At 53.5% G+C, this 227,943-nt stretch overlaps 17 protein-coding genes, 1 long non-coding RNA gene, 3 other non-coding genes and 1 pseudogene across 51 annotated transcripts in view; 14 read left to right on the forward strand and 8 right to left on the reverse strand.

The window, feature by feature from the left end:
• FCGRT (Fc fragment of IgG receptor and transporter) overlaps positions 1–2,126 on the forward strand; it is a 7,932-nt gene extending 5,806 nt beyond the window's left edge. For all 6 annotated transcript variants that reach the window (XM_043435319.1, XM_043435321.1, XM_043435323.1 and 3 more), the window contains one exon: positions 1,638–2,126. In XM_043435319.1, coding sequence (XP_043291254.1) covers positions 1,638–1,710 — 73 coding nt within the window. In that variant the 3' untranslated portion in view covers positions 1,711–2,126. The remainder of the gene's footprint in view (positions 1–1,637) is intronic.
• A 383-nt stretch (positions 2,127–2,509) lies between these two features.
• On the forward strand, positions 2,510–11,012 carry RCN3 (reticulocalbin 3). Of its 2 annotated transcripts, none has more exons than XM_043435325.1 (7): positions 2,510–2,651; positions 3,063–3,310; positions 5,104–5,306; positions 6,311–6,483; positions 7,845–7,905; positions 10,023–10,222; positions 10,469–11,012. In XM_043435325.1, exons 2-7 carry the CDS (start codon positions 3,069–3,071, stop codon positions 10,574–10,576), a joined length of 987 nt encoding a protein of 328 aa, XP_043291260.1. In that variant the 5' UTR covers positions 2,510–2,651; positions 3,063–3,068; the 3' UTR covers positions 10,577–11,012. The 2 variants fall into 2 exon arrangements, with proteins under 2 accessions (XP_043291260.1, XP_043291261.1); XM_043435326.1 differs by having other exon boundaries at positions 2,615–2,651; positions 3,046–3,310.
• TRNAE-CUC lies at positions 7,638–7,710 on the reverse strand. Its single transcript has one exon. It is a non-coding gene; the product is annotated as a tRNA-Glu (tRNA).
• Positions 11,013–17,073: 6,061 nt separating the features above from the next.
• On the reverse strand, positions 17,074–17,180 carry LOC122421778. Its single transcript, XR_006263595.1, has one exon. It is a non-coding gene; the product is annotated as a U6 spliceosomal RNA (small nuclear RNA).
• Positions 17,181–20,110: 2,930 nt separating this feature from the next.
• Positions 20,111–31,433, reverse strand: LOC122420306 (nitric oxide synthase interacting protein). The gene is made up of 9 exons (XM_043435327.1): positions 31,302–31,433; positions 24,043–24,215; positions 23,354–23,459; positions 22,424–22,505; positions 21,833–21,995; positions 21,625–21,743; positions 21,273–21,460; positions 21,050–21,158; positions 20,111–20,904 (listed from the first exon to the last, which is right to left on the reverse strand). The coding sequence occupies exons 2-9, from the start codon at positions 24,110–24,112 to the stop codon at positions 20,833–20,835; spliced, it is 909 nt and encodes a 302-aa protein (XP_043291262.1). The 5' UTR covers positions 24,113–24,215; positions 31,302–31,433; the 3' UTR covers positions 20,111–20,832.
• Positions 31,434–32,125: 692 nt separating this feature from the next.
• Positions 32,126–37,922, forward strand: PRRG2 (proline rich and Gla domain 2). 2 transcript variants are annotated; one of them, XM_043436709.1, is made up of 7 exons: positions 32,126–32,281; positions 33,084–33,254; positions 33,903–34,078; positions 34,262–34,301; positions 35,783–35,918; positions 36,754–36,891; positions 37,338–37,922. In XM_043436709.1, exons 2-7 carry the CDS (start codon positions 33,170–33,172, stop codon positions 37,354–37,356), a joined length of 594 nt encoding a protein of 197 aa, XP_043292644.1. In that variant the 5' UTR covers positions 32,126–32,281; positions 33,084–33,169; the 3' UTR covers positions 37,357–37,922. The 2 variants fall into 2 exon arrangements, with proteins under 2 accessions (XP_043292644.1, XP_043292643.1); XM_043436708.1 differs by having other exon boundaries at positions 33,158–33,254.
• Positions 37,923–38,176: 254 nt separating this feature from the next.
• Positions 38,177–67,650, forward strand: PRR12 (proline rich 12). 2 transcript variants are annotated; one of them, XM_043436694.1, is made up of 14 exons: positions 38,177–38,738; positions 40,258–40,370; positions 41,345–41,506; positions 41,592–44,911; positions 45,400–46,066; positions 47,973–48,406; positions 58,192–58,308; positions 58,550–58,683; positions 58,965–59,449; positions 64,364–64,489; positions 64,581–64,678; positions 66,039–66,185; positions 66,374–66,469; positions 66,669–67,650. In XM_043436694.1, exons 1-14 carry the CDS (start codon positions 38,653–38,655, stop codon positions 66,813–66,815), a joined length of 6,132 nt encoding a protein of 2,043 aa, XP_043292629.1. In that variant the 5' UTR covers positions 38,177–38,652; the 3' UTR covers positions 66,816–67,650. The 2 variants fall into 2 exon arrangements, with proteins under 2 accessions (XP_043292629.1, XP_043292630.1); XM_043436695.1 differs by having other exon boundaries at positions 38,504–38,738; positions 45,421–46,066.
• LOC122421014 (40S ribosomal protein S29-like) lies at positions 60,630–61,914 on the forward strand. The gene has a single exon (XM_043436710.1). It carries the CDS (start codon positions 61,643–61,645, stop codon positions 61,802–61,804), a length of 162 nt encoding a protein of 53 aa, XP_043292645.1. The 5' UTR covers positions 60,630–61,642; the 3' UTR covers positions 61,805–61,914.
• Positions 67,651–71,677: 4,027 nt separating the features above from the next.
• RRAS (RAS related) lies at positions 71,678–75,534 on the reverse strand. Its single transcript, XM_043436706.1, has 6 exons — positions 75,244–75,534; positions 73,339–73,426; positions 73,126–73,228; positions 72,941–73,049; positions 72,066–72,184; positions 71,678–71,985 (listed from the first exon to the last, which is right to left on the reverse strand). Exons 1-6 carry the CDS (start codon positions 75,394–75,396, stop codon positions 71,901–71,903), a joined length of 657 nt encoding a protein of 218 aa, XP_043292641.1. The 5' UTR covers positions 75,397–75,534; the 3' UTR covers positions 71,678–71,900.
• Positions 75,535–77,128: 1,594 nt separating this feature from the next.
• On the forward strand, positions 77,129–90,607 carry SCAF1 (SR-related CTD associated factor 1). Of its 2 annotated transcripts, none has more exons than XM_043436698.1 (11): positions 77,129–77,275; positions 79,964–80,077; positions 80,323–80,380; positions 81,071–81,165; positions 81,481–81,581; positions 81,667–81,782; positions 84,664–87,456; positions 88,006–88,088; positions 88,291–88,509; positions 89,797–89,925; positions 90,176–90,607. In XM_043436698.1, exons 2-11 carry the CDS (start codon positions 79,970–79,972, stop codon positions 90,365–90,367), a joined length of 3,894 nt encoding a protein of 1,297 aa, XP_043292633.1. In that variant the 5' UTR covers positions 77,129–77,275; positions 79,964–79,969; the 3' UTR covers positions 90,368–90,607. The 2 variants fall into 2 exon arrangements, with proteins under 2 accessions (XP_043292633.1, XP_043292631.1); XM_043436696.1 differs by having other exon boundaries at positions 77,275–77,292.
• A 1,253-nt stretch (positions 90,608–91,860) lies between these two features.
• Positions 91,861–97,395, reverse strand: IRF3 (interferon regulatory factor 3). Of its 2 annotated transcripts, none has more exons than XM_043436700.1 (8): positions 97,214–97,395; positions 96,235–96,515; positions 95,391–95,562; positions 95,234–95,304; positions 94,214–94,400; positions 93,737–94,117; positions 92,750–92,865; positions 91,861–92,093 (listed from the first exon to the last, which is right to left on the reverse strand). In XM_043436700.1, exons 2-8 carry the CDS (start codon positions 96,397–96,399, stop codon positions 91,908–91,910), a joined length of 1,278 nt encoding a protein of 425 aa, XP_043292635.1. In that variant the 5' UTR covers positions 96,400–96,515; positions 97,214–97,395; the 3' UTR covers positions 91,861–91,907. The 2 variants fall into 2 exon arrangements, with proteins under 2 accessions (XP_043292635.1, XP_043292634.1); XM_043436699.1 differs by having other exon boundaries at positions 96,235–96,407; positions 97,214–97,309.
• Positions 97,396–97,519: 124 nt separating this feature from the next.
• BCL2L12 (BCL2 like 12) lies at positions 97,520–108,049 on the forward strand. 5 transcript variants are annotated; one of them, XM_043436704.1, is made up of 7 exons: positions 97,520–97,649; positions 98,329–98,443; positions 98,658–98,800; positions 100,775–100,861; positions 100,948–101,039; positions 101,942–102,220; positions 107,741–108,049. In XM_043436704.1, exons 2-7 carry the CDS (start codon positions 98,337–98,339, stop codon positions 107,789–107,791), a joined length of 759 nt encoding a protein of 252 aa, XP_043292639.1. In that variant the 5' UTR covers positions 97,520–97,649; positions 98,329–98,336; the 3' UTR covers positions 107,792–108,049. The 5 variants fall into 5 exon arrangements, with proteins under 5 accessions (XP_043292639.1, XP_043292636.1, XP_043292638.1 ...); XM_043436701.1 differs by lacking the exon at positions 107,741–108,049 and adding an exon at positions 103,976–104,285; XM_043436703.1 differs by lacking the exon at positions 107,741–108,049 and adding an exon at positions 104,063–104,285.
• Positions 108,050–108,524: 475 nt separating this feature from the next.
• Positions 108,525–118,594, forward strand: PRMT1 (protein arginine methyltransferase 1). Of its 3 annotated transcripts, XM_043436593.1 has the most exons (11): positions 108,590–108,680; positions 110,912–110,965; positions 111,506–111,607; positions 112,371–112,526; positions 112,670–112,733; positions 114,519–114,661; positions 115,403–115,490; positions 115,581–115,696; positions 116,291–116,441; positions 116,742–116,863; positions 118,295–118,594. In XM_043436593.1, exons 1-11 carry the CDS (start codon positions 108,645–108,647, stop codon positions 118,376–118,378), a joined length of 1,116 nt encoding a protein of 371 aa, XP_043292528.1. In that variant the 5' UTR covers positions 108,590–108,644; the 3' UTR covers positions 118,379–118,594. The 3 variants fall into 3 exon arrangements, with proteins under 3 accessions (XP_043292529.1, XP_043292528.1, XP_043292531.1); XM_043436594.1 differs by lacking the exon at positions 110,912–110,965 and having other exon boundaries at positions 108,525–108,680; XM_043436596.1 differs by lacking the exons at positions 108,590–108,680; positions 110,912–110,965 and adding an exon at positions 111,173–111,293.
• A 145-nt stretch (positions 118,595–118,739) lies between these two features.
• On the forward strand, positions 118,740–120,724 carry ADM5 (adrenomedullin 5 (putative)). The gene is made up of 2 exons (XM_043436597.1): positions 118,740–120,063; positions 120,267–120,724. The coding sequence occupies exons 1-2, from the start codon at positions 119,993–119,995 to the stop codon at positions 120,517–120,519; spliced, it is 324 nt and encodes a 107-aa protein (XP_043292532.1). The 5' UTR covers positions 118,740–119,992; the 3' UTR covers positions 120,520–120,724.
• Positions 120,725–121,239: 515 nt separating this feature from the next.
• On the forward strand, positions 121,240–141,384 carry CPT1C (carnitine palmitoyltransferase 1C). 8 transcript variants are annotated; one of them, XM_043436965.1, is made up of 20 exons: positions 121,240–121,489; positions 122,026–122,101; positions 122,181–122,335; positions 127,498–127,637; positions 129,482–129,653; positions 129,805–129,906; positions 130,002–130,139; positions 134,199–134,276; positions 134,503–134,610; positions 134,690–134,774; positions 135,025–135,220; positions 135,328–135,510; positions 136,259–136,364; positions 137,720–137,836; positions 138,754–138,918; positions 139,170–139,304; positions 139,916–140,068; positions 140,504–140,617; positions 140,728–140,820; positions 141,051–141,384. In XM_043436965.1, the coding sequence occupies exons 3-20, from the start codon at positions 122,195–122,197 to the stop codon at positions 141,162–141,164; spliced, it is 2,340 nt and encodes a 779-aa protein (XP_043292900.1). In that variant the 5' UTR covers positions 121,240–121,489; positions 122,026–122,101; positions 122,181–122,194; the 3' UTR covers positions 141,165–141,384. The 8 variants fall into 8 exon arrangements, with proteins under 8 accessions (XP_043292900.1, XP_043292902.1, XP_043292903.1 ...); XM_043436967.1 differs by having other exon boundaries at positions 122,026–122,088; XM_043436969.1 differs by lacking the exons at positions 121,240–121,489; positions 122,026–122,101 and adding exons at positions 124,533–124,645; positions 126,574–126,721 and having other exon boundaries at positions 122,197–122,335.
• On the forward strand, positions 128,711–128,817 carry LOC122421767. The gene has a single exon (XR_006263584.1). It is a non-coding gene; the product is annotated as a U6 spliceosomal RNA (small nuclear RNA).
• A 911-nt stretch (positions 141,385–142,295) lies between the features above and the next one.
• LOC122421262 lies at positions 142,296–145,002 on the reverse strand (annotated as a pseudogene).
• A 1,162-nt stretch (positions 145,003–146,164) lies between these two features.
• TSKS (testis specific serine kinase substrate) lies at positions 146,165–161,473 on the reverse strand. 5 transcript variants are annotated; one of them, XM_043436591.1, is made up of 11 exons: positions 161,246–161,473; positions 160,740–160,965; positions 152,225–152,320; positions 151,940–152,023; positions 151,538–151,621; positions 150,708–150,994; positions 150,061–150,255; positions 148,433–148,606; positions 147,646–147,781; positions 146,476–146,643; positions 146,165–146,344 (listed from the first exon to the last, which is right to left on the reverse strand). In XM_043436591.1, the coding sequence occupies exons 1-11, from the start codon at positions 161,413–161,415 to the stop codon at positions 146,267–146,269; spliced, it is 1,698 nt and encodes a 565-aa protein (XP_043292526.1). In that variant the 5' UTR covers positions 161,416–161,473; the 3' UTR covers positions 146,165–146,266. The 5 variants fall into 5 exon arrangements, with proteins under 5 accessions (XP_043292526.1, XP_043292523.1, XP_043292525.1 ...); XM_043436588.1 differs by having other exon boundaries at positions 146,444–146,643; XM_043436590.1 differs by having other exon boundaries at positions 146,476–146,600; positions 161,246–161,442.
• A 5,218-nt stretch (positions 161,474–166,691) lies between these two features.
• On the forward strand, positions 166,692–195,006 carry AP2A1 (adaptor related protein complex 2 subunit alpha 1). 2 transcript variants are annotated; one of them, XM_043436134.1, is made up of 24 exons: positions 166,692–166,910; positions 179,911–179,979; positions 180,102–180,244; positions 180,405–180,598; positions 184,089–184,218; positions 184,509–184,610; positions 186,042–186,150; positions 188,490–188,640; positions 188,972–189,140; positions 189,291–189,428; positions 189,589–189,771; positions 190,181–190,278; positions 190,414–190,645; positions 190,741–190,908; positions 190,995–191,158; positions 191,477–191,542; positions 191,882–191,938; positions 192,042–192,124; positions 192,229–192,318; positions 193,468–193,591; positions 193,676–193,792; positions 193,885–193,954; positions 194,166–194,300; positions 194,567–195,006. In XM_043436134.1, exons 1-24 carry the CDS (start codon positions 166,844–166,846, stop codon positions 194,642–194,644), a joined length of 2,937 nt encoding a protein of 978 aa, XP_043292069.1. In that variant the 5' UTR covers positions 166,692–166,843; the 3' UTR covers positions 194,645–195,006. The 2 variants fall into 2 exon arrangements, with proteins under 2 accessions (XP_043292069.1, XP_043292070.1); XM_043436135.1 differs by lacking the exon at positions 191,477–191,542 and having other exon boundaries at positions 166,693–166,910.
• Positions 194,786–200,297, reverse strand: FUZ (fuzzy planar cell polarity protein). 2 transcript variants are annotated; one of them, XM_043436136.1, is made up of 11 exons: positions 199,993–200,296; positions 199,615–199,736; positions 199,280–199,364; positions 198,733–198,801; positions 198,404–198,508; positions 197,397–197,594; positions 197,155–197,250; positions 196,677–196,783; positions 196,537–196,601; positions 196,379–196,453; positions 194,786–195,276 (listed from the first exon to the last, which is right to left on the reverse strand). In XM_043436136.1, the coding sequence occupies exons 1-11, from the start codon at positions 200,101–200,103 to the stop codon at positions 195,050–195,052; spliced, it is 1,260 nt and encodes a 419-aa protein (XP_043292071.1). In that variant the 5' UTR covers positions 200,104–200,296; the 3' UTR covers positions 194,786–195,049. The 2 variants fall into 2 exon arrangements, with proteins under 2 accessions (XP_043292071.1, XP_043292072.1); XM_043436137.1 differs by lacking the exon at positions 198,733–198,801 and having other exon boundaries at positions 199,993–200,297.
• On the forward strand, positions 195,273–195,923 carry LOC122420732. Its single transcript, XR_006263365.1, has 2 exons — positions 195,273–195,585; positions 195,723–195,923. It is a non-coding gene; the product is annotated as an uncharacterized LOC122420732 (long non-coding RNA).
• A 6,695-nt stretch (positions 200,298–206,992) lies between the features above and the next one.
• Positions 206,993–224,398, forward strand: MED25 (mediator complex subunit 25). 2 transcript variants are annotated; one of them, XM_043436196.1, is made up of 18 exons: positions 206,993–207,212; positions 207,308–207,353; positions 207,991–208,115; positions 213,564–213,662; positions 214,065–214,185; positions 214,403–214,565; positions 214,694–214,824; positions 215,039–215,126; positions 215,209–215,402; positions 215,827–215,955; positions 216,368–216,453; positions 216,527–216,584; positions 216,683–216,790; positions 218,975–219,163; positions 219,510–219,581; positions 219,694–219,912; positions 220,163–220,343; positions 222,578–224,398. In XM_043436196.1, exons 1-18 carry the CDS (start codon positions 207,079–207,081, stop codon positions 222,820–222,822), a joined length of 2,388 nt encoding a protein of 795 aa, XP_043292131.1. In that variant the 5' UTR covers positions 206,993–207,078; the 3' UTR covers positions 222,823–224,398. The 2 variants fall into 2 exon arrangements, with proteins under 2 accessions (XP_043292131.1, XP_043292132.1); XM_043436197.1 differs by lacking the exon at positions 222,578–224,398 and adding an exon at positions 220,789–220,919.
• The last annotated feature ends 3,545 nt before the right edge of the window (positions 224,399–227,943 follow it).

Raw genomic sequence — 227,943 nt, forward strand, 5'->3', positions numbered from 1 at the left:
ACCACACACCACACACACATAACACACACACACCCCCCACACACACACCACACACATACCACACACACACACACCACACACCACACACACACACCACACACACCCGCACACATACCACACACCACACACACATAACACACACACACACCCCACACACACACACCACACACATACCACACACACACACACCACACACACACCGCACACACATACCACACACACACACACCACACACACACGCACACACACACACACATACCGCACACACACCGCACACACATACCACACACACACACACCACACACACACCACACACACACACACACACACACACACACCGCACATATACACACCCACACACACATACCACACACACACACCCACATCCACACACACCCCACACACATACCACACACACACCCCACACACATACCACACACACACCCCACACACCCACACACACACCACACACATACCACACATACACACACACCACACACACATAACACACACACACCCCACACACACACACCACACACATACCACACACACACAGCACACACACAGCACACACACACACCCCACACACACATACCACACACCACACACACATACCACACACACACACCACCCACACACATACCCACACACACACATACCGCACACACACACCACACACACACCACACATACACACCACACACACACCGCACACACATACCACACACCACACACACATACCACACACACACACGCATACTGCACACACACCGCACACACATACCACACACACCACACACACACCACACACACACACACACCACACACACACCGCACATATACCACACACCACACACACATACCACACACACACACCCACATCCACACACACCCCACACACATACCACACACACACCCCACACACATACCACACACACACCCCACACACCCCACACACACACCACACACATACCACACATACACACACACCACACACACATAACACACACACACCCCCCACACACACACCACACACATACCACACACACACAGCACACACACAGCACACACACACACCCCACACACACATACCACACACCACACACACATACCACACACACACACCACCCACACACATACCCACACACACACATACCGCACACACACACCACACACACACCACACATACACACCACACACACACCGCACACACATACCACACACCACACACACATACCACACACACACACGCATACTGCACACACACACCACACACACACCACACACATACCACACACACACACACACACCACACACACCGCACACATACCACACACCACACCCACATACCACACACACACACCCACATCCACACACACCACACACACATACCACACACACATACCACACACACACCCCACACACATACCACACACACACCCCACACACCCCACACAACACACACACACACACACCCACACACACACCACACAGCACACACCACACAGCACACACACACACATACCACACACACCACACATACACACACACACCACACACACACACGTGGGGAGGGGCAGTCAGAGGCCTGGAGGATTTCAAAGATTCTAATGATCTCCCTTGTCCCTCTTTTCTCAGCTCCTTGGATCTCTTTCCGTGGGGAGGATGTAGGGGCCCTCCTGCCCACTCCCAGCCTGTCCAAGGATGGTGAATCTTAGGATAAAAATGCATTCCCAGCAACTGCCGATCATCCCCCATCCTGGCTGTTGCCAGCTAATGTCCTCAGGTCCTTCTCATGCTGTGAGACCTCCGGGAATCCTGGTATTTTTGAGCCTCCGGAAGGAGCCCGATGTCCTCCCTCTGGACTTCTCCTCTCGTGATCTGCCTCAGTTACCCCTCCCGATATATATGGTTCTTTTCCAGCTCCACATATAACATGGGTTTGGGCCCGAATCGTTGTGTTCTCATCGTTTCAACTTTTTTAGGGAATTGTGAGGGGGAATAAATGGTGTAAGCCTTGGGCTTCAAGTCTCTCCTGAGGCTAACTTGTTGCCATAGTGGAATTTGCCAATTTTATATACCAAGTCATGTATTTTTAATGAATAAATTTCACAAATATTTACTGGATGTTTGTGCCAGGCATTTTGAGGAATCCTTGGCTGGAGTCTGATCTAACTTCTTGGTGTAGCGGAAGAGTTGTTCCCTCCTTGAGGGAAAGGAAAGCCTCCTCTGGCTCTTAGGTTCCCTTTCCTAAAACCTGCGGACAAAGGGAAAGAGATAAAAATACATCTCCCGTGAGGCTTTGAAGCTAGAGCAACTGGAGGTGGTCGGGCAGGGCACCCCGACGCCTGCCGGGAGTTGTAGTTCCCCCGGCCGTGTCACTCCGGAGTTGCCCACTTCGCCTTCACTGGGAAGGGGCGGGGCCGAGCCTCGCGGGGACGCGCTTTCCTTTGTGGACGTGGCGAGGGGCGCTCTTGGCCCGCCCTGCTCCCTTTGGCCCCGCCCCACGAGGCCCTCAAGAACGCTCGTTGGCTGGGGGGCGGGGCCTCTGCGCCTCAGGAGGCGGGGCCTGACTGGGGAGCCGCCAAATTAGGCATCTTTTTGGAGAACGCAGGGTGGAACGTAGAGAGCGAAGTGAAGCTATCCGACCCGGTAAAGGGAGGCGGGGGCGGGTGGCCTGTCCAGGGAGGACGGTTTGGGTCCGCTTGGGTGGAGGATTGGGGACCAGGCTGAAAGCGATGCCCGCGAACCTGCAAGATTTCTTTCTGGCCACGACCCTGCCCTGAACTACGCGTGGGAAGTGCGCCACGTCTCCCGCTTGAATCCTACCGTCCTAGGGCTCTAGGACTCCTCTGGGACTTCCTCGGAGGATTCGGTCCCCACAGCTGGTTAACCTCTGAGAATCCCGCCTTCCTTTCCCCTTCCTATCCCTTCTTGTGGCCCAAACTTTGCAGCCAGCTACCAGCTCTGTGTCCTGTCCTGGGTTCCTCCCATCCCCATCCTCCCATCACCTCTCTGTCCTTTTCTCTGTGACTCTGACTCCTAGCCTCCACCACTCCTCAGGGACTGATGATGTGGCCACCCTCACTTCTGCTGCTGCTGTTGCTACTCAGGCGTGGAACCCAGGCGAAGCCATCTCCTGACGCTGGCCCTCATGGCCAGGGGAGGGTGCACCACGCGGCCCCCCTGAGCGAAGCCCCTCATGATGACGCTCACGGGAACTTCCAATATGATCATGAGGCTTTTCTGGGACGAGAAGTGGCCAAGGAATTCGACCAACTCACCCCAGAGGAAAGCCAAGCTCGTCTGGGGTAGGAGAGAGATGGAGGGGGGAGGAGGATTGTAATTTTAAAGAGGGAGGTTAGGAGAGCCCTCAGTGAGAAGGTGATATTTGAGTCACGTGGGTATATGGGGGAATAGCATTCCAGGCAGAGGGAACTGTAAGTGCAAAGGTCCTGAGGCAGGAGTGGGAATGATGTGCCTGGTGTATCTGAAAACCAGAGGTCTATGTGACTGGAGCCCAGGGAGCAGAGGGAGACAGTAGGAGGTAGTGGCAGAGAGAAGAGAGGGATCAGGTTGTGCAGGGTCTTTGGGGCCCCAGTGAGATGAGAGCTATGGAATGGTTCTGAAGGAGGAGGTGAGCCAACTTAGGTTTTAACAGGATCCCTCTGGTTGCCATACAGGGAACAGACTATAGGGAGCAAGAAGCAGAGAGCCCGTTGAGGAAGGGATTGCAGTCTTCCAGGCGGGAGATAAGAGACCAGGGTATCCCAACTCAGGGTGGAGATAGCCGTGGTGGTCAGCTATGCTGACTGGAATATTGTGCATGGATGGAGTTAGATGAAGTAAGCTAATGCATTTGTGGTCACACTTACTACAATACCCAGCACCGTTCAAAGGGCTTACCAGGCTTAACTCATTTAATCCCAACATCCACAGTGTGAGGTATGGTCTATTATTTATTCCCATTTTACAGAGGGGGAAACTAAGGCACAGAGAGGTTATATGACTTGCCCACAGTCACACAGCCAGCAAGAAGAGGTGGCAGGATTTGAACCTTAATGTCTGGCTCTAGAGTCCAAGCTCTTAACCACAGCTCGAGCCTCAGGGTAGCCGGAGCAGAGCAGACAACATAACGCTGGAGGGACGGGTCAGCGACCTGGCCAGGGCCATCTCAAATTGGATTCTGGGGACTGGGTCGAGGGGCTTTGGGATGGAGACAGGAAGAAGGGCTCCGTTAGCGGTCGGGGTGGCGAGGACACAGACCAATGACTGGGCGTTACCAGGGATGGGATCTGGGAACCGACAGGCGTGGCCTGAGAGAAGGGCATGAGGTGGGGTGACCTAAAGGGGCCCTGACATGCGACAGGGAGGTGTGCAGGATCAGGCTGGAGCTCGGAGAGGAGTGGGTGAAGGCCGAGCCCGCTGTGTTGGTGGTGATAGTCATAGGGCAAAGCCTGATAACGGCTAGGAAAAACCAGGCGCAGGGGGAGAGTCGCAGCATACCTCGGGACTGCAGGGATATCAGCCTGAGATAGACACGCGCGGCCAGGGAGGGGGCGGGGCAGAGGGCGGGGCTACAAGGGCTATCGGGCCAGGAGATTGGTGGAACCAGCGAAGGGGGCGGGGCGTGAGACGGCGGCCGGTCGGGACCGCATGTTGCCGTGGCAGTCGGAGTTCAGAGTGAGCCTTGGGACGGGGAATCTGCGGTGATGGGCGCCGTGTGACTCTCTGCCCTCCGTCCCCTCCCGGCTCTTTCAAGTGAGAGATGGAACACGCGCAGGGTTGAGAGGTGGGGCCAAAGTGGAGGGTGGGACCCTGGATTGTCATAGGTCCTTCCCCCAAGCCGGCGAGTTGTAGAGCGCAGCGCCAGCCACAGGCCTGCTGCATCTCGGTAAAGAGGTTATCGCCTCTGGGAGCGAGCCTGGATTGAGAGGGCGGAGCCCTAAGGTGGGAGTGGTCCTGGATTGACAGGCTCCTCCCCCCGATTTGCCGGCGGGGACAGCATTTTCAGTCCTATATGGGGTTGTGTCTCGAGCGTCTAGAAGGCGGGACCCGGTGTGGGCGGGGCCCGAGACTGACGTGCGCCCGCTCCTGCTCGCAGGCGCATCGTGGACCGCATGGACCGCGCCGGGGACGGGGATGGCTGGGTGTCTCTGGCCGAGCTCCGCTCGTGGATCGCACACACGCAGCAGCGGCACATACGGGACTCAGTGAGCGCGGCCTGGAACACGTACGACACAGACCGCGATGGGCGTGTGGGTTGGGAGGAGCTGCGCAACGCCACCTACGGCCACTATGAGCCGGGTACGCGGCGAGAACTGACCCCTGGTCCCCTCACACACCGTGACCCGAACCTTTGTGACACCTTCATCCTGAGAACCCCAAGCCACGTTAACCAGATCCCTAACCTTTGGCTTCTGACCCTTGACCAGGGCTTACCCCCAATCCCTGATCTCTGGTTTCTCATTCTGACATCCACTGGGGACCTCAGTTTCTTGACCAGGGACATCTAACCGCCCGAGCCCTATCAGCCTGACCTTTGACCTCTGACTTCTCATCTTGAGAACCCCAAAGCCATTTCTTCTGCCTCTGACTCTGGATTCCCACCTCTCCATCACCAGGCCCCAGCGTTCTGCCCCACCACGGCTCTTATCCTCTGGCACCTAAACCCTCACCCCAGCCTCCCCCTCCAGACTGTTCTTCACATAACCTCAGGGGGATCATTCCACACTCAGAGCTGACCCTGACCTTCCTCTGCTCACAGACTCCCATGGCTCCCCAGGGTCCTCAGGCTCAACCAACCTCAGCCCCACCTCAGCCAGCCTTCCACTTTTGCTTTTCTACATTTTCTGTCCAAGCTAAATGGATCTTCTGCAGGCCCCCTGAACTCACCATGCTCTGCAAACCTCTGCACTCTGCACATACTGTTGTTTCCTTTGCTGAAAATGCTCTTCCCTTCCTCTATTCCCAGCATGCTGAGTCAGTAAACTGCACCAGAGTGTGACTTCAGGGCCCAGAGGGCCAATGTCAACTCAAAGTCCATCCTTCCTGACTGCATAACCTTGGGCAAGTGATTTCCTCTCTCTGAGAGTCAGTTTTCTTCATAAAGTGAGGACAAACAAAATAACTCACTTCTTGTGAGAATGAATTGCAGTTTTATGGATAAAGAGCTTAGCACATCATCAGCTCTCACTGCAAGGTAGCTACTGTTTTTTATTAGTAATCGGTGGAGGTCTTCCTGCCATGACTCCCCTGAGTTGGATCCCTCTATCTTAAAGCCCAGCCCACCAAGACCCCTCCTTCCCCAGGTGAAGAATTTCACGACGTTGAGGATGCGGAGACCTACAAGAAGATGCTGGCTCGGGACGAGCGGCGTTTCCGGGTGGCTGACCAGGATGGGGACTCAATGGCCACTCGGGAGGAGCTGACGGCCTTCTTGCACCCTGAGGAGTTCCCTCACATGCGGGACATTGTGATTGCTGTGAGTGGGGCCTGAGGAATCCGGCTCCCTACCTCCCTTCCTGGGACCTAGGCTTCTGACGCCAAGACTAGCCTCCCAGCACTTACCTTGGGGGCCCCAGTGCCCACCCTCCACCCCCTAGTGTCTAATCTCTCCTAATCTGGCCTCTCCCGTTCTTTTCTTTTCTTAATATTTATTTATTTATTTGGCTGCACTGGGCCTTTGTTGTGGCACATGGGATCTTTAGTTGTGTCCTGAAAATTCTTGGTTTTGGCACGTGGGATCCCATTCCCCGACCAGGGATTGAATGCATGTCCCCTGCATTGGGAACATGGAGTCTTGGCCACTGGGCCACCAGGGAAGTCCCTGGCCTCCCCCTTTCTGTGCTCACATTTGGGATCCGAGCACCCAGCCTACCTTTAGAAAATCACCCACCCCCTTAAGTGCCTTAGAGGAGCCCTCATCCAGGCTGAATCCCAGGAAAATTCCAGCCCTAGACATGGAGTATCCACTCTGAGGCCATTTCTGCTTGCCCCCCATCTTCTATTACTTTATGATTTTTTTTGTTTGTTTTTTGTTTTTGCTAATTCTGTCTGTATTATAGAGTGATGGGATTTTTTCCCCCTCTTCTCCCTTTTCTTTTTTCCACTAGACTTTAATTTCTAGAGCCATTTTAGGTTCATAGCAAAGTTGAATGAAAAGTCCAGACATTTCCCCTGTCCCCCTGCCCATGCTAGGGATAGTTAACTTCTTTCACCTCTTCCACCTGGTGGGGGTTTCAGTATCTTTATTACATGAGACATCTCAAAGGATCTTACTCAGAGTATTTTTTAGTATTTATATTTATGTGTTAGGCTGTGCTGGGTCTTAGTTGTGGCTTGCAAACTCTTTTTTAAAATTAATTTATTATTTTTATATTTGACTGTGCTGGGTCTTCATTGCTATGTAGACTTTTCTCTAGTTGCAGTGAGCAGGGCCTACTGTCTAGTTGTGGTGAGCAGGCTTCTCACTGCAGTGTCTTCTCTTGTTGTGGAGCATGGGTGTGTGGGCTTCAGTAGTTGTGGCTCTTGGGCTCAATAGTTTCAGCTCCCAAGCTCTAGAGAGACAGATTCTTTACCACTGAGCCACCAGGGAAACCCTCATGCAAACTCTTGGTTGTAGCATGTGGGATCTAGTTCCCCAACCAGGGATTGAACCCGGGTCCCCTGCATTGAGAGTGCAGAGTCTTGGCCCCTCGACCACCAAGGAAGTCTCTATGGCTCAGAATATTATCTGCAGTTCTTGAAGAGGAACTTAATGACCAAACTACTATTATTTTGTCCTGTTTGACTGCTTCCCTTTGTTTCTGCATTTTCTCAGCCCCGGTGCCTCTTTCTCCCCAGGAAACCCTGGAGGATCTGGACAGGAACAAAGATGGCTACGTGCAAGTGGATGAGTACATCGGTGAGTGGGACCCGATTCTCCCCCCGAGGACGCCTGTCCTCTCCCCAGCCACGGGTAGCAGCCGATACATATCAGCCATTAGAGCAAAGACCCTCCGAAGTGGGGACTGCCTGAATCCATTCGCCCAAACACTCACTGAGCATCAGTTGTGGGTCAGGCCTGGGGGACATTTACTGATGATGTATACTTGCTGGGTTGGGCACATTAAAAAAAATTATGTATTCATCTATTTATTTTTGGCTGTGGCGGCTCTTCGTGGCTGTGTAGACTTCTCTCTAGTTGCGGAGAGCATGGGGGCTCCTCTCTAGTTGTGGTGCACGAGCTTCCTATCGTGGTGGCTTCTCTTGTTATCAAGCACAGGCTGTAGGGCGTGGGGGCTTCACTGGCTGAGTCACAAGGGCTCCAGAGCTCAGCCTCAGAAGTTGCGGTGCACAGGCTTACTTTCCTCTGGGCATATGGGATCTTCCCGAATCGGGGCTCAGACCTGTGACTCCTGCATTGGCGAGCAGATTCTTTACCACTGAGCCACCAGGAAAGCCCTCCAACAAATCTTGATCAAACACCCACTGTGTGCTAGGCCCAGGAAACATTTATTGACTTCCTTCTGTGTGCCAGACCAGAAAAGCATGTCTCAAGAACCTACTGTGTGCCTCAGTTTCCTCATCTTGGAGATAATAGAGCACCTACCATGTAGGAGCTATATATATAGTCAATCCAAAGGCCCATCAATAGATGAACGGGCAAACAGGAGGGGATCCAGCCAGACCGTGGAATATTGTTCAGCTATAAAAAAGAATGAAGCACCATCCATATAACAATGTGGATCAACCTCGAGAACATCAGGCCAAGTAAAAGCAGCAGACATAAAAGGCCACATCGTACATGATCCCATTTATTTGAAATGTCTAGAGTAGGAACATCCATAGTGATAGAAATCAGATAATCAGTTTCCAGGGGGCTGGAGGGAGGGAGGAATAGGGAGTAACTGCCGAATGGCTCCAGGTGTCTTTTGGGGAAATGAAAATGTTCTGGAACTAGAGGGAGGGGCTCCTGCACATTGAGAATGTGCTAAGTGTCACTAATGGTGAATCTTAGGTTGTGTGCTTTTTACCACAATTCAAACAACAAAAAAAAGAACCCCATGTAACTTCCAGTTACTATGGTCATCATTTCCCATAAGAAATGATGACTGGAACTTCTCTGGGGGTACAGTGGTTAGGACTGGGCGCTTTCACTGCCATGGCCACAGGTTCAGTTCATGGTTGGGGAACTAAGATCCCGCAAGCCGTGAGATGTGGCAGGAAAAAAGAGAAGCCTGAAGGTTAACTGGGTAATTGTGTGCCCAGCACCTGCTCCATTATTTTTTTCCCCGCCTGCTCCATCTTTGATGACATCTCTAAGACAGCTGCCTGGTTCAGCCCCCAAGGAGAAGAAGGCATTCTGTCCTAGTTATGGTGGCTTTGTGTCTGGTATAAAAAAAGACTTGTCTGTTTGTAATGTCTTCCGGATCTATCTGTGGGCCCTTGCGGGTGAAGGGTTTTGTGAACATTTACAAATGATTGCCACAAATGAGGGGCTCCTAGAATCTTGAGGGATGTTCTGAGTGTGGTGAGCTGTTCAAAGTGTAGCTTCAAAAGATCGCCTATAAAAATTTTCACTCATTCCTCCTTCCTATGAGTACCTACTATGTGCCAGGCACTGCACACTCTTGTGTCACGGGTGTATCAACCAAATGGATGGATGATTCAATCAATCAAATAACCAATCCATCAGTGAAGTCAGTTTCACATGTAGCATAGGGATCACCTGGAGAAGGAAATGGCAACCCACTCCAGTATTCTTGCTTAGAGAAGCCCGTGGACAGAGGAGCCTGGTGGGCTACAGTCCATGGGGTCGCAAAGAGTCGGATATGACTGAAGCGACTTAGCACACATAGCATGCATGCATAAGGGATCACCTGTAAATCTGGTTTGTTCCTAATCGGATTTAAACAGAAGAGGAAATGGAGGCAAAGGACAGTGAAAGTTCAGGGATCCGGAAATGTCAGAACCAGGCTGGGAGGTTCTCGGGAGCCGCCCCTGATGTCACCCCCTCTCGCCCCGACTCCCCCATCCCAGCTGACCTGTACACGGCGGAGCCCGGGGAGGAGGAGCCGGCCTGGGTGCAGACCGAGCGGGAGCAGTTCCGGGACTTCCGGGATCTGAACAAGGACGGGAAGCTGGACGGGAGTGAGGTGGGCCACTGGGTGCTGCCCCCCGCCCAGGACCAGCCCCTGGTGGAGGCCAACCACTTACTGCACGAGAGCGACACGGACAAGGTGCGCGGCGGGGGGCCGGCGGGCGGGCACTGGGGGATGCGCAGAAACTACCGAGACGCGGGCCTGGGGCTTTGGGGTTCTTGTTTGCAGAAAGGAAGGCGGACAGAGACTTTGAGATGGGGAGGGAGAAGAGGGGGGACAGGGACTCAGAGAGAGGGCGATGGAGACCTGGAGGCCATCCTTAGTTTCAGGGAGGAGCCTCCCAGGTGGGTCCATTGCCGGTCCCCTGACCTCTGACCCCCTCAGGATGGTCGTCTGAGCAAGGCTGAGATCCTGGGCAACTGGAACATGTTCGTGGGCAGCCAGGCCACCAACTACGGCGAGGACCTAACACGGCACCACGACGAGCTCTGAGCCCCGAGAGCGCACTGCCGCCTTGTCACCTGGGGCGCCCTGGCGGCCAGGGCCCCACCTGTCCAGCCCTGCAGGAGGTGGACACCGACCTCGGCGTCCCCCTGCCCCTGGCGCTCCACGGACTCACCACTGGGTCAACTTCTCTCCCTGAGACACCGCAGCCCCTCCCAGCTCCCCAAAGGGGCTCACAGGCCCAAATGATGAGATGAGGGACCACCCCTTTCTCACTGGCAGAGTCTCCCAGCCCAGACCAAGGTCCCCCTGACATAAAGCTGAGCCTCCAAAGGCCTCCACCAACCCCCCAGCTCTAAGTCTGAGCCTCACCCCACACAGCGGAGAAACACACCCCCAAGTGCCCTGAACTTGCCCCCAGCACCTGCCCAAAGGATGTCTCTTCTCTGCCAGGGAGGCAATAAAAGCCAGTGCTGGGGCCTCACCTGTGTGTATCTCTGAAGGGGGGACAGGGGCCTCAGGGGCTGTGACTGGGAGACGAACGTGTTGGGAGTTGGGGGACCGCTGTGGGCTGAAGGAGGGGGCTAGGCATTTGAAGAGGGGGCTCTAGGGGTTGGGCAGGGTTTGAGGTTGTCCCTTAAATTATACATAATGACCCATCTCGGGGAACCCTGTCTCCCAGATTGTTTGGTCGCTCAGTCGTGTCTGACTCTTTTCCATGCCAGGCTTCCCTGTCCTTCACTGTCTCCCAGAGATTGCTCAAACTCATGTCTATTGAGTTGGTGATGCCATCTGAAAATCTCATCCTCTGTCATCTCCTTCTCCTGCCCTCAGTCTTTCCCAGCATCAAGGTCTTTTCTAGTGAGTCAGCTCCTTGGATCAGTGGCCAAAGTATTGGAGCTTCAGCATCAGTCCTTCCAGTGAATATTCAAGATCCATGTCCTTTAGGACTTAGTTTGATCTCCTTGCAGTGCAAGGGACTCTCCAGAGTCTTCTCCAACACCACAGTTCAAGAGCATCAATTCTTCAGTGCTCAACCTTCTTTATGGTCCAAATCTCACATCCATACATGACTACTGGAAAAGCCATATTTTTGACTAGACGGACTTTTGTCAGCAAAGGGATGTCTCTGCTTTTTAGTATGCTGTCTAGGGTTGTCATAGCCTCCCAGATACTGAGCACTAAGCCAAAATACCTGTTTAACTCACGGGAAACCTCCTGACTAGGCTCACCTGTGAATGATTGTGGGAAAGAAGAAATGAACACATCCCCTCCAGGCTCTGACCCAGAACCAGGACTTTCTCTCTCCATTTTTAGTATAACTTGGAGAAAATGGTTCTTTGAGACACTAGTCCACCACCTTCTTGGTCTGCTGACTTTGCCCAGACAACTCCTCTCTGGATTTATTGGCCTGTTGTGAGGGGAGCAGTACCAATTTTGGCAAAGCCAACTAGGAGCCTCCTTGCTCCTGGCCAACCTGCCCCTGTCAGGGAATTTTGGGGGTAAAGCCCTAGCAGCTGTGGGACCACTTGTCCTGAGGATCTTCTCTTCAGAATTCCCCAAAGCAGCACCAGCTGCCCCATAGCTTGGCAGTTGGAGCAAGAAATCAACACGTGGGAGCCGCTGGGTTCCATACAGTAGGGTAAGTCATTTCTGGAGGAAACCTTTTTCCCCCAGAATAAGCCAATTTGTTTTGTGTTGAAGTGGGGTACCCTGTTGGAGAGAGGCAATGATTGCTGAACTTTTCCCTGAATTGTGGACCGGTTTGTTTGTTTCCTGGGATGCTGGCGTTGGTGTGTGCCGTGTGTGTTTTATTTTTCTTGTGTTTCTGTCTTTGCAAATTGAGGAATGTTTCGACTATACCTAAAGAGAACCCTCTAGGGCACATTTTGGGTAGATGATCTGATTACAGCTACAAACCCATGACTGAGAGGCAGATAATACTTAATGGGTAACCTTGTGTGACCACAGTACCTGTTAGGATCTCCACAAGACGGTTGGGGAGGGGTCATCTTGGGACCCTGTGCCCCGTGGACTGTCACCTTTGCTGTGTTAATTCCATTGTCTGCGGTCTCCTGGGTCATTGGTCTGGATACAGCAGCTCCCCAAGGAGTCACATTGCACGGGGGTTGAGTTGATGGTTCTTGTGATACGTAAAACCTCGAGGCCAAACTTGAGGATTTATTTAGAGTTGTGCTTGTGGTCTGGGGTTTTTTATTTCATTTTGTTTTGGTACCATTTCTTTATTTACACACTGATGTCAAATGGAGGAAAGGCAGATAGACACAGATACACATATACAGACAAACATACAGACACACATGCTGATAGACACACACGCACACCTGTCTATCCCTGTCCCACACTGGGACATGCCCAGGGAGAAGAGAAAGGTTTCACTTGGTTCCTAAAATCACTGAAGGCCTTATCCCAGAATTCAGCCCACTTGGTGGATGCCAAGGCCAAAAGTCATCTTTTAATGGTTAGAGATGCTCAGTTGCTATGTATGGTTTTATGGGGGTCTTTGAATGGCTCTGTAGCTACTCTGTGGTGAAGCAAGGAAGAAGGATGGAATTATCTAGGTGCAAGCATTTGTGTATTACATCAGGGTGAGAAAAAGACAGTTGTCACTTGATGGTAATAGAAACCCAAGAGAATATCATACAGGAAGAAAAGGAAGGCAGCGAGTTGACACAAAGTCAGCCTGCCCACTGAGGACCACCACAGAGGCTTTCCTCAAATGCCTTAAGCTGTGGGAAATTTCAGATACCAGCTAGTGCCTGTGGACTTTTTTTTTCAGGATGAGAGGAGGCATATCCCACCCAGACAGAAAAAGCCTCTGAAGTGGTGAAAACCCTCCTTAAAGAAATCATTCCCCAATTAAGATTACCTTACAGCCTTCAATTTTCTTGGGCTCCAAAATCATTGCGGATGTTGACTGCAGCCATGAAATTAAAAGACGCTTGCACTTTGGAAAAAAAAAAACCATGACAAACCTAGACAGCGTATTAAAAATCAAAGATATCACTTTGCCGATAAAGGTTCATAGAGTCAAAGCTATGGTTTTTCCAGTAGTCATGTACCAATGTGAGAGAATATAAAGAAGGCTGAGTGCTGAAGAACTGATGCTTTTGAACTGTGGTGCTGGAGAAGCCTCTTGAGAGTCCCTTGGATTGCTGGACCGCAAGGAGATTAAACCAGCCCATCCTAAAGGAAATCAGTCCTGAATATTCATTGGAAGAATTGATGCTGAAGCTGAAACTCCAGTACTTTGGTCACCTGATGCAAACAGCCGACTCATTGGAAAAGAAAGATCCTGATGCTGAGAAAGACTGAAGGCAAAAGGAGAAGAAGGTGGCAGAGGATGAAATGGTTAGATAGCATCACTGACTCAATGGATGTGAGTTTGAGCAAACTCTGCGAGATGGTGAAGGACGGGGAAGCCTGGCGTGCTGCATTCCATGGGGTTGCAAAGAGTTGGACACAACTTAGTGACTGAACAACAACTTCCTTCAAAGGGACAGTGTGCTTGCTTTTGTCTCCAGTGTAACCAAACAGATATCTAAAGGATTGCAAATTAATTGGAAAGTATATTCGTCCTGGAGATTACAATTAACAGGAAAAACTGAGAAAATGAATCCTATGTTAAAGAGGAGCATTAGTAAAATATATCATGAGACTAATTTAACTTTGGGTAAGGCCTGGATAGTAATTGTTTTGTCTTACCCAGAGTTTTAATTGTTATTTGTGGGAGGGTTGGAATTTTTTAATCCCTGTGGCCCAAAGCTTTTAATTATAACATACTGCCACCTAGTGGCAGAAGTTGGAGACTAGGTTTAGGAAGTTCAGTTCAGTTCAGTTCAGTTCAGTTGCTCAGTCGTGTCGGACCCTTTGCCACCCCATGGACTGCAGCACGCCAGGCCTCCCTGTCCATCATCAACGCCCGGAGCTTGCTCAACCTCATGTCTATGGAATCGGTGATGCCATCCAACCATCTCATCCTCTGTTGTCCCCTTCTCCTCCCACCTTCAATCTTTCCCAGCATCTGGGCCTTTTCTAATGAGTCAGCTCTTCGCATCAGGAGGCCAAAGTATTGAAGCTTCAGTATCAGTCCTTCCGATGAATATTCAGGACTGATTTCCTTTAGGATAGACTGGCTGGATCTCCTTGCACTCCAAGGGACTCTCAAGAGTCTTCTCCAACACCACAGTTCAAAAGCATCAATTCTTTGGCCCTCAGCTTTCTTTATGGTCCAACTCTCACATCCATACATGACTACTGGAAAAACCATAGGTTTGACTAGATGGACCTTTGTTGGCAAAGTAATGTCTCTGCTTTTTATTTTTTTTTTTTTCTTTGTTTTTTTTTTTTTTTTGTCTCTGCTTTTTAATATGCTATCTAGGTTGGTCATAGCTTTTCTTCCAAGGAGCAAGTGTCTTTTAATTTCATGGCTGCAGTCACCATCTGCAGTGATTTTGAAGCCCAAGGAAATAAAGTCTGCCACTGTTTCCATTGTTTCCCCATCTATTTGCCATGAAGGGATGGGTCAGATGCCATGACCTTAGTTTTTTGAATGTTGAGTTTTAAGTCAGCTTTTTCACTCTCCTCTTTCACTTTCAACAAGAGGCTCTTTAGTTCCTCTTCACTTTCGACCATAAGGGTGGTGTCATCTGCATATCTCAGGTTATTGATACTTCTACCATATAGGAAGGAGTAGGGCAGATTTGTAGCTTTTTGAGAGCTGCATGGCCACCTGATGCAAAGAGAAAAGCCAACTCATTGGAAAAGACCCTGATGCTGGGAAAGATTGAGGGCACGAGGAGAAGCGGGTGACAGAGGATGAGATAGTTGGATAGCATCACCAATTTAATGGACATGTGTTTGAGCCTGATCCGGGAGATAGTGAAGGGCAGGGAATCCTGGTGTGCCGCAGTTCATGGGGTCACAAAGAGTCGGACACAGCTGAGCGACTGAACAACACTGTTTGAAAACATTTTTTTTTAATCAAAACAATAGACATAGCAACAAATTTGTAGGGAATAAATTATGATTAAAAGCTGCCCAGGGACTTCCCTGGTGGTCCAGCTGTTGAGATGCCACACTTCCAAGGCAGGTGGCTTTAATTAGTTACTACCCATTTCCCCCCTCCCTTCAGCCCCTCAGTTCAGTCGCTCATTCGTGTCCGACTCTTTGTGACCGCATGGACTCCAGGCCTCCCTGGAGTAGCTTTTCTTCCAAGGAACAAACGTCTTTTACTTTCATGGCTGCAGTCACCATCTGCAGTGATTTTGGAGCCCAAAAATAAAATCTATCACTCTTTCCACTGTTTCCCCATTTATCTGCCATAAAGTGATGGGACCAGATGCCATGATCTTAGTTTTCTGAATGTTGGGTTTTTTTTAAGCCAGCTTTTTCACTCTCCTCTTTCACTTTCATCAAGAGGCTCTTTAGTTCTTTGCTTTCTGCCATAAGGATGGTGTCATCTGCATATCTGAAGTTACTGGTATTTCTCTCAGCAATCTTGATTCCAGCTTGTGGTTGATCCAGACCAGTGTTTCTCATGATGTACTCTGCATATAAGTTAAATAAGCAGGGTGACAATATACAGCCTTGACGTACTCCCTTCCCTATTTGGAACCAGTCTGTTGTTCCATGTCCAGTTCTAACTGTTGCTTCCTAACCTGCATACATGTTTTTCAAGAGGCAGGTCAGGTGGTCTGGTATTCCCACCTCTTGAAGAATTTTCCACAGTTTGTTGTGATCCACACAGTCAAAGGCTTTAGTGTAGTCAATAAAGCAGAAGTAGATTTTTTTTTTTTTTTTTTAGAAGTAGATGTTTTTGTGGAACTCTTTTGCTTTTTCGATGATCCAGTGGATGTTGGCAATTTGATCTCTGGTTCCTCTGCCTTGTCCAAATCCAGTTTGAACATCTGGAAATTCACAGTTCACATACTGTTGAAGCCTGGCTTGGAGAATTTTGAACACTACTTTACTAGCGTGTGAGGTGAGTGCAATTGTGTGGTAGTTTCAGTATTCTTTGGCATTGCCTTTCTTTGGGATTGGAATGAAAACTGACCTTTTTTAGTCCTGTGGCCACTGCTGAGTTTTCCAAATTTGCTGGCATATTGAGTGCAGCACTTTCATAGCATCATCTTTTTTTTTTTTTCATAGCATCATCTTTTAAGATTTGAAATAGCTCAACTGGAATTCCATCACCTCCACTAGCTTTGTTCCTAGTGATGCTTCCTAAGGCCCGCTTGACTTTGCATTCCAGGATGTCTGCCTCTAGGTGAGTGATCACACCATCGTGGTTATCTGTGTCATGAAGATCTTTTTTGTACAGTTCTGTGTATTCTTGCCACCTCTTCTTAATATCTTCTGCTTCTGTTAGGTCCCTACCATTTCTGTCCTTTATTGAGCCCATCTTGGCATGAATGTTCCCTTGGTATTTCTAATTTTCTTGAAGAGATCTCTAGTCCTTCCCATTCTATTGTTTTCCTCTATTTCTTTGCACTGATCACTGAGGAAGGCTTTCTTTTTTTTTTTTAAATAAGGAACGCTTCACGAATTTGTGTGTCATCCTTGGGTAGGGGCCATGCTAATCTTCTCTGTATCGTTCCAATTTTAGTATATGTGCTGCCGAAGCGAGCACTGAGGAAGGCTTTCTTATCTCTCCTTGCTATTCTTTGGAACCCTGCATTCAAATGGGTATATCTTTCCTTTTCTCCTTTGCTTTTCGCTTCTCTTCTTTCCACAGCTATTTGTAAGGCCTACTCAGATAACCTTTTTGCCTTTTTGCATTTCTTTTTCTTGGGGATGGTCTTGATCCCTGTCTCCTGTACAGTGTCACAAACCTCCATCCATAGTTCTTGAAGCACTCTGTCTATCAGATCTAATCCCTTGAATCTATTTGTCACTTCCACTGTATAATTGTAAGGGATTTGATTTAGGTCATACCTGAATGGTCTAGTGGTTTTCCCTACTTTCTTCAATTTAAGCCTGAATTTGGCAATAAAGAGTTCATGATCTGAGCCACAGTCAGCTCCCGGTCTTGTTTTCACTGACTGTATACAGCTTCTCCATCTTTGGCTGTAAAGAATATAATCAATCTGATTTCGGTGTTGACCATCTGGTGATGTCCATGTGTAGAGACTTCTCTTGTGTTGTTGGAAGAGGGTGTTTGCTATGACCACTGCGTTCTCCTGGCAAAACTCTATTAGCCTTTGCCCTACTTCATTCTGTACTCCAAGGCCAAATTTGCCTGTTACTCCAGGTATTTCTTTTGACCTCCTACTTTTGCATTCTAGTCCCCTATGATGAAAAGGGCATCTTTTTTGGGTGTTAGTTCTAGAAGGTCTTAAAGGTCTTCATAGAACCATTCAACTTCCCTCCTCCCTTCAGCCCCTGTGAAAGTGAAAGTTGCTGTCATGTCCGACTTTTTGTGACCCCATGGACTATACAGTCCATGGAATTCTCCAGGCCAGAATACTGGAGTGGGTAGCCTTTCCCTTCTCCAGGGGATCTTCCCAACCCAGGGGTTGAACCCAGGTCTCCCGCATTGCAGGCGGATTCTTTACCAGCTGAGCCACAAGAGAAACCCAAGAATACTGGAGTGGGTAGCTTATCCTTTCTCCAGCAGATCATCTCGACCCAAGAATCGAACTGGGGTCTCCTGCATCACAGGCGGATTCTTTACCAACTGAACTATGAGGGAAGCCCCCTTCAGCCCTTGGTAACCACTAATTTACTGTCTCTATGGATTTGCATATTCTGGACATTTTATGTAACAGAGGTCACACGGTATGTGTGACCTTTCATCTGACTCTTTACTTCATATAATGTTTTCAAAGCTTATCCACGTTGTAGTATGGGTCAGAACCTCATTCCTTCTTATGTCTGAGTAATATTTCATTGCATGGATTCAGCCCATTTTGTTTACCCACTCGTCAGCTGATGGACATTCGGGTTGTTTCTACTTTGGGGCTATTAGAGGATTAGTGCCGCTGGAATCATTCATGTCGAAGTTTCTGCATGAGCATGTTTTCAATTTTCTTGGGTCTATGCCTAAAAGTGGAATTGCTATGCTCATTTTTAAAGGGATATGAAAATCTACTCCCACAATATCCCCTTTCTTTTGCATTTTAAAATTTTGATTCAGATAAAGTCCACTCGTTTTGATGTATAGGTCTATGAGTTTTGATAAATCAGTCATCCGACCACCACAATTAAGATACCAAATAGATCCATCACGCCTCCCAAAATTCGTATTATGCCTGCCTTGCAGTCAATCCCTCCTGTTCCCCTAGACACCAACAATTTGCTCCCTGTCTAGTTTTCCCTTTCTAGAAAAGTCTCCCCATTAAAAAATCTCAACCAGTAATTAGAGTTGTCCTAAAATGCTGTCTGTGGGCTGGCTGATGCTGGAGGTCAAGACAAGCAACACCCCCCATGCTCATTTCTTGCTCTAAACTGTAGACCAGTATCTAGAGAACCTCTGCTGAGAAAAGACAAAATTTGTCTCCACTTCCCGTCCCTCCCTTCAGCTTCTGCTGTGGTCTGACTCTTGCTTCCTCTCCTTGTTACATTTGAAATCTTAAAGGAAACCTATCTCTTAGAGTGAGGACCTTGACTTGCATCCCAACCCTCCCAGCAAAGGGTGTCTCAAAGGGCCTGTGAATTAAGGAGTGGGGTTTAGGCTCCTTATGGAAATCTGGGATTTCCAAGCTGCACCTTTAAGTGTTTACTTGGGGTGGCGAGTGGCCTATACCACACATGAACAGGATTGGAGTCCTTGGGTGGGTGTGGTCCCAAGAGAAAAGAAGACTCCGGGTGGTTAAAGGCTCTTAGGAAGGACAGGGATTGGGAGTGTTTAGGGAGGGCTGATCTCTTGTCATTCTGGGTATAAGGGGATGCGTGTGAGAGCTTGCTTCAGTGGAGAGGTGTGTGGGTAGCAGTGTGTAAAGTCTAAGGAACGAAGGGTAAAATGATAGAGGTTAAGGACAGGACTGAAAAAGGGGATCCAGAGGTGGCTGATCTCTGGGGGAAGCTGGATACAGCTATGGCCTTGAGCAGTGCGACTTTGGGCAAGCCTTCTCAGCCTCAGTGAGCTATTCTGCAAAATGGGTACAAGCATTCTTCTGCCAAGATTGTGGCCAGGACTCGCACACACTGCAGAGTGACAGACCCCAAGGGGAAGGGCACCTTGAGTGTCAGCAGCACCTGAGCTAGTTTCTGGAGACTGGGATCCCAAGAGCAGCACATGAAGGTTCTAGAAATGTCTGAGGGAGGAAATGCTGGGTTTGGGGGGCTCCCTAGGGTGCAAGGATGACCACCCTCCTGCTGTTAACACTTTTCCCTCCAGCCAGATGCATCCACTGGTCCTACACCAGACATGAGCTTGCCCAGCACTCAAGGACACTTATGAATCTCGTCTGGGCTTTAGATGACAAGATCATTTTCCAAAATGAAAGGGCAGAGACTGTTCAATGAACGGAGCAATCTCACTTTGGTTGAAAAAACTCCTGTGGGAAAGGCCTGGTAGAGGAAGACCTGCAAGGACAGAACCCAGGGATCGCTCTGAGAGGCAGGACTTCCAGTCTTTATTTTTACAGTCTTTGCCATATTTTGCAACTTTTAGCTCTGGTTCTCCACACTGCACAGGGTCTGTTTTTCTGACTCAACGTTATTAAAAACATAGCTTGAAAGGGCCCCCCTGCCCTCCCTGTCAAGTCCGAGCTCCAGGCAGGTCCACCAGGCCTGGTTGCTCTGACCTCCGCCCACTCTTCACACCCACCGTGTACACCGCTGCCTCCCGGCTTTTGCACTTGCGGTTTCCTCTTCCTCTCCACCCTCCAGCCTTCAGGTGGCGGGGGAGGGGGTGTTCCTCACCGCCTTCTCTAGACTGGGTGCCTAACTTTCTCTCACTCACACAGCACTTCATTTCCTTTGGGTGTCTTATACACTTTGCAATGGGAGACACGTGCCGCTGAAGCTCCCAGGCTTCAAATTTGGTTTAACTCAAAAGGAACGCGGGGATTTCCATTCAGCCCGCTAACGTGGCGCCCTCCGGTGGTCGCCGCTCACATTCCGACTTGCGGCCACTCAACCCGTTGACAGCTGTGCGTTTGCCTTCCATTCAGACTTCACTCTTAACGAGAGACCACACCAAACATTCCGAGCCCAGGCTTTCAAAGCGCAGTCATTCCGGAGCGCACGCCATTCCCGGGCTCCTGGGCTCCGGTGCGGTGAATGAATGCGCCACACGGCCAGTCGCGTCCAAGCCCCATTTATTTGGTTTCCCGCGCTCAGGCCTGCATCACCGGCCGGGACTTCTCCGCCTGCAGCTTCACTCCGGAGCCCGCGAAGCCGGTACCGCCCTGTAGGAGGAGAGGGTGCTGTGGGGGTTCCCTAGCCGCGGAGGTGAGGCTGGGCCCTGGCCCCTGGCTTGATGGGGGCGGGGGCTCTGGAAGGAGGGCGGGGTTACCCGAAGGCCAGGGGGCGGGGAGGAGGGGCGCCACTCACCCGCTGCAGCACGATGATGTCGCGGTCCGTGAGCTTATCCCCGGTCACCGGGTCCACCATGTCCTTGCGAATCAGCTTCTCCACGCACTCCAGGGTGACCACGGCCCCACTGCGGTGAGGGTGAGGGTGGGAGGTGAGGAGTCGGGGCACCGCCCCAGAGAGGGGGCCACACCCGCGCCCGCCGTGTCCGGCAGGTCCCCGGGCTGTCCTCTTGGCTACTCACGAGGGGCGCAGCACGGCGCAGGGCGTGGCGTTGCTCAGGCTGTCGCGGGTCACAGCGCACACGTAGCGCTCACTGCGCGTGATGAGCCCCACGCGGTCCACGGAGCTGTCCAGCGGCGTGAAGCGCACCGGCGTCAAGTCGGACATGCGCAGCGGCTTCCCGGACATGGGGCAGGTCACGATGCGCGACTGGGGTGGGGGAGGGAGGCAGGGTCAGCAGGCGGGGCTCGAGCCGGGTGCTGGGAGAATAGGGAGGAGGCCTTCAGGACCCAGGTTTGGGAGGGGGGCAGGGTGTGAACCTGGCCCTCTCTGGCAAAGAGGGCGCAAGGGCGCCTGCTGGGGCAGGGGCTCACCGGCTTCTCCAGCTTCGTGGCCTTCGCCTCGGGGGTCAGCGACGGGATCCAGAAGCTGGGCAGCGCTTTGTCCTTGTCCTTGCCTGCCGGGCCCGCACTGGACCCGGGTTGGGCATCATCTGCGGGGGGCAGGGGCTGGGATGCCGCACCCACGGAGGCACCTGTGGGACCCCCCGCCCATCTGCAGGCTCATCTCTCTCTCTCTCACCTGGGCCGTTCCCTGCCGAGGCGACCTTGGGCGTGAAGGGGTTGAGGGGCCGGCTCACGATGGCCGCCTCCTTCTCCAGGAAGCCCCGCACGTGGTCCTGTGCCGCGGCCCGCTGCAGCGCCTTCTGCTCCTCTTGCCGGGCGCCCCTCTGCTTCTCGTAGGCCTGCAGGTGGCCAGGGACCAGTGAGCCAGGCACCCTCCTGTGGGCTGTGGGTTTGGGGCACCCTAGGTAGGGGTCAGGGTGGATCTCTGAATTTAAAGGAGGGCAAACCAGGACCCACGCAGGGGACACTCCGGGCAGAGGCTCTTAGTGTTTGGTGCAGGCTGGTGGCCGCACAGTCATCTGCGGTGTGTCTCTGCTGCCTTCGCTGGTTCCTCCCACCAACCGTAGGACACCCGAACCATTTCCCTTTTAGCTGGTTTGGGACTCGGTGGCTTCTCCATCCCTTGGCAGCAGAGTGGTCAACAGCTTGGCTGGAGACAGACCACCAGAGCTCAAACCCTGCCTCTGTCACTGATGAGCTCTGTGGCCTCTAGAAAGCGCTGTGACATCTCCTGGCCACAGTTTCTTCACCCATAAAACGGGCTCACCTTCATCTGCCGGGCAATTTCCTTCTTCTGGTGCAAAATGTACTCTAGGATTGCTTCCCGCTCATAAAGGTAGCCATCTGGGCTGCAAAGAGAGAAGAGGATGAGAAAGCATGGCCAGCAGTTAACAGCCACCCTCCAAACATCAGCTCCTTGTCCTGGAGACCCCCTAAGCATCTTACAGGCAGCAGCTCACTCAGGGCTCTGCTTAGCTCTCTGAGGTGACCGCGCCATTTTAACTCTCCTGGCTTTGTAATGTGCTCCAACGCATAGGGGAAAATCTTGTGCCATAAAGGGTTAGCTCAGGAGGCCAAGGTTATCCACACCCTGCATATTCCAACCAAAGGACTGGCCTGTGCCTGGCTCCTGGGAGGGTACTTCTAAGCCCTTGGAATGTCCTGCCTGGTAAGGGTTTGCCTGGGGGGCATGGCTTATGTGGCATCAGCTGGATCTCTGCAGTCAAGTGAGGGAAGTGAAGTCGCTCAGTCATCTCTGACTCTTTGTGACCCCATGGACTATAGCCTACCAGTCTCCTCTGTCTATGGGGTTCTCTAGGCAAGAATACTGGAGTGGGTTGCCATTTCCTTCTCCAGGGGATCTTCCCAACCCAGGGATCGAACCCAGGTCTCCCACATTGCAGGCAGATGCTTTACCATCTGAGCCACCAGGGAAGCCTCTGCAGTGAAGAGGCAGACAGTGGGAAGCACTTCACGAACTGTTATTACGGGCTGGCAGTGTTCCAGGAGCCTCTATTATGAACATATTCTCTTCCACACCCCATGAAGTATACTAGGATCATGCCCAGGTCTCAGAGGGGAACACCGAGGCTCCGGGAGGGCAGGTGGCTTGTCTAGGGCGCCCTGGCTGTATAGCCCCTCCAGCGGTTCCCTTGCCCTTTGCCCCCCGGCCAGCCCACCCACGTGCCCAGCTTACGTGACGACGGGGTCGTGGCAGGGCTGCAGCGAGAGGCAGCAGCAATCGAAGTCCTTGACGGCATCCCGGCTCAGTCGAATGTTCTGGGTGCCGTAGCCTGAGGCCGCTGGGGACAGGAACACACAGAGGGATGGGGAGCCAGGGGACGTGCCCCTGTGCAAACCCGGAGAGAAAGGCACAGCGAGGACCCAGCGGAGGTGGGGGCGCGTGTCCAGTCAGGAGCGTGTGCCCGGGGTCTGCGCGTTGGGGGCGGGGCACACCCACAGGAGGTGTTCATCCCCAGAGGGTAAGTGACAAGACAGGCTCTGAGGCAGCCCGAGGGCCAGCTCGGCGAAGAGGCTCGTGGCTGACTCCCCTCGGGCCTTCTGGCTCTGGGACCAAGCTCAAGCGCCCGCACCTCTCTGGGCCTCAGTTTTCCCGTCTGGAATACGGGCTGACAACACTGATTCCTTCCTCTGTGGGTGTTTAGGAGGCTTAGATGAATTCAAACAGGAAGGCACTTCATGTACAAGGCAGGGAAAAGGTGGCTGGCTCGTGTGGGCCATCATGTTATGATGCTATGACCATCAGTCACGTGGGCTGTGTTAGCACGGTCAGCAGAAAGACACACACAGCAAGCTCAACCAGAGGGGCAAAGCGAGTGCCCTGGGCATTTTGGGGTTCATCTGCCCCCCTGGCAAACCCAGTACCTGTGTCCTTCTTTTTCTCATGGTAGGTGTAGACGGCCCCCGCTGTGCAGTTCTTGCCATGCCGTGTCATCCCGGCGGGGAGGAAGGGGCAGCTGCAAGGCAGCAGTGACCGGAGGGAGCCCACGCAGAGGGGACTGGACCTTTATGGACCCCGATCTGACCTGATGGGGAAGCTGGCAGTGGAGCAGGGGAAGACAGTTTTGCACTCATTAGATGGTTAAGAAAAACCTCTACCCTCAAAAGAAAAAAACCAAAAAGCACTCCATCTTGAAAAAGACCTGAGGTTTGCTTCTGGAAGTGGTGTTGGAAGGGGCACAAGTTGCGAGTTATCCTGAGATGGTGGAAGGAGGGTTACGTGCAATCTGATGGGAAATTCTAGCATCCGAGGCGATGGGTGGGGCGAGAACACGCATGGGAGACCGAAGCGCCCGGCAGATGCTCTGGGATTTCGAGCATGTGTGGATACTACACGCCCATTTCAACTGAGCACGTCTGGATTCGCTTAGGTGCAGTATGCCTGTTGCTCAAATTGTTCCCTCACGTATCACTCGCGTTGGAATAAATTCCGAGTTTTCAAAAACAAGTGTTAGAGGGAGAACTGAGTGCACATGGAATTCTGGTGAATCAGCAAGAAAAACCCAGCTACCCCGACCGGACAATGAGCAGAGCGTGAGAACAGGCGGTTTACAGAAGCAGCTCAAAGACAGGCAGCTGGATGCCTCAAGCTCTCCTCACAGGAAAACCACGAGACATCACTTGACTCCTCTCTCCAAGGTGGCGGGCGGCACTGTGAGCGCTTGCTAAGACCAGGGTGAGGGTTGGTGATAGGAACCCTGCAGGTTATGCTGGGGAAACACTGGCTGGGGGGACTTCTACAAAGTGAGTGCAGGCAATTCTGCACTTGTGTGTGTGTACCCCAGAGACGACGCCCACTAGGGAGCACATGTGAGGATGTTCGCAGTGATGCTGTTTATCCTGGAGGGGAGCTGAAGGCAACTGACTATACCGCCCTGGCGGAATGGACAGTGACTGCCCACCAAGGAAACCATCCAGCAGTGAGATGCAACTGACTGGGTGTGTACAGAGCATCGTGGGTGGGCCTGAAAACCACAATGCTGGGTGAAAAACAAAACAATCGACATGTGCACAAAACATTGTAAACACCTGCAAACAAAAGGATCATGCATATAATAATGGCTGCCTGTGTAAGGGAGGGGACTGACGATGGATGCATGCATGCTCAGTCACTTCAGTCGTGTCCCACTCTTTGAGACCCCATGGACTGCAGCCCACCAGGCTCCTCTGTCAATGGGGTTCTCCAAGCCAGAATACAGGAGTGGGTTGCCATGCCCTCCTCCAGGGGATCTTCCCAACCCAGGGATTGAACCCACATCCCCTACATCTCCCACACTGGTAGGCAGGGTCTTTACAGGCTAGTGGAAGGCTAGGGGATTACAAGAGTAATCCCCTTTTAACGAGAGTAAATCAATTGAACAAGCTGAGGGTTGATGGGATCAATGGAGTGAGACTTTCTGCCTGGCCCTGGCTCTCTCCTCGCTGTGACTCTGGACGGGTAGTTCCCTTTCAGAGCCCTTTGGTAGGAGGTGCGGAGAACCATGGGCTGTACCTGACGTTAACTGGATGGCTGTGTGGACTAAATGAGGTCATACACAGAGTCTGGCATATGGAATGTTCAGAAAATACTCTCTCCTGTTCTCTGGCTGCAAGGAGGATCCAGAAGGCAGGGGTGGGGGCACCACCAGGGACTCCCAAAATATAAAAAAGCAACTTCATCTTTATTTCCCTGGTTTGTGATGCTTTCAGAAACTTGCCTTTCTCTTTCAAAACATAAACCTCTCCTGGAACCTATGGACCTTGCACGCCCCCTACTGGCATCTTCCTCCCAGTAGGTACATTGACAGCATAGATGCACAGACCCGTAAGGATGCAGTTGATGTGTTTCGGCAGATGCACACACCCTCCTAACTACTGCCCCAGTCGCGATGTGGAACATTCCTGTCACCCCAGCCGCAGCCACTGTGCTGCGTGTAGAGGCGGACCTTGGTGAAACACCCCAACTCGACCCACGGCCCCTCCTCCAGCTTCCCCTCACCCCCCAGCTTTGGAGCAGGTGTCCGGCACCTGCCACCTCCCCAGCTCACCGGCCACTGCCCTTCTCTGCCCTGGCCCCATGGCTTCCGCCCCCATCCCCCCACCCATGATCACTCGTGAAGGTCGAGTTCACCTCCAAAGGGACAAATTCCCCACTCTATTCTTAGTTGTCAACTGCCTTGACCCTCCATGGTATTTGGCACTAGGCTGCTTGTCTTGTGGCCAAGCTCTTTGGCTTTGTGGACTGGGATGTTTTCTCTCTGAGAGGAGAGGAACTGCTAGAGAGGGAGCATTACTTCTCTGGGTTGTCATGGGAATAAGCACAAGGGACACTGCTTGACCCCTGACCCCTGGGCCAACTCCCCGTGGCCTCATCTCATCAATCATCCAACTTCAGCCACCCTCTGGGGTCTGTTCCATCAGCATCTCCGCTTTGGAGAGAGGCAAACGGAGGCACAGAAGTGAAGCCATTTGCCTAGGCCAGTGGTTCTCAAAGTAAGGTCTGCCGAGACCCCAGGGGTCCCTAAGATACTCTCAGGGGGTCCACAGAGCAATTTCCATAACACTAATATGTGTTCGCCTCTGTTCTTCTCATTCTCTAGTGAGCATCTGGTGGAGTTTTCCAGAGGCTGTGTGACTTGTGCTTGTGCAACCTTGGCTTTAAAACACGTCCGGTATACAGAGTGAAAGAAGCCAGGTACAAAAGGCCCTATTGTTGATTCCATTTATATGAAACGTCCAGAATGGGCAGATCCATAGAAACAGAAAGACTGGTGGCTGCCACCCACTGGGAGAAGGGAGGACGGGAGTGGGGAGTGGCTGCTAAGGGGGATGGGGTTTCTTTCTGCAGTGATGAAAATGTCCTGAAATCAGAAAGTGGAGATGGTTACAAAAATACTGATTATATGAAAAACCACAGTTATATACTTTAAATAGATGAGTGTTTTGTTATAAGAATATTTCAATAAAGACCCTTTCATGTCTGTTTTCATCTTATATTGTAAATCTCTTTTTCCTTTGGCCACACCTGTGGCTTGCAGGATCTTAGTTTCTGGACCAGGGATTGAACCCGGGCTTTCAGCAGTGAAAGTGCGCAGTCCTAACCACTGGACCACCAGGGAACTGCCCTGATATGGCAAACTGTGATAGATCGAACTTCCACAAACAAAAGCTTTTTGGAGTCCTCGGGGATTTTTAAGATCCTGAGACCAGGAAGTTTGAGAACCACTGACTGGGGTGGGCAGGTTTATGGTCTCCTCAGTTAGGACAGGCTCAGAAAATAGAACTACTACCATCTGCTGTCACTAGCACTTCAGAGAGGGCACGTCCAAAGTAAGAGCAGCTATTATTTACCAACCTTCCCCTCTTAGAGAGAAGAAACCAGGCCCATGGGGCCCCCCTGGCAACGGAGCTGGACTTGAACCCACTCACCCAGGCTCTAGAGCCGCCCCCCCTTGGTCACGTGACAGCTGGCAGTCCTCCTGGGGAGGTCACAATCCGAGAATAAAGGCTAATCCACTCCCATGCTCCTACGAAATCTTCAAAATCCACAGTCTAGCCCACTCTTTTAATATGTCTCGATTCAGACAACAATTTTCGCTGGAGGAACTTGCCCTGCATTTAGGTTTCATAAAATTTACAGGAGCAAATGTACACTCACATGTCCTGGTTGTGCCAGACATACTTAAAAGTTTTCCAGGGACTGAATCCAGTTTGGTGCCTGAATTTAAATTAATTAAGTGATTTAAAAAAAAAAAAATACAGTCCCTCAGGGCCCTGACACAAGTATCAAAGAGTGCCACGGCCTCTAGGAACTTGTGGCTACTATGTTTAAAAAACATGACCACAATACCATGGATGCATTAATAATTCCTTATCATCATCTTCTATCCAGCTGTTATTCAAATCTCCCTTATTATCTCCCCAGGTCTTTTTCTCCAGTCAATTTGTTTGAATCCTCAATCTCCTGAGGTCAGAGATCCCTCTGAGAACTAAAGAATGAGAAAACTAAGGAAGAACTAAAGGATGCTACAAGTCCCCTCCCGAGAGGAGCATGAGGTCACATGGATGCTGCTGGCTGTCCCAGGGGGCTGGAGGCCTGTGTTAAGGGAACCCAAAGGGCCAATTACACTCAAGGAACTCACAGACAAATATAGGAAGTATCGGAAGCAGGAAGGAGGGAGGCTCCCTAAAAGCAAAAGGGAACATCTGAGATTTTTCTATTAATAGTGATTGGTATTCATCTAAGAGGTTCGGTAAACCCAGCCCTGTTATAAGCATTTTATACATGTTAACTGCACTGAATCCCAGGGCTTCCCTGATAGCTCAGTTGGTTAAGAACCTGCCTGCAACGCAGGAGACCCTGATTCGATTCCTGGGTTGGGAAGATTCCCTGGAGAAGGGATAGGCTACCCACTTCAGTATTCTTGGGCTCCCCTGGTGGTTCAGACGGTAAAGAATCCGCCTGCAATGTGGGAGACCTGGGTTTGATCCCTGGGTTGGGAAGATCCCTTGGAGAAGGGAATGGCTACCCACTCCAGTATTCTGGCCTAGAGAATACAGTCCATGGGGTTGCAAAGAGTCAACTGAGCGACTTTCACTTTCCACCGAACCCCACAGCACAAATGGCTGCTATAAACAAGGAAACAGAGGCAGGGAGAGGTGCCCAGTGCAGCCGGGGGTTGACCCAGGCATCTGCATCTGTGGCCGAGACCATCGCGGGTGCCGCCTGGCTGCAGGTGGCCCCAGGCCCTGTGCTGACTCTCAGTGTGGAATGGGGCAGCTCCTACAGGCCTGGCTCTGCTCCTGGAAATCCCTGTGGGCCTGGGCCTCCCTCTACCCGGCCCTGGAAATCCCATCCGCTTCCTCCTCCCAGGCCCCATCAGGAATTGCCTCCTCTGGGAAGCCTGAGGGAGGCATTCCTGATGCTCTGACAATGCCCTGATTTACCTCCACTACAGCCATCTCAGAATTTCCCCCTCCAGACTAGGAGCTCCCTAGAGGTGGGGCCTGGGCTGGACTCCAGGCTGGGTCCCAGCACTGCCTGGCACCTGGGGGTGGGGGCTGGGCACAGAGATGGCATGACAGTGTCAGTTAACGACTTCCAACCATAGGGCCGGGGGTAGGTGTGTAATCAATGAAACGAACCGTCCATCCAGTCAATGCATCACAAAAGCACTATAAGAACAGAAATGACTGGACTTCCCTGGTGGTCCAGTGATGGGAAAACTTTGTGTTCGCAATGCCGAGGACCCAGGTTTGATCCCACATGCCACCATGAAGATCGAAGATCCCATATGCCACAACTAAAACCCACCACAGCCAAATAAACAAATAAATACTTAAAAAAAAAGAACAGGATGGTGTGGAGGGGGACACTGTTAGAAATTAAGAGGAATTTAAAAGACAAAACAATGATTTGAATTGATTCTGATTCAAACAATTGATATTTTTATCAGGGTTGCTTTTGTAAGTGTGATGATAGTATTGTGGCCATGGAAGAAAATGTTCCCGCTTTTTTGTGTGCCTATACGCTTTTTATTTATTTATTTCTTTTTTAGTTCTACCACTTTATTGCTACCAACCCATCTCCCTCCACCCTCATGCACACATGCTCAGTCATGTAACCCCATGGACTTCAGCCCGCCAGACTCCTCTGTCCATGGATTTTTCCAGGCAAGAATACTGGAGTGGGTTGCCATTTCCTTCTCCATATACGCTTTTTAAAATTTAAAAAAAAAAAAAATTGTTGAAAAATTTTTTAAAAGTTGAAGTATAGTTAGTTTAGTGTTGTGAAAATGTCTCTGCTTTTTACACATGTATCCTAAAATATTTAGGGGTGAAATGTCACAATAGACAGACTTTGCCTTATATATTTAGTTTAAAAAAATGCCCAGCCAGTATGGCAAAAATATTAATAAACAGAAACTCTGGCCATATGAATTTTTAATATTATGATCTCACTTCTATGTAAGTTGTGTTAGGTAGGAATTTAGACATGAGCAACCAGGGGAAGACTGGCTGAAAGGGATGCAAGCGGTCTCTAAACTCTGAGACACACCCAGGAGAGGTCACAGATATGCTACAAATATAACCACAGAGACTTTTGAACTCCTGCACGTGTATCCTATTCACACAGTGGATACAAAATGACCACAGGGGCTTCTCCAAGTAACCTTATCCGCGGTTAGGCAGTTAGGAGCCTATTAAGACATAAACAACACAGCCTGCGGCTATACAACTTATAATTATCATTTGGCCTGAGCGTATGCCCATTTCTATTCCCTTTCATTGACTGGTGGTGGGTACAAGCCCTACTTTGAACGGGGCAAAGGCAAAAGGAGGAGACTGGGAGTGTAAAGAGGGAAGCCAAGAGGGCTTGACAGGAAGGATGAGGAGGACTCCTATGGGAGTGTTGGATTAATAAAAGATTATCCGCTTGAGCTGAATGGAGCTGTAACTTGTCTGTTGTTCTACACCTTTTCGTCCATAGCTCCAAATTTTTGTTGCCACGAGACAAGAACGGGAGGAAGAGAAAGAAACTAACCTGACAGGTGGGACATTTTCATAATAAAATATTAAAGTAAAACTGCTTTAAGGATCCATCAAGACCTGAGTTCACAACGAATCAGCAGCACCATCGAAGTGAGAACCTAGGACTGCCTAACCCCAAAGCTCCACAGAGGAAAACGTTAACCTACAGCAACTCCAAGACGGAAGGGCCTGTCAGATGTGCAAGGAGGCAGCGGCGGCGACTGCACAACCCTTCCCCGCCCTCCCCATCACGGTCTGGGAAACTGAGGCCAAGAAAGGGCCCACCCTTTCTTGAGGGGTTGCTCCTCATTCAATATCACTCCTTGGACCTCCCCCAGGAGTCCCAGTCTCTTCCGTGCCCTGGGATCCGTAGCCCATTCGTCTGCACTGGAATTAATACTCTGGGGAGAACTGCCGGATGAAGGTTTGGCTACCTAAAGGGATTTCCGGCACCTCCAATTCGGCTTCAAACTTGAGGCACCTAGAGGGCTCTATTAATGACTGCCAGGAAGTCAGATTTCAAAATCTTGTCCCAGTCTCCCTCAGGACCACAAGACTCTTGCCCACGGGAAGGCAATCGCACTAACACTATTCTTCTACCGCCTAGAACTCACCTCACAGACGACCCCTCCTTCCTCGGTGGCTACTTCAACAGTACTCCTACACCGGAAAGGAGCTCTGTTTTCCCTCTCCGCTCCGCCGCTTCCGCCCGGCGAAGAGACCGGAAGTAGTTCTACCCCTAGTGGCGGAGATAGCTCTTCTGGCTTGGTAAATTCTCCCTTCTTTTTTTTCCTCCCTCCGGAAACGTGAGTGGCAACTCGAGGGTTCCGGTCGGTGAAACGGGCGTGAATAGGGGGCGTGCTTAGTAAATACTAGGCGTTTCCCTGGATGGGCCTAGGCTTTGCATCTCTTCAAGCCTGTGTTTAAGGACTAACCACTTTGCCCAGAAATTGAAAAGCCCGCTTACCAAAGTGTGTATCATCCACTTTTCTGCCGCAAAAGAAGAGACAATAGAGAAGGGACGGCTCCTCTGTCCCCACTTTGTAAATGGAGCAGTTGAGAAATCGGAAGTCAGAGTCTTTCAAATTGTCTCAGGAAGCAGGAATTTACTGCGGCATACCTACCTATCTCTAGGGACTAAGGCATATGTTCCCCTCCAGTTTCTAGATAGCTAGATATCTAGATGTTCATTTCCGTAGCTCAGCCTGGCGAGCTTTCTGGGGAGAGGGGGGAATTGGATAGGAGGGGAGGAGGCGCCTATCCAACACCCTGAGTGTCCCCATGGTGTCAGGAGACCCAGGCTCCCTTTGGGGCTCTGGACGTTATACCCTTAATTATAAGGTCCCTTTATTTATCTATGTATTTTTTTCATAAGGTCCCTTTAAATACTCTGTCCCTTACCTGAGTCCCGCCCCAGGCAGGTAATAAAAAACCCCGCCCCTCTTGCCTGGAACCAGGATTGTGTCGGCTTTAATGAACAAAGTACCCTCCCGTTCCTCTCCCCTCCCCTCTCCCCTGCCCCTCTTCACGGCTGGCCGCAGTTAGCCGAGGAGGCCCCGATTAAGGAGAGGACAGTACTCACAAGTTTAGGCAGGTAAGTGAATGTCCCTGGAGGCAGAGCTTGGCTTGGGGACCTTGGTGACCTGGCTTTGGGCTCTTCTGGTACCCAGAAGTTGGAGCCCCCAAACCCAGGAGTCCAGGATGACTGCCCCCTCCCTCAACTGCTGGACCCCAGGATATGTGCGTCTAGTTTTACTTCTTGTATACTCTTTGATCTCTGTGGGTGGAAGGGTTTCCCTGGTGGCTCAGGCGGTAAAGTATCTGCCTACAGCACAGGAAACCTGGATTCAATCTCTGGGTCAGGAAGATGGCTTGAAGACGGGAATGGCAACCCACTCCAGTATTCTTGCTTGGGAAATCCCATGGACAGAGGAGCCTGATGGGCTACAGTCCATGGGATCGCAAAAAACTCAGACACAACTGAGCAACAAATGCTGTAGGTGGATGTGGCTATGGGCACAGAGAGATAGGTATATACGTGGAGATTATCAGGAAGAAAGTGATCCAATCCATGGACATGTTTACGAGCGCCTGCTATGTGCCCAAACCCGTGCTGGGTGCTGCACACACAGCTGGGAAAAAGATAAGTTCCTGGTTCTGGTCTCTGGAGGGACACTGCGTTTGCTGAAATCCTACCTCTGAATCTTGCAAACTGTGTGAACTCGGGCAAGTTCTTTTACTTCTCTGTGCCTCAGTCTCCTCCTGTATCAAACGGAGATAATAATAGCACTGTGGTGAAAATGAAACTGAGTTGATAGAGGTAACTGACCTTGAACAGTCTCTGGTCCAGATTACAGGCCACGTAAGTGTCTGCTCTTATAATTCATGGACCACAGAGTCTGATCAGGGAGACCTGGCCTCATTCTTCAGTGGCTGAGGCACTTCTCATCTAACCACACCTGGTTCCTAGTGTCCACAAAATATGAGGGGCCGCCCCTCTGTGCTGCTGCTATACCTGGGATTGGCCACCTGCCTGGACACACCACCCAGTGGGAAGCAAGGCCTAGGTGAGTGTTGAGGGGAAGAGCCAGAGTCCAGGCAGCAACACCCACCTTCCTCTGGCCCAGGAGAAACCCTGCCTCCAGTCGCCTCCTCCCCAGGACCCCATAAGGACTCTCCATCTCCTTAAGTTCAGGCTCCTTCATGTCCCCAAGGACTTCCCTGTAGCTCAAACGGGAAAGAATCTGCATGCAATTCAGGAGACCAGGGTTCGATCTCTGGGTCAGGAAGATCCTCTGGAGAAGGGAATGGCAATCCACTCCAGTATTCTTGCCTGGAGAATCCCATGGACAGAGGTGCCCGGCGGGCTACAGTCCATTGGCTTGCAAAGAGTCAGACACGACTGAGTGACTAACACACACACACATACACACACACACATGTGTCCCCAGTCCTAGGAGCCCTCCGTTTTCTGTCCCTTATGTCTTTTGGACTGCCCTGGAGGCTCAGACGGTAAAGAATCTGCCTCCAATGCAGGAGACCAGGGTTTGATCCCTGGGTCCGGAAGAACCCCTGGAGAAGGGAATGGCTACCCACTCCAGCATCTTTGCCTGGAGAATCTCATGGACAGAGGAACCTGGGCAGGCTACAGTTCGTGGGGTGGCAGACTCGGGCACAACTGAGCGACTAATGCCCTGTGTGTCTTTTGGGCCCAGAGGTCTTCCTGGACTCCCCAGAGGCACAGAGCTTCCTGGGCAGCCGTAAGCGGGTTCCAAGAGCCAATTATTGGGACCTGGAGTTGTTCACTCCAGGGAACCTGGAGCGGGAGTGTCGAGAGGAGATATGTTCCTGGGAAGAGGCGCGAGAGTACTTTGAGGACAATATTCTGACGGTGAGGAGTCCCCGGAGGTAGATTCAAGGGGTCCCCAGAGGAGTACCCTCTAGGACCTGGGGGTGGGGTCCTGCCCCTCAACTCCGTCTGCCTTCCTGCCTCAGAGACCAGGGTGGGCTGGTCTGGGGGTGTGGAATCTTCCAGTTGATGCTTTTCAGCCTTCACTCCTCCTGCCCATTCAAGGATCACTTTTGGGAGAGCTACGTCTACAATGGCAAAGGAGGTGAGTTGGGAGAGCTCTCTCATCCTGTACAACTAGGGCAAGGCTTTACCTGGGAGGCTGAACCACCATCCCCCACCCCAAACTGGCTCCCTCCGGACTCCATGCCCCATGAGTTACTGGAGGAAGTTGTCAAAGAAAGCCCTTCCTCTGAGACTGGAGCCCTCGCCTCAGGATCCCACCACGCCTCACTGAAGGGAGGTCCCCTGTCCCCGGGAAGGGGGACAGTTGGAAGGAGAGGTTACAGCCCTGAGGCCTCAGACTCGGAAGCCCTGGCCCACCTGAGCCCATCTTGGAGTCCAGAGCCTCAGCAGCTTGGTTGCTAAGGGGGTTGCTCCCTAGCAACGGGGCCGGGGTAGGCCAGTTGGTGGAAGCCTGTGTGTCTTCACCTGCTGGATCAGCCCAGTCCCAACCCCAGCCCCTCCTCTGAGTTCTGAGGCCCAGTGGTGGCTGCAGCCTTGTTGCTAAGGGGGGGGGGTGCTCCTTAGCAACCAAGCCTGGCCAGGCCGGACCAAAGAAGCCAGCAGCACTCACTACCTGGTTGGTCCCCCCTCCCCCACAACTCCATCCTGGCTTCGCCCTGGTTGCTAAGGAGGCCTTCTCCCTAGCAACCACACCTAGCCAGGCTCAGGACCCAAGGCCTCCTGCCCACAGGAGGACCCCCCTCCAGGTACCAGGCATCTCACCCCCCTAGTGGCTTGGTTGCTAGGAGTGTATCCTTAGCAACAGGCTCTAAGTCTGGGCTAGAATCCTCACATTGGTTGCTAGGGGAGGTAACTGGTTTGCTACAGGCCTATGAAGGCCTGGTGGCTTCTTGAATCTACCTGAAACGTGTCAGAATCAGGAAGCCCCACCTTCTGAGTGCAGCTTTTTGTGAAGAGGGCCAAAAGCCTGGGATTTACTGTTTGAGGAAAGTCCCCTGCTACCCAGTCCTAAAGGAAGCTTCCCAGCAGCAAGACCTAGCAAGGCCTCAGAAAGCCAGGGTCCTCCCTGTGCCCCACCCCCCTTTTCCTCAGATATGAAACCTTGATTGCTAAAGGCACTTCACCTTAGCCAAGGGTTCACATGAATCCTAAACCCCATCACTCTGTGACTGATGGGGGATGTCCCCCTTGATAGATGAATTTTTCTGACCTGTCTGGTGAGGCCTCACCCCTCTGTGGGCTGGCTGGTAAAAGGCACTGCATTCCAGAGGGGACAGGATTGCCAGATAAAATACAGGATCGCTCCCCGCCCTACACCCCCAGTTAAATTTGAATCTCAAATACACAGGGATAATTTTTTTTTGTAGCATATCTCATATATTCCATGAGACATACAAAAAAGTTACTCATTGTTTATCTAAAACTCACATTTAACTGGGTCTCATTATTGTTTGCTAAAATCTGGCAGTACTGAGCGTGGGGACTCAGAAAATTATCTGCTTGAGCTCCCTACCCTAACTAAGCATGTCAACTGCAAACATCCCCCCCCACCCCCCACAGGACGTGGACGAGTGGATGTCGCAAGCCTGGCTGTGGGGCTGACAGTAGCCATTGTACTCATTGTCCTGGCCAGCCTGGGAGCCTTCTGGTATCTACATGGCCGTCGGGGCCGCAGGCAGCATTCCCGTCCTCAAGAGTAAGGGGGCTTTGGGGGCTGTAGGGCTTTAGAGCAGGGTGAGCAGGGGAGGGAGGGGTCATCCTAAGGAGATGGACCAGATCGGGGGCAGGTGGGCACTGCTGAAAGATCTGAGGAGACTGTCCTGTGAAGAGTCTGTGAGATTCTGTGTCCTGTTGCGGCATCGGATTATATCCACAGTGCTTGGCACCAAATAGGGACTCCATCAATATTTGCTGCCTGGCTGTCTTTGCAGTACCCAGTTTACAAGTGATCTTCATCCTGTGGATGCTGTATCTGATGAGGCTGCAGCCTGTGGTCTGTGGGTGTCTGTGGGATGTCAGTTTCCGGGGTGACAAGACGAGGCTGTCTTTGTGTGTGTCCGTGTGAGTTGTCTAGGTGTGTGTTTCTCAGTGGCAAAGTGTAAGAGAGTGCCTGAGCATCCGCCTCGAAGTGGAGTGGATTTGGAGGTTTCCAGGAAGAGTTTATTGGAAGAGTGGATCTGGGAAATTTGTGCCTGAGTGTTTCTCTGTTGTGTCTGTCTGTTTCTTGTGTGTGTCTGCCTGCTTCTCTGCAGGGCTGTCTGTTTCTCCATGACTCTGCCTGTATCCGGGCACTTGTGTCTGTGAATGAGCCTGTCTCCGCAACTGTTGATTTCTGTGACTGTCTGTCATTGCGTGGTGCTTTTCTGTCTGTAGAGTTCGGTTGAAGGTGACCCTCTTTTTCCCTGGTCCATCTCCCTTTCACCTCTGTCCCCCTACCATCCTCAGAGTCTCTGTCTTCCTAAGTCTGACCTTTTCCCAGGGCGCTCTCTCCTGTAGGTTTCCCCTGCTAACAGTGCACCTTCTGTCCCCAGTGTCGAGCTCATTAGGCCCCTTAGTGATCTGAGCCCGCAGACGCCCCAGCCTCCACCCCCACCCCCAGGCCTCCCCACCTACGAGCAGGCGCTGGCGGCCTCGGGGGTACACGACGCACCTCCGCCCCCCTACACCAGGTATGGGGCTGGGCTTCGGCCTGGGGGCGGGGCGCTGAGGGGAGGGCACGGCCGGGGGAGGGGCGTAGGCTTAGGGGCGGGACTTAGAATTTTGAGCTTATTAGCCAGGTCGAGGCTTGGAGAACGGGGGCGTGGCCCAGCCGTGTGTGTGTGTGTGTGTGTGTGTGTGTGTGTGTGTGTGTGTGTGTGTGTGTCTGTGTGTGTGTGTCTGTGTGTGTGTGTGTGTGTGTCTGTGTCTGTCTCTGTGTGTGTGTCTGAAATATTATAGGAGGTTGGGCCGTGTGTGTGTTTGTGTGTGTGTGTGTCTGGAATATTATAGGAGGGTGGGTCTTGAATCCAGAGGGTCCGGGATTGGCTGAGACGCCCAGGGTGGGCCGGAGTGGTCTTGGTTGATGGGGCAAAAACAGCCGGGCCTTTGACTCCGCACTGTTCTCCTCCCCTTGCAGTCTCAGGAGACCCAGCTGAAGAGCGGCTTCGGAGCGGAGCCGGGGTTCTCTGAACCGTGCCCCAGATTCGCACCGGATTCCGGAAACCCCCAGGCCTCTTAAACTCCGGAGCTGAGCTTGGAGGGGTGATGGGAGTAGGGGTCGTCCGGCCCGAGGCCTACTCTACCACACGTGTTTCCGCTGCGTACGGATACAAGCAAGTTCTCAGGCAACGTGTTCCCGCATCCCGGCCCATCGCAGGCCCCCACGGTCTCCTGACCTGGGGTATCCGCCAGCCCCGTACCCGGGGTAGGAGTGCGTGGAAACTTGGACCCAGGAGCGCAGTCCGGGTGCGCAGACTCGCGTGTGAGCGGGTGTGACACGGCCATCGCCCTCAGTGTCACGGACCACGGACACGCAGAGACTCGCCTGTGCACACGCGTGTTTTCCTGCGCTCCCCGTGCGCGCACAGGAGCACTCTGCAATCCAGGAAAAGATGGGGGGGGTGGGCGTATTTGCAAGCGGGCTCGGTTGGGGGCAGGATCGCGCTGCACCTGGGGGACTGAAGTTGAGCTCTTTCCCCAAATAAAAACACCTTGGAAAAGAGATGCAAAAGAGTGAAATAATGCAAAAATTAAAAAAGAAAAATCATATAAACTGAACTGCGTTCCCGGGCGCGTCTGCGCACGGCGGAGCTGGCTTTCTGTACAAACGCTGCACCCTACACCCCCAGGCCCTGCTAGCGCCCTGTGTCTGCCTCTCTCTCTCTCTTTTTTTTTTTTTTTTTTTTGCATTTGCACGGGATTGTGGGAGGAAGCGGAGCGCAGCCAGACACCCCGCCGCCCGCCCCCCCTTCCCCTCCCCCCTCCCCCAGCCGCCTTGTGCAAAGATGGCTGCACCGTGAGCGCAGAGGAGGAGGAGGCGGCGGCGGCGGCGGCGAGAGAGCGAGCACCCAGAGCCCGCACCCACCCCGGGGCCGCCCGGGACGCCCCCTCCTGAGCGCGCGCCCCCCCTTCTCTCTTGCAAGGGCCGGGGCAAAGGCGGAGACAGCGGGGTCCCTCCTCCCCCCTCTTTCCCTCCAGGGGGAACCCCCCTTCCCCCCTCCTTGGCTCGGCGGCTGCACCCCCTCCCTTGCCCGCCCCTCCGCCCCTGTCCCCTCCCTCCCCCGCCCGGGGCCTTCCCGGGCCTTCGGCGGCTGCAAAGAAAAAGAGAGAGAGAGAGAGAGAGAAGGGAAAAAAAAGCAACAGCGGAGGGAGAGGCGGCGGAGGAGAGCGCGCGCGCGCCCCCTCCCTCCCTCCCTCCCTCCCCCTCCCCCAATTTCCACCGCGGCCAATTCATGGACAGGAACTACCCCAGCGCCGGCTTCGGGGACCCGCTCGGCGCCGGGGCGGGATGGAGTTACGAGAGGTCAGCGAAAGCTAGGTAAGGAGCCGGGGGTGGCCTAGAGGAAGGGGCCAAGGGGTGGGGGCCCAGCCCGGCCGGGCCCGCCCGGCTACGCGTGCATCGCAAACTCCCCTCCGGCTTGCAAGGGAGCGGCCTTCCTCGGTTTGCAACAACGCCGCCGCCCCAGTTTGCAAATTGCAAACTCCGCCAAAGCCAGCTCCGGCATGCAAAGAGAAAGATGCAGCGGGGAAATGGGGGTGCAAAACAATTTCAGACCGAGAGGCCTTGGGAAGGTGGGAGGGACTGGCGAAGCAAGGCCTGGATTTCCCCCCATCCTTGGATTCCCGGCTTGCTGACCCCTCCCCCTCGTGCCCCAGGCTCTGCTCTTGCAAAGGTGAGAGGGAAAAGAAAATTAGAACGCAGACCTGGGGGGCGCGCCCCCCCCCAGGTCCTATTGTTCCGGGACTGCGCGAGGCCGCGCTACGCGGGGGCCCCCCCCCAGAAATTCCGCGCGCTGAGTGGGCACGGGGCCCCGCCCCCTTCCGAAGCTGGGGTTCTGTGTGTGTAAGGGGGGGGGGTGTCCTGGCATCAGAGACACACCCCCTTGAGCTCCCCCACCCGCAAAGACAGAGAATCCTAGTTGATGGCGAGGAGTGGAGTGTTTGACCTCTTGAGTCCGGGCCATGGATGGGGGCCGCTGCATAGGAAGACGAGGCTGTTTCTCCAGTGTGTGGTTGTGTGTGTGAGCGTGGGCCCAGGCGTACATAGCTGGCAGCCAGTTCACCTGCGAGTCTGCCCCTTTTCTGCTGTTTGTGTCACACCCTCACTCTTCACCTGCCCCCTGCCCCCCTCCCCCACACACCTGGGTTTCCCAGGCTGGCAAGGGCAGGACCCCAAGTGAGTTAGGATTTTCCATGTGGGACTCCTCGCTCCGTGTCTTTCCCCACGAGTGAGTTGAATACTGGTTTACACACATACCTGGCCTTGCATGGGTCCATGCATCTGAACCTCAACCCGGGGGATGGACGACGTTCATGTTCACACTTGTACCTGGTACTTTCCCCGAGTCCTATCCTCACCCCCCCCTCCCCCATCCCTGCTGTTGGGGAACAATCTGCGGCTGCCCCTGGCTCGGTATGCACCATCCCGTGAGGTTCAGGGCCTCTGTATTCCCACGTGTCTGAAGAAGAGGGGGAGTCCCTCGGGGGTTGGCCCCAGGGCTTTGTGTCCCCTACAGGGTGGGGGCCCTGGGAGCAAACTCCCTATTTTCAACTTAAGACACTTTTCTCTGACTCTTCAGCCTGTCTGTCTCCTTCCTGTGCATGTCTGTGAGGCTCTCTGGGCTCTGTTTACTGGGGCTCGAGTGGGGACCATGGCTCTTTTAAGTTGGGGACCCCGATTCCCTTGTCTTTTCCTTTATGGCTCAAGGTTCCTTAGGATAACCCCCAGTCAGCTGGAAGATTCTCCCGAACTCCCTGGGGGATTTGCTGAGTTCCTCACTCAGAGGGCAGCTTCGGAGGAAACCCTAACATCTCCCTTTCCACCCCCCACCCCACAGCTTGGTCTATGGCAGCTCCAGGACCTCACACCCCGAGACGGACATCTTACACCGCCAGGCCTACGCGGCCCCCCACCCACTGCAAAGCTATGCCACCAACCACCACCCGGCAGGTACGGCCCCTGTCCCGCCCCGCCTGGCCCTCCCTTCGAAGCGGCTGATTGGCTGCTGAAAGTTCCACCCTTCCTAATTGGCTGTGCCCTCCGTCCTGGCTCGCCCCTTGCCACTTCTTCCCTGATTGGTTGTTCTGAGGCTGGTCAATTTCTCGCCGGATTCGTCCGCCCCTCTTTCTGGTCCCGCCTCTTTCGCTCCAATTGGTCCGGTCCTCTCAGCCCCCAAATCCCACCTTCTCTTCCAGGCTTTTCCGCCTCTCCAGCCCACCCCGGTCCCTTCCCTCTGGATTTGTCCATCCTCTTGGTTCTCTGAATTCTTTCTTCCTGATTCTCTTTCTTCCTGATTGGCTCCGATTCTTGGACCTCCCCCTCCTCCCTTAGATTTGCCCACTACCTGATTCTTCTGTGACCGGGCCTCTAGTACCTCGGATTGGTTCTCCTTTGATCCTGCCGCTTCCCTTCCTAGATGGATCAGCAACCAGACTGTTGTCCAGTTTGACCCTAAGACCCTCTTGGTTGGCTCCTTCCCTTTATCCCTCACCCCCACCCTTTTTTTTTAAAAAAATCTGGACCCTCTCACTTGGACTTAACCTCTTTCGACTTGTTCTCTGGTTCTTCCCAGTGGCACCAGTATCACCCCATCTCTTCCCCTTCCTTGTTAGAATTACCTAACTCCTTTGGCCTCCCTTGGACGGCAAGAACTCTCTGTTCTTTTTCTCCCACTTTTTTTCACCTCTGGATTTTTCTACTCCTTTGTCTAGTTTTCCTCTCCTGGGCTCCCTGCCCTTAAGATTGCATCCTACTCCATCCTGCTTACTGTCTCCTTGTTTCTGTCTACTTTCTCCTCTTTGAATCTGCACCTTCCATCCAGTCCCCTTTGCTGACCCAACTTGCCTTTGGCTTGCTCTTTCTCCCTTTCAACCTTGCCCTATCCCCCACCTAGCTGACTCAACCCCCGCCCCGACCCTTGCCAGGCCTCTCTGGACTCTTCGACACTGGCCTCCATCACGCAGGCTCAGCAGGGCCCGACGCCTCCGTCATGAACCTCATCTCGGCCCTGGAGTCCCGGGGCCCGCAGCCTGGCCCTTCTGCCTCCTCTCTTCTTTCCCAGTTCCGCAGTCCTTCCTGGCAAACAGGTAAGCCCGCTGCCAGCCCAGGAGGGCCAGGGTGGGGCTGGAGTGTGGTCGACTCTGACCTGTGGTCTCCCTCATTCATCCCTAGCCATGCACACGCCAGGCCCCACGGAGCTCTTCATCTCAGGCGCCCTGCCCGGTTCCAGCACATTTCCATCCTCCTCCGCCCTTTCGGCTTATCAGCACCCGGCTTCCTTTGGCAGCCGCCCCTTCCCAGTTCCCTCTTCCCTCACCCTCCAGGATCCCCCGTTTAGTCCCCCAGCTAATGGGCTCCTGTCCCCCCATGACGTGCTGCACCTGAAGCCCTCGCAGGCACCCACGGTGCCCTCCTCGCTAGGTTTTGAGCGCCTGGCGGGGGGTGGTGTCCTGGGGCCCGCTGGTCTCGGCCCAGCCCAAACCCCACCTTACCGCCCTGGTCCCCCAGACCCACCCCCACCTCCCCGCCACCTCCCGACTCAGTTCAACCTGCTGGCTTCCTCTTCCGCTGCTGCCGCCGCCGCAGCCGAACAATCCTCTCCACAGCTCTACAACTTCTCGGGTGCTGCCCCCGGCCCGCCGCCCCCTGAGCGGGCCCTGCCCCGCCAGGACACCGTCATCAAGCACTACCAGCGGCCCGCCAGTGCCCAGCCGCCCCCACCCCCACCCCCAGCCCATGCCCTCCAGCACTACCTGAGCTGCGGAGGCAGCTACGCTTCCATGGGCCATCGGGCCAACTTGGCCTGCAGCCCGCTGGGTGGTGGGGAACCCTCCCCTGGCGCTGGTGAGCCTAGCAAAGCTGGGCCCAGTGGAGCCACGGCCGGGGCATCAGGCAGGGCTGCAGGCCCTGAGGCAGCTGGAGGAGGTGGTGCAGGAGGTGGCGGTGGAGGTTACCGCCCCATCATTCAGTCGCCTGGTTACAAGACGGGCAAAGGTGGTTACGGGGCAGCTGCGGGCGGTGCCAGTAGGCCCCCACCAGCCCGTTCGACCGCCACACCCAAATGCCAGAGCCTAGGTGGGCCAGCAGCGGCCTATGCCACTGGGAAGGCCTCCGGGGCTGGAGGAGCAGGAGGCCAGGCCTATTCCCCCGGTCAGCCCCAAGGGCTTCTAGGACCCCAGGCTTATGGGCAGGGGTTCGGAGGGGGTCAAGCACAGGACTTGAGCAAAGGCCCTAGTTACTCAGGGGGGCCCCAGCAGCCCCCGAGTGGTCCCCCGCCTCCTGGCCTAGCCACGTGTCAGAGCTATTCCCCAGACCAACTGCAGGGGCAGCTGTATGGGGTGCAGGGTGAGCCGTACCCGGGGCCAGCTGCCCACTCCCAGGGTCTGCCCACGGCCAGCCCCTCGCTCAGCTACAGTACTGGCCATTCCCCAGCACTCTCGGGCCATGGAGGCGGTTGGGGGCCCAGCTCCCTGGGGGGCGGCGGAGAGGCCAGCCCTTCTCACATCATCCGCCCACTGCAGTCGCCACCTGCCCCCGGCCGCCCGCCCGGAGTTGGCTCTCCGGGAGCCCCTGGCAAATACCTGAGCTCTGTCCTGGCCTCAGCCCCGTTCCTGGCACCCCCAGGGGCCAGCAGCTATGCAGCTGGAGCAGGTGGCTACAAGGGCAAGGGGGACGGCTCCGAGCTGCTGGCGGGCCCCGGCGGGCCTCCCGCTGAGCGTACGGAGGATGAAGAATTCCTCATTCAGCACCTCCTCCAGGCGCCCAGCCCCCCGCGGACCTCAGGGGCAGATGGCCTGGTGGGCGAAGATGGGGCGGCAGATGCCTCCAAGGGACTTGGGGGGAGTGGCGGGGCTGGGGGTCCCCCAGGCACACCCTACGAGCTGGCCAAGGAAGACCCCCAGAGGTACCATCTGCAGAGCGTCATCCGGACCAGCGCCAGCCTTGACGAGGGTGCCACCGCGGCCCTGGAGCTGGGCCTGGGGCGGCTGAAGGAGAAGAAGAAAGGGCCGGAACGGGGTGGCGAGACCCCCGAGGGGCTGGCCACCTCAGTTGTCCACTACGGGGCAGGTGCCAAGGAGCTGGGGGCCTTCCTCCAAAAGAGCCCTCCGCCCCCCCAACCCACGGCCCAGTCGGCCCAGCCTGCCCCCCACGGCCTCCTCCTAGAGGCGGGGGGCCCCGACCTCCCACTGGTGCTGCCGCCCCCTCCTCCCCAGCTGCTCCCCTCGGTCCTCAGCCACGCTCCCAGCCCCTCCTCCAGTGCTCCCAAAGTCGGCGTCCACCTCCTTGAGCCGGCCGCCCGAGATGGGGCACCCCAGCCGCCCCCGCCACCGCCCCCACCCCCACCGCCCATGCCCCTCCAGCTTGAGGCCCACCTCCGCAGCCACGGCCTGGAGCCCGGTGCCCCCAGCCCCCGCCTGCGGCCGGAGGAGAGCCTGGAGCCGCCTGGTGCCATGCAAGAATTGCTGGGGGCCCTGGAGCCGTTGCCCGCTGGGCCCGGTGACACTGGCGTGGGCCCGCCCAACACCGAGGGCAAGGATCCCTCCGGTGCCTACCGCAGCCCCAGCCCGCAAGGCACCAAGGCCCCCCGCTTCGTGCCGCTCACCTCCATCTGCTTCCCTGACTCCTTGCTCCAAGACGAGGAGCGCAGTTTCTTCCCCACCATGGAGGAGATGTTCGGCGGAGGGCCGGCGGACGACTATGGCAAGGCTGGGCCGCCCGAGGACGAGGGTGATCCCAAGGCGGGGACCGGGCCACCCCCCGGCCCTCCTGCCTATGATCCCTACGGGCCCTACTGCCCTGGTCGGGCCACTGGAGCCGGCCCTGAGACTCCGGGCCTGGGCCTGGACCCCAACAAGCCCCCCGAGCTGCCCTCCACGGTCAATGCTGAGCCCCTGGGCCTGATCCAGAGTGGGCCGCACCAGGCGGCCCCCCCACCCCCGCCTCCCCCGCCGCCGCCTCCGCCCCCTGCCTCGGAGCCCAAGGGAGGCCTGACCTCGCCCATCTTCTGCTCTACCAAGCCAAAGAAGCTGCTCAAGACGTCCTCCTTCCACCTGCTGCGGCGCCGTGACCCACCCTTCCAGACACCCAAGAAACTGTATGCCCAGGAGTACGAGTTTGAGGCCGATGAGGACAAAGCTGACGTGCCCGCTGACATCCGCCTCAACCCCCGGCGCCTGCCTGACCTGGTGTCCAGCTGCCGCTCCCGCCCGGCTCTCTCCCCGCTGGGTGACATAGACTTCTGTCCACCCAACCCAGGCCCTGACGGCCCCCGGCGCAGAGGTCGCAAACCCACCAAGGCCAAGCGTGATGGGCCGCCCCGGCCCCGCGGGAGACCCCGGATTCGCCCACTGGAGGTCCCCACCACCGCTGGGCCAGCCTCAGCCTCCACTCCTGCTGACGGGGCCAAGAAACCTCGGGGCCGGGGCCGGGGCCGGGGCAGGAAGGCCGAGGAGGCAGGGGGCACTCGGCTGGAGCCCCTGAAACCACTGAAGGTGAGGGGGGCTGGGACCCTGATGCCTGGGGGTTGGGGCCACATTGGAGGTTCTTGGGCATGATGGAGAATATGGTATGAACTAATTCCCAGGAGAAAAGGAATCAGAGGGCTCAAACTCCAGAGTTCCATGCTTGGAGAGATCTGAGAGTTGAAATTTGTGTATCCAGAGGGAGGCTGGGAGTTAGTGCTTGTGTTCCTAGCTTCTAGGTCCCACAGGACTATCGATTGTGAGGATCCTGGGTTCTTAGGTCTTGTGGGAGGGGGTCAGTGAGTAATGAGGGAGGAATATCAGTCCTGTCATTCTGGAATCTGAGCAAAAGGGTCTGTGGGCTTGAGTTCCAGGTCTGCAGGCTGAGATTGCTGAGTTTGAACTTCATAGTCTTAGACAGGAAGAGGACTGGGGCCCCAGAGTCCTGAGTTTGAGGCAAGAGGGGACTCAGGGGCCGGGACACATGGGCCCTGACTGCCCACTGCCCCCACATCTAGATCAAGCTGTCTGTGCCCAAGGCCGGCGATGGTCTGGGAGCCTCCTCGGGTGATGCCATGTCGGGAGCTGACCACAACAGCCTGGACTCCAGCCTCACTCGGGAGAAGATTGAGGCCAAGATCAAGGAGGTGGAGGAGAAGCAGCCTGAGATGAAGTCCGGCTTCATGGCTTCGTTCCTGGACTTTCTCAAGTCAGGCAAGCGCCATCCACCACTCTACCAGGCCGGCCTGACACCCCCGCTCAGCCCCCCCAAGAGTGTGCCGCCCACCGTGCCGACCCGGGGCCTGCCTCCCCAGCCCCCCACCGCCCCCACTGTGCCACACCCCCCACCCGCCAGCGCCTTTGGGCTGGGGGGCGCGCTGGAGGCCGCTGAGAGCGAGGGGCTGGGGCTCGGCTGCCCTTCGCCCTGCAAGCGACTGGACGAGGAGCTGAAGCGGAACCTGGAGACCCTGCCCTCCTTCTCCTCCGACGAGGAAGACTCTGTTGCCAAGAACCGGGACCTCCAGGAGAGCATCTCCTCGGCCATCTCTGCTCTCGACGACCCGCCGCTGGCCGGGCCTAAGGACGCCTCCACTCCGGATGGGCCCCCCTTGGCTGCAGAGGCTGCAGTCCCCGGGCCACCACCGCTCCCGGGGCTCCCCAGTGCCAGCAGCAGTGGCACACCTGGTGAGAGCTGGGAAGGAGGTCTGGGGGCGACCAGGTCTGATGGTATAGATTACACACTGTTCAGCCTAGCTTATAAGTGATGGGGCAGGTGGGTGCCAGGGTCGGAGAGAGCTTTTAAAATTGATGAGAGGGGACGTGGGACGTGAGAAGAGCTCTAGGGGTTAGAGATGTGTGATAGAGGACAGAAGAGGGCCTGGGGGAGCAGACAGAGACTTGGGCAGGGTTGGTTAAAGAAACATGCATTAATAATGACTAGTCAGATCGTGGGGTGTGAGGCATCAGGAAAGGCTAGGGGTACAGTCAGATCTGAATGGCATTCAGTTCTGAGAGGGCATGTTGGACAAAATTTCAAGGGCTTTGATAGGGGCACTGGGGATGAAAGAGATGAGGTTTGGGGGAGGGCGTTTGGAGCAGTGAATGAGGAGGCTTGGATGCTCAGAGGAGTCTTATGGAATGGTGACGTCTTCTGGAAGGTTGTAGAAAGGTGGGAAGTGGGGAGTAAGACAGTGAGAGACTAAAGGAAAGCATCAAGGAAGAGATGGGAAACACTGGCGGGTTCTATGCAGAGTGTCTGGATCGGCTCTAATGGGAGAGAACATCAGAGGAAGAGAGGGCCTTGGAAGGAAGGCTCATGGCTAAGGACCCAGGGATGGATCAGAAGCAGTTTGAGAAGTCAGGAGATCTCAAGGCATTGGGCTGGGCAGGTGGGGATGTTTCAAATATCATGGGTGTTTATCAGGAAGGAGAGGGCATTGGCAATTCTGAGACTGAAGAGTAGGCTGAAGAAAGGAGAGGGGAGAGCTTGGATAGAGAAGGATGAGACCTCTGAGCAGAAAAGGAACAGGTATACAGAGGGGATGACCCAGCAATCGGGAGGGACATTAACAAATGGGAAGTAAGCAGCAGACTGGGGCCCCAAGGCAGCAAAGGTAATTCTGGACTAAAGTGGACTTTGTGGGAGCCCATTTCAGGGGCTCAGAATCCCCACTGGAGTCTCAGGGAGGGATGCTGGTGTGGCAGAAGGACTGTTGGGGAGCTGGGTGGCAATAAGGAAGGAGCAGAGGGGCTGTTGGCACAGGGAGGGACATTCAGGGACAAGAGACGAGGTGCTGGAATGGCGAATGGTATTTGGAGACTGGGGGCAGGACAGGGCCAGAAGCTTTGTAGGGACCAGGTTGGGGAGCTGTGAGGGGGGTCTGATGGGACCAGAGAGGCCTCCTGGCCATTGCGGAGAGGGGGACACTTGAGTACTGCAGTTGGGCTGCAGAACTGCCCTATGACACTGGGGTCTGTGGAGACCAGGGAAAGATGAGGACCAGAGCGGCATGTCTGCCTGAGTGCCTAGTCGATCAGTCATGTCTGACTCTTTGTGATCCCATGGACTGCAGCCCGCCAGGCTCCTCTGTCCATGGGGATTCACCAAGCAAGAATACTGGAGTGAGTTTCCATGCCCTCCTCCAGGGGATCTTCCCAACCCAGGGTCAAACCCACGTCTCCCACGTTGCAGGTGGATTCTTTACCATCTGAGCCACCAGGGAAGCCCATTAGGACACTGGAAAGAGAAGTTAAAGGAACGCGGGCTTCTTGTAGGTGTCAGGGGACTGGGTGGGTGTTGAAGGTCAGGGAGAGGACAGTGAGCGGTCCAGACAGGACCCTCTTTGAAGGAGGAGAAAGGGTAACAGAAGAGGAATGGAAAGTAGAGATGGAGGGGGGTTGGGGGCAGAGATGGTAGTTAGGTGAAGAGCTCAGTTTGATCAGGAGGGATGTTGGAGTACAGGGCAGGAGGAGGACTGTGCTGGGACCCCCCAGAATAGTCTGAGAGACTTTTCACCATCAGCAGGTAACAAGTTTGGTGGGGGGGCGGGTTTGAACGGGTCTCCAATCCTGATGCCCCTCTCGCCCCCAGAGCCCCCGCTGCTGGAGGAGAAGCCCCCGCCCTCGCCGCCTCCCGCCCCGACACCGCAGCCGCCGCCCGCACCGCCAGCCCTGCCCTCGCCACCCCCACTGGTGGCCCCCGTGCCCAGCTCGCCGCCGCCGCCGCCACCACCCGCTCCTGCACCGCCGGCCTTGCCGTCGCCGCCCGCCCCCGCGCCCCCGCCGCCGCCGCCGCCGCCCCCACCGGCCGCCGCGCCCCCGCCGCCGCCCCCTGAGGAGCCGGCTGCCCCGTCGCCGGAGGACCCGGAGCCGCCCGACGCCCGGCCCCTGCACCTGGCCAAGAAGCAGGAGACGGCAGCCGTGTGCGGGGAGACGGACGAGGAGGCGGGCGAGAGTGGCGGGGAGGGCATCTTCCGGGAGCGCGATGAGTTCGTCATCCGCGCCGAGGACATCCCTTCCCTCAAGGTGAGCCCCCCGGGCGTCACAGGGGACCAGCGAGCCTGCTGCCTCGGCCGCTGGAGCGTTCACGGCGCGCTTGTTGGATGACAGGCCGGGTGCTGGGGACTGCACGTACCGCGGTGGCGGGGCCTGCCCCCTGCACCTCCTGAGACTCGCGGCAGGGCAGGCGGATGGGACTTGCTCGTCAGAGTGGAAGATCCCGGCCTCTGAGCTGTTATTTGGGTGTATATGCGTATGTCACCAGTAAATAGGGTGAAATGATTGTTGGCAGTTATTCCAGATGCTCTTGCTGTGTTAGGGTCATACTAAGGGACAAAGCTGAAGAGGGAGCTTCTAACACAAGCCGATGGGTGCTATAAAGGCTACTTGTCACTTCTAGTTGGAAAGGTGAGGTATTGATGTGACCCGTGCCTGGAGAATCCCAGGGACGGGGGAGCCTGGTGGGCTGCCGTCTGTGGGGTCGCACAGAGTCGGACATGACTGAAGCGACTTAGCAGCAGCAGCAGCAGTACCTATGAAAACGCACACCTATAAAGTCGCAGCTGATGGTTTAGGAATGCCTGTGTGTCAGGCCACATCTTAAACCCTGTTTTATTTTTCTGGCCGCACCGTAGGGCATATGGGATCTTAGTTCCGTGACCAGGGATAGAACCTGCGCCCTTTGCAGTGGAAGCACAGTCTTAATCACTGGAACACCAGGGAAGTCTTGTTAAATACTTTATATAGCCAGCCCATTTACTACTTCCAATTACTTTATACAGGGATGGGCACACTGTCTCTCTCTCTCACACACACACACATACACACACACACACACCCCACCCCCACCCCACCTGGTTTTGGAAATTGTTTTATTGGCACATGGCCCCGCCCACTTATTTACATATTATATACATAGGCCGCTTTTCCCATCCAATAGCAGAGTGGGGTTTTTGCAGCAGAGCTGAGCTGACCCACAAATCCCAAAATACTTCTTGTCTACTTTGTTACAGAAAAAGTGTACTGATCTCTCCTGTGGTCATTTGTTCATTGAACAAGGTAATTGGAACAGAGGGTTAATGTCAGTGCTTGACAAGGGTAGGTGAATTCAGATGCCAGGTGGTGCTTTGCACAGGGCATGGGGTAGAAGGAGTTCTCAGTAGGTCAGCAAGCCATGATCGCCCTGGTGAAGATACCAAAGGCTCAGTAAAGCCATTCTTCATGTGAGTTACTGTCACTGACTGGATATTCACTAGGGGGCCAGAACCATGTATCTTAACTTTAATTTCACCTTGAGTGTTGCTTCTTGTCAGTTACAGATGGAGACATTGTGGAGTGCATTCATTATAAAGATAGGCACTATTATTATACTTTGTTACTGAGAGTGTGTTTTGGGAGATGAGGGTAATGTGCGTTTTCCTGTGTTGTTTTCAATTTATTTTCTTATGGAAAGAGTAGAGCAAATAGAGTAAGGGGGCTGTGTGTATCCAGCACTCAGCTTTTACCTTATCACCTTTTTGTTGGTCCTGCTTCCTCTCCACCCTGGCATTCTTTTTCTGCTCTTTTCTGTTTTTTTTGGCCGCACATCGCAGCATGTGGGATCTTAGTTCCCCAACCAAGCATCAAACCCATGTTCCCTGTATTGGGCATGCAAAATCTTAACCACTGGACCACGAGGAAAGTCCCATCATTCTACCTCCTCCGCCCCAGCCCACCAATCCCAGGCCGTATCTTCTCACCCGTAGTTTTATGGTCTTCGTATTATGGTATTTGATAACATACAAAAGAACATTCACAAGAGATATGTAAGTTGTCAAGCAGAATGAATGCTAGAGTGAACTCTCACATCCCCACCCCTCCACCAGCGACTGGACCATTCCAGATGCCTTGAGTCTCAGTATCCTTCCCTGGCCAGTCCTCCCACCTTCCTCACGGTGTACATCGTTTCATTTAATTTCAAGATTTCTGAGACTCTTTGGCCTTCAGCCTGGGATAAGCGATGGAGATGTCAAATGAACAGCAGTGATGGGAACTGCTACCAGTTCTCAGGGGATAGGATTTTTTTTTTTAGTTTATTTTTGGCTGCAGTGGCCTTTCTTTGCTGCACATGGGCTTTCTCTAGTTGTGGCTATCTTGTTGAGGAGCATGAGCTCTGGAGCTCAGGCTCAGTAGTTGTGGAACATGGGCTTAGTTGCCCCATGACTCGTAGGATCTTCCTGGACCAGGGATCAAACCCAGGTCCCATGCATTGGCAGGTGAATTCTTAACCACTGGACAACCAGGGAAGTCCAAGGTTTAGGATTTGGGATATATCACATTCAGAATTTAGTTTGATTTTTTTTCCCCCTTTAATCATGATAACCAATACATATCATGAAGTTTATCATTTTAACTGTTTTTTTTTTTTTTTCTGTGGGGGGGCATGCCACACTGTATGTGGGATCTTAGTTCCCTGACCAGGGATCGAACCCACGCCGCCCTCCCCCCCAACTCCTGCAGTGGAAGCACTGAGTCTTAACCACTGAACTACCAGGAAAGTCCTCATTTTAACCATTTTTAAGTGTACCATTCAGTGGCATGTAGTATTTTCACATTGTCCTGCAAAACATTGCCCCCACTTGTAAATGTTATCTTTCTTTATAAAGATTACTATCCTTCTTTTACAAGGAAGGAAACTGAGGCTCAGAGCATTAAAGTGGCTTTTCTAGGCTTTTGCAGCTTGGGACCTGGACTCGGTTACTGGCCCTGGGAGCCCACGCTCTCAGCACCAGGGTCAGCTGTTCTCTGGGTATTAGAATTCTAGCAAACACTGGTAGTGCCTCTGGGCACCCAGTACTGGACCAGATGAGCCAGACTCTGGGACCCTGACCATCCCCAGTTTACAGATGAGGAAGTTCACATTTAGGGTGAGGGAATCATTTGGCTGGCGAGTGCCAAGCAAGGATTGGAGCCAGGGCTATCTGATACCACCTCCCAGCTGGCATGGGGCAGGGGAGGGGGCCAGCCAAGGACTCAGATGCTTAAAATACAACACGGGTATGTGTACTGATGGGGAACTCAGAGCCCCAGGATTGAGCCACTCATGCAGATGAGGACTTGTTCGTGTCTCTGGAGTCTGGGCGGGCTGGCAGCATGGTTGTTAAGAGCCCAGCTTTGGCGCAAAATTGATTGGCTTGAATCTGTGCCACTTCCAAGCTGGACTAGGGTTTGACCATCTTGAGCCTCAGTTTCCTCATCTGTAAAATGGGAGCTGATTGTGTTAGAACTCCTTCATACAATGTGAAGACTCAGGTTTTACAGCCCGTCCGGTGTTCTGACTGTGGGTGGCGTGTCGAAAGCACCCTGTAAACTTTGCTTCTGAGACTTCCCTAGCGGACCAGTGGTTAAGACGCCACACTCTCAATGCAGGGGCCACAGGTCCGATCCCTCGTCGGGTAACAGATCCCACATGCCTCATGGCCACACAGCCAAATAAAAACAAAACAGAACTTTGCTTCTATTACTCATCTCTGCTCTTGGGCAAATCTCTAATGTAGAGCTTGGCAAACTTTTTTTGTCAAGGGCTAGGGCTAGAGACTTGGGTTCGGTCCCAGGTTTGGAAAGATCCTGTGAAGCAGGGCATGGCCACCCACTCCAGTATTCTTGCCTGGAGAACCCCATGGACAGAGGAGCTTGGCAGGCTACAGTCCATGGGGTCACAAAGAATCGGACACGACTGAGCAGCTAGGCACAGTGCACAGATAGTAAATACTTTAAGCTTTGCAAGCAGCTTGTGGTGTCTGCCAGGTATTCTTTTGGTTTTGTTTGGTTTTTTATTTTCTTTTTCACAATCCTTTAAAGTAAGAACCATTCTTAACTCATAGATTTATAGAAATGGGCCACTGGCCGTAGTTTATGGTAAAACAAGGGCAGCCCAGTAGAAATAATCATACGAGCCATGTTCTTCATTTCAGATTTTCTTACATTTACATTTATTTTAAAAAAGTTAAAAGATGTGTGAGGTTAGCCATAGGGTTTTCTTTAACTCAGTACATCTAAAATATTTAGTTTCTGGACAGTTTAAGAAGAGTTAGTGAGTTATTTTATGGTCTTTCTTGTTTAACAAGTCTTTGCAATCGATACTATATTTTACACTTACAGAACATTGATTCAGATGAACTGCGTTTCAAGTGCTCAAGAACTATGTGTGGGGAGGGCTTACTGAACTGGACAATGTAGGGTTAACCGCCCTCTCTGCTTCAGCTTCCCCGCCTGTAAAATGGGCATGAAAATATTAACTCCCAGTCCTTAGGAATGGTAAAGATTTATCAGGAGCTAATCTCTAAGCATGTAAGTTTATTGGATGGAGAAAAGTATGTGGAGGGCAGTCCAGGCAGAGGGAATAGTCTGTGCAAAGGCCCTGTGGTGAGGCATGTCTATGTGATGTGTTGGGATGGAAGCGAGGGCTTCAGTGGCTGGACAGCAGGAGCCGAGGCCGGGAAGGTGGGCAGAGTCCAGGTCATGCTGCTAGTGAGATCAGGGGGTGCCTGCTTGAAAATCTGCTCTGGGTTGCCTGGGTGCTTCTCTGCCCCCGGCCAGCAGGGAGGTGGCTGGGAAACTGCAGTCCTGTTGACAGTCTGTCCACTGCCTCAGTTCTGTGACACAGATTCCCCTGTGTCTGACCCTGTAGTTTTCTCCTTAATGGCCAAGCTGGGTGCTTCTAGCTTACTCATATCCTGCTGCTTACTCCCCTTGTCTCAGCTTGTCACCATTCAGATTCCCAGAAGACAATCTGATTGGTCCAGCACAGCATTTGAAGTAAAGATGAGCTTCATGGTGTGCCTGCTGATTGGCTGCCCTTGTCAGGTCTCCTCCAATCAGCTGTGGCTTCCATTGAATGGGGGCCCTGGGTGGGACAACTTTCCCACTTAGGGGAAGTGGGTGTGGTCTGTGATTTGATTGACATGGGGTAAGAAAGGAACGACGTGGCTTTGGGACTAACGGACCCTGTTTGGGGAGAAGGCAAGGAGAATGTCGCCAGGGCCTGGATGATTGGGGGATGGTGGGATCCTGGGAGGAAGAGTGGTTTGGGGAAAGAAGCCAAGCCCAATCAGGATGTGGTGAGTTGAGGGCCCCACGTCCAGTTAAGAGAAATAGCTGGCTCCTTAGAGAAAGGAGATTGGCAGTGGCAAGAGACAGAGGAAGAGGTGCTCTGATGGAATTTTTTCAAAAGCGTCTGAGAACTGGAACAAGGAACATTATATCCACAGTGAGGGGAAAAGGCACCCCTAGTCAGGGGCCCTGCATATTCAGAAACCTGGAAGTCAGAGAGTCTAGGCTTTGTGTGCTGAGCTTTGAGAGCCACCCCAGGATGGCCTGGGGTGGGAGAGAGGAAAGGAAACTGAAGCAGTCTCTGTGCCAGGCTGTGGAATCTGCTTTGGGGGCCCTGGAAGGTTTTGGAGCAGGCAGGATGTAAATGAACTTTTCAATCCTTGAAAAGGATTGGAAATAGCCTTTTTGATCTTTGGGCCTCTGACCTGAGGAGCCAGGAGGGAGGATTGAAAACTGTGGTATCTTCGGGGAAAGCACTTGGGATGAGAGGTTCACAGCCCTGTCTCATTCTGCCTCATTCTTTTTTTTTTCTGCCTCATTCTTATCCAGTGAGATTGCAGCCAAGAACTTCTCTGGCCCTCATTTTCATTAGGTTATTTTAACTCCTCTCTGATCCCCTGGCTGATCTGAAGGATACAAAAATTCGTGGATATAAAAACATTTGACCAAAAACCAAGAGTAGATAACCAGTACGTGGCATTCAGGCTTCTGAGCTGCAGCTGCTGTCAGCGGCAGACATCACTAACTGATCCCAGCACTTGCTGCTCCTGACCCTAGTGCTCAGGGCAGCCATGATCAATCCATTGGAGTTATCGTCTGAATCCTGTCTATCACTTGACTGTGGATTCTTTGAATGCCAGGGCTTGCCTGTCATTTATCTCTGGGTTATCACAAAGCCCAGTGCATATTTCCCACTGTGTTCTTATTCTTTACTTATTGATGCCTGTCAGCTGCTCTTTTCTAGAGCCAGAGCTGTCCTTCACGTCACCTGGTAGTCCTTGATCATCACCCAGCCCCCTAAGGGAAGACACAGGCTCATTTAGGTGTCACTTCTTCAAGGAAGTATTCTTGGATTGAGCCTGAGTCCAGAGTCCTTCTAGGCTTCTGGGACACCTGCCATCAACACATTTATTACTTGTGCTGTTATTTTTTTTATGCCCAAGCCTGGTTCCCAGGTACCCCTCTTACTCCCTGCGATCAGATTCTGGGTCTAACATCCTTTGGTTCTCAGTGCCTTACAGGGATACATAAGCCTTGGGTTTGGGGATGGGGGTCTGAGTGTGCTGAGGGGAGTGGAGATTGGGGAGGCTTTGTGTCACTGTCCTACCCTGCAGTGGACAGGCTGATGAAATAAATGGTCTCAGGTAACCTGTCACGTGTCTATTCTAGGCACAACCTTGCCCTGTTTTGTTCTTTGCTTGTGTTACTACATCTGTAATGACCCCGAAAAAGGCTTTGTCAGCCTTGTTCTCTGCCGTACCATGGTCCCCATCACCATATCTAGAAGACAGTGGGTGGGTGAGTGCTCAGATTCTGTCATTTCTTTGAGTCAGGCGGATGGCTTGTCCCAGAATAGATTCAGGGGACTAGATCTGGTAGACAGAGAGCCTGAAGAACTATGGATGGAGGTTCCTAAACACTGTATAAGAGACAGTGACCAAAACCATCCCAAAGAAAAAGAAATGGAAGAAGGCAAAGTGGTTCTCTGAGGAGACCTTACAAATAACTGAGAAAAGAACAGAAGCAAAAGGCAGAGGAGAAAGAAAAAGATACATCGACTGAATGCAGAGTTGCAGAAAATAGCAAGGAGAAATAAGAAAGCCTTCTTAAGTGAACAATGCAAAGAAACAGGAAAACAGTAGAATGGGAAAGACTAGAGATCTCTTCAAGAAAATTGGAGATACCAAGGGAGCATTTCATGCAAGATGGTCACAATAAAGGACAGAAACAGCAAGGACCTAACAGAAGCAGAAGAGATTAAGAAGAATACATGAAGAACTATACAAAAAAAGGTCTTAATGACCCGGATAACCACAGTGGTGTGGTCACTCACCTACAGCCAGACATCCTGGAGTGTGAAGTCAAGTGGGCCTTAGGAAGCATCACTATGAACAAAGCTAGTAGAGGTGATAGAATTCTAGTTGAGCTATTTAGAAATCTTAAAAGATGTTGCTGTGAAAGTGCTGCACTCAATATGTCAGCAAATTTGGAAAACACAGCAGTGGCCACAGGATTGGAAAAGGTCAGTTTTCATTCCAAAGAAAGTTTAAACTACCATACAATCATGCTTATTTCATATGGTAGCAACGTATTGCTCAAAAACCTTCAAGTTAGGCTTCAAACAGTAAATGAACCGAGAAATTTCAGATGTACAAGCTGGATATAGAAAAGGCAAAGAAACCAGAGATCAAATTGCCAACATCCATTGGATCATAGAAAAAGTAAGGGAATTCCAGAAAAATATCTACTTCTGCTTCATTGACTATGCTAAAGCCTTTGACTGTGTGGATCATAACAGACTGTGGAAAATTCTTAAAGAGATGGGAGTATCAGACCACCTTAACTGCCTCCTGAGAAACCTGTATGCAGGTCAAGTTAGAACCGGACATGGAACAATAGACTCTTTCAGAATTGAGACAGGAGTTCGTCAAGGCTATGTATTGTCACCCTGCTTATTTAATTTATATGCAGAGTACATCATGTGAAATGCCAGGCTGAGTGTATCACAAGTGGGACTCAAGATTGCCAGGAGAAATACCAACAACCTCAGATATGCAGATGATACCTAATGGCAGAAAGCAAGGAGGAACTAAAGAGCCTCTTGATGAGAGTGAAAGAGGAGAGTGAAAAGTCTGGCTTAAAAGTCAACATTCAAAAAACTAAGATCATGGCATCCGGTTCCATCACTTCATGGCAAATAAATGGGGGAAAAGTGGAAACAGTGACAGATTTTATTTTCTTGGGCTCCAAAATCACTTTGTACAGTGACTGCAGCCAGGAAATTAAAAGGCGCTTGCTCCTTGGAAGGAAAGCTATGACAAACCTAGACAGCGTATTAAAAAGCAGAGACGTCATTTTGCCGACAAAGGTCCATCTAGTCAAAGCTATGGTTTTTCCAGTAGTCATGTACAGATGTGAGAGTTGGACCATAAGGAAGACTGAGTGCCAAAGAATTGTTGTTTTCAAATTGTGGTGCTGGAGAAGACTCTTGAGAGTCCCTTGGACTGCAGGACTGCAAGGAGATCAAACCAGTCCATCCTAAAGGAAATCAACCCTAAATACTCATTGGAAGGACTGATGCTGAAGCTGAAACTTCAGTACTTTGACCACCTGACGTGAAAAGCCAACTCATTGGAAAAGACTCTGATGCTGGGAAAGACTGAGGGCAAGAGAAGAGGGCAACAGAGGATGAGATGGTTGGATGGCATCAACAACACAATGGACATGAGTTTGAGCAAGCTCCGGGAGATGGTGAAGGACAGGGAAGCCTGGCATGCTGCAGTCCATGGGGTCCCAAAAAGCCGGATGTGACTGAACGACAACAATCACACCGTAAAGCTGTGATAACTAAAAGCTGGTAGCACAGAATGAACGGCCTATTTGTAACAACATGAACGGAGCTAGAGATTACCGTACTGAGTGAAGTAAGTCAGAAAGACAAACACCATGTGAAAACACTTGTATGTGGAATCTACAATACAACACAAACGAACTTATCTACAAAGCAGAAATAGACTCATAGAGAACAGACTTGGGGTTGCCAAGGGGGCGGTGGGTGCGGAGGGAAGGATTGGGAGTCTGGGATGACCAGATGTAAACTGTTGTATATAGGATAGATAAACTACAAGGTCCTACTGCATAGCACAGGGAACTATATTCAGTATCCTGTGATAAACCGTAATGGGAAAGTATATAAAAAAGAATATGTATAACTGAGTCACTTTGCTATACAGCAGAAATTAGTGCAACATTGTAAATCAGCTCTACTTCAATACAATGAAACAAACAAACAAAAACAATAGAATGAACCACCTGGTTTGAAATATACATTGTCCTCAGTGGTTCAGTTCAGGATTTTCCAGTTTTATGGTGATGCAAATGCAGTACGCATTTAATTTTGAATTCTTTTCTTTTCCTGGGCTAATGATATATGCTTTGATACCCTTGTGATGGTGTGCAGTAGCAGGGAGCAACAGAAACCTCCAGTTCACGGCCAGCCACGCAGTTAAACTGATACACTTTCAAGCCTCCTGTATCCAGACACCTGTTCTGTTTTTCACTCTCAGTCCAGTGTTCAATAAATTACCTGAGGTACTTTACACTTTATTATAAAACAGGTTTTGTGTTAGATGACTTAAGTGTTCTGAGAACGTTTAAGGCCGGCTGGGCTAACCTATGATGTATTTAGGTGTATTCTGTGCATTTTATGACTTAACGATATCTTCAACTTACCGTGGGTTTACTGGGAGGGAACTCCATGGCAAGTCAGAGAAGCTCTGTGTTGGGTGAGCTGTAGGAAGGCAGGGCAAGATTCAAGCTGCAACCCCAGAGCTGAGAGCATCAGGAAGCCAAAGATACCCATTAGCTGGGTCTTCACTGGTCCTTGTTGACGACGATGTCTTTTCTCTAAGGGGGTGTGGAGGGAGGACAGGGGTCAGGAATTGGGTCTGGAAGGGCCGGGATGGGGGTTGACCCTGCGGTCTTGCTGTGCCCCTCCTCAGCTGGCCTTGCAGACCGGCCGCGAGCCCCCACCCATCTGGCGAGTCCAGAAGGCGCTGCTGCAGAAATTCACTCCGGAGATCAAGGATGGACAGCGGCAGTTTTGTGCCACCAGTAATGTGAGCCTGCAGAGGAGAATGGGGACTGGTGGGGGCCGGGGGGCGGGGGAAGGAGCTGGGGTCCCCTCACACATGACTCTGATTTGCCATGATTTGCCATGGGTCTAAGAGGCATCCAGAAGGGGTCTCCACCTCCGGCAGGCTCCCGCGGTAGCCCAGGACAGGCCTGGGAGTCCTGGGTGTTGGGCTGCCCACCTGCGGTGAAGGAGGGAGTTCCTCACGTGCTGCTTTCCTTTCGTAGTATTTGGGGTATTTCGGGGACGCCAAAAACCGGTACCAGCGCCTCTACGTCAAGTTCCTGGAAAACGTCAACAAGAAGGATTACGTGAGGGTCTGTGCTCGGAAACCTTGGCACCGGCCCCCAGTGCCTGTCAGGTACCGTGGAGGTCATGGGCGGGGCCAGTAGGCCTAGGGGTGAAACATGGGAGGAAATTGACATAACATAGAATCAACCATTTTAAAGTACAAAATGCTTCGAAGCAAGAGTCGGGAAGAGGGTGCAGAGACCCAGAGAGTGGGGGCCTCAGAGAGAGGGGGCACAGAAACCAAGTCCGTAAGAGTCTGTGCTTACAGCTGTGGGCTAGGTGTTGGGGGCCAGGGGGGCAATTTGGGTTTCGGGGGCTGCTGAGCACAGTCCCATCTATGTCTCCTTCCAGGCGCTCTGGGCAGGCCAAGGGCCCCGTGTCTGCTGGGGGTAGCGCCGCACCGCCCCCCAAGGCCCCGGTACCACCTCCTAAGCCCGAGAACCCTGACAAGACTACGTCCGAGAAGCCCCCCGAGCAGACGACTGAGACGGCCGTGCCTGAGCCCCCTGCCCCCGAGAAGCCGTCGCCACCACGGCCCGTGGAGAAGGAGAAGGAGAAAGAGAAGGAGAAAGAGAGGGCAACGCGCGCGGAACGGCCGCTGCGGGGCGAGCGGGGCATGGGTGGCCGGCAGATTCGGCCGGATCGGAACCTCACCACGGGCCAGCCTGCCACCTCCCGGCTGCCCAAGTCCCGACCCACCAAGGTGAAGGCCGAGCCGCCCCCCAAGAAGAGGAAGAAGTGGCTGAAGGAGGCGGCGGGCAGCGCCTCGGCAGGCGGGGGCCCACCGGGCAGCTCCTCGGATTCGGAGTCATCCCCCGGGGCCCCCAGCGAGGACGGTAAGGCGACCCCGTGGCTTTCAGAAAGAGGCATGGGTGTGCACTGTACAGAGGGCTCCAGGCAGCGTCAGCAGACAGTCATAGTAGTAATAAATTAAAAATCATAGCCATAGCTGAAGGTTATCTGGCACTTAACCCCGTGACAGGCCGTCCCCTAAGTTGTTTATACATGTTAACTTGCTTGATTTTTTACCGAGGCCCTATGAAGTAGATACTCACATTGTCCTCAAATACAGGTGGGTAAACTGAGACGTCAGGAGAGTTCAGCACAGCTGGGTGTGGAATCCCACCTGAGTTGGCAGGCGTCCAGCAGCGCCTCGGGCTGTGCTTCCACGCTGTTTTGTCTCAGAACAGGCACGTTCTGGGGCTTCCCAGGTGGCTCAGTGGGTAAAGAATCTGCCTGCAGTGCAGGAGACCTAAGAGACAGGGGTTCGATCCCTGGGTCAGTAAGATCCCATGGAAGAGGGCATGGCAACCCAGTCCACTATTCTTGCCTGTAGAATCCCATGGACAGAGGAGCCTGCACAGATTTCTATAGTCCATAGAGTTGCAAGTTGCAAAGAGTTGACTGAAGTGTCTCAGCGTGCACACGCATAAGCAGGTTCTGAGAGGACTGGGGACCAGCATCTACCCTGGAAGCCCAGAGACTGGTGTTCCCTGTGACCCACTGGGTGACTCTAGGAAATGGGCAGCACCTCAGTGACCTCACCTGTAAAATGGGTTAATAATAAAGTCAAGTGGGTATTCACAGTAAAGCATGTAGGAGGGGTACTCAACTATAGTGGGCACCAGATAGGAGCTCCGTTGCTTAGAATGATGTCTGGTTTATGATGACAGTAACACCTAAAATATATGTACACATATGTATAAAAATATAATAGCTGACTTAGTGCTTTCAAGTGCCAGGCATCATTTTAAGCATTTTGCACATTGGCTCATTTTACCTTTAGATAAACCCTTTGGGGTTAGGTACTTTAGAATTCTCATTTCTTTTTTTTTTTTCATTTCATTTTAAAATATTAATTATTTCATTTATTTGGCTGTGCCAAATAAAGTTGTGGTATGTGGGATCTTAGTTCCCCAGCCAGGGCTCGAACCCCGGCCCCCTACAATGGGAGTCTTAGCCACTGGACCACCAGGGAAGTCCCTATCCTCATTTTATTTTCAACGATTTTTTAATTAATTTATTTATTTATTATCCTCATTTTAAAGATGAGAACACTGTGGCCCTGGGAGGTGCCATGACTTGCCCAAGGTGTAGTGCAGGGGTAGCTGTTTTAACGGAGGCTAAACATACCACTAGTCAGTCAAAAGAGAGAGGTGGAATTAATTCTCTTTGCACTGAAGTCCTGATGAGGTAGATTTGTGGAGAATAAGAGGCTCCTCCTCTTGAGGTTGTCCAAGTCCCGGTTTCTTTTCCTCTTGTTGCTCTGCTGCCCCCAAGCTTGCTGGTCAGAGGCATAGCCCAGCAGTCCTACTGCAGTCCTGCCAGTAGGAAACGACCTACGGTAGGGGTGTGACTGACCTTCCAGCTCAGTGCCAGATCTGGGAATGGCCCACATCCTGTCTCCTCTTTATCCCACTGGCCAGAACTAGTCACATGGCCACACCTAGCTGCAAAGCAGCCTGGGAAATCCAGTCTTCTCTGGGTGGTGGGCTCAATCTGACCAGGTGGAGGCACCCTTGGCCATTTACAGCTGGGTCAGGGGAAGATGCTGGCAAGGGAGGAGCTTAACCAAAGACCCAGATTTGCAGGTCTTTTGTTTCTTAAACAGTTTTATACATCTAATTCACGTACCGTGTGGCTCACCTATTTAAAAGCCGCAATTCTTTGACTTTTAGTGTAGTCAGAGCTGTGTATCCATCTGGCAATCAACTTTAGAATATTTTCACTGCCCCTAAAAGACACCCTGCTTCCTTTGTCCATCACTTCCCTTACTCCCCTTCTTCATCCCTAAACAACCAGTAATTTACTAATTTCTATAGATTTGCCTATTCTGGATATTTCATGTAAGGGATATCACACAATGTGTAGTCCTAAAGGACTGACATCTTTGCTTAGCTTGTTTTTGATGTTCATCCATGTTGTAGTGTGTATCAGTACTTCATTCTTTTTTTTTTTTGTAAACCAACTGTAGTTCAATTAAAAATACTAGTTTCAGCCTTTTACCTCGTTGCAACCGAGAAAGCAACATGGGTCACCAGCAGCTCTACCGGAGCCATCCGAGAAAATTCGGCCAGGGTTCTTGCTCTTGCTGGGTCTGCTCAAACCGGCACCGTCTGATCCGGAAATACGGCCTCAATATGTGCTGCCAGTGTTTCTGCCAGTATGCGAAGGACATCGGCTTCATTTAAGTTGGACTAACTGAACTTCCTTAGATGGCTCATCCAGCACATCACCCCTAGATGAAAATAATACTAGCTCTTTGTTTATAAAATAAAAGTTTTCAAAACTTCAAAAAAAACAAATAAATAAATAAAAATAAAAATACTAGTTTCAGGTGTACAACATAGTGATTCAATATTTTTGTAGATTACACTCCATTTAAAGTTATTATAAAATATTGGCTATGTTCCCTGTGCTGTATAGTATGTCTCTGTAGCTTATTTATTATTTTACATAGTTTATAGTATTTCATTCTATTTTATGGCTGAATACTATTCCATAGTTTGGATATGCCACATTTTATTTATCCATGGATTAGTTGATGGGCATTTGGGGCTGTTTCCACTTTTTGTCTACTACTGCTGTGAACCTATGTGGACAGCCCAGAATTTTCTGAGCCTGTGAAATGGGAGAAACTAAATTCTACACCCTTCGGGAAGCAGTTCCCCAGCCAAGAGTCAGTATCTTTCTCTCAGTCTGGTTCTTTGTCCATTCACCCCGTTTGACCAGGAGCCCCTCCAGGGCAGGGTGAGCCTGACTTCTGTCTGGATGCCCTGTGAAGGTTCTGCCCAGACAAGGAGACCTCAGACCAACCCTCTCGCTGGTCTAAGACTGGTGACCCTCCTTGTGCTAGAAGTTGATGTGTCTCCTTGGATTCACAAGGAAAGTTCTAGAAAGAGGCTGTGCCCTCTCTCCCTTCCTTTAGTCCACTCTCAGTATGGCTTCCTCAGCCCCTTTCTGCAGATGTTAATTGAATCCCTACTGTGTGCCATGAACTGGGGGTTCCAACAGCGAACAGAATAGACAAAAACATGTATCCTCATGGGAATTTACAGTCTCCTTGGGGGAGTCAATCAGATAAAGATGTTATGTAATAGAATACAAAACTATGAAAAATCATCAGTGTAAGGCCGAGTGGGATTAAGGGCAGTAGAGAAAAATAGATCTGGTAAACAGGATCCGAGTGGGATCCTGGGTGATTATTTTCAGGAGGGGGGGAGTGGGGGGAGGTTTCTGGAAGTGATGTTGGAGCCAAGATCTGAATGCAGCAGGGCTGGGGTGGCGTGACATTAGGGGAGAGAATATTCTGGACTGGGCATGTCTGTGGATCAGGAAAGAGGCCAGGGGCTGGAGGAAGTGAGGGCAGAGAAGGAACAAGACCAGATCCTGGAGAGACAAGGAGCTTGGGACTTTGCGGCCCTACTGGCAGGATTTTATCACGAGCGAGACAGGAGCCATAGAAAGGTTCAGGCCGAGGCTCGATGGGGTCTGACTTCTGCCAAGCGGTCACTCTGGGCTCTTGAAACCACTGTCAGCAAGGACCGTCCATGATGATAAGTCAGGCGGCCATTTCTCGGGCCTCTTCCTAAGGGATCTTTTGGGGTCTTCTCATGCGTGGGCCTCCTGCTTCTGTTTTCTCCCCACTACTCCTTCTTGAGTTACTAGTGGGTGTCCCTCTAGTGCTATCCTTGGGGGATTCTCTGGTTAGGACTCTTGAGGTTTCACCGCAGGGGCCCGGGTATCATCCGTGGTCAGGTAACTGATCCCATGAGCCATGTAGCGTGCACTACAAAAAGTAAGAAGATGGTCTTCTATCTTGTTGCTTGACCTTCCATACCTCTCACTTGGCAGGCTCCCTCCACTTCCATGAGCCCCAGCCTCCTTTCTTTACCCTGGCCACCCTCCCAGCCTACCCCCAACCCCGTTCTTCCAGACCTCACTGAGCGGGTCCTAGTTTCTGTATCTCAGATGCAGCCCTACTAGCCACCCACTCACCAGGCCAGACCTGCCAGGCCCCTCACTCACCTCTGTAGCTGGGAAACCCCCAGTCCCACCCCTCCGACCCCAACTGCCCCCACCCCCACTGCCCTGTCCCACAGCCCTGGCCCAGACACTGGCCCTCCTGCCCCTCATTCTCTGTACCTGTCCCTCCAGTCCCATCCCTGGCTTGTTCTTTCCCACCTGTTCCATTGTCCTGGCCTCTCGTCTCCCCCTCTGATCCATCAGCATGGCCTCGGAGAGGTTGCTCTCCAATTACCTTCACCCTTCCCTGCTCACAGCTTTCTCCCATGGCTCCCTAGGACCCCTCGCTAAAAAAGCCCCTGCCCTTTCCACTTCATCTTGGAGGCCCCGCACGGTCTGGCCTACACTAACCTTTGCAGTCTCAGTTCCCACCTCCTCCCTCAACCTTGCCTTTTGTGATCTGATCTCTCGGACTTGATTCACCGGTTTGGAAACCAATTCTGCTGATGCTTTAGACTTTACAGAAACTTCGCAGAACTGGTCAAACACAGAGGTCACCGACCTGAAATACTTTTTTTTTTTTTGTGACCTGAAATTCTCTTTCTGATCTCTCAAGGTTCGGTGCTTGTGTGACCTTTAATAGCCTTCCCTGACTTGCCAGGCTGAGCTCATGATGGTACCTGTGATTCATCTTTAGAGTTTATTGTCTTGGTATTGGAGAGTCTTCCCTCAGCGGACTCAGAAGTTGAAATAATGGATCCACGTCTCCTTTTTTTTCCCCCCAGAGCGGGCAGTACCTGGGCGTCTGCTGAAGACCCGGGCGATGCGGGAAATGTACCGGAGCTACGTGGAGATGCTGGTGAGCACAGCACTTGACCCAGACATGATCCAGGCCCTGGAGGACACGCATGGTAAGTGGACCCAGACCCTCAACCCCTGCTTTCCTCCCACTCTGTATCATCGTGGGGCTAAGCTCTTCTGATGTCCCTCCTCCCCTTTTAGACGAGCTGTACCTCCCGCCCATGCGGAAGATTGATGGCCTCCTGAATGAGCACAAGAAAAAAGTCCTGAAGCGGCTGTCGCTGAGCCCAGCCCTGCAGGTGCTTGGGGGGCTGGGCAAGTGGTATCTGGGACCTGGAGCTCAGGCCCAGAGGAGACAGGTGCACGTCAGCCACTGTGCTCCTTCCCAGAGCTTTGGGCCCTGGAGGGGGCGATCGTTGGAAGGCTCAGGCTTGGCCAGGAGGATAGTGGAAGGCTGAGCTGTTGCATGTGGATCTCTGGGCCCAGCATCCACGCCCACCCAAGTGGAGGCAAGCTGGATGATGGCCTGGAGGGGTCATTGTCTAGGTCTGGGCTGGGCTGCTGGGCAGGCCCGGCAGAGCATGGTTATGGAGTTCAAATTTGGGGACAAAAGGTGAACTAGGGCCTGGACCCAGGGCTTGCTGGGGCAGAGTGTGAGCAGATTCTGATGGCTTCTCTTGTCAACATAATTCAGGCTCTTTGAATGTCAGGCTCAAGCATGAAGTTGTCTATGTAATTTCCCTTCTGGGATGGGATGTTAGGGTGGCTCCGGAAATTCTGGGAGATAACACTAATCTGGCTCTGAGAATTCTGATGGGGATGTTAGTGTAGTGCTGAGAATTGGGGTGTAAAATATCAGGACGGCTTAGAATTCTGCCATGGAATGTTAGTCTGGCCCTGAAGGTTCGTGGTGGGGGATGTTAGTCTAGTTCTGAGAATTCTAGGATGAATTTTAGGCCAGCTGTAAAAATTCTTATTGATATATTAGCCTGACTGTGAAAACATGGGGTAAAAGGTATTCTGGTTCAGAAACTCTGGGTGGGATGTCAGGGTGACTCTTGAGAAGCCTGGGGTTGAATATTCGTCTGGCTCTGGAAGACAGGGCTGGGCGTTATGCTAGGATTAGAAATTCCACTGTAATGGGAATTCCTGTGGTCCAGTGTTTAAGACTCCACACTTTCACTAATTAGGGCACAGGTACAATCCCTGGTCAGGGAACTAAGATATTGTAAGTCTTCTTGGCATGCCCCCCTCTCAAAAAAAAAAAAAAAAATTACATGGTAGAACATTAGGGTAGGTCTGAGCATTATGGGATGGAATATCAGTCTGGTTGTATAATTCTGGGTGGATGTTAGAGATTCTGGGTTTCAGGACAACTCAGAATTTTGAGTAGGACATGCAAATGACTAGAAGCTTGGGTGGGATGTTAGCTGTCTCAGAGAGGCCTGGGTTGGGCCACAGAGTACACGATAAGGGTCACCAGCCTGGCCTAGGTTTCTACTGTCCTTGGAGGAAACCGAGACGCTCGGTGTCTTTTCTGATCGGTGGTTTTCTGGGTGAAACCCAGGCATCTGAGAATCTTGAGAACTGGAGAGGTGGGTGGGTCTGGGTTGGGCGTGTCCAGGGAGGTCCCCCTGACCCACCCCCGGATTTCCGCAGGACGCCCTGCACACGTACCCCCAGCTGCAAGTGGAGCAAAGTGGAGAGGGCTCCCCCGAGGAGGGGGCCGTGCGGCTGCGGCCAGCCGGGGAACCCTACAATCGCAAGACGCTCAGCAAGCTCAAGAGGAGCGTGGTCCGAGCCCAGGTGCGTTGGGTAACAGGAGAGGTGGGGCCTGGATGGGAAGGTGGGGGGACGGGGGCGGGGCCTGAAGTTTAGGTGTGTGGGTCAGGGGCGGGGTCTGGGAGTGGGGCGGGGTCATGGGCGGGGCGTGGAAGGAGGGGCTTCCTCTTGCTGGACAGGGTGGCTGAGGCTTCTCCACTCCACTTGCCCAGGAGTTCAAGGTTGAACTGGACAAATCGGGATACTACACGCTCTACCACTCACTCCACCACTATAAGTACCACACCTTCCTGCGCTGCCGGGACCAGGTGAGCCCATGCACGCCCCGCACGCATCACTCTGGGATTCTGCCCATCACAGGCTCCTGGCTGGACCCTGGCAGTCCAGGTCCCCGACCCGTCTTCCCTCAGACCCAGGAGTCCAACTCCCAGCCCCCTTCTCCCTGAGACACTGATCCCGAGGCCCCCAGCCCCCTCCCACCCCAGATTTCCGTTTAATCCCCTGCAGACCCTGGCCATTGAGGGCGGCGCGGAGGACCTGGGCCAGGAGGAGGTAGTCCAGCAGTGCATGCGGAATCAGCCGTGGCTGGAACAGCTCTTTGACTCCTTCAGCGACCTGCTGGCCCAAGCACAGGCCCACAGCCGCTGCGGGTGACCCCACCCTGGCCTGGGGGGGGAACCACCTCCTCCTTGAACCAAGAATGGGGACAGAACTGTGCCCTCAGGAGTTAACCCCTGGGCCCCGTCACTGGGGAAGGGGGGGGTCATTGGTCAGGGTGTGTCCGTGCTGCCCCCAGAGGGCAGAGTTCGAAGTTCGACTCCCCCCCACCTCCCAAGCCCTCTCTACTCCCTCCCCTTTCCCCCCACTGTCGGTGTACAGAGAAATTATTTATATATATGTATAAATGTCTATTTAGTAACGGTTTCCCTCCCCCACCTTGCCCTGATCCCCCCTCCATGGCCATAGCCCCAGCCCCCTCCACCTTGTACATAATGTATAGGAAAAGTCTATGTATGGTTGAGGGGGGCGGGGTGGCTTCAGAGAGCTGGGGGACCCCTTTCCCCCTCCCCGCAAGCCTTCCCTCACAGGCCAAGATCTTTGCTAAAGGCCATTCCCTCCCCAGGGCATTTGGCGTCGGGTGGGAGGGGGAAAAGCATCTTGTTAATTATTTTTAATCTTATTTATTGTACATACCTGGGGCGGGGGTCTGGGGAGGTGGAGGGGGGAGAAGGGTCCCCTCCCTTTGCCCCTCCCACTCCTTTTCTACTGCGATTTGTCTGTGTCTGCCCCCTCCACCCCCATCCCCTTGTCATCTGGATGTGGTTCTATTTTTTATCGGTCTCTTCTCTTCTCCCTCTCTCTAACCCCTCTGCTCCCATCTCCCCACCACCCTTTGTCTCTTGCTCTTTCTTGGGCTTCTGTACAACTCAACTTGTATACACTGTGTACACACAACCAGCCAAACGAAAACCCAACGGCAAACACTTTATCGGCCGGCTGAAGTGCCTCTGTCCTGCGGCGTGGCAGGGCTGGGGGGCGGGTGGCTTGGGCAGAGAGTCTGGAATCTGGAATGCGGCTTTTCTGGAGCCCTGGAAGGTGGTTGAGCTGGGGTCACTGTTTTCCATTATGTCTTGGCTGTGTAACAAATTAGCCCACCCCAAAACTTAATAACTTGAAAACAACAAACATTTATATCGTAAGGTGTCTGAGCTCAGGAATTTGGGAGCTAGTTAGTTGGGTGGTATTAGGGTCAGCCGTGAGGGTGCATCCCTCATGGGTTTGAAGGGGGATGAAGGATCTGCTCTAAGGTGGCTCACTCACGTGGCTGTTGGCTGGAGGCCTCAGTTGCTTGTCATGTGGACTGTGCCATAGGATGGCTTAAGAGTCTTCCAGACGTGACAGCTGGCTTCCCCCAGAGTGCGTGATTGGAAGGAGAGATCAAGGAGGAGGCCACTTGATCTTTACGTCCTAACCTCAGACACTGTACTCCACTGCTTCTGCCACACTGTTCATTAGAGGAGGGTCGTTAAGCCCAGCACACACTCAAGGAGGGGAGTCAAGCTCTACTTTGTGAAGGGAAAAGTATAAGAATTTGGCAGTGCCATCTTTAAACCAGTCCAGGCCGTGATGGGTGTCAGGAGTTAACCAGCTTCCTCTTGGCTCCCTGAGGTAGGCTTGAGGGTTCTCATACTTGAGGTAGGGTTCCAGGGCGGGTTGGCATTTTAGAGGTCAGCCTGCAGAGTTGAATGTGAATTCCTGTATTCTCATGCCTTCCTGGAGACCTCAAAGAGCTGGTAGAGATGTAGACTCTTGGGTTCTTTCTCAGCCCTGAGTCAGAACCCATTTTTAAAATAAAATCCTGAGAGGATTCTAATATGCATTGAAGTTTGAGGAACAATGTTCTAGAATAAGAGGGTTAACAATTTGGAGGTCAACTGGTGTCTACTAGAACCCAGCCTATAACGTAGTGAGTAAGCCATTGTTCTAGATCTTGGATGCATCCTCGAAAGGAGAACATTGGTATTCTAAAACTCTGGAGTCAGTGTTGAGAGTGGCTGGTCAGTGGGTAGAGATCCAACAAGAAGTATAACGTGGATATTTAGCATTCTAGATTCTCTTCCAGGTGAAACTGAGGAAGAACTCCTCTTCTAGAACCTTGGATATTGGCTAGATCATAAACAATGTGGTCAATTCTAGAGCCCTAGTTTTACAGAATAGAGGACTGCTAGTAACACTGAGGACCATGACAGCGTGAATGCTGTTTACTTTCTAGAATCATGGAATTAAGATGAGTCATTAGTGTCCTTGAACTCTGACCTATAGCACATGTGTGCAGCCTCTGCAAGGGAGTGTCACATTTCTCAGTTCTGGGCTGCCGATGTCAAATTGGGACCAAAGGTCCCTGGACTGCCCCAGGGTAGAATTTGAAGAAATGTTCAGAAGGTGAACTGCGGAGGCAGTATCATCCCTCTGGGGACAGAGTTACCTTGTGGTTGGCCTTCAGAATTCAACTGCCCAAATTCATATATCAGCTCCAGCACTGAGCAGACAAGTTGGATAATAGCCTCCACCCTCAGCTTTGTTACTGTAAAATGGGCTTCTGTCAAGACAAAGGAAAACTTTTTGAAGCTCTGTTCAGTGCATAGCAAGAGACACTGAGAGGTTTGGTTGTGGTCCAAGAGATGGTGAAAAGGGAGGAGAGGCAGAGAACTACAAAGATGGATAAAGAGGGACAGTAAAACCCCTAAGAGATTTGAAATCACTGACAAGCCCAGGGGAGGGCAGGAACCAGAGACAGGCACACAGTTAACCTAGGCAGATGCCAACTGGGCCAGCCCAGCCTCTTTGCTGTTGTCTGATGAGCTTTGGCATGGTAGTGGCTGCAAACTTTCCAAAAATGGCCTGCCAGTTGTCATGTGGGTTTTGTATCTGTGCCTTTTTTAGGGGCAAGCAAGTAGCTTTCGTCACTTTCTCGGAGTGCATCTTGGTCTTCTGAGAAACGAGGTGTCCCAGCCAGAACTTAACCCCAGTAGACAACACAGGAAAGACTGAGGCCTTCTGCTAGCGGCGAGTCAGTGGTAGGAGCCGGAGGGAGAGGAGTTAGCAGGGGTCCCCCTGGTTCCTGTTGAGAGGAGCTCGCCCCTGGCTGGGGCTTAGGTGGAGCTGTCAGATCTTAAATGAAACATCCCCCTGTCCCACAGGGGAGGCCTTTGCTGAACAGAGGTTCTTCTGGGGGAGTGGACACTGGGGAAGGGAGGGGAAACACAGCACAATACATCTGAGCCACTCTTATTCCCAGGGCGGAAGGTTGAACCCAGGCCAGGGATTCTGTGATAATGAAACCCGGAAAGGGATCTTTAGCTAATCATTGTCCTAATCTGGAATACAGAGGGACCTTCATGCTTCTAAGACTAGAGAACTCCATCATCGTTCCTGAGCGTGGAGTACCTCCCAGGTGCTGCTTTCATCCTCTGGGTGCAGATTTGGTTCCTAAAGGCCTGTGGCCGTGGGAAGTAACTGCAGTCTCCCCCACTTTGCAGATGTGAAAACAGAAGCACTTGCCCAAAGGCACTTGCCTAGGAGGGTCAGCGCCGGATTGGAACCCAGGCAGCCTGCTGCCAGGGGCCACGTGCGGTCATCGTCCACCCCAGAACTGGGAAGCAGGTTCTGGGGTGGGTGTGAAGGGAGCCTTTGGGGATCAGGGCCCAGAAATTCTGTTGAGACTTAGCCCATGTGGGGGTGGGGGGAAGAGATCATTGACTGTTAACGATAGTCGGGTGGGGACCAAAGTTCCTGGAGACACGGGCATCTTGGTTGAGATTTCTGGTTTGGTGTGTTGGAGTTCAAAGATGGTCTGTCTGGGACTTCTCTGGAGGTGCAGTGGCTAAGGCTGTGTTCTTAGTGCACGGGCCCTGGGTTTGATCCCTGGTCTGGGAACTAGATCCCATGCCAAAACTAAGACTTGGTGCAGCAAAATAAGGAAATATTTTTTTAAAAAAAGATGCCCTGTCTGATGGGCCTGGGCGATGGTGGAGTGCTGTTCTCTGGTTTTGGCTCTAGTCTTCCGAGTTAGCAGCTGCAGTACAGAATTGGGGGTCCTGATCCCCAAACCGTTGTCACCTTAAGATGCCCTACACTTCAGTCCCACCCCCCACCCCAGGGGAGAGGCTGGCAGGAGGGGTGCCTCCACACCAGCCTCCAGTGGAATTCAAGGTTGAGACTCAGATGTCAGCCCAACTGAAAGCTTTCTGGAACTGAGAACCTGCTCCTTAAACACCTGCCCACCTGTCCCTTCTCACCTCTGCAGCCAAACCGCCTTTCTCAATACACATTGGAGGTGGGAGGCAGATGGGCACAGTTCGCAGCAGTTGCTGCCTGTCTCCAAGGTCTCGGAACCTCCTAGAACACCACCTCTGTCTGACAGACCTTTCTGCAGTAATGAGAATATTGTGTGTGTGCCCTGCCCACGGCAGTGGGGGTGGGGTGTGGGGTGCGGGTAGTAGCCACTAAGTCACACGTGTGAATACTGAACTTTTGAGTGCGGCTGTGTGACTCAGGCACTGAGTTTTTACATTGAAGTTAATTTAAATAGCCACATGTAGCTTCCGGCTACCAGACTGAAAAGTGCAGTTCTAGAACGTTCCAGAAAAAAAAGTTTTTTTATTTACCCCCCCCCCCCCCGCCCCGCCCCCGCCACCAGCTCCTCCCTGCCTGCCTGTGGGAATCTTAGTTCTCTGACCAGGGATCCCTGCCTTGGAAGGCAAAGTCTTAACCACTAGACTGCCAGGGAAGTCCCCACTCAAACATTAATCCTCATCTCAACAAAATGCCCAGTGAGACAGAAAAGGGTGGAATCTGTTAAGAGAGGAAGTGGGGGTCAGACGGCCGGCTCAGCTTGTCCCTGCCCTGAGCAAAGGGTCTTAGATCCGATGGTTCTTGCTGGAGCTAGGCTTTAGTGAGTGTGCACAGGCCTTGAGTTCACCCGGTCCCTTTTATAAAAAAAAAAACAAAACACCTTCTTGGCAGTGACGTTTATTTCTCTGGGGAGGGGAGTTATATACAGCAGTGACCCGGGTGCCCGGGAGCCCTCACCCTGGGGCTCGGGTGGGGGAAGGCAGCGGTGACAGAAGGCACAGCGTGTGATGGCCCCCGGGAGGGAGGCCAGGAATCGCGGGTGGGGGTGTAGTGTGTCCTGGGAGACCCAGATGGGGAAGGGTGCTCGGCGAGAGCAGCTGGTCCCTACAGGAGGACACAGGGGCAGCCTCTGGCCTTCTTCCTGGGGGCGCTGGGCGGGGAGGGCGGGAGCTCTTGTTCCTGGTACTTCCTGTGGGAAGAGGCTGGTGAGTTTGGGTGCAGTGGGGGCTTAGGGGACGAGGAGGATCACCGGAAGGGGGCTCAGCTCACCGGACGGCCCGCACCAGCTGCTCGAAGGCCTCATCCACATTGAGGCGCAGTTTGGCGGAAGCTTCGAAGTAGGCCACGTGGTGGGAGGCACTGAAGGTGGAGGCTTCAGATCGGGGGACCTGGGAGGGGGGCGGGTGGGATACGGAGGAGTCAGGTGCCTACAGTCAAGGCTGGTCCCAGCCGGGGTTGGGGGGAGGCAGAAAGATACACTGTGCGCTCTAACTGGGGTAACGTACTGCGGAGGCTCAAGTGAAGAGGAAAAGGACCGGGGTGATCACAACGGATGAGCCCAAGGGGCTGGGTGCCATGTAAGTAGGGAGTCAGAGAAGGTGCCGCAGACCTTCCTGAGTTGTCGGGCAGAGAAAAGTCAGGGTGTTCCCGGCAGAGGCCCAAGCAAAGCTCCAAGGCCTTAATTGAAAAGATGAGTTCTGTGTGGAAATCACAGTCTGTGTGTATAGGGAAATGGTGAGAACGGAGGAAGCAAAGAAGAGGACCACAGGGGTGAGCATCAAGGGCCAGGTGGCCGAGCTGGGGTGTGAGCAGAGGGGCAGCTGGAGCGGGAGGTTGACTGGAGGGGAGAAATCCAGAGGAGGCTGAAGCCAGGCTCCAGGTGGGAGCAAGAGGAGGGGATAGGACGGAACATTGCTGGGGCTGGTGAACCCTGGGGGAGGCACCCTTTTTCCCATTCAACCACCTCTCCTGAGAACTCCCATGTGGGCAACGCTGGGGACTCAGAAGCTATGACTAGTGGGGTGCGTGGCTGCAGACCGAGGGAGTCAGAGGTGGATGTTGATGTGAGGAGCCTCAAGAGGTGTGCCAGAAGGTGCCTCCCAGACTGAGATGGGGTCGGGGTCGGGGGTAGGGGGATCCCAGACCTGGCGCTGTGTTTCCAGATCTGCCTTGTTGCCAACCAACACGACGGGGAAGTCGTCTCGGTCCTTGACTCGAAGGATCTGTGTGAAAAGCTTGCCCACTTCGTTGAAACTGCAGATGAAGCCAGAGGTCCAGCCAGCTGCTCTCTCCCCGCACCCCCTCCCTTCCCCCATCCCATCACTCTCACCTCTGCCTGTCATTAATGGCAAACACCAGCAGGAAGCCGTGGCCTGCACGCATGTACTGTTCCCGCATGGCACCAAATTCCTCCTGGCCAGCGGTGTCCAGGACTGCAGAGAGAGAGAGAAGGGTCTCCAAGGGGACGAGGGTCCCACCCGCCACCCCCACAAGCCCTCAGCCTTGCCACCCTTCCCCCCACCATCGCTCCTGCAGTCCTCACTGTCTAGCCGGGCTGGCACGCCATCCACAGTGCAGATCTTCGTGTAGGAGTCTTCAATAGTGGGGTCGTAGTCAGACACGAAGTAGGACTGGTGGGACGGGGAGAGGACCTCGTTATTGCGGCATCCCAGCAAAGGTGATATAGCCTGGCCTCCGAGCCCTGACTTTCTTGGCCTCCTTCCTTCGGGGTGTCTTCCCCTCCCTGAGTCTGTCTCTCTTTCTCTGGGTCTCTGTGCCTTCCCATTGCCTTCCCCAGACTCTTCGCTCTGTCTCCTGCTCCTCTCTGTTTTTCTGGTATAAAGTACATTCCTGGCATCGTCATTACATCCTGGCTGTGTGGCACTGGACGAATCACTTCCCTTCTAAATCAGTTCCCCTCTCTGAACCTCCCTTTTATTATTTGAAAAATGAGGATAAAAATAGCTGTAGGCTTAACCCAGGATTTGTGAGATTCAGGGAAAACCCCTGTTCAGTATTTAACACATCACTTGGGCATAGTAGGTGCTTGGTTATTGGGAGCTGTTGCTGTGCAGATTATCTGCCTGTCTAGCTCTCTCTTCTCCTACTTTTTCTCTTCCCTCTCCCCCTTCCTCCTCCCTCTGCCCCTTCTCCTCCTCCTCCTCCTCGGGCAGTGTCTCCTCCCAAGGGAAGGTCCCGGTTCCAATCCGGCAGCGGAGAAGCTGCCCCGCCCGCAGGCCGGCCCCTCCCTTCCTGCCCGGTCCCGCCCGCCTCCAGCCAGGCTTTGGGCCAGTTTTGGGTCTGCCCCTGGGTGCAAGGGGCCCAGGGCTGGGGCCTTTCTCTACACAGACAGGGGCTCCCAGGCAGGTGCTGGCAGGGGTCTCTTGGTGGGAGAGCTCTGCGGTAGCATCTCAGTAGCAGACAGACACCTTTCTCGGGTTTCTCTGAGGTGGGAGGGTTTCCCTTGGCAATGGGGTGGAAGTTTCCCACGCAGAGGTGGGTTTTCAGGAGAGAAGTGATGACCTGGCATCTGGGGGTCTGCAGGCTGCATTCTGCCTGTTAGAGGGGTGTTTGGTGAGGGAGGGATCTAGCCCTAGGGGACTGAGGGGTGTGTCTGCAAAGGGTAAGCTCAGTGGTGAGAACTGGGGGCTGAGCTCAGGAGCATCTGGGAGATTTGCCCTAGAATATAGAGTCTAGAGAGTCCTAAAGACCCTGGAGACGCATTTAAGATATCAGAGACACTCTCAAGGAGCAGGTCTCTCTGGGGGTGTCAGGAATCTGGGGGATTCCTCCATGGAGATGATTTGAGGACTAGCCAGATTTTCAGAGAGGGACTCGGGGAATCGGAGTGGAGGACGACTCAAGATGGAGAAGTGGTTGGTTTTCCTTGGGGAAGGCTGGCGGGGGGAGGGTCTCGGTCTGGGGGGATGGGGAATTCCCAGAATTTGGGATCTTAGAGTTCTCTGGAACGGCCAGAGGGCAGAATCTGACTGGGGGAATCTCAGGGGCATTCTCCTAGTTAGGTTCTGGGTGACTCAGAGGGGAAGCTGGGATCTGGGATTTGGAGGAGATGGGGCTCAGGGTTGGGGGAGGTGGCACCTTGGAGGGTGGGGGCCCGTGAGAGTGCTTAGGGTCTGGATGGGGTGACTTCTGGATTTAGGGTGCTCCCAGGAGGCACCCAGGGTCAGATCAGCAGGGAAGCGGGGTTCTGAGTACTAGGGATGGGGTGGTGGGTCTCAGGACATAAGTATAGGAGGAATGTCCCTCGTGTGTGGGGGGGTGGAGGCCCCGAGGGGCTCAGAGTCACTTCTGAGGGCATTTCTTTTAAGATTAGAAGGCCTCATAGAAGGGGCTGAGTGATGGATCGAGGGGAAACGGGAGCTCTGGGATCCTGCAAAGGGCTCAGTTCTAGGTCCCGGGGGCACCCCCCCGGGTGAGGGCCCTCTACCTGGATGAACTGGATGGTCAGCGCGCTCTTGCCCACGCCGCCGCCGCCCACGACCACCAGCTTGTGTGTCTCGCTGGGTGGGGGGTCCCCGGGTCCCGGCACCCCGCCCCGGGGCCGCCCCCGCCCTGTCCCGGACGCCGCCCCGCTGCTCATGTCGCCACCGCTGCCTCTGCCGCTGCTACCGCCTAGGGGGGAACCGGGCGGGGCGTAGGGGCGGGCCAAGCTAATAAGGCTACTGCATAATCATGAGCTCCAGCGAGAAGGGCTTGTGTCTCCGGGCACTTAAGGAGGAGGCAAGGCCTGGGAAAAGGAGGAGCTATGCTAATAAGGGTAGGCGACCGGCGTTCGCCAAGAAGGGGAATTCCAAGTGGAGCGGGAGAATGCTAATAGAGAGCTGTGCTCACCCGGAGCGGCGCCACGCGCTCTCTGCTGGCGGGCCGCCTGGGGGCGGAGCTATGCTAATAAAGGCCTCATTCTCTCGGCGGACGGGTTGAGAAGATCGTTCGGGGTGGGGCTATGCAAATGAGAAACCCAGGGATGCAGTTTCTTAGGACGCCATCCCCGAGGCCTTGTTCTAGTAGGCGGAGCTCAAGTACTCGCGCGCGGCCGTATATAGGCGCGCTTCGAGAAAGGAGCAAGTTTTGAAGGGAAGCTCAGCCTCCGACTTGGGATCCTAGCCAAGCTCCCGACCCGGATGTCTGGGCTGGATGCTGGAGGCTCCGCCCGCTAAGGGACCCAGGCTTCCGGTCCCTGCTGTCCCAGCCAAGCGGAAGACAGACTGGGAGGGAAGATGGGGCCCTGGAGGGGGACAGCGGCTAGCTGGGCAGGGAGGGGCCGTGAGATCACTGCATTCCTAATTCATGAGCCAGCTCGCTCAAGCCGGGATGCCTGGGTTATGAACGGTCTAGGGTCAAGATTTCTGGGTCTTGAGAGAGGAGAAAGCTGAGACCCCAGGGTCTCTAGGAGGGAAACCCAGACCCCTGAGTCCCTAGGAGAGAATAGGGCTGAAGGTTTGAACTCCTGGACCCTTGGAAGGAGGGGGCCAGGGGGTCCTTACTACTAGGTTCGGTAAAGGAGAGAGCTGAGAACCCAGACTCTTGGATTCAGTGGTTGCAGGGGCTAGGGACCGAAAGTCCTGGACCCGAGGGACTTAGTGAACCCGAACACCTGTGTTAGTGTAAGGTATTTGCTTGAGACCAGGAATGGTCTATGGAAGACCAGAGGGTCTGACTCACTCGTTGCGACCCCATGGACTGTAGATTCATGGACTGTAGGCTCCTCTGTCCACGGGGATTCTCCAGGCAAGAATACTGGACGCGGTTGCCATGCCCTCCTCCAGGGAATCTTCCCAACCCAGGGATCGAACAGAGGTCTCCCGCATTGCAGGCGGATTCTTTACCGGCTGAACCACAGTCCCATGAGGAGGGAAATATGAGTTCGGATACTCTGCTCTGAGTGAGAGGAGTTTGGGCTTTTCTGTTCTAAATGAGGAAGAGGCGGTAGGGTCGGGCTCCGAGGTTCTAAATTTAGCGAGGACTTGGTATCCGGATTCGGGGATCCCTAGAATGTAGGCGGGGCATCTTCCTACCAGTCCTGCATTTTTTTCCCTACGGCACACTCCTCCGTGGAACTACAAGTCCCTTGCATCTGTCAGGCTGACCGCTCTTTACGTCACTTCCTTTTCCGCCACTCTTTCCGCGCGCGTGCAGGGCACTATGGGGCCTAATCGCGGGCTACTGCAACCCCGCCCACTTCACCCCTCATCCCCTTGCTGTCCCCGCGCGGCAAAGGCGACGCGCGGACTACGCCTCCCGGCGTGCGTCGCGCGCACCCTGCCCATGTGTCCCGTTGGCTGCTGGGAAACTGAGTCCGAAGCCTTCTCAACCAGCCTTCGCCGCACCGTGCTCGGTACTTGAAGTCCCGGCAAGCTCGGCGGCGCTTTAGCTCCACCCCTCTCCTCCCTCTGCTCGCGAGCCCCGCCCCATCCCGCCCCGCCCCGCGCCGGGGCCGGAGCCGCAGCCCGAGCGGCGGGGTAAGATGGCGGCGGAGGTCCGGGCAGCGGGGCTCGGGCCTATTGGGGTGGGCGGGGCGGAGTCGGGTCGCTAGTTGTCCAGGGGTCCTCCCGGCACGCCGCAGGGCCTGGAGGGCTTGGCTGGGTGGTCTCGGGCCTGGTAGCGGCGGCAGAAGCTGGCGCCCAGAGAGGGGCCTTCTGAAGGCCCCGGGACGAATCTGTGGTGCCGGGGGGCATCTACGGGGCGTCCCCGAGAGGACTGGGGGCGTCAACAGGGCCTGGACTGAGACTGAAGCTTGCCTTCCATCGTATAGCTGCCTTGGGTCATTTCTGTGGGCACTGTTGAGCGTCTTTATGAGCTGACCGGAGGCTAGGGTCTGTTTAGAGGGTTCTGGGGCCATCTTGAGATCTTGTGATATGTCCCAGGGGTTAAAGAGATCTACAAGAGCTGGGGAGTATTTGCAGAGCCAACTATAGGGCCTGGGCTATGTCTGTTAGCGCTGGGAAGTGTGTGCACGGGCTGACCTGAGGATGCGGCTCACCTACATGGGTAGGGGCCATTTAGGTGGGCCTGGAAGAACTCTTTCAGGACTAGGAAGTCTTTTATAGTCACCCAGAGGAGCAGGATGTACCCACTAAGGGAAGGAGACAAATACTGAGATGTGCTGAGAGAGGCGTGGATGGGTCTCCAGCTGTCTGAGGAGTGTCTAGTCTGGGTGACAGAAGGCTTGGGGCAGTTAGAAAGACCTGGAACCATCTAGGTGGCTTTGAGTGTGACTGCAGGAGTGCAGTCTCTATGCCTGGAGCAAATATGAATGCCTTTGGGGACCCGATAATTGCCTGGAAAATAAGACAAAATTTGGAAAATTTGCTGGGCTGTATTGTACTTGCCCTTTCGAAAGTAATTGAAATGCAAAATGTTGAAAAATTATGCATGGCCCTGGGGCTACAGAGAGAGTTAAAATTAGTCCACACTGGTCTGGGAAAGTCCATAGGATCATCTAGAGTCATCTATTGCAGTGCTTCTCAAACTCTTTTGACCTTGATCTACAGTGGGAAATACATTTTTCATTGAGACCCAGGGTACACCGTCATATGAATTTAATACTCAAGTCCCACTAATAATATTTCCATTTACTTGTGCTGTATGGTGAAGAAGCTTGTGTGTTTGATTTGCTTTGATGACAAGCTATTTGTGAAGCACTCAATTGCTACCAAGTTCGGGAAACTGATCTAGAGTGACCAAGCAGTGTCTGCAGAGGCTTTTCAGGTCTTAAAAGATGTAAGGAGCCCAGGGTGTGTCTGCAAAGCCTGAGGCATATCTAAATACACAAGGGAGGATCTTTATACCACAGGGGTTTTGAGGCTATGTAGGTCTGTAGTCAGCTCGTCTTGATTAAGCATCTCTTACCTCTTACGCGACAGACACTGCCCTACCGCGTACATAGTGTGTGCTCCGCACCACCCCCCCCCCCCGCCCCGGCCCCAGAGATGCTGGAGAGCAGCTCCAGGGCTGGGAACTGTCCAGGGGGGCTGATCAGGATGAAAGGTGTCTGTGGGAGTTAGGGAAGGAGGTGCAAGCTCCTAGAGAGCTGGGAGGCGGCACGAGAGCTCTTTGAAAATCTGGTATGAGGCCGACCAGGACCGAGGTTTCTTTGTTTTGCACATATGCAACCAGCAGTGTAGGGGAGACCACAGTAAGGGAAACCTGGGCATTAAAGGCTAATGATAATTATTGTTACTCTGTGTAGAGGGCTTGGGCTGTTAACTCTACGTCAGGAGGCAGTCTCCTTTCTCTGAGTTAGAGTTTCCTATTGGACCCACTTGGAGTTAAGTGGATGGAGTTGGGGGTTAGAGGTTTTGAAGCTTTCTAGGACTGGATGCTGTTTTCAGAGTAGGAAATTTGATGGTTGCGGGGAAACGTACAGTGAAATATTCACGTTTTCTGAAGCCCTAATCAAGCCTCCCCCCACCCCCCGCAATCAGTCTGAAGAGTGATCTTTCAACCTCCACATGTAACCTAAGAATTTCTGTGACAACGCAAAGGCTTTAGCCACGCTTCCATCCAAGGGGTAGATAGGTGATTGGAGGTTGCTGCCTGTGGTGTCTGGTGGACAGCATTCCTGAAATGCGTGTTTTCATTTTCAAGGTGGCATACTGGTTTTGTAGATCACTGTATTCTAGTTCCATCTTCTATGTATAAATACATTCTGTCGGGTCCTTCACCATAGAGGAAAATCGATGCTTGAGGAAGTGGCGTGGCGTTTGAGGCACACGTGAGCACACTGGCACATATCTCAGTTTAGGAAAGGTGGGTTTCCGAGACTTCTGGACACAGTATTCAACATCACAGCTCGCCAGAAAAGAGTCTAGGCTCCTTTGGGGTCTTAAAGTTTGGTTGTGAGGGAAGCTGTGGGAACTGGGGAGTGGGATGTGGACATAGATTGGGAAGGCCGCCCTCTGACAGAGGAGGCAACCGAAACTCAGACACACGAAGAGAGTTGCCCAAGCCCCTCCAGGGTCTGCACTGGGCCCGGGGCTTACTTGCGCCGGCTGGGGATGAGGTGGGGGTGGGGGGAGGAGGGGTGCTGAAGCAGATGCAGTGTTGGAGGCCACCAAGGCCTTCACGTCCATCGCCTCCTTCCGCCACCTGACACTGTGTGCTGCCCATGGGCCTCTACTCCAGACTCTGCCCTGCTCCACCACCAGGTGACCATGGAGGAAGAAGATGAGTCTCGAGGGAAGACAGAAGAGTCAGGCGAGGATCGGGGCGACGGTCCGCCAGACAGAGACCCTACACTTTCTCCTCCTGCTTTTATCCTGGTGAGGCTGTCAGACGCCTGGGGCTGAGGGAGGGAGGGGCGGGGAGCTCAGATTCCGGGGCCCTGACTCCTGGACCCCCCGGGGAGGAGGGTTGGGGGCCAGGACTCTTGGCCTGTCTATAGGGTTTGAGTCTGGTTGTAGAGGTGTCTGGAATGGCTGTCTCTCAGCAGCAGAGCTTGTGACCTTTGCAATGCATCTCTGACTGCTCTTTCTTTCCACCTTCTTCCCCTTCACCTTGCCTTCAGCGGGCCATTCAGCAGGCTGTGGGGACTTCCCTGCAGGGGGATCTGCCAAATGATAAAGGTATGACGGTGTCTGGTTCCTCCGAGACTCCTGCCCCATCTCTGCCTTCTTCCTCCTGCTCTCATTCATACACAATTTCCCGAGGTCTCCCGGGTGCCCCCACTGGTGCTGGCACAGGGAGTCCCAGATGGGTTGGACTCTATGGCTGTCTTGGTGGGGCTCACTGTCTGGTGGAGGGGAGACACAGTCCCCACACAGAGGTAGCCCAAGGCAGCCCAGCTAGGCTAGTGTGAGGAGAGATGGAGTCTGGGAAGGCTTCAGTGAGGAAGTGACAGGTGACCTTGGTCTCTAAGGCCGTAGGAGCACTGTCTGGGGAAGAGGAAAGCCTGAGAGGCAGCAGGCATGCAACCCAGAGGCCACTGGACTGAGTTATGGGTCTTCGGGGCTGGCAGGCGAGGGTGTTGGCAGGAGAGCCCAGTAAAGACTGGGTCACCGCAAAGCTCAGAGGCCAGGCTGATCTGTCTGGACTTTGTCCCGGGGATGGCTGGGGGGACAAATTGGGTGAGACAGTCGGGGCCTCCGAAGAGTGTTGGTGGGACCCAGGTTGGGAGATGGTGGGATGGAGGCCAGGCGAGTAGGCAGATGTTCTTGGTTCCCTTGTCAAGAGCTAGGCAATCTCTTTCTTCTCTGCTCTACAAGGTCTCTGCCTCTAGTCCCCTGTCTCCAGTCCCCCAATCAATCTCTCTCCAGATGGCTCTCGGTGTCATGGCCTTCGATGGAGGCGCTGCCGGAGCCCACGATCAGAGCCCCGTTCCCAGGAATCCGGGGGGACTGACACGGCTACTGTAAGTAATTAGACAGGGCCAGGTACCTGGCCTCCTGGGGCTGGGGCAGGAAGGTCGCTGGGACCTGGGACCCAGAGATGGGGCTGGGGACCCAGTCTCCCGGATCTGGGGTGGTGATCAGGGGCAGTGTGGGAGTGTCTGAGGGCCTGGTCCCTTGGGTCCTAGAGGCAGTCAGGTTGAAGGAATTGGTTGGATCCTCATGTTTTTTTAGTGTCTCAGATGTCTGGGTTACTGAGAGGTTGGGGCCTGGGGAAATGGGATGTGTGGTCCTCACATGAGCAGGCACAAGGTGGAGCTCCTTCTGGCCTATTCCAGGTGTTGGACGTGGCTGCCGATGGCCTCCTTGCGGGGCTGGTGAGCATCCTGGATCCCCCAGACACCTGGGTTCCTAGCCACATGGACCTGCGGCCTGGCGAGTGAGTATCTGGGCTGCTGGACTGGGAGAGGCCCCGGCATGGGGGTCGGACGCACCTCTGAGGCTCCCTCCTCCCTGTCTTGCAGAAGCGAGGACATGCTGGAGCTGGTGGCTGAGGTCCGAATTGGGGACAGGGATCCAGTCCCTCTGCCGGTACCCAGCCTGCTGCCCCGTCTCAGGGCCTGGAGGACAGGCAAAACGGGTATGTGGGGCCAGGGCCACCCTGGCAGGGGGTCAGCTGAGGCATTGAGGGAGCCTTAGCTACTGTTGGTAGCAGTGGTAATGCTGTTTGTGTCATTTAGACAAAACCTGTACCGTAACGTCTTTTTCCTGCTAGACTTCAGGAAAGGCTGTAAACAAGCACATGTTGTAAATAAAGCTGAAACTGACATGAGAGCAGTGAGCGCATGTCCAGGGCTCTGCATATCGGTGTAGCTGTGTTAGAAATTCGGCTCTCTGAGATGGGGGCTTCTCAGGCGCCGACTCCAGGAGGAGAAAAGTCTGAAAGAGGGAACGTTCTTCCTCTAAGTGGCACAGGCAGTTGCTTCGTGGTGGTCCTGGGCCCCAGGACCTTGAGTTTTTGTCTTCCGAGGTGGGCACCTGTCTGAGGGAGTGTCTGCTCGCAGCCCCACACACGGTGTGGGCTGAACGCTGAGCACTATAGAGCAGGGGGTCTGCCAGCTCGGGGCATCTGAGTCCCCACGGGGCATTTGTTAACCCACGGGTGGCCTGGCCCGGGGACGTGTGTGCGTGCCCAGTTGTTTCAGTCATGTCTGACTCTTTGCAGCCCTATGAACTGCAGCCCGCCAGGCTCCTCTGTCTATGGGATTCTCCAGGCAAGAATCCTAGAATGGCTTGTCATGCCCTCTTCCAGAGGATCTTCCCGACCCAGGGGTCAAACCCACGTCTCCTGAGTCTCCTGCATTGCAGGTGGATTCTGTACCCACTGAGCCACCGGGGAATTCTTACTAATTCCCCGGTTTTGCTGCCACTGGTCCCTGGGGCCCTGATGAGAACCCTGGGTTTAGACTTCCCTTCTGCGTGTACATACTTACCGGGAGCGGTGGGGAGGAGAGGAAGGCAGGGCAGTGGGTCAGCTGTGAACAACTGTTCTGCCAGAGGCTCGCACACCCTGTGAAGCAGGTCACGTTTTGTCTCTTTTTTCCCTCACATATGCAAGGTGACTTCCTTATCTACTAGACTCTGGGAGCATGGTGCTGGGGGCCCATCAGACTCTTGGGGGCCCTCAGGGGTCTTTTCATTTCTTGTATTATTTTTAAAAAGTTTATTCATTTAGGCCGCACCACTCGGCTTGCACTGTCAGTTCCCTAGCCAAGGGTTGAATCCCAGGCCTTGACAGTGAAAGCCCAGAATCCTAAGACCTGGAGCCATAGGGGATAAGTAAACAAGTGGGCGGACACTGTTATCTTATTTACTTATTTTCAGTCAGACCTTATTTACTAAACAGATGGTGGGTGGGATTTGGCCCCTGGGCCTTAAGTGATAGCCATAGGTGTGTCTGGATCCCAATAGCTGTCTTCAATAGGACCCTGAGGTTATGATCTGTTGTGCTTTTTTTTTTTTTAAGGTTTATTTATTTTTTGCTGCACTGGGTCTTCATTGATGCACTCAGGCTTTTTCCTTCTTTGCAGTGAGCAGGGGCTACTCTCTAGTGGTGGTGCGTGGCCTTCTCATTGCAGTGACTTCTCTCGTTTTGGAGCACGAGTTCAGTAGCTATGGCACTTGGGCTTAGTTGCCCTGTGGCATGCATCAAACCCCTGTCCCCTGCGTTTGCAGGTGGATTCTTAACCACCCGGACCACCAGGGAAGCCCATGGGCTTGTTTTTCTTATCTTAGGTGTTTTTTCGTCTTTATTTGGAATATGTTAAGAATGCAAGAAAAAGAAAAACTCACCTGTAGTCCTATTTTGCAAAAAAAAAAAAACCAAAAACTGTAAAGCAGCAGATGTTTGGTTCAATTTGCAGGCTTGGTTTTTGCCTGAGGTGGTTGTAATAACAGCTACGGTTGTCAGAGCTCCTGGCCAGAGAGTCCTTGAAGCAGAGATTTTTATCTCTTGTGCCGTTGTACTCTCAGTACCCCAAACTGCTCCTAATCGGCGATCAGAAAAAAGTGCTGAATGAATGAGTAGACTCCCATTTCATAGATGAGGAAACTGAGGCAGACAGGGGTTGAGTCGCTTGCCTGTGGGCAGGTTGAGGTTGAGGGCTGGAGCCTGGGGTCCAGGTGGAAAGTGGCCCCTGGTGCTACCCTCTCAGCCCCAGGCTTCTCCAGCACTGTCTACGTGACCCTGCCGAGGTCCCTGCTGGGGCAGGAGCCTGGCTGCTACGTGTGGTTGAGAAAGTGGCCTCTGAACTCTGATTTGTGTGTCTGAACCCTGGCCCCGTCACCTGGCCTGGGGGCAGCCCTGGTCACTTGGCTCTACACATGTGTAACTTGTGGTGTGGAGGCCGTGAAGTGCTTCAAAAGCAAGATCTCGGGAAGGCAGAGGAAATAAGAAACGAAAGCCCGCTGCCTGGCGAGGTCAGTGATGTCTGAGTCCTGAGCAGATACTGCCCCGGGGATGGGGCTCATCAGACGGCCAGGGGCACACGAGGACTCAGCCTGTCGGGGCTCACCGGCTCTGCCACTTTGCACCTTCTCAGGCTCGTAGTAGGCCTTCTGTACAACAGGATGGATTCCCACAAGAGGGGCTTGACCCTGCAGGTGGCCCTAGGTTGGAAGCTGGCTCTCCAGTCCCCTTCCATGCCTCCTGTGGGAACATCAGTGCTCTCGTTGGTCAGGGTGGTCTTGGGTCGCTGGCCTGCTTACCTCTCATAATATGAGAGGGCAGCCTCCAGGCATCACTGACGGAGCTTGCACCAGGATCTCAGGGGAGATCCTCTGGGTCACAGTACCTACAGCCTGGAGCTGTTAGGAGCATCCTCCATGTTGGCTGCATGAAGCAGTGGGAGCAGTGAGGGCTGAGCGAGGGGGCCCAGCGGACAGGGTGCTGACTGCCTGCAGGCCCCTTGCCGCACCGGGACAGGCTCCTGACCCCCGCTGTCTCTGCTCTTCCTTCGCAGTTTCTCCGCAGTCTCACTCTTCTCGACCCACCTGTGCCCGCCATCTCCTCACCTTGGGCACTGGAGACGGGGGCCCTGCCCCTCCCCCTGCTCCCTCCTCTGCATCCTCCTCCCCCTCCCCTTCGCCCTCCTCATCCTCCCCTTCCCCACCTCCTCCTCCACCACCCCCGGCCCCCCCAGCTCCTCCTGCACCCCGGTTCGATATCTACGACCCCTTCCACCCCACCGACGAGGCCTATTCCCCACCGCCTGCTCCGGAGCAGAAGTACGACCCCTTCGAGCCCACGGGTTCCAACCCCAGCTCATCGGCGGGAACCCCCTCACCCGAGGAGGAAGAAGAAGAGGAGGAAGAGGAAGAAGAGGAGGAGGAGGGCCTGTCGCAGAGCATCAGCCGCATCTCTGAGACCCTGGCCGGCATCTACGACGACAACAGCCTGAGCCAGGACTTCCCAGGTGACGAGAGCCCAGGCCCCGACCCCCAGCCCTTGCAGCCGACTCCAGCCCCTGGCACACCGCCCCAGGCCGACTCCACCCGGGCCGACGGAGCCACCCGCCGGCGCGTGTTTGTAGTGGGGACCGAGGCAGAGGCCTGTCGGGAAGGCAAGGTCTCTGTGGAGGTGGTGACGGCTGGTGGAGCTGCCCTCCCGCCCCCTCTGCTGCCTCCGGGTGACTCGGAGATTGAGGAGGGCGAGATCGTCCAGCCCGAGGAGGAGCCCAGAATGGCGGTCTCCCTCTTCCGCGCTGGGGGCCGAGCAGCGCGGCCCCCACCCGCGGCCCCCGCTGCGGCCCAGCCCCCACCCCCGCCGCCCGCCCCCCGGGCCCCCGAGGGGGACGACTTCTTGTCTCTGCACGCGGAGTCCGACGGCGAGGGCGCCCTGCAGGTGGACCTGGGGGAGCCAGCCCCCGCGCCGCCCGCCGCCGACACGCGCTGGGGCGGCCTGGACCTGCGGCGCAAGATCCTGACCCAGCGGCGTGAGCGCTACCGGCAGCGATCACCCTCGCCAGCCGCGGCCCCCGCCCCCGCCGCCCCCACCGGCCCGCCCACCCGCAAGAAGTCCAGGCGGGAACGGAAGCGGAGTGGCGGCGAGGCCAAGGAGGCCGCCTCGTCCTCCTCCGGCGCGCAGCCCGCCCCGCCGGCCCCGGCCTCCCCCTGGGACTCTAAGAAGCACCGCTCGCGGGACCGCAAGCCCGGCTCCCACGCCTCATCGTCCACCCGTCGCCGCTCGCGGTCCCGTTCCACCCGCCACCGCTCGCGGAGCACCGACCGGCGCCGCGGGGGCAGCCGCAGGTCGCGGTCCCGGGAGAAAAGGCGGCGGCGGCGGCGCTCGAACTCACCGCCTCCGGCCACCTCATCTTCCTCATCCTCCCGCCGCGAGCGGCACCGTGGCAAGCACCGTGATGGCGGTGGCAGCAAGAAGAAGAAGAAGCGGTCGCGGTCCCGGGGCGAGAAGCGTTCGGGGGACAGCGAGAAGGGCCCTGCCCCGGCGCAGCCGCCCTCCGGCTCCGCCTCCCTGGGCAGTGACCGCGACAGCCGCCGGCGGGGGGCCGTCCCACCCTCCATCCAGGACCTCACGGACCACGACCTCTTCGCCATCAAGCGGACCATCACCGTGGGCCGGCCGGACAAGTCTGACCCCCGAGGCCCCTCCCCGGCCCCGGCCTCGTCCCCCAAGCGGGAGGTCCTGTACGACTCGGAAGGGCTGAGCGCAGAGGAGCGGGGCGGCAAGAGCAGCGAGAAGGACCGGCGGCGCTCCGGGGCGGCCTCCTCCTCCTCCTCCTCCCGGGAGAAGGGATCGCGGCGGAAGGCGCTGGACGGGGGGGACCGGGATCGGGAGAGGGACAGAGACAGGGACAGGGACAGGTCGTCCAAGAAGGCCCGGCCCCCCAAGGAGTTGGCACCCTCCTCGGGGCCCCCGCCAAAGCCCCCGGTCAGCAGCGGCTCGGGCTCCTCATCCTCCTCGTCCTCGTCGTCTTCCCGGAAGGTGAAGCTGCAGTCCAAGGTGGCGGTCCTGATCCGTGAGGGCGTCAGCAGCACTACACCCGCCAAGGAGGCCTCATCTGCCGGCCTGGGCTCCATCGGAGTCAAGTTCAGCCGAGACCGAGAGAGCCGCTCCCCCTTCCTCAAGCCAGACGAGCGGGCCCCTGCAGAGGTGGCCAAAGCAGCTCAGGGCAGCACCAAGCCCAAAAAGACCAAGGTCAAGGCCAAGGCTGGGGCCAAGAAAACCAAGGGGACCAAGGGAAAGACCAAGCCATCCAAGACCAGGAAAAAGATCCGCAGCGGGGGCAGCAGCGGCCCGGTGACGCTGAAGAAGTCCAAGGCGGATAGCTGCAGCCAGGCGGCGGGAGCCAAGGGGGCTGAGGAGACCTCCTGGTCTGGGGAAGAGCGGGCAGCCAAGGCCCCCAGCACCCCGCCCCCCAAGGTGGCCCCTCCGCCCCCTGCACTGACACCCGACTCACAGACTGTGGACAGCAGCTGCAAGACGCCCGAGGTCTCCTTCCTGCCAGAAGAGGCCGCTGAGGAGGCTGGGGTCCGAGGTGGGGCAGAGGAGGAGGAGGAGGAGGAAGAGGAGGAGGAGGAGGAAGAGGAGGAGGAGCAGCAGCCGGCCACCACCACGGCCACCAGTACGGCAGCCGCCGCCCCGAGCACCGCCCCGAGCGCGGGGTCCACAGCCGGTGACTCGGGGGCAGAGGACGGGCCTGCTCCCCGCGTCTCCCAGCTGCCCACCCTGCCCCCGCCCATGCCCTGGAACCTGCCCGCAGGCGTGGACTGCACTACTAGCGGTGTCCTGGCCTGTGAGTGTCCCCCGGGGGCCCAGGGCAGGCAGGGGCAGACAGACGGGATCCGGGAGGAGACGGTCGTATGGGGACGAGCTTGGAGGCAGCAGTGGCTGTGTGATGCCCAGCACCAGGAGGGCCTCAGGTGGGCGAGGGGCAGTCAGCGTCTGTCCGGAAGACTCCATGACGTCTGGGTGCGCTGGAAGAGAGCAGCAGGGGCAGCAGGTGGCTGGGCCGCTCCAGCACAGCCGGGAGGGCTGGGCTGTGGCCTGGGGTCTGCGTAGAGGCCGCCTGGAGTAGGCTTGGTGGAGGAACTGGGAAGAATGGGGAGAGCAGGGTCCCTTAGGGGACACCAGGAGTCTCTGCTAGTCTGGGGAGTGGCCTGGAGTCCTGAGAACACACAGGCTGTGGGTGGGTTCTCTGCCTGAGGCCCCCTCCTCCTGGTTGGTCCTGAGCTGGAGACCTGCAGCCTGTCCTGGGAGCCGGGGTGGGAGCGAGGGGGCAGCAGTGGTTGGGGGAGGTTCATCCTCTCCTCTTGCATCAACTCCCGATCCCCACCTCCTGCAGTGACTGCACTTCTCTTCAAGATGGAAGAAGCCAATCTGGCGAGCCGAGCAAAGGCCCAGGAGCTGATCCAGGCCACCAACCAGGTGGGCTTCCCTGGGGAGGAGTCCCTGCTGCCCCCTCTCCTGTCCCCTGCTTCGGGTTAGGAGAGAACTACAGCAGGCTCTGGGGCAGGGTATCGGCCGGAAGAGGAGCCTGTTGCCTCTGGGACTGTTAGAAAATCAGGGTGGGAACAGGGGCACCAGTTCCGTCTTCCCCTCCTGCTTATCCTCCAACCTTTCCCCACAGATCCTCAGCCACAGGAAGCCACCCTCAAGTCTGGGAGTGACCCCAGCTCCTGTGCCCACCTCCCTGGGTCTGCCCCCTGGCCCCTCCAGCTACCTGCTGCCTGGCAGCCTCCCCCTGGGAGGCTGCGGCTCCACCCCTCCCACCCCCACTGGGCTGGCTGCAGCGTCTGACAAGAGAGAGGGCAGCAGCAGCTCCGAGGGACGTGGGGACACAGACAAGGTGAACTGGGCTTGGGAGAGGTGGGTTGATGGTGACAGTTCTACCAAGATCGCAGGCAGATACTGAGATGCAGGGGCCCGAGGAGAGCTGTGGGCTGATGCCGGCAGATGAGGACTTAGATAAAAGGGAAGTCATTCAATTGTAAGGAAGGAAACTTGTCTTTGATTAGACTGGGTGGGAAAGGGGTGCTAGGCAGGTGTTTTAAGAGTTTCATATAGAGATGGGGTGGGGGTAGGGAGATAGATGGATATGGATATAAAGACACTCGTATTTATACATATACCCACTGCAGTCTGCCCCTTGGTTACCTGTCTGTCTCTCTCTGACCCCAGTCTTTTTGTGTAAGTGGGGCACAGGGTGGTATACAAATGAAAAATGAAGTGTTTGTTGGTGGATGGAGGGAGGAAGAAAGGATACAGGGCAAGCAGGGGTTTTTTCTGCTGCTTTATCTGACTCCTGGGCCTTGGCTTGTGCGCCTTTTTTTGGTCTGGATGCTGGTCACTTGTCTTGTCACCAGATGAAGGCACTGTTCAGCCTTTCTGCAGCCCTCGTACGGTGCCAGAAGGCCGTCAGAACAAACCCTTGTATTATGGACCCCGTGTGAAGGGAGATGGGCCACTGCTTTGATGGACACTTGTCTGTGGCCCGTCCATGGGCTGCAGGACAGGGACAGTGTGGGCTCTGTGATGAGCAGCAGGTACCTGTTCTGCCAGCGAGCCTGCGCTGTTTGTTCCCTGCTGTTCTTGTCTCAGCACATCTGAGACGGAGGTGGGCCACAACACCTTTCTCTTGGCCGCATCTCTAGAACCCACTCCTGTGGGCTAAGGAGGCCTGAGGAGACGCCCTGGGGCGGCCATGGCTCCCCTAGGAGCTTGCCCGGCAGTTGGCATTCTTGTCTCCTGGGAGATGCTGGCCCTGAAGTGTGGGGTGTCCTGCCCTCCCGGGCCTCATTTTGCTGCCCCCATCTCTCTGAGGCAGCAGGGAGCAGCCGCCTGGCTCAGGTCTGTCTCCCTAATAGACTAAACGGCAGTGGACACGTGGATCGTGGTCAGGGATGCCTGAGCCAGCCCAGGGTCCAGCCTGGAGGAAATGCTGGTGACACTGAGAGGCCCAGGCCTGGCCTGGCTGGCTGGGGTTTCTACAGCAAGGGCAGACCCTCAGGAGGACTTCACCTCCAGGGGTCGCTGGGTGGTCAGGAAGTCTGAACCAGCAGGCCAGTGAGTGGAGGCAGAGTTCTGCAGAAACTCACCTGCTGTCCCTTCTTCCCACCCTGTCACCACCTCCCAGTATCTGAAGAAGCTGCACACACAGGAGCGGGCGGTGGAGGAGGTGAAGCTGGCCATCAAGCCGTATTATCAGAAGAAGGACATCACCAAGGAGGAGTACAAGGACATCCTGAGGAAGGCCGTCCACAAGGTGGGCCCAGAGGAGACAGATGCGCGGGGGTGGGCAGGGGGAGACACGGAGAGTGGTGGGCGTGAGCGGACAGGCAGACAGTCAGTGGGTCAGTCCGGAAGGTGAGAGGGAGATAGGATTTCCTCCAGCCTACCCAGGCCTGTTCTGGGGGCATCAGGGGACAAGTTCAGACGGCCTGGACCTGAGGGTGGGCCTCTCACCCTGGGGCCCTGGGGGCTGGTGGTGACTGCAGCTGCCCCTTGCCCCCCAGATCTGCCACAGCAAAAGTGGGGAGATCAACCCAGTGAAGGTGAGCAACCTGGTGCGCGCCTACGTCCAACGCTACCGCTACTTCCGCAAGCACGGCCGCAAGCCAGGGGACCCTCCGGGGCCTCCACGGCCACCCAAGGAGCCGGGACCCCCTGACAAAGGTGGCCCGGGCCTGCCCCTGCCCCCTCTCTGAGATTCCGGCCCCGCCCCTTTCTTCCTTCGCTGCCTCTCTGGAATTCTGGACATATTTATGGCTCCGTCTCCCCATGTCCCTCCCCCATCAGTGGGATGATTCGGGGAGGGCTGCTGCGGGAAAGAGAGCCCCCTGCCCCGCCCCATGCCCATCTCCCTCGCCCCAGAGCCTGTGCCCAGCGACCAGACCCTTTGTTCGTGCCCCCTCCCTCAGTTTCATTAAAGATTTCATGAAATGTTACCCCTGAGCCCCATGATTTTTAGTCCTTCTCAGAGTCCAGTTTGGGGAAGTGTTGGGGAGGAGACTTGGCCCAAGTGAGAGGGTGGTTAGCGGGGAGGGTAGACGGTGTGACTTGGGGAATGGGCAGTCGTCACACCAGGCCTCTTCCTTCGTCTGTAAAGTGGGGGCTGTGAGGATTGGGAAAGACCCTCGGCAGGTGAAGCACTTGGAACCAGACCCAGGAGCTCCCCAGCTTGTGCTCTTGACAGAGTGGTAGGGAGGGGAGGGCGGGGTCTCCACACCACCTGATCATTGTCTGCCCTGCTCAGGGCACCTGGGTGCTATCTGTCTACCTTGGAACTGCCCCAGAAACCCGATCTTTGTCCTCCATTCAGTTGGATTCTTTCTCCTGCTTCCCTGAGGCCGGGGTGATCTAACTGACTCCCCCGCGATGGAGGGAAACTGAAGCACAGCGCAGCAAGGGCCACACAGTAAGTCAGGCCTCTGTCAGCCCGTGTTGTTTTTTTTTTAAAGTAGAAGTAAATAGAATTCTGTCACATGGGTTGATAGGACCTTGGAAAGGTGGGTTTTTTTTTTAACTTTTTATTTTGTATTGGAGTATAGCCGATTAACAATGTTGTGATAGTTTCAAGGGGGCAGCAGAGGGACTCAGCCATACATACATACACATGTATCTGTTCCCCCCCCAGTCCATCAGTTCCTATTACCCAGAACCAGGAGTGACGAGGCGAGGTGGGAGCATCCAGCCCATGGGGGTGGGTGAGAACTTCTTTACAAATGGCCCTTGCAGGCCCATACAGAGGGAGCCCCGGGCCCAGAAAGGGAAAGGACTGGCCCAAGGTCACCCAGCAGGAGTTGAGAATGGTACCCAAGGCCCTTGACAGAGTCTCTGCTTCTGGACGTTGGTTTGAACTGTGTATAGGCAAGATAGATATTCCAAATTGAGCCCAAAGGCCACCCTCAAAGAGCAGCCATTTTAAGAATGAGACCTGGATTCTGACCTGCCTTGTTTTCCTATTTTGTGACCTTTGTTCCTCTCCAAGACTCAGTCTCTTGGTCTCTAAAACGGGTGACTCACTAGGTCCCAGAGAGGTAAAGTATCAGCTGGCCCCTTGCACAGTGCCTGGCCCTTAGGCCGTGAGCACCTAGGATGTGAGTGGCTTGCACAGGTGGATAAACGGGCCTTAAAGAGGAATAACCTCTTGCTTGGGTCAGGGCTGGCCCAGGGACACTGAACACCAGACACACAGTGATGACCACGGCCAGAACCAGTTTATTGGTCGAGATGAAGGGCTCGGGCTCAGGCCTCCCCAGCGACCTGGAAATCCATGTCCTCGACCAGGTCCTGGAGGCAGGCCATGTACTGGTCTGAGGTGAGGGAGAGTGGGTGGCTGTTGGAAATGTGCAGGTCGACAGTGTTCTCCAGGGAGGAGGCACCCCCTTGCCGCGCTATGTCTACAAGAACCCTGAGGCACATGGGGACAACCTGTGGGAGATGGGGGAGTAATTGTCAGGAGACACCCAACACCATCCACTACCCAGATGGGGTTGAGTAGACTACAAGTCCCAGCATCCCCCACTGTAACCCAGGATGACCCATTAGGCCCAGGCCTGGGAATTGTAGTTTTCCCCATATTCACACCCAGGTTCAGTTCAGTTCAGTCTCTCAGTCGTGTCCAACTCTGCAACCCCATGGACTACAGCACGCCAGGCTTCCCTGTCCATCACCAACTCCCGGAGCTTACTCAAACTCATGTCCATCACACTGTTTATGCCATCCAACCATCTCATCCTCTGTCATCCCCTTCTCCTCCCGCAACCAAGGGAGGCCACAAAAACTCCTGGGCTAAGGCTGCTGAGGAGTTCCTAGAAGCTAGGGCTCAGCAGCTGGTGCTCAGAAGGACTCTTGGGAGCTGAAGTGCCTCACACAGGCTGCTAGGACTTGTAGTCCACCAACTTCCACATGGTTGGGCGAACTCAAAATAGGCTCTGGGAGAAAGGCCATTGGAGGGACACACAGAAGCCCCTGAGGAAGAACTGGCAGTTGCAGAGACTGCCAGAAGAACTATGGGAGTTGTTTCTGGAAGCAGCCTCCCTTTTAGAATCCACTCCTTAGCTCCAGGAGCCTGGGGCTGGCATTACCTTGACCATCAGAAGCCTCTTGATCCACGGCTGGTCCTGGGGCCATGCCTGCCCCACACAGAACCAGAGGGTATAGAGGGGTGAGCGTCTGCTTCCTTCAATGAAGGCAATCAGATCTGGGGGCCGAGGAATAGAGAGTCAGGGATGGGAAGAAGACTTTCTACCTGCCCCCTCTCCCCTCCCCCAAAACCTCATTAACATCCTTACCTTCTCTCCTGATCAAAAGCCCAGCATACCTCTGCCACCATGACTGGGGGCAGTTAATTTGGGGAAAGCCCCTCCACTTATGCACAAGCTTAAATGTTCCTCCTCCCTCCCTCTCATCAAGATGGGGCAGGGAGGTGAACCCCATCCCCACCCCCCACCCTGCCCAGAGCCCCAGTGTTTGGATGAGGAAACAGGCCCAGGAGGGGTGTTCTACTCAAGGATGCTCAGTGGTTCTGGAGTACCAGGTCAGTGGTGGTTACTGCTCTTTAACCCCTCAAGGCCACACTGTCCAATACGTAACCATTAGCCATGGCTATTTAAGTTTTAATTGTGTCTAATTAAAATCAAATAAAACTTAAAATTCACTTCCTCATTTTCACTCACCTCCTCTAAATACTCAGCATCCACATGCAGCTAGTAGATAGCATGCTGGGCAGTGCAAATACAGTGCTATTTACATCACTGCACAAAGGTCTATTCGGATAGCAAGCCTCTAGAGGATATCTTTCTCCTACGTCTGTCTTTCCACCACAATTGGTAATAATGATAACAACTCTGGCAGCTAATTCCCTGAGCAGCTTCTGTATGCTGGGCCTGAGCCCCTGCCAGCTCCGGGCAGGTAGGGAGAGGGAGGGGACAGTCTGCAGATTTCACAGGTTCAGAGCAGCCCATCCTTCTCCCCAGGTTCAACCATAAGCAGAGCAGCAGGGTCTGAATTCAATCCCCAACCTCCTGACCCCAGAGATTTCCACCACCGTTGCCTTGCCCTGCCTCACTCACCTGCTATGAAGGGCCCCAGGTTGAACACACCTCCTTCCCTGTCCTTCGGGACCTCGCCGTCAGGCTTGTGGCCACAGCTGGGGAGGAGTTCCTCGCCTACGGCCCAGTACACATGGCAATGCCCCAGCCTCTGGGCGCAGAGCCACTGCCCAGCCCTCCACAGGGCCAGCCCCCCGCCCAGGCAGCTCAGCACCCGCTGCACGTAGCCGGTCACGCTCTGGTCTGTCAGGGACGCTGCGGGGTCCGGCAGTTGTATTGGCTGCCCAGGCAGCATCCTGTCCCCTGCTTCTGACCCCACCAGCCGCAGGCCCCCAGGGCAGAAGATGGTCTGCTGGAAGACTTGGCAGCCCCGGTAGAAGGCAGTCACCTCGAATTCCCAATCTGAGCAGCAGCGGCCATACCGTGAAGGGAGAGAGAGCATTAGAGGGGGTTCTCGACCCGGGTCCTGGCCCCTCCTGCCCCGCAGCTGGCACTCACCTTCCTCATTCGCCAACAGCTGCTTCAGGGGGTTTTCAGAGAGTCCTGAGTTTGGGCAAAGAGCAGGGATGTCTGAGTCGGGGCTCAGCAAGAGCTGAGGGGGTTTCTCAGAGGACACAGTCAGATTTGAGGGCCCTCCTTCTAGGCTCAAGTCTATGTCACTCAGTAACTTCTCCACAATGTCTTCCTGGACAGGAAAAAAAAGATCCAGGTGTTCCCATGGCCTTTTCTGGAGACTTCCCACTAACCAAGCTTTGTGTTCAGCCATGTGGAGACCCAGAGAGGAGACAGACCTGAGCTTTGCCCTCAAGGGGCTTCCAGCGTGGGGGAGACACAGCCACCAGCACAGTAAAAGATATACAGCTTAGGTGTATGCTGGGCACTACAATGGCCCGAGGGGAGCAGCTAATTCCAACCCGAGGATCCGGCTCTTTGCAAGCAAGACCTGGGCAGAGAGGGCTTTCCCTGGTGGTCCAGTGGCTAAGATTCCACAGTCCCAATCCAGGCAGCCCTGGTCCCATCCCTGGTCAGGGAACTGGATCCCACATGCTGCAACTAAGAGTTTGCATGCCACAATTAAGACCTGGTACAGCCAAATAAATATTTTTTTAAGAAGACCTGGGCAGAGAAGTCTCAGTAGAATTTCAGAGAGGACTTTCCCTGGCACAGACATCAGCAAGATCAAGGATAGCGAGGTTCTGAGCTTACAGGAGGCTGAGAGAACCCTGCACAAGGAGGAAAGCTGTCAAATCCTGGAAAGGTAGGTGGGTTGGGGCCTTGAATGCCTGGTGAAAGCTCTGAATTTTCTCTTGATGATGGCGCTGGGAAGCCATGGAAGGGCTGTGAACAGGGAAGGGTCAGGGCCAGACCTGGGTCAGGTTGGGGACAGACTGCAGGGGGGAGAATGGAGCCTGGGGTGACGGTACCAGGGGAAGAAGATGACATCTGGACAGGCTGGTGAGGACACAGAGAGGAGATGGGGTAGAGGCTGAGGGCAGCATGGTTGGGGAGCCTTCTTACCTGAGTATCAGAGGTACTGTGTCTGCCATTGTTGTCTTGAGAGATATCTGGCTCAGGTATGTCCCTGACTCCTGTGGAGAAAAGTGGGGAGTGTAGTGGCGGCCCTGGGGACACTCGAAATCCCATCCCTCTAAGGGAAGCCTCACTTCCAGCACACCTGAGCTCACAAACTCATAGATCTTGTGCGGGTCGTGGGAGTCCTTGCTGTGGTCCTCCGCTAAACGCAACACTTCCTTCCGGTTCAGGGCAGACCGGAAATTCCTCTTCCAGGTGGGCAGGTCGGGCTTATCCTTCCCAGGAGTATAGGCACCACTGGCTTCAGCCCAGGCCTAGGGGACCAGTGGTGCCAAGATAGTGGGGAAGATGACTTAGACCTTGCTCCAGGGGTCCTAACCCTGTCTCCTCTTGCCCTAACACCATCCTCTCCGCTGGCACGTTCTAACTTGTCAAGGTTCCATCCCCAAATTCTCAGATTCTTTGTGCCCCAAGTCCCTCTACCTCTTCCCTTCAAAAACCTGTGCTTGCTAAGCCAGCCTTCCAGGTCCCAATGAATGTCTGCCACCGACTTGTCCGAGGACACGCTCTGTAATAACCTCGGCCCCTCGCACTCTACCTCGGCTTACCACCACCGGTGTATCCCAGTTTGGTGGTAAGAAACCTCAGCTTCAGGGCCAAGTCTCGCCGCTAATATTCCAAGACCGGCCCTCAGAAATCCTACAACCAAGATTCCCACCCCAGGGGCCTCTGAACCCCCAGGATGCATTTCCTTCCTTTTCCGGTTCTATTCCCAGAACCAGGAGACTCCAGTCCTGACTGCTCTCCCACACCAGTCTGCGGATCCTACCACCTTCTCCCTTTCGAGTTCTAACTCCACCCACTTCCACCAGCCAGCATAATAGCGGGCAGCTCCAGGTGCGCTAGCCCCGCCTTCTCGGTCCCGCCCCCTCTGGGACCGCCCCCGCCCCGCCCCCTAGGGGGCCGCCCTCTCTGCTCGCACGCACCTGGAAGATGCCGAAATCCTCCTGCTGGGTATCCTGCCGCAAGCCGTGCTTCCAAGGGATGCGGAAACGCGTGCGGCTCTCGTCCAGCCAGGCCACGCCCTCCCACTCCCCTCGGTCCAGCTGAGATATCAGCCAGGGCAGTATCCGAGGCTTTTGGGTTCCCATGGTCTGGCCTGCGCGCAGAGAATACTTCCTGGGCACAGGCGGCCTCCGAGGCCCGCCCAGTCGGAGGGTTCCGCACCCAGACCTCCGTCTCAAGGGCCACGTCGCAGGTCTCTAACCTATATTTTCGTAGGGTACAGAAGACCTTCTCCCATCCTCCACGGAGGCTCTCTAAATTCAGCGAGGACTCCCTCCCAAGCCCATTTTACACCCCTCCCCTCTTTCCCCCAGCTTCTGCTGTGTAGATATCTCTACTTCCCTCAATTCCGCCGGTGTAGACCTTCTCTCTTCCATTGAATACCTCTCCCTCCCACCTACATCACCCAGTGCAGATACTCCCACCTCCAAGGTAGCGCCCTCTCTCTAGTTACTGCGGTGTAGATGCTACTGACCTGCAGACCTCCACCTTCCGCACTTACCCCAGTGAATAGACCCTTTTACAGTTCCGCCCCGCCGCCATAATCTTTTCACCCATTTCCACCGTAGACCATCCACAGTCTCTCCCAAACAACCTCCCCCAGGGCATGTCCTCACTTTCTAGAGTGGACTGCCTCCCATTCGTAGAGTGATCCTTCTCTCCCGAGATCCGCCAATATAGATGCCTCCTCTCCCCTCCTCCCTGCTATTCCTTCTAAGTTTGTTGGTTTGTTTGTTTACAGCCGACCTCGGCGCCTGCTATTGCTTCACTTTTTTCCCTGCTTGCTTCCCTTTCCCTAGATTACAACAAAACCCGCCTTCTACACTGTCAATGCAGACCCATCCTTTCTCCGGTTCCTCACTCCCGGACGCCACCAGCCCCTCAGTTTTTCCGTGTTACCTAAGTGTCGGGTCGGGGCGTGCAGGGTGCCAGGGCCCAGCCCTGTCTTTGGGGTCCCGTAGCTCTCGAACTCTAAGCTGCACACCCCCACTTCCCGTCAGTTGAGCTTTAGAGGTGGGGCTTCTTTTTCTCTCGATTTCTCGAAATGAAAAGGGCTCGATCGTCGTTTGGGTGACAGACTCCAGAACCAAAGAGGCGGCTCAGTGAGCCGTGACGTCCGCTCACCTCCCACCCCATGCCCTTCTTAGGTTTTCCGACCATTGGCATGCTGGGAAAGTCGCAAGCAAATTAGGCGGCACCCAGCGCTCCGCCCCTCTACGTTTGGGCCAGCCCCAACCCGAGCCAGTGCGCAGGCGCGGGAAAGTTGTCCTAAGAAAGGAAAGTTTATACACGTTCAGAGGAGGAGGAGGTGGCGGCGGCGGGGGCCGAGGACCAGGTGAGCGGGACGTGCGCGAGGGCTTGGAGAGAAGGAAAGAAGAGGGAGTCGGGATCCAGGAGCGGGTAACTCAGTCCTACTCCTCCGGCATCCAAGCGTCTTCAGTCTCCCAAATTCTAGCGTGAATCAGAGTGGAACTACACCTCCCAGCAGTCTGCGCGGCGAACCAGTAACGGACCGAGGGGAATGTTTGCTGCGAAGCCTGCTGGGATTGGTAGTTCTTGATCCTCTACGGACTTGGTCTCTTGGCATCTTCCTTCAGAATCCAGCAGTCGGAGCCCTAGGGCCCCTTCTTCCCCGGGGACTCAGGGGTCTGAGGCCACAGCCCTAACCCTAACCCTTCTCTCTTAGACTCAGGAGTTCAGACCCCCAGCCCTCTTCTCCAAACACTCTAGCGCTCAGGCCCCAGAACCCTCCTCCCTTAGACCCAAGAATCAGAATCCCCAGACGTCTCCTCTCTCAGGATCAAGGTGTCTTTGTCCTTATTCCTCTTCTCTCTCTAGAGACAAGCATCGGGGCCCCCAGACCCCGAAACTTCCATAAAAGACCTGGGATCCCCTTCCCTCTTTGGGGACTCACGCGCTCTGGCTCCCTCCTCATTCAGGGACTAGGAATTTGGGCCCCAGCCTTCACTTCGCTCTGAACCCTGGAGCCCATCCTTCATTTCCTTCTCTCACAGGTGCCCCCATGGCGGGCTCGGAAGAGCTGGGGCTCCGGGAGGACACGCTGAGGGTCCTAGCTGCCTTCCTTAGGCGGGGTGAGGCTGTGGGGTCTCCCATTCCGACGCCACCCAGGTAAGAGCAGTTACCCTCCTTCCTCAGGGAGCTGCATTTGGGATGGACCCCTCTCCAACTCTTGCTCCTGGACTCAGTCTGTCTCCTTTCCCGCCTTTTTATATCTCGCTCTACTCCTTGTCCTGGGGGTTGCAGGGAAGGGCTCTCAGTGGGAGGACAAAGGGACTGCTTGTGAAGAGCTTCTGGGATCACTCTCTGAGGTCCCCTTCCCCAGGAGCCCTGCCCAGGAGGAGCCAACAGACTTCCTGAGCCGCCTTCGAAGATGTCTTCCCTGCTCCCGGGGGCGAGGAGCCGTTCCCCCTGAGTCCCCTCGGCCTTGCTCCCTGCCACTCCGACCCTGCTATGGTTCAGAGCCCGGTAAGAGAGTTCCCTCAATCATCCAAGAACTGACAGGGCCAGCAGCTTAAAGCTGCTAGAGAGGATGAGGAACTAGTTGAAGATCACCCAGCTAAGGGAGTAGCTGTGGGGGTTCTCCAGCACCTACCTTCACCCCTGACCCCCAGCTGGGCTGCTGTCAATTCTGTGAGCGGCTTTAGGAGAGCTTTTGGTCCCTCTCTGTTATCTCTCTCTTTCCACATGTGCTTCCTTGCCCCTAAACTTTTATAGCCACCAGTACTCCCAGTACTGGATTTAGAAAAGGCAGAGGAACCAGAGATCAAATTGCCAACATCCATTGGATCATCGAAAAAGCAAGAGAATTCCAGAGAAACATCTACTTCTGCTTCATTGACTATGCTAAAACCTTTGGCTGTGTGGATCACAACAAACTGGAAAATTCTTAAAGAGATGGGAATACCAGACCACCTTACCTGCCTCCTGAGAAATCTGTATGCAGGTCAAGAAGCAACAGTTAGAACCAGACATGGAACAATGAACTGGTTCCAAATCAGGAAAGGATTTCCTCAAGGCTATATATTGTCACCCTGCTTATTTAACTTATATGCAGAGTACATCATGTGAAATGCTGGACTGGATGAAACTGGAATCAAGATTGCTGGAAGAAATATCAGTAAGTTCAAAAGTGCAGATGACATCACCCTTATGGCAGAAAGTGAAGAGGAGTTAAAGAGCCTCTCAACAAAAGTGAAAGAGAAGAGTGAAAAAGCTGACTTAAAACTCAACATTCAAAAAACTAAGATTAAAAAAAAAAAAAACTAAGATCATGGCAAATAGATGGGGAAACAATAGAAACAGTGCAGACTTTATTTTGGGGGGCTCTAAAATCACTGCAGATGGTGACTGCAGCCATGAAATTAAAAGACACTTGCTCCTTGGAAGAAATACAATGACCAACCTGGACCACATATTAAAAAGCAGAGACATTATGTTGCCAACAAAGGTCCGTCTAGTCAAAGCTATGGTTTTTCCAGTAGTCATGTATGGATGTGAGAGTTGGACCATAAAGAAAGCTGAACACCGAAGAATTGATGTTTTTGAAGTGTAGTGTTGGAGAAGACTCTTGAGAGTCTCTTGCACTGCAAGAAGACCAAACCAGTCAATCCTAAAGGAATCAGTCCTGAATTTTCACTGGAAGGACTGATGATGAAGCTAAAGGTTCAATACTTTGGTCACCTGATGTGAAGAGCTGACTCATTAGAAAAGACCCTGATGCTGGGAAAGACTGAAGGCAGGAGGAGAAGGGGACTACAGAGGATGAGATGGTTGGGTGGCGTCACTGACTTCATGGACATGAGTCTGAGCAAGCTCCAGGAGTTGGTGATGAACAGGGAAGCCTGGTGTGCTGCAGTCCATGGGATCACAAAGAGTTGAACACCACTGACTGAACTGAACTGAACTGTACCCCCAGTAGGGAGGCAGGAGACCTGATTTTCAGTCACAATTGCCTGGCCGTTTTGGTTACATGAATCCTTTTCTCCAGTAGCAAAGTAGGAATGAGGAGCGGTGGGAATTGGACTTGATCAAGAGTGATAAGTAGGTTTTTTCTCATACATGAGCCTGGGTAGAACTAGTAATGGCTACTGGAGGGGCTTGCTTGAAGAGGATTTCACAGCTGGGTAGAAGAGTTCTGTGATGAGTTGCCTGAAAAGGACAAGGGATAGAGGGGGATGCTAAGGGTCATTAACCTGGGGTATGCCATGTGTTTGCCTTCCTTAGATGGGATAATCTTCAAGGTCCAAACACTCATAAGTCAGCCTGGGGAAGAGTACAAGGGGTTTTTTTAATCAGGTTTGCTCATTTGTCTTCAGTTTACCCCACTCTGAAGTAGAAATCATTGCTACCTGGCAAGATGATTGGGAGGAGAGAATACATAAGTTCCCGATGTTGGGGCCAAAGTTCCTGAAGACCCATCATTGACTCTTTTCATTCCAGGCCCTGCTACCCCAGATTTCTATGCCCTGGTGGCCCAGCGGCTGGAACAGCTGGTCCAAGAGCAACTGAGATCCCCACCTAGTCCAGGTGAGGTGCAGAGGGACACTGGAGAAGGATGCAGGTAGAAGGGTCACCAGGATTCTGCCCCCAGCCAAATTCTTTTCTGCCTCCAGAATTACAGTGTCCCGCACCCACAGAGAAGGAAGCCCTGCTGCGAAAGCTGGTGGCCTTGCTGGAAGAGGAGGCAGAAGTCATCAATCAGAAGGTGATGGGTGGTCTATTCCCCCTTTAGCTAGGATAGGAATTGCAGCATGGTTCCACACTGGGACCTGAAGTGGATCTGCATTCTCACTGGATGGTCGGACAGGGGACGGTGGGACAAGGCTTCAGTGAAGGGGTGAGTGAAGGGTAAGCCAGGCCAGTACCTTAAATTACTGTCTTTCACTGATCCCTAGAGGAGGGTGGCTTATAGGCAAAGGACTGTGGCCACCAGAAACACATTCTAGGAAAGAGATTGGGACCAGGTGAGGAAGTAAGGAAACCTATGGTGATGGGAAAGGGTGGGAGATGTGGTTTGAAGCTGCTGATGCTGTTTAGTTGCTAAGTCGTGTCTGACTCTTAGCAACCCAATGGACTGTTACCCAAAGGCAGCTGTCTAAAATCTTAAAACCTGATTGACTATATAGGGCAATGACTTAGAATGTAGGAGAAATGGACTGCCAGAGGGAGTGGGCTTGTGGCTCTGTCCTAGAATCTAGTTGGCTCAGGAGCTTGGGCAAAGTGTACGGTCTTATTCATTGTATGGTAGAAGGCAAGGTCACTGTAGACACTGGCTTGGCCTCCGGGATCTCTGAGAAGCCCACAGAAGCGTCGCTAGAATATCAGCAAGCTAGAACACAGCTGGTATAGGGCTTGGCCCTGATTGGCTGTTGGGGCCTTGGCAGGGGCGTGGCTTGGCTTCGCCGGTTCTTGGCCATCTTTCTGGGAGTAGCTCGGCGGAGACCTTATAGTCTAGCTTGTGATTGGCTGATGTGCTGGATAGGGGCGTGGCCTAGAGCGCCAGTTACACCCAGAACTCGCTTGAGGCCACGCCTCCCAGCTTCCTATTGGCTGGCTACGAGGATGTGACTGAGGCTTACCCGGGCTCTTCCCCTCCCTGTCCCACAGCTGGCTTCAGACCCAGCCTTGCAGCGCAAACTGGCGCGCCTCTCTGCCAGTTCCTTCAGCCGCCTAGTGGAGCTCTTCTCTAGCCGAGAGGTCAGCCCTCGCCCAAGCCAAGCACTACCGTGCCCTGGGCCTCCGCCACCTTCCCCGGAACCCCTGGCCCGCCTGGCCCTGGCCATGGAGCTGAGCCGGCGCGTGGCTGGGCTGGGGGGCACCTTGGCCGGACTCAGTGTAGAGCATGTGCACAGCTTCGCGCCCTGGATCCAGGCCCACGGGGGCTGGGTGAGCCGCCAAAGCCTCTCTGGGCTTCTCTTTGCCTAATTGTCATTGTATGTGTGTGTATTGGGGGTGGGGTGGGGTCTTTACCTTCCTTTCAGACATCACGGCTGTTCTCCCGCTTCCGCCGTCCGTCCTTTCTGTGTTTATTGAGCACCTACTGTACTCATTGCCGTGATAACTGCAGATGCCCTGCCCAGCTTTGCCCACTCTGGTATACACAAAAAGTTGTGAGTCAGAAACAAATTTCCTCACCTGTAAAGGCAGGAGAACTCTAATACCTACCTCAAAGGGTTATTGTAAGGATTAAAATGGGATCATCCTTGTAGGTACTTGGTCTTTGTGGGATGACTGTCTGTGCAGCGCTGCCTGCGGGGTTACCTTTTCCCCAATATCCCCCTTCCTTGCTTCCTCTGCCCATCTGCTCAGGTATCACCCCCAGTGAGGCCTTCTCTGGTCTTCACTTAAAGTCGCAGTCACCCCCACACCCTCCCACCTTACCACCTTTGCTCACTGCTTTAAATCCAGCGCTGGGCTCAGAGCTGGATGGGGCTCCTGTGTACGGACTAAATGACCTTTAGCTGCTGTCCCCGTCCCCTTGAACATCAATTGCTGGCTGCTCAATGGACACCATCTCATTTACCGGCCCCATCACTGCCAGGCTGTCATTGCTTCACAGACTGGCAGAAGCTGGCTAGGTGTGTTTGAGGAGCAGAGACGCAGCCAGTAGGGCTGGAGCAGGGTGGGTGAGGGGGAGAGGGTGGGAGATGAAAGCAGGAGAGGCGGCCAGATCGTGCAAGTCTTTAGGCCTTGTGTTCATGCTTAAGAACTTGCACATAGAGTGAGCCAGGAATTGTAGGAGAGCTCTTTGGAGAGGAGGGATGCAAGCTGACTTGGGTGGTCACGGGCGCCCTCTGGCGGCCGTATGGGGATTAATGTAGGGGGCAAGGGCGGAAGTGGGGAGCCCCAGGGAGATGGCAGAGCTGGTCCAGGGAGGAGATGAGGGTGTATCAGACCAAGGTCGGGGCAGTGGAAAATTGTGGACTTAATCTGGAAATAGACCTGACAGATTTTGCTCACGGAGTGGATGGGGAGACCGAATGGGAGACAGGAGTCGCGGATGATGCCGAAGATGCGGACCTGAGCAGCTGCAGAGCTACATCTGATGTCCCCTTAGACCAGGAAGAGCAGAGTGGAGGGGAAGCTGGGGGGCAGGTTTGGGGAGGAGTTAGAGGTGATGGGAGGTGGTCCAGTTAAGGGAGAGAGCCCCTCCAGACCTCAATGCAAGATGATGACGGAACAGTGGATATTAGGGTCCAGAGCTCACTGCAGAAGCTGGTTTAGTCATAAGAACATTTTATTCTTTAAGGAATGATAACAGGCAAGCCTGGCCAGGTACTCAGGCAAGGCCTTTAGTGGAATGATCCCATCTAAACCCCTCAACCACCTTATAGGATTCGATTATTATCCTGGTTTTATGGAGGCTGAGGGAAAGTCCTTTATTCAGGGTGGGGAATTGGAATTAGGACTTTAATGCAAAGTCAGGACTCTTTATTGTTAAAGCTCTAGGACTCTGTTCCCCTTCTTTCAGTCTGTCTCCCCCATTGGTGGGGCTCTGTCTCTCCCACCCACCCCCAGGACCCTGTTTCTACCCACCCCGGGTCTCTGATCCTTTCTTGGGGTCTTCATGCCTCACCTCTCATCCCTGTCTGCCTCTCACTGGGTCTCTGTCCCCTCCCCGTCTCTGGCTTGCCTTCCCAGTCTCTGCTCTCACTCGGCCAGTGTGGACACAGCTGTGAGTGGAGGACGCCTCTCCGCTTACGGGAGTCTGCCACTTTTCCCTTCCAGGAGGGCATCTTGGCAGTTTCACCTGTGGACTTGAACTTACCCTTGGACTGAGCTTTCCCTCAGAAGTTGCTGCAAGAAGTTCCCTCACGTCCCTGCACTCTTTCCAAGCCTTCCTATTCCACTCAGGGCTGTGGGGTGGTGCCCACCCTCTGTTTTTTGCCAAAAAAAAAACCCAAAAAAAATCTGTTTAAAATGTTTTCACATTAAAAAACTTTTTCAAGTATTTAATTATGTGTTCTTTCTCTCAAAAACTAAAGGACTAAATAGAGGAGATTTGGTTCAGGGTTCTAGTTTAAAAATTGGGGAAAGAACCAATTCATTCCTTCTGGAAATATTCATTTGGGTCACCTACAAGCTCCTGTCACCTGAACAGCTATCTCCAAAACAAAGCCATGCTCTTCCTTCACAGGGCATCCAGAACGCCATCCGCTTCTCATTTTTCTCTTCACACCGCTCCTTCTGAGCCTTTTTTTGCTGGTGTCTCCTCCTCTACCTGTCTACCAGAGAGTTGTCACCTTCTTAGGGCTATCACCCCCTTCACTGAATTATGTCTGTAAATGCCTAAAATGAAATGTGCAGGATTACAAAGGAAGCCAAGTGCAGTCAAGCCTCAGTATTCACAGATTCGGTATTTTTGAATTCGCCTACTCGTGAACGTTTATCTGTAGTCCCCAAACGAATACTCACGTGCCTTTGCACTCACTGGTAGGTGTGCACGTGCTCAGAGCAGTAAAGGATTGGACTGACCCAGTGGGCACCTTTCAGCTCAGGTCAGGCGAGGCAATGCCTTCTTGTTGCAGCTCTCACACTGTGTACAGACATCCTTTCCACAGTCTATTCAATGCCACATTTTTCACATTTCTGTGCTATTTGTGGTGATTTCGCTGTCCCAAAGGGCCCCAAAGCATAGCCCAAAAGTCCTAGCCAGCATTCTTAAGTGAAGGAAGGCTGCCATGTGCCACAATTAAATACAGTTTGTTGTAGATCATTTTTTTTTATAGTGCTGTTGGCTGCAAGACCAATGTGAATGGGCCCACTATACATTAAATAATGTGTCTACAAACAGAAAATACACAGAAAACCTGATCATATTTTGATGGGTTGAGGAAAGTGTTGTGACAAGACACTTGTGGCAACCTGACCCTGTATTTCCCCCAGGATCAGAGGGGAACGGGGTGTTCGCCAATTCAGTGTTTGTGATGACTTTGTGGGGTGTAACTAGTGCAAGTAAGGATCAAGTGTGGAAATAAAGCTTTCAAGATTAATATAAAAATTAGTGGTATAATAATAGATATGCCTCCTCATTAATTAAAAACACCTAGGGTGGGTCTCATGACCATGATTTCTAAGTAGAGCAGGAATGACATTTGGAGATGGATCAGTTATGGTCGTGTGACAAATCATATACGTTTAGAGGCTTACAAGAACACATTTATTAATCTCAGTTTCTGTGTCAGGGGCATGGGAGCAGCTTAGCAGAGTGCTTGGCTCAGGGTGTGACTATGCTGCTATCAAGGCCTCACCTGAGGCTGGGGGCCTCTTGCCAGTGCTTGGCTCAGGGTGTGACTATGCTGCTATCAAGGCCTCACCTGAGGCTGGGGGCCTCTTGCCAGTGCTTGTTTCAGCAGAATCATTGTGGCCTCATAGAGACACCCGACTCTTCAATTTGACTCAGGTCTTCTAACCACCTTTCTAATCACACCAACTCCCCAGTGATCTTGTCTATTTCGTGGTCTGTCTGTGGCCTAATGCAGCACTGGCCAATAGAAATATAACATGAGTCATATGTGTTATTTAAAATACAATAGTAGCCCCATGAAAGCAAAGTTTAAAAGTTAAATTAATTTTAACAATAATTTTTATTTACCCCATTTATCCAAAATAGAGTCATTTTAACCTGTAATCAATACAAAAAATATGCACGAAGTATTACAGATTCTTTTTTTACGTGAAGTCTTCAGAATCTGCTGTGTGTTTTAGAGCCATAGCATATCTCAGCTGAGACTTGTCATGGCCCATTACTCCGTTGTCCCATGAGGTTGCCCTCTTGGAGAATGCAGAATTTGACACTTGACAACTCCTCCAGTTTTGCTTCCAGCCCAGACCTCCCCCCTGTACTCTATGTGGTATGGAATTCGCTTAGTCATATCCAACTCATTGCGACCCCATGGACTGTACCCTGCCAGGCTCCTCTGTCCATGGAATTCCCCAGGCAAGAATACTGGAGTGGGTTGCCATTCCCTTCTCTAGGGGATCTTCCCTATCCAGGGATCAAACCCCGGGTCTCCTGCATTACAGGGAGACTCTTTACCATCTGAGCCCCCAGGGAAGCTCCTGTACTCTATACCCAATGACATTAATTTATTCCCTAATGTTGTAGAGAGAATGTGTTATAATTTTTCCTTCTTCATAGCAACACGAGAGCAAAAGTAATTGATTGGGTTTTTGATTGGAAATTGATTGGAAATAAGGAAAAAAAAAAGACACAAAAACTCTGCTGAAACATTTGGAGAAATAGAAAAGAAAAAAAAAATTCCACACAACATACAATGTAGGGGTCAAGATGTCGGTTCAGATAAAGTCTCTGCTTTTCAACAGACAACATTAAGAAAAGGAAAAGACAGGTCACAGATTGGGAGAAAAATGTAGTCAGTATACCTGACAGAGACCTGTATCTAGAATTGACAAAGAATGTTTACAATTGGTGAATAAGAAAACAACTCTGTTTGCAAAAATACACAAAAGACTTGAGCAGACACTTGACAAAAGAAAATATACAAATGGGGGAACTTCCCAGGTGGTCCAGTGGTTAAGGACTCGCCTTCCAATGCAGGAGATGTGAATTCCATCCCTGGTTGGGAATCTTGCAGCAACTACTGAGCCCACATGCTCTGGAACCTGTGCACCACAACTGAAACCCGACGCAGCCAAACTAAAAAAAAAAAAAAAAAATTTAAAGAAAGAAAACATGCAAATAGCCGATAAGCACACAAAAACACGAAAAGGTGCTGAACAACATTGGCGGTCAGGGCAATAATGTAAGTCACAACCAGGAGATAATGTCTTCCTACATAGGAGAGTGGTTAAAATTATAGACTGATTTTATCAAGTGCTGGAGGGGATGCGGAGCACCTAGAACTCTCACGCATCACTGATGGGAATGCAAAATGGTAGAACACCATAGGAAACTTTGGGGCAGTTTCTTATCAAGTTAAACATACACCGAGCGTAGGACGCAACCATGTCCTCCTAGGTTTACCCAAGAGAATTGAAAGTGTACATCTACAGAAAGATTGGGACATGATGGTTCATCGCCACTTTATTCATAACAGCCCTAATCTGGAAACCACCCAGATGTCCACCAAGAGGAAAATGTGATCCAGCCATACAGTGGAATACTCCTCAGCAATAAAAAGGGTTGGACAATCGTTATATGCGACATGAATGAATCTTAAAAACATTATGCTGAGAAAAACAAGATAGGCACAAAAGAGCACAAACTTTTATAGGAAATTTTAGAAGCTGAAAAGATACACTATAGTAACAACATAGTGATTGCTTCTGGGTTGGGTGGGAGGGCGGTGTTGGCTAGAAAGGGTGGTGGAGGAACTTTCTAGGGTGATGGATACATTCCACAAGTGGCAGTTACCTTCATTCAACGAGTAACTTTTTCTACAGGTCGTGGGAAGCTACCTGGAGGAGGTGGCGACCGGGTTGTGCCGGGACTGACTCCTGATGGCCAGACGAAGCGGGTGGGTGTTCCCAGCATGGGTAGGACTTGGCAAAGGCCAAGTGCTTGAGTGGGGTCACTGGGTTTAAAAAACTTGGAACAATTAAGTAGAGGGCTAGAGATTCAATACCTCGACGCCTGAGTCCCATTTCTGACTTGCTTCGGGACCCCGGACAAGACCTCCCTCTCTTTGAGCCTCTCACTGCTTCAGTTTTCCGTCAGGAAAATGGGCACAGGCTCCCTTATTCCCCCTAGGATTCCCTACAAGCTGGGAGAAGACACAGAATGGGCGATGAGTGACAGTTTGCTTGAGCCAATCTCTGGAGCCTAAAGCCTGCTTTCCTTTCTCGTGGGCCAATCGTCACCTTCTCCTTGAGGCCAGCTGCTTGGTGGAGGCAGGCCGAAAGCCTCATGACGTCACATCGTTAATAAACCAATAGCAGATATCAAGAGGCGGGTACTTTTGGTGATAGTTCTATTTCAAGATGTCTGCTTAGCGCAGGGTCCGCCGGGAAGCTTAGAGGCGGTACTGGAGAAGGGGCGGGAACTCCCAGTAGATTCTGCCCAATCGTCAGTCGCGCTTCTTGCGATAGACGGGCAGTCTTTCCCATCCCTGTCGACTTAAGGGGGCGGGGTTCGGCACGCCAGACTGGGCGGGCACTTCAGCTTTGATGGGCGTCTGCTTCGCCCAATGGGTAAATGGTATTTCCAGACGGGTCACCTCCGCTGCCAATGAGATCTGGCGGGGTCGCGGTGGGCGGGCCGTGGCCCCTCCAGTATAAGGCGGTCCCGGGGGAGTGCAGAGAAAGGGGGGGGTCTCGGCGGCCGGAGGAGGAGTAGACGCGGGTGAAGATGGCGGCAGCCGAGGCCGCGAACTGCATCATGGAGGTGAGCGCCAGGAGCGCCGCCGGGGGCGGGGGGCGGTTTGGAAGTCAGTGTTTTACGCCTCCGCCGTGGGGAAGGGGCTCTGAATCGCCGGATTGGGGTTGAAGGCCCCCGGCCGTACGGAGGGGGGCGCCTCGTGCTCCGTATCCGAGGATACCGTTTGAAGTGCGGGTTCCCTAGCTTTCGGGGGCCTGAGGCGCCACGCCGAGCCGAGGGCCTACTGCCCACTCCCACGTGGAGGAGGGCTGGGGGCGCTTCCGGCCTGGCCCCCACGTGGCCGCGGCACGGTGGGTGGGGAGGGGGTGTGCCGTGCCCGCTGGCCTGGCGGGTTCCACGTGCGGGACAAAGGCCCCGCCCCCGGCCGGGGGAGGGGCGCCCCGCGGGGGGGGCGGAGAGGAGGCACGGACCCTCCCTCCGAGGCCCCCTGCCCTCCTCCCCGGGGATCGTGACAGGCACCTTGGGGTGGAACTTAACGTGGGGACCTCCGCGCAATAATGAGGCTCTTGGGAGGGGCAGTGTGTTTCGACCCTCAACAAACCCCTTCCTTTGACCAGGGCATCTGCTTAGGCATCGGTCCAGGTTTCGTGCACTCTTGCGTTGGGATTGGAGGAAGGTGAAGAATTGGTTCCTTCTGGGACCCCCCAGCCCCACCCCAGTTTCCTGTCTCTGGATTCTCCCCCTCTTTGGGAGCTGGGGGGATGGGGCATGCCCCTGTGACCTCCCTCTGGTTGATGGGGGGGGGCATCGAGCTGAAGGAGATCTTTCCCGATTAGGCGCTGTGCACCCCCTTGTGGCCATTTCTGGGTGTGTGGGAGGGACATCTTTTTCATGGGGCGTGTCTCTTAAGCCCCCCTCCCCGTCGAAGCCCTCCCGGGCGAGCGGAGGGAGAATCTGTCCTGGGAAGGGCGTGTGAGGCAGTAAAGGCAGCGGATTTACACCCTTCTGACCCTTCCTCTCCTTGGGGTATTTGTGAGGGTGGGAGTTGACCTCCTCCTTCCTGAAACCCTGTTTGAGGGTCCTGAGCCTGCTTGCGTGAAATGGTGTCCCGTGAGGTGTAATTCTCTTGCAGCTATGTGGGGCTTGTCCCGATGCTGTGTCTCAAGCGCTCTGGGGGCATGTCTGGCGGTGATGTCCGTGATGTAGAGAAATGGGCCCCCGTGGGAGGTCCCCTCACCCGCCGTCTTTCTGTATCCGCGTCATTCGCTGGCTTGGGGAGGATGGAGGTGGGGCTTGGAGCCCAGGGGTTATATCTGTGATTTCACGCTTCGTGGCGCCTGGAGAGTGCTTGCATCTGGAAGAGCTGTAGTCTGTTGGGCCCTCTGTACTCGCACCTCTTAGCTTGTAGCAGTCTCAGGAATGGGAGATGAGGTCCCAAGATGCATACCTTGGGGGCAGCAGCCAGGGGTCACTCCAGTGACTCCCCCTTAGCTCTCTGCTAGACGAGGGCCTTCTTGGCTGGAGGAAATATCTTCCTCAGAGGTGGATCCAGGACTCGGCCCCTCCCCTGGGGAGTTTCAGGGCCTGAGATGGTGGTTTGAATGGGGAGTAGATGGGCTTGAGGGTCCAGGGTCTGGCCTCCTCCGTGGGACTCTGCCCTCCTGCGCAGAGGGTCATAATCAGGAGATTGGCGCTCCCTTGTTTTGTTTGGGACTCCCTGAGTCCCAGGCAGGAGCTAGCGGCCCGCGTGCCAGCTCTGGTGGGGGCGCCAGTGTGCCACACCTCCTTTCTGGAATCCTCTCAGATGAGACACTGTTTTGCAGAGGTGGCAGATGCCCAGTGGGTACACGCTGCCAGTCCCCTTCGCCCAGCTACAAATGGTACCCCAGGATGAGGCTTTGTGTCAGGAAGTGTCATCTAATCTGGGGAGATTAGACTATGAGGGGGAGTGACAGCTGGCAGTGCCCTTGTGCCTGGCGGGTGCCAGTTCCTCTGGCCTGGATGGGGGAGGCGTGTGTGCTCAGGTGCCTGGCCCAGCAGGGGCAGTGTGGGGGCAGGCCACCATCTCTCCAGCCACAGCTGGGATAGAACCCCCTCCCTGCTCCCTCCACACCTCCCCCACCCCTGTTGAAAACAGTCTTGCGTCTTTACTTGTTCCTTCTCCCACCACTACTCACTAAGGAAAAGCAAAATTGTAGGAAACACCTCCTTCTCCCCCAAGAGCCCGGGTCACCTGGCCTGGCCCTCCCCTAGCCACTCCCGGTAGCTAATCCTTTCTCCCTGTTACTCTCTCCTAGAATTTTGTAGCCACCTTGGCTAATGGGATGAGCCTCCAGCCGCCTCTTGAAGAAGTAAATATCCTTTTGTGAGACCCCTTCCCACATACACATATCTCCTCACACGTCAGGCCCTTTCTAGTGGTCTAACTGTGATCCCTCTGGCTTCAAACCACTTTACCCTTTGCCCTCGAAACACTTAGTCCAGACTCCGTCCAGGTTTTGGCCCCCACTTGGCCTCCCCCAATACTGTGGCTACTTCCTTAACTACATTTACAGCCCCCCCATCCTTTGTCCTTCCCTGCCTGCCCCGCTTCTGCCTTCCTCTCCCCTCCCTTCCCCAGCTGTGGGCTGAGCTAGAGACGGGGGCAGAGAGACTGGAGAGATGGTAGGCCTGGCTGAGGTATCGGGGTGTTGCCCTCCTGGATGGTGCTCTGGGGGTGGGGGGTTCCTGGGAGAGGCAAGACGGCAGGTGGGGGCTGTAGGGTTGCCGTGGTACGGTTTGGGGAGTGGTTCTGTATACTCCAGGGAGGAGTAGAGACCTGCCTGGAGGCTTCTGAATCGGTGTGGAGCCCCCAGATGTGACCCCATTTGCTCCCATTCACCCCCTCCCAGGTCTCCTGTGGCCAGGCAGAAAGCAGCGAGAAGCCCAACGCTGAGGACATGACGTCCAAAGATTACTACTTTGACTCCTATGCTCACTTCGGCATCCACGAGGTGAGTATGGACAGACAGCTCGTAAGGCTGCCGAATCTTCCGGGGGTTGGGGGTCATGTTGGGGAGGCTGGCGCTTCATTTCTGACGCATGCGCCCTGCCTTCCCTGCCAGCGGGCCGCCCCCTCTGCGCAGGCAGAGCTCACACTCCGGGGTCGCCTCGCGCAGCCGTTGCCTGGGAGACCGGGTTAGCCTGGCGCTCTACCGGTCCTCTCCTGGGAGGCCGGGTTGGGAGTGCGCATGTGCATCTGAGACATCAGCCCCAGGTCAGGGCCTACCGGTCTTTGCCGCCCTCTAGTGACCGGCAGCGGGACTGTCCCCTAGCGGCTCCAAAGTCTTCTCTACCCCTTTTGCACGTGGTGAACGCTGAGGTCCCAGAAAGCAGCAGAGATGGGGTGGGAAGATTTTTCTCTTTCCTTTTCTTTTTTTTAATTGTTATAAAATATGCTAACAAAATTTACCATTTTCACGTGGGCGGTTTAGTGGCTTCGGCTTACTGAGGACTTTTTAAAGTCAAGGCTCTACAAGGGGTTAGGCGGCAAAGGTAGAATCTGCCTAAGATGGGATTTTGGTCCATCCAGTCCGATTTCATGTAGGGAAACTGAGGTGTGTGGAAGGGAAATTATTTGTCCCAAGGGGACTAAAGCAGGTTTGAGGACTGAGCGCTTAGTCCTCGAGTTGATCAGCGTGTTGGAGGCCAGGACACCCTGGTTTTCAGCGGGGGACACCAGTCCCCTCATGATCTCTTTGTTCCCACCCCTGCCAGGAAATGCTGAAAGATGAGGTCCGCACCCTCACATACCGCAACTCCATGTTTCACAACCGGCACCTTTTCAAAGACAAGGTGGTGCTGGACGTGGGCTCGGGCACAGGGATCCTCTGCATGTTTGCTGCCAAGGCTGGGGCCCGCAAGGTCATTGGGGTGAGTGTCCTCAGCAGCCGGCCGGGTCTGGGCCTGGGGACAGAAAGGGGGCCCCTTGGGGCTCAGGGATTGGGCGGAGGGGAGTGGGGATGGAGGGTGGGACTTGGGGGGGGTCTCACCCTCCCTTCTTCCTGGGCCCCCAGATCGAGTGTTCCAGTATCTCTGATTATGCGGTGAAGATCGTCAAAGCCAACAAGTTAGACCATGGTGAGCCCAGGAAGAGAACGGGGTCTTTGGGGAGGGAGCGGGGGATCCCAGCTTCCCCAGGGCCCCTCGGCAAGGGAATGGGGGCCATGGAAGTCAAATTCAGGCGTTCATCCCAGAGGCTCTGGGCTGTGGACAGCCCAAAAATCCCGCCTTCTCAGAACCCACCACCTGACGAACCGTCTTAGAATCTGCGTGTCGAAGTCACAAGCTTAGTGCTTCAGTCTTTTATTAAAGAAATGAAAAGCTCAAGAAGCAATCTTGAGTTTTTTCAGTGAGTGATAGTCACGTGGTTGGCACATGAGGCCCAGAGTAAGAAGTCTCCCACCCGACTGTCAGCCACTCTTCTCTAAGTGCAGCCGGCACTGCCTCCCAGAGAAGTTCATACCGATGAACAGACATGCATGTGTACGTTTCTACACTCAGATGCTGGGTTTTGACACCGATTATGTTTCATACGTGCCCTTTGCGATTTTCACCTGGGTATCATGTATTCAACCCCCTGACACAATGTTGAGAGGATCTTGCTTTTTGATGACCGCCGCCCTCTGTCTTCACATACACCAGATCTGTTAACCAAGTTCCTGGTCAGGGGCATTGGAGCTTCCAAGACTTTCATCCCCCACGTGTAATGTCATCATTAGTCATATATGAACTAATGTTATCTGTGAGGCCACTTCATAAAAGTAGGGTGGCATGGATCAAAAGTGGAAGAAAGTTGGGCAGAAGCTGCAACATCGCCCTTCCCACCTGCAAGGTTTGAGGGGCAGAGAACATGGGAACATGTGGGTTTTCTTGATATGAGGGCCCTTGGCATTCTAGAAGCTGAAGGGGGTTTTTTTAAAAAAGAGAAACTAGTGTAACGAATCCCCAAGTTCCCATCACTCAGCTTTAAACGCCTCCTTTTGAAGCAGATTCCGACTCTAAATCCTGCCATGCGTGTCTCTAGTAGATGAGGCCATTGTAAAAAACACGACCACAGGAATCTCTGGCAGTCCAGTGGTTAGGACTGCTTTCATGGCTAGGGCCCCACTTCGATCCCTGGTCAGGGAACTAAGATCCCACAAGCTACACAGCGCAGCCAGAAAAACAAAACATGACCATGGCTGTTAGTGGCAAAATCTCTCTTTATTTTTCTAACCAAACCCGTGTGTTGACTTTTTTTTTTTAAATTTTACTTTGCTGCGTCAGGCCTTAGTTGCAGCATGTGGGATCTAGTTCCCTAACCAGGGGTTGAATCCTGGCCCCCTGCATTGGGAGCACGGAGTCTTAGCCACTGGACCACCAGGGAATCCCAGGGCTGACTTCCAGTAGATTCCAGCAAGGGAGCTGCTCTGTCCCATACAAAACCCTGACCCAGAAGCAGGTCGTCTGCAGATGGTTTGGCACCAGGTTCCCCATGCGTGTGCGAGGCGTGACAGGGAAGGAAGTGGCCGCCTTTCCTGCTCGGTGTCCTAGAGCGAAGGGCTGTCTGTGCCGGGCCCTGGTCCCGCCTGTTAATAGCAAAATCTTAATGTCACCTAATACCTAATTCACATCAAGCTTCTGTTCCTGCCTCAGAAATATCCCATGATGAATGAATTTTAAAACTAAATTGACAGGGTGTGGCTTCAGCTCACAGAGTTCTATAAAGATGCCCCAACACAGCCCCCAGCCCTTCCTTGAGAAGACAAGGCTGTCCCAGTGGGGTCCCCAGGCCCTGAGGTGCCCCCATGCCCACCGCCCCCAGGGGAGGCAGGCAGACAGCTGTCCTCGGGGCTGGTGGCATGTGCCCTTGTCTGCCCACAGTGGTGACCATCATCAAGGGGAAGGTGGAGGAGGTGGAACTCCCGGTGGAGAAGGTGGACATCATCATCAGCGAGTGGATGGGCTACTGCCTCTTCTATGAGTCGATGCTCAACACCGTGCTCTACGCCCGAGACAAGTGGCTGGTGAGGCCTCCGGCGGGGCGGGCGCATTTCGTGCAGGCTGGGGTCCTGCTGTTGAGCCGGTGTCTGGGTCCAGGCAGAAAAGGAAAGCCATCACAGGGACTGAGTACAGGGCCTGGAGGACATCTCCTACACAGATGTTAGGAGGCCCACGGGCGAGATGGAGGGGGCCCAGTACCGGAAGCTAGACAGGGACAGAGAGATGGTGCTGGAGAACCACAGCAGGCCAGAGGGGTAGGGACTGTGGACCCAGGTGCTGTTGGAGCAGGCCTCCAGGGAGCTGGAGGAGACCTGAACCCCGCATGGAGAGGAGCCACATGGGATCTGAGGGGCAAGGCGCACTGGGCAGAGGATTTCGGCCAGTGCAGAGGTCCTGGGGCAGGAGCAGGTTCACTGGGTGTTGAGCAGTAGGGAAGCTCCAGTAGAATGAGGATTGGGAAGGAAGTTGGAGGTGAGGGGTGGAGGGGCCTATGCAGGTCTCGTGGGACCGCGTGGACGTGTAAGACTTGCTTTACTCCTCAGAGGGGCAGGGTTAGGATAGGCTCTGACCTAGATGCTCCTCAGAGCCATCAGGCAGCCATCTGGGGAGTAGACTGAGGCCGGGGACCGGTGAGGCTGCAGCAGAAGCCCACCTGGGAAATGCTGAGCTCAGACCAGGGTGATGTCGGGGGTGGACAAAGAAACAAAATGGGGCAACCTTGCCGAGTCCCCCCATCCTTCATGCCCTTGCCCTGTTCCCCGTAGGCACCCGATGGCCTCATCTTCCCAGACCGAGCCACGCTGTACGTGACGGCCATCGAGGACCGGCAGTACAAGGACTACAAGATTCACTGTGAGCTTGGGGCCCGGGGAGCTTACAGGGGGGCACTGTCTGGGTGCCGGTTACCCGTGGGCTCACCCCTCCTCCCCGCCTCCTCCCCAGGGTGGGAGAACGTGTATGGCTTCGACATGTCTTGCATCAAAGACGTGGCCATCAAGGAGCCCCTGGTGGATGTGGTGGACCCCAAGCAGCTGGTCACCAATGCCTGCCTCATCAAGGTGAGTGGGTAGTGTGGCTGGGGGTCCCTCAGGGTCAACCGAAGAAGAGCCAGCACCTGGCCCACGCTTAGGGCCATGAATGCTTGCTTGTCTGTGGTCTCGGGAGCTTATATACACACGTGGGTCCCTGATAATACCGACAGCCATCATTTTTCGAGGTTCCCCTTCCCAACCCCCGGTATCAACTCTCACAAACTGGGTGGAGGAGGGAGTTTGTAGACGGAGATGCGGGGGAGCAGATGCCCTGACCAGGCAAGCCTCCATGGCCTGAGGCAGGACCCCCGGTTTTACCCTGAGCAGTCAAAGGATTTTAAGCAGGGCTGTGATGTGATCTGTCACACTGACTGATAAGGGATGTGGGGGAGAAGGCGGGAGCTAGGGAACCCTGTTAAGATGCTGCCACAGTGGGGTGGGAACACTGGCCGGGGGCAGGTCTTGGAGAGTGGAATCCAGGCGATTCTCCAAGTTCTTCTAGGAGGTCAACCTGTCAGACTTGGGGTTAGGGTTAGGAGAGCAGGGGATCCAGCAGGGCCCCCCAGGTTTGCCCGCTGGGCTGGAGGTCAGGGAAGGGGGCTCACAAGGCTTTTCCCACAGGAGGTGGACATCTACACGGTCAAGGTGGAAGACCTGACCTTCACCTCCCCCTTCTGCCTGCAAGTGAAGCGGAACGACTACGTGCACGCCCTGGTGGCCTACTTCAACATCGAGTTCACCCGCTGCCACAAGAGGACCGGCTTCTCCACCAGTGAGGCGGGGCGCAGGGGCGCGGGCACAGTGGGGCCTGCCACAGGAATGGCCGAGGGAGCCCCGGGGGCCTGGAGGCTTCTGATACCAGCCCTGCCAGCCAGCCTGAGCGCACGGTGCTCCAGTCTCTGCACCTGTGAAAAAGCCCGTCCCAGGCTTGATCAGGGTGAAGAGACCACAGTCACTGCCCAGCCTGGAGGCTCTGGAGGGCGACGGGTCCAGTGGAGGGAAGGTGGGGGTGGGGAAGGGCAGGCGGTGAGGGGGGTGAGCCGGGCTGATGCCGGCCCACGCCCGCCCCCAGGCCCCGAGTCCCCCTACACTCACTGGAAGCAGACAGTGTTCTACATGGAGGACTACCTGACGGTGAAGACTGGCGAGGAGATCTTTGGCACCATTGGCATGCGGCCCAACGCCAAGAACAACGTGAGGCTCTGGGGAGTGGGTGGGTGGGCTCGGGCACCTCTCTCTGCCTGTTCTGGGGCCCAGGGACCTCTGGGCCCCAAACCCGCCAGCTAGCCCGGCTGCCCTCTGTTCTGCACTCATCTGTCTGCCCTGTGCCCCCCAAACCCCCACCCCCAGTCTGCCTGTGGACCAGTTTCATTCAGCACCTACTGGAAACCTGGGGGCCCTGGGAACCCAGCCATGATCAGGCCGGACCCCTGCTGTTCAAGTTCTAGACACAAGAGAGTCATGTCAGGGCTAGCTGGTGATGACTTCTGTGCTCAGCTGGGAAAGGGGCCGGCAGGTATTGGAGCAGGTGGAGACGGGGCCGGAGGATATCCTGGCCGGAGAGTGGGAGCAAGAAAGGAAAGGAGGTCTGTTTCATCCGCTGAGGCGTGGCAAAGTCAGGAGCTCAGACATGGGTGGGGGACTCCTGGGTTGGCAGGAGGAAGGTCTGAAAGTTGAGGGGCATGGCCTGGGCTGGAAATGTCAATGGCGCAACGCTGCGTGAGCTGGGATGGAGGGGAGCACCTCGCGATGGCCCCCACTTTCTAAGTCAGGGAGGTAAGAGCCGGTTTCAGCAGCTGTTTTCAGCCAGGGATGATATTGCACCCCCCCCCCCCCACCATGTCATCATCTGGAGACATTTTGGGTGCCACAGTTGAAGGGGCATGGCTGGCATCTAGTGGACGGGCGGGGGAGCCGCTCAGTCTGCAGGGCACAAAATAAGACTCCCTCACAGGAAAAGAGTGGTCCAGTAGTGCAAAGGCTGAGAAAACTCAAACCAGAAACTGAAAGAGACCCAAAAAGGGAGGAGGGAGCCGGGGGTGAAGTGCAGTGAGATCCGAGGGGGGGCAGCAGTTCTTGAGGTCATTGGTGGCTTTGCCCAGTCTTTCCAGGGGGTGCTGGGGGCCCAGGCCACAGGGTGAGCCCCAGGAGGGTTGGCCTCCAGGAAGCTTTGGAGGAGAGGAAGAAGGGACAGCGGGGTGGGGCCCTGGAGTTTTTTGAGAGGAGGAAGTTTGCTAGAGAGAGGTTTGTTTCTTGTAAAAGAAGAAAGAAAGAACTTTTGCTGATGGGGATGGTTTTGATAAAGGAAATCTTATGATGCAGGAGACAGCAGCTGCCCCTCCCTTCCCCCTCCATCCCTCACCCCCCCCACAAGGCGAGGGATTGGCTGGATTCCAGGTGGTTTTGAGGATATCACGTTGGAAACCTCACGGGGAATCCAGCACATCCAGCACGGGTCGAGACAGATGCTGGGTGTGGGAGCAGCAATGTGGCGTCTCCAGGGAGGGTGTGTGGACATGGGGGCCCGAGGCACCTTGGGCGGGTTGTGCTGTCCTCCCCCTTCCCCCGCTGCCCTGTCTGCCCGTGCTGTCCCAGTCCCCCCTCACGGCCACACTCTCCCCACAGCGTGACCTGGACTTCACCATCGACCTGGACTTCAAGGGCCAGCTGTGTGAGCTCTCCTGCTCCACTGACTACCGGATGCGCTGAGGCGGCGCCCGGCTTCTCCCACCCCAGCCAGGCTGGCCCTGCAAGGGCCCAGGGGCTGCGGTGTTCTTAGGCGGTTTTGGGGCTCCCCCTTCCTCTCCCTCCCTCCCACAGAAGGGGGTTTTAGGGGCTGGGGGTGGGGGGGCACATCGTGACTGTGTTTTTCATAACTTATGTTTTTATATGGTTGCATTTACGCCAATAAATCCTTAGCTGGGACGGCAGCTCAGCTTCCTGGGGGCATGGTGGGGTCGGGGTTCTGTCTGCTGGTGTGTGAACCGCCCAGAACGCAGAGGCAGCGCCTGCCGGTGGGTGCAGGTCTCTGTCACCACTTCTGTGTCTCTGGGTCTTGCTACCTTTCCCCAGCCTCCCAGATTCCACAGCCTCCACTCTCAAGTCCCAGCTGGCCCTCAGCTCACTTGCAGGGTGGTCTCCATTGGCTCTCAGAGTCTGTGCCCCCCCAACCCCCTCTAATGTGTCCCTGTCGCGGGGCCTCTGTGCCGGCCGGGGGGAGGGCTGGGGTGTGGATTCCCAGCACAGCTGGGCTCTGAGGTTTCCCAGAAGGCCTCTCTCCCGCCTTCCCCCATCACACACATTGTTCCTCTCAGGCTGTTTTTTCCTGTCCAGGACCCTCCAAGGCCAAACCAAGGCTGATTGGCAGTGCCTGCTGCCCTACCCTCTCCACCTGGGGAAACTGAGTCGAGGGGAGGGGTTCAGAGAGTTCTTTGTGGGGGTGGCTGCCTGCTTCCTCCCCCAGCCTGGCTTGGAACTCAGGGGGTTCCCACCATCTGCCCCAGGGTAGAGATGCACAGTGAGACCCCACTGGCCTTCCCTGCTGCCAGTGACTGGCTCTCCAGCCTCTGCTGCAGACGTGGTGCCTGCACCTGCCCACCCTGCCCTTCCCAAGGCCATGTCCAGTCACTGGCCCCCTAGGTCTCTGTCCACACGACCTGGATCACCCTAGACACAACCCATGACTTCTTTGCATGGCCTTCCTACAGCTGCTTCAGTACAGCTGAAACGCTTGGCCTGCTGGCACCCCACACCCATCTACACACATTCCTCCTCTACCAGGATGGTGTTAGGGCCCAGGCTGCCTCCACGACTTGAGGTGCCTCAGTTTGCCGCCTGTCCCAATTGTCAGTACCCCGCATTGCCCAGCCCCCACTCTGGAAGTCGCCTGTCCCTGACACTGCTGTGGCAAAAAGAAGAGGGTGAAATCGCGCCTTGCAGCATCCCCGCCCCCAGTCCTTTCCAGGAAGCCCTAAACTGCGTCGCCACTTGCAGGTGTCAGCTGCCCCGCCCCTCCTCCCTCCGCCTTAAAGGGGTCGCGTCTCCCGGGGCCTCCCAGGGGCATCGACGGCACCGCGGGTCCCGTGAGCTCTCCTTGGCCGCGGTGCGGGAGGTGGGCATCCGAGTCCTAATCCTGCCCTTCTGGAGTGGTGTGGCTCATTCGGCCTCAGTTTGCACAGTCTGTGAAGTGGGAACGCCCTGATTTCCTGGCTCTAAAGCAGGTGCTCAGGGCATTTTCCAGGCCCGGGGAGGGGGCGGGGCCGCACCCCGGAGGAGCCGCTTCGCCCACCGGTTTCTCAGACGCCGGCCCGCCCCACCCCCACGATGACCGCCCACATCCTCCTTCTGTTACTCGTCGCCTCCTCCATCCTGGGGGATCCGGACTCGGCGGGCAGGTGAGAAACGCCGAGGGCAGCGGGGACGGGGCGGGAGGGAGACCGCGGGGGCCGTGCGCCCTCTCTAGGCCGTTTTCCGCTTCGGTGGAATGGGAAGTTGGCCAGGAAATGGGCCCCGCCGTCTCGGAGTTCTGGGTACTCCCCGAGCCCCCTTTCTCGAGTGGGGTGTTTGAACCTGGTCTTCTCCCACGCTCCATCCCCAGGCGGCCCCAGCCCCACGTCTCCCAGCAGCGCGGGCGCCTCTGTTCCCTGGGCACGTGCCAGACCCACCGCCTGCCAGAGATCATATACTGGCTCCGGTCTGCCTCCACCAAGGAGCCCTCGGGGAAGGCTGGCCGCAAGCCTCAGGACCCCCACAGCTACGGGCGTCGCCGGCGGCGCGAGGCCAGAGTCCCGCTACGTCTCCAGGACCCCAGCCTGCGGCAAGGCCAGAGCAGTACCCAGCTCGCTGGGTGATGCTGGGCACATCTCTGCTCATCCCCTGGCTTCAGTTTACCCATTTGTGTATTGGGGCCGTGACCTCAAGTTTCAAGACCCCCTAACTCCACCTCCTGGGCTCTCCCCGCGCTGTGACTGGGCTGGACCCACGTGCACACCGGCCCCAGAAGGGACAAAGAATATTAACGTCCAGAGCTGAATAAAACGAGAGTTCCGTGTTTCAGTCGGCTTGTCTGTGCCCATTCTGGCCTCCCAATTTGAGCCTGGTCTCTATATTCTCCGCTTTATCCACGCAATTTCCCCCCCAACGGAAGCCCCTCTGATTAACTTGAATCCGACCCGCTGTAGCACCTCCACGCCAACTGAGCCCCTGCAGCCGCATCCGTGGGTGGTTTTGGTGGGTCTACCGGACCCCAAAGCAGTCCCTTGCCTCCCCTGGGTAGTGGGGCTGAGATTCGCTCCGGCTCCCACGCGCGTGGGCTGAACTCTAAGCTGATCTTTCCTCGAAGAGAAAGATAAAAGAGACAAAGAGTGGACTCGGGAGCCGAAGAATCTGGGGTTCGGAGGAGAGGTGCTGCGTAGAACAGGGGAGGGCCCAATGGTGGAGAATCATGTGGGTAGGAGTCTGAAGGCAGGGGATGCAATGGAGGCAGGGGATTGGACGCTGGAATTTGAAGGGGGCGGGAACTGAGCGCCGAGAATTAAAGGGGGCGGGGATAGAAAATTAGAAGAGGGCGGGGATAAAACCGGGGGCTTGAATACCCTGCGAGGAACCCGAGAGACAGAAATTGGGGTTCCTGGATGTTGGATAGTCGGAGGCGACTGGAGCTCCGGAAGCGCATCAGCCAAGTCGTGGACTCACAGCACTGGGACTGGACATATGCAAGTGGGAGGCTCCAGTCCGGCGCTCTAAATAGGGGGCGGGGGTGTGTGTGCTTGGGCTTGGTCCCCCAAGATCGATCGGCGGACCGACCCCTGACTCAGCGTGGTAAGTGCCGGACTGTAGGGGCGCGAACTCCTGCGGGGGCCGGAGGATTGCGTCTTGGGCTGGGAGTGCGGGCATCTCCATCACTTGTCCTCGACTCTCGCCTCTGCTCTCAGCCTCAGCATCCCCGAGGCATGCGCAGCAGTGTGCTTCCTCCCCCATCCCCTTCAGCCCGGCGCTGGGGGAAGGGACGCTGGGTCACCCCAGAGCGCATGAATTTATAGAGAACCCCCCCCCTCAACTCTCCCCCCCCCCCCCCCCGCCCCGGCTACAAGTCCCCCACCCCCAGTCCTTGCCTCGGAATGGGAAGCGGAAATGAAGTGGACAATGCCAACGTCCGGCAGGTGTTCATTTCAAAATCGGTTTGGGAATAATGTTTTTCCCGAGATCCTGCAACTCACCCTGGACCAGTTTCCCGCCTCGACCCCCAAATCTTGAAAGTCCTTTGGAGGGGGCCACTGTCCCCGCACCACGTTCTCAGAATAACCACAAAAGGGGTTAACGCGAATTATCCGTCCTGCCTTTCTGTGCATTCACAGAGGTCCCCGGTTGAAGTCCCCCCAACACTGGAGTCTACGGCCAGGACCCTCAAGACCCCTCAGGTGTTAGGGAAGGGTGAGCTGGCGTCCCACATTCCTGGGTCTGCGGAGAAGGGGCTGGGGGTCTGGGGAATGACCCTCTGTCCTCCTCCCAGGGCTGTAGCCTGACATGGCTGAAGCTCACCAGGCGGTGGGCTTCCGACCCTCACTGACTTCGGACGCGGGGGAAGTGGAGCTCGGTGCCCCGGTGTTGCAGGAGATCTACCTCTCCGGACTGCGCTCCTGGAAAAGGCATCTCTCCCGTTTCTGGGTGAGAAGGGCGGCTACTTGGTTTCCTTCCGGGAATCCATTTACCTGCTTCCGGGATACGCGAGGCTCCCTTCCGGGCATCCCGGGTGGTCCTGCTTCTGGGAGTTTTCAGGTCCACTTCCAAGACCCCTTAAAGCCAATTCCGGATTCTCTGTGGCTCACGGCTGGGTTCTTCAACCTCACCTAGGAGAACTGCCATTCACCTGTGGTACCCACTTCTTGAACGCCCTTCACACTCTCCTCACACACACCTGCAAACACAACTTCCACCCCAATTTCTAGATCAGTCCCCTTACCTGTGGTGCACCTCTGATCTTTCCCTTTCATCTCCAGGCTCTAAGCGAGATGCTCCCCATTCCGGAACCCCATGGACTGATCAAGGTCTTGGGTAGCCCACACCCCAGTCCTGAAGGCCCCCTTTCCCAAAGCCCTTGCCCACGGCTCTCTGTGCTACCTCCTTGCCCCTGCTGTCAACCCCCAGGACCCTTCCGGTATGTGGTGCACCCTCCCTCTGGTTCTGAAATGTGAACCTCCACCCTCTGGATCCCAAACTCCCACTTCTTGCCTTTGCCCTAGAATGCCTTAGGATGCTCACATCCACCTAGAACCCGTGTCAGCCCTGGGGTCCCCAGTTCTAGAAGTCTGGCACCATCTATGGAGTCTTCCTGGAGAAGGAAATGGCAGCTCACTCCAGTATTCTTGCCTGGAGAATCCCATGGACAGAGGAGCCTGGCGGGTTACAGTCCATGGGGTCGCATAGTTGGACATGACTGAAGTGACTTGGCATGGGCTCATGGAGTCTCCCTGCTGGCCACACCCTGTCTGTGAACACAGGTCTTGAATGCTTTTGGGGTTCATCAGGACTGCGTTTGAGTTCTGACTCTGCCACTGACTAGCTGTGTGGCCTTGGGCAAGCGCGTCTCTCTGAACCTCAGTATCTCCACGTGGGAAACAAGAGTGATGGTAGCACCTCCCTTACGGCACAGTTGCAAGGATTAAACAAACTCTCACATGCAAGCCCTGAGACAAGTGCTTGGCCCATGGCAACTGCTGAGGGTTAGTGTTTTTTTGGCTGTACCTTGAGGCATGTGGCCTGGAGAAGGAAATTGCCATCCCCTCCACTAGTCTTGCCTGGAAAATTCCATAGACAGAGGAGACTGGCGGGCTATAATCCATGGGTCGCAAAAAGTTGGACATGATTGAGCACAAGGCATGTGGAACTTCCCTGACCAGGGTTTGAACCCGCACCCCCTGCAGTGGAAGCGAGGAGTCTTAACCTCTGCACCACCAGGGAAGCCCTCTGAGTGTTAGCTTTTGATTATAATATGGTTCTTCATTTGCCAAATATCCATGGAGCATTTGTGAGGGGCCTGGCACCATTTGGGGCACTGGGGACGTGGCAGGGAGCAAGACAGACAGAGTCCTGCCCTCATGGAGAAGATAAGTACTCAAAACATAGAGTATGTCAGATGGTGACATGCTATAGAGGACGATAATGTGGGCAAGGAAGAGGGAGCATGGAGGTGTTAGAATACACCCCGGGGGCAGCCCAGGGTTCTATCTGGAAGCTGGAACCTTTGAGCAGGCTGGATAGCATTTCTATGGCCATATTGGTTGTTAAAACGATTGTTAAAATAGAAATGTATCTGCTCCAGTAAGTAAATAGCCACTAACCCAAACCCCCAGAGAGCCCCTCTCAGCCCTACTTCTGGGAACCCCTGGGCCTCAGGCCAATCCAGCAACTAAACTGTTAACTTGTGGTTAAATACATAAACACACACATGTATACACACATAAATGGGTATTTAAACTAAGATGTAATTATACACAGAAAAACAAGGATTTTTTTAAGTGCATAGTCCTTGAATTTTGTAGTATCTTTGTAACTGGGGTAATACCTATGTAGCCAACTTTCCAAGAAAACAGCACAGCCATCATTCTTGAGTGTTCCTGGGAGCTCTTTTCCTGCCAGTTCCCCTTACCTCACCCTTGCTGCAAGGCAATCACCATTCTGATTTCTATGCTTATAGACGGATTTGAACTGGTGTTGCTATGTTGAAAAATTTTGACTGTAACGCCTGTATTCAAGTCAGCTCTGAAATTCCTTTCTGACTCAAATGTCACTGATGGCCAGCGGCCCCCACCAGACACTCGTGTTAATATAATTGATCATTGTAATAGTGACTCTTTCCTTTCAGCCACAAAGCTGCCTCTCACCCTGATGGTCACCTGGAGTCCTCACATCCTTCCTCTCCAATCAGGGACCCCAGGAACCACCCTGAAGCCGTAGCTCCTGGAACTGGGTCCCAAGGTGAGGGCTCTGCCCTCAGCAACACCAGAGCTGTAATTCCATAGACTCATTGCTAAGCCTAAATTTCTTCACTTAAAAAATGGGAATCTTGACAGTCCCTGCCTTGAGGGACTGTTGTAACCATTAGTTGTCTTAGGAGAAAGTCTTACTCACAGAAGTCACCACTTCAGCATTGCCGTTCTTATCTTACATACCACATAGGTGCTGTGTGACCTCTGGCGTGTTAGTAATTTCTCTGGCCTTCTGCTTCCTCATTTCTAAAACCATACTAGATAGTAATAGATCTCAGGCTCTATACCAAGCAAACCCTTTTAATCTATTGCTCATCTGGCCCTCATTAAGACCTCTTTTTTGGTCATGCTGAGCCACTTGCAGGGTCTTAGTTCCCTAATCAGCTAATCAGAGATTGAACCCTGGCCATGGCAGTCCTAACCACTGGACCACCAGGGAATTCCCTCATTTAGAGCCTTCTAAGCAGAGACATTACTTTGCCAACAAAGGTCCATCTAGTCAAGGCTATGGTTTTTCCAGTGGTCATGTATGGATGTGAGAGTTGGACTGTGAAGAAAGCTGAGCGCCGAAAAATTGATGCTTTTGAACTGTGGTGTTGGAGAAGACTCTTGAGAGTCCATTGGACTGCAAGGAGATCCAACCAGTCTATCCTAAAGGACATCAGTCCTGAGTGTTCATTGGAAGGACTGATGCTGAAGCTGAAACTCCAATACTTTGGCCACCTGATGGGAAGAGTTGACTCATTGGAAAAGACCCTGATGCTGGGAGGGATTGGATGCAGGAGGAGGAGGGGACGACAGAGGATGAGATGGCTGGATGGCATCACCGACTCGATGGACATGAGTTTGAATAAGCTCTGGGAGTTGGTGATGGTCAGGGAGGTCTGGCATACTGCAATTCATGGGGTCGCAAAGAGTCGGACACACCTAAGTGACTGAACTGAACTGAACTGAAGGGAAGCCTGTCATTAGTCCCATTTTATAGATGAGGAAACAGAAACTCAGAGAGATGTTTTCACTTCCCCCGGGTCACACAGCTGCCACGATGCAGAAGTAGAGGCAGACCTGGAAGAATTAGAAGTCTGGCTCTGGAGCCCATGCTGACTCTTCACTATCCTGGGCTGCTTTTCTAGAACATGGTCTCAATACTGATGCCCAAGAGTTGTGAATTACATGCAGTGGGTCACTTGGGCCAAGCATGTGGCTTTGGTATAGGCGGTTCATTGTCAGGAGATTAGAGTATTGCTTGAGATGGTTTCCAAATGGATATGAAATTCTGAGATACAGCAGACTTCAGAGTATGGTACCCTCATCCATCCGGTTTGAGTGATTGACAGTGCCCTCTGGAGCCAGGAGCCCTGGGTTCAAATCATGCCTCCACCACTTCCCGGCTACGTGGCCTGGGACGAGTTCTCCAAACTTCCTGTCTCCTCCATTTCTTCACCCATATGATGGAGACACGAATAATTACTATCTTACTGAGTGTGACAGGGGGACGAAATGATTTAGTGATGCTCCTGGTACTTGGGAAATGCTATAGAGAAATTTTCTGATATTAGGAAGCCCCTGTTCTATTGCAATCTAGAGCCCCAGATAGAAGCACTGAAAACATCTTTTAAAAAGAAAAACAACAAAAATAACCATGTTTGCCAGTAACCTCCTTCTGCCAAGCCAAAGGGAGATTGTCCAGTAAATAAATCCCCAATGAGAAGAAGATTAGCAACAAAGAGGATATCGTAATATTTAGTGAGCTCCTACAGTGTGCCTGACTCTGAGCTATGCAACTGACCACCCTGTGCCACCCTACCCCGCCCCTAGCCCTCTGCTTCATTTTCTCCATAGCACCTCCTGCCATCTGACTCATCCCACTAAAGCCTGTATTTATGTAGGTGTTGTCTCTATCCCCCATGAGAGCAGGAATCTTGCTGTCTTGTCACTGCTGTTGGACTGCAGTAAGCCTTTGTGGAATGACATTTCCTCATCCAGCCCTCGTGACAGCCCTATGAGCCAAGTACTGTGATTTGGATTGTTCCCATTCCACAGATGAGAAAACTGAGACACAGAGGTAACGTCACGTGCTTGCAGTCACTCAGCTAGGTAGTGACAGAGCAGAGATTTGAGCCCAGAGGGTGGGGACTCCAGAGCCCAAGATCTAAACCATGACCTCTGGGAATTTCCTGGCAGTCTGGTGGTTAGGACTGTGTGCTTCTCTGGAAGACTGCAGGAAGCACAGGTTTGATCCCTGGTCAGGGAACTAAATTCCCGTAAGCCGCATGGTTTTGGGGGAAAAAAAAATTTATACTTGTAAATGGCACCTGGCCTATAGTAAGCACTCATTAAATGTTAATTATCTCTAGTATGCTTCCCTGGGAGTTGGGAGTTTGGTTAGTTACCCAGCAGCTTGTGGGATGTTCCCTAACCAGGGATTGAACCCTGACCATGGCAGTGAAAGTGAGGAATCCTACCAACTTGACCACCAGGGAATCCCAACCCAACCTTTTCATTCATTCCTCATTCATTCCAAGGCCAGCCCCTGAGCTCTGGACCCTGCTGTATACTGGCGATTGTTTTGCCTTTTTGACAGTCTCACCTTCAGGGTCTTGTCTGAGAGTGACCCTTCCTCCAGGGAGCCCTCCCTGACTCCCTCAGCCTGAGCAACCTGCCTTATTCTATCACCATGAGCACTCACTGCATTCTGGTCTGACCTCCTTGGGGGCAGGACCCAGATCTGTCTGTTCCTCACAGCATCTTGGGCATGCATCTCAATGCTGAGTCAACATCTAAGAGTGGTGCTTAGCAGAGCGGATAACTGATTGAATAGGTGACCTTTCCTCTCCACAGAACGACTTTCTCACAGGCGTGTTCCCTGCTAGCCCCCTCAGCTGGCTCTTCCTCTTCAGTGCAATTCAACTTGCCTGCTTCCTCCAGCTGGATCCTTCCTTAGGACTGATGGAGAAGATCAAAGAGTCTCTGCCAGACTGGTGAGGTTCCCCACTTCAACCCAGTAACCTCCTAACCCCTTTCCCTCCACCCAGGACATTTCTATATCAGCATGTGTGCCTGTTAAAGAAAAGTAATCTCCAAGACTTACCTGGGGTCAGATTAATAAAGGTAAAGCATCAAGTAAAGGGAGGTGATTTCCTCTATTGTCTCTGTACATTTTCCATCCTGGCTGCTTCTTGCTAAAGGGAATGTTGGCAAACTAGACAGAGGCCAGGTATGGTTATATATACTAACAGAAGTATGAGTTCTGCTAATCTACAGTTGTGTGGTCTTAGGCAAGAGACCTCACTATTCTTGGTGTCAGGGGCTTCACAGCCCAAACGAACTTTTGGGCCAACCCAATGATTGGTTTTAAGGTGGTTGGAGGAATTAAACAAAATCATGAATGTGGAATATTCAGTACAGTACTAAGAGGTTATGAAATGGGAGTAGTTGAATGATTATTGCTGTTTGGAAACCAGATATGGGTGAAGTTGCAGGTTCTAAGTCTTATATTAGTCCTCCTGGGGGAAAAGGTTCAAACTTTGTACAGACAGCCTGAAAGGGCAGATCTAGGATCGGAAGTAGAAATTTCCAGGAAGGCTGCTGCTGCTGCTGCTAAGTCACTTCAGTCGTGTCCGACTCTGTGCAACCCCATAGACAGCAACCCACCAGGCTCCCCAGTCCCTGGGATTCTCCAGGCAAGAACACTGGAGTGGGTTGCCATTTCCTTCTCCAATGCATGAAAGTGAAAAGTGAAAGTGAAGTCGCTCAGTCAGGTCCGACTCTTAGCGACCCCATGGACTGCAGCCTACCAGGCTCCTCCGTCCATGGGATTTTCCAGGCAAGAGTACTGGAGTGGGGTGCCATTGCCTTCTCCACCAGGAAGGATAGATTTACCTAATCTAAAGAGGGTAAGTGACTCCCTTCAAGTGCTCCAGGAGGGATTTGCTCACAGTCTGTCCTATTGCAACTTTGCAAACATGTTGACTTACTGTATCTTTAGACCAGCCATCCCTAAACTTGAGTTTGTATTAGAGTTATCTGGGAGGCTTGTTAAAACACTGATTGCGTGCTCGCTTCGGCAGCACATATACTAGAATTGGAACGATACAGAGAAGATTAGCATGGCCCCTGCGCAAGGATGACACGCAAATTCGTGAAGCGTTCCATATTTAAAAAAAAAAAAAAAACACTGATTGCTGGGCCTGGGGCCCAGGAATTTGTATTTCTGACAAGCTCCCAGATGGTGCTGATGCTACTGGGCCAAGGGCCACACATGGAGAACCTCTGCCTCAGGGTGTAATTTGATATCTGGTATACTGAAAGTCACTCAGTCTGCCAGACTCTTTGCGATCCCATGGACTATATAGTCCATGGAATTGTCCAGGCCAGAATACTGGAGTGGGTAGCCTTTCCCTTCTCCAGGGGATTTTCCCAACCCAGGAATCGAACCAGGGTCTCCTACATTGCAGATGGATTCTTTACCAACTGAGCTATCAGGGAAGCCTGGTATCTGGTATATTTCAATAGAAATACCAGCTCACACTTATTAAGTTCCTGCCCATTTGCATGGGATGTGATTTTAGAAACTTGGTGTCTCCATATTCCTGAGGGGAGATGCTGGGCGCACCAAGAGAGAGAATCACACCTCTAGCACTTCACCAATGAGGAAACTGAACTTTTTCTGACCGACTCTAATTCTATGGGATATGCCTCCAACAGCCAAAAGATCAGAGTCAGAGAGTGTTAGGAACAGCAGTTGCTGGGTAAGGCTGGAGGGGAGGGATGTTCTGAGGCCAGGAGATGCTGGCCTAGTCTCTTTTTCTCTACTCGCCCCCAGGGGTGGACAGCATCACAGGCTGCGGGGGGTCCTGGCGGCCGCCCTGTTTGCGTCCTGTCTTTGGGGAGCTCTGATCTTCACCCTTCATGTGGCCCTGAGGCTACTTCTGTCCTACCACGGCTGGCTCCTTGAACCCCACGGAGGCATGTCCTCGCCCACCAAGACCTGGCTGGTATGGGAGAGGCAGAACCCTTGATCAAGCGCCCTCTGCCCTGTTCTCTCCGTGGAGTGCCACCCTCGCCGCGCCCCCACCCCACCCCAGCACCTTGGCCCCGGGCTGCAGTGAGGCGTTTAATGAACCACTAATTCCTGCTCTGCGCCAGGCCCTGGTGCGCATCTTCTCTGGCCGCCATCCAATGCTCTTCAGTTACCAGCGCTCTCTGCCGCGCCAGCCTGTGCCCTCCGTGCAGGACACCGTGCGCAAGGTGGGCCAGGTACCCCAGGATGGGGAGGGAGGCTGCCGAGCAGGGAGGGGAGGGGGGTCTATGCCACTTGCCCTCTTCCCCTCCTTGCCCCTCAGTATCTGGAGTCTGTCCGACCCGTCCTCTCCGACGAGGACTTCGACTGGACCGCGGGCCTAGCGCAGGAGTTCCTGAAGCTGCAGGCGTCACTGCTGCAGTGGTACTTGCAGCTCAAGTCCTGGTGGGCGTCCAATTACGTGAGTACCGCATCCAGTAGGCGAAGCTTTTGAAGCGGCTCTCCTAACCCTGCGAGTTCCACGCCCCGCCCCACGCCCCGCCCCACGCCCCGCCCACAATCCCAGGCCCGGCGGCGATTGGCGCTTCACTCCAGATGTGAGGCCATTGAGTCCCGCCCCCAAGGTCCAATAGTTTAAACCTAGCCCAAGATGCTCCAGTATTCTGAGCTCCTCTCACCTCTGCAATATTCTGAACCCCGTCCATCCTGTGCTAACATTCTAGGCCCCATCCCCCACGCTCCCAAGTTCGGAGACTGGGTCTTCAATGATATAGCTCCGCCTCCGGGACCCGCCCACATCTAGAACTCCGCCCCCAGCCCGCTAGTATTTAAATCAGAAATCCGGGACCCTTCCAACATTTCAGTCCCTCAGCTGGTTTCTCAAGAGTCTAAGCCCTTCCCCTGGAATAGGTATTTTCCTCTCCCTTCTGTGCGCACAGACGCCTACCCTAAACGTACTTGCATCAGATTTCAGGAGCTAGGGTCCTAGCACGCACTCTGAGTTAAACTCCTTAAGAATCTGAGGCATAGATTGCCTCAGGCAGCCAATTGCCCTGTAAGCGGCTTCCAGGCCTCCCATTCTGTAGGAAGCCATAAATAGCCGCCAGGCAGCATGTGATGCACAGAAGGCAATGGCACTCCAGTCCAATTCTCTTGCCTGGAAAATCCCATGGACGGAGGAGCCTGGTAGGCTGCAGTCCATGGGGTCGCTAAGAGTCGGACACGACTGAGAGACTTCCCTTTCACTTTTCACCTTCATGCATTGGAGAAGGAAATGGCAACCCACTCCAGTGTTCTTGCCTGGAGAATCCCAGGGACTGGGGAGCCTGGTGGGTTGCTGTCTATGGGGTCGCACAGAGTCAGACACGACTGAAGTGACTTAGCAGCAGCAGCAGCAGCAGCATATGATGAGCTGGAGGTAGTGAAGAAGAAATAGATGTTATTATTTTTTTTAGGTTCCACATATAAGTGATATCATATATTGGTCTTTGTCTGACTAACTTTACTTAGTATGATAATCTCCATCACTGACTCGATGGACATGAGTTTGAGCAAGCCCCGGGAGTTGGTGATGGACGGGGAAGCCTGGCATGCTGCAGTGCATGGGGTCATAAAGAGTCGGATACGACTGAGTGACTGAACTAATGTTGCTGCAGATAGCAGTATTTCATCCTTTTCAATGCAAGCCTTAGTTTTAGATTTTTTTTTTTCTTCATGTTTTTGGATTAGATTCCACTCTTAAAGTATATGTATATAAAAACACTTAAATAACATAATAATTATATAATGCATAAATAATATACATGTATAATTATATAAATATATATATACACACCATATGTATATTTAATTGATATATTTCATTATACTTGTAAGGCACTGTCAGTTGTAACATGCACCATTATGGACAAGAAAGGAAAAAGAATTAAGTCTAACACATTGCTTTCTTATCACTTATACAGGTCAATCCTCATTATTCACACATTTTGTATTTGAGATTCTTCTACTTATATTTGAACCCCTAATCAGTACACATGGCACTTTCGTGATCATTCGGAGAGTTGTGCAAGGTGGAAAAATTTGGACTTGGCTTGAAGTGCACATTCCTAGCTGAGGTGAAACAAGAGTGGAAGGAACCTGACCCTGTGTTTCCCTTTGGAAAAATGGCTCAGTGTTGGCTAATCAGCGTTCACTGCCACTTTATAGGACATAACGACCTTGAGTAACAAGAATCAGGTGTATATTAAAAAGAACTCACTTAGTGATCCAGTGGTTATAGAATCTGCCTTCCAATGCAGAGGACACTGGTTCAGTCCCTGGTTGGAGGAATGAAGATCCTGCATGCAGCAATTAAGACCCAATGCAGAGACATCACTTGCATATACTGTTGCATCACGTGGATATAATGTTACAATATTATACGTATAGTAAAATACACAAGTCTTACATGTACAGCTTAATTAAGTTCTATGTATGTATATAACCAGATAACCCCTACTTAGATCAAGGTATAGAACTTTTCTACCATTTGCTGGAAACTTCTGGATTTTTCCACAATATGTTGCCTATTCTCAGGGAATGACAACTACATCCTGCCTGGTCTAAGTTTAAGGAAGTGTACGATACCATCAACTTAAAAGATCCTGAATGCTTCAAGAAAGACCAGAGATCCTGTGGGCTAAACTAAGACCCAGTGCAGCCAAATAAATAAATAAATATATATATATTAAAAACATTTAATGAAAAGAAAATATCTAGAAGACACTAAAAATCTCTGACCACCTCCCTTTAATTCTTGTCCCTCCCACCATTGCCTGTGAGAAACACTTTGGTCAAAGTCTTTTCTGAGTGTATGTATATATATATTGATACCCAGGGAAATACAGATATTCTTTAAGTATATATATTTTATTTATAATATATAATTTTAACATGTATTATAATATAACATGTTATATATCATATTACATGTTTGATATAGTATATAAACACACATAGCATGAATATCATACATAATTTTAATTATGATTCAAATGTACATAATATAAGATTTGCCATTGTAACTATTTTCCAGTGTACAACTCAGTAGTACTAAGTATAGTCACAATGTTGTGACCCCATGAACTGTAGCCCACCAGGCTTCTCTGTCCATGGGATTCTCCAGATAAGAATACTGGAGCGGGCTGCCATTCCCTTCTCCAGGTATCTTCCCAACCCAGGGATAGAACCCAGGTTTCCTGCATTGCAGGCAGATTCTTTACCGTCTGAGCCATCAGGGAAGCTGGTATATAAATACACATAACATAAATATCATATATAATTTTAATTGTGATTCAAATGTGCATAATATAAAATTTGCCATTGTAACCATTTTCCAGTGTAGAATTCAGTGATACTCCTAAGTATAGTCACAGTGTTGTATAACCATAACTACTATTTATCTCTAGAACTTTTTTTTATCATCTCAAACAGAAACTCTCTGTGCCCGTAGGCAAAACATTCCTATCCCAAGGACTTCCCCGGTGGTCCAGTGGCTAAGACTCCATGATCCCAATGCAGGGGGCCTGGGTTTGATTCCTGGTGAGAGAACTAGATCCCACATGCCATAACTAAGACTCAGCACAGCCAAATAAATAATTAAAATAAATATTTTTTAATACTTATTTACTTCTTAGGCTGTGTCCGTCTTAGTTGTGGCATGTGGGTTCTTCTGTTGCGGCATGTAGCTTTCTCTCTAGTTGTGGCCCGTGGCCTCAGTAGTAGTGGTGCACAGGCTTAGTTGCCCCGAGGCATGTGGGATCTTAGTTCCCCGATCAGGGATCGAACCCACATCCCCTGCATCGCAAGGCTGATTCTCAACCACTGGACCACGAGGGGAGTCCCTAAATATTTTTTTAAAATTCCCATCCCCATTCTCTGAAGCCCCGGGTAACCTCTATTCTACTTTCTGTCTCTATGAATTGGCTTATTTTAGATTTTTCCTAGACATGAAATCATACGCTATTAGTCCTTTTGTGTCTGACTCATTTCACTTAGCATGTGCTCAGGGGTCATCTGTATTGTCACTCTGCAGAATTAGAACTTCATTCCTTTTTATATTAACATTCTGTTGTATAGATAGACCACACTGTCTGTTCTTCCACTTGGTGGACAGGTTGGGTCTTAGTAGAATTTTCTTTTTTAATAAAATGGGATCATTTCACATGTCGTGTTGTGTGCCTAGCCTTTTTCACTGTGCAGCCTTTCTTGGTGCCCAGTCTCTGTCAGTAGTATAGCTGTAACTTGTTCTTTTTAAACAGCTGTTATTCCATAACATGAGGGTAGCACGATTTAGCTAACTGACCCCCCATGGATCGACACCTAGGTTATTGGTAGTTACCTATCTTGATGCCTGCTTCATTGAGCTCCACGCTCCCCATTTGACATGGCAAAGTCTGGAGGGACCACCCCCCTCCCCCATTTTCCCCTCACCCTTGACCCCAGCCACTCCAGCTGTGTGTCTCTCCTGCCCCACTCCCAGGTCAGTGACTGGTGGGAAGAATTCGTGTACCTGCGCTCCCGGAACTCACTGATGGTGAACAGCAACTATTACATGATGGTGAGAAGGGGAGACGGAGGTTAGGAAGTGGGCAAGGGATGGGGTTCATAGTTCCCCCGGTCTAGGGTCCGGGTGTCTGGCTAGAATGTGGGGTTTAGGGTCAGTGACCCCAATCACAGTCTGGAATTCACCATCCCGCCTGTTGGGATCAAGACGTGTGTTTGAGGTCAGTGCCTCCATCCTGCGCAGACCTGACCGCAGGCGGTTTGCCTGGCCCGGCCCGCAGGACTTCCTGTACGTCACGCCCACTCCCGTGCAGGCGGCGCGCGCGGGCAACGCCGTCCACGCCCTCCTTCTGTACCGCCACCGCCTGGACCGCCAGGAGCTCCTGCCAGTAAGAGGGCTGCCCCCGCCGGCTGGGGACGGAGGCTGTGGTCCTGGGAGGCAGGTCACGAGCCCGTGATCTCCTGCAGACTTTGCTGATGGGGATGCGACCCTTGTGCTCCGCCCAGTACGAGAAGATATTCAACACCACGCGAATTCCCGGGGTCCACAGAGGTGAGCCCCCTCTACCCTCTCGTTGATAGAAGTAGAACAGTATAGTGGCTAAGAGCACGCTCTCTGGAGCCAGCCTGCCGGGATTCGAATCCCAGCTCCGTAACTCCCAAGCTGTGTGACCTTGGGCAAGTTATTACCCTGTCTGAGCTTGAGTGTCCTCTTCGCTCAAATGGGAGGATAACGGTACCCGCAAGCCACTTGGCAAGTGGCTAACAAAGGTCCTTATTCTTACAACGTATTCCCCCCCCAGATCACATCCGCCACCTCCGTGACAGCCGACATGTGGCCGTCTTCCACCGGGGCCGGTTCTTCCGCGTGGGGACCCATTCGCAAAGCCGCCTGCTTTCCCCGCGGGCCCTGGAGCAGCAGTTTCAACGAATCCTGGACGACCCCTCTCCCGCCTGCCCCCACGAGGAGCATCTGGCGGCCTTGACCGCTGCTCCGAGGTGAGGGTCAGAGGTCTGGGGGCCCGAGGCCCCGCCAGAATCTTGAGGTCGAGGGCCTGGCGGAGGCTGGGCAGCGGGGAGGGGGGACTCAGTCACTCCTCTGGCAGGGACACGTGGGCCCAGGTGCGGAGGTCTCTGAAGACGCAGGCCCAAGAGGCCCTGGAAGCCGTCGAAGGGGCCGCTTTCTTTGTATCACTCGACTCGGAGCCCGCGGGGCTCACCAGGGAGGACCCCGCAGCTTCCTTAGATGCCTACGCACACGCCCTGCTGGCCGGCCGGGGCCATGACCGGTGAGTCAGCCCGCAGATCTGGCCCCCACCCGACCTGCGACCCCAGACCCAATGCAGTGAGACCTGGGGACCTCTGAGGCCGTTAACCCCTAGACCTGGCACCCCAGATCCAGAACTGCAGATTTCAGGACCGCCAAACTTCTGACCTGGATTCTCAGACCTTGAGAAACTCTAGACCCAGACTCCAGACTCAGAATTGCAGACCCAGGGACCCCAGATCTGAGGATTAATAGGTGCCAAACCTAGGGCCCAGGGAATCTGCCAGCCAGACCCTAAGCCTGGGGACCTCAGGCTCAGAACTGCAGACCATGGAATCCTGAGCCCTTAATGCAGGTGTCCCAAATTCAGGACCTCAGCCCTGGGACCCCCGACCTAGAGATTCTCAGATAAATTCTTAGATGCCCACCAGGCACCACTCTGATTTCTGAGGCCCCTGGGAGAAGTTCCCTAAGCTCTCAGCACCTGTAAACACTGAACATTTTTTAAATTTTTTTCTGAATTTTTTTTGAACTTTAAAAAAACATATTCTCTCAAAACCCCTGAACCCTGTGATCCTGAGATACATTTCAGAGACAATCAGAACCCCCTTCTAGAGACCCCTATCTTCTTATGGATCCCCACACCAGGCCCCCAGCCCTGATTCCTAGATCTCCCAACCGAAACCCACTCAGTTCCCACAGAGAGTCCCCCGACTTCCCTCCTGGCCTCTTTGACTCTTTGGTGACCGTGCTGAACTCTCTCCTGGCAGCTGGTTTGACAAATCCTTCTCCCTAATCGTCTTCTCCAATGGAAAGCTGGGCCTCAGCGTGGAGCACTCGTGGGCTGACTGCCCCATCTCAGGACACATGTGGGAGGTAGGGCAAGCCAGCTGGCCCTCCACCCTGGGGACCACCACCCTCACCCCACCATTTCCAAAGACCTTCCTCTCCAGTGCCTTAAGGTTAGAGGAAAAATGGAGACTCAGAGAGAGGCAGACACCAGATCAGGCTGACCCAATAAAGAAGGGTATCTAGGATTGAAAATGGAAAGTGTTAGTTGCTCAGTCTTTGTGACCCCATGGACTGTAGCCAGGCTCCTCTGTCCATGGAATTCTCCAGGCAAGAATACTGCAGTGGGTTGCCATTCCCTTCTTCAGGGCATCTTCCTGATCCAGGAATTGAACCCTGGTTTCCTGCATTGCAGGCGAATTCTTTACCATCTGAGCCACCTGGGAAATACATCTAGGATTATGACCTTTTTTTTTTTTTTTCGCTGTGCTGCTCCATTTGCAGAATCTCAGTTGCCTGACCAGGGAAGGAACCCAGGCTCCCACAGTGAAAGAGTCGAGTCCTAACCATTGAACTTCCAGGGAACTCCCTTTGACCTTTCTTTGACAAACAGGCATTTGGGACTCAGAAAAGGGAACTGATTTGCCCAGAGTCACAGAGTCAGAAGTTGTTGAGTGAGAATAAAAATCCAGGATGTTCAGAGACCAGAGTGAGTGCTTCCAACCATATCACCCTGAGTCAGCAACCATCCTCTGGCTCTGGGTTGCTGTGTGACCTTGGGCAAATTACTCCCCTTCTCTGAGCCTCCGTTTCTGCCTCATCAAGTGAAAGGGTTGTGTTTTCTTTCATCTTTAAGCTCCTGTCCAGTCCTGAGACCCTTAGCCTCTCTCTTTTCTCTATTTCATTTAGTCCTTAAACCATTGGGGGTGATGTCTACATCCCACTGGGTTCTGAGTCTTCTGTAGTGTTGCATGAGGGGTTAGCTGGGGCCCAGGGTGAGGATCAGGCATGTATGAGAGGAAGGAGGGCTGATTCTAGATCTTGAGAGCAGCCTCAGGTAAGCACTGATTCCTCTGTGCCTGCTTCTTATTTTAAAAATGGAAAAAAAAAAAAAAAAAAAAGGGATTTTTTTTTTTTTTTTGCTTTTGATTGTGTTGGTAAATGACACTCTCATTTCAGTTTAACCTCAGACCCTTCCTGTCATCTATCATCTCTGCATATCATACTTTGAACCAGTCAGAAGTACAAGGGCAGTAAGCACCAACTGAGTATTAGTATTAGTCTTGCTTTCAATGCCTGTGACCCCAAGATCCCACCTGTGACCATCCAGAGGTTTCTGTTTCTCAGAGACTGAGGGGACTTAAGAAAAGGGGGGCCTGGTTTGATGCCCCTTGCTTGGTCCAGAGGGAGGAAGGACTCTGACAGTTTCTGTTTGCACACAGTTCACTCTGGCCACAGAATGCTTCCAGCTGGGCTACTCGGCAGATGGTCACTGCAAGGGGCACCCTGACCCCTCGCTGCCCCAGCCCCAGAGGCTGCACTGGGACCTTCCAGACAAGGTGAGGCCAGGTTTCTAGGTTCCTCTTCCACATCCCCAAATTCCTGGGTTTGCCTCTCATCTCATCTCCACCCCCAGTCTCAAGCAAAAAATCAATCCCATCCCTAAGCCCAGTTCCAAACCCATACCCCAAATCAAGCCAAACCCAAACCCCAATCCTGTCTCCAATCTAACCCCATCCCAACCACATCCTCTATTCTAACCCTAACCCCAAACTAACCCTCTTTCCACCACCCCTGCTCAACCCCAATCCCCACACCATCCCCAACCTCAATTTAGTTCTATCCCAACTCAGACCCAACCTTGTCTCCATCCCAAACTCATATCCACCTCCATCCCCAGCACCATTCTTTTTTGATTTATTCATTCATTCGGCTGTGCCAGGTCTTAGTTTGATCTTGCGGGGTCTTTTTGGCATGTGGGATCTTTTCACTGGGGCATACGGGATCTAGTTCCTTGTTCCTGGCCCCCTGCATTGGGATCACGGAGTCTTAGCCACTGGACTACCAGGAAAGTCTCCCCATCACCATTCTTAAATTCAATCCCATCCTCAACCCTAATCCCATCCCATGCATCCTAAGTGGCCTCAGTCATGTCCAACTCTTTGCGACCCCATGGACTGTAGCCCGCCAGGCTCCTCTGTCCATGGGATTCTCCAAGCAAGAAGACTGCATTGGGTTACCATGCCCTCCTCAACCCCATCCCATACCCAACCCCCATTCATATCCCATCCTATACCCAATCCCAACCCCATTCCCAACCCTAATTCAGTCCTCATTCCCAGCTCCATTCTCTGTCCGTCCCATCCCTGTCCCCAAACCTCAGTCCCATCCTGACCTTCACTGCCAGTGCCAGCCCCAACTCTAACCTCCTCCTGTCTGTAACCCCAGCCACTCCTCCTCCCTCCTTCTCTGGCAGATCCATCTATCCATCTCTCTAGCCCTGAGGGCAGCCAAGACCTTGTCTGGAAACATAGACTGCCACGTCTTCCCCTTCTCCCACTTCGGCAAGAGTTTCATCAAACGCTGCCATCTCTCTTCAGATAGCTTCATCCAGACCGCCTTGCAGCTGGCCCACTTCCGGGTCAGTTGGGTTCCTAACCCTAGCCTCCCTCTCAGAACCTCAGTTCCCTTGGGGGCCCAAGACCCATATCGTCGAGCTCTTTCATGACTTCTTGGTGGTGGGTCTGCCATCTTGATTAAGGGCTCCATCCAGCCCTCTCCCAACTGTATGTTCCTGGGCGGAAGGAGGCAGGAGGTCCACACAGAGGTGGATCAGGCCTGTGAAGGCTTCCAGAGCCTAGCTGACAGGCGCGTCTCCTCCTTGTCCCCCAGGACAGGGGTCAATTCTGCCTGACTTATGAATCCACCATGACTCGCTTGTTCCTGGAAGGTCGCACAGAGACGGTGCGTTCTTGCACAAGGGAGGCCTGCAACTTTGTGAGAGCCATGGAGGACAAAGAGAAGACAGTGGGTGTGGGCCTCATTTGAGGCTTCGGTCATTTCCACCTTCTCATTCATACATTTACAAACATTTAAGGAGCACCTTCTGAGGTCCAAGCTCTGTGATGAGACAGGGGAGGAACAAGCCGAGTCTCTGACCTCAAGGAGCTTGCTGATGGGGGCAGAGAGAGGTAGTTCAGCATAGTGTACTACATGCTTTAATGGGGATCACACAGAGGGCACGAGTGGGCACCCCTGTTTCCAAAGTGTAGGTCTCTTTATTTAACCTCTGTGTGACCTTGTAACTTTCATTTGTACCATTCCTCATGTTCCCTACATAATCTCTCTGCTCAGAACCCCGCAGGCACCTCTGTTTCCTCTCCCCCTACTTGTTTTGAGGCTCAGTGAAGGGAGTTTGGGCCCTAGATACCTGGGAACCCACCTGATTCTGCCTTGCTGTGTGACCCTGGGCAGGTGACTTCCCCTCTCTGTGCCTGTTTCCCTGCTGCGAAGTGGAGTTGATATCTCTGCCTTGCGGGGAAGTTGCAAGCTGGGTTGAGGCCGGGGGTGTGACAGGCCCCAGCAGTAAGCCCACTTCCTGTCTTTCCATGACCTGTGACCTCCCCGGGGGGCCCCAGGACGCACAGTGCCTCGCCCTGTTCCGCCTGGCGGTGGATAAGCACCAAGCTCTGCTGAAGGCAGCGATGAGCGGACAGGGGGTCGACCGCCACCTCTTTGCTCTCTACATCGTGTCCCAGTTCCTCCGTCTGCAGTCTCCATTCCTGGACCAGGTTGGGAGGAGGGAAAGGGTTAAAGAAGAGAAGGGAGGCACTTCAGGGCAAGGACGGTGATGTTGGAAAAAGGAGGTATCAGCAGAGGAGAGAGCTAGGGAGGCCAGGCAAGAGAGAAAGGGAAGGAGTGGAGAGGGAAGAGGGGCCTAGAGAAGGGGGCACGGTTATGGAAAGGATGTGACGGGCGTGGTCAGGGTGGAGGGGCGGGGCCAGTGGGAGAAGAATGTGGTCTAGAAGACCGCAGGGTCAGGAGTTGAAAGGGAGGGGGCGTGGTTAGGGGCGGGGACACGGGGAGAGGGCGTGGTCTAGAGGGAAAAGAGCGCAGGGTGACGTCAGGAAGGGGCGGGGCAGAGTGGCACACCTTGAAGGGAAATTGGCAGTTCAAGCCGCGGTGGCTTGTCTTTAGCGCACACGGGACTGACTCCTGTCCCTCAGGTTCACTCAGAGCAGTGGCAGCTGGCCACCAGCCAGATTCCTGTTCAGCAAATTCACCTGTTCGACGTTCACAATTACCCCGACTATGTCTCCTCTGGTGGTGGATTCGGGCCTGTGAGTGGAACTGGGCCCTGAGGGAGGAGGGGGTGGGGGGTCCGCCCTCCCGCCTTGGCAGGGGGATGGGACCTGGGGCTGTGTTGTTCCTGTCACTTGCTCCTCTGCAGGCCGATGACCACGGTTATGGCGTGTCCTACATGTTCATGGGCGATGACGTGATCACCTTCCACATCTCGAGCAAAAAATCAAGCACAAGAACGGTGAGGCTAACCCACCCCGGCCCCTCCTCCCTCGGGACTCCCACCTCCCTCCTCCCCTGCAGCTCAGGATTCCAGACTCCCAGCTCGCCACCTGCCCACGATCCCGGAGTCCCAGTGCTCAAACCCCGCAGCCCTCAGGCCCAGGGGCAGGGACCCCAGCCCTCTTGCTTCTCAGCCTCTGGGAGCCCCTCTCCCAGCTTCTCTTGCACGTGACACATCTCTCCTTCCAGGACTCCCACCGGCTGGGCCAGCGCATCCAGGACGCCTTGTTGCATGTGGCCACCCTCTTCCCGGAGGGGCACCATCTTAAGCGCAGGGGGTTAGGGGAGGAGGACTCGGGTTAGGGGAGGAGGACTCGGAGCACAGCTGTGGTTCTCTCCCCTGCCTTACCAGGGGCTCCAGGGCCCTCACAACAGCCACTAACTTTTGACGCCTTCCAGAGGGGAGCTGGTCTCCCCAGGAACTAGGGGGAAGGTCTCTGCGGCTGGGCTGGTGCAGGACAGAGGCAGCCTGTCTGGGTTTGGAAATCCCACATCCTGACTAATAAAAAATGTGTGAGCTGGGGGTGTGATGTCCGCTGTGCTCTTGGGCTGGGCAGGGGTGGGTGAGGTGAGGGTCAGGGTGGAGGAAGAGAAAAGTTCCCATCCATCCCCAGGCTCCGCCATGAATTCCCAGTTACAGTCACCATGTCAGCTATAACCCTGGCACCTGCCTAATTTACTGCCTTTCAGCTTCAGTCACACCAAACCCAACCATGCAAGACCCATCCAATCAACCCCACAAGCTTTCATGAGCTCAGTTCCTGCTGCCCCAATACCAACTGCCCACCCTATATTTTAAAAATATAAATACTTATTTGGCTGTCCTGGGTCTTGACTAGGGATTGGACCCGGGGGCCCCTGCCTTGGGAGCACAGAGTCTTAGCCACTGGGCCACCAGGGGAGTCCCTGCCCACCCTAAACTTAAAAGGTTGAGAACTCCCAAATGAATCCCCCAATATTCTTATTGCTTCTAGAGACTGCCTGCATTCGTCGGTTTTGATTCCATCTTCCATCTTCACAGCCATCGTCGTTGCATCCCTCTGTCCCTTTCTCCACTAGTCACACCTCCTGTGACTTATTCCTGCCATCTAAGGACCCTTGTGGTTAGACTGAGCCCATCCAGATGATCCAGGATCAGCTCTTAATGTCAACTCCAACTGATTAGCAACCTAATTCCCCTTTGCCATGTAGAATAACATATGCACAGGGTCCAGGGCACTTTGGGGGAACCATTGTTGCCTGCCACAGGTGCATCGATGAAACCAGATAGGCCATGAGTTGGTAAGTGGTGAAACTAGGGGAAAGGTCATTGGGGTGGGGCTGGTTCACCAGTGGTTAACAAGCCACCTGGTGGCTGCAGAGAGCAGCTTCGGCCAGAAGGCCTGACATCAGGGGGGCTCCTCAAGGGCTGCGGGGCTCGGGGCGGGGGGGCTCCTAGTTGTGCTTAAGGCTGAGCATTTCAAACAGATACTCGCCCAGCCAAGCCTGGGGACCAGCCAGCCTGCGGAGGTCAGTCAGATAATCACCCATCCTGCAGATAAGTTTCACCTGCTCACCTAGGCTGAGGCTCCAGGAAGTCACAGAGGTGGAAGCCTGCATAGGGAGAACCCAGGGTGTGCAGATCCATATGGACCTGGTTCATGGAGGTTCTTCTCCATGAACACGGAGGCTTCTGTAGCATCCTGGGTTTTACCCCACTCATCTTGATACAGCTTCTGCCCGTCTAGGAAGAGGGCACGGCAGCCATGCTGGTTTTGCAGTTTCAAGAGATGGTGGGTGCCCTGGCGCTTCTCCTAGAGCAGTTCGAGGAAAAAGGGGCTCATGCCCTCAAGTCGCATTGTGGCAGTGGAAAAAGAAGCCCAGAGGTGGGTAGGTGTAGGAGGCCTGCAGATACTTGTTGACCAGGTGGTGGACAGCGGCCTCCACCTCGGTGAAATGATTCTGACGAATCTGGGAGCTTCATGGTTGATCGGAAATAAGGAGTTAAGCTCAAAAAATGGTGTCGGCTGGTCTCGGTGACCGAGGATAGCTGAGTAGCTGATTCCAAAGACTGCAACTGGAAAAAGTGTTGGAGGGTGGTGGGAAGCTGGAGGAAGGGGCATCCCTGGGTCTGTTGCATCCAAACACTGTGGAAGGAAGAGGGTCTGTGAGACCACCACATGCACCCTCTAACAGCGGTCCCCAACATTTTTGGCAGCTTTCGTAGAAGACAATTTTTCCATGGACCAGTGTGGGGGTGGGGGGATGGTTTGGGGATGATTCAAGTGCACTACATTTATTGTGCACTTTATTTCTACTAGTATTGCAACAGCTCCACTTCAGATCATCATGCATTAGATCCCAGAGGTTGGGGACCCCAGTCTATAAAACCCTTCAAAAGAAAACACAGGCGCAAGGCTTCATGACATTGGATTTGGCAATGACTTCTCAGCTTGGATGCGATAGCCAAAGCACAGGCAACGAAAGGAAAAAAAAAAAAAAGATAAATGGCATTACAACCAGATTAAAAAATTCTGTGCATCCAAGGACACACAATCAATAGAGTGAAAAGAGCTGGCATGATGGGAGGCTATAATTTGCATGTTGTGTATCTGATAAGGAGTTAATATCAGATATATGACATGACTCCTACAATCCAACAACAAAAGCCAAACAACCCCATTCAAAAAATAGGCCAAGGACTTGAATAGACATTTCTGCACTGAAGATTCACAAATAAGCCCATGAAAAGATGTTCCTGGCAGTTGCCAGGAGCTGGGAGGAGGGAGGAATGGGGAATGAGGAGGTTTTGTTTAATGGCTACAGTGTTTCTGTTTGGGAGGATGAAAAGCTCTGGACATAGACAGTGGTGATGGTTACACAAGTTGTGAGTGTAATTCATACCACTGAATTAGACACTTAAATATGATTAAAATGGTAAACTGTATGTGATGCACATTTTGCCAAAATTTTGAAAGCCAGTCATTCAGTGTGCTCACAATCATACAATCTGGGTTGAGTTGGACTCACTGGCCTTGTTATGGTCACCAGTCATTGGTCAGTGCATCAAGCTGAAGGGTCACCTGGGAAATGGGATGGCCAGGGCTTGCTATCTCTGTGGGGTATCTTCAATAAGTATTCCCCAAAGAGCAGCCTGATTTGTTATTTTTGTTTATTTTTTGATTTGTTCTTTTTAAAAAATTACTTGTTTATTTATTTTGTTCTTCTTTTATACGAGTTTTAAAAGATACTTAGCTGTGCTGGGTCTTTGCAGCATGCAAATTCTTAGTTGTGGCATGTGGCATCTAGTTCCCTCACCAGGGATCAAAGCTGGGCCCCCTGCACTGGGAGCTCAGAATGGAATCTTAGCCACTGGACCACCAGGGAATTCCCAGTGTAACTTTATATTTTAACATACTGGCTGTAGACCCATCTTATTACTCGTCTGTAGAAACAAAAAATCTTTGCTTCTCTCATCTATTTGTTTCTTCAGACCTTTAGAATAATTGGGTCAATTCCTTTAAAAAATAATCTCACTGGGATTTTGATTGAATTTGCATTAAAACCACAATAGAATTTGGATAGAATTAACATCAGCACAACATTCAGCCTAGTTCTCCGGGAAAATAATTAGTCTCTCGAGTATTCAAGGACTCCTTAAAAGATGTATTTGGGCCTTAGGGGTACGGAATTGGATTACTCATAATCTCTGATCATTGGCACACACTACTGTTACGTGTGCCAATTATTAAGCTATTATCTCTTGGATTCAAATTCGCTCCCTTGTGAATCTGGGACTCTGGGACTCTGAAAACCACACTTTTTCTTTGCCAACAGGCTGTGTTCGACTCTGCCAGTAGGGGGCACCAAAGGGACTGAAGGAAGCCGAGAGGCTGGGCTCTTCCGGTTTGCTCTCTGCTTATTTCCTTCTCATCGGTTATCATCCAGCATAGCTTCTTTATCCCAACTGAGGCATTTCCTTCCTGCAGCAGCTGCTAAGTCTAGTTTGCAGTTTTTCCAAATCTTGCGCACCCTGAGAAATGCCAGTACCATTTTAGCATGCTTTCAGAGAAGGCCCCAGTCCCTGCTGGTCCTCTAAGCTCAGATAACATCTGCACCAGTTGAGCACTCTCCCCTCCTCATTGTCCTCCTTGGATTTCATCTTCGGTGAGCCTCTCACCCAAGTGTTTAGTTTTCATAATTCTAACCCATATTCTGTTTTTTTCCCTTCACCAGCGTTATTAGCTGCTTCTACTGTCACGAGTTATTACCACTATGATACCATAGGGCTCTCTTTTTGCCTTTTCAGTTTCCTAGTTACCAACTCTTTATACCTAAGTAATATTTCCTTATATGAAATCAACTCTGTGAAAATAACCAGTGTGATTTCTGTCTCCTGAATATACCTTGGCTGACATCAATATTTGCAAGAGGAAGTGAATTCTTAAATTTGGTTTGGGAAATGGTTTAGTTGGTTCTTAGGATTTGAACATAGTGCTGAGCTCCTTGTCAAGAAATGGAATGCTAATATTCCACAGTCTGCAGTGGCATCATGGTAAATCATATATTAGCATCCATCTTGGCTGTTGTGAGGTTCCAATTGAAGTCTGTGACTTGAGGGATGAGTGGCTGCTGCAATGAACCATCAGGGCACTAATAATGGCCACAAGGAGAGTGGCATTCAGTGGCTTCTTCTGAGTGCCCTGACATGCTCAATGAAAGAACATTATGAGCTCAGATCTTTGCAATATTGCTTCTATGTTGGTTTTGGTTTTTTTTTTTTTTTTTGGATTGCAAAGCATGTGGGATCTTAGTTCCCCAACCAGGGATGGAACCTGTACCACCTGAGCTGAGATCTTTAAACTCTCAGCTCCAATCACGTTCAGCGAACCAATCAGCTTCCGTGAAAACCCTAAAAGAATTTCACATTTCTTGTAAACACAGGGTCAACATGGTTGAAAATCTAACACAAGCTGCAGCTGTATGGATTCCAGAATTACATACCAAGTTGAATTAAAAGTCTCGCTAAGTCTCTGGTAGGAAGGTTGGGGCGTTGATTGGGAAGGAGTGGAAGCCTGAGACTTACAATGGGAACATCTGATGGAACACAGATAAATTTTGAGACGTTTGAACTTTCTTTGTTCCCACTTCTCCACACGGGCTATCAATTCATTCTCGACTCCCCTTTCAAGCAGAACTCATCAGAAGAGTGTACCATCATCGACATCCCATCGGCTGAGGATCAAGTCAGAGTGAGCACAGATGCTGGTGCGTGGCATGTGCAGTTTTACTAGCTCTCTTTTGGTGCCAAACAGGAGACTGAATTCATGCCAGCATGAGGGGCCATTTATTGCTCAGGGGTTGGGCCCCCACGTTTTGGGGGAGTTCCCCCACCACTTCCTCCCCCCATTGTCCCCGTGGACCCCTCAAGTGGCAGGTTGCTGAGCTGATCGTGGAGGGAGCACATTTTCAAGTGTAGATAGTCCACAGTGGCCACCTTCTCCCTGTAATGAGACAGTGGGCAGTTAGTGCTGGTGAGGCCAGAGGCCTTGGGGCTGAAGTGGAAGGCAGGGGTGACTCAGGCCCTCTCCCCAAGACCTCACCCTCCTCCCATGCCCTCAGCCTGCTTCCTCACTCCGGCTTCATCTTGTCCGTCAGCAGCAGGTTCTTGGCCCGCAAGGCTTCGTCTTGGGCCAGCCGAAGGGTGGAGCTCAGGGCCTCTGCCCTGACGTGTTTGGCCAAGGCCTGGCGCTCCAGCTCCTGGGGAGAGGAGCGTAGGCGCCGCTGGGCTTGCTGGACTGGGCTGGGGGTGGAGGGGGGATCTGGATTGCGAAGCGCAAGGGGTAGGGTCCCCTGGGGCCCGCATCCCCCACCCCCGGAGTATCCCATCATGCCTTGAGCCTGAGGCTGATCCCAGCATCCCACAATGCACTGGGCCTTCCCGATTCCCTTGTGCACTAGACTTGTACCTGTCCCACCGTCTGTCCTCTATTGATTGCACTGGCCATCTTTGTCCCTGTAAGCACTAAATCAGCATCTGTCACATTGTTCCTTACTGCCCATGAGCCATCATGCGTTTGATGTCTGGGCCCCCATCTCGCATCACGTCGTGACCATCTACATCCCATAATTCACAAGACCCCACATCTCCTATCTATCAGGCCAGCCTCTCTATCACAATAATAGTCCTCAGTGCTCTGGTGCCCTGTGTCCCACAATGCACCAGGCCCCAGGTCCTTTACTGCCTCATTTGTCCATCTCACCCAATACAACTCATATCCCATAATATACTAGATCACTATGTTTCAGAATGTATACCAGCCTCAGATTCCACCTGCTATTGCGCCTGTGTCTGTGTGCAATGCCTCAGGAAGAGCTGTGCTTCCATTTCCCATACTGTGTTAGCTTACTCTGAGCTGTATTCACTGGTTCCCTGTCTGACCGCAATGATCCCATGTAATGCATTGCCTCTCAAGGTTCATGGAAAATCAGGCTTCTGTTCCACGAAGCTATAGACTGGTGTCTGTCTTCTCTGTCCCACAGAGCACCAAATCTGGGTTCCATGATGCTTTGGGCCCAAGTCCATCACCCAAGCTTTCATAATGACTGACCTGTGACTCACTAACCACCAAACTGATCTTGCCCCCCGATTCTGACATACCAGAGCCAACCGTTCCCCCAACACCTGCTGCCCCCAGCTCACCCTCCCCATCCTGCCACACACCAGCAGTATCCTTGCACCGGGGGCTCCCCTCCCCCTGCCCTGATCACAAACTGGCCCATGGTGGCCCATAGTCCTTGGTACCAGAATCTTCTTGTGTAGCCTCTGGCAGCTGGGGCAGGCAGGAGCCAGGCCTCTCTGCTTCACCTCATCCACTAGCGGGGTCAGCGCTCGTTCCAGAAGCTGCTGCAAGGACTCCGTGGACAACTGCTGTCCCTGGCTGGGGAGGGGTAGTCACCGGGTGAAAGAGGGCTCAGATCAGGATGGCCCAAGCCTACCGGCCCAGCCTTCACCCAGGCCACCTTCCCACCATGCACTGGGGCCAGACTACAGTGCATCAGGTGTACTTATAGCTTCCACCAGCACGGGGAACTCCCACAGTGCCTGGGGGTTCCCACTCCCGACACCAGATGGCCTTCAGCATGTCAAAAACTCACATTTCCCACAATGCCCTAGTTAAAATTGATCCCATATTGTATGGGAAGTGCCCCCACTGTTCCTAATACAGGTTAAACATGGTCCTGTGCCTCTCCAATACCCCAAGGTCTCACACTTCCCTACAGTGCACTGGGCAACTCTGCCTCCCACCAGTACCACTGCCCAACCTTCCCATGATGCACTTGGAAATCCAGGATGCTTGAAACAAAGCAAGACTTTCTCATGTTACGCAAGACACTGACTTCACCGTGTGGGGAAGGGGAGAAATGCGACTCCCCAGATGCAGCAAGACTGGCCCATCCTATGATACATGGGGCTGCCCTGTCTCCCACAATGCATTTCCCTCTCCAGTCATGCTAAAGTCTCATCTCCTTCGATGCTTTGTCCTCAATATGACACAGAATGCACCTGGAGCCAGGCGCTGCCCCCTTACCTGGCACAGCGGGTACAGGAGCCTTGGGCTCCCCGATCCAGGTTCATAGAGAGGTCAGACACTCTCCGAGAGCTCTGAAATTGCCGTCCAAGCTCCTCCAGAATTGGTTTCACTGGGCCCAGTCCCTCCAGTTCGCTCCTCAGTGAAGCCACAGACACTGCAGACCGCTCCACCCTGAGATGTGAGAATAAGCGGTGCAGTGAGGTCACCTCTCAAAGAGAATACAGGCGTCCTCCAATTTCTGAAAGGTCGCTTTATCCCAGTCCGTTTTTTTGGAAAGACCTACATTAGTACCTGTTTTCACTAACCAAAAGAAATCAGAAAAGGATTTTTGCTTTTATGAAAAAAGCACAAAGCATTTTTTTTTGTTTGTTTGTTTTTTTAAAGCATTTGTTTTGTAGCAACCTCTTGTTGTTCATTTGCTATGTTGCATCCGACTCTTTGCAACCCATTGATTGCAGCAGGCCAGGTTTCTTTGTCTTTCACTGTCTCCTGGAGTTTGCTCAAAGTCATGTCCCTTGATTCGGTGATGCCATCCAACCATCTCATCCTCTGTCATCCCCTTCTCCTGCCCTCGATCCTTCCCAGCATGAGGGTCGTTTCCAATGTGTCGGCTCTTCTCCAATGTGTCAGCTCTTCGCACCAGGCGGCCAAAGTACTGGAGCTTCAGCTTCAGGATCAGTCCTTCCAATGAATATTCAGGGTTGATTTCCTTTAGGATTGATTGGTTTGATCTCCTTGCTGTCCAAGGGACTCTCAAGAGTCTTCTCCAATACCACAGTTGGAAAGCATCAGTTCTTCCGCGCTCAGCCTGCTTTTACAGAAGCAGGACACATTGCAAGCAGTGGGAGTGGAGCCACCAAGCTCCTCCTCTGAGAACTACACTCAGTATCTCGGCATCAAGCCACCATAGCTTTGAGCTGCGTTCTGTGGGCATCTGTGCTTTACCTCAATTTATTTTGTGCATCTGTTGGCAAGATGTATTCTAAGGTAGTTGTTTCTTAACTTTATGCTATTTTGGCTTACCAAAGGTTTCACAGGAACCTCTACTTTCGTATAACAGGGTGAAGGCCCAACAAGGCTCCACCCAAGATTAGCCCAGCACCTCTGCCTCCATACAGTTGGCTATACCTCGCCACACGCACAGCCTCTGCTCTGACTGGTCCATCTTTTTCTTTTTTTTCTTTTTATTTCGGGAATGCCTCTCTTTGTTCTCGAACTGGTTTGCCCTGTTCCCATTTGCCTCCCCTTGCCCTTTTAAGGTACAGTGAAAGTGAAACTCGCTCAGTCGTGTCTGACTCTTTGCGACCCCATGAGCTATACAGTCCATGGAATTCTCCAGGCCAGAATACTGGAGTGGGTTGCCATTTCCTTCGCCAGGGGATCTTCCCAACCGAGGGATCGAACATTGCAGGCGGATTCTGTCCCAGCTCAGCTACCAGAGAAGCCCCTCTTTTGTAGTGGCTCCGCCCCTCAGTCCTTAGGTAGAAAGCACCTCTCCCTCCTCTCTAATTGGGGCCCCCACCTGTCAGTATTACAGTCTCCACCCGATTGGCTCCAGCTGATTGGCCCTTCACTCAAGGCTCCGCCCTCCCACGTTCCCACAGTGCTCCCGGGTGGGCCTTTACATGGTGCACAGCTCGTCCGCCCGGCCCCGCAGCTCCTGCAGGCCCCGCGCAGTCTGCGCCTGCTCGCGCTGCGCCCGCTCCCATTGGCCCAGGAAGCCGTCGAGCCTGCCACCCAGACCCCCAAGCAGCCGTAGGGCCTCCTGCACGGCTCCCTCCTCCTGATGCCACCGGGCGGTCAGCGAAGACACCTCCCTCCTGCAGGGGCAGAGGTAAGGAACCCGTCAGGGCTAAGTCTGGACAAGCCCCGGTCCGCCCGGCCAGGGGCTCCGGACCCACCCAGTCCCCGAATTCTCCCGTCCTGTTCATGTCTTGGAATCCTCTCACGTCCCCCAGAATCCGGCCCGGAAAGAATCCCCTTGTCAGATATCCTGGCTTTCTCTCGGCCTGCCTCTCAGCCCTGCATCAACTGCTCCAGACACTGCCTCCTCAAGATACCACTCGCCCCAACCCTATCCCCCTGAGTTTGGAGCCACCTGCCACCTCCCCAAACTTCGCCGACCTCATTTTCACAGGCCTCCCGGCCTCCCCGCCACCAGTCCTATACTCACTTCTTCGAAGTCCTGCCCTTCCGGGTCATCGCCCCAGAACACTCCTTCCTAGGTTCTTCGAGGCTCCACCCCCCAGGCCCATCTCGAGATCCCACTCACCTCAGCTCCTCAAGGCCGGCAGATACCTTCTGCAACTCTTGCTCGCTCACGATGGGCCCCTCCCCTGGCCGGGGCCCCATTCCCCAGCCGCCTGAGGCCAGGCCTCGCGGTCGCGGGGGTTCGTCGGGGCTCCCGGGTGGACCGGAGCAGCCTGGGGGCTGGGTGGCGGGGCCCAGGCCGTGCCTGGAGAGGCCAGCCTCCAGCTTCTGCTCCAGCTCCTGTAGCTCGGCCTCCTGCCTCCTTGGAGTCTCATCCTGCAGTTGCTGCTGGAGGTAGCGCAGCTTCTCCTGGGCGGGGAAGGCAGGCAGGGTTAGCGCGAGCATCCTGCCCCTTGCCTCCCACCACTGCCACCTCCACCCCCACCCCCAGATCCGCCCAATGAGTTCCTGACACTAGAAAGTAAATGGATGTGGGGACCGATTAGGGAGGGAAGTTCCATTAGAGGCCCAGCTGGAGTCTCAACTCACCTTAACCTCTAAATGCCCGCCTCTCTGTCTCCATGTAGCCCTCCACCCCAACTCTAATCCTCAATAGGCCTCAAACTCCAGTCCCTCCTGTTTAGGTAGAACAACTGAAGCTTTTCCAACATTCTGTTGGGAAATCAGTGGGCGTGTGGGCAGGACAGGCATTCCCACTCCAAGTCTGACATGAATTCCTCTCCCTGGGACCTGAATATGACTGTGCGTGGAGAAGTATGACCATGAACACGAAGGGACAGGGGTGGTGGTGGTAAAGGTGGTTGGCAGGGCTGGAAGTCCTACCCGAAGTCCACCTTGAGTACCTCACATACTTGAGTAACTTCCTCAAACCCTTAGACCCCTCCGCCTTACCTCCAGCAGGGCAGAGTTCTGCTTCAGGACGTTGGTTTTTATTTCAGCGTCTTCCACCGACCGGGTCACCTTCCGGCAGTTCTCCTGGGTCAGGACACCAGCGCAGGGGCCCTGCCTTCCCATTCCAGTTCCGTCTCCCAACCCTTATCCTCGTTATTTTCCATGCAGGCTCCACCCCACCTCAGCCGAGACATGCCCACTTCTTCCGCAAGGACTGCCTCCACCCTTGGTTCCCTTGGCTCGCTTGGCTAAAGGGTGGGTTCTTCCTTGGACCTCTCCCATGCTCCCTGTCTGCTTGCCTCCTCTCTCCTGTCGACCACTCTGCTCCTCCCCATTTCCTCTCACCCTCTTCCTACTCCTGCTCCCTTCTTTCCGCCCCGCTCCTGCCCCTCGGCGGCTCACCTTGAGTTGACTACAGTACCCTTCTAGTTCTTCCGCCTCTTGCCGCCTTCTCTCTAAATTCTCACTCAGCACAGAACACTCACTCTGGAGCATGGAAGGGAGGAGGGGTTAGCCAGGGCCTCCAGGGGACACCCCATGGGAAGGGGGGGAGAGGTGGGAACATCCCTTTCCCTTCTGAGCCTCAGTCTCCCCCAACTGGGCTATGGGTGCATTGAGCTGGAGAAGAAGGGGAACGTGGCCCGGAAGTAGCGGAGGCGTTGACGGGGGACGGAGTGGTTCTCACACCTGCAGCGTCTGCACGTGCTGGTTAACCCGGGTGGTCTTCTCCTTCAAGCTGGTGATGGAATCTTTGGCACGCACCAATCCACTGTTGACCCCACTCTGGGGAAGAATGGGAGACAGCCAGGGGTCAGTGGATGTAGGGGAGCAAACCCCAACCCCAAAAGAAAGTCTTAAAACTGGCTTTACACCTTGATTCTGCCCTGGAATAGCTGGTGGGATTGGGGGCCAGGGCTGCGCCTCTTTGATTCTTGGTGTTCTTGCTCCATTAAGCCAGGGGGCAGACTCTTTTTCTGCTTAGTGGATGGGAAGAAAAATAAGTAGGATCCAGGAGGGAGTGGGGGGTGGGGGGTTGCTCAGACATGTGGGAGAAGGAGGATGTTCTTAACCTGAGATAAATGCCTTTGGGTCCAGAGACATAAATAAGAGAAACTGTTAAAACACATGCCCTGTCTTTCTCTCCAGGCAGTGGAGGATTCTAAAGATAACCCACTTTCCAAATATAAGCACTCACTATGCACCAAGTCATGCACTTACCCACGTTTTCCCTTTTATTCCCCACAACTGCACCTCTTGAGGTTATTTTGGCTCATTTTGCAAGGGAGGCAAATGAGGCTCAGAGAAGGGATGTCCTTTGTATTCCCAGGTACATGGTACGTGAGGTGCCCTTGTCGGAATTTATACTCAGAACCAGAACCATTGTTTTAAACCATGATGCCATGTGGCTGCTGATCATAGATAGCTACCTTATGTTATCATAAAATGCTTTGTGACCCCTGTCAAAAAAACCCAGCTCAGGAAGGCTGCATGTGACAGGATCTTCACTCTCCTGTCTTCCACATTTATAGAAGAGTTAGCCTGGCACATGACTGCCCAGCCAAAGACTACATTTCCCAGGTGCCCTTGCAGCTGGGCATGCCCATGTGACTAAGTTCTGGCCAATGGAATATTAGTGGGAATAATGTAGGCAATTTCCAATTCATGCCTTTAATAAAGGAAAGTAGGGAACATACCTCCCTTTCTCTCTCTATGATGTTGATGGCTAAAGCCAGAGCAGCCATCTTGGACCATGAGATGGAGGACACAAGATAAAAGAATACTGAATTCTCAACCCTGTGAAGCTGCCATACTCAATTCCAACCACTTTTTAATACTTTACATGTGAGAAGGAGAACATTTTCCACCTTGTTTAAACTATGCTACTTTTGGGACTTCCCTGGTGCTCCAGTGGCTAAGATTCTGTTCTCTCAATGCAGGGGGCCTGAGTTCGATCCCTGGTCAGGGAAGTAAGATCCTCCATGCTGCAACTGAGAGTTGCATAAACACATGCCACAACTAAAAATATCCTGAGTACGGTAACTAAAGACCCCACATGTCACAAGGAAGACCCAGTGCAGCCAAATAAATATTTAAAAAAAAACAACACTGATACTTTGTGTCTTTTATGTTACAGCAGCCAAACTTGTGACTTAGTAACTGAGCCTCTAGAACCCTGGGGCCTCTAACCTGCTTCATTCGAAGAGATCTGCTATACTTGAGATGTTTATGTCAGCAATAAATTATCCTGCTTCAACCAGATATTTTGGGTTTCTTTCACAGCTGCTTAAGTAATACACAAAGAAAAAAGAGAACAAGCTTCCTCCATTGTAAAATGGGAACAACTTCACATTTCTTGCACAACTGCTCTGGATAAATACCGTGATAAATCCTGTATTAAGGTGATATCAGCAAAATGGAGGAGTTGGAAACCCCCAAATTACATCCCTCAATGAAAACAATGAAAAAAAGTGACCAAAACTGACTCAAGTCATTGGGAAGATTACAACAATCATAAATATATATTGCATCTAATAGAGCTTCAAATCACATGTATCAAAAACTAACAGAATTGGGAATTCCCTGGCAGTCCAGGGGCTAGGACTCAGTGCTTTTACTGCTGAGGGCCCAGATTCAATCCCTGGGTCAGGGAACTAAGATGCCGCATGCAGTGTGTCACAGCGCCCTCCCCTCCCCATCCCCCAATAAAGAATGAATTGAAAACTAGAAAGTAGATCAGCAAGGAGATAGAAGACTTGAACATTATAAATCAACCAAACCTAACAGACATCTATAGAACATAACACAGAATAGCAGAATAACACATTCTTCTCAAGTGGAATGAAACATTCTTCATGTGGTCAAGGACAGACCCTAAAGGATATAAAAACAAAGTGTGCTTTCTGACCTCAAAGACCTCAGTAGAATGAAATTAGGAATCAAACGCAGAAGGAAATTTGAGGAACTCACAAATATTGATATGGAAATTAAACAACACACTCATAAATAATCAATGGGTGGAAGAAGAATCACAAGAGAAATTATACTTTGGAATGAGAGAAAATGAACAAAGATTAGAATGGAGAAGATGAAACAATGGAACAGTAGAGGAAAATCAGCATACCGGAAGTTGTTTTTAAAAGATCGACAAAATTGCCAAATTCTTAGCTAGACTAACTATGAAAAAGAGGAAGAATACTCAAATCACTAAAATCAAGAAGGAAAAATGGGACATTACTACCAGTCTTAATGGTAAGAGAAAGGATCACAGGCGAACTCTATGAACAATTGGATGCCATCAAATTTGATAACCTAGATGAAACGGAAAAAATCTTTGCAAAACACTAACTGGAGAAGAGATAGGACATCTGAATAGCCCTATAACAAGTAAAGAGTTTTGAGTTAGTAACTGTAAAACTTCCAACAAAAAAAAGCCCAGATGACTTCACTGGTGAATTCTACCAATTTTTTTTTTAAAGAGTTGCTGCCACTTTATCTCAAACTCTTCACCAAAAAAACAGAAGAGGAGGGAACTAACTTATTCTATGAAGCCAGTGTTACCCTAATACCAAAACCAAAGACATCACCAGATAGTAAAACTGCAGACCAATATCCCTTCTGAAAACAGCCACAAAAATTTCAACAAAATCCAGCAGCATATAAAAAGGATTATGTGCATGTGTGCTTAGTCACGTCTGACTCTTTGCGACCCCATGGACTGTAGCCTACCAGGCTCCTCTGTCCATTAGATTTTCTAGGTAGGAATACTGGAGTGGGTTGCCATGCCCTCCTCTAGGGAATCTTCCCAACCCAGGGACTGAATCTGAGTTTCCTGCATTGCAGGCAGATTCTTTACTCATTGAGTCACGTGGGAAACCTTTAAAAAAAAAAAAAAAAGAAAAGGATTATACATTACACCATATATAATTTACCCCAGGCATGCAAAATTGGTTCAACATGAAGATTAACTCATGTAACATATCATATTAGTAAAATACAAGGTGAGGGTACAATACAATCATGTCAATGAATACAGAAATAGCTTTTGACAAAATCCAATACCCTTTCATGATAAAAACAACAACAACAACAACAACAAAAACAAACAAAAAAAACACTCAAACTAAAAGTACAAGGGAACTTCCTCATCCTGGTAAAAAGCACCTACAAAAAAAAAATAATTAAAAACAATAAAACCAACAACAAAGCCATAGTGGTTTTAAATACACCCACAGAGGTTCTCCCTGCTGCTGGCTAATTTTGCATAGCAATTAGTACTGACTTTTCAAAATCAGTTCGAGAATGTTCCACGTAGACCCTCAAAGGTCTTAGATAACCTCTTGCCTACAGATTTCAAACCCAAAGGGGAAGAACTTGCATAATTGCTAAATTCCCAGTTGGAGCGGTCTGGAAGAGGATACATAATACAAAACTATACGATACGTTAACTCAAACCCTCCCCGCGCCCAGGCAGCAAGGAGCCAGCATATGCAAAAAATAAAATAAAAAAATAAATACACCCATAAATTTTTTGAGGCTGTTTCCAAATGTAGTACCTTACTCCCTCACTTGAGTGTTGGCTGGACCTAGTGACTCATACCCAGTAAATAGCATAAGTCAGAGTGATGGTATGTGACTTAAGAAACTAGTTCACGAAAGGAACTGTGGCTTCCTTCTTGCTCTGTCTGGCTCTGGAGGATGATAACTGCCAGGCCGTAAGCAGCTCCTTCTGGAGAGGCCCATGTGGAAAGAAACTGAGGCCACCAACCAAGAGTATATGAGTGCGCCATCTTGAAAGCACCCCCTCCATCCCCAGTCAAACCTTCAGATGACTCTGTGTGCTTAATCGCTCAGTTGGGTCCAACTCTTTGTGACCCCATGGAATGTAGCCCACGAGACTCCTCATCCATGGGATTTTCTCCAGGCAAGAATACTGGAGTGGGGTGCCATTTCCTCCTCCAGGGGATCTTCCCAACCCAGGGATCAAGCCCATGTCTCTTGTTATCTCCTGTGTTGGCAAGTGGATTCTTTACCACTGGTGCCACCTGGGAAGCCATCAGATGAATATGGCCCCTGCCAAAATCTTTTTTTTTTTTTTTTTTCACGGAGCAGCATGTGGGATCTTAGTTCCCTGACTAGGGATGAAACTCGCACCCCCTGCAGTGAAAGCATGAGGTCTTAAACACTGACAGGCCAAGGAAGTCCCACCCTGCCAAAATCTTGACTGCAACCCTAAGCCAGGAGCACCCAACTAAACCACTCCAGATTTGTTTTAAGGTCATGGATCGCTTGTTTCACTGCAATCACTAACAGATACACAGAATGATATTTTAGAACTGAAGACCCACAAAGTCTTGGAATTCTTTTTTTTTTTTTTTTAAGTCTTGGACTTTTTGTAGGTAGAGGTTCTGGAAAACTAGGAGAGCAGGTCCTGGGGTCAACTCAGTTCTCCCACTTACTAGCTATAAGGCCTCAGGGAGGGGACTTCACTTCTCTAAGCCTCTGTTTCTCTCCTTGTAAAACAGGGAAGGACTAATCGCTACCTTCACGGAGCTGCTGTTGGGAAGAGTACAGGCTGACCCAGAAAGGCCGCTGGTCAACACGTGGGAAAAGAGAAAGGGCACTGGAGAAAAGCTGGGGTCACTGGAGGTGAGTTTTAGCTTCTCTGAGAGCAGATTTGGGAAATAGTGAAGGCTGAGCCCGTCAGCCTTGGCTGGAAAGTGAAATGGTGGAAGTGCATGCATACCTGATCTGTCGCTGCAGTGGCGTCTGCCTCTTTGCCACCCCATGGACCATAGCCCACCAGGCTGCTCTATCTACGGGGATTCTCTAGGCAAGAATACTGGAGTGGGTTGCCATGCCCTCCTTCAGGGGATCTTCCCGACCCAGGGATGGAACCTGCGTCTCCCGCATTGTAGGTGGCTTCTTTACCACTGGGCCACTGGGGAAGCCCCACGGTGGAGGTGGGCAGCAGCCAGATCTGGAGATAAACCCCTCCTCCTTGGCCACCCACACGCCATGCAGCTGGGCAGTCCAATTCCCCATTCCAAGCCTGCCTCAATTTCCTTTCTTGTCCAATGGGAATGATGATACCTTGGCAGATGGTGGTGAGGAAGGGTCAACAAGATGTTAGGATCCATAAGGCAAGCACCATGATTAGTGTCAGCATCATTAAAAGTAATGACAGTAGGACATGACCTACCAAGAAGGGGCTTAGCACTGAGATTGCACAGCTGCCTCAGGGAGGTCTGCAGGCAGCAGGACAAATGGGAAGCAAGGCTGCAAAGACCTAATCTGTCCATTTCTGCACGGAGGCACTGACATTTCCTAAAAGCAATACCACCTCCTCAGTTGCATCCTCTGGCCTCATAAAGATGTCAGAGCTTAAGCTATGAACCAGGAACTTCCCTGTGTGAGGACTCTGTCTCTCACTGCTATTGGCTCAAGTTCGATCCCTGGCTAGGGAACTAAAAACCCACAAGCTGCACCGGCATGGCCAAAAAAAAACAACAAAAAGGAAAACACAAACCAAAGCTGTCTGCTTCACCATCTTCTTCCGACCCTCCGTCCACTCTGGGAATTGTCATTCTCTCCCCGGGGGTCTCCATCACTCAGGGCTGTCTTCCTCTTCTGTCCGGTTCTCTGTCCCACTTCTCTCTATGGTGTCCATTCCTTCCTTCTCTAGGCCTCTGCCCACCTCCTCTGTCTCTGGTTTTCTGTCTCCTCCTCAGTTGGTCTCTGGCCCCCTCCCTAGGTCCAAGTCCTCCTCTCCTGGGGTCCCTGTCACCCCTGCCCCGGATCTTGGTCCTCCTTGATCTCTGGGTTTCTGCCCCCTCCTCTCGGTCCATCTCCAGCTTTCTCTCCTGATATAGCTCTGATGCTGTGTGCCAGTCCCTGTTACTGCCCACCTCTTCACTGTTCTTGCCCAAGGTGCTGCCTGTCAGTAATTTTCTCCATTTTACGGAGAAGCCTCGTGGAGGCCGGGGCTCCCCTGCAGCCCGACAGTGAGCTCGCAGCTGCAGCAGACCTTGATCTTGGCCGCCCAGGGCTCTTTCTCAGGCATCACAGTCCTCTGGGGGATGTGACTCAGAAATAGCTCCAGTGGGAGGTGGACCTCTGCAAGAGCTGCCTGAGCGATGCTGGCAGCGAGGGGGAGGAGATGCCTCCCGGGCCATCCATCCCAGCTGGACTCTCTGCCCGCTCCCTTCTCTCGACCTGGTCCTCTTACCCGGGACCTTCGCCTGGCCTCCTCTCTGGCCCGTCTGCCTTCGGTCTCTCCCCTCCAAACATCTCCCACCTGGGCCCAGAGGCATCTCCTAAGGAAAGAAAGCATCAGACCCACTAAACCCCTGGTCCTGGCCCTGCTTCTTACAAGCTCTCTGACCTTGCAGGGGGTCACTCCACCTCTCTCTGCCTCACTAATTATTTTTTTTCTTCTTCAAATGGGTCATTATTCCCTTTCCTTGCAGAACTTCTCAGAGAGGAAAATGAGAACCCCTCCCCACCACAGGGATGTGGCACAGTGCCTGGCACATAGTAGGTGCTCAGTAAATGGGCACAGAGCCCAAACTCCAGTGTGGCTTGTCTCCCCTTGCCCAGGAACACTCAATGGCTCCCTATTGCTCTCAGGAGAATGTCCACACTTCTCAGCCTCTGTGTTCTGTGTTCCAGCCCCTGCCAGCCTCACCTCTCCCACACACCACAATTGAACCACAAGGGCCTGTTCCCCCCAGGGCTCTTTTCAACCCCTGTCCTTCTGTTTATGCTGTTCCAGCTAGGTGGAACACCCTTCCCTGTATTCCACCTTGCTTATCTTCAAGATCCAACCTGGGAGTTGCCTCTTCCAGAGAGAAAGCCTTTCTTGACCACGGCCAGTTGGGCCAAGGCCTTGCTCTTCAGGGCTCCCACAGTGACCTCTACTGCCCCCATCAATGCGGGGTGCCTCCCCCCACCCCTGACTCCTAAACCTGGCCCCACTACTTAGAAGCTGTGTGACTTTGGGGGTGCTGTCTAACCTTCTAGAGCCTGAGTATCTTCATATGTGAAGAGAGGATAACAACAACTAACCTGTATTCTGTGCATACGGCTGACTCTTGGGCTACACATTTTACATGAATGAATTGCATTTCATTGTCATGACAACCTCATGAAGAGGGTGAAGTTCTCTACAGAACTCTGTCTTATGTGCTGTTGTATTTCCCGCTCCTAGACCGGTGCCTGACACATTTGTAGGTGTTTAAGAAATATTTCTTGAAAGAACATACACATGTGTCTCCATTTTACAGATGAAGAAACTGAGGCTCTGGAACACAGAAAGTGTTCAGTATCTGTTAATGAATCTTAGTATCATTATAACCAGGGTTATTGTAAGTGTGATTCTCAATGTCTGTGTCAAGCCTAGTTCAGAGCCTGGCCCTGGAGAAACCTGGCAAGGGGTGGAAGGTGATAGGGGTGTTAAAGGACCAAGGTATAGCACTGGTTAAAGAATCTGCCTGCAATGCAGGAGACACAGGAGACTTTGGTTCAATTCCTGAATCGGGAAGATCCCCTGGAGTTGGTCAGGCAACCCACTCCAGTATTCTTGCTTGGAGAATCCTGTCAACTGAGGAGCCTGGTGGGCTATAGTCCACAGGATTGCAAAGAGCTGGACACAACTAAGCATGCACACAGGTAGCATTCTATGCTGTAGTAAGAAATTCTCCAAATTTTCCTAGATTTTGCTCACTTTGCAGTTTTGTCACACCTTCTGAAGTGGTCCCCTCTGAGAACTCATACTCATCCTTCAAAGCCCAGTGCCAACACCACCTCCTCCAGGAAGCTTTCCCTGATAACCTAGTCTGGTTTGAGGGGCCCTTTTCTGGGATCTCTGGTGTTACCTCCATCATGGAATTTATCATCCCATCTGTATCTGTCACTCCCACCAGACTGGGAGCTTCCCTGGAGCAGGGACCTGGCCCGATTCCCAGCTGTGACCCCAGCCTCACTCAGGGCATTTGGAAGTGACTGAATGAATGAAAGTCCAGCTTCCAGGCAGCAGGCATCATTTACCCCTAATGGAGCAGATTCGTGGCTGCCTGTCAGGGCCCTGTAGGGTGACCAGAACTTTCTCATTTCCAATCATGAAGACTGCCACCCCCCGATCCTCAGTTGTCTACCACCAGGGTGAGGACCCTGGTCTTCCCCAGCCCAGCCAGGGGTCCCTCACCAGTATTTCTGTGATGTCTGGGTCATCTGGGGCCCAGGGTGGGGTAGGGGAGGCAGGGGGCACGGGCAGTGCCAGTGAGCTGCTGTCTTCCATGGTTGAGTCTGTCCCCGAGGAGTCAGTGGGCTCCATGGCCGCCAGGTTGAGCAGGGACACATTGGTGCAGGCTGAGGACCGTTTGAGGTTCAGGCACCAGTGCATCGGCTCATGGGACATCCGAGGCTCAACCCTGGGGCGGAGAAATGGGCAGGAGGGTCAGGGTGCGGCCCCAGCAGGGCACTGCCCCTCCCGCCTCCCTGCCTGCACATCCCCTAGTCCCTCTGACTCCATCCCCACTACCTTCTTCCTCTTACACTCTTGAATCCCCCTTGGCCACTGGCCCCCTGCCTGCCTCTCCTCTGCCCCGTCCTCTTCTTCCCCACCCCTTCCTCCAGCACCCACGGTGGGACTCGTGCTCTGTTGGAGGCAGCTCTGGGCGCTAGGACCCCAACAGAGTGCAACAAACCCACCCGTGGAACGACACAGCCTTCTTTTTCTTCGCGATCCCCTTGACTGGGCTGGTTACCCCCCCAGGAGTCTCGGGGACCAGCTGGGAGCGGCTCTCGACCCCCGCGTGGGGGTCCCCGGCCTCATGGATCTCTTTGGACTGCCAGATTGTCTTCACCACCACGCTCGCCATGGCGTGTGGGTGGCCCGGCTGCCAGGGGCTCCCTCCTCCGAGACTGTCCACCTATTCTGACCACTGCCCCTCAAGGTCCCCGGTCCCCACAAGCCTGACTCATAAAGGACCCAACCACTGGGCTCCAGTAAGGTGGGGGGGTGGGGAGCACAGGGGTGGAAACGTGACTTATCACCTTCCCCCGGGGGGCTCGGTGAACTCTTCCTTGTCTGGGTTGCTAGTTCTGCCCTGATCTTCCCCCCACTTCAGAACCATAGTGAAACTGATTCATTCTGAACGGTGGACTAGCTCACTGTTTCTTGGGAGGGGTCCAAATTCCCTTTCCCCGAAACTCTGTTTCAGCACTCTCCCCACTCACCCCCAGCCCCGCCATCCGCATTCAGACTTGATTCATCGTGTGGGACTTGTGCCCAGGGTCTGGGGGGGGGATGAGGATTGGAAAGGAGGGTCACTGGAGGATCTCACATTCTATGGGAGGTTGGAAGGGAACAGACAGACAAGCAGTAGAAACAAACTAAAAATAGCAGGTGTCCGAATGTGATATGAAGGGAATCAAAACCGGGTTACGGCAAAGTGGACATTTGTCCAAGCTCATCGATTTGTGTGCCTGGGATCTGAGCCTCTTATTGTGTGAATTCTGTGGATTAAAAAACCCCCCAAAACTAAGGACTTCCCTGGTGGTCAAACTAAGGACTTCCCTGGTGGTCCAGGGGTTAGGACTCTTCACACTGTCTTCTCTCTGGATCAGTTTCCAAATTTCCTCTCTTTTAAGAACACATACTGGATCAGGGCCCACCCAGATGACTGCGTCTTAACTTGATCATTGCTAGAGACCCTACTTCCGAATAGGGGCGCATTCACAGTTATTGCAGGTTAGAACTTGAACCTCTTTTGCAGGATGTAATTCAGCCCATAACAGGGTTGACGTGTATTGATGTCTACAACTTTTTTTTTTTTAATGGTTTCTTTATTGAATAAAGTTGACGTATATTTTTGTTGTTGGTTTTTTTTTTTTTTTGGCTGTGCCGTGTGGCTTCCGGGATCTTAGTTCCCCAACCAAGGATTGAACCCCAGCCCCAGCAGCGAAAGCAACAAGTCCTAACCACTGGAATGCCAGGGAATTCCCTGTAGCATTTTTTAAAATTAATTAATTAATTAATTTTTGGCTGCACTGGGTCTTCATTGCTGTGCGGGCTTTTCTCTAGTTGCAGAGAGCTGGGGCTAGCTCTAGCTGCGCTGTGTGGTGTGCGGGCTTCTCATTGTGCTGGTTTGTCTTGTTGTGGGGGACAGGCTCTAGGGCTCTCGGCCTTCAGTATTTTGTGATTCACAGGTTCTAGAATGTGGGCTCTCTAGTTGGGGCGCGTGGGCTTATTTGCTCCATGTCACGTGGGATCTTCCTGGATCGGGGATCAAACCCCTGTACATTGTCAGGTGGATTCTCAACCACTGAACCATCAGGGAAGTCCCCCTGTATCATTTTATAAGGGTCCACATATAAGTGATATCATTTGGTACTTGTCCTTCTCTGACTTACTTCACTTAGTGTGATAATCTCTGTGTCCATCTGTGTCGCTGCAAATGACATTATTTTGTTCTTTTTCATAGCTGAGTAATATTCCATTGTGTATATAGACCATATCTTCTTTATCCACTCCTCTGTTGATAGACATTTAGGTTGCTTCTGTGTCTTGGTTATTGTAAATGGTGGGCTATGAGCTCTGGAGTGCATCTGTCTTTTCAAAGGAGAGTTTTTCATCTTTTCTGTATATATGCCCAGGAATGGAATTGCTAAAACACATTTTTAAAAAATACTGGATAATGTATGCAAGTATAACAGGGAGAGATCACTTTAAATCCCTAAATCCGGAATTTCTCTCCGAAGAGGGGCCATTCTGTTGTGACCCGAAGGACAAGCCAGCCGCAGGGAAAGCCAGGGTGGGCAGGGGGCAGGAATGAGTCTTCATGTTGTTGTTTAGTCACTAAGTCATGTCCGACACTTTGCAATGGACAGCAGCATGCCAGGCTCCTCTGTCCTTCACTGTCTCTTGGAGTGAGACAGGTCCATTGAGTCGGTGATGCTCTCCAATCATCTCATCCTCTGTCGCCCCCTTCTCCTCCTGCCCTCAATCTTTCCTAGCATCAGGGTCATTACCAATGAGTCGACTCTTCGCATCAGATAGCCAAAGGAATGAGTCTGGAGGGTCTGAGTGGCCAAGAGGAGGCCAGTATGGCTGATGCATTTAAGCTGGGGAGGGACACAGCTGACTGATGTTGTAAAAAGCACCCTGAGTGGCCAGGATGGAAGCAGGGAAAACAGTGTGGGAGGTCATAGCATGGTTCCAGCAAAAGACGATGGTGATGGTGGTCTGCACAGGGGGAGGCAGTGGCTGTGAGAGGAAGTGGCTGGATTTCGGGTGTGTTCTGGCTTTGGTTTGGTGTGAAGGACACGGCGGGGTCCTTTCTGGTAAGAGTGCCTGGGTGATTGATGGTGGGCCCATCTACCAAAATGGGAAGATGGGGGATGAGCCGTTTTTCTGGTGAAAATTGAGTTGATTTGCTCAGGTCAGAATCTCAGAAACTATCGTGGTTCAACCTGTGAGCTCTTCGAGGGACTTCTGGTGTTCTCTTTCTTTGTGCTCCATCCTGAAACCAACAAGGACTTGTCTAAACCTCAGCTAGACCCCCACACATGAGCTTCTTCATGATGGTCTTAAAACTTAGCAAAGAGTCACCTGCTGAGCCCTTGCACCCCAGAATGGTCTTGCTCAAATCCGGTCTCTAATTTTCGGCCTCTGATAATGCCCCGTGGCTGCTGAGCGATTGCGACATGGTGAGTCTCCACTGAGATGTGCTATGTTTATAAACACCAGATTTCAAACACTTAGGATGATATGTCAGCTATGTTGAAATCATAATATTTGGGTTGTTGTTTGTTGTTGGGTCACTAAGTCATGTTCAAATCTTTTGCGACCAAGGGACTATAACCCACCAGGCTCCTCTATCTATGGGATTTCCCAGGCAAGAGTAGTGGAGTGGGGTGCCATTTCCTTCTCCAGGGGATCACTCTGACCCAGGGATCGAACCCGTATCCCCTGTATTGGCAAGCGGATTTTTTACCACTGAACCATCTGTGCTGTGCTTAGTCATTCAGTCGTGTCTGACTTTTTGTGACCCCATGGACTGTAGTCTGCCAGGCTCCTCTGTCCATGGGATTCTCCAGGCAAGAATACTGGAGTGGGTTGCCATGCCCTCCTGCAGGGGATCTTCTCAACCCAGGGATCGAACCCACTGAGCCACCAGGGAAGCCCAATATTTGGGTGCGAGGGGTTAAATGAAATATATTATTAAGATTCATCTCACCTTTTCTTTTTACTTTTTTAACGTGGGAGGAGCATATTTGTGACTGTTTTTGTGGCTCCCACTGCATTTCTTTTGGAAGGCGCTGCTCTAACTTGGCACTGGTGAGCCCATGAGCTCCTGTTGGGGGTGCCAAATCCATCCCCATGAAGTCTACGAAGAGGGTGGCTTTTCCCTCTTCCTTAGGGACATAATTCTGTTCATCCGGCTCTGGATGTCTCTCTTTGCATCGCCTGAAAAGCAGACTAATTCCAACCCACTACTATCTATCTGGTATCTATCTATATTTAATGGTGTTATCCTCAGGGAGAAAAGTGCTTCTTCCCTTGTCATGAATGGACTCCTCCAGTCCTTGGATTGTTTGACATTATCTTCCATAAAAAGGAGTTTTTCCAACTCCTATTGGTCCTAATAATTTGTTGTTGTTGTTGTTTATCGGACCATTCTATATAGTCTTTAGGGGCAGACAGCTTCCCCCGACACCAGAGATGTTTGTCCTCCTGGAATCCAAAATAGACTTTCCCAAGCCCTATCCCTGGAAGCCCAAATGGACGAATCCATTGAACCTGGAAGATGGGCTCTTCTGCCCCGTCCCCATCCCCGCAGGGGATGTTCCCGGACCCGTGACACTCCCTTAAGGCTCAATCCAAGCATACTAGGCTTCTGATATTGGAAAAACCTGACGGGGGACTTAGTTCTTCTAGGTGCTAGAATGGACTCTTCCAGTTCCCTTTGCCCCAAATTTCTCAATAGCCCAGGGCGTTGGAGTTTCTGAGGTTTTGGCGTTGGAGTTTCTGAGGTTTTGCCTTCCCCAAATACAGTCTAACGAGGAAGGTCTCTGGAGCGACAAGCGGTGTTGGTTGGGCCAAACAAAGCGGGTTCACCGACTGCTTTCCTTATCGAACGTTCTTCATTCATTACCAGGTCCCCTTCTTGTTCAGGAAGAACTCAAAGTCTGGTGGAAAGACTCGCAATTTGTATTTGATATCTATTTAATGGTGTTACAGTTGCAACAACAACAAAAGCCATTGTTATTAGAATGCCAGAATATAGTTTAATCCCGAGCTCTGTGACCTTGGGCATGTCATTCAATCTCTCTGGACGTCAGTTTTAACCTCTGCTTAATGGGAGTAGACTTGAATTACTGTTTCCTCAGCTCTGGGATACTAGGCTTCCGGAGAAGTTAGGTCCCAACATCTCGGCGGCTAGAGAAGGGAAAGGAAGGAAGAAGGGAGGGGGAGGAGGTAGGGACGTCTCCCTGGAAGAAGATTTAAGGAGTCCGGGGGTGGAGGAGAGGAGAGGGGGAGAAAAGGGAACAGAAAGACGCTTGCGCAGTAAGCACCTCACGCTCTCCCGCCCCTCCCAACTTCTTCTCTGCAGCAGGGAATTGCAGGAGCCGCTCCACCTATCCCAGCCCAGGCGAGTAACGACCCCCCTTTCTCCTTCCTTCTCTACGGATCGTCGCCTTCCTCCTTTGCCCCGACACCGGCCCAATCCGCGACGCCCGCGGGGGCGATCTACCCGCCCATTGGCCTCCGTCAACGTGAGTCCTGCCTCTGCAAGTCCACGCCCCCTCCGTCCTTCGCGTCAGTCCCTCCCTCCTGGGAGAGCCTCCGGATCCAATCGGTCCCTCACCCGGCCGAGCGGAGGGGGCGGTCCCACTGTACGTCACGAACTCCGCCCGTCTTTTGGTCAACGCCCCCACCCCCTCACTCCCCGAGCGGAAATAGCGGGGCGCTGGACCAATCGGCACCGCACGCCTTTGTCCAGCGACCAATGAGACAGGCGGAGGGGTCGAGCCTGCGTCTGAGCGCCAGTAATTGCAGCCTATAGGCGGCCCTGAGAGCGCAGGCCGGCGGAGGCGAGGGGAGGGGCCGGGGGCGGAGCCGCGGCCTGCCCGCCCGCCCGCCCGCCTGCCAGCCCGCCCTCCCCGCCCGCCCGCCCCCCGCCCCGGCCGGCTCGTCTTCTCAGCGCTGCCTGGGGTCCTTTCCTCCCGGTCCCCCCCGCGCCTGCCAGCCCCCGCTGTGCCGTGCCCTGCCCGGCCAGGCCTGGAGCCGACGCCACCGCCATCATGCCGGCCGTGTCCAAGGGCGATGGGATGCGGGGGCTCGCCGTGTTCATCTCCGACATCCGGAACTGTGAGAGCGCGGCCGGGGGAGATCGGACAGGGGGGAGAGCGTGGAATTGAAGGGTTCGGGGGTGGGTTACAGAGGGGCCCAAGGGTTAGAAATCCATTGCGGCCATAGAGTGAGAGGCGAGAGAGGCCACCGGGGTGGGGGGGTGGAAACTTAAGGGTGGGTTGAAGTGAATGGAGGGGTTTAGGGTGTCATAGTGTGCCTCTCGAGGTGTCGACGCGGAGTGGTTAGAGGCGTCGCGGAGGGTCTTAATAGAGAGGAGATTAGTAAAGTCCCGGGAACAGGGCATGGAGGTGTCCCCTGGGAGTGGAAGGAAGGCTGGGGGATCGTATTAGCGGTGGGGTTAGAGAGATTCCCTGTTGTAGATGGAAAAGGAAGAAGGTGCATGGGAGGGAGGGCGGGTGGGGGTACCCTGTGGAGAGGTAGAGTAGGAGGAGGCCAGAGAGGACTGGGAGGATGCGAAACACAGGAAACCTAAAAGGAACCGGGCTTGAGGGCCTGGGCAGGGGGTGTCATAGAGGCCAAGGGGCTAGACAGGTCACGGAGGCGCTCAACTGGTTCATAGAGAGGACTTGAGAATGATAGAAAGTCCCAGGGATTTGGGGAGGAGACATGGGAACAAGGGAGACTCTCTGGGACCTTGGTGAGGCATAGAGGGGCTCGTGAGTGGAGGATTGCTTCGGAGACGTAGGGGGCAGTGGAGAAGGGGCTCGAGGGGTTACTGAGGGGAGCATGGAGGAGGAGCGCTGCAGATGGAGAGTCCTGGAAAGAGGAGGTCATTATAATGTGGGGACTTGGGGGAAGTGCCAGAAGGGAGAGAGCTCAGATCTCAAAGAAAGGGCCTGGGGGGCCTTAGAAATCCATGGGGAAGAGATCTGGACAGCTGGGGGGCGTGGGGGGAAGCCTGGTTCCAGAGGGGTCATGGGTCAGGGAGCAGGACGGCTCTGAATCTGGAGCCTTCTCCCCTCTGACCACATCAACATGGGGACAGCTGTCACCAGCAGGAAGAATGGTCGTGACTATGGGAGGCCTGGCGCCAAGTCAGCTCCTAGCTCTTGGGAGCGGGTGTTGGTGTTTGGAGCTGCCAAGAGCTTCAGAGGCTGTATCCGCACAGGCTCCAGGGTCAGCCAGGCTTGGGTTCGAGTTTGAGTGCTCCCGTCCCCTTGTCTTGTGACCTTGAATGAGGGACTTCACCTCTCGGTTTCCTCATCTGTCAGGAGGGACTGCTGATGGCCTCTTCCTGATGGGGTCGTGATGATAACTGTATGTGAGTGAGGCATTTCACACATTCCAGGCACTAGATATCTTGGCTCCTGTTTTTGTTGTTTGGCCAAATCTGAGGAGCGGCCTCTGCAAGTGCCCAGTGATGATTTTAGAATTTAGCAGGTATGGGATGATCTGGCACATAGTAGGTGCTCAGCGAGTGAGAAGGGTGGAAACTTGGGTATCAAGTGGCAGAGGGAGGTTATGTTTGTTAGGAAAGGGGTGGAGCATTGAGGGGTTGTGGGTTGGGGGTGGGCAGCTGTTAGAAGCAGGTGTGCATTGCCTCTGACACCTGCCCTGTGACCCTTGGCAAGTCATTCAACCTCTTGAAGGCTCCATTTTCTTGTCAGCTGACTCCATTGACCAGAACATCTTGCCTCTGAAGATTCATTCATTTGTTCTCATTTGACAAATGCTTTTTGATCACTCCAATGTGCCAGACACTTCCAGGGACGAGGGCTACCACAGTGAACAGAAATTCCTGCCCCTTGGAGCACTCGTGCCGGGAGAGAGATTAAAATATAAACACGGAGAACTGCAGACGATGACTAGTGCTGTGAAGAAAAATAAGGACGGGAAAAGGGGGACGGTAACAGGATTGAGAAGGGGCAGGCAGTACAGATTTTGGAGGCAAGAGGGGTCCAGGCAGCAGAATGGCATGTTCAAAGGTCCTGAGGTTGTAGCACACTTGGTGAGGGTTCAGATAAGAGCGAGGGGGCTTGTGTGGTTGGAGCCAAGAGAGGGAGGGAGGGAGAGGTGGGAGATAAGGGCAGAGAGGGAACAGGGAGCGGGTAGGGTTTTGTGGGCCATGGGGAGCACCTTGGGCTTTCTCTGAAGCGAGGGTGGCGGGAACATTTTGAGCATGGGAGGGCTGGGAGCTGATTGATGTTTTAAAATAGTTCCTCTGGCTGCTGGATAGAGAATAGACCCAAGGAGGTAGGAATGGAAGCAGGGAAAGAATTAGGGGGCTGTTGCAGGCGTCCCTGCTCAAGATGGTGACTTACTCGACTGGGTTGGGAAGGAAACCGTGAGAAGTGTGTTTGGATTAGAGATAGATCTTGGTGGATCTACAAAGGGATTAGATGGTGGGGATGGGGAAGGAAAGAGAAAACAAGTGGGTGTCACCGCTGGACCCCAGAGGGAAGCCAGAGGATGGAGGAGAGACTCCGACTTGGGGGCAGTGGAGGCTGTTTAGCCAAAAGAATCAGGACTGGAGAATCAGGGTGCCCCTCGTCCTTGGTTTTCTCATTGAGTGTATGCTGAATGGCTGGTATGTTTCAGACCTTATCATGGGTGCTGGGAACACAGTGGTAGATAGGACAGACTTGTCTGTACCCCCATGAACCTCCCAGCCCTAGAGGGAGACAGGAACTGCATAAAAATTGCAGCTGTCCATCTCCCAAACACTTGTATATGGATGTTCATACAGCATCATCGATGACCGATAGCCAGAGAGCGCAAACAAACCCAGATGTCCACCAGCAGATGGATGGAAAAACACAATGTGGATACCCACACAACAGAATATTATTCAGCCATCAAAAAGAATGAAGTACTGTAGAGGCTACAACATGGATGAACCTTGAAAAACATCATTTTAAGGGAAAGCCAGACATAAAAGGCTACATATTGTAGGATTCCATTATAAGAAATGTACAGAAGAAGCAAATCCAGAGAATCAGAAAGTAGTTGAGCGACTGCCTAGGGCCTAGGGGGTGATGGAATGTGGAGTGACTTCTAATGAGAACAGGGTTTCTTTAGGGGGTAATGAGAATGTTTTGGAGTTAGATGGTGGTGATAGATGGACAGCACTGTGGATCTACTAAAGAAACCCTGAATGGCTCTGCCAAGTGGTGGGCTGTGTGCTATGTGAATTGTATCTCAATTTTTCTTTAACTGAAGTACTATTGATATACAATCTTGTGTTAGTTTCAGATGTACAGCAAAGTGATTCAGTTATCCGTATATATATTTTGTTCGCATATTCTCTTCCACTGTGGTTGAATATAGTTCCCTGTACTATACAGCAAGTCCTTTTATTTCACGTATGCTGCTGTCTGATGATCCATTAAATTAATTTTTTTTATGTAACATAAAGTCAGATCTAAATATATTACAAAGCACTCAGGAAGGTATATCTTGTTGCCCCTCAGAAAGTCATGTGAAATTTACTTTCAGAATTGATATCGACTTGTTTACAAGCCCTATCCTGACTCCCTTCTTGTTCTCATCAAAAATTTTATATTTATTATATTTATTTATTTGGTTGCACTGGGTCTTGGTTGCAGCATGTGGAATCTAGTTCCCCAAACAGGGATTAAACCCAGGCCCTTTGCATTGGGAGCTTGGAGTTTTAGCCACTAGACCACCACGGAAGTCCCCCAGTTTTTTGTTTTTTGTTTTTTTAAGTGGGGAAAAAAAAGCTTGTAGCTGTCCTAAGTCCAGTGAGGGAGAGGGCCATGGTGTTGGGAGAACAGGAGCTGTCTTATTGCCTTGCCCAGACAATGTAGAGGAGTTAGCCAGGCCAGAGGAAGGGGAGGTGAGCTCTGAAGTCAGAGGGACAGCACGTGCAAAGGTCCTGAGGCCCTGTGGAGACTCTGCACTAAGGCCTGTGTGGCTGGTGCAGAGAGGGATGCGATCTGACCTTGGGGAGGTGGGCAGAGGCCAAGATGGTGTTTGTCCTGAGAGCACTGGAGAGGGTTTCAAGCCTGAGTGAGGGGAAGAGTAGGGTCAGGGGGCAGGTGGAGGACAGGAGGAGAGTGGAGTCCTCCTACTGGAGGATTGGCACAGTGGAGCTGGGGGGAGGATCTAGAAGGGGATGAAGGCAGGCTTTGAGGAGAAGAGCCAGGAAGGGCAAATTCTGCAGATAAGAAAGGGAGGGGTGAGGCCAGGCCCAGCCTGAAGGCGTGGTCCTGTCTTGTCTGGAGGGGGAGTCTGGCCTCCAGACACTTATCTGCTGGGAGCTCCCTAAGGCAGGGGCTGGGTTCCCTGTCTCTAGGGCCCCAGCCCTCCCCAAGCCTGAGGAGAGCGCAGGCCGAGCTCTCCATGGGGGGCACATTTCACCACAAACTGTGACCCATCCTATTTGTGGCAGTCATTCCCAAACCCTGGAACACAGGCCCTGGTCTGATTGCTCCCTGGGTCCCCAGTTCCACCTTCTTCAGGGCCTGGCCCATGGGAGCCCTTTTGAGGTATTTGCTGATTGAATGAATGAATGAATCTATCTTTGTGAGCACTGATTGAGTGCCAGATGCTCTTCTAAGTGATGAGACCGCAGTGGTGAGCAGAAGTCCCCTCCCTGTGGTGCTCCATTCTAGCAGGGAGATGGACCAACCCACAAGTAAATATACAGGGTTCAGCTGTTCAGAGTGCTGGGAAAAAATAAAGCGAGGAAGGAGTGTAGTAGGGACGAGGTCAGGGGTGGTGCTCTGGTATTGGCTGGTCAGAATCTCTCTCTGAGAAGGTGAGGTGGGAGCAAAATTTGCTGGGTGAATTGGCCCATAGAAATCTGGAAAAGACATTCTTGGTTGCACAGACAGCTTGTGCAAAGGCCCTGAGGCAGGACTGTGCTTGAGGGATAGGAATGTGGGGAGAGGGTGGGAGCTGTGGTCAGAGAGGGAACTAGTGGATCCAGTAAGAACTTTGCCTTTACACTGGGCCAGATGGGAGCCAGGGAGAGATTCAGAACGGTGAAGGAATAGGACTTGACTCAGCAGAAAGAATGAGTCCCACTTTGGTGGTGCTCCAGCATCAGTGTGTTAAAGGAACTGGCTTGATGCCGGCAACAGACAAATCCAGGCCTGAGCCCCCTTTCTCCCTCTCGCTGTGTTTCTTGTGACCTCGGTCCACAATCGCATTCAGCACCTCCCCTGTGTCAGGACACGGGGCTTCCCAGATGGTGCCAGTGGTAAAGAACCTGCCTGCCAAGGCAGAAGATGCAAGAGACGCGGGTTCGATCCCTGGGTCAGGAAGATCCCCTGGGGGAGGGCATGGGAACCCACTCCAGTATTCTTGCCTGGAAAATCCCATGGACGGGGAGCCTGGCGGGCTACAGTCCATGGGGTTGCAAAGAGTTGGACACGACTGTAGCGACTGAGCGCTGTGTCAGGACTGCCCTGGCCCCCACCCCTGCCCTTGGGGAACCAGCGTTCCCAGGCAGAGGCCCAGGGTTTACAGAGCAGCACATGCCCCCTCATGTATTGGGAAGCAGTTCAGGAGGTCTTTGCAGCTGAGCTCAAGCTGGGGAATGACAAGGTGTGACTTGGTTGCTCAAGGAGAAAATTCTCTCTAGGGGAAGTTGAGGACTTTGATAACATCTAACTTAGGGCTTTCATGTGGCAATCCACATATGTACATTTCTTTTTAAGTTGTTGTTCAGTCCATGGGGTCGCAAAGAGTCCGACACAACTGAGCGACTGAACTGACTGACTGAACTGAGTCAGTGATGCTATCTAACCATCTCATCCTCTGCCCCCTACTTCTTTTGCCTTCAATCTTTCCTAGCATCAGAGTCTTTTCCAATGAGTCGGAAATTAACTATACCTCAGTTTTTAAATTGAATTTATACACACATACACACACACACACATATATATCCTTTTTAAGGTTCTTTTCCATTTTAGGATATTACAAGATTTTGAGTATAGTTCCCTGTGGTATACAGTAGGTTCTTCTTTATCTCTTATGTATAGTAGTGTGTATATGTTAATCCCAAACTCCTAATTTATCCCTCCCAACTTCCCAGCTATCCCCTTTGGTGACCTTAAATTTGTTTTTTATGTCTGTGAGTCTGTTTCTGTTCCATAAAGAAGTTCATTTGTATCATTTTCTTAGATTCCACAGATAAGTGATATCATCTGATACTTGCCTCCCTCACATATTTGTTACTTCACTTAATATGACAATCTGGAGGTCCCTCCACATACAGACATTTAAATTTTCCAGGAGTCACATGAAAAAAGTAAAACCGGGGAAATTAACTTTAACATGTTTTCTTTCCTTTACCCCGGGATGGCCCAAATATTATCTGAATGTGTAATCGATATTTTTTCAATGATTAATGAGACAGTTTATGTTCCTTTCTCCACTCGGAAGCTCCATTTTCATTGGAAATAACTTGCTCTGTCTGAATAGTTCATAAAACTTGTAGTTAAAAAGAAGCTTCACAAGAGGGTCCAAGTCGTTCCAAACATACTTTTCTGGTAACTGAGTGGAGGATCAGTTTTTAATTTTTAACTTCTTACAAGTCAATTAGGAATCCAGTCCCTCAGAGGCACCAGCCATATTTGGAGTGCCTAGTGGCCGCGTGTGGCCAGTGGCTCCCCTAGCGGACGCAGCAGGGACAGCAGGTCGTGAACTTCACAGGGATCCAGTGTCAACAACAGTCTCATCTCCCAGAACCCTCTTTGAGGACTCCGGGCTGTCCGGACTTGTGTGGGAGACAGCAGGGCGCATCCTAGTAGAGAGAAACATTTGTTCCTTTGTGCTGTAAACAGCAGTTGTCTGGAAGGCACTGAAGGGCCTGGCAGTGAGGCGCCGGACAGTGCCTGGGTTACCTGACTGATGTGAAAGCGTGACAGTCCCTTCACGGCAGTCAGGGTTGGTGAGGGTCCCTTTGATGGCAGTGACAGGCGCGCCCCGATGCCCCCGGTTACCATGTTCAGGGAAGCTGCAGCTCCCCAAGCCAGGAGTCCCCTGGTACATCTGGAGTGTTCAGCAGTCACCTACCCTGACCTGTAGCCAGACGGTGGCCTCCTTCCCTCCTGCACGGCCCTCACGGGAACAGCTGCGGGCAGAAGAGGCCCCTGCCCTCCCATGGCTCCCAGCACCCACAGGGAACCCCACAGTCCACCCCTACCTGCTGTGCTAGCCCCCCGGTTTTCACACAAGCTGACCTTCGTACCCCAAGCACACCTCCCCTTATTTCTGCTTGGTGCATTTCAGCCTCGTCCATTAAGCCTCAAATCTCAGGAGTGGGATTCCCTGGCAGTCCAGTGGTTAGGGCTCCACGCTTCCCCCGCAGGGGGCACAGGTTCGATCCCTTATCAGGGAGCTAAGATCCTGCATGCTCTTCTGTGCAGCCACCAAAAAAAAAAAAAGTATCCCAGGAGCTGGATACCGGGAAGCTTTCTTCCTCCCATATGATTCTAGGCTCCCAGCCCTCACTGTGTTTGCCTCTGTCAAAGTTTTCCACATTATCTCTGTCAGCCTCTCCTCCAATCAGGGAGCATCCCCAGGGCAGAGCAGGTATGACATCCCTGAGCCTGACCCAGGGAATGTTTGAGGATAAAGGAATGTTTTTAAAAAACACCCTGAAGTGCTTACATGCCTCCTGTGACAGGGAGCTCACCTTCTGTTGCAGGCTGGCCCTGATGATGAAAAATTTCTTCAGGCAGCCCAGTTCTGTCACAGCTGCCTATAGCCCCTTTCTCCCATGCGTTACCCTCAGCAGCACCCAGGTGCTGTCTCTGGGCACCTGGGCACTGGATATTTGCTGAAATGCACCAAGCAGAAATAAGAGGAGGTGGGCACTCGATATATGCAGAGGTTATGTGCTCTGCCGGAATGCCCTTCCTCTGGGCCAGAGAGCATTCTCTGTTGGGAGATCTGATGCTTTGTAATTTCTGTGAATTCTTTTTTATAGGGAAGTATATTGGTGATCCAGAAGACAATATCAAATAGATGTGGACAATTTAAAGACTTTTAAAAGTTTATTTTAATTTTTACATGTAGCAGCCACTAGTATTTTTTATTAAAGGAGTGAAATGTCCAACTATAGCATAATTGAATAATTCACTCAGCTGACTATCATAAATTTTTTTTTTTTTTTTTTTGGCTGCACTGGGTCTTAGTTGTGGCCTGCAGGCTTTGGGGTGGGCTTAGTTGCTCTGCTGCATGTTGGTTCTTAGTTCCCTGACCAGAAATTGAACCCGTGTCATCTGCATTGGAAGGTGGATTCTTAGCCACTGGACCGTGGGTAAGTCCCTTAATGTTTATTTATTTGGCTGTGCTGGGTCTTACTTGCAGCACATAGGAGCTTTAGTTGAGGCCAGCAGGGTCTAGTTCCCTGACCAGCTATAGAACCCGGTCCCTCCGTGTTGGGAGCGTGGAGTCTAAGCCACTGAACCACCAGGGAAGTCCCAAGGAATTCCTGAATATTCTTTAAATTTTCCGTATCTGTTTGACATTCTATTCTATGTCATTGATACACTTAACTATAAAAACGTGTTAATATATATTCCTATACAAATATATTTATATATTCACTTACACATATATATATATAGTATATCTATGAAAAAGCTCACAGATCAGAAGTGATGAATTTTGATGAAAACAAAATTCATCAAAATCTGATAAATTTTCCCCAGTTGAACACAGCTGTGTAACTGGCCCCCAGATGCAGGAACAAACATCCACAGCTCCCCAGCACCCCCTGCTCACTGCTCAGTCATCCAACACCCTTGGTTAGTTTTGTCTGCTTCTTGAAGCTTTTAATAGATGTGTAAGCAAAAGCCAGGGCTCTAGTGTCGGAAATGTAATTACCATTCAGATTTCCATTTACCTGTGGTAAAATAAAGGTTAGGCAGCCACCATGTGGTATGTGGTCCATTTATAAAAACTGTTTTTTTTTTTTTTTTCCTTTTCTGGTCCCTACAGAATAGCTTTAAGGCAACTCGTTAGAGTGAGTGTTCCACGTTGGGAAGAATGAATGGAGCATGCGCACCACATGCGAGGCCCCGCCCTGCGCGGGTGCCATTCCCGCCCCTGCCCCGCCCCCAGGGGAGGCGCTGTCCTGACGCCCAGGCCACACTCCCCTGGGCACTCAGCAGCGTGGCTTAGTTCTCCCTGGTGAACTGCGCCTGAACTCGCCTCATCTTTCACGGCCCTCCTCAAATGTCCCCTCCTCTCGGCAGCCACCAGCAAGGCCCCAGGGCTGCCCCTGTGACCTCCATCCGCGCATACCTTGCTCAGGTGTGAGCAGGAGGTATGCAGCCTGTGCCCCACCAGGCCTGGAGGCCTTGGGGGAGGCTCAGAAGTGCCTGATCTCTGTAGTCCCAGGGGCCGGCGTGGCCCCCCTCAGCCTGCCCCGCAGGGCTCAGGAAACGTGTAATTAATAAATGAAGCATCAGATGGGCTCTGGGACCACACGGGCCGGTTCAACCTCATCACGGAGATACTGGCCCTTCATCGCCTGGGTCCCAGAGACCCTCCTCCCTCCCTGAGGACTGAGAGCAGGTCACTGTACCTCTTCAGGCACTTTGTATTTTTTCACATCGTCTTGTCTTGTCTTTCCTGAGCTCAGCCACTCAGTAAGCCTGTGAAACGTGGAGTCATTACTAGAAAAGTGACCCACTCTTGCCCTCAGGTGGTTCCCAGTGTGGTCTGGGGACGGGGCAGACCCAGACACCACAGCAGCGCTGGCCCGGGCAGTGTGGGGAGCCCGGGGAAAGCCTGAGAGCAGTCCTACCCAGAGTGTGAGCCGCATGTGTGGTTTTCAACTTCCTCAGGAGCCACATTTTTGTTAAAAAGCAGAAAGGAATGGGCCAAATTAATTTTAATGTATTTATGTAACTTGATACACTTAGGCACTCAGTCGTGTCCGACTCTTTGCAGCCCCATGGACTGCAGCATGCCAGGCTTCTTTGTCCTCCACTGTCTTCTGGAATTTGCTGAAATTCATGTCGGGTCTGTGATGCCATCCAACCATCTCATCCACTGTCACCCCCTTCTACTGCCCTCAGTCTTTCCCAGCAACAGTCTTTTCCAGTGAGTCAGCTCATCACATCAAGTGCCCAGAGTATTGGAACTTCAGTTTCAGCATTAGTCCCTCCAATGAATATTCAGGATTGATTTCCTTTAGGATTGACTGCTTTGATCTCTGTGCTGTCCACGGGACTCTCAAGAGTCTTCTCCAGCACCACAATTTGAAAGCATCAATTCCACAAGTAATCAGTATTTAGATTTTTTTTTTTTTTTCATTTAAAACCACCCTAATGGCAGAACGTGAAGAGGAACTAAAGACCCTCTTGATGAAGGTGAAAGAGGAGAGTGAAAAAGCTGGCTTAAAAATCAACATTCAAAAAACTAAGATCATGGTGTCCGGTCACATCACTTCATGGCAAATAGATGGGGAAAAAATGGAAGCAGTGGCAGATTTTTTCTTGGGCTCCAAAATCACTACAGACAGTGATTGTAGCCATGAAATTAAAAGACACTTGCTCCTTGAAAGAAAAGCTATGGCAAAACTAAATATCAGTATTAAAAAGCAGAGACATCACTTAGCTGAGAAAAGCTGGTCTAGTCAAAGCTGTGGTTTTTCCAATAGTCATGTATGGATGTGAGAGTTGGACCATGAAGAAGGTTGAGCTCCAAAGAATTGATGATTTTGAATTGTGCTGCTGGAGAAGACTTGAGAAGAGCCCCTTGAACTGCAAGGAGATCAAACCAGTCAATCCTCAAGGAAATCAACCCTGAATATTACTTGGAAGGACTGATGCTGAAGCTAAAGCACCAGCACTTTGGCCACCTGATGCGAAGAGCCGACTCATTAGAAAAGACCCTGATATTGGGAAAGATTGAGGGCAGGAGGAGAAGGGGACAGCAGAGGATGAGATGGTTGGATGGCATCACTGACTCAATGGACATGAGTGTGAGCAAACTTCCGGAGATAGTGAAGGACAGGGGAGCCTGGTGTGCTGCAGTCCATGGGGTTGTAAAGAGTCAGATACAACTTAGCAGCTGAACAACAACCAATAATTAATATTTTAAACTTTGTAATGAGATAGTTTACATTCCTTTTTACCCCCCACTGAGTCTTCTAAATGTGTTTTTGTCACTCATTTCATTTGAGAGCAGGCACCTTTCAGGTGCTCAAGAGCTGCCTGGCTGACAGCTGCCATATTGGACAAGGCAGCTCTAGCATCTGCTTAGAACTGATCAGGAGGTGCTAATCAAAGGGGGCTTCCTGAAGGAGTTGATAGCTGAAGTGGGGCTTATGGGAGCTTCCCTGGAAGTTGGGAGTAGTTGGTGAGGCAGGATTTCTAAAGAGAAGGAGAGGACATACTCTTACGTGCTCATTCATTCATTCATTCATTCATTTTAACCTCCTAGTTGCCTGGGCGCAAGCCATGGGTCAGAGCAGTCTCCACCCTTCAGATGACTAGCCATTTATTTTTATTGCTTATAATATTTATTTGTATTTATTTGACTGTACCGGGTCTTAGTTGCAGCATGTGGGATCTAGTTCCCTGACCAGGGACTGAACCCAGGCCCCCTGCATTGGGAGTTTGGAGCCTTGACCACTAGACCACCAGGGAAGTCCTGACCAGACATCTATTAAGAACCTGCTGTATGCTGGGCACTATTCTAGAAACTGCCTCATGATGGCTTGTAATGAAGGGGGAGCCGAGGTTTGACAGTAGAGAGAAATGGTTAGGCAATGTGACATGTGCCAGGGAGGACATTTTTTAAAATGAGGAAACTGAAGAATAAAGCATTGCCTTTAAAGAACTGTCCAGGAAAGGCCGCGTGGAGGAGGTGACAAGAGCTGAGACCCAAATGACAAGAAGAGAATTGGACAGATGGGCATAGCAGGTGCAAAGGCCCTGGAGGTGGGAGGGCGTGTGGAGTGGCCCTGGAACTGGCGGAGGCCTGCCAGGCCGGACACAGCGAGATGTGAGGGTGACCAGAGCTTGCTAGCCCCGGGGTAGAGTCCCTGCCCTGGGAGGCAGGGAGGCTGCTGCAGTGATCCAGGTGGGCGGGCATGGGGTCTGGACAAGATGGTCATGGTGGAGGTTGCCTGGGCTTGTGTTCTGAAGGTCGAACAAAGAGGATGTGGCAATGAGTGAGGGGGTGAGGACACCTAGGTTTCTCTGCTCGGAGGAGCTGAGTGAGCGGTGAAGCCTGTCAAGGGTGAGATGGTGAAGTCTGGCTCAAGTGGAACTGGGAAGCTGGAGGAGGGACACAGCCAGCGGTGAGGGCAGCCGAGACCGGGTCACTGTCCAGTCAGATCGTGGTCCGATGGGGACTTCCAGGCATCAAGGAGCACAGAGGCTCGCGGGGCCCGGGGAGGCCCTCTCGAGTCCGCCTCTGGGTGGATCTCGGCAGAAGAGTAGGGACGTTGCAGACAGACGTGTAGGGGGGAGGGAGGAAGTGGGTCTGTGGGCCAGGCTTCGGGGGTGGGATGGGGTATGGAGAGAACTGGCAGGTTGTGAGGAGGGACCAGGCGACGGCACAGGAGGGCAGCGTGGAGCTCAGGACGCAAGGCCTGGTGAGCGAGTACAATTGGGACGCTGAGGGCAGAGGAGGTTTTCAGGGGGTGCTGAGCTCAGCGGGGATGTGGGGTTGAGGGCCCTCGGGGCCAGCCTGAGGGCAGCCGATCTCTTCACTCATTCATTCATCACACATTCTCTACCAGGGGCTTATTTCAGCTGGGGGCTGGTGCAGAGCCATGGATGCGATGGCAACAGGAGGAGGAAGAAGGGAGGGGGTCAGGGATCACTCCAGAGTGTGTGCCAGGCTTTTCCCCTGGGTGGTAGGGACCCCGAGCGCAGGTTCTCGGTTCCCTGAAGCTCCCATATAGAGATGGAGTCCCAGGCCTGACTTCAGCCCCCAGACCGGGACCCCAGCATAGAGAGGATCCGCCCTTCCACCTGGGAGGATCCTGGCCCCGGAAAGTGAGGGCAGGCAGCTCCACTCTCTGGGACCCTCCTCACCTGCCCTGCCTTCTCCTTCCCAGGTAAGAGCAAGGAGGCAGAGATTAAGAGAATCAACAAGGAACTGGCCAACATCCGCTCCAAGTTCAAGGGTAGGCTGGGAGCTCGTCTCCTAGGTCTGCGGGAGGAGCGGGCTGGGGGCTGGAATACCCAGGACTTGGAAGTATGATCCTTCCTCACTTTTGCCACCCTGTCCTCCTTCCTGTGACCCCAGGAGACAAAGCTTTGGACGGCTACAGCAAGAAAAAGTACGTGTGTAAACTGCTCTTCATCTTCCTGCTTGGCCACGACATCGACTTTGGGCACATGGAGGCCGTGAACCTGCTGAGCTCCAACAAGTACACGGAGAAGCAGATTGTGAGTCTGGGGAGGAGGGGCTGGGGTCTGGATCCTGGGTCTGAGGGAGGAGGGGCTGGGGTCTGGACCCCTGGGTCTGAGTTGGGAGGGGCTGGGGGTGTGGACTCTGGGTCAGTTAGCCACAAGGCCCCAAGCTCCCCACCTCCTTCGCGCCACCCAGGGTTACCTGTTCATCTCGGTGCTGGTGAACTCCAACTCCGAGCTGATCCGGCTCATCAACAACGCCATCAAGAACGACCTGGCCAGCCGCAACCCCACCTTCATGTGCCTGGCCCTGCACTGCATCGCCAACGTGGGCAGCCGCGAGATGGGCGAGGCCTTTGCCGCTGACATCCCTCGCATCTTGGTGGCCGGGTGAGGCGCTGGGGACCCAGCTGGCGGGGTGGGCTAGACAAGACCCAGCCCAGTTTGAGGGTCAGAGAGGTGGTGTCACCTGCCCGAGGTCTCCCAGCCGGGACGTGGGGATTACGCTGGGCGTGGTGACAGCCCCGTGGGTGTCTCCTGTCATCTCACCAATCCGACTCGGCCCTGTAAGCCAGATCCCCAACAAAGCCAGTGAGATGTCTGTCTAATGGACCTTTTCTTTTTCATATTTATAAATTATTGTTTATGTACCATAAGAAAAAATAAGGTCAAAAGTACAGTTTAAAAAAGTGGAAATTTGTCACTATTTATTAATAACTTACTATTCTTGCTAAGAACTAGAAAAATGTATTGTCCCAAATAAGAAGCAATTGAAAGGCTTGTAGAGTTTCTTAGGCATTTTCCTTTGACTCTCATACAACCTTGGTTACCATATGGTATAAGATAAACCAATACAAAGGGAGTGAAATAACCTTTTTATAAAAATAATAGAAAGCACAGATCTAGTAATGAGAAACACTAGAAATAAATATAATGATAGTGTTAGTTGCTCAGTCATGTCTGACTCTTTCCAACCCTGTGGACTGTAGCCCACCAGGCTCCTCTGTCCGTGGAATTCTCCAGCAAGGATACTGGAGTGGGTAGCCATCCTGCAAAGTGAATTAAATGACTTTTTGCTCACAGGAATGAAGGGGCTATCACTGAAAGTGATAAAACTTGCAAAATTTCTGATTGACCTTTAACATCTGGTGAAGAAGAGGCAGTGACCTTAAATCATGTCGGTGACAGCCTTCCAGAACTTTTGTCCCTTCTCCATTCATTCATTCAACAATCATCTATTGAACATCTATGTGTGAGTTGCCGTGCTCGTTGCTGGGGACGTATCCATGACCAGAGGCAGACACGGTCATCATCCTCCCAAGTGTTCACGGTCCAGAGGTGGGGGATAAACATTGATTGAATAATTGCAGGATGAAACATATTACTTTCTCTCAGAACCCTGCTGTGGGGCACAGGAGCCTAAGGGCGTTTAGTGGGAGCATCTGAACTAGGCTGTGGGTCGGAGGGCTTCTCAGAGGAAGTGGCATTAGGTTGAGACCTGGGTGAGGAGGAGGAGTTGGCTGTGAAAGAGGGAAAGGCATGAAGGGCAGTGATCAGCCTGTGATCTTTCTGAATCAGGAGGGCGTTGAGCAACTGTTTCTTGAGCACCTGCAAAGTCCCTGGCTCTGTTCTGGGTGTTGGGAGGCAGGAGGGAGCTGGGGGAACAGTTGTCCCCACCCTCAGGGAGCTGGCATCTGAGAGGGGCTCCAAAGAGTAAACGCATAGGCAGAGAAGTGAGTTGAGTTCAGACAGTGACAGCTACACTGAAGAAAACAAAACAGGTGGCAGTGTGGGGGGATGGCTACTTAAATCAGACTCATCAGGGAGGGTGTCTGCATGGAGGTGCCGTGTAATTGGAGACTGGAATGATGAGGAGAAGACAGTCAGTCAGAAGTATCGGAGAAAGTGTTCCAAGCAAAAGGAGCAGTAAGTGCAAAGGCCCTGGGATAGGCATGAGCTTTGTATTGGGTTGGCCAAAAAGTTTGCTTGGGTTTTTCCATAGTGGTGTTTGGATTTTCTTCTGATCAAAATGAGAGGCAATTGGTGTGTTTTGAGCAGATAAAACTGTTGGTGTTTTGAGCTGGATTTTGCTTAGGGCATTTGCTGAACTGGGTGAAGCAGGGTATTGGTTTTGGGGCCCTGCAGCCTCTGGGAATAGAAGACAAAGCTTGTTCAAGCAGAGGCTCCAGAGGCCACACTTCAAAGTGAGGGTGACCTAGAAATAAATCCCCTTAGGGACTATAGGCAGAGTTACCCCTTTCGAGTCTTGGCATGGAACAGGCCACAACTCTGGTTTTCAGCCTGATTTTCCCTCTTGGGTGATCCATAGATCCGTAAGCGAAGTTTAGTTTAAAGAGATACATACTGCTAGTACCCTACCCACCTGCTAGTGCCTGACAGACGCAAACAAGTCTTTTCTGGAGAAAGCCACCTTCACCACAAGCCTCTATGATTTCCCTAGATGAAGCTCCAAGTTACATGAGAAGCTCACAGTCAAAAATCACTAAATGCAGGCTGCAAGGCACCATGAAGGAGAGCCAGCAAAAAGAAAACAGAAAATAACAGTTGAATTGGAGTTTTCAAGGAATTCTGTGGTGGTCCAGTGGCTAGGACTCAGCATTGTCACTGCCGAGGGCCCATGAACCTGGTCGGGGAACTAAGATCTCACAAGCCACGTGATACAGCCAAAAATAGAACTGGGAGTTTTCATAAAGAAAATAAGTGGTTTAGTTTAGCAGCAGAGTAGACAGAACCAAAGCAAGGATTGTAAATAGAGACATGTTAATCAGAATGCAGCCCAGAGAAGCAAAGAGATGGAAAAATTTAAGAGAGGCTAGGACGCGAGAGGGGAGAAGGGGATTCGAGCTCACGCCAAGGCCCCTGGCCTGCCGGGCCTCCGTGGTTGGTCTCCCCCTTTGAGAGCTTCCTGGCATCGCAAGCGGCCTTTGGGTGTTGTTGCCCCTGGGGTGTCGGGGGTTGAAAAAAAAAAGAAGAGAGGCTAGGAGTCAAGGGAGATAAAGTCTAACAACACCATTCAGAGTTCTAGAAGGAGAAAAGGAAGAGAATCGTAACAGGCAGTGTTTGAACAGGTGACAGCTAAGAATATACAAGAATCAGTGAAAGCTTGATCCTGAGATTCAGATAGCCTAGAGACTGTAGGGGCGCCAAGCCTCCTCTGAGCTCCTCCCACACGCAGGCCCACCTGCCTCCGGGCCTCCACAGGCTCTTCACTCTGCCGGGAACATCTGTGTAGATTTTTAGTGTTTTCTCTCGGTTTTCTGTTCACCTGGTGCCGCATCAGTGAGGCTTTCGTCCTAAACACCGTCCCCAGAGCTCCTGCGGTCGCTGGCCCTGGAGGAGGCTACTGAACCCCAACGGCGTCTGTTGTAGGGTGGGGCTGCCCTGGCAAGAACATAAGCTCTCTGAGGACACACTTTGGACCAATTTGTCCACCAATCTGTCCAGTATTCTTGCCCGGAAAATCCCACGGACAGAGGAGTCTGGTGGGCTACAGTGCATAGAGTTGCAAAGAGTCAGACACGACTGAGCTGCTGAGCACGCACACGCAGTCCACAGTGCCGACGGGTGGCCGGTGCCCAGGCGGTGCTCAGATGAGCAGACGGCAGCTGAGTGAAGGTGCAGAGCCACGCCTGCCCTGCCTGTGACCTCATGAGGTTACTAAGATGCAACCCATTTTGCAGAGGAAGAATTGGGGGCCCGGTGGGCCGTGACGGCAGCACCAGATGGGTTCCTGGGTCCACCAGGCTCTTGCCGCCTCTCGCTGGACACCCTTCCTGGGAGGAGTGAGAGAGGAGGAGGGTGGTGTGCAGGGCTGGGGTCGCACTGACCCCCACCCCCACCCCACTCTGTGTCCCCACAGGGACAGCATGGACAGCGTGAAGCAGAGTGCGGCCCTGTGCCTGCTGCGGCTCTACAAGGCCTCGCCCGACCTGGTGCCCATGGGCGAGTGGACGGCCCGCGTGGTGCACCTGCTCAACGACCAGCACATGGTAAGGCCCCTGCCCCCAAGACCCAGCCCTCCCTGGGCACGCCCCGGATGCCTGAGGCCCTGCCTGTGTCGCCGACACCCACCTGGCCACTCAGGGGTCCTGTCCAGTGTCCCCAGCATCCATCACTCACCCCACCCCTCAGAAAAAAATCCAGCCGCTGTTTCTGACACCCAGAGTTTCCCCCACGTCCCAGCGCCTGCCCAGCCAGCGTAGAGACTCGGACCTCTGTCCCCTCCCCCGATGCCCCAGTCCCCCGAGGGCCCTGACCTGCCTCTCTCCTGCCCCCGCAGGGCGTGGTCACAGCCGCTGTCAGCCTCATCACTTGTCTCTGCAAGAAGAACCCGGATGACTTCAAGACGTGCGTCTCCCTGGCCGTGTCTCGCCTGAGCCGGGTAGGTGTGGTATCCACGCCGACTGCGGGAAGGTGGCCCTGGTGTGCCTGTTCCCTGGGCACCCCTCTGGTCCCCCTCATGCTCCCTGAGAGACCACCCAGCCTGGCGGTTAAGAAGTAAGAACTTAGCAGAGCTAAGTTCATCCCTGCTTGGCCACTTCCTGGCTATGGGGCCCTAGGCAAGTGGCATCACCTCTCTGGGCCTCGTTGGCCTCATCTGCTTGAAGAGGGTGATTCCAGGTGCCTGTCTCAGAGCATAGCTGCTGTGAGTTAACCTGGATAGCATGTGAGCACAGCGCCCAGGGCACTGGGAGCTCCCAGCAAGGGAGGTTGCTCTCCTGCCTCCCTCCCTCTTGCGCCCTCTTGTTTCCTCCTGCTGCTTCTCCTGCTTTTCCTTCTCATGCATCTTTCTTTCCCTCCTGGGCACATGCCCCGAGGCTGCTTCTATGCTCAGCTCTGTGCGGGCTGACACTGGAGACACAGGTGAGTGAGACCCAAGCCTGCCTTCAGGGGCTTCCTCTCCTGTTTGGAGGAGGGATGCGTTGCAGGACAGACCAACTCAGGCACAGATTATCATACAAGGGACAGTGTGTGTGGTCATGAAGATAGCAAGGACGTTGTAGGCCCCCAAAGAAGGCACTCTACCCAGCCTAGAAGTCCAGGAAGACTTCCTGGTAGAGGTGATCCTTGCTTGAGTTGAAACTTGGAGTAAATAGAAACATTTCCTGAGCAGGTAAAGAGAGGCCTGGGTTCTCAATCAAAGAAAACAAAACATTAGCTCATTCGTTCAACCATGTTTTTCATTCATTCACCACACATTCAGATACTCCTGTGGGCCACGCTTGGTAGGAGAGACACAGACAGTGGAGGGGGGGCAACTACTGTCATGGAGGGGGCTCAGAGCAGGATGAGGCTTGCTTCCTGGAGAAGGGGTTTTCACGGTTGCATAGGAGTTTGCTGTGAGGACGATAAAGTCACACGCTCTTTCACTAATTCCCCCACCCCTTCGCTGAGCCCTTCTCTTGTCTGACTGTGTAGTAGGCCCAGGGACCCAGGAAAGGGTCAGACTCAGTTCCTGCTCCTGAGGAGCTTCCGGTGTTGGGGGAGAGCCACAAGGGAGCCTGCTCTAGGGAGCTGGTGAGGTCCAGCTGCTAGTGGAGGCGGCCCAGGGTGTTGTGAGGTGCCGAGCTGGCATCAGGAGTTCACAGAAGGGGATCGGATTGGCCAACATTCCCTGCCTACCTATCACCAGCTCTACTTGGAAAGATTGACCAGTCCTAGCTTGGGCTTAGATCCACCCGGTCACACTCTGTGTCCCCGAGGCTTCCTCACCACCCTCCCTGAGCCTCCAGTTTCTGCTCCATAAAGGTTCACGCTGTGACAGCTGCCCCTCCCCGTTCCCCTGCCTCTGCCCACCCCTCTCTGCCCCCAGATTGTCTCCTCGGCCTCCACTGACCTCCAGGATTACACCTACTACTTCGTGCCGGCGCCCTGGCTCTCTGTGAAGCTCCTGCGGCTGCTGCAGTGCTACCCGCCACCAGGTACCAACAAGCCCGCACGGGCTGGGGCCTGGAGTCCCCCGACTCCAAGGCTGGCCAGGGGGCGGGGCACCAGGGGTCTGTGTCAATTTCCCGGAGGCTGGCCTGGTGCCTCCAGCCCCTGATCTGAGGCCGCAGTGGGGGCAGTGCCGAGCCCACGGCCCACTCAGGCTCTGGGACCAGTATGTTGTTGAGGCAGTGAGGGGCCGGGGTGGGGGGTTACCTGCAGCAGGGAGTGCTCCCCCCAGCACAGGGAATGGACAGATCGCTGTTGATTCCCCTGCCATGGCCCAGGGGCCCTGTAAAGCCAGACTCACGCCCCCGCCCGGAACGTCGGGGCTCTGTTACCTCTCTTACAGATGAGCAGACCAAGGCTTGGAGAGGGGGGCCTTGCCCAAGGCCACCCAGCACATCAAGGGGTAACTCCAAGCTGTGTGGTAGGAGTCAGCGTAGCTCTGTTAGGGGTGTTCATGCCCTCAGTGCTCGTGGTCATGAGCGCTGGTGTGGACGAAGGGCCTGCAGTGAGCAGGTGCTGTGCCAGGGTGTCCAGCCGCCTCCTGCAGAGCTGGTGGGGGGCAGCTGTCTCAGAAACGGAGGCTTAGAGATGAGGCATCTTTCCAGGCCCTCAGTTCAGTTCAGTTCAGTCACTCAGTCGTGTCCGACTCTTTCCAACCCCATGGGCTACAGCACGCCAGGCCTCCCTGTCCATCACCAACCCCCGGAGTTTACTCAAACTCATGTCCATTGAGTCGGTGATGCCGTCCAACCATCTCATCCTCTGTCGTCCCCTTCTCCTCCTGCCTTCAATCTTTCCCAGCATCAGGGTCTTTTCATATGAGTCAGCTCTTCACATCAGGTGGCCAAAGTATTGGAGTTTCAGCTTCAGCATCAGTCCTTCCAATGAACACCCAGGACTGATCTCCTTTAGGATGGACAGGTTGGATCTCCTTGCAGTCCAAGGGACTCTCAAGAGTCTTCTCCAACACCACAGTTCAAAAGCATCAATTCTTCGGCGCTCAGCTCTCTTTATAGTCCAACTCTCACATCTATCCATGACTACTGGAAAAACCATAGCCTTGACTAAACGGACCTTTGTTGGCAAAGTAATGTCTCTGCTTTTTACTATGCTGTCTAGGTCGGTCATAACTTTCCTTCCAAGGAGTAAGCATCTTTTAATTTCATGGCTGCAATCACCATCTGCAGTGATTCCAGGCCCTGGGCAGCGACAAAGAGCAGAGCCTGACCACTGAGTCTGTGCACGTAACCCCTTCCCTCTCATGTGGGCCGGGCTCCCCCGGAACGTCCCGATCCTCGGGTGTCTGACCTCACAGAGCAGTTTGAGGGACCCTGTGCTGAGGTGCTCAGCACATAGTAGGTGCTTCAGAAACAGTGCCCTTTGATTCAGCCAGGGTGCTGAGCACCTGCTGGGGATGGTGGCTGGTGTGCGGCCCTGAATCTCCGCAGCCAGTCTGCACCCTGTAGCAGAGTGTACGTGAAACCGAAGGCCCTTCTCAGCCTGGGAAACCAGGGATGAATTTTGTCGTGAGTCCCTGGGGAAGGCTCTCCCAGCTGAGCTTCTTTGCTCACCCCTTAAGAAAAGGTACAGCTAGAGCCCAGGCCCCGCCTCATAATTTTGGGGTGTGCCCAGGGCGGGCTTAAAAAATACAGTCCACGACTGCAAATTAACTATGATTATGTCTTTGTCATTTTTTGCCCCACACCTGGAATAGTTGCGCCTCCCACTGCCTGTTTTGTAAACAACGGGAGAGTTTTGGGTTGCGGTGTGTCGAACGTTCTGGATTCGGCTGATTGCTCTCTGGGTCCTTTAGCTGGTTTTCTGTCTCGTGAATTTCCTGATAGATCTGGTGCCGCATTGTTTGCTAGAACATTTGCCAGCTGTTCTGTCCACTTGGGGTCACCTCACGGGCGAGGGAATGGCAGTTCTCCGGATTTTGTGAGCTCTTGGTTAGCAACTGTCTCAGGCGCTCAGACCCCTCCGTGGGAAGGGCCGGGCTTGGGGGTGTCTCTGGGGAGGGTTCCTGGTGCTGTCTGCTCTGTGAGACTCCTACAGGGCCTGGGTGCTGCAGCGGGGGATGGAGGGCTCCCAGGGTCCGCCTCTGGCCCAGCAGAGTTAGCACAGAGCAGAGCGAGGGCCCAGGTCTGGGGTCCTGTCCTCCATCAGCCTCCCTGTGTGGCCTGGGGGCCCCAGAAGGGCTTGGGGGAGTCAAGACACCAGCCCGAAGCTGCTGGGCCCTCCCTCTTCCTCTGGAGGATGGGGGCCATGGCGTGGGGGGCCCTACCTGCAGGGAGCTCAACCCGGGGCGTGCCCTCCGTTTCCTCAGAGGACGCGGCTGTGAAGGGGCGACTGGTAGAGTGCCTGGAGACCGTGCTCAACAAGGCCCAGGAGCCGCCCAAGTCCAAGAAGGTCCAGCACTCCAACGCCAAGAACGCCATCCTCTTCGAGACCATCAGCCTCATTATCCACTATGACAGGTGCCTGTGGGGGCCAGACTCCCAGGTCCTAGGGGACGGGGTCTGGGAACGTGACTTCGAGGTAGGAGGGCAATGTGGTTGTGGGGTGTTGCCGTGACTCACGGGCGCTGGGCCCTTTCTGCGGGGCAGAATTCCTGGCTCTCCATATCTGTGTTGGACGGCCCAGGTGTCGAGTCCCCAGGCATGGTTGTGACTGGGACAGGGCAGGAACTCAGAGTGGGGTCCTGAGGGGGATGCAAGATGCGTCGGCTGGGGCCAGTCCTCCATCTGCTCACATCAGCTGTGTGTTCTCACCGCCCCCGCCCCCCATCTCTCCCTCTCGCACCGGCAGTGAGCCCAACCTCCTGGTTCGGGCCTGTAACCAGCTGGGCCAGTTCCTGCAGCACCGGGAGACCAACCTGCGCTACCTGGCCCTGGAGAGCATGTGCACGCTGGCCAGCTCCGAGTTCTCCCACGAGGCGGTCAAGACGCACATCGACACCGTCATCAACGCCCTCAAGGTGCGACCTCTGGGCGCCTGTCCCGGCCACACTGACCTGGCTTGTGGCTCCTCTGCTCCCTCGGAGCTGCTCGGGGATCCAGCGGCCCTCGGTGACCAGCCCAGGTCAGAAGGGAGCCTAGAACATGCCCTACCTGCTCTCCTTCCTCAGACGGAGCGGGACGTCAGCGTGCGGCAGCGAGCGGCTGACCTCCTCTACGCCATGTGTGACCGGAGCAATGCCAAGCAGATCGTGTCAGAGATGCTGCGGTACCTGGAGACGGCTGACTACGCCATTCGTGAAGAGATCGTGAGTCCTGGGAGGGGCCGGGCACCCAGACTCCGGGGCCTGAGGGAGGAGGGGCCCCCCTCCAGGTGGGGACATGCTGGGCATCAGATGTGGCGAGTCCACACCCCAGTTCCCCTGCCTGGGACACACACGCACGCCCGACCTTCCCTCCGGCTGGTAGGTCCTGAAGGTGGCCATCCTGGCTGAGAAGTACGCCGTGGACTACAGCTGGTACGTGGACACCATCCTCAACCTCATCCGCATCGCGGGCGACTACGTGAGCGAGGAGGTGTGGTACCGTGTGCTGCAGATCGTTACCAACCGCGACGACGTGCAGGGCTACGCTGCCAAGACCGTCTTCGAGGTCAGCGCCCCTGTCTCACCCCACAATGGGGCATCAGGGCAGAGCCAGGATAGCTGGGGCTGTGGGGCCAGCTGGCCCGGGCCTCATCCTCAGAGGGGCCGGGCCACCACGGGCCAATGTGAGGGTCAGCAGGGCACAGGACGCCCGGTGTGTAGTCACTGGTCCCTGATTTCCGCCAGTTTCCCGCTCTTTCCGCTCCAGACAAGAGTTCCCATTCAGCTCCGTTTTATTCCCAGCTCAGTTCAGTCACTTAACTGCTCGGTGCCTCAGTTTCCCCAGCTGTAAACCCACCCACAGCAGTCACCAGGCTTCTGCAGTTAATAGGAGTCAAGGGCTCAGTGGAGCGCCGGGTACATGCTGAGCGCTCCTGAGCCAGGATGCTGCTGCTCACCGCTGTTCCCGCCCGCAGGCGCTCCAGGCGCCCGCCTGCCATGAGAACATGGTGAAGGTTGGCGGCTACATCCTCGGGGAGTTCGGGAACCTGATTGCTGGGGACCCCCGCTCCAGGTGAGGGGTTTGGGGGTCCAGGGCCCACCTGGGGTCCTGGGAAGGGTCCCTCTGAGGGAGGCGGCACCTCCCACAGGGGCTGCTGGGAGAGGGCGGTGCAGCCGGCGCCCACCGACATCTGCCCACTCTCTGCAGCCCCCCGGTGCAGTTCTCCCTGCTGCACTCCAAGTTTCACCTGTGCAGCGTGGCCACGCGGGCCCTGCTGCTCTCCACCTACATCAAGTTCATCAACCTCTTCCCGGAGACCAAGGCCACCATCCAGGGCGTGCTGCGGGCCGGCTCCCAGCTGCGCAACGCCGACGTGGAGCTCCAGCAGCGGGCCGTCGAGTACCTCACCCTCAGCTCGGTGGCCAGCACGGACGTCCTGGTCAGAGCCCAGTCCCCACGTGCCCCGCCCCTGTGCCTTGCCCCCACTCCCGCTGGAGACCGGTGCTGACTCCCGTCCCTGACCGAACCCTGCAGGCCACGGTGCTGGAGGAGATGCCACCCTTCCCCGAGCGCGAGTCGTCCATCCTGGCCAAGCTGAAGCGCAAGAAGGGGCCGGGGGCCGGCAGCGCCCTGGACGACAGCAGGAGGGACCCCAGCAGCCACGACATCAATGGGGGCGTGGAGCCCACCCCCAGCACCGTGGTAAGTTCCGGGGAGCTGGGCCGGGGGCGGGGCAGCTGGGCCCGGCCAGGCCAGCCCCTTCTCACCTGCCTCCACGTTGCCCGCAGTCCACACCCTCGCCCTCCGCCGACCTCCTGGGGCTGCGGGCAGCCCCTCCCCCCGCGGCCCCCCCGGCCCCCTCGGGTGCAGGCAACCTCCTCGTGGACGTCTTCTCCGACAGCCCAGCCGCCCAGCCCGGCCTGGGGCCCAGCCCCGAGGAGGCCTTCCTCAGGTACCGGCCTTGGGCCCAGGGCGGCCCCCTTTTCATCTGCCCCCCACCCCAACTCCCCTCTCCCTGAGCCTCGTGTCTTCCCTGGCTGCTGCCTGCCCCGGTCTCCCCCATCCCTCCCTCCCTCTGGGCCTCTCTGGGCTCTCGCTGACCCTGGCCACCCTGTGTTGTCCTTCCCTGTCACCGTCTCAGCCTGCTCTTCCTTCTCCTTCTCTCCTCCCGTCTCTCTCTCTTTCTCTCTCCGCCCTCTTGCTGCCTCTCTGGGATTGGCTGCCTGCCACGCCTGTCTTCTCTTGTCTGCTCTGGGATTGGATGGCCCAGCGAGCTGGAGCCGCCTGCCCCTGAGAGCCCCATGGCTTTGCTGGCTGATCCAGCTCCAGCTGCTGAGTAAGGGGTGGCCTCAGGGGGTTGGGGGGCAGACTTTTGTATCCCCCCGGGAGGGTTAGGGGACTGGGAGCTCCCAGCAGTCTCTCCTGATGAGCTGCGAGGGCTTGGGAGTGAGAATCAGGGCCGTCTGGTATAGGGTAGGGGGGTGATGGCTCCTGCCAGGGTCCTCTTCCGATCAGAGGCAATTGCCAGTCTGATTGAGGGGCTCTGTGGGGAAATCCAGGTATGTGGATTCTGGGCTTCTGTTCCTTCAGGGCTTGCTGTCTCCCACCACTAGCTCTGGGCCTTGACCTCTAGTTCCCCAAGCCCCCTCCCATCTCCCTCCTTTCCCACCTGCAGCGCAGGTCCTGAGGACATTGGCCCGCCCATCCCCGAAGCCGATGAGCTGCTGAATAAGTGAGTTGTGGGTGAGGTTGGGGACGGAAGTAGGGATGAGTGGGGAGCACAGAGCAGAGCCCAGGCAGGCACCGTTATCCTGACCCCCCACTGCCCCACGCAGGTTCGTATGCAGGAACAACGGGGTGCTGTTTGAGAACCAGCTGCTGCAGATTGGAGTCAAGTCAGAGTTCCGGCAGAACTTGGGTGGGTCCAGAGGGCAATGGGGTGAGGTTTCCGGGAGACCCCGACTTGGGGAGGACATGGAAGGAACTCAGATGGAGCTCTGCCTCTCACCCCTGCTCCCACAGGCCGCATGTATCTCTTTTATGGCAACAAGACCTCGGTGCAGTTCCAGAACTTCTCTCCCACTGTGGTCCACCCCGGAGACCTCCAGACTCATATCCTCTCGGCCTGGCCCAGCCCTGCTCCTCCAGGTCTGCCTTCCTGGCAGCCGGGAAACAGATCCAGATCCCTCTTTGGCCCCCTTACTTGAGAGCCTGAGCCCATGGTACTTCTCTGAGATTTAGCATCATCTGTAAGAGGGATTGAGCCTCTTTCCCAGGACAGGAGAGGACACTGACATGACATGACAGGGATGCAGGAGGTGTTATTTCCTGAATCCCACATGCTCTGGGCATCAGTTGGTCCCTGTCAGGCCCCTCGCTGTGTCCTAACCTTTTCTTCCATCGGGTTCCACACCCATGATTCCAGTGCCTCGGCCAGTCACTTGGCCTCTCCGAGCCCTACACTCCCTTCGGTGAAGTGTGGATCCTCCTCTTCCTTCTCAGTCTTGTTTTGAAGATCAGTGTGGCTGGAAGACCCTGGAAGGGTGGCTGGCATGAAGGAACTGCTTGAGCAGTGTCAGTCCCCTGTCCCCCCTTCTCTGGGCCTCAGTTTCCACAACTTGGAAATTAGAGTGATTATACCCCAAAACTTGAAGACCATTTTAGCTTTGTTTCATTCAACATTTCCAGAGACCTCCCGGAGGCTCAGCTTTGTGCTGGGCAGGGGCGGGGGGAGAGACATAAGACCCCAACTTGCCAATGGGTTGTTGACACAAAGGTAGATGGTGGTAGTAATACTCATTGCTACCATTTCAGTGAACTTACCATGTGCCAGACACACTGACAAGTACTTGTGGGAGATTATTTCATTGACTGCTGAGGACACTTACATCCATTTCGACGATGAGGCTAAGAGAGGTTAAGTGACGTCTTAACCTCTAAGAAGAGCTGGGATTCAAACCCAGGTCAGCCGTCAGAGCCAGGGCGTGACCTGTGCCATAATGGAGGTGGCTGAGCCCGGTGTGGAAAGCCAGAGGCACCCAGGTCAGAGGTTTGGATTAGGAAGGACTTTGGAGCTGGGTCATGTTAGATGAGCCCGGGACGGCAGGGCTGGGCCCCTCAGAGACCTGCAGGCTGGGGCCGCCAGGAAAATTCTGAACCATCAGGTGATGATGGTGAAGTCCCTTTGCCCTCCTCGGCGCCCCTCCATTCCTCCCCACTCCCCCACTCGCATTTCTGGCTTCCTTGACCACGGGCGGGCACAGCTGGCCGTGCAGACCAAGCGGGTGGCCTCGCAGGTGGACGGCGGGGCGCAGGTGCAGCAGGTGCTCAACATTGAGTGTCTGCGGGACTTCCTGACGCCGCCGCTCCTGTCGGTGCGCTTCCGGTGAGTCAGGAGGCGGGGCGCTGCCGGGTGGGCGGGGCCTTCAGAACGAGGGCGGGGCCTGATGAGCCGGCTCTCTCCCAACAGGTACGGGGGCGCCCCCCAGTCCCTCACCCTGAAGCTCCCAGTGACCATCAACAAGTTCTTCCAGCCGACGGAGATGGCGGCCCAGGACTTCTTCCAGCGTTGGAAACAGCTAAGCCTGTGAGCCGCGGGGGAAGGGAGCCAAAGCCGCCCTCAGGGTGGGCGGGACTGGGGCTTCCAGATCCCTGACCTGGACCTTCTCCCGCCCCTAGCCCCCAACAAGAGGCCCAGAAAATCTTCAAAGCCAACCACCCCATGGACGCGGAGGTCACTAAGGCCAAGGTGAGAGGCTAGACAGGAGAGGCACGGGGTCTACCATTCCAGTCCTGCCTCTCCTCTCCCGAACTCTGGGATTTGGGGTGCGGTGGCTGCTCTACTTGAACCTGTTTTCCCATCGGTAAAGTGGGACTAATTTCCACTCCAAGGGTTTGGGGTAACTGGAATGTTGCTGTCTGGGAGCTAACAGAGATCGGGCACCCCCTGTCCCCCTTAGCTCCTGGGGTTTGGCTCTGCTCTCCTGGACAATGTGGACCCCAACCCTGAGAACTTCGTGGGGGCTGGAATCATCCAGACTAAAGCCCTGCAGGTGGGCTGTCTGCTCCGGCTGGAGCCCAACGCCCAGGCTCAGGTGAGTGGTGGTTCCCAAGGCCGCCTGCTCCGCGTGCATTCTCTGCTCTTCTGTCTTCCTCTCCCTTTTCCTCCCCGCTTTTGTCTCTCTATATCCTTTACACCCTTTGTGACCTCTTTTTACCTTTCATCCTTTCCCTCTCTTATATCACCTTTCTGACCCCTTGATCCTTTCTGTCTCATCATTTATCTGCCCTGTATCTAACCCCTCTCCCCCACGCTCTCCATCCCCTCTGCCTCCTCCCTGAGTTGCCCTGTCCCCCCTAGATGTACCGGCTGACCCTGCGCACCAGCAAGGAGCCCGTCTCCCGTCACCTGTGTGAGCTGCTGGCCCAGCAGTTCTGAGCCCTGGACTCTGCCCCCCGGGGATGTGGCCGGCACTGGGCAGCCCCCAGGACTGAGGCAGCTTTGGTGGATGGGGCAGCGAGGGACCTCTTCTGGTGACAGGGAAGACCCTGGGGTTGGGGGACGCCCAGGAACTTCCTCCGGCCTTTTGTATTTTTATTTTTGTTCATCTGCTGCTGTTTACATTCTGGGGGGGTAAGGGGGAGCCCCCTCCCTCCCTTTTCCCCCAAAGCACAGAGGGGAGAGGGGCCGGGGAAGTGGGTGCCTCCTCCCCTCCCACCCCATCCCTGTCATAGCCCCTCCTGCCCCCTCCCCTTCCAGGGGCTGTGTATTATTGTGAGCGAATAAACAGAGAGACGCTAGTAGCCCCCATCCTTGTCTGTGTCTGGTGCTCAAGTCCAGTGGTCAGAGGAGTGGGGTGAGGGCATGCAGAGTGTGGGTGGCCAGGCCCCGCAGCCCATATGTGGGGCTTTGAGCAGACAGCAGCAGCAGCAGCCGCCGTGGCCCCAACTGCAGCGCCACCAGCCGCCATCCTGTGCCTGGCTCCTCAGTCCCCGACACCAAGTAGCAGGCTCTGGCTACCTGGGCCCGGTGGACAGCCTCTTCTGCTTTCTCCTCTGGCTGCCCCGGCTCTGAAGGAAGGACAGCGAGGGTCAAGGTGACCAGTGAGGCCTGGACAACTAGGATGCCAACCTGAGGGAGCCACCCCCATCCTGGGCTAAGTTTGACATCTGATGGAAGAGCCTCCAGCTCCAGCCAGCTGTCAGGACTTGAGATCAGACTTTCTCCCCCTCTTCCAGCCCCAGTGCCCCACTTTCCTGGGGATACTCTGTGTGCAGCTCCAAGGAACCTGGTTACAGTACAGATCACAGACATGCAAGAGATGCTGCCCAGGAGCCAGGCACTGGCCTCCAGAGGACCCCACCCCACTTGGGAAGCAGGTGCGGAGGTGGAGTCGCACGGCTAGGAAGGGGCAGTTCTTTACTCCTCCAGGGAGGACTTTTCACCATCTTGTTAACTCATCAGGGTCTTTGCTGGGATTGTAGTATCACTCTAGGTCCCTTTCTTTGGGCCTCAGGTTCTGCGTGACAGCTTTTCCTCCTGGACCTGAGTTCTGTGGAGTCTACCACCCTTCTCCACCCAAAGCCTGTATTTTCAGCAGTAGAGCGGGAGCGTGTGGATGTGGAAGCCAGGCTGCCTGTGTTTGAATTACAGCTGAACTCTGCTGTTTAGCTAAACCTGTTAGCTCATCTATAATATGGAAATGATGTGAAAGTTGCTCAGTCTTTTCCAGCTCTTTGTGACTGTATAGTCCATGGAATTCTCCAGACCAGAATACTGGTGTGGGTAACCTTTCCCTTGTCCAGGGGATCTTCCCAACCCAGGGATCGAACCCAGGTCTCCCACATCACGGACAGATTCTTTACCAACTGAGCTATAAGGGAAGCTAGAGGAAGAAGTGAATCAATACACAAGCAGCACCTGGCAGGAGATGAGGTCTCGGTGTTTAGGGTCAGCCAGGAGGCTCTGAAGCCTGCAGGCTGGGCCCTCCCTGCCCTTCCCTTCAGCTCTCTTCCCTCCTTGCCTGTGTACATGCCCAGGGCTCACAGATAGCCATGCCCAGTCCACGCTTCTCCTACTGCTTTCCCCTCTCCCGCCTCTTACTCCCGCCTCGTGAGAACTGGGACCCAGTGCCCCAGCCTGTGCAAAGGGGTCGCTGTGCCCGCCGCTGACCTGGTGGGAAGTGAGTGGCGGTGACCAGGGTGTAGAAAGAGCGGAGAAGGCGCCGGCGGTGCTCCGGAGACGGTTCTGAAGGAGGAAGCGGGGCGCGGTAAGGCAGAGCCCCTGCCCAGCCCCCCGCCCCTCCCGGCCCCCGCCCACCTCCCAGTCACCTTTATCCCGAGAGGGCTCCACTGTGAAGAGACAGCGTTTCAGTTCCAGGTGGAGGAGCAGCAGCCTGTGAGGAAACAGCTGTCACGGCCAGGAAAGAGGTGCTGAGGACCCCCAACCCACTCCCCCTGCCGCGCCCTACCCGAGGATGTCCGTGTGCAGCGGGAAGCCCGCGGGCAGCGCTCGGGGTCCCAGCGGCAGGCAGCCCCGCAGCGGCTCCAGTAGGGGCTGCCACCAGCGCTCCAGAAGCTGCAGGGGGCGTGGTCAGCAAGAGAGGCGGGGCCCAAGGGCGAGGTTGGGGGGGGTACCCAGGGGAGGCAGTTTGGCCAGGGAGCTGGGGAGGAGACCACAAAGGCAGAGAGGGCAGCGGGAGGGAAGAGAGAGGGGCCTGGAAGGATGGGGAAGAGGGGCCCCGGAGGCGGAGCCCAAAGGAGCGGGGCCACTAGAGGGTGGGGCCTGTGGGGGCGGGGCCTAGAGAGGGCGGATCTACGAGGGGCGGGCCGGACACAGGGCGGGTCCAGGGTAAAGGCGCACTCGCCTGGCATGGTGCTCAAAGGAGTGCCAGGGCCCGCGAGTAGAAAGGTGAACTAGAAGCAAAGCGGGACGGAGCCCCGATTCACCTGCGCATCCAGCTGGCTGAGGTGAGGCCGCGGGCCGCAGAGCAGACACAGTTCCAAGTCCGGCAGAAGCGTCAGGGTCAGCAGCCGGTGCGGAACCTGCAGCAGCGAGGGTGGGCTGGCCGGAGCGCCTCCTCTTCTCTTCGCAAGCCCGGTCTCCTAGAGGCGGTCCTCCAGGTCCCACCCCTGGCGCGCTCCTCCCAGCCCTCACCGTTCCCCCCTGCCCGCCCCACCCACTCACTCACCGTGGGGCTCCCGTGCGGCAGGTACACCGGGTAGTCGCGAGCGGCCTGCGGCGGCAGGGACCCCACCAGCCAGGGGAGCAGCACGGCCTCCGGCATCCCCAGCCGCCACCAGCTCTCGGTCGCTGCCACCACCCGGCCCGACACGACCAGGCTGACGAAGGCCGTGCCCGCCGCCTCAGCGAACCCGGAGAGGGCTTCCTGGGTAAGGGAGGCAGGCCGGCCGCGAGTCAGAGAACGAGAGCAGGGGCGACAGACTTCCCAGGTGGGTGAGTAGGGGAAGAGACCGGCGTACAGTTCAAAGCGAGCTTGGTGGCCGTGCTCCTGTGTCTCACCCGCCCTGGGCCTGAGTTCCTTCACCTTCACATGCAGCTACCGTCCCCGAGTCACACAGTAAAATTAAACAGGTAGGGTGACCGCTGCCTAGTCTGACACGTCCTTTTAACAGCAGCAGCCACGGTTTATTGAGTGCTATTAAGTGCCAGGTGGGTGCAATCTACAAGCTACTGAAGCTCAGAGAGGTTGTCAGCTGCCCAGAGCCACACTGCTGGGAGGCAGCCATGCCAGATGAAATCAGATCAATATTTAAGGAAGAGCAGATAGAGATTTCCGTGGAAGAAAGAACAGGATGTGCCAGGGCAGAGAAACTGGGGAGTTGTAGGGATTTGTGAGACTGATGAGGCAGCTGGGAGAGGGTGGACTGTGGAGTTAGGAGTTAGCAGAGGTTAGGGCAAGAAGGCAGGCGGGCATCAGATTCCTCAGGTCCTCAACATGAGACTAAGGGGCTAGGACCTTGTCCTGGGGCTGATGGAAGTCTCGGGTGGGCTGTGACCAGGGGAGGGGCAGTGTCAGCTCTATGTGTAGAAAGATCCTTCCGGGGTCAAGTGGGAGCTGGACTGGAAGCCAAAAGGATAGGAAGAGGCAATGGTCCAAAGATAAGAGGACGGACACTGGCCTCTGACACAGGGCCAGAGGGATAGTTTTAAAAGTTTACAAGGCATTCCCAATACCTGCAGCAGGGACCCCTCAGGAGGAACCACACAGTCCACACACTGGGTCAGGTCCCCGATGAGCTCTGAGTCCCCCAGGAAGCTGTCGATGAGGCGGTAACTGGCCTAGCAGAAGGGAAAATGGAGGAGCCTAAGACCCAGGTGGCACCCAAATCTGCTGGCTCCCCCCAGAAAACTGGCCCACTGAGCCTTCCTGGGGGATGTCAGACAACCAAGATGCCTTGGGAGCCCAATGGATAAGGCTGCCCCAGGGGTTTCTGGGAACTATAGTTCCCAAATATCAGTGACCAGGTATCCTAACTTCCCATCCTCATGTCCTACAGCCTCACCCTCAGCTCCTTCTTCAGTCTCTCTACGTTGCGGATATTGGTTAGCTCTTCAAGTCCCACGAGAAGAACCTAGAAGAACCATATAGGAGAGTAGGGGCCCTGGACAATTGGTTATAAGACAGGAGGGGTTGGGACTCAGACTCCTGTGTCTGAGGGAGGAGTCGGACTGAGGGCCAGAATTCCTGGGTTCTACAGGAGGCTGTTGGGAGTCTGGACTCCTGGGTCTGAGGGAGAGGGATGCTGAGAGCTCAGATTCCTGGGGTTGGGAAAGAGAGTTAAGGAGGGACTTCCCTAGTACTCCAGTATTCTTGCCTGGAGAATCCCATGGATGGAGGAGCCTGGCAGGCTACAGTCCATAGAGTCACAAAGACTCGCACACAACTGACTTCTCTCTCTTCCCTAGTGGTCCAGTGGTTAAGACACTGCACTTCCACCCAGCAGGGGGCAGGTTCAGTCCCTGGTCTGGGAACTATGATCCCACATGCCACAGGGTGTGGACAAAAACAAACAAGAACTTTTTTTTAAAAAGAGGGTTAGGGAGTCTCACCATGGCCCCAAACACCATCTGGAGTAGCCTCTCCAGCCTCAGCTCCGAGGTGCCCTCCTCAGACGACAGAACAATGAGGGTGATGCTGTGAGAAAGGAAGGTGAGAAGTATGAGTCCAGGCCAAGTAAACAAGGCAAAGAGGAGAGTAGGTCTACCCTGGATCCATGCCCCAGCACAACCGGCCTCTCGTACAAAGAAGCTCAGCAATCAGGCTGAATGCCTTGTCAAAGATCCCACAGCCCAGTCTCAGCTGGCGCTGGAAAGCTGGACAGCTTGGGGGTCATCTTCAACAGGGGCTGTCCCCCTGGCCCTGCCCCCAAGCTGCTCTTGGAGACCTGTCGTGGAAGCTCTTCCACACCACGGTTGTGTCTTCCGTCCTCGCAGAGCTCAGTTGCACCTCGAGATTCTGCCCAAACATGTGGACTCCATTGAGGGAGCCGATGACAGAGAATGGGAGCTGGGGAAAGATTGGGAACTTGAGACAAGAGCCCCCCAGTTTCCTCCTCCTTGAGAACCAACTACTCAGGCCCCCAACCCCGTTCCTCTCTCTAGAGCCCCTGGCCCCTCCTCTTCAAGGAACCAGGATTACTGGTCAATTGCACCTTCGACGGTCTAAACACAACTCTGAAACTTCCCCAGCCTCTACTCCCTTGAGGACCCAGAGTCCTTCTAAATCCCTGCTATTTCAGAGATCCAGGCGCCCAGGGTCCCACCTGTTGGCGGGCGGGGGCGCCACCGCGGCTGCTCCTGCAAAACAGGGGGACCCCGCTAGATGCCGCGAGGCACAGAAGATGTATCGTGCCCTCGGTCCCCTCCTCCCCCATCTGGAACGCTCGCCACCCAGTCCCCTCGTCGGGAGAGTCAATGCCCGCCTCGGAGCACGCCCATAGTCACACGAAGTCGGGCTGCTGCTGTCCGGAGCCGCCAGAGGGCGAGATAGGGAGCTGATTGGAAGAGGACTAGATTCCCGCCTTCCTCATCCCAACTCAAACCCCTCCTCAAGCCCTTTTCCAGCACCTCCCCCCGAGCCCCGTTACGCTCTCTTCCGCCCCAGCCGGAAGTCACAATACCCCTAACAAAGATGGCGGCTTTGTATTTGCTAAGCTGACTGGTCGCTACTTGAAGCGATTTGACTCTATTTAAAGAAGAGGATGAAGAGCCCAATTTGAAGGTAGTGACTACTCCAAGGCGCTCCCTCGTAACCACCACGTAAGCGAGTGTGTTTCACATTCTGAATTGACAAACAACCGTACCACACTCAAAGATGGCGACGATGCCGAAGCGTTGCCTAGCAACCGCTTTAGCTTGGCTTTCTCTTTTATGGTAGGAAACACTACGGGCTCAAAGATGCCGACCGCGCCTTGGGGTTTCCTAGCAACGACCAGTCTTATTTTCCTTCTAAGGCTATAAATAGTTGTGCCCCTCTCAAAGATGGCCGCATGACGAATCACGAGCAATCTTCCTTGGAGCAAAATTGAGAAAGACACCATCTCCCCCCTTACTTTCGAGGATGGTTTGGTCCGGCAAGAGTTGCCTAGTAACCAACAAATGACTTGGTTGTTTTTGTTATTAGAATAAGAAAGATGAAATCCTTTATATTCTAGAATCGTAAAATAATATTATTTATAATGAATTTACACATGATAGTGTATAGTGCAGAATGTGAAAATACTCCTACCGAAATCCTTTCCCTGAAATAAAAAGTTAACAGTTTAACACAGGATATTCACGTTTTCACAGATACTACTGTGCTAATGTTGTTTTCAAACTTTGTTTTTCTCATGAAATTGTATAAATATACTTCGTCTTTTTAAAATGTCTTATCCTAACCTATATCATGGATGTAACAAAATATATTTAGCTCATTCTATACTGATGTAAGTTAGGTTCTTATCACTATGTGTTTAAAGGTATAAAGTAAATATTCATTAAGTTATCAGTTAATCAGATCGTTTTTCTCAGAACAGCTGCCTTCATTTCTGCAAATACATTTACAAAACATATAGTTGTATTAAGAAAGCATTTATTTCTTTTAAACATGTTTTGCCTGCATTCTGGATTTGATTTCTAATAGCTGATAAGAAATAAGACATTTACTTGTACATTAAATTACATGAAACTTAAAGAGGAATAAAGTGCATAAAATAACACATGAAGTAAAATATCAATTTTTCCTTGTAGTTCTATGAATTTCTCCTTTAGTCTTCTTATATTTATTTAGAGTTCTGATATACTTAGGTTTATTTCTATCACTTTACTTTTTTTGGTAAGAGGTAGAACACTCCATAGACAGCATGGGGACTATCTCAGAGGCAAGAGGGACCTATTTCTATCATTTTATTTGTATATTTCTTGTTGTCCTGCCTTTTCCATGCTTATTTCCTCCTTTTAATGGATTTGTTTCCTCAGTCCATTTTGTCCTCTTTCTTCTGGCTTCAAATTTATACATTAATTCTCTTTTATTATTTTTGAAATTTTGCCGTCACATTTAATTCAGCAAAAGGTTAAAGATTTTTAAACCCTCTCTCAAAAAATAGAAAGAATGTGACAAGTTAACTCCATTAAACTCCCTCCAGACTAAGCGACTAGTGTTGCTAGCATTCTAATTTGACTTTTTAAAATGCCTTCATTGAATACTTTTTCTTATTTTATGCAGGCAATTGTAATTGTATGTTTATGATTCATTTTGTCCTCCCTGTTCCTTCTTGCATTTCAGATCACTTTCCAGGGATAGTTGAAAAATTTCCAAAAAAATAAAAAATAAAAAAAAGAAAGAAAAATTTCCTACTTCCTAGAGGGTTTCCTACTGGAAAACTCTTTCTCTACTCACAATATTTCTAATACCAAATGTGTAGGTTTTCCACACCAAGCAGTTCCCCAGTTTTCTGTGGACACAGACTATCTTTTTTTTTTTTTTGGACACAGACTATCTTATAAGCCAATTACATTCTGACACCAACCACCTAGAGTTACATACACACACACTCACATCCTTAAGGTCTCAGATTCACAAGACTACAGCCACTTCACACACCAGTTAGAACTAGTGGGTCCCCAGGTTACCCACACTTTGGTCTGAGTGGCCTACATGTAACAGGGATCCCCATGGCCCCCTCTTCTTATTGCCCTAACTTGGCCTCTATTCACCATTGCTGAATAGAAATGCGGAGATAAGAGTTTTGGGTGAAGTAGAGAAGAGTAGCTTTTATTTCTTTGCCAGGCAAAAAGGGACCATAGTGGGCTGATGTCCTAAAGACTGTGTGACCCACCCTGGAACGGACAGTGAGGAGTGTCACAGTGTTCAGGAAGCAGGGTATGATCAGCTCGTGGACCATTCTTGGATTGGTTAGCATTTAGGTGAAGTTTCAAGCATCATCAATTTTCTGGTTTCAGCTAGTCTAGGGTCTGCATTTTTGTGGTCAGCAGTTTTCATCTGGAGCCGGTCTGCTTCCTGTAAAAAACAACTTAGGAATGTGTGTCAGGCCTTTATCTATATCTTTCAGAGAACTGGGATTTTGCTGGTTCTGCTGTGTGGCAGAATTATAGTCTAAATTGTTACCAGTTCCCCAGTTCAACAGCTATTCTTTGTTTCTACATCTTCATATTTCCAAATCATTAACTTTTGGGTCAGCACTTTACTTCAAAAGACAAGGACACAGGGCTTGAACACTATTTCATTCTCATGTTCAATAATTTGATGTTAGGGTTCACAGAACCCACGGAAACATTTTACTCACTATTGTTGGTTTATTATAAAGGATATTACAAAGGATAAAAATGAACAGCCAGGGGAGTGATAGATTGGGACTTTGGAATTAGAGACACAAACAATTACATGGATATGGAACTTCCCTGGGGGTCCAGGGCTAAGATTCCACACTCCCCATGCAGGGGGCTCTGGGTTTCAACCCTGGCAATGGCAACCCACTCCAGTATTCTTGCCTGGAGAATCCCACGGACGGAGGAGCCTGGCGGGCTACAGTCCATGGGGTCGCAAAGAGTTGGACACAACTAAAGTGACCGAGCATGCACGTGGCACGCACAGGGAACTAGATCCCTTATCCTGTCACTAAGAGTTCACAGGCCTCAGCGAAGATTTCATGTGCCACAACTAAGAACTGGCAGAGCCAAATAAATAATAAAAAAAGAACTTGGCAAAAGTGGTGGGATGTCACTTCAGAGATTAGGTTATAAAGATGGCAACTTCCATCCTTCTTTGTATTCTCTCTCTTGCCCTCTCTTGTTCACTCTGATGCAGCCAATGCCATGTCGTGACTGATCTAAAAAGAGGTCCTTGTGAGTCAGGCTGGGACCTGAAACTTGGGAACCTTTCCTAGAGCGCTTGCACTTAAGCCAGACATCTCCTTGAGCAAGAGGATACAATGAAACTATGAGACTAAAAATAACTGCATGCATAATGTTTTCCCAGTTGGGGAAAATTATGTACATATGTGCAAAGTCGCTTTGTGTCCGCCTCTTTGCAATCCCATGGACTGTAGCCCACCAGGCTCCTCTGTCCATGGGATTCTCCAGGCAAGAATCCTGAAGTGGGTTGCCAAGGTCTCCTTCAAAGGATCTTCCCCACCAGGGGTCAAACCTACGTCTCCTGCAGTTCCTGCATTGAAAGCAGATTTTTTTTTTTTTTCTTTTCACTGCTGAGCCAAAATAATGATGTTCAATAAGATACAAAAAGGCCACAAACCAGTTGCCACTTCTGAGGCTCCAGGAGCAAAAGGAGGGTACTGTGCCCCGCACACAGCACCACCAAGGGGCGGGCAGACCACCTAAGCCACCTTTCCAGCCCAACCCGTCCCCACCCTCACCTCATTTAAAGAACCAGCCTACTTCCCCTCACAAGCTAGCAGGGGTGCCTGTTTCTTGTTCTTTTCCCTCCCTCAAGCTAAGAGTCTGTGGGAGGGTCCCAATAAAGCCTTGCCTGAATTTCTCATTTGGCCTCTTATCAATTTCTATTGATTAAAAAGTCCAAGGACCCTGGTCAGTAACACATGGAACCTCTAGTCAATAACCTGGGAGGAACTGAACCCTGCCAACAATGACAAGAATGAGCGTGGGAGCAGGTCCTTCCTAGCCGTGCCTTGAGATGATTACAGCCCTTGCTGACCCTTTGATTATAGCCTGTAAGGAACTCTGGAGCATGGGACCCAGCTAAGCCACATCTCAATTCCTGATCTACAGGAACTTCAAAGTAACAATGTTGTCCTTTCATGCCACTAAGTTTTGGGGTAATTTGTTACACAGCCCAAGGTAACTTAGTGTCCTTTATTTCTATTATTTTGCATATTGTGGTACCTTTTGAACCTGGCAATTCCTGTACCTGAATCCTGGGGGTGGGGGTGGGGCTGCCTCCTGTTAATTTTTGCTTCTGTGAGTTCTAATTTCAATCCTTGTCTCTGCAGCTGTGGTCTTTGTGCTATTGATCAGAGTCCTCTAGGGAGGATTCACCCTCCAGGTCATCACAGAGTGTCAGGCTGGGCTCCCCGTGGTGTTTAGCAACTTCCCACTATTTTACACATGACTGTGTATATATGTAAATGCTACTTTCTCAATTCGTCCCTCCCTCACCTTCCCCTACTGTGTCCACAAGTCCCTCTACTAGATTCATCAGTACCATTTTTCTAGATTCCATATGTTTGCATTAATATACTTGCTTTTCTCTTTCTGATTTACTTCATTCTGTGTGAGAGGCTCGAAGACTAGCCCAGAATTAGATCAGCTGCTGTGGAAGGCCATTGCTTAGCTGAGGAACTACACCAAGTTTTTCACATCACAGCTGCCATAAGGTTCTTGGTAATGCCAATGAGCACCTCTGGAATTTCTTTTCCAACCCTATCTTTTTTGTTGTCAATTTCTGTTTCCATTCTGGGGGAGGTGAGATCCTTAAAGACTACCCATACCTCTTATGAAACCACCAATGTCGCAAAAACAATGTCATATCATCTAATTATCAATGCCAGAAGCTGAAGTCCAAGCTGAAATATCTCATTGTTTGTTTTACTATTCGTAATCCATTAATGGTAACAATGGTAACGGTTAAAAATCAGTTAAACAGAACCAACTTTGCATTCAGCTTATCTAAAGGAAAGTTTCCTTATTGTTAGGAGGGAATTTTAGGTACCATTTCAAGCTCCATACCTGTTGATCACTTTGCTTTTCTCCAGTTTACTTTTATCTTCCTTATGATTTTATTAAAATTTAATTACACTAGCATACAAAAGAAGAGATCTGCTTTAGATTTAAAGGAATTTTAAGATGTCTAAACACAGGTTCGGTCATTGTTGGATCTTGATGCAAATAAAACAACTATAAGAAGACATCTTGTGAAAACTGGGGAATTTTGATTATGGATTTAAGTGTTGGACAATACCAAGAGATAAGAATTTTGTTAGAGGTGTTAATGGCATAGTGGTTTTCTGCAACTTTTTGGAGATGACTATCTAGCACGTAGAGGTAAAATGATACGATGTTGGGATTTGCTTTACAAGCGTTCAGCAAAGAAAATAAAAGGGATCAATAAAGTACATGTGACAAAATGGTGACACTGCTGAGTGCAAAGCAATGCAGTCTTTTACCTTGAAATATATTGACAAACTGTATTGGAGCAAGCTGTTTAGTTTTCATCTCCACTAGATCACGTCTGAGCCTGCTCATTTCACCCAAACCTTCCCACCCTCATGGACTTATTTCTCCAACATTAATTAACATGACAAAGATAAAATGACATATCATTGGCCCCTGTGTTAACACTTATCAACTTGTGAATATGAGCGATTTTCTTTTAATATTTTTTTTTGCGTATGGGAAAAACCTTAGTTTCCTCCCCAATTAAAAAAAATAAAGTATTTCTGTTTTCCTAAGTTTTTATTGATTAGTAATACGTATTTGGGTAGTAAATTTCTGTCAACACAAGTGTTACAGTGACTTCCGCAGTTTACGGTATCGTTTTCAGCTTGGTTTATGAAGTCTTATGAGGACAAACAGTTCAATATTTTCCGTCCTCTGGCTTTGCTGTAATGATAAGAAACTCTTTTTCTCCCAGTCTTCAGGATTATACAGTGTTATGGTTTCATTTGTTATATTTACATTTTTAATCCACCTGGAATGTATTTATGTCCTAGGCTAGTTTCTGGCTCTTCTCCCAGAAAACAACTATCAGGTGTTGCTTAGCAACCTCCACTTGGGTTAGAGTTCGGCTTCTTTTAGTGGGGAAAAAACAGCTGCACTCCCTTCAGAGTTGATTTGCCACCTTAAAGCGTTGCCTAGTAACCCCGTTTCAGACGTGTGATTGGACCCTTCACACGACCCACCCACCCCCACCCCCCAAGAACCAGAAAGAACTTAACTAGAAACCTAATCTGTCTTTTTAGGAAAACAAGGGCAGCGTATGCGTTGCATAGCAACCAGATCTCCTGGCCCTTCCACTGAAAGCAGTGTCAGAAAGGTCGCCCCCCTCAAAAATGGCGTCTGATGCGCCGCTTTCAGTATATTTCGCCCTCGAAAGTTCTGCCAATAATTCAAACTTCCACCTCTGGTCCCCGAAGGAGTTCTCTAGGTACTTTTTGAGTCTTGCACACACTGGGTGCGACGGAGGATGGAGATAAACCCACCCGCCGTGAGCGCCCCGCACAAACATGGCCGCCAGCGCGCCGCCAGCGCCGAGAGGCCGTCCTGCGCGGGGGCGCGCGAGGCGCAAGCGCACTTCCGCTCAGCCCGCGGTGTCTGAGGCGGCGGCGGCGGCAGCGGCGGTGGCGGCGACGGCGGCGGCATCCGCGGCGCGGGGCATGGTCCCCGGGTCGGAGGGCCCGGCCCGCGCCGGGGGCCTCGTGGCTGATGTGGTGTTTGTAATTGAGGGCACGGCCAACCTAGGGCCCTACTTCGAAGGGCTCCGCAAGCACTACCTGCTCCCGGCCATAGAGTGAGTGCCGTTTCCGCGGCCCCAACCCCGCCCTCCGAGTTTAGTTTTTCTCAGTCTCTCTCCTCATCCCGACCTTTCACTTCCGACCCTCACAGGTATTTTAATGGCGGTCCTCCTGCCGAGACGGACTTCGGGGGAGACGTGAGTCTTGGAACTCTCGAGTTTGAGGGGAGATGGGAGTCCGGACTCTCGGGTCTGCGGGAGGAGGGGGCGGTACCTGGACCCTGGGCCCGAGGTGGGAGGGGCTTGGGTCTGGACTCCTGGGTCAGAGGCGGGAGGGGCTGGTGTTTGGACTCCCGGGTCCGAGGGTCTGGGGTCGGGATTCGTGGGTCCGAGCGAGGAGGGGCTGGGGTCTAGGACTCTGGTTTCCAGGAGAATGAGGCTCGGGTCCTGGGTCCGAGGGAGGATGGGCTGGGGTCCGGACTTCTGGGTCCCAGAGGGGAGGAGGCTCGGGTCTTGGGTCCGAGGCGGGAAGGGCTCGGGTCTTGGGTCCGAGGCAGGAGTACTGGGGTCCGGACCCCCGGGTCCGAGGGAGGAGGGACTGGGGTCCGGACTTATGGGTCCGAGAGGGGAGGAGGCTCAGGTGATGGGCCCGAGGGGAGAGGGGCTCGGGTCCTGGGTCTGAGGTGGGAGTATTGGGGTCCGGACCCCCGGGTCCGAGGGAGGAGAGGCTGGGGTCTGGACCCCTGCGTCAGAGAGGGGAGGGACTTGGGTCCTGGGTCCGAGGGGGGAAGGAACTGGGTCCCAGATGAAAAGTTCTTCTGTCCTCCCCTCCCAGTATGGGGGCACCCAGTACAGCCTCGTGGTGTTCAACACGGTGGACTGCGCTCCAGAGTCCTACGTACAATGTCACGCTCCCACCAGCAGCGCCTATGAGTTTGTCACCTGGCTCGATGGCATTAAGTGAGCTCTTTTCTCGGCTTCGGGAAGGGTTGGGGGAACCTGGGAGGGACCGCAGAGGAATGGTGGCGTGGATTTGAGCTGCTGGATCCAGCACCTCACATCAGTTGCTAAAAAGGGTTGTGATGGGGATTGTAGTTTTGTCCCTAGGTCACTTCAGTGGTTGGTTCTGTATGCTCAGCTGATGTTGCTCTCTGGCTTGGAAGTAGAAAGAACTTCTTGGTCAAGGAGGCCTGGGGAAGTCCAGCACCCCTGTCCTACTCCTCATGTGTTCTTCCCCTTTCTGTCTGTTGCTTCTCCTGTCTACTCTAGTTTTTCTTTTTCTACTAGGGGCATTGAAACCTGAGTGCAAGAGGGGTGGGACTAAGACTCTGTGCTTTGAAATGACTTTTGATACTTCACACTGCAGGTGCAGACAGCCTGGGGCCACTTTTCAGTTCTACCACAACAGGACTCCCAGACCCACGAGTCCCTGTCCCCTGTGTCTAATAGAACTTATCTCTAAAAGGGGAACGGTAATAGTACTTATAGTCATCCTGTTACTATTCCAGTGTTGAGAAAACAGATTAAAGCTTAGTGACTTGGAAATTCTCTGACGGTCCACCAGTTGGGACTCTGTGCTTCCACTGCAAGGGACATGGGTCCGATCCTTGGTGGAGGAACTAAGATCCCACATGCTGAGGGGCACAGCCAAAAAAAAAACTAGTGGCTTGTTTCCTTAAGTAAGGAATTCAGGGGTGGCTTTGATGGATGGTTCTCACGGTCTCTCGTGGGATTTCAGTCATGATGAGCTGGGACCGCAGTCATCCGACTGTTTGATCGAGACCAGAGGATCCATTTCCAGGGTGGCTAACCCTGTGGCTATTGGCTAGAGGCCTCAGTTCCTTGCCAGCTGTTATTCCTAAGACATCTCTCCATGGGGCTGCTTGAGTCTTCTTCCAACATGGCAGCTGGCCTTCTTCAGCCTGAGCAATCCAACAGAAAGAGCAAAAGGAGGCCACAGAGCTTTTCATAATCAAATCTTAGAAGTCACACACCATCATTTGTGTCACATCCTGTTTCATATACAGGTCAGTTCTGTTCAGTGTTGGAGGGGGCATGAATACCAGGAGATGGCGCTCATCGGAGATCTGGTTCTGGTGACACTGTAGGGAACTTTGGGCATCGAATAGTGGATGACTGTTGAAAACAGTGCCTGACACAATTAAGTGCTCCCTCAGCTTTTGCTGTTCTTTTGTGTTTTGGTTTCTTGGTCTGCAGAGGGATAATGGTAGTCCATATCGGCACTCTGGGGAGGGTCACAGAAGCTAATCTTCGTACTGTGTTCAGCTCAGGGTCTGGTCAGAGTCCGTTAAACAACACGGATTTGTGGGCTGCTGTTATCTTCATTCACCCCTGCAGAAAATGTTTGTTGAACGCTTGGTTTGTTTCAGGCTCCATGTGCTAGACCAGGCGCTGCACGTTCACGTTCCCCTCTCATGGTGGTTTGAATTCATGGTCCAGGTAGAGCAGGGTCTCTCACCCTCAGCACTGTTGACCCTTTGGGCCAGGTGATTGTTGTATGTATGTTGTGGAGGGGTAGGGGGCATTCCTGTGCATTGTAAGGAGTTCAGTAGCATCCCCGGCCCCTACCCCGCAAATGCCAGTGGTCCCCTCCCTCCCCAGTGTGATAAACAATAAAAACAAAGATGTCTCCAGACATTATCAGATGTCCCTTTGGGGACAGAATCCGCCCCAGTAGAGAACCTCTGGAATATATTGTGGTGAGATTTGAATACTGCGGAATGGGGGCTCCTTGAGGTTCAAGTCCAAGTCTGATGTCCCTCAAGTCTCTAGCACCCAGCACAGGGCCTGGCATGAAAGAGCCCTAAGGAAAGGTTTGTAGAACAAGTGAATGAACGAATGTCCACAATGTACTTCATACTCTGGTTCTCCCTGGTAAACGCCTATATAAACATCAAGACCCAACGCAACGTCCTTCCCTGATTCCAGCGAGCCGTCAGCTGCTCTCTCCTCTGCCCCATTGCTCCCAGGTGTTTCCCTGTTACAGCTCCACACCCTGGGCTGTGAATGCCCAGGTCTTGGGTATTTCTCCTGCTGTTTGCCTCCAGCAGGGGCCTGAGACCCAAGAGGCCTGGGAGACCTTTGCTGAATAAATAAACGAGTGAAAGCTTTAGGGAAGAGAATCACCAGGAAAGTGAACCTTATGGTGGATGTCAGGAGGAAGAGTCGAACCCCCTTGTTTAAAATGTCAAGGGCACTAGGAAGATAAGAGGGAAATACTTTGTGAACACTTCCATCCCATATCCACCCTCTCCCTTAACCAGATTAGAATACACTGTCTGTTTAACCAAAGAAGAAAGCTTTGTGTGCTGCCTGCTCACCAGAATCCTCCCAATCAGCCGATAAACACTTTAAGCCATTATTGAATATTCATAGTCGGCACTGTTTTATCAGGTCCTGTGTAACCATCTAAATTCGGTTTCTGTGACGTTCTGGGGAAGTCTGTAACAGAGATCACAAAGAAAGTCAGCAAGTCTTGTCCACGTGGAGAAATCTTATCTTTTCCTGAAACATCCATTACTTACAGTACAAGGCAGGCAGTGTGATTTTTGGAAAGTTCTTGCTTTGAGGAGTTTCATTTCTGATGTTACATTTCCTGTCTGACGAGTGAGGCGATTCCCCCACCGCCTACAGCGAGTGATACAGCATCAGGAGGGACAGCCCAGTTGTCTTCCCCATAGTTTTGTGACATTGCGTTTATGCCTTCATTCGTGCACTGGTTTGTGCGTTCATTCATTCAGCAGACAATTTGTGGGGCAAATTGTTTCAGGTACTGAGGGGGCAGGAGGCAAGCAGGGTCCTGGCCCTCTGGAGCTAGTGTTTCCATGGGGTGACAGGCTGCGGCAGTCATTGGTCAGAGCTGGCTGCGGTTCACATTCATTCATTTTGACTAGTCCCTCTGGGGGGCTCCAGGGGAGGGGCTTCTTAGGCTGTGAAAGTGGATGACAAGGACTCAGGGGTATGACCTCAGGAGGAACAATTGGAGCAGGGCGTGAGGATAAGGAAGCAGTGGGTCAGAGCCCACCTGTATCACCCAGGACACTTTCATTTTTCACTTTCACTTTCTATTTCTAATCTGAGGGATTTATTTGAAATTTTTTGATATTTAAAAACCTACTTCCCAACCGTCCATATATTTTTTTTTCCTGCTCCCCAGTTTTAAGTTTTTCTTAGACAAAATATTTGTTCTGTGTCTTTCTCTGAGCTGGTAACAGATGGCTTATGTTTAATATTCATTAAGGGAAAAAAAAAAAAGCAAACTCTAGGGTCTCAGAGTGGTCAGTCGATCTCACTTTCCTTCAAATTATTATTTGTTTTTAGAAATTGAGGTGAAATTCCCATAACACAAGCAGTCATTTTCAAGTGGACAAGTCAGTGGTATTTAGTACATTTAAAATGTGCAGCCATCTTCTCTGTTTAGTTCTGGAACATTTTATCCCTCTAAGAGAAGACCCCGCATGCCTGCGGCAGCTGCTTCCTGTCTCTCCCCCTACCCCTCACCCCTACCCTTAGCCCGGCCAGGAAGATGGCTTGATTTCTTCCAGCACAGGCAGTTGGCAGCAGGGTGGATCCAGGGTTGGTTGATTCATTGGCCTCTGCCCCAGCTCTGTGGTGTTAAAATTCATGTGCAAACCAGAGTCTGGATGGTGAGGAGGAGGAGATCTGGGGAATGGGTGCTGGGGAGGAGGAGCGGTGTGGGCTGAGTGTAGGAGCAGAGGACCAAAGTCTGCACTGGGGAGGAATTCAGGTAGAGCACAGAGGGGTCACGCTTTGGCGGCTCACTTACTCAGGAGGCACTTCCTGGAGCCCGTGTGTCCTCAGGCACATCGTGGAGCTGGCTCAGGTCTCACAGAGGGCTGCGCTTTCTTAGGGGCAGGTAGGCTGCAGGAGGAAGCTTGATAGTCACAGTATTGGGGGACATGTGCTGTGATCGAGGGTGGGCTCTAAATTCACGTGGCAGGTGGGGAAGGCTTCCTAGAGGAGGATGACATGGGAGTTGGGATAGATGTGCAGGGTTTCCACCTGGGCCAGAGTGGGAGGCGGTGTGTGGTCTTTGGGGGGACAGCACAGGCAGAGACTGGGGTGTATGGCGGATGACAGACTCCGGGGGCATCCAAGACCTTCTCGGATGTACCCAGGGGGCGATGGAGCGAGGTGGGCAGGGCCCGGGGCGGGGCGGGCTCAGCTCTGTTCTTGATGACCAAGGCTGGATTTGAAGCCATTTGTTTATGTAACACACAGTTCCAAGCCCTCCCCTGTGCCATACTGGGGGGCAGGGTGTGTGTGGCTGGGGACAAGAACAGTCCAGACCTCATCCATGCTTGGTGGGGGAGACACAGACACAAGGGCCATGGTGCAGAGCCACAGGACCCAGTCTGCCCAGATGTCCCCCGCAGCAGAGGGTCAGCCTTGCCATCACGTGACCCAGAGAGTCATGGCGGTAGCAGCTGCCGTCCGGCAGAGGCCTGCCACCCACCCCACAGGGACGGACACCGGTGACCCCTCTGTAGATCAGGTGGAGGAGAGACCAAGTCTGTGTTTATAGTTTCCTGTGTCATAGTTTCCTGGGGCCGCTGGGACAAAGTACTGGAAACAAGGTGGTTTATAACCACAGCAAGTTACCGTCTCTCAGTTCTGGGTCCAGGAGTGTGAGATGACGGCGGGGGTGGGGTGGGGGGAGTGCCATGCTCCCTCTGGAACATGTAGGGGAGGGTCGTCCTTCCTTGCCTCTTCCAGTTTCCCGTTGCCCCAGACATTCCTTGGCCTGTGCAGTGTCCCTCTGATCGCCACGTGGCGTCCCGCCCCCTCTCTCATCACATCCATGTTCGCTTTCCTCTGAGCGTGTCTCTGCTTCCCTGTCCCCCTTATACGGACACTGGTCATATTGGGTTCAGGCCACCCTTCCGACCTCATCGTGGCCTGTTCACCTCTGTAAAGACCCTGTTTCCAAATCCGGTTGCATCCTGTGGTAGTGGGGGGTCAGGACTTCAGCATGCCTTTTTGAGGGATGCAGTTTCACCCCTAAAGGTGGGAGGGCAGAGGAGGCCCCACAGCAGGCTGGGAAGGTAGGGGAAGGCCAGGCAGACGGCCCAGCGCGGGGCAGGCGCGTGGGGACTGGGCCACAGCGTAGGCTCCTGGGCTTAGCGTCCTGGGTCCTTACTCTGTTCTGTCCTCCGATGGGGCCTCTTGCCAGAGGGACCCCCTCGCAGGAAGTGACAAACGTCCCCTGTCCTTGTGTCAGCACTGGGGATAGGGCGGGACACTCCGAGTGCCCCCATCCTGAGGGGCACAGACTGTGGAGAGGCTCGGCCCAAGTGTGGGCCCCTCCTGGGGACTGGGGGGTGGCGGCCCTGGTCATCCCAGAGGCTGACCACGTGCCCCCTGCAGGTTCATGGGTGGGGGTGGCGAGAGCTGCAGCCTCATCGCTGAAGGCCTCAGCACGGCCCTGCAGCTGTTCGACGACTTCAAGAAGATGCGGGAGCAGATGTGAGTGTGCCCAGTGCGGGGCCCACGCCCATCTGTCCACCTGGCCCGTAGGCTGCTTGGTGGGTCACAGGCTCCACCCCTGGCCTCCCTGGGGCGTTGGGTGGGCTGTCTGTGCCGGGCACTGGGAGCCAGAGGCAGGAGGTGTCCCCTGGCCCACTCCCTGTCTCGGAATCCTCGTCTGAAAGGGGAGCTGGCTCGGAGCGCGCCTCCTGCCTTCCCTGTGGCTGGGTGACTTCCAGCAACTCAGGAGGCTCTCTGGGCCTCAGCGTTCTCAGCTGGGAAATGGGTTCCCACTCTGGACTTCCTGGGGGGTGGAGGACTTGGTCACTGCTGCTGCTGGCTCGGGTCTTTCCTCGGGGTCCCTGCGGCCATCCTCTCCCCACCTTTCCTTGTCCCTGGTAGCGGCCAGACACACCGAGTCTGCCTCCTTATCTGCAACTCGCCCCCGTACCTGCTGCCTGCTGTCGAGAGCACCACGTACTCAGGGTGCACGACGGAGACGCTGGTGCAGAAGATCGGAGAGGTGACGCCTCCTGATCGGAGGGAGGAGGGCTGGGGGCTGCCGGCCTGGGTCTCAGGGTGGGCACAGGCGCCTTCGCCAGCCCAGCTGGCTCTGTGGGGAGAGCTGCAACCCAGAATTGCCCAGGGCAGCTAGTCTAGGTCTTGGGTCTCCTGTCCCAGAGCCTGGCGGGGACTTGGCCCTGAGGCTTCATCCTGACTGCTTGTCCCCTCTTGTGCAGCGAGGAATCTACTTCTCCATCGTGTCCCCCCGGAAGCTGCCTGCCTTGAGGCTGCTGTTTGAGAAGGCGGCTCCTCCAGCCATGCTGGAGCCCCTGCAGCCGCCAGCAGACGTGAGCCAGGACCCACGGCACATGGTGCTGGTGCGGGGGCTTGTGCTGCCGGGTGAGCCTGGGGGCTGCTGGGGGGCACAGGGTTGGGGGGTGTCCTCCCCGGCTCCCTCTCACTCGGATGTTCTTCGTGTCTCTCAATCCCCTTCTTAATGGGCTCTCCTGATCATCCTCGGTGCTCAGTCGGGGGTGGCTCAGCCCCAGGCCCCCTCCAGCCCAAGCAGCCTGTGCCCCTGCCTCCAGCTGCACCCGCGGGCGCCACACTCTCGACAGCCCCCCAGCAGCCTCTGCCACCGGTCCCCCAGCAGTACCAGGTGTGGACATTGCCAGGGGAGGGACGTGCTCCTAGGGCTTGGCGGAGACCCTGGCCCCTCGGGAGAGGCCTGGTTGGAATTGTTAAGCCTTGGGGATTAGGGGGTATCCCCTGAGACACCTGCAGGGGGGACTCTTCAGGCCAGGAGTCACGTCCTCTTAGGATGTTGGCGCTGGGCAGGATGGCCCTCACCAGGCCCTCCCCTCTGTCATCAGGTCCCCGGGAACCTGAGTGCCGCTCAGGTGGCTGCCCAGAATGCCGTGGAGGCGGCCAAGAACCAGAAGGCGGGGCTGGGCCCTCGCTGTGAGTACTGGCAGGGCTGTGGGCTTGGGCAGCCAGGTCTCCGCACCCCCGCCCACATTGCTTCCCTTGGTCTCTCCCACAGTCTCGCCCATCAACCCTCTTCAGCAAGCCACTCCAGGAGTGGGTCCCCCCTACAGCCAGACCCAGGCCACCCAGCTGCCCCCAGGGCCCCCTGGTGCCCCCAAGCCGCCTCCCGCTTCCCAGCCCAGCCTGGTCTCCACCGTGGCCCCAGGCCCGGGCCTGGCCCCCCCTACACAGCCCGGGGCACCGTCCATGGTAGGTGCCTGCCTCCTGGCTGCCAACAGTGCAGGGGGAGGAGAGGTCGGCCTTCCTGAAGAGGGCCCGAGGGCACGTGGGTCTTGTTGTTTGAGGTCCTCGGGAGCTCACAGAGCCTGCACTACAGGCGAGGCTGAGACAAATGGGTCTGGGGGTAGAATCGTGGGGCTGGTACTCTGGGCGGGTAAAGACTGTTCTGAGGAGCCCAAAGGGTCCTAGGAGTCCAGGGTTCTCAAGAGAACCTGAATTCTACAGGATTAGAGCATCTGTGGTCCCAGGTGTGGCCCAGTGGTGTTCTGGGCCTGGGGGTACATAGGAAGGGACCTTTGTCCTCTTCTGCTTGTTAGCCTGGCCCTCTCAGGACAGCCCCTCTCAGGAGATGGTCTGACCCTGCCCTGTGGCCCTTCTCTTTCCCCTCTGGCAGGCGGGCACTGTGGCCCCGGGCGGGGTGAGCGGCCCTTCCCCGGCCCAGCTTGGGGCCCCAGCCCTTGGCGGGCAGCAGTCAGTCTCCAACAAACACCTGGCCTGGAGCGGGGTCCTCGAGTGGCAGGAGGTGAGCGGCTCCCTCGGGCCAGCCCTGGTGTGTCGCAGGGCTGGACTGGCGCCCCTGGGGTCATGGGATTTGTCGTCCTCAGGATAGTCCGGAGGAAGCTTGGGATGTGTAGCTCAGAGTTCAGGGTTGAGAGAAGTCTCAGCTTCTCGGTCTAAGGAGGACCCAGGAGATCGTGGCATGGAGGGGACAGTGGGTGGTGGGGTTTGCAGGCAGGAGGAGGAGGCCCACATTTGTGAAACTTGAAGGCTGGAGGATTGCGAGATTGGTGGTCTGATGAAGGGGTCCAGGGCTTGTGGGCCTTAAACTGGGGGGTTATCCTGAGCTTTAGGGGCTCCCTGGGAAGGGCGGAGAGGTCAAAGGGATGGAGGCTCAGGGCCCTTCTCACCCAGACACGCCTTTCTTTCCCCCTTAGAAGCCCAAGCCCGCCTCCGTGGACGCCAACACCAAGCTCACCCGGTCACTGCCTTGTCAGGTCTATGTGAATCACGGCGAGAACCTGTAGGTGTCCAGGGCAGGGTGGGTGGTGAGCCGGGGTGTGCGACTCCTGACATGTCTCCCGGTGTCGCCGCAGGAAAACAGAGCAGTGGCCCCAGAAGCTGATCATGCAGCTCATCCCCCAGCAGCTGCTGGTGAGTGCCGGCGGTGGGTGACTGCCTGCCCCTCCGCCTCTGTCCTCCCCTCCTCAAGGCCCGCTCCACACGCCCGCTGACCTGGGTGTCTCCCGCAGACCACCCTGGGCCCTTTGTTCCGGAACTCGAGGATGGTCCAGTTCCACTTCACCAACAAGGACCTGGACTCTCTCAAAGGCCTCTACCGCATCATGGGCAACGGCTTCGTGAGTCGGGTGGCCGGGCGGTGGCTTCCTGTCCCCCTGGGCCCAGGGAGCCATTTTTGATGGTGGGGCCACCTTTGTGACGCTGGGCTCTTCAACTCTGCGCCGGATTGAGGTCTCTTCCACATTAAAACTGTGGCAGGGAGTGATAGGAGCCATCGGAGAAAGCTCTGGGCTCTGACAGGTTTGCGAGGTGTCATGGCTTCCTGGGGCCAAGAACAGCAGAAATGTGTTCTCCCGCACTTCTAGAAAAGAGAAATATAATCAAATCAGGGTGTAGGCAGGGCCACGTGCTCTAAAGGCTCTGGGCGAAGACCCCTCCTTGCCTCCTGTAGGTGGTAGCCCCAGGCGGGCTTGGCTTTAGATAGCCTGAGTCCAGTCTCCTGTTCTCATCGTCTCGGCCGTCCTCACTGTGTGTCTTCATGTGGTGGTCTCTTGTGTGTGTCTGTGTTCTTATGAGGACACCTGTTATTTGGACTGGGGCCCACTTGAATGGCCTCATCCTAACTTGTTACCTCCACAAACACCCTGTTTTCAATAAGGTCACGTTCCCAGGTGCCACGGTCTGGAACTTCAACATGTGTTTTTGGAGGACACCATTCAGCTCATTGCACTAAGGGAGGGTCTTGAAATAGGAGCAGAACCAGTTACTGAGTCCATTCTGTGAACCCAGCTCTTTTCCACGAGAGAGGATTCCTCATAGGTTACCTCATGGATCCTTCAGGAAAATTCTCTAAAGAAGGCAATCCTGAAAAAAAAAAGAAGGCAATCCTGAGAGTTAAGAATGCCTCCAACTGCAAGTCACAGCACACCCAACTGGCAGAGGTTTTAGAACAGATAGGTGCTTGGGGTGAAGGCTTGGACCAGCAGTTTATCATTTCTTGCAGTCTTGTGTGGGTCCGCTGGGCTCAGCTGGGCTAGTCCTGCTCGGGGTCTTTGATGGGGTTGCCATCAGATAGCAGCTAAGATTGTGCTCACCTGAAAGCTCATCTGGGCTGGAGGTCAAGGTGGCCCCCTCTCATGGTGCTGCCCGTCAGCTGGGGTTCAGCTGCGCCTGGTCATCCGAGTGCCTCCTTGTGGCCTCCCCGTGTGGCTCAGGCTCCCTCACAGCGTGGCATCTGGGTTCTGAGAGCCTGGTACAAGCAGGCATTCACTTGTGACGTGCAACAGGACATCCAGAGGAGGGCACTCTCAGAGTTAGGTCTGTAGCCCCTTTTCATCAGGGCCAGGATCTCTGGGGTTCTCCTTGTTTCTCTCTCGTGGCTGTGAGATAGTTTCTGAAGCTCAAGGAATCCTGTCTGACTTGATGTAGGAGGGCAAGAAGGAGGTGTATTATCAGCCTGTATTTCCCCTTCTTTAGGAAAGCACATTCCCACACACACAAGCAGGCTTCCCTTCACGTCTTGGGCTAGACCCGGGCCCCTGGGCCACCCATAGAGACAGAGGAGACCACAGGGGAGCAGGCACCAGTGAGGGCACTGGGGCCCAGACGGGTTGCTACCCAAACTATCAGGGTTCTCCTCGCAGGGAGGGGGCAGATGTTAAGCAACTAGCAGGGTCTACCTTGCCAGAGAAAGTGAGACTGGCTTGGCCGAGGTTCCTTTCACTGGTTCCCTAAGCTCCTCAGCGCCTCCTCCACTAAGAGCCCTCTCCCAGAAGCCTCGCGTGTTACGGCCTTGCTTCACGTTCACTAGCGTTCCCTGGGCACTTCCTGTGTAGCCAGCCACGTGCAGGATGGCGGGTGTGATACCCAGGTCCATCCCTTGAGGTGTGAGCGCCGCCTCCTGCAAGTCTCACTGCAGACGCTGAGGTCGAGGGGGTGTGGCGCCCCAGGGGCCTCTCGGACTCCTGTCAGTCAGGGTGTCTGCCACCACCATTGAGCACACACTTCCCGTGTCAGCTTTGTGTAGAATTCCCTCCCTCTCAGCTGCGAGCCCTTTGAGGGGGGCAAGATTGGAGGGGGCTTCCTCTGCTCTCCACCCAGCCATTAGCAGGGGCCCAGCTGCACCCTGTTCCTTCGGGCACCCAGCTCTCTGGAGCAGCCTCAAGCCAAACTTGGAGTCTCCGCCACCTTTCAGAGCAGAAAGCTGGCTGCTCCTGGCCTGTGGGGCTTCTAGAACCTTCTAAAACCCAGAGAGGTGGGGTGCCGCCTCCTGCAGGGTGTGACAGTTCGATCCCCTCCCGCAGGCGGGCTGCGTGCACTTCCCCCACACGGCCCCGTGCGAGGTGCGTGTGCTCATGCTCCTCTACTCGTCCAAGAAGAAGATCTTCATGGGCCTCATCCCCTATGACCAGAGCGGCTTTGTCAATGGCATCCGGCAGGTCATCACCAACCACAAGCAGGTGCAGCAGCAGAAGCTGGAGCAGCAGCGCGGGGTGAGCGACGTTGCAGCTCCCCGCCCCGGTGCCTGTGCTGCCCCCCTGGGCCCCCACTCTGACGGCAGGACCCCCGGGGCTCCGGGGCTGGGCACGTCCTCCTCCGCCAAGTTCAGTCTCAGCCCATGTTTCCCTGCAGCCTGTCTCCTATATAAGGAGTGTTCTTGTTGAATCTCTTAAGACACAGTTCCTTCTTGAGGGGCATAAAGTTTACATCCTAGACACCCCGCCCCCCAGCCCAGGAAAACGTTCCCGGCTCCTGACAGGGTCCCATTCAGGGCACAGACCCTCCCCGGCACGGGGATCCCCGCCCAGCCACTGACCTGCTTCCTCTCTCCCCACACAGATGGGGGCCCAGCAGGCACCCCCTGGGCTGGGTCCCATTCTGGAGGACCAGGCAAGACCCTCGCAGAACCTGGTGAGGACAGGGTCGCGGTGGGGGGGTGTGCAGAGGACGCCGTGATTCTGACCTCGCCGAAGAGGTGGAGGGGTCTGGGGGCTCCGTCCCTCACCCCTGTTCTTCCCGTCAGCTCCAGCTCCGCCCGCCGCAGCCCCAGCCTCAGGGTACCGTGGGGGCCTCTGCGGCCACTGGGCAGCCCCAGCCCCAGGGTGCTGCCCCGGCCCCTCCAGGCGCCCCGCAAGGCCCTCCTGGAGCAGCTCCCGGCCCACCCCCTCCTGGACCCCTCCTCCGGCCCCAGAATCCTGGGGCCAACCCCCAGCTGCGGAGCCTCCTCCTCAACCCGCCCCCGGTGAGATTCAGGGAGGGGGGCATATGGGAGCTGGGGGTCCTGGGCTTGACAGTTGGATTCCTTTCCTCATGGAAGCGGGAGGTTGGTTTGATGGGAGCGAGTGCCTGGAGGTCGGCCCGGCCCTGCCCCACCCGTCCTACGTGGGCTTCTGCTGAGATTCTGAAGGGAGACCAGAGGCCGCACCAGGGAGTGAGGTGGGTGGGTGCTCTCCGCCGGGGCCTCTGAGCCACTTTCTCTGCCCGCCCCCCAGCCCCAGACTGGGGTGCCCCCCCCTCAGGCCTCCCTCCACCACCTCCAGCCGCCAGGGGCCCCTGCGCTGCTGCCCCCGCCGCACCAGGGCCTAGGGCAGCCCCAGCTGGGGCCCCCTCTGCTTCACCCGCCACCGGCCCAGTCCTGGCCTTCTCAGCTCCCCCCACGGGCTCCACTGCCAGGTAAGATGTTCGGGGGAGGCTGGGGCCTGGGCTGTGTCCCAGTGTCCCATGACTTCTGGGGAGTGAAGTCCTGGGACCCAGGAATAGCGGGAGCCCTTGCAGCTCATGGGGGCTCCATGGGCCCCCGGGAGGTACAGCCCAGGGCACTGAGAGCCAAGGCAACAGGCGCTCTCCCCCTCCCCCCACTCCCCACCTCCGTGTCCTCCGGGGTTGCTGGGAAAGTCTCAGGGCCTGAGAGTTGTGCTGGGGACGGGCCCCCACAGGCTCTCAGGAGGCAGACAGCCCAGGGCCACGTGGGGTCAGGAGGCGCCTCTGGGGTCCCCCCGGGGCTCCCTCGACCCCCCCGTGCCTCGGGCCTCCAGAGGTGGAGGGAGGACTCAGGCCCAGGGCCCTCCCGGGCCCCAGGGACCACCGGGAGATGCAGTCCCTTCCCACTGCCCCCCAGGTCAGATGCTGCTCAGCGGGGGGCCCCGGGGCCCGGTCCCCCAGCCGGGCCTGCAGCCCAGCGTCATGGAGGACGACATCCTCATGGACCTCATCTGAACCCCGACACCCAATAAAGTTCCTTTTAACACACGCCCCGGCTCCCGTCACTGACATCCCCCAGAACTGGGCAAGAGGAGATGGGGGGAGACACCTCTGCCCTTGTTCTTGCTTCAGCAGACGCCCCCGAGGCCCCTGGCTGGTGAGGCCGGGGCCTCGGTGGTAAGTCAGGCCCTCTGGTGCAGCCTGGCTCTGGGGAGGTGAGGAGGCTGTAGGCAGAGGTCCTAGGACCACGAGCGCCCATGGAGGTAGAGAGGGTACCAGGCGGGCCCAGAGGACGCCTGTTAGTGGCAGTCAGCGAGGCCGTGAAGGAAGGCAGTGACAGTCTAGGTGCCAAGATGACAGAAAGGAACGTGTGGGGCAGGAGGAAGCCTGGAATGGTCAGAGGACAAGTCAGTCGAGGCCTCTGGGAGCACGAGCCTTTGTGGGGGAAGGCAGGCCTGGAGAGGCAAGCAGGCGTCAGGCGGGGAGGGAGCTCATTCCAGACTCAGCAGCTGGAGGCTTGTCCGCGGGACGCGGCAGGGCTGCAGCGGGCCAGGCTGGGGGCCAGGGCCAGGTCGGTTGGGGGTCAGCCCCCTGGGGGCTGCGGGAGGTGAGGGGGCAAGACAGGAGGTGGGGAGGAGCCGCGGGTCATGTTCCTAGGGAGGGAGAGGCCAGAGGAGGGGCCGGAGTTGGGGGGCAGGAGGGCTGAGGCCACAGACTGGCGTGCCCATGTGCAAAAAATTGCGGGTAGAGGGTGGGGTCCAGGGTGGTCCCCAGGACCTGGCCTGAGTGCTGGTAGACGGTGGGCCTCCCTGAGGTGGGAGCCGGGAGAAGGAGCCAGTGGTGATCGCTGATGGTCCGGGACATCCGAGGGACCGGGGCCACGCTGGGAGCCCGGGGAGTGTGCTTAGCGGCAGCCTGTGTGCTTTGGTGGTTGAAGACGCAGGAACGGGAGAGGTCTCGTGTGGAGAGAGCAGGCAGAGACCAGGCTTCCAGGGCTTTGGATAGAGTGGACAGTGGGGCCATCCTGGTGATGGGAGACCCGGCGGGGCTGTAAGGAAGAGGTACAGGTTTGGGGTGCAATGAGGCAAGGGGCCTGAGGCTGTCCTTAGGGAGACATCCCAGGGGCAGCTGCTCTGGCCTGTAGGCAGAGACTTAGTTGTCTGTTGTCAGACCAACCCCGGAGCAGTGATGCTCAGAATGTGGTCCAGAGGTGGACCACCAGCATCTGCATTGCTTGAGATGCCTGTTAGCATCAGATGCCCAGGTCCCTGTCCCAGGAGAGAGGTTGCAATCTGGTGGCCCCTGGGCCACTCTACAGATGAGTTTTGTTTGGCCTTCCCTGTGTTAGGCTATGTGGCATTTTTTCCCTAATGAGTTAGTTGTAAAAATCAGGATGAGTCTCTTGCTCAAACACCCACACACCCACACATACACACACAAAATCTGCAGTCTCGTCTTCTCTTGACAAGTCAGAAGATCTGGCTCCCCTGGGGCCACCCTCCTGCCCAGCAAACAGTGGGCTGGAGCCGTCCCTCTCCATGGGGCGTGTGCTCTCTGGTTCGCCACAGTCCCCACCACTCCCTCCTGACTCCCCCACCACGAGGCAGGAGGCTGTCTCCTTCGGCATGGGGCTGGCACGGTTGGTGTCCCTGGGGTAGTATTCGGAGACAGTGAAATCTTTCTTGTACCCATGTCTCTACCAAAAGTGGCAAAACGAAAGAGAGAACGAGAGGGCCACGTGTTTCGAGAGAAATGGGAGCGAGCCTATTTCTTTGTGGAGGTGAAGAGCATGCCTACGTGCTTAATATGCAAAAAAATCGTGTCTGTGTTGAAAGAATACAACCTGAAGCGTCACTATGAATCGAAGCACAGTAAGAGTTTCGACCAGTACACGGAGCAGACGCGGGACGCGCTTCTCAGCGAGCTGAAGAAGGGCCTCAAGTGTCAGTAGGGCCGCTTTCAGAAAGCCGACGGGAGCAGCAGCACGGCTGCCGCTCGAGGGTCCGGAGTCACGTGGCACAAATTACCCGGGCGTTCCAGCCCACGGACATCCAGTTTATAAGGGAGCCAAAGAGACGCCCCCTGAACAGAAACCCCCGTCTGCTTGGACTGTCGTCTGAGTCTAGCAGGCATCCGCGTCTCGCGGGAGGGGAAGAGAAATCTGAAGATTGACAAGTCCAGTTGCTCGACCGCGTCAGATCAGTCATGGCCTTTACTATCTCTGCTCATGAACTATCACCACCCAGTTAGCTTTATTTATTTGTGGTGTGGAGAATCTCGATGTGACCGAAGAAAGCTGTGACATGGTGCCAAGGCAGGCCCGACCCTGGGAAGTGACTTGTTTTCTGTGTGTCAAGAGAAACACATTTTTCACGAAAGCTGGTCTAAACACCTAAGCACAGCTGCAGACCGCGGTGGTGATCAAACCATCTGTGTCACGGGGGACGCAGGCGGGTCGCCTCGATCCGAGGTGGCGTCATTGGCACAGACTCAAGGCAGGTCATGGCATCAATTACCAGGCACCGACCTTGGTGTGAAAGGTCAGTGGGGTGGGATACGTGACACGGCACCCGTGACAGGCTTTTTGTACTTTAACCACGGGCAGGCTGGTGACGAACTTGACCCAGTGTCTTTTATAGAAGCTCTGCGACCTTGTCGTCATGTGACATGGGGAAGCAGTCTGAACTGTTGGAGTCCATCAACTTGGCTCATTTCAGGTGAGCCAGAACCCACACCTCGGTTCCCCTGAGAAGGTCAGTCAGAGACTTTGGGTCAAAGTTCCTACCGTCTGAACACTCTTTTTCTCCCAAGGACATTCACAAACAGCTACTTGAATGTATGATCGTGTTCATCCAGTCCAGGCAGACATGGGGAAGCTGTTGGCAGGGAGGATTTTGACTCCCTTCTGTTGGCTGCAGTTGGTTTCCAGAGAGGAAAGGCATGGCCTGGACAGCGTTCATTCAACTTGTGGGGCTAGAGACCAAACTGCCCCAAGGCGCCCAGCCTCCAGACTTGATGAGAATGAACTAACACTGTCCCATTTGCTCTTCTTGGTTACTGTCGATCGTGTGAACGCAAACCGCAAATACTAGCTGCTGAACTCCAGGGCAGGGGGCTGCTGGTCGCTCAGTGGGTTCCCTCAGAAGATGACAGCCCCTCACCACTCTCCAGTAGTCGTCCTGAATCTTGGTGTTCAGATGCACCCACGCTTGTGAACAGCCGTTTTCCGTTAAAAAACTGAATCAAGTTCAATGCCGCTCCCAGCTTCAGGAGTCCAGGTCGAGTTCTCAGCCACCAGTCCCGCCCTTGACATCTGGGGGTGGCATGGATGAGGCCCGCCCTCTGGCTTCGTAGTCCAGAGAGCAGAAGAATTACAAAAGAAAAAAAAAAATTCAGTAATTAAATATTTCTATTTTTCAATTTGTATTTTTTCAATTTGGATTTAAAAGATAAACTCCAGTTCCATACCTGTTTGTATTATGTTCCATGCATTCACCAGCGTTCAGTAAAGATTCCATTTGATTATATTTCTGGCCGTCGACTTTTCTTATACCTGGCGAGTTCACTCATTTATGTGGCCCACCTGGCTCCTGCAGGCATTTGAGTTTACGATCCCAGCCCTAGAGTCCTCTAGAACCGTCGAAGCGAATACTCCAATGGGGGAGGGAGGGAGGCTGGGCTTCAGCATCAAACGCAAGCCCCCTCGGCGACTCTGGTGTGGACAAGAGGTCGGAGGGAGAGTGGGCGAGGTCTCCCCCGTGGCGTGCGTTGCAGGGGTTCTCGAAAACTCAGATGGCTCCAGGGGCCAGGCAGGTGATGGAAATGCGTGACACGGACGGGTGTAAGACGACAGGGACTGACGGGGACTGTGGCGAACTTGGGGAGTGCTTGCCCCGCCTCACAGCATTCAAATTAAAACAAACAAAAAAACACTGTGAGGACCAAACAAAACCCGCTGGTGGGTCTCAAGAGGCCGCCGGGCCGCCATTTTGTGACCTCTGGAACAAGAAGACGCGAGGACAAGGCCAGAGGCCAGAGGAGGACCCACATGTGAGGGCTGGGCCCCGGCTGGGGGACAGGAGGAGCCGGCAGGTGTGTTCTGGAAGCCGAGAGTTTCCAAGGAGAGAGTGACTGCCTGGCGTCCAAAGCCACCAAAAGGGAAGAAGACTAGCAGGGCGCAGGCCATGCTGTTCCCACCAGGGTGGACATGGCCCCGTGGGCAAACACAGACACTCCTCCAGGCCTTCCGGGACAAATTGATCAAACAAACCAATGGCTGTTCCCAGTCACTGGGGGCCCTTGACCTCAGCACCCAGTTAGATGAACTGAAGACTGTCACGTGTCATCACCCCATACTGTATCCCAGAAGAGAAGCTAGCCGTGGGTTACGGCGTGCCCAGAGAGAGGAGGTGCACGCACAGAGCTCACCTCCACATTTCACAGCCCAGGTGTAGACAACAGCCTCTCAGAACCAGCCAGCACCAAGAGAGCAGGACTTTCCGGAAAGTTTTTCTCTGAGCATGAGATATGGTTAAAGCTGCTGCAGTGTAGAAGTAGTACAGGCCTTAAACATCAGGGCTGAGATTCCAGCTTCTGTACCAATGAGCTGTGTGGCTTTAGGCAGGTCCCCGTGCCTCTGAATCTCTGACCCCATGTGGCTAGAAGTAAGTCCTGCAGGATTGAGCCCTTGAAGGAGAGCTGCCATTAGCCAGGTTGCCATCACTGGTCAAAATATGCTCCTAGAGGGCAAAACTATGTCTAAAAATGCATGCTACTTTGTCAGAACCACCAGGGCATCCATGACAGTTGTAATTTGGGTGAGTGACTGGTTAGAAACATTTCATTTCTGACCAATTTGCTTTTCCGGCCAGGCATGCAGGGCTGGAAGCAAGACTGGGAAACTGATGAGAATTCTTCTACAGGAACAGATCTGGCAAAAGTGGGAGAACATAATTGGGAAAAAGGAAAAAAAGCTAGATCACTGACACATTAATGGTTAGATATCTGTCTTGGGTGAGAGAGTGCCCGCCTCCTACTTCTATGAAGAAAGTTTGAGAAAAATGACACCCTCTAAAAAACATAGTTGTCTCAAGGTACATAAAACTCACTAATATTTTCCTATCACCTTGGGCTTTTAAGGAAATCTTAAAATTTTATTAAGTTACATAGGAATCTAGTTTCACAAAGATGGAAAAAACCCACCGAAGTGTAGAACAAAAAGTGGAGTATTGTTTCATACCTCATTCTCCCCTCTCACTTCAAACACTGAGCAAACCACCAGCCTCCTCAGAGGCAGGTTCATCAGTTTGGTGTTTGGGTTTATACGCTTATGGTTGTAGATACACATTGATAGTTTCTTAAATGTTTTATGTAACTGAGGTCAGTTTCTATCTGTTCTTTATCTTGCCTTCCCCACCCCCACCCCCACCCCCGCTTGAATCATGGCCATTCCTCCACATCATTCAATACAAGTAACTCTGTGTCCTGTTGGTAAATGGTTGCTTCCCCTGGTGCATTAAGTGGACACATTCCAATCCCACAAACCATCCAGTCTGCATAAACTGCCTGTTGATGTAACCATTCCGTGGCTTAAAACAATAGCATTTGCTGTCTCACAGTTTCTCCATCAGGAATCCAGGCCCAGCTTAGCTGATGCTTCTGGCTCAAGTCTCTTGAGGTGGCAGTCAGGCTGGGGCTGCAGTCTCATCTGAAGGCTCCACTGGGGGAGGGCCCACTTCCAAGCTCGTTCACATGCCTGGGGGCAGGATCTTTTTTTCACCTTTGCCTGGACACAGCACCTCAGTTCCTTGCTTGCTCTTGACTGGAGGTCTCGCTTGGTTCCTCACCTTGCAGTCCTTTTCATAAGACAGACAAGGTGGAAGCCAGTTTTTTTTTTTTTTTTTGTAACCCAATAGTGGAAGTGATAGCCTATCACTTTTGCTGTATTCTGTTCATTAGAACAGTTGCTAGGTCCAGCCCACACTGAGGCTGAGGACAATACAAAGATTATAATACTAGGAGGTGGGGGTCATGGGGGCTGTCTTTGAGGCTCTTTGCCACATTCTTCGCGGCAGCTGGATAGCTGTATAGTTTTCCACTATTATAAAAAGTGCCACAGAGAATCAGCATGAACATGTATCTCTTCCCCTTCATTTGTATAGGCATTCCTTTTTTTTTTTTTTTGGCCACACCCAGGGGCATGCAGGATCTTAATTCTCTGACCAGGGATCAAACCTGTGCCCCATGCAGTGGAAGCGAGCTTTATTAATCACTGGACAGCCAGGGGAGTTCCTATTCAGGAATTCCCATGTGATATATTTCCAAGTGGAGAATTTCCAAATTGAGGTGTATGCCGATTCTATTCTTATTTACTTCACTTATGAAAAATTCAACTTATTTTTTTGCATAATAAAGCCTCCTGTGGTTCACACTTTTAGAGGCCTCCAAATCAATCCAATGCATGGTCTCTCCCAGCCCTCTCTGGAGACTAGTTACCGATTTCTTGTGTGTTCTTTGGAGATCTGGACTAGCTGGTAGAAGCGAACAAAAATATATTCGTTTTCTGGCTCTTCTAGCCAGTGGCAGCTTGCTTTATATTGTTATAAGCAGCTTTATGGAGGTGTATGATTGAGTTTGGATATATGCATCCACTTGTGAAAGAATCATTACAAACGAGGTAGCGGGCATTCATCACCTCCAAAAGTTTTCTTGTGTCCCTTCAGTTTTCTGTGTATTATGTGTATGTGTGGTAAGGACACTTCAACAGATCTATCCTCTTAAATTTCAGTGCATGGTAGAGTGTCAGTAAGCACAGGCTCTTTGTTCTACAGAAGGTCTCTAGAACTTACTCTGCCTTGTTCTGTAGATTACTTTTTTTATATGAGAATCTTTTTTATCTTGCTGGTTATACCAGGACAAAAAGCCTTCTTTTTTTTTTTTAATGGACCATTTTTAAAGTGTTGAATTTGTTACAATACTGCTTCTGTTTTATGTTTTGGTTTTTTGGCTGTGAGGTATCTGGGATCTTATTAATAACTCCTAGACCAGGGATCAAACCTGCACCCGCTGTATT

This window comes from Cervus canadensis, chromosome 18 (assembly GCF_019320065.1).
Source record: "Cervus canadensis isolate Bull #8, Minnesota chromosome 18, ASM1932006v1, whole genome shotgun sequence".
In the NCBI taxonomy this organism is placed as follows: Eukaryota; Metazoa; Chordata; class Mammalia; order Artiodactyla; family Cervidae; genus Cervus; species Cervus canadensis.

Bases quoted from the DNA above. Each gene is read 5' to 3' on its own strand.
- RCN3 (XM_043435325.1), top strand. From the start codon at position 3,069: ATGATGTGGCCACCCTCACTTCTGCTGCTGCTGTTGCTACTCAGGCGT. The intron at 6,484-7,844 runs GTGAGTGGGGCC...CTTTCTCCCCAG, and splicing joins TGCGGGACATTGTGATTGCT to GAAACCCTGGAGGATCTGGA. The intron at 10,223-10,468 runs GTGCGCGGCGGG...TGACCCCCTCAG, and splicing joins ACGAGAGCGACACGGACAAG to GATGGTCGTCTGAGCAAGGC.
- LOC122420306 (XM_043435327.1), bottom strand. From the start codon at position 24,112: ATGACACGGCATGGCAAGAACTGCACAGCGGGGGCCGTCTACACCTAC. The intron at 23,460-24,042 runs GTACTGGGTTTG...TCCTGTCCCCAG, and splicing joins TGAGAAAAAGAAGGACACAG to CGGCCTCAGGCTACGGCACC. The intron at 21,744-21,832 runs GTGAGAGAGAGA...TGCCCCCCGCAG, and splicing joins CTCGGCAGGGAACGGCCCAG to ATGATGCCCAACCCGGGTCC.
- PRRG2 (XM_043436709.1), top strand. From the start codon at position 33,170: ATGAGGGGCCGCCCCTCTGTGCTGCTGCTATACCTGGGATTGGCCACC. The intron at 33,255-33,902 runs GTGAGTGTTGAG...TTTTGGGCCCAG, and splicing joins CAGTGGGAAGCAAGGCCTAG to AGGTCTTCCTGGACTCCCCA. The intron at 34,079-34,261 runs GTGAGGAGTCCC...TGCCCATTCAAG, and splicing joins TTGAGGACAATATTCTGACG to GATCACTTTTGGGAGAGCTA.
- PRR12 (XM_043436694.1), top strand. From the start codon at position 38,653: ATGGACAGGAACTACCCCAGCGCCGGCTTCGGGGACCCGCTCGGCGCC. The intron at 64,679-66,038 runs GTGCTTGGGGGG...GGATTTCCGCAG, and splicing joins CGCTGAGCCCAGCCCTGCAG to GACGCCCTGCACACGTACCC. The intron at 66,470-66,668 runs GTGAGCCCATGC...AATCCCCTGCAG, and splicing joins TCCTGCGCTGCCGGGACCAG to ACCCTGGCCATTGAGGGCGG.
- LOC122421014 (XM_043436710.1), top strand. From the start codon at position 61,643: ATGGGTCACCAGCAGCTCTACCGGAGCCATCCGAGAAAATTCGGCCAG.
- RRAS (XM_043436706.1), bottom strand. From the start codon at position 75,396: ATGAGCAGCGGGGCGGCGTCCGGGACAGGGCGGGGGCGGCCCCGGGGC. The intron at 73,427-75,243 runs GTAGAGGGCCCT...CCGTCCCACCAG, and splicing joins TGACCATCCAGTTCATCCAG to TCCTACTTCGTGTCTGACTA. The intron at 72,185-72,940 runs GTCTGGGATCCC...CCCCCCTCCCAG, and splicing joins ATCTGGAAACACAGCGCCAG to GTCCCCCGATCTGAAGCCTC.
- SCAF1 (XM_043436696.1), top strand. The intron at 81,582-81,666 runs GTGAGTATCTGG...CCTGTCTTGCAG, and splicing joins ATGGACCTGCGGCCTGGCGA to AAGCGAGGACATGCTGGAGC. The intron at 89,926-90,175 runs GTGGGCCCAGAG...CTTGCCCCCCAG, and splicing joins TGAGGAAGGCCGTCCACAAG to ATCTGCCACAGCAAAAGTGG.
- IRF3 (XM_043436700.1), bottom strand. From the start codon at position 96,399: ATGGGAACCCAAAAGCCTCGGATACTGCCCTGGCTGATATCTCAGCTG. The intron at 94,401-95,233 runs GTAAGAAGGCTC...TTTCCTGTCCAG, and splicing joins ACAGTACCTCTGATACTCAG to GAAGACATTGTGGAGAAGTT. The intron at 94,118-94,213 runs GTGAGTGCCAGC...GCTGCTGCTCAG, and splicing joins GCTGTTGGCGAATGAGGAAG to ATTGGGAATTCGAGGTGACT.
- BCL2L12 (XM_043436701.1), top strand. From the start codon at position 98,337: ATGGCGGGCTCGGAAGAGCTGGGGCTCCGGGAGGACACGCTGAGGGTC. The intron at 98,444-98,657 runs GTAAGAGCAGTT...CCCCTTCCCCAG, and splicing joins CCCATTCCGACGCCACCCAG to GAGCCCTGCCCAGGAGGAGC. The intron at 98,801-100,774 runs GTAAGAGAGTTC...TTTTCATTCCAG, and splicing joins CTGCTATGGTTCAGAGCCCG to GCCCTGCTACCCCAGATTTC.
- PRMT1 (XM_043436593.1), top strand. From the start codon at position 108,645: ATGGCGGCAGCCGAGGCCGCGAACTGCATCATGGAG. The intron at 112,527-112,669 runs GTGAGTGTCCTC...CTGGGCCCCCAG, and splicing joins GGGCCCGCAAGGTCATTGGG to ATCGAGTGTTCCAGTATCTC. The intron at 112,734-114,518 runs GTGAGCCCAGGA...GTCTGCCCACAG, and splicing joins AGCCAACAAGTTAGACCATG to TGGTGACCATCATCAAGGGG.
- ADM5 (XM_043436597.1), top strand. From the start codon at position 119,993: ATGACCGCCCACATCCTCCTTCTGTTACTCGTCGCCTCCTCCATCCTG. The intron at 120,064-120,266 runs GTGAGAAACGCC...CTCCATCCCCAG, and splicing joins GATCCGGACTCGGCGGGCAG to GCGGCCCCAGCCCCACGTCT.
- CPT1C (XM_043436965.1), top strand. From the start codon at position 122,195: ATGGCTGAAGCTCACCAGGCGGTGGGCTTCCGACCCTCACTGACTTCG. The intron at 135,221-135,327 runs GTGAGGGTCAGA...CTCCTCTGGCAG, and splicing joins GCCTTGACCGCTGCTCCGAG to GGACACGTGGGCCCAGGTGC. The intron at 138,919-139,169 runs GTCAGTTGGGTT...CTTGTCCCCCAG, and splicing joins TGCAGCTGGCCCACTTCCGG to GACAGGGGTCAATTCTGCCT.
- TSKS (XM_043436588.1), bottom strand. From the start codon at position 161,415: ATGGCGAGCGTGGTGGTGAAGACAATCTGGCAGTCCAAAGAGATCCAT. The intron at 151,622-151,939 runs GTGAGCCGCCGA...GTCCTGACCCAG, and splicing joins GGTACTGTAGTCAACTCAAG to GAGAACTGCCGGAAGGTGAC. The intron at 146,644-147,645 runs GTACCAAGGACT...CTCCACCCCCAG, and splicing joins GGCTACACAAGAAGATTCTG to CCCAGTCCAGCAAGCCCAGC.
- AP2A1 (XM_043436134.1), top strand. From the start codon at position 166,844: ATGCCGGCCGTGTCCAAGGGCGATGGGATGCGGGGGCTCGCCGTGTTC. The intron at 184,611-186,041 runs GTAGGTGTGGTA...CTCTGCCCCCAG, and splicing joins CCGTGTCTCGCCTGAGCCGG to ATTGTCTCCTCGGCCTCCAC. The intron at 190,279-190,413 runs GTGAGGGGTTTG...CACTCTCTGCAG, and splicing joins GCTGGGGACCCCCGCTCCAG to CCCCCCGGTGCAGTTCTCCC.
- FUZ (XM_043436136.1), bottom strand. From the start codon at position 200,103: ATGGGGGAGGAGGGGACCGAGGGCACGATACATCTTCTGTGCCTCGCG. The intron at 199,365-199,614 runs GTCTCCAAGAGC...CCTTTCTCACAG, and splicing joins TGGAAGAGCTTCCACGACAG to CATCACCCTCATTGTTCTGT. The intron at 196,454-196,536 runs GTGACTGGGAGG...TTCCTCCTTCAG, and splicing joins GGAGCCCTCTCGGGATAAAG to AACCGTCTCCGGAGCACCGC.
- MED25 (XM_043436196.1), top strand. From the start codon at position 207,079: ATGGTCCCCGGGTCGGAGGGCCCGGCCCGCGCCGGGGGCCTCGTGGCT. The intron at 207,354-207,990 runs GTGAGTCTTGGA...CTCCCCTCCCAG, and splicing joins AGACGGACTTCGGGGGAGAC to TATGGGGGCACCCAGTACAG. The intron at 219,582-219,693 runs GTGAGGACAGGG...TCTTCCCGTCAG, and splicing joins CAAGACCCTCGCAGAACCTG to CTCCAGCTCCGCCCGCCGCA.